This window comes from Catharus ustulatus, chromosome 3 (assembly GCF_009819885.2).
Source record: "Catharus ustulatus isolate bCatUst1 chromosome 3, bCatUst1.pri.v2, whole genome shotgun sequence".
Taxonomy (NCBI): domain Eukaryota; kingdom Metazoa; phylum Chordata; class Aves; order Passeriformes; family Turdidae; genus Catharus; species Catharus ustulatus.
In genome coordinates, this window is record NC_046223.1 from 38,480,725 (window position 1) to 38,760,789 (window position 280,065).

The 280,065-nt window shown below is 46.0% G+C and overlaps 14 protein-coding genes and 1 long non-coding RNA gene across 32 annotated transcripts; 6 read left to right on the plus strand and 9 right to left on the minus strand.

Moving 5' to 3' along the window:
* Positions 1–1,459: 1,459 nt before the first annotated feature.
* Positions 1,460–28,178, minus strand: ZNF318 (zinc finger protein 318). Of its 3 annotated transcripts, none has more exons than XR_004417322.1 (11): positions 27,746–28,178; positions 23,915–24,060; positions 18,472–19,099; positions 15,956–17,377; positions 13,451–13,550; positions 12,414–12,700; positions 9,024–9,227; positions 8,455–8,554; positions 7,350–7,468; positions 2,835–6,968; positions 1,460–1,535 (listed from the first exon to the last, which is right to left on the minus strand). XR_004417322.1 is itself a non-coding variant. In XM_033054286.2 (10 exons), exons 1-10 carry the CDS (start codon positions 28,121–28,123, stop codon positions 4,209–4,211), a joined length of 6,144 nt encoding a protein of 2,047 aa, XP_032910177.1. In that variant the 5' UTR covers positions 28,124–28,178; the 3' UTR covers positions 1,574–4,208. The 3 variants fall into 3 exon arrangements, 1 of the variants encoding a protein (XP_032910177.1); XR_004417323.2 differs by lacking the exon at positions 1,460–1,535 and having other exon boundaries at positions 1,574–3,422; positions 3,539–6,968; XM_033054286.2 differs by lacking the exon at positions 1,460–1,535 and having other exon boundaries at positions 1,574–6,968.
* A 5,716-nt stretch (positions 28,179–33,894) lies between these two features.
* On the plus strand, positions 33,895–50,225 carry ABCC10 (ATP binding cassette subfamily C member 10). Of its 7 annotated transcripts, none has more exons than XM_033055565.1 (22): positions 33,897–34,480; positions 34,566–34,762; positions 35,671–37,039; positions 38,075–38,302; positions 38,506–38,662; positions 39,364–39,503; positions 39,976–40,055; positions 40,198–40,369; positions 41,310–41,408; positions 41,630–41,819; positions 42,186–42,263; positions 42,605–42,796; positions 43,215–43,350; positions 43,710–43,905; positions 44,629–44,972; positions 45,111–45,280; positions 45,585–45,745; positions 46,166–46,419; positions 46,730–46,875; positions 47,330–47,427; positions 47,612–47,724; positions 49,698–50,225. In XM_033055565.1, exons 2-22 carry the CDS (start codon positions 34,602–34,604, stop codon positions 49,831–49,833), a joined length of 4,620 nt encoding a protein of 1,539 aa, XP_032911456.1. In that variant the 5' UTR covers positions 33,897–34,480; positions 34,566–34,601; the 3' UTR covers positions 49,834–50,225. The 7 variants fall into 7 exon arrangements, with proteins under 7 accessions (XP_032911460.1, XP_032911456.1, XP_032911454.1 ...); XM_033055563.1 differs by having other exon boundaries at positions 33,897–34,190; XM_033055562.1 differs by having other exon boundaries at positions 33,897–34,165.
* Positions 50,226–51,695: 1,470 nt separating this feature from the next.
* DLK2 (delta like non-canonical Notch ligand 2) lies at positions 51,696–61,149 on the minus strand. 2 transcript variants are annotated; one of them, XM_033056676.2, is made up of 6 exons: positions 61,060–61,149; positions 58,545–58,646; positions 56,973–57,036; positions 54,449–54,579; positions 53,698–53,842; positions 51,696–53,115 (listed from the first exon to the last, which is right to left on the minus strand). In XM_033056676.2, exons 2-6 carry the CDS (start codon positions 58,615–58,617, stop codon positions 52,338–52,340), a joined length of 1,191 nt encoding a protein of 396 aa, XP_032912567.1. In that variant the 5' UTR covers positions 58,618–58,646; positions 61,060–61,149; the 3' UTR covers positions 51,696–52,337. The 2 variants fall into 2 exon arrangements, with proteins under 2 accessions (XP_032912567.1, XP_032912566.1); XM_033056675.2 differs by lacking the exon at positions 61,060–61,149 and adding an exon at positions 60,781–60,823.
* A 10,140-nt stretch (positions 61,150–71,289) lies between these two features.
* Positions 71,290–111,253, plus strand: TJAP1 (tight junction associated protein 1). 3 transcript variants are annotated; one of them, XM_033055575.1, is made up of 12 exons: positions 71,290–71,387; positions 72,369–72,445; positions 94,039–94,133; positions 96,209–96,262; positions 98,315–98,473; positions 101,522–101,550; positions 102,215–102,376; positions 102,992–103,058; positions 103,527–103,556; positions 104,775–104,882; positions 105,565–105,648; positions 107,317–111,253. In XM_033055575.1, exons 5-12 carry the CDS (start codon positions 98,348–98,350, stop codon positions 108,631–108,633), a joined length of 1,923 nt encoding a protein of 640 aa, XP_032911466.1. In that variant the 5' UTR covers positions 71,290–71,387; positions 72,369–72,445; positions 94,039–94,133; positions 96,209–96,262; positions 98,315–98,347; the 3' UTR covers positions 108,634–111,253. The 3 variants fall into 3 exon arrangements, with proteins under 3 accessions (XP_032911466.1, XP_032911467.1, XP_032911468.1); XM_033055576.1 differs by lacking the exon at positions 103,527–103,556; XM_033055577.1 differs by lacking the exon at positions 98,315–98,473.
* A 1,353-nt stretch (positions 111,254–112,606) lies between these two features.
* On the minus strand, positions 112,607–118,854 carry LRRC73 (leucine rich repeat containing 73). Its single transcript, XM_033055579.2, has 6 exons — positions 118,454–118,854; positions 117,825–117,985; positions 116,689–116,811; positions 115,380–115,480; positions 114,644–114,827; positions 112,607–113,041 (listed from the first exon to the last, which is right to left on the minus strand). The coding sequence occupies exons 1-6, from the start codon at positions 118,723–118,725 to the stop codon at positions 112,971–112,973; spliced, it is 912 nt and encodes a 303-aa protein (XP_032911470.1). The 5' UTR covers positions 118,726–118,854; the 3' UTR covers positions 112,607–112,970.
* On the plus strand, positions 113,048–123,841 carry LOC116994124. Of its 2 annotated transcripts, XR_004417418.2 has the most exons (3): positions 113,048–113,177; positions 119,943–120,074; positions 120,202–123,841. It is a non-coding gene; the product is annotated as an uncharacterized LOC116994124 (long non-coding RNA). The 2 variants fall into 2 exon arrangements; XR_004417417.2 differs by having other exon boundaries at positions 119,943–123,841.
* On the minus strand, positions 123,590–128,772 carry YIPF3 (Yip1 domain family member 3). Its single transcript, XM_033055578.2, has 9 exons — positions 128,641–128,772; positions 128,356–128,562; positions 128,168–128,274; positions 127,549–127,594; positions 127,162–127,254; positions 126,699–126,830; positions 126,066–126,179; positions 125,483–125,606; positions 123,590–124,096 (listed from the first exon to the last, which is right to left on the minus strand). The coding sequence occupies exons 1-9, from the start codon at positions 128,719–128,721 to the stop codon at positions 123,975–123,977; spliced, it is 1,026 nt and encodes a 341-aa protein (XP_032911469.1). The 5' UTR covers positions 128,722–128,772; the 3' UTR covers positions 123,590–123,974.
* A 13-nt stretch (positions 128,773–128,785) lies between these two features.
* POLR1C (RNA polymerase I and III subunit C) lies at positions 128,786–132,050 on the plus strand. Its single transcript, XM_033055581.1, has 9 exons — positions 128,786–128,895; positions 128,978–129,049; positions 129,141–129,248; positions 129,761–129,893; positions 129,998–130,117; positions 130,318–130,470; positions 130,642–130,791; positions 131,322–131,438; positions 131,739–132,050. Exons 1-9 carry the CDS (start codon positions 128,827–128,829, stop codon positions 131,855–131,857), a joined length of 1,041 nt encoding a protein of 346 aa, XP_032911472.1. The 5' UTR covers positions 128,786–128,826; the 3' UTR covers positions 131,858–132,050.
* Positions 132,051–133,322: 1,272 nt separating this feature from the next.
* Positions 133,323–163,645, minus strand: XPO5 (exportin 5). Of its 4 annotated transcripts, none has more exons than XM_033054096.2 (33): positions 163,472–163,645; positions 163,083–163,204; positions 162,407–162,479; positions 161,721–161,858; positions 161,226–161,408; positions 160,171–160,212; positions 159,318–159,344; positions 158,834–159,019; positions 158,063–158,139; positions 157,513–157,612; positions 156,020–156,103; positions 155,487–155,612; positions 155,169–155,259; positions 153,393–153,521; positions 152,545–152,660; positions 151,611–151,766; positions 151,169–151,210; positions 150,463–150,552; positions 149,012–149,211; positions 148,284–148,383; positions 147,206–147,387; positions 142,335–142,435; positions 141,477–141,573; positions 140,000–140,136; positions 139,306–139,403; positions 138,800–138,846; positions 138,510–138,604; positions 137,589–137,651; positions 137,007–137,089; positions 136,192–136,299; positions 135,875–136,012; positions 135,563–135,727; positions 133,323–135,022 (listed from the first exon to the last, which is right to left on the minus strand). In XM_033054096.2, exons 1-33 carry the CDS (start codon positions 163,574–163,576, stop codon positions 134,882–134,884), a joined length of 3,642 nt encoding a protein of 1,213 aa, XP_032909987.1. In that variant the 5' UTR covers positions 163,577–163,645; the 3' UTR covers positions 133,323–134,881. The 4 variants fall into 4 exon arrangements, with proteins under 4 accessions (XP_032909987.1, XP_032909986.1, XP_032909989.1 ...); XM_033054095.2 differs by having other exon boundaries at positions 150,463–150,570; XM_033054098.2 differs by lacking the exon at positions 160,171–160,212.
* A 6-nt stretch (positions 163,646–163,651) lies between these two features.
* Positions 163,652–173,339, plus strand: POLH (DNA polymerase eta). Its single transcript, XM_033054099.2, has 10 exons — positions 163,652–164,019; positions 164,103–164,237; positions 164,327–164,568; positions 164,831–165,000; positions 168,184–168,287; positions 169,162–169,281; positions 169,885–170,008; positions 170,666–170,731; positions 171,391–171,554; positions 172,322–173,339. Exons 1-10 carry the CDS (start codon positions 163,652–163,654, stop codon positions 173,187–173,189), a joined length of 2,361 nt encoding a protein of 786 aa, XP_032909990.1. The 3' UTR covers positions 173,190–173,339.
* A 2,110-nt stretch (positions 173,340–175,449) lies between these two features.
* Positions 175,450–186,078, minus strand: GTPBP2 (GTP binding protein 2). The gene is made up of 12 exons (XM_033056225.2): positions 185,846–186,078; positions 183,622–183,648; positions 182,834–183,018; positions 182,420–182,528; positions 181,677–181,874; positions 181,223–181,397; positions 180,378–180,597; positions 179,817–179,952; positions 179,353–179,411; positions 178,454–178,625; positions 178,011–178,175; positions 175,450–177,660 (listed from the first exon to the last, which is right to left on the minus strand). Exons 1-12 carry the CDS (start codon positions 186,026–186,028, stop codon positions 177,463–177,465), a joined length of 1,827 nt encoding a protein of 608 aa, XP_032912116.1. The 5' UTR covers positions 186,029–186,078; the 3' UTR covers positions 175,450–177,462.
* A 1,174-nt stretch (positions 186,079–187,252) lies between these two features.
* LOC116994804 (MAD2L1 binding protein) lies at positions 187,253–188,709 on the plus strand. Its single transcript, XM_033056770.1, has 2 exons — positions 187,253–187,438; positions 188,074–188,709. The coding sequence occupies exons 1-2, from the start codon at positions 187,253–187,255 to the stop codon at positions 188,602–188,604; spliced, it is 717 nt and encodes a 238-aa protein (XP_032912661.1). The 3' UTR covers positions 188,605–188,709.
* A 1,780-nt stretch (positions 188,710–190,489) lies between these two features.
* On the minus strand, positions 190,490–200,041 carry LOC116994803 (epoxide hydrolase 1-like). 2 transcript variants are annotated; one of them, XM_033056768.1, is made up of 10 exons: positions 199,908–200,041; positions 198,557–198,580; positions 197,466–197,679; positions 196,494–196,674; positions 195,320–195,550; positions 194,827–194,956; positions 194,311–194,525; positions 192,300–192,408; positions 191,853–191,978; positions 190,490–190,878 (listed from the first exon to the last, which is right to left on the minus strand). In XM_033056768.1, the coding sequence occupies exons 1-10, from the start codon at positions 199,934–199,936 to the stop codon at positions 190,677–190,679; spliced, it is 1,461 nt and encodes a 486-aa protein (XP_032912659.1). In that variant the 5' UTR covers positions 199,937–200,041; the 3' UTR covers positions 190,490–190,676. The 2 variants fall into 2 exon arrangements, with proteins under 2 accessions (XP_032912659.1, XP_032912660.1); XM_033056769.1 differs by lacking the exon at positions 198,557–198,580 and having other exon boundaries at positions 199,908–200,007.
* Positions 200,042–206,564: 6,523 nt separating this feature from the next.
* LOC116993278 (epoxide hydrolase 1-like) lies at positions 206,565–215,452 on the minus strand. 2 transcript variants are annotated; one of them, XM_033053645.1, is made up of 10 exons: positions 215,353–215,452; positions 214,404–214,427; positions 213,314–213,527; positions 212,341–212,521; positions 211,164–211,394; positions 210,670–210,799; positions 210,188–210,402; positions 208,310–208,418; positions 207,867–207,992; positions 206,565–206,892 (listed from the first exon to the last, which is right to left on the minus strand). In XM_033053645.1, the coding sequence occupies exons 1-10, from the start codon at positions 215,379–215,381 to the stop codon at positions 206,691–206,693; spliced, it is 1,461 nt and encodes a 486-aa protein (XP_032909536.1). In that variant the 5' UTR covers positions 215,382–215,452; the 3' UTR covers positions 206,565–206,690. The 2 variants fall into 2 exon arrangements, with proteins under 2 accessions (XP_032909536.1, XP_032909538.1); XM_033053647.1 differs by lacking the exon at positions 214,404–214,427.
* Positions 215,453–218,237: 2,785 nt separating this feature from the next.
* Positions 218,238–233,419, minus strand: LOC116993604 (plasminogen-like). The gene is made up of 13 exons (XM_033054426.1): positions 233,371–233,419; positions 230,401–230,536; positions 229,655–229,761; positions 228,468–228,582; positions 227,225–227,388; positions 226,520–226,649; positions 226,279–226,397; positions 224,666–224,828; positions 223,672–223,802; positions 222,690–222,849; positions 221,010–221,200; positions 218,626–218,654; positions 218,238–218,396 (listed from the first exon to the last, which is right to left on the minus strand). Exons 1-13 carry the CDS (start codon positions 233,417–233,419, stop codon positions 218,238–218,240), a joined length of 1,653 nt encoding a protein of 550 aa, XP_032910317.1.
* Between the last annotated feature and the right edge of the window lie 46,646 nt (positions 233,420–280,065).

Below are 280,065 nucleotides of genomic sequence, written 5' to 3' on the forward strand. Positions count from 1 at the left end.
CTAGCAACCACACCTTGCATCTCCCTCTTCTTCATGCCAGACAGAAGCAGAGGAGCCAAGCAAAATAAATTTTATGGCTGCTTTATACTCCCACACTGCTGGCACATAGGGTGTTTGCACATAACTGTGCAGCAGGCACAAAAGGACTGCGCTCTGTCTCAGAGAATGATTTTGCTCCCTTTAACCTTTTGTAATGTTCTGAGAGAATAAAAAACCAACACAGTATTACATCAGGCAACACATGAAAACCTGTCTCAGGTGATCTCTCTTGCCCTCTGCACTAAAGAAATGCAGTTTTGTCATGCTTTGGGATGCACTGATTTGGTGGAAGGTTGTGGGTTTTTTTAAAAAAAAAACTTCGGCTGCTATTGTCACTTCCTTTCATAGGTATTTCTAATAACTGTTAGGGGTTTACCAGGATAAAAAAAAAAACCTGACCTTTGCCCACATTCCCTACAGCTTCCATGAGAAAATTTAAGTTCTTGTGGAGCTTCTCTTAGATAAGATTTAGGAATTTATTTCTACCCTTGGCAAAAATTAAATAATCAGAAAACTACAAAGATTAGAAAAGACTTCTAAGATCATTGAGTCCAACCATTAACCCAGTGCCGTTGTGTTCACCACTGACCCATGTCCTCAAACATCACATCTGTGTGTCTTTTCAATAATTCCAGGGATGATTATTCTGGAAAATCTCTGCCAAACACCAGAGACCTTATATCGTAATCTACTACTTATAATGCACAAACGCATTTGGAAAAAATACACTAACAGAAGGATAGTTGCTACATTTCTTCCCTCCTAACACGCTATTTAAAATTCTAAAACAAACAATCCTCCCAAAAGCCTATCTACTGCTTAGTTAAACCTTAGTCAAAGAAAAGATCCCAGCAAGCTAGAAGCAAGGTTTACCTACCCAACAGACTATTCCAGGAAAAATTACTGTGTTTTGCCTAAAACATTTGAAGGTTTCTTCTCCTTTCCAAACATTCAAAGAGACTGGAAGAAGTATTAAAAACCCAGCTGGCCTTCAAACACACTGATAGGACGACCGCAGCTTTTCTATGTCTCTTCTCCCACTGCTTCTTAATCAAACTTGGTTCTGCAACAAACTTCATCCAGGAGAAAGGATATGCCAGCCTCCATCACGACAAACTAAAGGTTACAGCATCAAATGAAGATTCAAGAGTTAATCCATTGTTCTTTGAATTTACTAGGTGCCTAGTTTGAAGTAGTGTAAAGATAGAAACATTCAAACTGCATTTGTTTCCTTCATATAAGAAGCTTTCTGAAAACCAGGAAAAAAATAACTTCTTATGCTTTATGCAGTTTTTAGAGAACTATGTCAGGAAGTAGAGGTAATGTATTGCACCATTCAAACAGACAAGTAAATCCCCATTAACTCACCCCTCCTCCTGAGGATCTGGAAGAGTCCAAGGCCAGCCTAGAAATTAGGCTTCCCAGTCAGTGCACTATGCTACAGCTCTGCCAGCACAGGGAACGAGTACAGTGGATAAATCATTTACTGCCAGCCTCTGGAAACCACAGGGGAAAAAAAAAAAGGGAAAAAAAAAGGGAAAAAAAAATGGAAAAAAAAAAAGAAAAAAATAAATAAATAAAAATAAAAACCATTTCATGAAATTACAGTGTTAATGCTTCTTGTCTGCCAATCTGCCTAGCTATCATCACCTACACCACCCATTATGTCCTTGTCCATTCCAGAGGTTCGAGGATTACCATTTACTCTTTCCCCAAAAGAGACCAAGTTAATCTTCCTTCCAGGAGTAAAGAGCCCTGCCTCCACTCAGGGACAGAATAAAGGGCATGAGGAGAAATAGTATTTAATTTAGACCACAGGAAAGTTCAGATTCTGGAAAGCTTTAGACATTTAAGGGGCAACAACTTCCAGTTTCTCCTTTGCAAAGTTCTTGCTTGTCCTTGGTGTTACCTCCTCTCCAATCATGGCCAGCCAGGTTCAGCACTGACCATGACCACTGCTTGTAGAAGCAGCTGTAGAGCACAGAACAAGGATAAGGGAATTACAGTGCCCTTTCCCCAAAAATAAAGTTAATTTTTAAAATTAAGTTCCTCAACAGATAACACAATGTTGAATAACATAATGTTGTCTGAAGAAGACTGCCCAGATTACTCTGTTTGCCACTGTATGCACTGAGACCTTCATGAAAACCAATCTGCAAAAGCAAACTATCCAAGAAAGCACGCGTGTATTCCAAACCAGCACCACATGAAGTGCAGAACTCTAGAAAAATACAGCTTTCCATTTAACATTTCCCTTCCCTGCACTTATATCTCTCAATGCAAGGTAGGTAACAAAATCAATTCCCCACTTCCTCTGTGGATATACAAGAGACCAGGCACTTTACTGAAAAAAATTGGAAAGAAAATGTGGGGAAGAATTTATCTGTCAAATGTAAACAAACTCAGGTATATAATAAAAAAATACAGAAGAAAACCAGAAACAACTACAAAGGACTTTTTTAAAAAAACAGGATTAAAGCAATCTCCACTCATTGCCCAACTCAATTTTAAATTATCAAAGCATGTCAGACCTTGCTTTCTTTGGTTTTGACAGTAAATCAGCTATCTGATGAAAGTAGGGCAACGATACTAACAAAGATTTCCTATATTCAACACAGTAACTGCTTAACATCATAAAGCCAGCTCAAAGAGACTTTTCTCAAAACTCTGTTCCCTTCTTAATTACCTTTTTACTGTTGACTTGACCATTTATACCAGATTTCCAAATTGAGCTTAGACAATTCTTACATTTCTTGTATGAAAACCATCATGAGACTCTGAGAAACATTTCATACCTTCCTCACACAGTCATGGAAAACGAAGACAAATGGTGACTTTGCCTTCTTCAGTGGTCCATGTGCAGGTAGTGATTACAGAAATTCAAGTTCTGCTGGGGTCCCTCCCTGATGCCCACCTCTGGTTTTACACAGGGTTCAAGACTTCAAACAAACTTCCACTGATGATGTTGACAGTAGTTCTTCCATTGACTTCAGCTGGGAATAAATTGGTTCTTACTGAGCAGGCTAACTGTTGAGTATCTTCATCCTTACAGTTTCTCAATTTTATCAACTACTACAGGATTCAGAAACTAATTGGAATAAAACACTTTTACTGAGTTAAGGAAAAAAAGAAAACCAAGAAGAAAGCCTTGTTGACCTCCATATGTTTATTTTTTAAACAATTTACAAATAAAAATGTTATATTTATCCAAGGAAACACATTTAATACTTTAGTCTTTAACAAGCTATACAAATGAGAACCATCACACTCAATAGTTCAAGGACTATTCAGGGTAGGCATGCATGTGTCTGTATCACATGAAGCGAGTCCAATTCCTGACACCAGGGTTCTGATCTTCTTACTTCTTCAGAGCTGGTCAGCTGCTAAATGATTTAACACAAATAGTTACTGGATCACAATAAAATGAAAGAAAGCCCATTTCAAATCACGTAAGTGACCTCAATATGTCTGGTCCAGGTGTCAGGCCACAGAGCCTTACCGATTAGTTTTCTTCTCCAAAAGCCAGTCGGGACAGATTTTCTCCCCTTGCTTACTGATGTGGCATCCATACATGTGCTTATACAATACAGTGAAACACCTTAAGTACAGATGTAATACAACAGTAATTACAAATCACAGAGACAGATAAACAGACAAACAAAAATCAACTCTAAACACATTCTTGCACTTCAAACAACAAAAGTAAACAAACCCATGCATTACAGTTCAAAGAAATTTTGTTTTAGTTCTTCTGCAAGTCTCCATTTCCTCAGTTCTACGTTCTGCTGTTCTTGAACTTGTCTCAGCAGCTGGGCTACTCATGGTGTTACTGACACAAACTGGGTGAGCTGGAAATCACCCAGGAATGGTCAAAGAATAAAAGCCCCCAAAATGAAGAAGACGCACGCATTATAAACGAGATTCCATTTTAATAGCAGAGTGTAGAAAAGAAATTGGCAAAAAAATCACATGAAAAAACATTTTACACAATTATTTATGTACAGAATAAAGTATGTGACTGCCTTCCAATGATTTACGTTCACTTTAGTCAAGTCTTACCACAGAATGCAAAATACACCCAACACGCTCAGCTGTAAGAAAAACAAACAAAAAACATATACATAATCCCAGCTCTGGCTCCTCAAATATTGGGACTGGCTGGGTTTACTTCAACCCACTGGGCTTTCTGCTATGCTTTCAGTAATTACTGAATTCATTGTAGCTTGCAAACTATTGTCAGGAGCTTCTGTTTGCTCAGTCTTCTTACTCTGGATGGTGCACATTCCCTTGCCTCCTGAGCCACCCACCCTCCCATGTGTTTCTTTGAGCCCAGGCATTAAAGTTTCCACACACCCAGAAGCCTGACCTTCTGTGCTGCCTCTGTCACAACTCAGTGACAGCATTTCACCAGCACCACCTTTGCTCTCCTTCACTTGCACAAGTATCTCAGAGGTGGGAGAAATGCCCTGCATTTCTAGAACTGGCATGACCACTTCCGTAGTGTCACTATTTGAGGTCTGTGATCCAGGCTGCAGCATAGGTTTCTGAGAAATCCGTGTGCAAATTTTATCTTCACAACTACCAGAATTCAAGGTAGCAAAATCAGTAATCTCAGTTTCATTCGCTGTTCTTTCAATGTCCAGTTTTTTAAGCTTACTGGACTCCAGCCTAATGGACGCAGTATTTTCTAGTTTTGTGACTTCTTCTGTATTTTCCTTTGAAAGTCCTGCTGAAAGGATGCTGAAACGTTCATGTTTTACCTTACTGTCTCCCAAACTGAAATCAGTGCTTTTCATATCAAGCTCTGCTTTCTGGGAGGGAGTCTTCATGTGTTTCACATCCTCCGACGGTCTCTTGAGAAGAAAATTATCTAATCTTGCATCAGATCCAGTGTATCCTAATGACTTTTCCTCATTTTCAGCTACTAATTCTAGACTGGATCTGAGTTCAACAATGTTTGAGCAGGTATTGACTAACCGTTCATCTCCCTGCTTCTGGGTTTGGTTATCCAACACTTTATGGCCTGAAGTTTTAGGTTGAACTTTTTCTTGAGCTTTTAATAGGGTACTTCTAGTTTCTGTCTGTCCCTCTGTCAATTCTGAAGCATTAACCTCATTAGAACCAGATTTTATTTCTGGATTTGGAGTATTTGATAGAACCCAACCACTTCCAGAATGAGTTGTGACTACCTGTTCCTTTCCATTACATTTCTGGGGCACTCTGGAAGTGCCCCAATTTAAGTCTGGACTATCAGTTTCTGAGTGAGTTCTACAATTATCATTTAACTTTTCCTCTACCAAATGGGAATTTCCCAAACTTTGAATTTCATTCTGTGTCTCAGGTAACAAAGTCTTTGGGTGTAGGCTATGCTTAGGCTTTACTGCTTTTATTTCCCAGTCTTTCGTCTTTGTGTCTTTCTCCAAGGTACCAGGAAAATTTGTGTTTGTAACTGGAGTTTTATTTCCATCTTCCTGTCCAACCTTCTCTTGGACCTCAGTTTTCTGTAGATGACAGAATTCCATACTGCCTGACTGCTCTCCACCTCCTGTATCAACGAGTCCAATTTCTGCAGGCATCTGGATACCAGAAACAGGGTTCTTTTCTGGTAATTCTGTGACCAACATTTCTGATAGGTGAGGCTGAAGTGATTTCTTGTTCATTTCAGCCTGATTTTCAACAGGAACCAAACTCCCTGTCACTTGATTATTACATTGTGAGGAATCCACATTCTCAGAATCCTCTTTCAACGAGGATGAGCTACTATTTGTTCTGTGATTCGCAGGTAAGTCTGCAGATTTTGTTATGTTAGGGTTTTCTCCATTTGGAAGCGCAGAACTTGCAAGCTTGCTGTCAGCTGAAGCCTTTCCACCACTACTGTAGAAAATATCATAGAGATCTTTAGCATTGGCTGTGGCCAAGCAAGAATTTCGTTTCTCTATCTTTTTTGCTTGTTCACTGAAAGCAGTTGAAGGTGGTGGTGGTCTCACAGGCGTTGCCAACATTGTCTGTTCACTTTCAGACACACCTGGAGCTACTTCATCTGCAGGGATGACAGCTGCCGGCTGGATTGCTGGTGGAGGACGGGGTGGAGGTAGTTTATCTACAGTCTGAGAAGATTCATTTTTCTCTGCTGCTTTCAAATCCTCCTCTGAGCCTTTTAAAATTACTTCTTCTCCTCCAAAAGCTTTTGATATGATATCTGGAGGCAATAAAAGATCTGCACTTGTTTCTTTTACCACTGGCAGTGGTTTGGTGGTAGTTCCAGAGGATTTTATGGATAAAAAGGTGTTCAAAGGTGGTGGTTTACTAACTGTTGCAGTATTAGACTTCCTGAAAATCATGGTGGGGACTGGTAGATTGGGGAGGATTTTTGTTGGTGTCGGTGTGGAAACAACTGGTATCCATGGGCTAGCGTGTGGAATAACAGTTTTCCCAGACAGTTTGATTTCAATGGGCTTGATATGGGATTTCACAGACTGACACTTGTTCTCCTCCTTGTTTCCTTCTGTATTCTCTTCCTTTGGAACAGCTCCTGGGGTTTTATCCTCTCTCTCAGTCTTTTTCCAGCTGAATTTCCCAAAGGAGGTCTGGTTTGGTGATTCTTTTTTAGATTCCTCTTTCTTTTCTTCCTTCTTCTCCTCTGTCTTCTCTTCCTTCTTTAGCTTTACTGTGATACCCATTTTTCGCCCAGAAGAATCTGTTTTGCCTTGAGTTTCATTATTCCCTTCTCCAGACTCTGGGATGCTCTTTACTTCCTCCTTCTTTATTATTTTTGGGGTTTTCTCATCCTTCTCTTCCTTTTGTTTCTCAACCAGTTTCCGTTTCAGCTCATTTTGCCGCCTGCGCTCTGTTTCCAGAACTACGGCCAATCCAGCTTGACGGTCTAGGTTTCTCCTCTCTTCATAGAGTGGGTTTTCATCTATGTATTTCTGTGGAAATAAATAGCAACATTTTAGCCACTGTTTCCATGGAAAATAAATAAATAAATGCAGCTCTGACTATTTTGACTCATTCAGTAAATGCCATCTAAGAAAACCGGGAACTTTTTCCTACCAAGAAACTGAGGTACTACAAACTGCTTGCAATAGTGCTGTCACTTTACAGTAGACACTGTTTCAGTTTCATGCAGATAAAATATCTCTATGTACTGATATAGTGCGAAGTTCTGCTTATCTAGTACAGTAGAATGTAGTGAAGATAAACAAATACATATAGTCCAAGGAGTTAAATGTCATTCTTCAGGAAAGGAAGACAGAACAAGCAGAAGCTAATGCAGGGAATGTCTCTTTCTTAGTGCACCAGTTACCAACCTTATATTTCTCATTGTGGGGATGACTTTTCACATGCTGCTCTGCTGAGATTTGATCTCCAAAAAATTCATGACAGAGCTGGCAATAATATCCAGTGATGGGAATCAAAAACTCAGAGCCTGAAAAGGCCAAAGAAAATTATCAGAGAAACAAACTTAACAAATGCCAAGCTCTTAACAAAGTTGGTCAAAGAACAACAGGAAAACCTCCAGTAATGTTCTTTTCAGAACAGCTAATGCTGCTCTCCTTACAGTTACATTATAGGAACCACCACTACCAGGAACAAACATGGAAAGTGAAGAAGTTTATTGCTATGGTTCAAGATTTAAGTGCTCTCCATTGTATTAAGGTAATCAAGTATTCAAGCAGGTTAACATTTCCTACAGTCTTGATCTATTTTCCATCTTTCTGGTATAGTCTGCTCAAATACTAAACACCTGGTTTATAAACAGAACAGTAATATTTTCCTTGAAGTTCAGCAAGATTGCATCCTTGTGCCTATAGAACCTGCTACAGTTACCTACAACACTGTAGATTCTTCTTTAGTGGGCTCTACTAGAAATATGTAACAGATTAATAAAATGAGTTTATCACTGGCAAGCTTTTTAGACACTCATATTTTAAACCCTATATTAATTTTCAACTCAGTTACAGCTCCTTCCATATGTCTGTCGCAGATTCTCTGTATCTGCACTACAAGTATACTCATCAGTCAATTTTCAGGGAGACCTCTGCTAAAAATGTTCTGAATGGAGAAGTCTACTACAAGACTGTGTGGAATACTGTGCAAGATCTATCCACAACTCTTGTGGTCATGCTCTAAATTCTAATACATTGGAAAAAAATTACTTCAGAAGTACAGTGAAAGACAACTGATATTCAAAATAAAAAACTAATCTCTAAAAAGAAGGGAAGGAACCACTACACTCTTGCTTCACGACCTCTTCTACAAGAACAGCCAAGAAACTAGCCTTTTTCCTAATAATATAGTATCTATATGTGCTCCTATACCAAGGGAAAGTTTTGAAAATTCCTTTCTCTGAGCAAGTGGAATCTGCTGGAGGGCAAAGAGGGATGATAGCAGAGTTAATAAAAATTAACATACCTTTGGCAGGAACCGTTATCTTATCAATGCGTTTTATGGAGTCTTGTTTGGTCTCACTCTGGGTCTTCGAAGCCCAAGGTCTGTTGTAAGGATCCAGGGTCTATTTGCACAGTGACAGAGGTATATAGGCTCATATATTACACTAGCAAGGCAAGTACACTTGTCTTTTTCCTTTTTAATATCCTTTTAGAACACTGAACATTAAAATCAAGGTGCAAATATTTACAAGAACTAATTCTCCTCTCTTTTCCCTCCCATTTTGCAATTTACAATGACAAAATCTGTGAAAAGTGTAGAATGTAAATGACTGTGAAGAACAGGTAAACACGTGAAACACAAGCAGCAAACCCGTGCAAACTGAGCACAGGCCCCATTTACACTATTTAGAATACACCAGTAGCTGTACAACTGCTCAAGTCCAATATTAGGGGAAAAGAATTTGATAGGGTACTTATTGGGTTTGTTATTACTTCAGGTTCTCTTGTAAAATGTAGCTCTGTGAAGTATGTTTTAGTGTTGATATTCATAGCAATATGAAATGCGCTTAGTGAAGGAAGCCTGCAACATACCTGTCTGTGTTTCTTATTGTGCATGTGTGTGAAAAAGTCAAACATGGTTCCGCAGATGGTATTGCAGTCTTTGCACCAGTGGTTCCCTGCATCATAATATTCATAAATATTGGCCAACTGGAAAGGATGTTTGGAGGACTGTGAAGAGGATTCTGCTGGCTTCGGACTTCTACCTCTCGATTTTTCATTAGTAGTTTTTGATTCCTAAATTGAACAGAAGGAAACACTTCTCTAAGACAAGGCAGGACAGACAAAATGCTCTAGAACTCAGAACCTGCCTCCAGCAGAAGCCATACACACCAAAAAAAAAAAATATATCACCTGCTTTTCAGCGCCCAGGTTAATTCCACTGTTTCAGAGAGCTGGTACTGCCGACTAAGATGCTGCGTGGCTGCAGTGAAGAGTTTCCAATAATGGTCCCAGATGTAATGGCTGGATGGTTGCAGGTAATCAGGGAACCAAATTAACAAATTCCCTGTGGCATGCACCCTTCCCACTTTATTGGTTTCACATAACAGTTCCAATTTACCATACTAGCCAAACAGCGCCCAGAAGACCTCAAATGGCTCCCCTAGAGGCATTCAGAAGTTACTGTAAAAGTAGTTTGGATGAAAGCAGAATGGAAAAGGAAGCAAAAATCAGTTGACTAAAAGTATTTAGCTCCATCGGTTTTAGCAGATTATTTGAGTGTTCCTGAATTCTCCAGAAAACTTGTTGCTTAATAATAAAAGAAGGACAGTGTTTTGTTAATTACCTAAGCATATAAGGTGAAGGATCTTGTGATCTAAATGTGAAGTTTGCACTTACATTGATCTGTACAGAAAGACACCATAAAGTGATATACAGACATTTCAGGACTCTATCCAAAATTAATACTAAACTAACACGGTAGCAAAACAAGTATTATCTGAAATATACCATGAATGAGCCCTGCTGGTAATGTAGATTACAATAGTACTAGATGTATTTTTGAGTTCTGTGTTACATTTTCAATGGCATAAAGTCCATCATGTCATCATTTTGCATGACAGTCTGGAAAGAACAGCATGTTAATTTAGCAGACTCAAGTTGGTTGCATGATTTCCAAGTCATTCACTACCAGCACAGAACAAATTTATTCAAGCAGATTCAAAATTGTCAAATAACATCTGCCTTACTTTAAATTCCTTAACACCACCCCCCACAACATGCATTGTAAATCAAAGAATGAAGAGACAGCCAGGCCACAATGCACCCCACAGATATCCATATCCCAATATAATCTAGTTCTTGATAGCAGAATAAGAAGTGACCCAATGAATATTTGCACGTATTCTGTCAGCAAGAACATAGTAGACATTCTCTAGGACAATGAGATCAACTTATGATCTGCAGAAGGTGCATGGAAGGATTTTCACAATGTCACACAAGCATCAATGTTTATGTTCTTTACAGACATACACTATAAAAATACTATCTCAATTAGAACTTTAAAAAGATTATGCTTCTCAGATATACAGGTGACAGCTCACTCTAACTCCAGTTTGTGCGTTACTCCAGCTCAAAGCTGCCTTTATAATGTGCTACCATTTAGAGCCCAGACAGGGTGATCTGTTTGTCTAGCACAGCAACGTTGGCTTCACCTCTGCACTGACTGTGTAACTCGACCACACAGACACAGGGTCAGCAGCAAGGGACCACAAGATACCTTGCAAATAAGCAGAAAGGCAAAGGTTTTTGCCCTTAAGTTGCCAGAGTCAACCAATCTCACTGTTTAAAGGCCTGCACCATCTCTCTTTTCATGAAAAAAAAGTTAACAATCAGAACTCAACGTGAATTTTAGAGGCCGAAGACCATGCCCTATGTGCCTCCATATGTATGAAAATATTAAATGTTCCTGTCCAGAACTCACAATTTTCCATGTTAAAATAAGGAACTATGAAAAGGCGATCAAGTCATTACAAGTGTGGACAACACAGACAATGTAAATTAAAATAAAATATATTCACACATGCCGTATCTCAGGGAAAAAAACCAATATAACTTAAAGCAATGTAGGACATAACAAACATTTTTGCCTATTTAGTCTTATGAAGAGGCGACTGAAGCAAATTATTTGTTAAAGTGGACAATAAACTTCAGAGATGTTTCAAGAAGTAACAAAAAAACAAAAGCAAGCCTTTAAATTAAAGGTACTTAGTGAGCTCTCAGACCACAATAAGCATAAGGAAAATTTTACAGGATAAGCAGATTTAAGTGACTTTGTAGGAAATACGGAATCACAACATGGGTAAGGTTGGAAGGGACCACAGTGAATCATCTGGTCCAACCTCTGTGCTCAAGCAGGGTCTTCCCAGAGCACATGGCACAGGATTGTGTACAGATAGTACTGGAATATCTTCAGCGAGGAAGACTCCACAACCTCTCTGGGCAATCTGTTACAGTGCTCAGTCACCCACACGGTAAAGAAGTTTTTCCTCACATTCAGCTGGAACTTCCTGTGCATTGGTTTCTGCCCACTGCCACTTGTCCTATTGCTCAGCACCACTGAGAAGAATCTGGCTCCATGCTTCTGACATTCTCCCTTCAGAAAAACTGATGAGGTGCCCTCTCAGTTTTCCTTATACCTCTTACCCTACTAACATTTCCTCCCTGCAAAAAAATATATATGCTAAGATCTACAGAAAATTTATCTACAATTTCTCATTAGCTATTTCTGCTACATATTTGAATAAATATCTGAAAAGCAGGATAACTGATTTCCTGAATACAAGCATAACCTTTCAGATGGTAGTAGCAGTAGTATCCATCCTACTTTCAAAGTAAAACTATCTTCTGGCATGCAGTAAGCCTGTTATGGTACATCCAGCACAGTAGTACATACCATGTCAGAGAGACCATACTGATGTATACTGACATTTCTTAAGAGAGAACACATGTACATAAAAAACACGTTATGCTGACCATCATCTTTAAGTCTTGTGATTTGTTACTATCATTACCCAGTGAGAAGACCAACATGTTCCCAACTTTCAGAGAGCTTTGCTGCTATAAACACTCCTCCCTGAAAGGCCATGACAGAAATTTTGTACAGAAAAAAAAAGTCTGTCCTCCTGGTATGGTATTGAGATCAAACAGCTACACACACTCATGATACTGTTCAATTCAACCAACACCTCAGCAAAATCAAGATAAAAAATAGTAAGTGGTGCTGAACTGCACAAAACCTGAGGGATGCTATATACACTGATACATTGACTCTCACCTGCATGCACCATCAAAGCCAGTGTACGAGATGTGGTAACAAATGATATCAAATGATCCTTTAGTAAATGTCTGGGACCAGTTGTCTCCCCCGTGCCCTTTTCTCTTAGTGGGAAAATCATTAGCACACAAACTGTAAGACTTTACCTTGTTGGAGGATGATGTTTTCTCTACACCTTTAGCATTTTCTGACTTGCTGCTCTTTTCCGAGGAATCTTTCGTTTCCACAGATGGTTTCCGGGGCTTTTCAAATATGTTAATCCCCAGGATTTGTGCTACTTTATCAAGCTCAGACTGCTTCTTGTCAGCCGCATCAGATTCTTTATGCAGCTCTGCAATCTCCTTCATAATATTCTCTTGTAGTCTGTTCACCTCAACCAACAATGGGTCTTTGTGTCCATCCTTCTCACGACGTTTTTTCCTCAACATCTCTCCTGAGCCAATCAAGGAAGCAGAAGAGTCAGAAATGCACCAGGAAAACTTTAGATCTGTACAATAATTTCAGCAACAAGTAAAATACTAATATAAAATTTTATGGTTAAATCTTCACTATAATGTTGAAAGGATGGAACTGATTCTCAGGTAGAGCATCATTAAATCTGCATGATGTGCCTGTACAAGGATTACCATAACACACATCCTAAGAGAGGCACTATAATCCTCCAGACTATCAATTTAATAATCATTATCTCTCTGTGTGACCAAACAAGCAAAAGTTAAATTGCATATTCTAACCTGAAAGTATCATTTTCCAAAGGTGAGGGAATTAAGTATTTACTCGGACCAAACAAGATTTAAAGACACAAAAAATTAGCTCTCTTGACAGAGGACTTTTCCATCTCCAGATAAGATGCATAGAAAATTGAAAGGCACAATAACATTTTCAGTTACTATTTCTCACTTCTTCTAAAGAAGCACTAAAATGCATAAAGTACAATTCCTTCAGCTTGTCAAGGCAAGAAGATGCAAGAGCAACTGCTTGCTCAAATTTTGATGCAATTGATCTTAATACAGTAACTAGGTCACTGTTTTCTCAAGAGTTGTGCATTGCCAGGAGTATGAAAATACATTACAGACTGTTATTATTTTGGTCCTCCTTATCCTGTTAGATACCAAGACTTGTGACACATTCCATGGGGGAGAAAAAAGAAGCAGGGGCTGGGGGAATGGGTAATGCACTTTACCTTGCTGTTTACGAAGCCTGTCCAATTCAGTCTTGAGATAGTAAAGCTTCTTCTGCCGTGCTTCTCGATCATTCTTCAGTTTTTCTCTCTCTTCTATCACCTAAATAAATTGGAAGGTGTCTGGAGTTTCTTCTCTTCCCAACATAAGTTAAACAGTCTTGCAAGAATGACAGGAAGACCTCCAGACACAGAACACTGTTCGTTATTCCCAAAATGCACTTGAGTATTTTAACACAATAAATACACCTCTCTCTCTGTATCTGAAAGTAACTACCATGTGGTCATGCTTCAACCCAGTTTGTGGGCAATTTTTTTTTTTTTGGGCAGCGTATTTCTCTAAACTGCTGTCTGTTGCACCACTTCCATAGGCCCTTAGGCTCAGCTGACTATCTTCTACAGGGCTAATCAAGATCAATGTCAAATGGTTGTTCAAAATTCATGCAGTATTTGTACAGCTAGCATGGTCCATCAGCCTTAACAGTCCTTCACCTTGCCTCCTCCTTTGACTCTGGCCCATTTTAGCTATTAGTTAGTTGCTTCAAATTGACATGAAACATCAGGATGAAATTTGTTTCTTGCTCACTAGGGTAAACCATGGCATCAGGAGTTCACAAATCCTTTTCTCACTGGTTTTCACTGATTCTCAGAGAAGGAAACAAAGCAATATGCTAAAATGAAACCTGAAAGGTTCTTTCAGTTTCTTTTTCAGCTTCATTTTTCCAGAGACAAATCCCAATTTTTTTACCTTCAAAAGGCTCTTAAAACTTACTACAGACTCCTCCCTTCACAAACAAGACAATCACTTTTACTACAGCACTATCACTGTTGGCACAATCCCTGAATCCTTCTTGAAGCAGTTCTACCAACACAGTTAAGCAACATCTTAAACACTGCAAGGCATTTTTTTATTATTATTATTTTGGTTTTGCATGCTGTTTTTTTTTATCATCAAAGCATCACTCTCTCCTTCTGAGTTTTCTGCAGCATAGGAGCATCAAGTGGAGCATGAGAATTTTCATACTCCAACCCATCCCAGCAAAAACCCAATGGACTAAACCCAAATGAAAAATTTCTGTAGTGCACACAAAGCCTTAGAAGTTCTACCAAGATGCACAGATGAGCTACCAGGATATGTCAGGGCAGGAGAAAACCATATACCTTTAGCCAATATAACTCTTCTAAAAGTATTAAATTTCATTAAGAACAAAATTTCAGCTGTGTCAGCTGAAGAAATTACTATTCCTGCAAGCAGTGGAAGCTCACTTATTTGCTGATGTAGCACTTCATACAAGTGAAGAAAAGGCTCTTATAATAAAAAAGCATACTGCAGCCTCAGTAGCTAAAGAGAGTTTGAAAGAAAAATGAATATTTCACCAAGGTCTTTAGTCACAGGAAAAGTGGCAACAGTTTCAAACTAAAAGAGGCTAGATTTAAACTAGATATATAAGAAGTATTTTTTTACAATGAGGATGGTGAGGTGTGGAAACAGGTTGCCCATAGAGGTTGTGGACTCTCCAGCCCTGAAGCGTTCAACACCAGGCTGGATAGCACTCTGAGTAACCTGGTGCAGTGGAACATGTCCCTGTCTATGGCAGTGGGGTTGGAACTAGATGATTTTTAATTGTGCCCACATACCCAAATAATTCTATGCCCTTATTTTAACAACAAAGACCAAGTGGACACCAGCCTTAAAATGTAAATAACTTTTGTGAATCTTCCAGTTCTTTGACAGTTGTGTAACTACAGCTTCCTATTTTAAAATACATTCTTCCCTACTACTCTCTAATTATTGTAAAAACCAAGATAATTAGAAGTGGAAAACATTAACATGCATGACCTGAGCTGGTGTCAGAGCCTCCAAGGAGAGTTTTCCCTAAATTCTTCTTGTGTCGTGATTTTTGTTAAGAGAATTAATATAAACGTAGAGGAAAGATTGTATGTGATGATGAAATAAGATATTCTTTAGTATGTATTTAAGAATGTCTAATACAGGTATAGCCTGGTGTCATAGTACCAAGGTATACACGGTATTTTGTACAATGTAGCATGTTCAGATGGAGCTTCCTGTGTTTCAGTTTGTGCCACCGGACATCAGTAAAATTTTCTTTTCTTTATTTTCTTTACACTGTTGCTTCAGATTTTTATGTATCTCCAGATATCTTCAGGTATTTCAGTATCTAAATCTCAGCAGAATAAAGCCAAGCTGTGGCAACCATGTGCTTTCTCTTTAAGATTTTGGCTGATCCAAAGAAATTCAACTTTGTTTTTGATTTCGTCTCTTCTGCCATAGTCAATGGCATACAACTTTGGGAGATTTAAAATGCATTTTTTGTAAATGTCACAGATTAATACAGACAAATGCTTAGAAATCTTTAACAGAAGTAAACTAGGTCAAACTATTTTTAAACTGGAGCAACTCAGAAAAAAAAAAAATGCACCAGAAAACTTCCACCCCACCAATCATACAACCCAACACATTTTGAAGTATCAGAATACCTAACATACCTTCTGCTTTTGAGCTGCCCGATTTTTTTCATCTGATATCCTTTCTGTGGTATTTTTGAGAGGGTGTGACGACAGTCGAAGGGGTGCTTTGGAATGAGAAGGAGTGGTAGGGACTTGAACAAGCACAGAACCATCTCTTTTTACATCAGGGACATCCTTTCCCAGAGAGACTGTCTCGATCACCCGGAGATTGGGACGCGTGGGGTTCGCTGACATGGCCATAGTAAGAAGACCATGAGCTTCTGGTAGCGTAGGATTAGGCTGCTGGGCAGGGGGGTACATGGGCCAGCCAGGGGCTGCATATGCCATATAGTGCCCATATGCATCGTATCCTGGAGGAGCCATTGTGGGAGGGGGATAGTTTTGGGGCATTTGAGCGGCAGTGTAGTGGGAATAGTTGGGAATTTGGTATTGGGCAACAGAAGTAGGTGTAGGTGGCAAACTAGGAGTTGGTGGAATTGCAGGAATGAGAGAGACAGAAGGAAGAGGCTGTTCTGGCATGTGTGGAGGTATCTCCTGTCCCACTGGCTTGTTCTTAGCATACTCTGATGTCTGAAGAGAGGACAAATCTTTAGACTGCTGGAAAGAGCCTGGAGGTGAGGCTGAACGCTGCTGGCCGGACTCAGGAGAACGGGTGTCACTGCGGCTGCGGCGCAGCTCCCAAGCATCCAGTCTGCGAGTTTCCGAAGAGCGACGATCCGGAGAACGAGACGCAAGCTTTTTGCCATGAAGGCGCTCCTGGGTACGAACAGCCAGTTTTCCAATTTCAGCAACACCAATGTCAAGTCCTATGGTTTTGAGTAAGTCGTGGATCTTTGCATACTCTGCATTTGGCTCTTCTAAAGGATCCGTCTTGACAGCTGGAGCAGGAGAAGGAGGCGGGCTCATTTTCTGTATTATCATCTCATTGCCACAACTCTCTGGAGGCTTCTCTATGGGGAGAGATTCCATTTTGGTCTCCTCATCCTCATCACCATAAAGAAACTTCTCTTCATCCTCAATGTCAGGAAAGCTACGCCTCCTCTTCTCCTGAGCACTGACAGAATCAGCCATCATGCCCAGAATTCGGGAGAAACCACTGCCATCCTGACTGGCTCTCTCGTGAGGCAGCAGGAAGTCACTATGGCGATCAGTGGGCTCTGACTTGGGTTCTACTTTTTCTTTGTGACTTAAGAAGTTTCCAAACTTCTCTTCAAACGTCAAAGTTTGGTCTTTGGGAGGCCCAGAGAGTGGGTTCCACTCATATAAATCTTCACACAACTCCTGGTTTGCAGACTCCACAAGACAGCCTTTGTTAAACCGTTTGAGAAAGCTTTCCACTTCAGAGGCAAAAGGAGCTATGTTGTTGCTCTGGGGCAAAGAAGACTGACTAGAAAGAGGAAGATCTTTGCTGGGGGCTGGACTGCTTGAAAAGCCCTCGGGCTGAAAGAGAGAAGATAGTATTTATTTCTAAGGCACTATGCACCTCACAGAACAAAGGAACATGTTCATTTCTCCTTGAACTCACAGCTGAATAAAAGTGTTAGAAGAGACAATATACAGTTGAAAGAGAACACAGCAGATTACAAACCAAGTCGCCTGATGATTCTGGAATGCCATTTCCAACAATGAATGCTTATCTCAGAGAACACACAAAATCACAAGTATATTTCACAAATTTTTTGCTAGCATAAGAACTGAAATTTTTAAATTGGAACCCTGTTACATAATTTGGGACACACTTTGAGTTTAGTCATGGTCACACAGGATTTCAATACCTTAATTCGGGTAAAAACTACTGCATTGGGGTTATTCTCAGCCACTTCTTCAGATATTCATAATTAATGCCATATTAAATACCATTTCCAGTAACAGGTATGGAACGGGATCCCCAATATTGGAGCACTCCTGAGATAAATATGTCACTGTAAAACCAACAGGCAAATCAAAGTGATGTGTTAAAACACAAAAAGTCAGTTTATCACAGTAGTCACTTATCTGTCCATTGCTCTAATTTTGAGACTCAATTGGTATAGGTTTGGCACAAATTAAGTAGGGCTGAACCCAGCCTATAGTCCAAAGTTAAAAAAATAAGGAAATTTAGAAGTTGTTTTCAGACAGATGTACTGAGGGTGCATTAAGGCAGCTCTCTAAGTCTATAAAGAAACAAGAAAGAGACACTGTGACAGGGGAAGAGCTTCAATCAATATCCTGACAACCTGGAACACTATGAGAGCCAGCTTTTCTATGAAAGCTGCCCCAGATCTCTGCATCCTGGGTTGAATTTCCACAAAGACATTTTATTCAGTCTCAGATTACAGATATATAGATATATATACAATTCCTGATTAAATGCCATAACCATTTAAAGTTTCTAATGCACTGTAGACTTACACAGCCCTGCAGAAAGATACCTGTCCTCTTAAAGACAGTGAAAGATCTGGCTTTTCTATTTTGGAAATCAAACTAAAATTCTGTATCATGAAGCAACTGTTTTGGAAAGTAGAAGCACATAGACAGACACAGAGAGACCAAACCTGAACAGCAGACTCTGCTTCCATCTCTACTCGTTTCTTCAAAATAGATTTTTTGGGCATGGGTGGGATTTCTTCAGGCCTATATGTATACCGAGGCTCAGAAGTCTGTAATGTGTTAGTCAAGCCAGGGATTGCGATGCCTGAAACATCATGATTCAAGTTTCTACTGCGCTCTTCTTCTTCTCTTTTCCTCCTTGCTCGGTCAAGCTCTCGGAATTCTTCATTCAGGTATGACGGGCTCAGGCTTCTACTACGGCTGCGGCTTCGTCTGCGATAATTTCGTGTTCCTGATGAGAAACCCTGATGCTCTCCACTCACACCATGCATCTTCTCATCCTTTTCATACCGTGGACGCTTTATTTCTCGTCCCCTCTCCTCTGCCCTCAGTGGGTAGGGGGATCTCCTCAGTTTGTCACCATCTCTGTCAGACCCACGAGGCAGCTCCTCCCGACGGCCATAGTGTGGACTGTAATCTGAACGGTGGAGGAAAACATCTCGGTTGCGGTAGTCTTCATCGTGCCTTGGAATGAAGGGACTTGAAGGCTGATCTTCATGTGCTGGGTATCTCTCAAGGCCTCGAGGACATGTGAGTCCCCTTGTGAATATTGGACCATCAGCCATATCATCCCTGTGTAAGAGAAACACAGAACAGAAGTACTTGAATCAGAATAAAGTCTTACTCCTACTCAAGGGTAAGAAATTTTCAAACCAGTTTCAAAATTACATCTCCCTCATTAAACAGAACCAACATTTTATGTACTTAAAAGGCAGGATAGAGAGGGAGACTAATTTTTAATGGTACTGTACATCCCTCCCAGGAAGCTACCTGCAAACACAGTGACACAAACAATTTAACTCGTACTGAGGAATAAGAGCCTTGAAAAATTGATAGGATGGATTCGTTTCTGTGAATGTGAGAGACTACACGTTTTAAAAAAAACCTTTACTATCATATTTCAGACCACAATCCCTTTCCTCGCCTCTCCCAGTAAGATGCCAAGGTCAGATTTCCTATGAATTATTCAAGGTATAATTCAGTTTCACACTAGCAAATGCAACCAGATCCTCTTTTTATCTTCAGCTGTGGACAAGGACCACAAATTCTATCAACATTTTTTTTTGCAACAGATATGCAGACAGCACTGCCACTAATAACATGAACCCCATAACTAAAAAAGGCACAGTTTCTGCTATCTATAAACCAGGGAGATTAAGTGTAATGGTACCATTCTTCTGTGTCAGCCCCTGTACTATTAGACACAGTGGATGTGCAACTATCACAACACCAGAATAACCAGCTGCTTCTTGTGGAGTATCTACTTTTGAATGTGTTCCTACAGATATCTGCAATTAGGGGTACTGTTTTAACTAAGGTCTTTTTCTCTATGGCTAAAAACTTCTGTTACCTTTGTTTAGATAAGGCAGAAACAAATCAAACCACTTTAAAAGTTACCATCTGCCAGTTTTACTCACTGATACTTCAAAATCTAGCAAGATCGTCCAAGAAAGAAAATGTGTTCCCCAAGTGACATCAATGAGACAGAAGACTCTTTCCTGAGTGAATCAATCTGAGATAAACTATGTATAATGGCCTGAATCCACAAAAATCACCTCCTTCTACTCAAAAAGGTCCCTCCATATATTTGAGAAGGGACAAATCAAGTCATGCCAGAAAACATCTTCAAAAAATCTGCAAATAAATTATAGCCCCAATTTTTCACAACGGACTAAAGAATAACAGAGATGCACAGACAAGGTCTTTTTCTTGGGTATTTTCACAGTTTACAGATGCACATTTAAGAACAAAATCATCACAAAACTCCACTTTACCTTGCATCATTGCAAAGCATTAATTAGATACTTTACCAGTCCAACACATCTTATAAAACAAATATGGTATGCACCTGTACCCATTGTATCACATGGTATCTTTCCAGTTTTCAGTAAACTACACATATCCACCTCCTCCAAAAACACGAAAATATCCAAAAACAGCTAAATTAAATTCCATAAATAAATGTTGTTTCCACAACCTACATAAAGGTATGTCTATTCCCAGTGGCATGTGTTCTGAGAGCCTGCTGAACCTGTACAAGCTGCATGAACACACCTGCTGGAGTAACAGATGTGTTTCCCCATATACCTTCAGCTGATTTTTGTGCAAATAAAATTATTTAGGTGCACATCTGGCTGCTGTCACCTACAATTCAAACACTCCGCAGTGACAAAGCAGAGGAATTTTTAATCATCCTTTGGAAAGAAAGGAACAGCAAACCTAATATATTTACAACTAGCAAGATATTCCAAATACACTCTGAACAGCTAAAATGCAGCTAAAACCTCAAAATTAAATACAGGTGTGTGAAAAAATTATTACTTGCCTTAAAGGATTGTTTGAAACCTGTTCTCTGTGTGTACAGTCTAATAAATTTACGTCCCTCTTAATTGATTTGGATGCTTTCAGTCAGTGATGTCCACTATTGGGTTACTGCATCCCTGACTGAGGATACCAGGTGGTACCACTGTGAACATCCCAATTCTTTCACCAACACAGAATCCATGAATCACTGGAATTTGCTGTTTCAGAGATGGGAAACAGACCACAGGCTACACACACATGATGCCTCAGAGACCTACCACTAGTGTAAGGCAATTTACTTTTTGGTGTGTTTATTCACACACACAGAAATAGAAATAAATAGTGGTATTCTGCTGTCAGCAATCAGCAGGACTCCACTTTAACACACAGTTTTTGAACAGGGAGTCAGATGAGTTGTTCATATTCAAGCCAACTGTTACTCTTGATATTATGCCAAAAAACGCTATTTCAGAACACAGCTTAATGCAGACCAAGTCTCTGAAGTGATTTGGTCTATCTTTTGTGTTAACCTCAGATGAAAGGATTGATGGGATGCTCTCTGTATCTTGTGCCAGCTCAGATAGTAGTAGAATGTCTTAAAAATACTGAGAGCTGGAGAGATGGAAGACAGGGAGAGAGAAAAATATTTATTTTTCACTTTGACAGACTGAGATTCTGGAAGACAAAAAACCACTCATTGGTCCAAGCAGGAGACTGAAGCTGCTTAGGTGACCTTGAAGACCCAGACCAGAAGCATTCAGTGTGCCTATTTAGACATGTGCAGAGGACCAGCCAGCCTAGAAACTTGGAGCAAATTCTTACAAAGGTTTTAGGACAGACCTGCACATGAACATGCACCCTGAGAAAGTCTCCTTGGCCCTCCTGAAAATCCAATGCTGCAGGAGACTCTAAAAGTCTCCCGGATTTCTCTCCGTTGGTATTTTATTTCCTTTACAGACTAATGAACCTCTCTACCATCCCAAGGCCCTAGAAATTACAGAGAATAATGTGTCAAAGTGATTGCTTGAAATAATCAAAGAGTATTTAGCAAAAAAAGTTGAGAATAACTAAATTCAGAATTATTTGCTCCAATTACTTCAAAATTTGAAGAGAGACATCTTCAGGAAACACTTTTTTATTTTTCCTTTTTTTTTATTAGAACGAGAATGCACTACATGCCAAATAAAAACATGATATGAGCTGTATCAATAAGGACCATTTTACAGCCCAGTGACAGATATAAAAATCAATGTCCTGCTACCAGGGCAGCCTCTCAGAGAGGAGAAAAATACTTGATGCAAAATACCTGATAAACAATGAATGTCCTTAACCAAATACTAAGTGTCTTTTGAAAACAAATAAAAAGGCTAGCAGTGGAGAAACTTAGAATTCAGAAGTAGTACCTAGATGATTTAAGAAAAGCTAACAGGTGACTTGGTTGTCACATACTTTAAGTTTCTGGACAATGGGTATCACTCAGAAAAGTGCAGCTAGCACAGATTAGACAAAAAAAAAAAAAAAAAAGGAAATATAACAACATGAAGTTCTTGCATACTTACACTACAAATACAAGGAAGTCACTTAAAGATTAAAGTCTACATGGTCTCACTTTATCTTCTTCTCATTCTAACTCATCTGTCACTTTTAAACCTTCTCTGGAGTCTATTCTTACCATTCTTTTTTGCATCTACGGGCTCTGTAATACAGAAGTCAACTTTTGTGATTTCTCACTCTTACATTAAGTAAACTCTGCTATACCTGATTTACTTCTAACCATGCATCAGCACCACAGAACAGGTTAAATGTAAAATCTCACCTGAGAACATGAAACAATGGGACAAACACCACCACCCCCTGCCCCCAAATGTTCCTAATTTGCCAGAGAAGTACCAGCTCCTGACACATCACTTCCTTTTCCTTCTGACCACTGTACTCCCCCTGAGCATACATACTCATTTTATTTAGAAGTTTCCAGATTGCACAGGGGATTTACAAATCAAACACTGATGCCAGGAGAACTGAGGTAAAGGGATAAAAGTGACAGTACTAAAAACCAAACTCTCATTTGGTTTTCTGTATCTGCTGAAACTTAACTTTACACCTGAGAAAGACAGGAAATTCATTTATTCAGCTAACTTCCCTCTCTGTCATTTTTTTTAACAGTTGCTGATATTTGCATCAAAAATGGAAGTGGTAATGGTTTTTTTTCTGTGTTAGATGCTTGTCCCTGATCTGAAAGTGCAGCTGTATGCTCCAGGGCACAAACTATGCCATCTTTAATGTTGCAATTTAAAACAAAGAGAATTATTTGCAGTTTTCTGATTTTCTTTCTTTTGCCAGATTATACCGGCTCTCCTACTGAAGGCAAAGAGTTCCAAATTGCATCTACTAAAATTTATACTTCACTGTTCACAGCAGTATTTTTAACACAAAATAATTCTCTCCATTAACTGCTTCTCTCCAATTTCAGTCAAGAATTCTAACACTTCCTTTATAATGTATGAGACTGACTATGTTCTCTTCCGTAAGGTTTTTAAAGTCAAAATAACAATCTCCTTCAAGCTGCTCTAGAGTTTTCTTCTAGACTAGTCTCAAAAATCAGGAAAGTAGACAATTCCTCCCAATAAATGAGGAAGTTGAAGGTTTACACTTACACTAAACAACCTTCCTTTCAGTAAAGACTAGGTAGGTTCATAAGAAACAGAAGTTGGCTGAAGTAGTGAAATGTCAAATGAAGTGCCTCCATATGACACCCCATCCTTAAGGGGAAGGAAGCACTGCAGGGATTGACATCACACTCCCTCCTACAATATATGATGTGCACACTTAGTTTATATGGAGTTTATATGGAGTTTAGAAGCAGCTGACAAAAACTAGAGAAGAAATATCTGTTCAGAGTTACACAGTCACTTTTATTCAGGAATTCCCTGCACCACAACTTGCCAGAGGCTGGGGGAATACTCCCAACATGCTGACCCTAATTCCCTAGGCATTCAGTGGGCTAATGAGATGGCTGGTCTCACCCAGTAGAGCCATTCCCACACTGTCTCACCCACGTGAATGCTCACCTGTGGAGGACCATACCTGTCACTCAGGTTATCAATTGGTGAGCCCAGTCTATCAGGCAGCCTCCTTCGCTCCGGTGTGCCAGTGCAATACCGGTCATTACCAACAGTAATCCGCAAACTGTGCTCCAGTGAAGACTCAGAGCGGAGACTCGGTGAACGCCTCTGTAAATTGAAGAAAGAGCGCAAACCCATCAATCAGAGGATTTTAATCTCAGCTACAGAAAGGAAAGTGATTCTGCTCTGCTTAATAAATTCAACTTGGGGAGATGGATCAATTAAAAAATCAAACTAGAAGAACAACTGTTCCAAATACTTCAATTCTATTTAGTTACTAACGAAAGGGGAGAGTATTGACTGCATTTAATTTCTCATCCCAGGTGCTAATAACATGCTCTATATTTAAATTATCTATAAATTTTCAACTCAGAAACACATTTCATAAAGCACCATTTTGGAATATGTAAAACCAAAGAGAAAGTCACAACATCCCAAATTTACTGTTGTTCTCCTTTCTTTGTAGAGAAAAAGCAGCTAAATAAATGTTGCATAAAAACCAGTGCCAGGAATTTCTTAATAAAATGTCTGGATTTCTGGCCCTTTACAACTTTAGTAACAACATGAACCAAAGTATAAACCAGTGTAAACAAAGATTTTCCTAGCAGTGATGTTTTTAACAGTTTTAACAGTTTCATGCTGCTTTCAGCAGATAAACACAACACAATATTAAAAACAGTAATGCCACTAGAAACACCTTCTATAGGTGTCTAAAATTCCCATTACATTATTTATCACTGATAGAGATAAACCAGAATAAACTAAAACAAATTGCCTCTGAAAAATCTACGGCAGAGAAGACCTCAGTTCATTATCTCTCACAGACCTTCCTTTTCACACATACACAGTATACAAAGCACCATCACTGGTAAGTTATGCTTAACTAGTTACGCCTCACATTATTCTAAAATATAGCACTGGAATACAGAAATGATCAGAGTTAGGGGGAGTTCCATAAAAACCAGATGAGACTGCCTAAAGACAGAGATACTTGATTTGCGTTTTTAAAGCAACACAATATAGATTCTGCTTAACACGAAGCAATGAACCAGCTTCAGTTCTGCCAAACCAGTCATGCACTGCACACCAATTTGACTGCTGAAAACTGCAGTAGCAAGCAGCAGGTGTACTGAATTGTCTGCATCCACCCTGAGAACAGACAGCAGGTTCAGCTCAATCCTCCAAGAGATCAAAAGAACAGTACATAATCTCCAACAAAACCAAAATAATTCCCTTACAAATTTACCTAACAAAGTTCACTTGCAGTACAAATCTATTGTGCATATAGCTTTACTCTAAGGTAACGTATTAGTGATTTCTGTTTTGTTCCATTAAGCTGAATCCCAGAATTTATCAAAAGACACTAATTACTTTTTAAGACAAATTGCCTTGTCCAGCACAGTATGATCCCGCAACAGCCTGGCTGAGATACAACATATTCAAGGTGGATGTATCTCATACAAACACACTCTGAAGGCTCACTTGGGCCCACTGTAACAGTGAATTTTGAGGGCTGCCTCAAGAAATTAACATCTTTAAAGCCATCTTCTTGTCATCAAAACTGTGGGCATAGAGATGACAATCGCCTCCACTGAAGACAGGGAAGTGATGATTACATCTCAGAACAAACTCTGGGCAAAGGAAAGAAATAGTTTACACTAAGAATGTTTGGGATGTTTGGATTGTTTATGATTAACTTATACAAATTGCCCAGAGACAGTAGTTAGGGTAGTAAATATTTGAACTTTATGATTTTTAATACCTTTTTTTTTAACTGGAGAAATTCCAGTTTTAAAAGGTTTTTGTATCTGGAGCACTGAACACCACCAGTAGTCATAGCTATATGTGCACTGCACTGTATTTTTGTCCCTTCCTGTTCTGTCACCTAAACCACAGTTACCACTGCCATATTACTGAACAGGTTGCATACCTGCTTGTCATTTCTCCATTCTTTGTTGACCCCACATGCTCCAGTCCTCTAATCTCAGCCAATTTTCTTACAAGAAAGCAAAGAAGCTAAAACAAAACCTTTAAAAAGAACAAGCACGCAGGTCAGCAGGGATAAATAAAAGCAGCACGTGTCAGCCTTGCAAGAACAATTAAAAAAAAAGTCTGCCAAAATCTCTCACTGTAAAGCCCTGACCTTCTTCTCCATTACATTTATCAGTACTCGCCCCAAACCTCTGCTGTCACTCCATGTTCTTCCAATCACCACAAAGCTTTCCTCAGCTATTAAGGAACTAATGCCATCCCTACTTTCAACATCCGATACATGGTTCCACGGCCAGCATCCCAGTTATGCACAACAAAATGTGCACTGACTGATGCTGTAACCTGGAAATGTATGTACTCCATCTCACAAATAATAATAATTTTTGAAAAAAAATCACAACAAAAAACCAAACCAAACAATGCTCTGTTTGCCTGTCTGTTAACATCTCTAAGGTTGCTGCTTTCATACTCCAATTAATATGGAGGATAGAGACAATAACCTGTACTCAAATATTTTCTCCATTTCAACCCAATACCCTTATCCCATCAGTGCCTTCATTCTACATCTGCATCTCCCACCCCTATGCACATATTCCCCTCTTTCAAGTCCTCTTTCCTTGCTGCAACTTAAATTTCTCTTCCTCAGGCTTCTGGATTCACATCCTTTCAGTGACAGCTCCAAAATCCCACCAATATACTGGTGCAACTCTCCACATCTGCACATTCCGTATTCTCAAGCTTCTGAAGAGACAGAGTCTTAAGTCATAAAACCCTAAAAATTTAATTCAAACTTTACCCTAACCAGTCATGATAACCCAACATATCTGCTATCTGCTACATTTCCATCATATTTAGTTCCACTCTTTGGAATGCCTAAGCACAGGGAGAGGGCAGAATATACTGCAAAGCATGAGGAAAAAGCAAGCACACTGCTCTTTCCAACTGTATGCATGCTGGATTGAATGAGCATGCCTGGAACACCCCAGTACGAAAATCTCTTCTTTCACGGTAATACAAACGCACCATGAACTTTTTACACACCACACAGCTCAGAGTCAACAGACAAAACAATCACTGCATCAAGGAGCAGCGAGACAAAACCTAAGTGAGCGAAACCCACTCAAGCAAAAACAACAACAACAACAAAAGTCTTCACGCTTTGATTTATTACGAAGGTGTCTGCATCCAAGATGCCATGCACTGCAGATGCCAAAACAGAGCTTCACATGCCCAAATCAGACTTTGCCAAGACAAAGTGGGAAGACTGAACACCCTGTGCACAGCTCCAGCTACAAAGCAGTGCCTACCAAAGAACACCTCTGACAGATATAAATCAGTAACAGCCCTCTTTGTACGCACGCCGTGACAGCAGGAAGAATTCAGACAAAGTGCTCATTCAACATGCTATCTGAAAAGTTATTCCCATAAGTTAAACGATATTTATGCACTAACACAACCCAATGTGTTAAATGGAGGAAAACGACTAGTTACATCCCTCTGCCTTAGCGAAAAGACAGCATCATCTTTGAACCTTCTCTAAAATGGCTCTAGTCAGTAAGACAAATAAAAATGCAATGGAAACTAGTGGGAAAACATGACTTAAAATGGAAATCAATATTGTCTTTTCCCATTTGGCTCTCTAGGGTATGGGGGGGAAACTGCCGCTCTCCCCCGCACAGGGAGAGCATGGGGCCGGTGTAATTTTGCAAGGACCTCGCCACGCCAAGTTTGGGGCTCTGACAACCCCCGGGCGAGGGGGCAGGACCCGCACCGAGCCCCCTCAGTGCACGGCAGTATTTACCCGGCTGCTGCCGCCGTCTCCGTGCTCGCTGCTCCGGCGGCCTCGGGGCCCGCCGAGCCCCGCTCCTCCCGGCGGCGATGACAACCTCCGGCTGCGGTGCGGCGACGGGGACCGGCGGCAGGGCCCGCGGTGGCCCGATGGGGAGCGGTGGCGGCGGAGCGGCGGCGGACGGGGCGAAGCGGAGCGCGGCGGCGAGGCGGCGGCGCAAGCGGCGGCGGGCATCGGCGGGGGAGGGCGGCCGTGGCCTGGCCCCGGCCCCGATGTGCTGAAGCGGGAGGCACGGGACGCCGACGAGCCGCCCTCCTTCAGCCGGTGGGAGGAGGAGGAGGACGAGGACGAGGACGAGGGGCCGGAGCGGCCGCTGCCGGAGCGGTACATGATGGCGCCAGTGGCCCGGGGGTCCCGCGGCTCCTCCGGAGCGGCCCCCCCGCCCCCGGCGTGCGCGCTCCCCGCCGCCCTGCGCGCTCCCGAGCCGGGCGGGGGAGGTGGGAGCCCGCGCGGGGGGGCGGTGCCTGGGGACGCCCGCACAAAATGGCGGCGGCCGGCGGCCCGTCACGTGTGGTAGGGAGGGAGCCGGGAGCTGCCGCTGGGTCCGGCCGTGCGGCGCCTCTTTGCCTCTCTCCGCGCTTCGGGCCCCGGCGGCCGTGACTGGGGCACGCTCGGCTTTCGTGTTTTGGCTTTTTTGTTATTGTTTGCTTGCTTGCTTTTGTTTCCCCCTCTACACGCACACACGCCCTGTGCTGTGGAGCTGGTCCGTACGGGTGTTGTCTTCAAGCACAAACGCGTTAGACAGCGATCTGTGCCTGCTCGACCAGGCGGTGCTGAGGCCGAGCCTCCAGCTCGGAGAAGTCCTGAAGCAATTTGCGTGCTCTCGGCTGCCGGGAGCAGGGATGGCAGGGTAGGAAATGGCTCCCGCCTCCTCCCTGTCCTACCTGCGGCGGGGCGGGGGCTGCCGCAGCTCCGACTCCTGCGATGGCCGAACACATTTCTCTTACGGGGCTGGCGGCCCTCCCGGAGAGGAAGAGCATTTTCAATTAACTACGGCGGGCTAGCGGTCAAAAGAAGTGAAAGCCGAGAAATGAAGGTTCTCATAAAACTCTTCAGCTTCATTTACAAAATTCACAAGCATTTTAAATATGATTTGTATTTTGTTGTTAGCTGGCTTGTATTTGTAGAGCCAGTCGATTTTTGGCTGAAATTTTGCTTGTGTATTTGGGAATGTATTTGCTCGAACATACACTCCATTTTGAAGTGTGCTATTTATAAGTATTATAGTAACACGCAGTAGTAACGAAGAGCAGCAGGACGGTGATCTGTCTGATATTTCTGCTGGGAATGGTTTAGTACAATTGTATTAAAACTGACCCCCTCTAAGATATTCAGAATGACAGCAACACTACCCAGGCTCAGGAAACACACTCAATCAACAAAATAAACATGAGCTATATAAAGACTTACTTTCTGTTACCATTGTCCTCTAATCACCTTTCTGTCCTAAGGCTTCCAGTGTTTATCAGCGACCTTAATTAAACTGTAAGAATTCCTGGGATAAGAGTTTTATCTTTGAGGATGTGCAGCACACTGTGGATCTGCTGCTTGTGGGACCAATGGATGCTCAACCTGTTCCAATTAACTACCCTAAGCAACAGGCTTGGTGACACCCAGAGAAGCAGAACACTTTGATATAACCACAAAACTGATGTGTCTGTTGGAATTTCCCCTTTAGCTTTTTGTGGTAGATCACATGCAAGTAGTTTATCGCTAAAAGGAGTATACTGTTACCCAAATGTGTTCTGTTCTTTTTATTCAAAAGAGGAACATGTTTTCGTGCCTTAGTGTCAGGTGTCTGCATCAAGCGCTCAATTTCACCAACTGAAGTAAATAAAAATAGCTGGGCATAATAAAAAGAGTGAGAAAATTACTTGTTTGGTTTTGGACATCTCTTCCGTGCTGTTGGTTTGATTACATCAGTTTTTAATTACATTACAAGTAAAAAGCCACAAACCCAAGAAACTCAGCAAAACATTTTTAAATTCCGTTTTCTATAATAGTTATGCGTCTAATATCTAAAAACTTTGCAAAATACTGAAATTTTTTTTCTGACTTTTTTGTCTTATATCCAAAGGAGGCCTGCAGGAGGTATTCTGCTGGTTTCTGGTCATAGATTTTATTGGCATTTGGAAGGTGAAAGAATCCAGATAATAAAAAACTGAAGAGAAAGTTCATTAAAGCGTCTTATCTGCACACCAGTAAGAAAACTGCTCATGAGAGAAATGGTAAAAAGCAAGCAAACAGCCTGTGTGTTGTGATGTTAAAAGACTTCCTAAGAGAAAAATTCCATTTGTTGGAGACTGACCAGTGCTCATTAGCATTTTCTAGCACCCTGTCATCTTACTGAGCATTGCCTTACAATTACAATTTATAATTGCAATTTATAAACTCATTTTCAACTAGATGTAATATCCTCTTTTAACCACATGCTTTACTAAAATAAATTTTTAAAGGGACTCAGCGTCCATAGTGGGATCCAGTTAAATTATTCCTAAAATCAGTACTGAAATCCAGGCCAAAGGGTGCAGGGCAAACTGAAAGTTTTCATGTCATTGGAAGAGGAAGCACTACATTTTATCTCAGGGATTAAAAAAGTCAGGCAAGGTCCTTACCTGCTTTGCAGAAGTTTTTGTAACATCCCTGCAACTGGTGCTCTAGACTCTCAGTGGATGACAGAGGTGCCAGTCAGTCTGTTCTGCTAGAAGTTCAGCTCCTAAACTTCTCTTTGGAATTCCAGGGCTCATAGTTGAACTTGCAATTAGCTGCTGCCTGGAGAGGTTTTAGCTAATTGGGTGCTGAGGGCAATGTTGAGATAATAAGGTGTCTCTGAATTCTCATTAGGCCCCAAATAAGAAAGGGGAGCAAATGACATTCAGAAAGAACAGAATAAGAGAAGTTAGGAGTAGCTTTGTATAAACAAGTAAACAGAAATCAAAATTGAAGTTAATTCAGGTTGGACCATTAGGTTAAGAAGCAGACCAGTAAAAGAGACAAATGTAATACCTTAATTATAATTTTTTAACTTCTTGTCTGAGTCAAGACTAGATCCAAGGACATGAGACAACCATCTAATGTGAATGGCTAGGCTGTGAGTAACAACAAAGACGGTTTCTGTGTTTCTGTAACAGAATTGGTGTTCTCATGAGGAGATGTGGGAGAAGATACTCCTCTGTCTCCAGAACTTGGCATTAATTTTTTCCCTGGAAAACAGGGCACAATATCTATCTTGTGCCTTCAGGTCCAGGCAAAGCAGCCTGTTCATGAAAAATTTTGGACTGAGCCAAGTAATCAAACCTTCCTTGTCTGTGTCGTCATGGAATTTGAGGATGGTTCAGCTGATAGCAGAGTCCTGGCTGGGAGCACAGAAAATGCATCCAAATAGGCAATTGCTTTCAGAGATTTTACATCTATAATTACAAGGTTGATAATTCTGAATTTAAGGCTTGTCTAGGCTGGCTTCTGTTTCAGCTCAATATTTACTTATAGCTGGGAAGTGGAATGGGCATGCAGCCTACATTGACTCTCTGAGTCCTGGGATTGGTATTAAGTAATCTGTTACAAAACAAACGCATCAGAGAAAGGGGGGGGGCAGTCTCCCTTTGCTTCCTCACTGGGGATTTATCAAACTAGAGCATTAACAAACTCTGGATAATAGTGAATAAAATCTGGCCTGCATGGCCTGTGGAGGTGGATTAAATTAAACCTAATGGTGATGGGTGTTTTTTTCAATTTTGAATGCTCTGGGTTTTTTTGTAATTGCCAGGTGTATTATTATTTATAGTGCACAAAGTACTTTGTAAGCAATATAGCCACCAGCCTGTACTCCATGTGCTGCACATCTTAAATCAGTCAAATACATAGCAGTAAAAATGACATTCAGGAGCAGGGGAAATAGCCAAAAGGAAGAAGTAAAAGGAAGAATGTCTACTTAAATTCTTGCTGTGATGCTCTTTAAATGCACTTATGCAGAACAGGCAAAGTGATTTCAGATCAGTTAGGGTGGATTGGTATTTTCCTGGCATTTCTTTTTTAATACGCTTTATGTTAGTTTTCCTGTATGTGTAGGCAATGCTATCTGGACCAAAAAGGAATCTGTGGCATGTGGAAGTTGCCCATCTTTCAGGTGAAGTGATAAAGTTTATGGTTTTGAACCTCAAGAGGTTAGGAGAGATGATCAAGCAGGATGCAGCACGTGAAAAAAGAGAATGCTAAATACAGTGTGACTGAATGGAAAAGCTCTGAGAGTGATTAGCTCAGGGGAGAAAGGTTGTCCTTTGCTGATATCCAAGAACTTCTCTGGCATCTTATTAAGATATGGAAAAGTACTTGTTTGGTTGGGGTTGTGGGTATTTTGGGGCTATTTGTTTGGTTTTGGACATTTTAAAGTTGTTTGGTTTTGTTTGTTTGTTTTCATTTGGAAATAAATAAGACATCAGAGCCATGAAATATGAAATCTGAAACTCGTGTGCAATTCAGTGCTTCAACCTCACACAACCCCTACTTGCTGGTTTGAGATTTTTTTGTTTTCACAGCATTTTATTTGAAGGGAAGCTTCCCTGAGCAGAGAGGGCATAAAACTTACTCTCAAGGCCTCTTCAGGAAGTTTAGTCTATAAACCTTTGGATGACCTGTGGGGGAAAAAAGTAGGCTGGTCAAACACAGTGTGCAGTATGAGTAGCTTGGTAAAGGCAACCTTGCAACTCTGACACACAAAGATTGCTTTCAGGCATGTGAGAAAAGGTGATTAAACAAGGAGGGAGGGGGGAAAAGAGAGAGACTTGCAGAGAAAATGCACTCTCCTGCTCCTTTCAAGGAAACTATGGTTAGAGAGTAGTGTGGCCACTGAGCTTTTGTCTCTGCTGCTCCAACCTCAGCTAGATTCCTCTGTTTTCTCAGGAATGTCACTGATACTTTCCTTCTTCAGCACTGCTCAAAATGCTTTTTGTATCTCTGGTGAGATGCATGTTGAAAGTAAAGTTTTCCACATGTGATGTGTTATTTACAGGGATATGTTTATTTTCCCTAGCAATAGAGTAATGAGAGAGGGTTTGAGACAGTTGTAACATTCGGATCATCAGCTATAAAAATCACAAGTAGCAGCTAAAATTGCTAGGTAGTGTGGTGACTTTTACAGCACTCTCCTGTTTCTGTATAATAGTCCAGAGCAGATGTAGCTGGATGTCCTCTCTGGTTTGCTTTCTCTCATCTGGAAAGTTGTCCATTTACTCCCCACACCTCAATGCAATATACCCTTATAGTAAAGAATGAGTGTCACATTTGGGGGTGCTGCTTGCATGTGTGCTCCAGACAGTCATTGAACACAACACAGGTGAAACAGAGGATTCGCTTACCCTGTGTTATTCAGATGGTTGTGTCAGGTTAACATCACGATCTCTCACTATGCCAGACCTTTGCCACTCTGTGTAGACTGATGTGTTACTGGCAAGGTGATCTTACAGTAATATCATTTTCATCTTGTAGTACTGTGTACAAACAAAGAATGCTGTACCTGTAAGAGTACATTTATACCTGTGCCTGTAAAAGCACCACCTGGGCTATACCTGCTGATGTTTGCACAACCGAGTGGTTCATACATATTCCTGTGCTGGTACACAGTAGCACTGCAAGTCTGTAAAGTGCATCCGGTGCTGTGAGCCAAATACCATAGAAGGAGGGGAGGGAAAAGATCACCAGAAGAATTTTGGGGAAAATCATCCTTGTTCACGGCTGGAGCCTGTGTTTTAGTCTGGGTAATTTGTACTTTTTAACGGGAAGGTATTAGTCTGAGCGGGCTGCACTGCCTGGCTCTTCCCTCTCAGCTCGGCCTGCAGCTCGGGCCTGGATCCCGCTCGGGCCCCGCCGCTGCCGGGGCTGCCCCGAGTCCTCCGGGCCGCCAGGGGCGCGCGGGGCGGCGCCGCCGGGGAGCCGAGGTACCGGCCGGGGGGCGGCGGGAGCACCGGGGGCGGCGGGGCAGCCGGGGGGCCCGCCCGGCTCCAGGAACGCGGCGGCCGCAGCGCCCGCCCCCGACCCGGAGGGGAGGGCCCGGGCTGGTGCCGGGGCCGCTGTGGCGGGGTGGCAGGCGCGGTGCTGCAGTGCCCCCGCCTGAGCGCCGAGCTCGGCGCGGGCACAGCGCTCAGCCGGCCCCGGGCTGGAGAGGGCACGGGCTGGTGCGAGCAGAAATCCTTATAAAGCCAAGGCCTTCCCAGCTGTGCTTCAGTCCGCGGGGCACGCAGAGAGGCTGGTTCGACAGTCCTATGTAGCTTAAGAGGTACCGCCTGCTTCCCAGGATGGACACCAGCATCCTCCCCTGCCGTCTGGGGGTGTTTCGTGTTACACGCTGCCTTAAGGAGTACCATGCTGGGAAGCCTTGTGAGCATGGAGATACAATGAATAGGTTATTGCTTAAGCAGCTCAAAATATTTTTCATACCGATCCATAGAAAGGAAAATATTTCTTTATACTACTTACAGTGGATAAACTCGTCGTGGGAAAAAAAAAAAAAAACCAAGCTGGAAATAAGAAGGTTTCAAATTCACGGGGCATTGCAGTCCCGGGGGTGACTTAAGGGAATAAGCAACATAATTTATTTTAAGCTGGAGTTTGATCGTTTTATGAAGTAGACTATGTGATAGTGAGTGAACAATAGCCGGGCTTGGACTATGACCCAGGAACTTGCTTCTAGGTGTATGTTAATTACTCATCACTCCGTCTTGGACTGGGGCTGTAGTTCATATGTTTTTTACCTCATGCTGCTTTTTCTTTACCCTAGGACATCGTGTCTCTCACACTGAATTACCAGCAAAGGATGGAGAACATCCTGGCTAGTTTGTGTGGGACCAGCCCAGAAGATCCACTCCCTGTGTGGGTTCATGGCAGCATTGGCCATTGCTTTAACCAGCTGACACTAAATGTGATTCCTCATGCGATCCTTGCAGTGGTCAGTGCCTGCTTCATTGGCACTCCGAGGTATGACAACTGACTTGTCTGGCTCTTGATTATTATGCAGGACTAGAGGTGGGTGGGAAGGCTGGAAATTGTATCTCACTATCATGTGCTGAATATGTAATTAGGGAAGGACATAATATTATAATGCTATTATATTTGTCAGCATCTGTCTTAATTCAGTGTACAGAAAGGAATCCAGAAAAAATAGAGGGGGTTATGGGCATAAAATCACAGAATGTAATTATAAACATTTTTAGTGAATAAGAACTGGGGAAACTGGGAGTATTCTGGGAGAGGATATAAATCCAAGGTGACACGGAAGATGTATATAAGGCAATAAGGAGTTCAGAGAAATGAAAAATTGTTTTTCTATTTACTCTCTTCTGAAATTTGTAAACATGACAACATTCACTGATACTGAAAGGCCATAAAGAATCCGGTGATAATGAAGTATTTTGATGGACAATGATAGACTTGACAAGCACAGCATCACTGAAACGACAGTGATAAAAATAATGTTTCTAGAAAAAAATATCCCACAGACAAGGAAATCAAGGATCAGAGATGTGACACAGAATTTTGTAATCCAAAATTCATGTTAAAGAGGTTAAATATACTTTTTTTTTGCTGTTAATCCTCAAGGATTGCAGTCTAATTTGACCACAAAGTATCATAGTTTGCAAATAAATGTCTGTAAAGAAATGCTTTTCTTTGGTAGCATCTAAATCTCTGAGTGGGCTATATTCACCTCCTGTAGTTTAGCAATGCCTACAGTCAGAAAAAGTTAGAGATCTAGGGAGGTTTATCTGGAAGGTTAAGTAGGAATTGATGTATAAATATGGGGAAGAGGAGAGGAAGAAAGGACAGTACTGACTGAGAGGCAGTGGAATTTCAACTGTAATTTATTTCACTGCTCTTTACTCCTCAAGGTCTGGCTCCCGTGTGCCTTGCAGGCCAAGCTGGGGGTGGAGAATCGCTACCTCCTTCATACTTGCTGGCCTATTCTTTGCTGATACCATCCCAGCCACCATTTCCCAGCAGGAGCTGGGCCCTATGTACCTGGAAGTGCTGGCCAATGGCACCGCTGCCCTGACATGGCTGGTGCATGGCTTCACTCTTATCATGCTCTGCAGGTCAATTCACGGCTTCACCAGGGGCCCTGCAGTCCTGGCTCTCCTCACTCTCTTACCCCTGCCCTCCTTCATCATCACACTGGTGTGGTACTGCCAGAGTGGGACAGCTTGGTCCCCTGCCCACCCCGGAGTCTCCTCCAGGTTTGCCATCCTCTGTCTGCAGCTGGCCTCTCTGCTTGCCTATGTGGTCAGCTACCTCTTCCCCACTGCTGGCAGGCAAGACTTCCTCTCCATCAATCGCTCCTGGCAACAAGACCAGGCCATCTCAGGGCCAGGGATCCCAGTGCCTGACCAGCAGAGGGTGGCAGAAGATGGTGAGAGTTGGCTCTCACGCTTCTTTTACACCTGGATGAACCCCCTTATGAAGCGTGGCTACCAGCAGAAGCTGAACCAGCCACAGGATGTCTATGTGCTTCCTCGCCAGCTCCAGGCTGCCAGGGTCTGTGGTCAGTTCTACTCCTGCTGGCAGAAGAAGGCATCTCTTCACCAAGCAGAGGAGGAGACAGGGTCTCTTACCAGTCCAATCATTGCTGGAGGTGATGGGAGTAGTGATGCTCCAGACAGCCCACAGCATGCCCAGGAAGCTGTGCGCCTCGTGTCAGTCCTGCATGCGGCCTTTGGACTTCGTTTCTACAGCCTTGGGCTTCTCAAGCTGGCTGGCAGCCTGCTGGATTTTTCAGGTCCTCTGCTGCTGAACTTGCTGGTGAACTTCATGGAGTCACGGCAGGAGCCCCTGAGCCACGGGGTTCTCTATGCCCTTGGGCTCTTTGCTGGCTCCTTCCTGGGTGCTCTCTTGAGGAACCAGTTCAGCTACGAGATGAACAAGGTGGCGCTGATGGTGCGGGCCGCCGTCATCTCCGCCATCTACCGCAAGGCTCTGCGTGTCAGCAGCACCAGCCTTGCCCGCTTCACTGTGGGGGAAATCGTCAACTTCATGAGCACGGACACCAGTAGGTTGGTCAACTTCTGCCACAGCTTCCACGAGCTGTGGAGCCTGCCTGTCCAGCTTGCCATTACCCTCTACCTCCTCCACCAACAAGTGGGGATAGCCTTTCTGGGAGGCATGGCCCTGGCACTGCTGCTCGTGCCCATCAACAAGATCATAGCTAACCGCATCATGGCGAACAACAAGAAGATGCTGGAACATAAGGACGCACGAGTCAAGGTGAGGGGCAGTGGTATCTCTCTGGGTTTGTATTTTTCCTTGTTTGTCCTAGAACGCTGGCTTCTTCGCCACTGGTCGTGATCCAAGGCAGATTAATTGAATTGCAGCTGTTGAGAAAAATGCCGAAAGTGGGACACAGACACACACACACGCACACACACACTTTGGTCAAAAGTGTTTCAGGGTGATGTAGTTTCACCACCACCCATAAGACTGTGAACCTTTAATGCTTGTCTCACCCTCTGGGCTAGTTTAGGTTCCCTTGCAAGTTTCTTTTCTGTGTGTAGTAGTTAAGGTAAGATTCCCAATGGCTTCCTCTGGATATGCATCTATCCTATTGCTCCAGTGATGGCATCAATGCTAAAGTCTGGATCATAAAAGACAATGATCATAGATGTAATTTTATATGGCTACAGGCTTGGCACTCTCAGTCACTTTTCCACTGCGTTTCCCATATTTGCCGTGCCATTTCTTCTCACCATGTCAGACATTTGATTCCCACCTTTTGGCATTGTATCTCTAATTTGAGAGGACAGCATTTTCACTCATGCTTTGGAAGCATGAAGCATAGGTCAACTTCCTGTCACAACTGTTGGCAGCTTTAAAAATACTAATTTTCCCAAGAGAAAGTGCATCTACCAGAGTTGTATCTGATTATGCTGAACTTTCTCCAACTGTTGTAAGACTGGTTTGCTGAATAAAGTCTCTCTTGTTAGTTTTCTTTAATGTTAGGCAGAGGCACAGTCAGCTGTCTCTACATATGTTGACCTGAGAGCAGAAATGAGGGAACTGCATCCTGCAGGGACACCAGAGTTCTGGAAATGAACCTGATAGGCTCTGGATACAGACTAGCTGTGGCAGGGCAGGGCCAGGCCTGAGAGGTGTTATCTCAAGGCACTGTCAGGTCAACACAAGTAAATAGTGTCCAGGCTGGAGCTAGCAATTCCACACATCCCCTCCCAGCAGGAGGCAGCTGCACACCCAGGCACAGCCCAGGCACTGTTTGCTTGATGTTCTTTCCCTCGTGTCCTGCAGCTAATGACAGAGTTCCTATGTGGCATCCGTGTGGTGAAGTTTTATGCCTGGGAGAAGCACTTCAGCGCCAGGATAAATGCCTGCCGGGCTAAAGAGCTGCAGAAGGTGCGGGCCATCAGTTACCTGGATGCTTTGTGCGTGTACACGTGGGCAGCAGTGCCTGTTATTGTCTCTATTGCCATCTTTGTCACCTATGTCCTGTTGGGCCACCAGCTCACTGCCACCAAGGTGAGTAGGCAGCAGGGAGAGCTCCAAACGTGCCCTGTGCAGAGCACAGTCTGCAGTGGAACTGCAGTCCTGAGGCATCCTCTCTGGGAAATAAACCCAGCCCATGTCTCTCCACAGCTCTTCAGGCTCTCACTGGTGAAGCTGTTTGGAGGATACAAGGGAGGTACTGGCTCCTACTCATGGCTGTTTGCTTACCCATGCAGGTGTTCACAGCATTGGCCCTTGTTGGGATGCTTATTCTACCCCTCAACAGCTTCCCATGGGTGTTGAATGCGATCTTGGAGGCCAAAGTTTCTCTGGATCGAATCCAGCAATTCTTTGAACTCATGGACCAGGACCTGGAAGCTTATTATGCCCTAGGTAAGGGTAAAGGAATCTGCCAGGCCTGAGAATCTGGTCAGCAGATGTTCAGAGCAGAGAGCTGAGGTGCAAGGCCTGGGGACAGTACTGGAGGGCAGCTGGGTGTCACCCTGTTATTCAAGATGTTCAGTTGGGTGGAGACAGAGTGGATACACTTCTCTTACTTTCTGTGGAAAGCAGGATACAAGGCTATAACATTCCACTTTACCAACCATAAGCCACTGCTTGTCTCCACAGAGCCATTAGTGTCCCAGTAGAACAAGCAGCTCTATCCTTTGACCAGAGCTCTTCTGACACTGAAGCCATCAAGAAACTTGGCTTCACCTGGCAGAAAGGCTTGAGTGGCTGTCCTTTTCCTGAGCCATATTAGCTCCCTTTCCTTCTTTCATTGCCTTTGGCCAGCTCCCTGCCTTTCTTTTACCTTCAGCAATAATAAAACCAGGTTATATCCTTACAGTGTCTCCCTGACAGCCATGTCTGGTGTGAGCTGGAGACAGGAGGGTTGGAAGAAGGGATATATAAGTTTAAGGGCAAGTCAGTACGCAAGAGACTCATTCTGTGGTTAGGTCAAGAGCATCATGAAGTGCCCATCCATGGTCTCTGCATCTGGAAACAAAGCTTATGGTATTTGTGATGCCTGGGGCCTTTAATTTTCTGGTCTTTCCATAGCAATGCTTTGCTGTTCTGCTTTTCGCTTGTAGATAGCCCTTCAGATACTGCTACTGCCATGGAGATGCAATGTGCAGCCTTTTCCTGGGTGCCAGTTGAGGAGGAAAGGACCAGGCAGCTCTCATCCAAAGGGTCTCTGCAATTGCACATTGAGAACCTGTCAGTGAGAAAGGTGAGCAAGGACATGGAAGGTAACACAAAAAATGGCACTAGAGAAAAAATACTGGAAACTAGAAATAATGGAGCAGAGCTGGCATGTTCTCCTCAGTTTAGCAGCTGTGCATCAAAATCTTCTCTTAGTCAAGAGGCACAGGACACATATTACATCTCAGAGCTGAAAAGTGCTAGACAGCATCCACGGCTTACTGACAGGAGATGAACTAGTTCTCTCTGATTTCTGCTATTGCTGCAGGAGACAATGGGACAGGGAATAGAGCAGGGCTCTGGAGTTAACACTCCTTGCAAATCTGTGTCCTGTCATATCAGGAGTCTGCTTTACCTGACAACTGTACCCAGCTGCACTGCTGGACGTGTGAGATGGTCCTAGCAGCCAGCTTCCTTACAGGCTACGTGTGGCTCAGGAAATCTGGACAAGCTACCCTGTATTAGCACATCAGATTTCTTCTTTTTATTTCTCTTTGCAGGGAATGCTCCTGGGGGTTGTTGGGAAGGTTGGCTCTGGCAAAAGCTCTCTGCTTGCAGCCATCACTGGAGAGCTCATTAAGTAAGTAATCTAAAGACTTTTCCTTGCCTGGTCCCTCCATGCCACAGCATAGGGGAACAGTCCAGTACAACTTGTAGGTGATTTTGATCTGCTAGAAGTTTTTCTTTGCTACTCTTTATACCCACTTCTGTTATGCTTGCAGACAAGGAGGACGAGTGTGTGTTTGTGATCTGGAGCAAGGATTTGGTCTGGCCACACAGGAGCCTTGGATACAGTTTACCACTGTCCGTGAAAACATCCTTTTTGGGCGAGAATATGATGCCAGGCTGTATGAGGAGGTGCTGGAGGCCTGTGCCCTCTCTGAGGACCTAAAAGTGAGTGCCTAGACTGTAAACCTGCCTGGGCCTTCTTGTTGGGCTTTTACATCCATCCTCAGCCTCATTGGGATCAGTCTTTATTCTGTCCCATCACACAGTATTGTTCTGATCACCAAGCCCACACCATTCCTTTAAGGTGTGAAGTCACTCTTGTAGCACTTTGGTGGTTTCTTCTGCTGCTGAACCAAAAGTTCTTTCCTGAGGAAAGGAGTTGTTCTTGTAGAGCTGATGGCTGTTGGGTTTTTCAGGCAGAATCTATCAGCAGCTGATGTTTTTTTGGAAGGGGGAGATCAGAAGCAACTTCTTTAGGATTTGTAAAGGCTAAGTCAGTGCTCCTGACATACATTTTAAATTTGACGTTTATGACTGTATTAGCCAGTAAACCTGGCTGTATATATGGTAGAAAGCTAGCCTTCTCCCAGTTTATAAGCTGATGCCTGATTTTCTGAAGTGACAAGCTTTAGCAGCTCCTGTTTGTTTTGGCTGGAGCTACGAATACTCTGTAAAGGCAAGATTTTTATTTGAGATTTAGTAGAATACACCTATGCTACCAAACTGAGAGGAGACTTATTTCCAGGTACTGAAATTTGGTAGTTTTTATTGCCACACTGTTTGGAAGGACCCTGACATAATTTTGATGTAGGCACAGCTCTTATTCTCACAGAAAATTACTGTGTGCAATTGCCTTGGACCAGAAGTTGCTGTCAATGGGTAGTTCAGATGTTACCACCCTATTCTGGAGTATAAAAGATTTTCATTGCATGAATAAAGCTTGCCAGTTGTCTGTAGAACCTATGTATAGACTGTTGCATTGTTTAATTGTTGGTAAGATGTCAGCATTATAAATTGCTGCCAGAGACTGGAGGGGAACCCCTGCGTCCTGGTTTTGAGTCTCCAGAAGTTTCCTGTCCCTTTCTAATTTTCTTGAATATTTCAGATTTTACCAGCAGGGGACCAGACAGAAGTGGGTGAAAATGGTGTGACACTCAGTGGGGGACAGAAGGCTAGAATAGCCCTTGCCAGAGCCATTTACCAGGTAAATAACAAAGGAGTTACTGTGTGGCAGATCATGCCAAGTCAAATATAAAGAGGCTGGAAGCACTCAGCTGTACAGTGAGCTCTGGCAGCATGTCTTTAAAGCACATTGTTCTAGCCTAAAGGTGATGCCACATGGAGACACTTGAACTTTTCTCTACAGCACTGCCTGCTCCAGCAAGGCCAGCAGCTGTATGCTTTTTTCTTTTGTCCCCCTCCCAGGAGAAAGAACTTTACCTCCTTGATGATCCCCTGGCTGCTGTTGATGCAGACGTAGCCAACCATATTATGCGGAAATGCATTTTTGGAGCTCTCAGACATAAGACCAGGGTCCTTTGCACTCACAGGACAGAGTTTTTGGAGAAGGCTGATGCCTTGTTGCTGATGGACAATGGCAGAATAGTTAAGACAGGTATACTGTCTGTTTTCTTAGGCATTCATTTGTGCCTTTGTCTTGGAATGGCTTGAGGGAATTAGATTAACTAGTGGGGAACCCAATGATAAAAGAGGACACTAAGAACACTGCATATGGGCAAAGATGGGGGGGAAGAGAATGTGCAGATATGCAGATAAAACAGGACAGCCCTAGATGTGGGGAGCTGATGAGGCAGAAGGATATAGCAGGTTGAATGGAGTGGAGCCTTCAAGGGTACAGTTGCTGCATAACGTAGGGAATGTTATGAGAGAACAAAACTGGGTCATTTCAGAGCAAGAGGCAGTGGGAAGGTGTCACTTGTTCCTCACAGGTGCTGAAGAATTTGCATGTCTCTCTTTGCAGGCACACCAGCTGATATCCTGCCGCTTGTTGAAGCCTTCCCCAAATTCAAGGATACAGACAAGGGGCATAAGGATCAAGGTCTGTTCCTGATGAACTTAAGGATAGCTGGGGCAGTGCACCTGATCTTCCAGACAGAACCTGTGCCTGATGGCTGCTGGTGTTAGAACAGAAGTCCCACCATCTTGTTTTGCCATGGCAATGCTGATATGTGGGTGGGGTATACACAGAATAACAGAAGGCCCACATATCATTGGGTATTGGTCTGGAGTAGTATTTGAACCTGTTTTTCCACTTGTAGTCCAGATTTGGATGAAGAAATGCAAGGGTTGGTGCACTTGTCTTGAAAGTGGGGAAAAAAAGTTAGGTATAGCTGCAGGAAGAATTTAACACTGCACTAACCTTTGCTTTTACTCCCACAGCCCCTAACGAACAGGGACAGGAAGAGGCCATAAAGACAGAGGCAGAAGAACCAACTCAAAACAATAATCTCATCCACAAGGAGGAAGAGAAAAAAGAAGGAGCAGTGGCTTTTGAGGTGTACAAGGCCTATTGGATGGCAATGGGCAGCTGCTTGGCAATGTCAATCCTCTTCTCACTATTCCTGATGCAAGGTGAGGCAGTGACCCAGCACATCTCCTCCAGAGACATTCCTCTCCTCTTGTCTCATTCCCGGGTTGCATGTAGTCCAGAAGAATAGACACCAGGGCTTTAAATGCTCTCCCTGTAGCAGGAAGACCACTTTTCTTTTCCCCAAATTAAAGTAGCTCAAAGAGCTACTTTAGTAGGGAGGAGGTACATGTGGGAACTGTACTCGCTGCTGCATTTGCATTACTGTACCTCTGTAGCAGTGCTCTGTTGCTGCTGCAGCTCAAGGCTGTTCCCTTGCTGCTGCTCTACTACTAACAGGGGGAAGACTATACTGCAAGACTATGCTAAAGTTGTCCAGCAGCTTCCCCTTCAGCTTGTCTGCTTCATATTTGCTGATTCAAAAGTAGAATTTCTCTTTATGTTATCTGTCTTTCTCTGTAGCATCCAGAAATATCTCAGATTGGTGGCTGTCATACTGGATCTCCAGCATATCCCAGACAGCAAATACCTCTGTGATGGCCTGCTCAGCTTCCCTGCCTTCCCCAGAGCTGCTTCTCTTCTCCACTGCTGGGCTTGTGTAAGTGAATATGGTCCGGAGGTGCCAAAGGAAGCTGGAAATGTCCGTAAGTGTATTTCCTGTGAAGATCTTGGAGAGCAGGGATAGATAAATCGACTATGTGACTGCTTTGACAAAGATAATCAAAACCTCTGACCTGATGGCATGCCCAAAAGATTTCTGTCTGGGGCTGATGGAAGACCCCCTAGCTGCATAGTAATCAGAGTATTTGTCCCAGCATGCCAAAGGGATGTAACAGGAGTATCAAGCTAAAGTATCCTGATTTCTCCTGAGGTATGCTCTTGGGTTCTCATGCCCTGTCTGTGAGTTTACTGTCAGTAGGATGTTGGGAGATTCATAATCTTCTTCCTTTTTTCCAGTTCCCCCATTCAAGATCTGGACAAGACCCCAGCCTCTCCCAATGGCTCAGAGGATGTGAATTTCTACCTGATAGTTTATGGAAGTATTGCAGGGGCCAACTCTCTCTTCACCATTATTCGGGCATTCCTTTTTGCTTTTGGCACTGTCCGTGCTGCTACTGTCATTCACGAGCGACTGCTCCAAAGGATTCTAAAGGTAATGGGCACAAAGTCCAGAGCAGGCTGAGGCTCCTGCAACCTGACATTCTTCCCATAGCTGGGAGTAAGGGTGTGGGAGATTGATTAAGGTTTCTGTTGGTATTGGCTGGTAGGACTGTATTCAAGAACGGCTGCACTGTAGCCAGCACAGGGGGCCAATGAGCTTGAGTTCAAACTTGGTTCTGTTCATTCCATTGAAGGATGATTTATGGCTCCCACCTGCATCTATTCACTCATTAGGCTTAGATATATAGCCAGGATGAGGCCAGTCAAGTCAAAGTTGCTTTTACAGGATGGTGAGTTCAGGTTTAGATGAGATTGGAAGGAGTCATTAAGTGAGATCTAGGGCTGATGTTGGCACATGTCAGTTAACTTTCTTCATGATTTTGGCTTCCTTGGGTCCTCAGGCAAGAGTTAGGATTAGGAGATTAGAAGTTTGGATTGGAGGCTAGGTTTGCCTCGCTACTATTGGGCCATCATGGTGACTACTTTCTCAGTCATTCAATACAGAAGGAGTGCTTCTTTTTACCATGCAAACAACGTGAGTTGTTTGGCTGATGGTGGATGCTGGCTTTGGAGGCTGAGGTAAGGAAGTGGGTTGTGGTGGCCACTGCCTTGTGGCTTTATCTGCTCCCCTTGGTGCTGCTCTCCTGCACACTGTTCTGTGGTTGGATCTCACCACAGCTGACTGGCTCTTACTGTCTGGTTCCCTTATTGCCAGGCTACAGTCAGCTTCTTTGACACCACGCCAACAGGCCGGATCCTGAACCGCTTCTCCTCAGACCTGTACTGTGTGGATGACAACCTGCCGTTTTTCCTCAACATCTTCCTAGCCAATATCTACGGGCTCTTGGGCATGCTGGTGATAATGACCTATGGCCTCCCTTGGATTGGTCTGGTCTTGCTCCCTCTGGCTGTAGTCTACTTCCTCATTCAGCACTATTACCGGTTCACATCCCGGGAGCTGAAGCGCCTCTACAGTGTCACCCTGTCTCCCATTTACACCCACTTCTCAGAGACCCTCTCAGGACTGAGCACTATCAGAGCCATGCGGGCATCAAAGAGGTGAGCAGACAGAGCTTTGGCATTATAGGCCAAGGCCTTCCTCTTGTGGGGCTAGTTATAAAGTGGTTGCAATGCCCTTGGTCTGGGGCAGCAGGGGTGGAATTTGAGTAGTGCAAACCTCTGTTGTGTGCCTGACAGGTTTGAGTTGGAGAATCAGCTGCGTCTGGAGCAGAACCAGCGCTGCCTCTTTGCCAGCAACACAGTGATGGAGTGGCTGGACATCCGCTTGCAGATGATTGGGGTTGCTGTGGTTACTGCTATTGCAGGGATTGCCATCATCCAGCACCAGAAGCAGCTGGCAAATCCAGGTAAACTGCCAGGGATTGATCTGTGTCCACTTGTAGCCTGTGCCCAAGGGCTTTCTCCTCTGCCAGCCAAGAGCTACACATTTTCCTACACTAGGGTAAGATCCAGAGCTCCTGCTTCCTGTCCCTAGCAAGTCACCCACAGTGTAGTGCTTCAGCTGCTGTCTCTGCTCCTATGTATCCCCAACCTCAAGTGTGACCCCAGACTCCAGAGTCCTGACTTTTCCTTTGTTTTTTTTGTCTGCCCACTAAGATGCCAGCTTCTTCCCTGCCAGTGACATTCTTACTTATGCTTTTGTCCTCACAGGACTTGTGGGCCTGTCACTCTCATATGCCCTGTCTGTCACAAACCTGCTCTCAGGCCTCATTGCCAGTTTCACTCAGACAGAGATCATGATGGTGAGTGTGGAGCGGACACAGGAGTACACCACAGACATCCCCATGGAGCCCCAGGATAAACTGGTCCAGGTAAAAGCTCAAATGTATTCTCAGGTACTGGTCTGTCTTCTGGCTCTTTGCCCTGCCCTTGCCCCCTGGGGAGATCACAAGGTTCGAGTGAATGGGTGGAGGACCCTTGATCAAAAAACGGATCAAAAAACCAGAAACCACCTTGATCACTCATCTTTTACCAGTATATCTCCAGGGGAGGATGAATCTCTGGCAAGAACTGGTGAAGGCTGGAGTGATAGGAGGGAGTAGGGAAGCAGAATGAGTGCTGGATACAAGCTGTGATGGAAGAACAAGCCTAGGGGTCGGCTGGAGGTGGGACTGGGCTGTATGTTTTTTCTGCTCAGAAGCCAAGCTGCCATCTAAAGGGAGGGATGGGGCCTGGACTGTGGGGAGGAGATGCTGAAGATAACAATCAGTCATTATGTGTATCCCTCTTAGGTTTCTGCTGACTGGCCAAGTAAGGGGCTTGTGGAGTTCCAGCAAGTGGTCCTGGCATACAGAGCAGGCTTGCAAAATGCACTTGATGGTGTGAGCTTCACTGTTTACCCTGGAGAGAAGCTGGGGATTGTGGGTCGCACAGGATCTGGGAAATCCACCCTTTTCTTGGCCCTTTTCCGTATGGTGGAGATGAAATCAGGCCGAATTCTCCTGGATGGTGTTGACAGCCAGCTGGTGGGCTTGGAGGAGCTGAGGTATGGCTGAGCAGAGTGAAGGGTAGCTGATGGTGGCTGAGAGCTGTCAGTGGCTGGATGCTGGAGTAAAGAGTGGGGAGCAAAGGACTCACTGTTGTGGCACCTTCTTTTCTGATTGTGACAGGTTTCTATGAGTCTCTCCGTTGTTTCTCGACAGTTGCGCTAAGGAAACCAGGCTGAATATGTGACCCATGTCACTGTGCCTCTAAGATTTGTAGCAAACTAAGACACCCTATGAAAAAAGAAATAGCAGATCTTCACTTTTCTGCAGAACCCATCCCACGAGCCCTCAGCTTTCGTTTGCTTGCAGATCAAGGTTGGCCATTATCCCGCAGGATCCGTTTTTGTTCAGTGGCTCAATCAGAGAAAACCTGGACCCCCAGGGAAAACGGACAGATGCTGAGCTGCGTGAGGTGCTGGAGCAGTGCCACCTGTGGGATGCTGTTACTCAGATGGGTGAGCTGGAAACCAGTGAGAAGCAGCTGATGAGTGCAGGTTCTGTGAGAGGAGAGAAGACCTTAGCTCAGGCAGGGAGCTGAGGTAGATGCAGTAGGGTTTGGCAAGAGCACGCTAGAATCAGTGTGGGAACAGGTCAGTAGGACTCAGTGGCATTCCCTGACATTTAGAGGCAAATGAACTGACAGGAAATGCATTGGATGGCAGAATTTTGCTGGTGAGACCAGGCCTCAGTGGGTGTTAGAGGAGTAGCTGAGAGATAAGCCAGGCCTTAGTTCCAAGGGAACTGTGCCAGATGTTGCTTGTGCCTAAAAGTGTAAAGGCTCCAGTTCCTAAGGCCTGGGCCTGAGCAGAATTGGGATTTTGTGTGCTGCTGGGGAAAACCTTGGGCTAGTGGAGCTATTTGGGGCCCAGTGCAGATGATGCAGGTGACTGCTGATCTTGATTCCTGCAGGTGGACTGGACAGTGAGCTGGGAGAGAGAGGAAAGAGTCTCTCTGTGGGACAGAGGCAGCTGGTGTGTCTGGCCAGAGCCCTCCTGACGCAGGCCAAGGTGAGTGCACTGCCTCCATCGGAGCTGCTGGTGGCTGTCTGGGGCAGCAAAGGAGAGTGTTACAGATTGGAGGAGTAATGGGAACAGATATCCTGTGCTAACTTCTCAGGCTGTCTCTAGGCAGGGAGTGGGGTCTCTGCTGTGGTGCTTGGGAGCTCCCTTCCTTCATCTCTGTCCCTGGCAGGTGCTGTGCATCGATGAGGCCACTGCCAGTGTGGATCAGAAGACAGACCAGCTGCTGCAGCAGACCATCCGCCAGCGCTTCGCTGACAAAACTGTTTTGACAATTGCTCACAGGTATGGAAGAACTTCTGTACCTAAAGTCATCCTGCCACTCACAGGGAGAGGTGGCTGCACATGCCATGCCTTGGCCTCAAGCTGAGCACAGAGGTCTCTGTGATAAGGTTTTTCAAGTGCCAAAGCTGGACCTTGCCTTTTGCCTTTTCTGCTGGGTGCTGGGAACAACTGGATGTGAAAAGGGAAAATGTACCCAGAAGTTGTGTCAGCAAAGGGCAAAATGCCACATGATATCATAGATTTCTCTCCCTGGGCACTGCCCGCTGGGATCGGTAGGGCAGGTCGTTCCTTGTGGTTCTCCCAAATTAGGGCAAGGAGTAATGGAGAACTATGCTATGGAAAGGGTAAATGTGTAGGAGCAGGTGTCCCTGGCTCAGTAGAGGGCAGTGCAGGACAGCCAGCAGCAAAGGGCTGCGGCCAGCTCCTGGATAGTTCTGTTTTCCAAAATCCTGAGTTTTAGTTCCAGCCTGCACATTATGCCAGCAAGATAGACACTGCCCAGGCAGGACAGGACAACAGTGATTGCCCCACATCTGAGAGATTAAAAGTGGAATCTGTGGATGGTTGCAGCCAGAGGGAGGAGGGCAAAACATGAATACTGCAGAGAAGGGATGGATGAGCTTTAGGTGGTGTTCTCTGCTCTTATTTTTGCCAAGTGGTGAAACATTTGGAGGAGGGTTATGCAATTGTATGGAGGGTGTTTTCAAAGCACAGAGGTTACCACCAAAATAAAAATCAAATGAGCAGGTGGCAGGGGCTGGTGTCCTGCTGCACAGGAGTGGGAGTGATGGATGACAGGCAGGGTGGGCTGGGCCTGGCAAGTGAATCAAGTGGGTCTTGTTAAATACATTGTGTGGGAGGGAGGCAGGAGGGGTGTGAAGGGAATGTGGTTCCTACATTAGGGATGTTAGGCATAAATAGAGTAAAAGTAGAAGGGCACTGTGGGCTGAGATGTGTGTTTGGGTTGGGTGTGGGAGGCCACCTTTGATGGGGGAGTAATTAAAGAGGAGAAGCGGCAGAGGAAGGTGTGGTAAAAGGCAAAGCAGCAAGACTGAGTTGAAGATGGCCCCAGCCACTTTTCCACTGGGATGAAGAGCAATGGGGGAGAGCAGTAAGGAGAGAAAGGTGTCAATGTGGTTGTTTTGTATCCATGTTTTTTTCCATGCCATTCAGCTTTGGGTGAAATCCAGGATGAGAAGTGATTTGTCTCTTGCCCCTCCAAGTCATTTCCAGTGCTGCAGCCTGCACTCTCTTGGAGATGAATGTGTAACCAGAGTCTTGAACTCCATGATGCGTTTTACCTGCTCAAATCCTGTGCAGTGTCTTCCTTGTGGCTTGCAGCTTCATAGGACTATAGTTTCACACTGAACAGTGCACGACTGCAAAAACATTCCTGCTGTCCTGTCGTCCCTATCCAGAGCCAGACGCTGCTGCTCTGCTAGCAGTCTGAGCAGACCCTGGGCACATGTATGTGCAGTGGGTCCTGTGGTTGGCTGTCTGGCAACTACAGATCCTGTGGTGGTGGTAGCATAAGAAAAGATGCCAGACTGCAGGGGAATAATAGCTGATGCACAATTTCTGCTGCCCTTGGGAGGTGGCAGATGAGGAAATGTTGGGGCAAATAAAACAACTCAGTAACTCCTGTGGGGATGGAGACATGTTGTGCAACCCCAGAATCAGGCATGCCCTGAGCTTCCCCACCACAGAACTTCCCTCTGCACTCCTGGTGCCCTGCCATGCCCAGCAACTGGAAGGCATCACCATCACAATGCTCTCCTAAGAGGTGTTGCATTTCAGCAGTGAGCAGAGGCTCTCTGGGCAGCTGCACTGCACTGTGACCTGGAGTGCAGAGGGGGATCCTCCACAGCTCGTAATGCTGGGCATGTCTTGGGCACCCCTAACGGCAGGGGAAGCGGCATCCAGAGCTTCTCCTCACATCCACCAATGTGTGTCCTGGCATTTGTTGTCCACAGGCTGAACACCATCCTGGACTCAGACCGTGTGCTGGTGATGCAAGCTGGGAGAGTGGCAGAGCTGGATTCACCCGCTTCCCTAAGCCAGAAAGATGGCTCCTTGTTCCAGCACCTCCTGCACAGCAGGCAGCAGTGACCTCCCTCCTGGGCTCAGCCCAGGCAGCCTTTCCAGCTGGGTGCCTGGCTTTCCTCTCACCTCAGACACCAGCCCTGTCCCTGCAGGGCCAGGAGCTGCTGAGGTGAGGGAGGGGCTTATTCCCGCCTGCAAGCAGCCATTGTGTGTCCTCAGGGATGGGAGTGTGGCACTGTGGCCTCTCCTTTAATGGGGAAGATTCGACCTGCTGTTTGGAGTTATGCAAACTCTAAACAAGCTCTATGCAAGCCTGGTTGGTGGGATCCTGCTCCCCGCCAAAGTTTCCCTTTGAGATTACAGAGGGATTTTCTACTCACTGAAGAATCAGTAACTCCTCATTTGAGACTTGAGTCTCACAGATGTAATGTAAAATAAAGTGGAAATATCCTCTTGAAGCTGTTAATTCAGGTTATTTCCCCTTTTCCTCACCAGACACCTATTTCCTTATGAGATACAAGAATGGTGCCCTCTCTGCACAAAGACAACCCTACCTACTCCCTACTGTACTCAGAAGGCTTTTTCAAGCTCAGAAGGTTGCACCCAGGGACCTTGCTGCTTTTCCTCTGGTTTTCAGTGGAGAAGGCCTTCCCTTGAAGGAGCTACAATGCAATTACATTAAAGGCCTCTAAGGCTAGTTTATTTTAATACCACTCCTTCAAGAAAAATTCTCTATCCCTCCTGCCCTGCTCCCAGCTGCAAAAACCCACAGCTGCTTTCAGTTTTAGGATCTTGCTCTTGCCCTAGGCACCTGGGACTCCTTCTTTCCAACACTCTTGAGGCAATGTCAGCTATGCTGCCCAGGGGTAGGAGCCATCCCCATCCCTGCAGACAGAGAATAATGCAGGACAACTCCTATGCCACAATCTGGGTTTGCATTCTTGAGGGAAGTGATGGAGATACCAGCAAGTTGCTGAGCAACCTGATCTACTTGGATCTGCTGAGAGCAGCAGGTTGGTGTTCAGAGGTCCCTTGCAACCTAAATTGTTTTTTGATTCTCTGATACACTGTTTCTGGGCTTGTAGTTGTTTTATTTGACAAAGGTACATCATCCATCCATGTATTAAAAAAATAATCTTTTAGAGGAAGCTCCAGTCCCCTCTCCAAGGTCTCACTCCTGCCTGAGCAGTCTCTGCTTGGCTCACCTCACACCACCTTGAACCCAGCTCTGCAACCCCCCCAAGCCAGTAGTAAGGTTTGGGTTGTGGGGAGTTTTACCCCACTGCTTAGCTGCCTATGCCCACGAGGAGGCACAGAAATCCCTGGTCCTGGCAGAGGGCCACTGATTGCTGCACATCAGACCAGCACAGGCAGGAGCAGACCTCATACACAGCCTAAGTGACCTGACCATCTACTGCCTCTTAGCCATGCTTTCTTTAGCAATGGTGGAGAAGGCAGCTCTGTGTCTGCTTCCTATGTTCATCCCAGGCTCAGTAGCCTGTCCTCGCATCCACTGTGGGAAATTTAGCCTTTGTTCTATTGAGAAAAGCTGCAATGACTGACTTGAGGTTAGAGCCAGCTGCCTGCCTCAGAGTGAATGGGAGAGGAAAGGAGGACCTGGATCCTGTATTGCTCCTGAAACAGCCGCAACACAGCCTTGTCCATCTCCAGCTTCACCTATGAGGACATATGAGAAGGACCAGCTCAGGCCCAGAGGACCCCAGAAGAGAGCAAATAGTGAGGCAGAAATGCACACTGCAGAGGCAAAGGATCTTGGTCATCTGTGAGACCAGAAAGGACGGCTTGGTAAGTGGGTCAGAGACCCCTGGATTATCAGGAGGAAAGTACAGAACATGTTTGTAACCCCAGGTCTGACAGCAAGAGAAGGGTGCATCAGCCAGGGCAGAAGAAAGGCATGAGACCTGCAATGATTTTTGAAGTCTCTTTGAACTGGCTCACAGAACCACAAGGCCAGGAAGCAAGGGTGTTTTCTCACTCCCTAGAGACATGGCATCTGAAATGACAGCCTCCAGAAACAGTCAGGAGCTACCCCATACAGTACTGTGGCAGGGAGACAGACCCATGCAGCCACAACTGTCCCAAAGGCCCCAGAAGAAGCATCCCAACACCAGCAGAAATGAGGATAAAGCCCCTTCCCATAGTCACAGAGAGGAGCTAAAAAGGGTCTGGCAGTATTTGGGCTTGCAAGAGGGCTGTGCCCTCTTCAGCACTACCTGTCCTGTTTCTGAGTGCTGGTGTCAGATGTGCCAGTGCTGGCATGGCAGGGGCTGCTGCAAGCAGCACACCATCGCTCCCCTGCAGGGCTGGCCCAGCACAGCCCTGCCTTCAAATGCCCGTGAGTGCCAGCTGAGGCAGCCAGACAGGAGACAGCTCAGACCCAGGCAGGGGCATCACACCAGTGCTCAACACCCAGGGTTTTGTTGATGTGTTTGCCGCCCTGGGAGCCCTTCCCCGCTGCCCAGTCGGTGCCGGTGTGGCTCCGCAGGGTGCAGTTCGAGGGGTTTGCCAGCACGATGACCTGCCAGGGCCTGGTTCAGAGTCCTCGCAGCTCACAGCTCTGTGGTCTTCCTTGGCTCAATCAAGATGGTGTTGAGCATTCCCACCTGACACTCCTGGTCTTGGAGCTTTCTTGCAGCCTGAGAAGGGCTTTGGCACCAGTTCGACCTTTGACGGCCTCTCTGCCAGTTCCTCAGCATTAGCAGGACAGTGATGAGGACCAGTACTGCTGTCAGCACCCCGAACACCAGCACTGTCACCAGCTGGGCTTCACTCAGCCCTGAGTCCCTTTGGGTCACCACCTCCTTCACAGAGATTTTCAACAACCCTCCCCCTGGCTCTTTCTCACTGTGGTTGGCCACACGCCGCCCTGTGACCACAGTCCTGATGGGCTCCGGCTGCGTCACCCCCGGCATCTCACTAGTGGTGCTTTTCACACCTCCAGCATTCTCATGGTTTGCAGGGTGGTAGGGAGGAGACCAGGTGGGCTCAGGGACGGAGATCTCACAGGTTTTGCCAGTGAAACGGTCAGGACACAAGCAGTCATAGTCATTGATGCGGTCATAGCACTTTGCCCCATTTTTGCACGGCTGGCTGGCACAGTCATTGATGTTGATGGTACAGAAACGCCCTTCAAAGCCCACCTGGCACTGGCAGGAGAAGCGGTTGACGCCGTCGTGGCAGGTGGCCCCGTTGGCACAGGGGCGCATCAGGCAGTCATCCACATCGTGCTCACAGAGAGCCCCCACAAAGCCAGCGAGACACCGGCAGGTGAAGTTACTGGCAAAGCCATTTTCGTCTTGGCATTGCCCACCATTCTTGCATGGAGACCTGTGTGGAGAGAGCAAGGGTAGGTCACAGCCCTGGAGACCAAGCAGCTTCCCTTGCCCCAGACAAACATGCAGAGCTGCTTGCATGGTCAGTGTGTCCCGCTCCCTCTGCGAGGACAGCTATCTCTAGGAGAAGACTGAGTGGGAGTTTCTGTCTCGTGGAGTGAGAGGCCATGGGACCTCCTCAAAGGCTGTGGCTGTGCACAGGCCCACCACCCACCAGAGAAGGTTTTCAGCCAAATGATCTGAAGAGGAAACATGCCCTCCTGATGCTCCCCAAAGGCATCATGGATGTCAGCTCATCACGCCTACAGCAGTTTGGCTGCCTAGGAGATAGGATGTCCCAGGCATTATGAACAAATTCCTGTCCTCCTACAGCAGGGACAGGAATCTGTTCAGATTGCAACAAAGCCCTTGCCCTGGTGGGACTGTCACTGCACGCTGCTAAACCAAAGCCAAAGGTGATTTTGGCTTAACTCCATTAGTGTATGGAAATTCACAGAAAATGAGCCAAGCTGAGCCTCCACTTGGCAGTGTGTGACCCAAAGTTAATGCTGTGTGTAACATCACTGCAGTGTCTCACCCTGCCTTCTCACAGGGCCCCGTCTTCATCTCACAGTCCTTCCCGTGGAAACCTTCTGGACACAAGCAGGAATACTCCCCATCACGATCGTAGATGCACTGTGCCCCGTTCTGGCAGGGGGACTGGTGTTCACAGATGTGTATGTCTGAGGGGAAAAAACAGTGTGAATTAGGGAGAAAAGAGGGTTGATGTGGCCAACTCAGTGCAAACACAAGCCACCAAACCCCTTGGGGATGGAGAAACAGCAGGAGCTTCTCCCGTCTCCCCTCCAATAGGCACCTGCAGCAACAGAAGTGCAGTGCCTGTGTGGTTGTGAAGATACAGTGCATGTCAGCTGTCTGACCACTGGAGACTCCCTGGTACAGACGAGTCTCTGAGGCTGGAGAAGGGGAGTCCCCCAGCCACCTGCTGAAGGCAGGAACCCTTGGGGAAAGCAGGGGATGCTGTTTGGAGTCCTGGCACAGCATGGGAAATGCAATGAGTTCACCTGCTCCGTTTCCTGAGGCTGGCCAGCACCATGCCAGCTCTTGCCATGCTGCCAGGGAGCAAGTGTCAGCAGTCTGACCTCTTCTGCAGGAAAGGAATGGTGTCAGCTGTGGCAGCCAGGCAATATCCCATCTCCCAGGCAGCCAAAACGGCATCACCGAGGTGGCTTATGGCTACACTGGCTATGCTGGCTGACATATCCATGAGGGGGTGCTGGGCTTCTGGCCTCAGCACCAAAGGCAGGGATGTCAAGCCCACGACTCACCTTTGTCACAGAACTTGCCAGCCCAGCCGGTGTGACAGATGCACTGCCAAGGTTGGTGGCATGTCCCATGAAGACAGCCCGGCATACGCACACACTCCTCGCAGTACTCCCCCTCCCAGCCTGGATCGCACCTGCAGGAGCACAGGGCATAGCAGCATCATCAAACCCCAGCAGGAACTGCAGAAAAGCTGGCTGTGTGCTGTGCAGGGCTCCCACAGTGCTCAGAAACCCTCCCAAAGGCTCCATGGACCTCCTAGCTCCCTCCTCCAGAGGTAAGTACTGGCATCTCATCTGTCCAAGGAAGCAAGCAGACAGAGCAGGAGAAGACACCCTCTGCAGCGAGGGAGAGTGAGTGGCCAGCAGCAGAGCTCAGCAGCTTCACTTTCACTGCCCAAATCCCTCTGCTCTCCTCCAACCAGCTGCTCTGTATACACCACTGCATTAGCTCAGCAATTCCTGTGCTTCCCACAGCAGGCAGCCACTCTGAAAGGCAGAGAAAAGCCTACCCCTAGCCCTGAGCTTCCTGAGGGAAAGGGACAAGAAGCTGCTGAGGTCCGCATGTTCCACTGCTCCTCTCTGCATTATAAGATGTGTCACTTTTTGCCTGGAGTGCATGGTATTCCAGCTGTGAAACCTTGCTTGCTATGGCTGGTGCACAGAATAGACTTGTCAGCCAGCTCACAAGGACAGCACAACAGGAAAACCTGCAGCACACAATGAGCCTTCTGGACCCAAAAGAGCAGGGCAGTGGCAATGACTGAGTAAAGCCAAGCTGCACTGCTCCAGTGGCAGGCATTCCTCAGACCTGCCAGCTCCAAGGCAGAATGCAAGTGATAACAAGATGAGAGCTGAGAGCAGGTGGCACCAAGCCACAACAAAAGCTATACTCAAACCAGCACAAAATTAAACCTAACAAAAACAATACAGTTTCCAGAGAAAGAAAGGGGGTTCGTTTTCATGGCTGGGGCTCATTTCAGCACAATGTGTGGTGACTGCAGTTTTTTGGGGCTGGTCCACAGCTGCACTTTCAAACCTGGGCTGTCTGTTGTCACTGTATGTTGTTCCAAAGAGACGAAGAATGAGGAAAATGGTTAAATATATGTGTGTGTGTGTGTGTATGTAGGTATTAATTAGAGGCTTTTCAATGGGATTGGAGGTGATACTATGTGCCTGGTGTAGTCTGGAGAAATACATTCATACCTGTGCAGCCCTGAGCAGAGGGATGTGGACACCCCTACCCCTGAGTACCTGCAAGGAGCAGGCACCATCAACTCTTCCACTTCTCCAAAAGGGAGCTGGCCAACCTAAAAATTGCCAGGGAGAGGGCCAGGTAAGCAGCCAAGTCTCCCTGGGTTTGAGGTGATTTTGAGGTACTGCCAAGCCACAAGGTTCAGCAAATGCTCTGGAGACCTGAAATCAGCAGCATCAACTCACATGCACAAAGATCTGCAGCTGGCACACCTGCCACGTGGTAACATGTGGCCTTTCTGCCCAGGGCTTTGCAGCACCCTGCTCTCCCAACCAGCCACAGCTGCTGAAAGGGCTCAGGGACGAGTCTGTGCAGCTGCAAACAGGAGCCCTACCAAACCAGAACTGCCACATCACTCCCTGATGTGGCAGTTAGCAAGAACAAGTGGCCCAGGCGTAGTGTGACACTGGAGGCTGTCCTGTGAAAGGGGACTGACCGTGCCCTGGTGAGAAGAACAGGGTGGCAGTCTGTCCCCTTGCAGCCACGGGTGTCTCAGCCAGCCCAAAGCCAGCCCTTGTCTCCTGGTGGTGCCTTATAGAATGGAGGTTCCAGATGGTCCTACAATGGGACAACAGGCAGTGGGTCTGTGGCAGCCCAGAGCAGTTATATGGGTGCTTCCCAGGCTGAAGTGTAGGGTCAGGCTCTGAGCTTTGAGCCTGTGGTATCTGGGCACCAGCTGGAGCTGGCATGCCAAGTACTACATATGCCTTCTGCTGCTGTGGCTCACAGCTTGCTGGTAAACCCTTTGTGAAAACATTCAGAGATCCCCACCACAGCTCAGGCTTCTGAGAGGAGACCCCTGAAGCCCTCAGTTATATGCACGGCTGGAAACTCTTCCATGCCCCACGGAGAGCACCTCCACTTTAATCAGCACGGAGGGCAAGCAAGCTGGCCAACCCTCATGCCTGCCCTGCTGCCTAATGACTTTCCCTCATCATTTCTGAGCCTAAAGGCTGCTTCCCATCACCCAGGTATGGCCACACTGTCCTAGGCTTCCCTCTAGACAAAAAGGGCTCAGCAGAATAACACTGGTAAGTATGTGAAGGTGGGCACCCTGGAAGCACAGGAGCAAAGGCTAGAGGGGACCAGCAAGAGGCCGAGGCATCAAAATCTCTCACTCCAGAAGGTGTCAGGTAAGAAGAGAGCAGAGTCATTGATTCAAGGTGTGGGTAAGTGGAGGAGGAGGTTCTTCAGCTCTGGGCAGGGGTGTAGGCACCAGGAACAGTGTCAAGGGATGGAAAGCAGTTACAGCAGAGAGCCAAAGACAAGCCATACCTGCACTTCCCATCCTGGTCACAGCAGCCATGGGCGAGATTGCAGCGCTCACTGCAGTCATCCCCTACAAGAAAAGAGACATGTGGACTTGGATTAAACAGAGACTATAGAGGACTCCATAGCTGTCCATGGCCCTGGGTGTTTGCCTAAGTGCTCAGTCTACCCATTCCCCGAATCATAAGGTGGGGGACCTTCCTTTCACGCTGGATGTCACACAAGAAATGAGAATTTCACAATAACCCAACTAGCAGTAACACTGTCTTTATTGAGAAATGGGGCTCTGCTTCAAAACTACCCACTCTCTGGTCACCTTCCCCACCTTTTTTCTGCTGCCTCCCTTAGATTTTGGGCCCTTCTGGGCAAGAGCTGGGGTTAAGACAACCTGTGTAATAGGGACTGACCCTCCTGTGACCTCGGTCCCACAGTCTTGCAGCAAGTATAGTGGGAAAGCTCAGGGCCAAGTACTGCAAGGGGCACAAAGGATGTGCCCCAAGATGTCGCCATCCCCAAGGACAGCTATTGGCACAGAGTAGTCTGACAGGGGCTCCTGCCCTCTCCCAGTTGCCAGCACTCCCCTTCCAGCACAAGGAAGCAGGATTTGGCATCACATGGGGCCAGGTATCCAGTTCTGTTTATTTATTTAAAAGCCACAGAAGCTGTAACTGAGCCATGGCCTTGCTGTGCCACTTCTCATTCTCTCCTTGGTGCCAGGTGTTCCCTTTCATCTCTACCTTCCCCTCTTCCCCATCACTTGCTTGCATCTTAGCTCCACAGGGCAGCTGGCTCTCTCTGGCTCCAGGAGCAGCACAACTAGAGCAAATGTCAAGAAGCAGGGGCTTTCTCCAGAAGTCTTGTGCAATCCCAGGCCAGGCCCAGGAGGTAAATGTCCTTACCTGAGCCCCTCATCTTGGACTGAGGCAGATTAAAGCTCCCATGCCTAGAGATGCACTCAGCCTTTCCCAAGCAGCATTTTGTGCTGCCTGGGAAAATGAGCAGGGGGAGGAATCCCCTGTGCATACAATTTTACTGCAGTGAGGCAACAAGTCCCACTGCACAGGGTAAGAGCCTCCTAAAATAAGCCACTATGGAGCTGGAGCAGCATCCTGGGACTGCTCAGCCCCAAGCCTGAGTATCACCACCTTTCCTATTTGCAACCATCTCTCCTGGCACGTAACTTTGGGAAATCACTGCTTATCTGGAGTAGGAATAGAGCAAACTAATCTTTGGGAAAGGGTTTTGTCTCACTGGATCCAGGGTTAGCTGTTCACTTTTCGGACCTTCTTCCCCCCGAACAAGCTCATTGGTTTGGGAACCCATTCACCCTAACTGAGACAGACAGAGCAGCAAGGATGTCTCTGCCAGGCTGCTCAGGCACTGCCACCCTTGTGGCTAAGAGTTTCTAAGGTACTTCCAGTGTCACACCTCAGGTGATTAATCACTGGGCAGCATTTTCTGCTTTCCCAAGTCAGACCATCTCTATTTTGCATGGAAAAATGAGGAGACTTCTGCAATGCCAAGGACAGGTTTGGAAAAATGGATATGAAAGAGAAGGACTCACGTCTACAGACTCACCTTGCACAAGCTGGTGATGGGCCAAGAGGATCCAAATCAAGGACATGAGCTGGAGACAGAAGCTCCTGAGCATGGTCAGCGTGGCCCCACCGAGATGAACACCTACAGAGGGAAAAAGAGCAAGCTCAGCAAAATCTCTTGGCTGACACCACAGCTTCATTTCACACATCCCTTCCTCTCTACTGCCTGGGAGTTCTGAGTTGAAACATCCAGTTTTACACAGACTCGTCACCACACTCCCCTCTGTCCATCCAGACTCCTTCCTCTAAGACAGAGTTAGGGCACTAAGAATTAAAAAGCTTTTGAAAATGTGTGTACAGGAGAACCAAATGTGCACACATTAAATCCTGACTGTGTAATAGCTCAGGCTGTTAAATCACATCTTCGAGCACCCGCCTCTGGTAGCTGCTGTCAAGAGATCAGAAACCTCCAGAAACACCAACCCAGCTGTGGGGACCTTCATCATCCCTCCCTCAATCTGGGAGGCTTCAGCTTTGTGTTAAATAAGGTCCTCCTGTGCATATTTGAATGAATAGATGGGCTGAGTGTTCTGCACAGTGCCCAGGCTGCTTTTCAAACCCTGCAGGAGAGCAGGAAGTCCACCAGATCGAGCAGAGGAGCAGGCAGTAAACAGCAGCCCTCTTTCATTGTCCAAGCAAGAGAGTGTAGCAACAGGCACTAGAGCTGGGCTGCAGCCCCAGGCCGGAAATGTGAACACACACCTCTCACTAGGTGCGGTCCTTTTCCTCAGCTGTCCTGCAGAGAGCCCCATCAGCCCAAAGGTTCCTGCACCCATCTATTTTCTGACCGCCTCCTGCCCTCTTCAAGTAGCATTAAATACTTTCCAAAAACGCTTCATTCCCTCCCAGCCTTCTGGGGTTGTTAAGGGCAGGAAATTCGAGGGTGATATCATAAATATATTACTGTAATGAGATGGGAGGGGTTAAACAGTTCTGTTAGGAGAATGGTGAAGGTGTGGAGCAGACTCTATCCAGCTGCGTGGGTGTGATGAACAGGGGCCATTCCACTTTCAGCTTGACTCTTTAGCACTAGAAGGTTATGTTTGGTCCATAGTTGCGTGAAAGACTTCTAAGATGGAGACCTAAGTCCTCCCACCCACCTACACATACACATGCATTGCAGGAAGAAGTTTCGGGGTCCCTGCTAAGAGCTTCACCTGTATGAACCGGACAAAATAGCCCATAAAAACAATGATGTTGCTTGCAGCATCTCTCCAGCAAACAAACCAAAACCAATGAAGGCAGCAGCACTTTCAGAGGGGCTACAGGATGTTACTGTCACTGCCCCACCATGGATTGCTGAATCCTCCCTCCCCACAGTCCTTTTGACACTCTGTTTGCAGGACCCTCCTTTGCCTCCTGCCCCTAAACACTGGGCAGTGGCAAACAGCTGCTGCATTTCAGGGGAGGGTGAAGCTATGAAACTTATAAAAAAATTTAGGGTTGAAGAGTGAGTATCATGTTCCTCCAGGGCCTTGAAAAGCATAAGCTCCGATCACATGCCCAAGGCTGTTTTCCCCCCCACAGGTCCCCACTCGAGGCACAGCCTCTCAGACCTCCGGACGTAGCCATCCCATGGGTGCTGCTCCCAGCGGAACCCCCGGGGTGGCCTCGGGCCCCGGCATCCCGGGCAGCAGCTGGTGCCCAGGAAAGGTGTGGGCAGCTCCCACTTGGGCAGGCCTGGCTTTGGGTCACAAGGACACGGGCGAGGGATCTCCCTCCATCCCACCTGTCCACCTGTGCCTGGCCGGGCTGGGGGCTACCAGACCTCCAGGTGCTGCGAGGTCGCCCCCGAGTCTATTAGCCTCCCTCTCGAGGGTATGAGGGACCGCTGTGGCTTGGGGAGTACCAGGGACATCCCCAGGATGTGGCTATGAGGCACTGCCCCTAGTCTGAAGGCTCTCAAGGCTATCGGGACCCCTCCGGGCTGCGGTCCGGGGGCAGGGCTGGGAACCCGGGGGATGCCGCGCCGCTGCGGCTCGCCGCGCCTGCCCCCCGCCCCCTCCCCCCAGGGCTTTGGGACCACCCCAAGCCCCAGTGCCCTTCGGAGGCGCACGGCCACGGGGGTGCTCGCCTTCCCCACCCCACCCCACGGCCATCCCCGGAGGCACCCTCCGCAGAGCCCCGCCGGTTCCCCTGCGGCCGGGGCGGCGGCGGGGAAAGCGGGACCGGCGGGGCTGGGAGTCCCCGCGCCGCTGTCCCCGGGCCCTGCTCACCTCGGCGTCGCGGCGGCTGGCGGGGCTATCGCGGGGCGCGGCGGCGGGGGCCGGCCATGCCCGGAGCGGCGCGGCGGGGCTGGCGAGGCGCGGGCTGCGTTGGGAGCTGCCGCCGCCGCGTGTGCCGCGCCGCTCCGCCCGCCGCCGCCGCCGTGCAGCCCCGGCCGCCTGCCAGCGGCTGCGTGTGCCTGCACATCCCCGCTCCCTCCCCGGGACATCCCGCCTCCCGCCGCCCCAAACCGCAGGCAGCCCCCGACCCGGCCCGCCCTGCCCGCTCACCCCTGCCCTGCTCCCGCCGCCGGGGGTGGGGAGGGACCCCGGCACGGCCCGGGGGAGCTGCGGCTGCGAGGGCTCACCGGCCCCCAGCACCGAGCTGAGCACGGAGAGGTGTCCCGGGCTGGCGATGCCCCGCAGGGGCGCGGCCTGGCTGGGGGTACCCCCGCCCGCGGCTCGGGGGATGCAGCGCTCGCCCCCTCGCTGGGGCAGGGGTGCGGTCCTGCGGGGCACTGAGCCTCTCAGCCTGGAGCCCCTCTCAGAAATAGGTACGCCAAGATGCGAGGCTTCGTTTTGCTCAGATTATCTGAAACAATACTAATAGGCAACAACACCTCCTGCAGCCCCTCCTTGATGTCCCCGGGGTCCACTAAAACACCTCCACTAGCAAACCGTAGGGTTGAGAAACCCTATCCTTAAAATAAAGGTTCAACTGGTAGTAGTCACCCCACAAAAAAAGAAGCCATCCAGAGAAGCTGTGGTCCCCAGCATTTCTCTCGCTGCTACTCACGAGATGTGGACATCAGCACTTCAATGGACAATAAGGAACAACAAGGCAACTGTGGGAGAGGGTCTGGGCTGTCACATCAGAAGAAACAGCTGCCCACTCTGCTCCTCACCTTGCATGGCCTTTCTGCTACTTGACAAGATCGTATCTGTCACCTTCAAAGGTCCTAGTAATCCTGAATTAGATTACAAGTTTGCATCAGTCAGCTCTTTTCTACCCCTGTATCCCACGAGGTTTGCTGTTTTTCACCAGGAAGGAAGAAGAACCATGTCCTACAGGCACTTAATCGATGCTTTCACTCCATCTCCCCGCATTAGACAAAGATCACCCCATCCCTGCTACCGTCTCCAGTCCCCCCAGCCCTCTGCAGCTCCTGCCAGCCCAGTCAGCACCCTGTGGCAGCCATGGGCAGCTCTGCAGGGCCCAGCATCCAGTAACAGCCCAGGAGCAACCCCATCCAAGCCAAGGTCTCTGCCAGCTCTGAGCAGGGACCGCTGCTTGCTCATCCTTGGCATGGCTGGACAACACAATGTGACTGAGCAATAAAATGGGGGTGTACCATCTTGCCTATCTCTGCAGGAGCTGCCTCCTTCCCGCCTGCTTTCTGGTCTCCTGTCAGCCAGGAGCCCTGTTCCTTTCCTTGCCCTCCTCCTCTTCCTCCTGTCTCTATCACCCCACAGACAGAGGGACAGAGAAGTCCAAACCTCCTGCTTAGGTTGCTCCATCAGCCCTTTGGATATTTATAAGACAAGTGTGCACCAGCTCTATCCTGAGATGCTTCCTGTGATTCTACATCCGTTCTCATCCCCTGATCCCTCACAGCCAGCTCAGCCTTCTTTTGAGCCCTGACTCCTACCATGTCTGGAGCTTGCAGCAAAAAGGAGAGGGGAAGGCTGAGGGCAAAGCACAGCTCTTGGTACTTGGTTTAAAACCAGACAGCCTCTCCTTCCATCACTACAGCTCTAGGACCTGGAATGATCCATACTTCTGCTCTGACCCACAACACCTTGCCTTGCACTCTTTGCCAGCCACGGTTGGAGGCCAAGGGTTACTGGCAACACCTCCAACACTGAGTGTAGGCTGCTCAGCCTCACCCTCACCTTCTTGAAATCCTACCACCTTCAGTAACGGTGTCAGATAGAATACCACCTCCTGCAGCATCCTCATCTGCTCCCACATTCCTCTGCTGAAATCTGCCCTGGTCCTGACTGCACTGCACTGCAACGTCATTGCACAGCCATGCCCAGGTGCTCTTAAACCCCACATTCCTAAGAAAACCCTCTGGGTGCCATGTGTGCATTTGAGTGGGCAGATAGGAGGGGGCCTGCAGAGGGACCCTGACATATGCTGATACCCATAAGTATGTGCATCCACAGCATGAGCACTGTGAGAGAGGGAGATGGGGTTAGGTTGCAGACACCAGAATGGGACACTTGGCTCTCCCCGTGCTGCCCCTCTTGGAGGTGAGAGCTGTGCCACCAAGTGAGGGCTGTCCGGGCTAAGGAGGTAAAGTTGGTTGCTGAAGATCTGAGCTCCAAGGAAGGGGAATGAAAAACAAAATCCAGGGTGGGATTTCAGAAGGTGGGATTTCTGAGGAAATGTGTTTTGTGGTTTGAGGTTTGGCTTTGCATGTATCACAGAGAGAAGCAAGCAGGGATGGATGGGAGTAAAAGGGGGAATACAGACGAGGGAGAAGGGACCCATGCAATGTGGTCTTGGGTGCACTCCTTCCTCCACACCAAAGGGCTCCTGACCCACTCCCAGGCACAATCCTATGTCTCAGGCTTGCTGTGTCAGTCTGTGGACTGCCCACTACTATTTAATCAGAGCAGCTCTATTTGCGGACCCAAGAAATGGGTGTTGAAGGGATTCCTGTGTTTGGCTTAGACCCTGCTCTACTAGGCTCTGATCCCTGCCATGCCATCCCTAGAGGCGTCTCAGATGGAACAGCTGCTGGGTCAGAATTAGGAAGGATTTTTTCCTAGCCATAAGAGTCCCTCTGTGGCTTTTCCCTCCAGTGAAGGAAATCCCACAAAGCAGGGACCTGGAGTCAGATCTGGAGCAACCTCTTGTCATGGTTTTCCCTCCAATGCACGCCAGATGAAGACTCCTGCCCCCACCATCATCCCAACACACCGTCACCACTCACAGACAGAAGGAGGAATTACCTGTCAAAATCAGCTGAAGCTGCTTCCCTTTCTTCCGGAGTCTGGAACCTGCACCTTGGAGGCAGCCAGACATCAGGGACAAGAAGCAGATGCTGGGCTGATAAAACAGATAATGTTGCCTCTTCTTCTTCACGAAGAAGCTTTTTCCAGAGCAGAAACTCTTCCCTGTGCAGAAGCCCAGAGAAATTCACCCCTTCCTGCTCACTCCAATTCCTCAAGAAAGGCAGAAAAGCAGCACAAAGAAGTTGGAGAAAGACTGCAAACACCTCTGAGCTGCCAACTCAAATGATCATCCCCTTCAGCTCTTGCTCTGGGTCACCCTCTCCGCCTTACGCACAGCACCAGCCCGGGGTCTCTAGGTTAAAACAAATGTTCTCCCCCATCCCACCCCCCTTGCTTTTCCAATTCCACCCCAGCCCACAACAAACAGCAGCTCGCTGGCCCTACAGCCATGTAACCCAACCCCAGCCATTGTTCCCCTTCCACAAGGTCTATATTTGACTTTGCAGCAGCACCGTGGCTGTGCATGTGTGTGTGTGTGCATGTGTGTGCACTCTCTGCACACACACGCTCCGATATTTGTTCAGAGCCTCATTCCCCAGATACCCGGGATTGCTTAGAAATAGCTTCCATGGGCAGTAGGTGTTTGTGCCTTCAGCGGGGAAGTGGAGGGGACAGGCAAAAGAGAAACAGGGAGAGGGTGGAAGTTGAAGGTAGAAAACCTCCTGGCTCTTTTCTCGCAATTTGCACCATCTCAGTGCTCTGCAACACTGTGGAGCATGGCCAGGCTGGCAGACAGCAATGCATGCATGCAACAGCGGAACAGATGGCATATCTGGGGAATGATGGAGAAAAGGACAAGCTGTGGTCTTGTTGACTCTATCTGCTGTTACCCTGCCCCAAGTTTTGCTTGCTGGTGGCAAAAGTGGAGCTAAGCCTCCAAAAACCTCTTCAAATCTTCCTAGGTGTTTGGCTGAGACTGCCAGAAATGCCACTGGGAAGTACCCAATTCCCCTAGCCTGGTGGCCTTGCAGGGGGATTTGCGTTTCCCTTTGCCTCAGGGAATGGGAGCTGCCCTTGGATTCACCTTCCTACTTTCCAGTACTGCACTAAGAGTAGCCATCCTGGGCTACTCTGAGATGTATTTTGTATTTACCCAAAACCTTCAGGAATGCTGCCCAAGTCCACTGTCACAGTCCCTGTGACCCCAGAGTATCTGGGAACACTGCATAGACTTGGCTTGAGTTTCTTTTATTTGCTTCTTTTGTGACCTGCCAGAATATAAGGCAAAATGAGAAAAAAGTGCAATCCAAATGAATGATAGGGAAGATTACTTTCATCCTTAACACTCATGATCCAGTGAACTCATTGCCACTGGCTAACAAGAAAAGGCATTCATTTAAAAAAACCCAACTAGACATTTATATAGACAATGAGAATAAATAGGAATGAACTCCAACTAGCTATAAACTCTCCTGCTCCAGGGCACTGAAGACAAGTTCTAGGCGATGGTATAAGGAGCAGCTTTCCACAAGGCAGATTCTGCAGTAATTTTGTGCAGGGCAATGTTTGTACCTTTCCCTGAGCCACACAGACCCAGCCCTGGGAGACAAAGGATGCTGGGCATGGGTAGGCACCATCCATGCACACCTGCTGCACACATTTACTATTAGCAAGGCCAAAGTGGGATGAACTGTGTGGATGCCCTGGTGGTGTCTGTGAGATGTCCTGGAGAGATGATTCCTGGCTGCTCAAAGCCAAGTGTCAGCGTCCATCCAAGCTTCTGCTCATGAGCTTGCTTCTCCTGCTCTCAGAGCCAGATGCAGGGAGTTCCTCATCACCAGGGCTGCTGCTTTCTGAGAGGTGGTTTGCACTCTCCACTGCTCTCCAGGCAGCTGCTCTGTTGGGACTAGCTGAAATCTGACTGCCTGTTGGACTGCTCCACTAAAACAGATCCTCTGAGTGTGGGAGAATGCATGTGTCATTGTGATGGACCTGAATTCAGTACCTGACAGCCTTCCAACCTACTGTGAGGAGCAGCAAAAGTAAGTACGTTATTTCGAGATACAGATTCCTCAAATCCACCTTCAGAACTTCAATCCAAGACAAGACAAAGGTACCAGGCAAAAAAAAAATTAAAAGAAAGATTAAATTCTGGAGGAAAAAGGCCTAGACTTGAAGAGGGGGGAAAAGAGATTGAGGTATATATATGGAGGGCAGTTAGAGAAAAAAGGTTTTCCCTGTGTCCCCACAGCTCAAAAGGCTGAGTAAACCCCCTTCAAAAAACCCTCATGAGTTCATGAGAAGGTGTAGGATCTTATTTTGCCCTGTGATGTCTGGCTTCCCTCTGTGTGCATATACAACAACTAATGTCAGGGCTCTCCCAAGGGCACTGATTCAGGGGGTGTATCCATTCCCCCCACCTGCCTCCTGCTGCCAGGAGGAGGTCTGGAAGGACTGGAGCGGGAAGGAGATGTCTGCCAGGCTTTCCCTTTGCTGGCACACACCCATGGGTTCCTCAAAGCCCATCTCCAGCTATTTGGTCTCCCTTTGCCTTTCCAGCTGGCAGCTCTAGCAATGAAACCTCTTAATCTCACCAGGAGCACACAAGCATTTAATGGGAGACTCTTAAAGCAAATCTTTTGTGCTTTCTCGGTGCTTGCCTCTGAGCTTGCTCCTGGGTGTTTACAGAGGATGGCATATCTTGGTGTATGCAGTGAAACCTGGCAGGAGAGCCTGTTGCAGAGAATGTCAAGGTCATTTCATGAAACTATGGCCTGTGCTTAGAAAGACTTGAACCCTGGCTGCAGAGGAGTCCATAATTAGCAGCCCCAGGGGATGTGGACGAGAGTTAGGAGGGAGGCTAATTGTAGACTGACTGTCTCCTTGGCCTTCAGCAGCTCCCGTGAAGCAGAGAAGTGGTGTGCTCAGCCAAGCACCAAGCGTGTCCTAGGGAAAGGTAATTCCTCCCTGGCCTGTCTGGACCCGTCCCTATAAACAACAGGAGCTCCACAGGGAGAACAGTGCTGCAGATTTCACGAAAAAAAGTCTCTGTGCATTGGAGGCACACGCTAGGCACGCAGAAGGGCTCCTTGAGAGACAACACACAGCCATGTGTGTCTACATGATAGAGTCCACGAGTCCCTGCTCTGCCTCAGAGGGCTTGGGGAATCAGCTACTCCTCCTCACTTGTGTACCATGGTGAAGTGCCAACCCCTGCCCCCCAGAGTGTGGTGTCCTTCCCCTGCACACAGCGAGCACTGTGCCCAAACCCCGATGAAGCCCTGTCTGCTTGCACACACCAAGGAGAGCTGGTGTTACACCTAGCCCTCTGCCACCTCCCCATATGCTCCAGTGAGACGTCCAACCCCTTCTTCTCCACATACTTTTAACTCAGTTCATTTCCAACACTATTAGCATGACGAGCTAAACAAGTTTTGATGAAGGGAAAGGGAGACAGAGCCCCTTTAGTCTTGGTCTGAGGCTGACACCGTGACTCCAGCCTTTGCTTCCCATGGGATTTTGCCTTGCATTGGAGCAGCTATCCTTCTTCCTGTCAGGCACATCCTTTCCATTCCTTCACCAAGGTAAATCACTGGCCCAGGAGGGCCCTTCAGTCTCTGCTGCACAGCAGCACTCATGATGGATTTAGCTCCCAGCAGGGTGAAGAATTTACAGTGAGTTTTGGTGGGGTTAAGGTGAGGCTGCCAGGAGGAGAAAGCGTGCAGTGCTGGGGCAGCTCCTTCTGTAGGGAGCTGACCTCAAGCAGTGGTATCTGTGGTGTGGGTCCCAGCTGAGAACTGAATTTTTCTGGAAAAAACACCCTGTATAAGGTCACAGCCCAATATCTGGTCCCTTGCAGAGACCAGCAACTGTGCAGGTAAGAGTTGGAGGCACCTGTACCGGGCTCAGTGCAAGAGCTGGGATCGTGGCATGGAGCTGGTGGTGAGCAGAGAAATGAGTGGGATGCCACAAACAAATACTTGAGGTCAGAAAATCCCAATTTCAGCTGCCTGCCCCCAGGAGTGATGCAGCCAGCAGTGAGTGCAAAGAGCACAAACACACCACTGCCAGGCTCTGTGCCTCACTTCGAAATACAGCACCTCAGCAACAAGCAAGAGCTTGCTGCTGCCGCACAATTTTGTGGCTAGTTAGAAATGGCCAGTAGGGGTCACTGATATATATTTATTTTATTCCATTTTTATGTACACACATTTATAAATATATAGAAGACTTGCATAGGCAAAAATTGTAATGGGCAAGCACTGATATGCAGTGTATTCTTCAAGCATACAGGTTGGGGGAAAGTGCCCCTGTGTATGTCTGAAATACCAGTGTGAGCTGTACAACCCCCTTCTTGTGCTCTGCTCAACCCCTGTGATGGCATGAAACCACTGAGCTGTGCCCAGCACCGAGGTGCTGAAATGGATTTTTGTCATTGTTCCCCAGTTCTGCCTTCATCTTCTGTTTCATATTGCCAGGGGTGCTTTGAGAGAGGTTCGAGAGATTCAGAGATTCAAGCCTCGAGAGCAGGATATTGTGTCTGCCTGTCTTTCTTTGCAGTGCCCAGCACAAGTACACACCAACCATGATGGGTGCTTTTGGGCAGTCCCATAAGACAAACAGCATTTTGGGTTGAATTGGGTCAGCACTGTCCTGTTCTTCAGCCACCAATGCTGGGGAATGTGTTTGCTTGAGAAAAGACTCCAGTGTTTTTTGGAGTGCTGGATCTCTATTAATCTCAAAATTGAGTCCCAGTTCTTATGTGGTGGGATGGCCTGAACTATACATGTGGGTATGTTTTTAGCAACTCTTTTATTGGCGGGTTGGCTGTATTTGTCTGGTAGGTGTATGCTCCAGGCATACTGGCAGAGTGTGTTTGGCTGTCCAATTCGGCATCCACAGACTTGTTTGACTGTCACAGGCTGGCAGTATTTCACTGATCTTATTGTTCCTGAAATGCTGTTAGTTTTGGGTGCTGAGCTCCTCTTGTATTGGCATATCCCAGAGTGAAAACTCTGCTCAAATTAAATCTCAGGTCTTTTGGTTTTGTTAGGCTCAGCCCAGCCATGAAACAAACATCCTTTGCCTCTGAGGGTTTCCTAGCTGATGTCTGCTAGGGAATCCTCTGTGCAGCTGGAATTAGAGAAGTAGTCAAGGAGGCAACTTTTTCATAGGAGTCCCTTCACCAATGCAACTCTCAGGCAGGTGACAGCCTCCAAGTCAGCCACCAAGTGGTTGTCCAGCACCCGCCCTCTTCCTCACTTGACCAGGTTTGATGGAAAACTTGAGAGGGCCAAGCCTGCACTGCCTTCTTCTGGTGGGGAGACATTATTTCTGTCATCTCCTTTTTCACTAGCCAAGACCATAGGCACTTCAGAGGGATTTGTCCCTCCACAGGGTGGCACCTGCCCCTCCAGGGGTTCCTTTTATTCAGTTACAAGGGTCTATATAAAGTGCTGCCAACTGGAAAGTATTTTGAAGAGATTCCTCCCTGCTCTTCACTAAGGGTCATAAATTCAGCTGGTATTTGAGAGAATCTCAAATGTACTTCCAGGACTGTTTGCTGAGGGCTTTACATCCGCCAGAGGCCCCTTAAAATAAAAGGATTATTGGGAGTCAAGTGTTAGATTACCTGGTGCTTGTTAATTGAACTTCAGAGGCTTTAGTGAGCAACTGGCTGTAGCAGGGAGCTGCTCGTTGGTATTAATGGTGTTATATAAATGAATATAATGTAACCTAACGTCATGCTTCTGCATCATGTCACATCTCTGGGCTCAGGGCAATAGTGAGTCCAGCTCACAAGCATACCGGATACGGGGAAAGGCAGGGCGGATGTATGTGGAGAGGAAGAAGGATTGGGAATCAAGGCCTTTGGGATCTGAGGGAAGAGTGTTTTTTGGTGCTCGGAGCAGGTGACTGGTCCTCAGCCAGTGCAAGTTGAGTTCCTGTCTCCCTTTGGCAGTCTGACCTTGAGATCTGATTTTGAGAAGAGTTGAGTTTAATGGAAGCAGTAAATTACAAGACCATCTGAAAATCAGACTCTCTTCTTCCTACAGGACTTATTTCACCTAGACTTGGAAAAAGCTTGAAGATCCCACTCTGACAAAGTCACTAAAAGAAAGCAAAGTACTCTAATCATTGCTGCCATCAGTGCTCACCCACGGAAACCTGAACAGACCACAGCTGTGAAGGCTCCAAGGCAGCAAGGCCCAGTGGAAATGAGAAACCTCATCAGCTATGAAAATTTCATCAGCTGGTGCTGTGGAAGCAAGAATCTGGAAGTACAGAGCAGATGGGCAGCCTGGATTCTTGGAGCCATTGTCCTTCTGCTTGTTATCTGACTCCGGCACAGGGAGGATTTGGAGAATTTATGGGGGCACAAGTACCGAAGGCTTTCTTGAAATATCCCTGGCTGACGTGTGGTGTGGTGCAGGCGGCACTTGCCGGGCGCTCAGCAGACGTTTTTGTACAATATTCCCAAGGTCATGGAAGCAGGGTCCTGCTGAGCACCTGTCTTTTATTGTGTAAGAGAGGGGACCATTTGGGCAGAGTTTGCAGTACTGTGAGCCTGGTACTACCTGAATGTAAATCTGAAGGCTTTGTAAATGTAGTAGTACACTGAAGAACATTGTGTAAATTCTATTAGGAATTTTCTGAACCGGGGAAATTTTCTCAGAGCTAGGCTCCATTATTTACTGTGTGAATCACTGATTCATGAGATGTTTGTGACAGAATGGATAACAGGAAATGGAAGCAGTGGGTACATAATTCTACGCACTGGGCAAGAGAAGCAATAGAAAAAGCACCTGTCTGAGCTCAGAGTTGAATAAATGGGGTGATTTGGTTATAAATTAAAAAGCACTGTTTTTTCAAAGACCCAACACTAGAACAACACAGTGGAAGATTTTGCAAATGAATACAAAAGCACACTCACAAATTGTGTCAGGGTTTGCCTAGCTTTTGCCTGGCACATGCTGTTCTCAGCACCTCTCCTTTAAGAGGCAGACAGTTGTCCTTGGGGGGTTTCAGGTGGGTTTCTCCATTTACTCCTCTACCTTCCTCCCTCTCCACCTGCTCCCACGGTTGGATTTGTATTTCCCTAGTGACAGGCTGTGATACACACCAGTCTGATGGGTCTTCTCTCAGAACACGGCACGCGTAGAAAGCGGCAGGAGCGGGCCCGGCCCCGGGCACTGCCAGCGCCCGCTCCCGTCCCGCCGCCCCTCAGGCTGCTCCCAGGTCCCGGGGCAGGCGGGAAGGGGCAGGGGCAGGGGCAGGGGCAGGGGAAGGGGAAGGGGCAGGGGCAGGGGCAGGGGCAGGGGCAGGGGCAGGGGCAGGGGCAGGGGCAGGGGCGGGCCCGGCCCCGGGCGCTGCCAGCGCCCGCCCCGCCGCCCCTCAGGCTGCCGGGACCGCCCTGCCCCGCTCCTCCTCGCCCCGCCCCCCCGCGCGTGCCGCCAGATGACGCAGCCACGCCGCGACGTGGGGATTCCGCCGGATTACCCGGCGTGCCCCGCGGCAAAATGGCGGCCTAAGGCGAGAGCGCGGGGCCGGGGCCGGGCGGGGGCAAAGTTTGGGGCGGGTTCGAGTCGGGGCTGAACCGGAGCCGAACCGGCCGCAAAGTCACTGGGACCCCTGGTGGAGCCGAGCCCGACCGGGTCAGAGCCGGGCTGGGGCTCTGGGGGCGGGGAGCGGGGAACGCGACCGGCTGGGGACGAAGCCCCGAGCGGGGGCCCCTGGGCCCCCGGGCCTCTGCGGGCTTCGGGCGACGCCCAGCGAGCGGAGTGGACCTTTCTGTCCGCGTGTGTGGCGAGGAATTGTAGAGTTCCCCGAGGATAGCGGCTTCGAGCGGGTCGCACCGTGGGCGGGGGGAGGGGGTCCGTGTGCAGGAGGGCGGCGAGGCCACAGCCCCGGCCCCAGGGAAGGGGCGGTCTCCGTGGGGAAGGTGGCTATGCCACTACCTCGGCCGTCAGGGCGTTACAGAGCTTTCCCTCCCGGGGAGAGACCTGTGTCAGGGAGCAGCGCAGGCACGGGATCGGCACGCAGAACCTCGTCCACGCAGGATGTAGCCATTTCTGAGTGATGGAGAGTTAGGTAGCGTGGGGGATGAGGAGCCAGTGTCTCTGCAGGGAGCGTTGCTGGAGTAGGAGCTGCAAAGAGGAACAGGTCTGGAAAGCGCGTGTGTTAAAGAACTGGAGAGTAACTGGCAGAGGCAGGGTTGAAAGGGAAGAATCAGCATTCTTCTGGTGTCGGCAGGGGTTAATGGGAAATTCTCTGCCAGCCTGGACATAGGGATGCTTCCTGCTATAGAACTAGTGTGCAGCCTCTGGGAACATGGGGAGACTTTAAAGGAAAACAGGTGAACGATAAATGCTGTACTGCCTCTGGCTTGGAGCTTGAGCACTCTGCATAGAGTGGAGTAAAAGATTGAGTGCCGATATGCAGATTTTTAGGTGTGCGTGAGGTTCGATTGGTAAGCATCACGGTGTGCAAATGATACATAAATCTGGCAAGGCTGAGAATGACCTAGATCTGAGAGATGCCAGGTGGATCTTGTCCACTGAAAAGAATTATCCATAACATGTAGATAGTTTTGTGCCAGTGAAAGCTTTTCAGAGCTATGCATTTCTGTTTTACAGATTCAGAGAAGGAGCCAGGATAAAGGGCCTATATAAGATGAAGCAATGAATCCTTACTGAAGCATCAGACTTAGCAGGTAAGAGAGCCAGGAGTGAGATCATGCTGAGTCAGACTGTGTTTTTTCTGTACCACTACTCAAATTTTTTTGAGAACATGCAAACCACATACTTGAAACACTGGCCCTCTCTATGGTGTTCTCTGCATCATAGTAGCCCTGTGTTTCCTGAATTGAGAGGCCAGGAGTGTCAGTGAAATGGGAGTGACCCTGAGAAATTCAGCAAGAGCTTCTGGAAAGAAAAGTTCAATTAAAGATGTAAGCCAGTGCCCTTGACATTCTATTTCTGAAAGCAGTCTTGAATGTGCTCTATCAGTGTCAAAGTAGCCATGCTGTCTGTATAATTCACAAGGGATCTGCCCAGCCAGAATCCAAATGAAATCCTTTCTGACGATCCTGCTCTTGCAATAATGGCAGTGTCAAAGTTAGGTGGCTCTAGTGACCCTCTGTTCTGTCAGGTCATTAGTTCGACCACATTTTTTTCCCACAAAAATTGTAACTGTTCCCTTGATGGGTGGTGCAGGTGTACCTGAACTCACTGTTGAGATCCAGTTTAAAGGAGCAGTTGTTTGGTACCCAGCAGCTGGTTTTTTGATTGTACGCTGTCAGATCACCTTTATAACATTTCCTTTCTCCTTCACTCCGTAGTGGATCACTGCAGAAAGCATCTGTATCCCAGCAGTGTTTTGCATACAGTGTGATTTAGCTTCTGGGTGTTAAATCAGTATTTAAGCTACCAGGTCTTAGCTGTGGTATTGAGAGGAGTTTTTCATTTCTTCCCAGGCACTCAGTGCTCTTGAAATCCTGTGAATGCATTTCAGCAGGGCCAGTGGAGTTTCAAAGTGCAGCCCATGGTTATCTTCATCTTTAATATTAACAAGGCATTGGGTCAGGAGGAGATGAGTTACTTGCCAAGGCCTGTTGCCTCTTCACTCTCCAAACCAGCTTTCTGAACTGAAGATGACCTTGCATGCTTTTCCACTCTGTTTCAAGTTGTTTGTTGGCTGCTGCTAAGTCACTTGCTTTGCAGCCAACAAACCCTCAGTTCTTATCTCTGCCATCCACTCTAAATACAATCATGGCGTAGCTTGTCAGGGAGATAGGCTAAAGCTTTGAAAAAGATGTAGTCTTTTGCAAGTCTGCCTGCTTCTTGTCCCAGAGCAGAGCAAATGATTTTTGGTCAGCATGCTGGTCTGAATGGTACCAGAGCTGGCTTGGAGAAAGGCAGCTGGTGTGACATATTAAGTGTTTTTAAAAAGGTGAAGAAAGGCAAGCTATTTGAGCCGTAGCAAAGTAAACAAATTTTGGTAAAATGTAACTGTATGTTTTGGTATCTGATTTCATGCTTGTGAATCTTAGAGGCTGATGGTTTTTCTGAAGGTGACCTCCCTAACCTGTTAAAATGTCTGCCATGTTTTATGGAGAAGCCACTGAAAACTGAATTCTGAGTGTTCCATGTATCACCACATCTACAGTGTAGACCTAAGAAGCAGTTGTGTAGGTTAGGTCCTGACAAATTTACTGTGTTGTGTATTTGTTGTCATGGGCCTCGCTTCTCCAGCACAGAGTGACAACAGAACTCTCTGCCTTACGTGTTGCTGGGAGAAATGCAACTTGTGGAAGTCCCAATAGGATTCCTCTGCTAATAAATGAGGCTCTGGCTTGACACTTTTTGGATTCATCTTGCTCTTTTTACTGGGCATGTCAGGATCTGGAATTACCATAATAGAACAGATTTTCTTGACCATTTGACTTGATTAATGCTTTGAGAGTAAATTTAAGGTTCTGAAACTGGTTGTATTAATCTCCTTGCTTGAGAGGTTTTTGGTTGGGAAGATATCTCATTTCTGTATGACACCCTGAGCTTTGGAGAGAGAGTGCTTGTTGACATTCATGCCAGCTGTGTGTATTTCAGATCACTAGTAACTGGGTAAATGTGATCCTCTCTGAGATTCATTTAACGGAGGACTGCAAAGGAACTAGGTGTGTAACCTATGCAAACAGGATGAATGCCTTAGGCCATGAAATCATCCGTGCTGTTTCCCTGCCAGTTCCCCTACCTGAGGGCTTTTCCTTAGATCTAGATTGACTGAGTCTGTAACTGTTGTAGGAAGAATGTTACTTTTTAAAGCTGAAATACCTTTACAGCTTGTTGGAGGGGAAGGGCGATGCCATGGTCAGAAAGATATCTATTTTCTGCCTCGAATTTATTGTGTTCAGATCATTGCTGTTTCTTACTCTTCATTCTTTGCTGGCAAAATATGATTAACACTGGTCTTACCAGGGATTTGAGGATGAACCCGTAAGTGTGTAGATGCTTAGATATTGTGGTGTTGCATGCTTTAGTAAAGCTCGATGGAGGAGATTTGAAGTAGTGACTTCAAAATGAAGCAGACCTCTGTCTGATCCATTGTCCTGTGTATTCTGTAGCATGGTGAAATTGGAGTGAACTATGGAATGCAAGTCAGGCTCTGCCTTGTTCAAGGCAAATGGGCCCTCTGACATCTCACTATTTTTGCCTTCCCTGGAAATATTTGCTCATTTTGCTCACATCTAACTTTGCCTGAATGTTTTTGACTTCAAGGACAATTTTCTCTTTTTTGCTTTGTTGTTTGTTCTGTTCTCCGAAACCATTCTCTTCATTGTTAGAATGTTCATGTGTGTTTTTATTCCAAATATGCTCAGAGAGGGCTAAAGCAGAAGCTTGCAGGATGTTTTGTAGTTGGAATGACATGAGCCAGTCTCTCCGGAGTGACCTCCTGGGAGCTGCTCTTAGGAAGGAAATGGCGTGGAAAACCATGTAGGAGTATGAGAATAGCTTTGCAGTGGTTGGAATGCAGTATAAGCATCGCTTGGGTGGGCTCAGTTTTCCTCTGCTTTTCAACAATGCTGGGTGCCAAGCCTGAGGAAGACTGCTGTGCAGCGGTGAAGGAGGTGGAATGTATTCTTCAGTTGAGGTGAATGCAATTCAGTGAAACTGATAGGCATCAAACTGAATAATGATTTTAAAGTATTTTCACATGATGTCTAATCTGTGGAAATTCACTACCACATAATAGCGCTGAGGCTAAGAACTGAGCGGGATTCAGAAAAGATCAAGCACTTAGGAGTGGAAATGTTCAGACTTGCTTTAGTTAAAGAAGTTGTTTTAGAAGGTGTATTTTTCAGACCTAATTCAATCTCTTAACAGGTAAAGGTCTGAAGAAGGGGCAGTGTGTTCCATAATTGTCCACTGAGGCTTTTTGCTCCAGCTACTAAACCACCTTAATGTATTGGTCTGTGTCAGGGGCAAGGTATTGAATCACTTATGTGCTATGTTAGGTTGCTTGCTGACCTTGCTTTTTGTGGTAACTGCTTTAGGGTAAAAAAAACCAAACACAACAAATCACCAACCGAAGAACAAATCCACAAAGCACTGCAGCTGCTCTGATTAGTCCTGGTAGTTGAGGATTTTAAGCTGATGAAGAGCAGCGTCTGTGGAAAGATAGTGTGGTTTGTAGAGGAGGAACGTCTTACTGATGAACATGGAGACATGCAGCTATTGTCTTTTATGCTGAGTAGTCGTGCAAAGCACTTACTGCTTCTTCCCTTTGCTTGTAAGAGGGAAAGGAATGTGTGGAGTTTGGCCTCTCCACGTTGCAGGCTTGTTGTGGACTTTAGTCTGTAAGGTGTCTGAAAGGCAGGGCTTTAAGGCTGCTCAAGTGAGTTCTGGTATATTGTAGCATGAGCCTCGATGTACTAATGTCTGTGAAGACAGTTTGTGTCCTGTGCTCAAGTTGAGGATCAGGAGAATCATCTGTGCTGCAAGTAGGTATAGATTGCATTTGATGCATAGGCTAATAAAGGTAAGTGGCAGTGGCATAAAGATTTGTATAAAAAGCTATTTTTTGGTAATGTTTGCCTAAATGCAATGGGAACCGAAGGAAAGAAGTCTGTATGTGTATTTTCAGAGACAGAAGCAGGATATGTAAGCCTCAAGATCCCTGTATGGGCCCTATCGGCTTCTCTGGGAACAACATGTGCTTTAGGGCACAACTTAACCCTTTTGTGGGAGGGCTAACAGCTGAGAATAAACAGTTACCGACTTTCATAGAAGTTTTGTGTTGCTGTTAAAGTGAAATGGGTCATAAATTTTCCTGCAAGGCTTAGACTGATTACTAGGCAGGCAGTATCTGACCAGCTTCTAGTGGCAAGAGAGAACTTGTTTAAATTTTTGGTGTCTTGAGGGACAGCAAATTCAGACCTGGAAGTCCCACAGTGACTTCTGTGTCTTTGGTTGAATTCTGTATTTGTATTTTAGCTTGTGATAAAGCTGTCTTGGGTAATGCTGTAGGAGTCATAACTGGATTTTCTTAGTCTTATGTTTAAAGTCTCAGTTGTCCAGCTGTGTTAATGCAACACCCATGCACAAACGGTTCTGATATCAAAAGGCACAGATGAGGTAGTCTCTCCAACTATTAAGGAATTACACATAGGAATTTCATAAAAAGCCTTAGGCAAGTTTTACTTTATAGCATTTGTTTCAAAAGAATATAAGTTATTTTCCTGAGATAATAATTAGATAATTGTTGTGGCTGTAAGGTTTTTGACCATTATTTTGGCATATGCTACTCAGAGTAACTGGTTTTAGACCTGCATATGTCTTGCTTCACAAGCTCACTGCAATTCTCAAAGATGATGTCTTGCCACTCTGTCTCCTAAATCAGATTTCTTCCTGCAGCTTTAATGTTCATTAGTGATGACTCTGCTGCTGCCCAACGGGAAGGTTAAAAATATTCTAGGGAGATGAGTTGAAATCTGGTGTCTCTCACATAACTATATAGTGATTGCAGTTAATGCTACTGTTCTGGGATTTTTCCCCTGGAGTATTTTATTTATAATTTTTTCATCATTGAGAACTTTTCTTCCTTCTCTTGTATCTCTGGGAGATTTGTACCCAGTGTATTATATGAAAAGTATTTTCAAATGTGGGAAAAAAACAAAAGTGGAAAATGACAGGATTTTTGAATTAAAATTAAGTCATTTTAAGTAACCTTTCTTGAGAATGGACTTCAAGTTTACATCCTGCCTTTAAATGCATTTATTTTTCTGAGTACTAAAGTATGTATTTTTCTGTGTGCTAAAGTATGCAAAATATATTTCCCTTTTAGAATTTAAGCATTGCTTACATTACAGTAAATGAATACTGGGAAATGCAAACTTTGCTCAGAAGGCTTTCCTCAGCTAACTGCATTTTGCTAGAGATGCACTCTGTTATTAGATGTCTGTGTAGGCGCTCAGTCCAATTTCTTTTAGGACTAATATGAAGAGTAATTTTTGGCAGACCTCTCATACCAGTTTGGTTTGATTCCTGAAAGCAAATCTTCCTTGCTGGGCTGCAGAATTTTGGTAGATTCTACTTATAAGTGTGTTTATTTTTCCATGGTTAGATGATGCCTTTGCAAATAGGTTCCCAGGTGTATCTGAAATGGCTGTGTCGTCAAGGCCCCGGTTGGATGGGGCTGTATTAGTGTGCAGCTCCAGAGATGATTTACTGCCTGACTGACAGCTTGCAATACAAACATTAGTCCAAGCATGATCTTGTCCCAAAACCCCGCCTACACAGGGAGCCAAGAGTCTTCCTGCCACGCGCCATAAATCGTTTATGGTTTGCTCATGCCTGTGCATTTGAAAAGCAGCTGTGGAGTGGGGATTAGCAGTTTGCAGAAGGCCCGTGTGGGGCTAAATTAGGGTCTCTTGTTCTGATGGTGAATACCAGTATTGGAATAGCAGGAGTGCTTCTCAGCAGTGGAAGACAATTTACTCTGGGAATGGGGGTGGGTGCAGGGTATCTGTGAGGGTACAGTAGCCAGGAGAGAGCATTGGATTGCAGTGCTCCAGTTTGAGCTCTGATGCCTGATTTGATAGCTGCCCGGCACTGTGTGGGATGAACAAGTCATTGTTAGTTCTGTGGGTTTAACATTTTATTTATATATTTATTTATGTATTTTACACATATATAGAGAGACATGAAATGTAAGCCTACTTCTTCTGTCTCCTAGGAGCTGAAGGATGATAGAGTTTTTCAGTAGTTTTTTACAGTGTGAGGAGTAATTTCCCTTTTGCTAGCCCACGGTAGCAGAATCAAATTATATACAAGGCCATTTGGGGCTTCACAACTAATTTTAAGCTTTTATAAGAAGTTTTACTGTGCCAGTTGGATTTATTACAGCTCTGCGACTTCAACTCCAAAAGTAAAACTATTTTTGTGCTGGCTGCGATAATTCAAATTACCTCCTGGAGCTTCTAATGACTAACTCGTGTTTATGGTGGAAGCTCCCGTTTATCCAAACCCTGAAAGCACAATCTATTTGGTAATGTAACTCTAAATGTATTGATGCTTTATACCAATGGCAAGTACACCCCAGTCTAAAGTCAGCTGGTACCTTCAAGTCTTCCTGTAATAAAGAGGACATGCAGGTTTTGCTGTATGGATGGGACTAGACACTAGAGTTCAGAGATGTCCTGTGTGCTGGCTGAAGGACCAGCTGCTGAGTAAAGCAGATACAAGTAGATCATTTTCAGCTGGGTTGGTTACTCATTAACGAATCCTTTCTTGGGTGGGTAGGGTAAGAATTCGGGTGGAATGTGTCAGCAGGGTGTCCTCTCTAGATTCATCTGCTGAACGTGAGTGTTTCTGGATGGTACCGTGGCATCCACAGGGCCATGGGCAAAACCAGTGGACTCTGGGTAAAGCAGGTGGTTGTTTCCAAAAGGACACAACTGGGAGAGTTCTTACTATTTTGTTGAAGCTTTTGCATGGACTTCTCTCTTAAATAAGACCATTTTCTTCGAGCTTTCCATTGTGCTCTCCTCTTCTGTTGGAGGTTTGGGGAGGGTAGCTGCAAGGGCTGATCCTAGGCTTATTTTTGTCTCAGAGTTGTCACCGTTTTTTCTTGCTGCTTTTGGCAAAAGACTGCATAGTCTGATTCTTTCTGCTCTGCTGAGATGGAGGCCAGATAGCACCAAATATATTTGTGGCTGTTTGTGTGGGCATTTTGAGATTTGGAAGGCACTTTGCTAATGAGCTGTAGGTCATTTCATGTCAGATTGGCTGAGTTTCCATTGAGCTGGTTCTTTGTTGCGGCAATGCATATGGACTGTCTATGTTTGGGGATCCCTATTAGCTATCTCAGATGGAGAGGGCTTTCCTCCTCTTTGCTGCTCCCCACAAGAAAAAAATCATCACCTGGAGAGCTGTTAACCTCCAGATTGAATTAGATGTTTTGCTGTTACTTATGTAGACCTTTCAGATGTATACAGAGGTTAGAAAGGGGCGTGGATTTATGATTTTGAGCTTTCCCTCCTTCTCCTTGTTTTTGGTACTGAAGTTGGAATTCACCCTTCCCTTTTACTGGGAACTGATGTGAAGGAATTGCTGTCACCCAGAGTAAAGCTCAGTCTGCTTGCCTCGAGGCCCTGCCTCTCCAGGTTAGGATTTTGTCTGATTTCCACAGGCAAGAGTTTGTTTATGAGCTTTTGTTACCTGAACCTTATGGGGTAGGTCTGAGGTATACTACTGCTCAGAGCAGTGGAAATCTCAACTCAGCCAGGACAGGAAAGGAATAGAGTTAGTGCAGTTAACTCTTCCCCACCCCCCCTTTCTTCCCTGTTTCCTCACCTGCCCAGCTGTGTAGTAGGTTAGCAGTACGTGTCTGTTCTTATTCTTATGAAAGTAGACTTTGTTCTCTGAAGACTGCTAATCATGCCCCATGGGGGTGTAATCAGTTATAAGGTATTTAATGCAGTGCAGGCGGGAACAGGCTGCCTGGCCGGGCTGGCAGATTGCAACACTACAATTATAAAGGGCCCCTTTCCCCCACTCACCCACCCACTGGTGGCAGGATGAGGGTACCTTGAAACAGTATTGAATCTATGAAAAGTAAAGATGTAGTGGGGGAAGGGAGAGGAGAGGCTGTAGAGGCAGCTCCTATTCTGGGAAACAGGCAGACCTACATTCTGTGAGAGCTGCAGCCATTGCAGGTTGCACTGTTGAGACTTGTGGAGTTCGGGTGGTGTCACCATCGAAGTGATTGCACAGGGATGGCCCTTGGCAATGTGTAGAACAGCAGGGGCTTCCATCCTGTCTGAAATGGGCTTTCTTGTGGTGGCTGGGGTTGGAGAGGTATGGAGTGGTTAGAAGGGGAGAAGCCCATTCTCCTGCATGTAGTGATTTAGACACTAATCTGTAAATCCTGCCAGGCTTCTATTTATATCTTTGGATATAAATCTATTGGTAAATTTGGGCTTTCATGCCTCATTCTTCCAAGTACTGGAGCTACTGCTGCTTATTGAAGGGAACAGGTAGCCTGAGGCCTTGAATTTCAACAGGCATGAGAAAGTCTACTGGACCTTGGTCTGGTCTGTTCTTGTTACTTAATATCAGATCCTTTCCCTCTGTGTGGGCCTTGAAATGCACATGTGGGGTGTGGAGCAGCTGGGCCACAAGCCTTATAAATCATCCCTGTTCCAGCAGCCTGCTAGATGCATCGGTATGTCTCTGGAGCTTATGGCTACGTTGACCTTTCCCCTTTCAGGCTCCCCAGAGGTTATAGTGTTTCAGCCCTTAATTGGTTCTCTCTGAATTTCCTGACACTGTTTTGTGTCTGTTACATTCAAGTCAGTTATATTCTTGCTGCAGTGCTCTTGAGAGTGTTGGTTTTACTATCTGGTGCTGAGGGAGCGCTGGCCGTTGAATCTTAAGAATTAGCTCTTAGCACTGGGTGATGGATTTTTAAGGTTTTCAGGAGTGGGTTGTTGTTAAGTTATTGAACACAGAGTAAGTGCAGATTCACAATGTGGGGAGCTCACAATATAGACTTGAGAATTCTGCTGACAGTTTCACATCTGAGGCATCCTTCAGAGTAACTTCATATTTGAGAATGTGAATTCTTTGGAAAGCTTTAGGATTGTAGGAGTGTCGCATGAAGAAGGAATAATGTTTTTTCTGACTAGAGTACAGAGTCTCTTTACAACTCGAAAATTATGAGGCTCTGAGATAAGAGGTTGCCTGATGTCCTGGGTATTTGTGCATTAAGTTTTTCTTCTTTTGATCACTGAAATGACCTGGTGCCAGTGGAAGAAGGTTGTGCAGTGAAGGTCAAATCTCTGTGTGTGGGCAGTGGAGACAAGCATTTACAGAAGGATTTTGGGGTAATGAGGAAATGCCTCCATCCCAGAGAAGCTACTTGACTTAAGGTATGATGTTTTCCTACAGATAGAAAAAGACCTTGGGCTTTTCCAGACATCCCTGTTTCCCAAAGTCAACTTCTTATTCAGCCCTGCCCCCTCAGCTCAAGAGGTCTCAGTGTTATATTTTCCCCTTGTCTTATAGGAAAAGTCAGGGAAATTCGCTTCCCAGGCTGGTGCACAAGGCTGTTCTTGCTCTGGACTGTGGCTACTTCCCAGCTCAGGCAGCAGCTCTCCTCCCTGTGGCTTGCATGTCCAATTGAGAACCCTCCTGCTTTGCTCTGTTTCTCTCATCCCATGGATTCAAGAAATTGCCTGGAGAACTTGACCCTCACCTAAATGAATTTGGGGCTGAAGCTGCCATCGGGGTCCTGACAGTGACCATGCAGGCAGGTGTGGGGAGAGAGCATGGCGGGTGTTAGCAGGGTGGGTGTGTGGGCTTGCTACTTGTTTTCCTTCTCCGCCTGGTGAGGAATGCAATGTGTTTGCCTTCCTTGGCCTGCGGTTGCAGCTGCATTCCTGCAGTGGGAGTCAGCACGGCGGCGGGCGGCGTGCTGTTCATGCCCCGTGGCTACATGCTTTCAGCTCCACATCAAAGGTGTGTTTAGTGTGTAGCTTGTGCCATTCCTGGCCACACCTGGTGGCCTGCAGGCATGCAGGAGGTGGAGTCTGGCTGTATTTGCAGATGGCATTCAGGGTTCAGACTTCTTGCTTGTGGAAAGGTTGGAGCTGAATCCTTGCTAAACAACCCCAGGAATGCACCGGGAAAGCTGAGCGGCACAGTCACTCCAGGGGCATGTCCTAGCAGCGATGTTTCCTTTATAGCTGCAGCAAAATAACTCATGCCTGCTTCTCCAAAGGAACTGACTGTTTGCTTGGGTGTGTTGTACGGTTTAATTTACACCGATAAGGCCAATTAAGGTTGGCTCTTCCCCCCTGCAGCCTGTGTGCTCCTGGCAATCAGTAGATGATTGAGTGGTTTGTGCCATCCAGCTCTGCCCAGTACACGATATGTCTGCCTGGAGATGGAATGGCTCTGGGATTTAATCTGGGCAGGAGTACTTCTCCCAGTCGGTGGGTAAATGTTCTGTTCCAATTTCTGGAAAATCTTTTTCTAGCTTGTACCCCAAGAGCTGAGGACAGGAAGTTTGCTGAAGGATGGCAGATCAGGGTGTAGCTGTTATTTTGGGATCCTTGACATGATATCTGTTTTGAGAAATAGTCACTAGTTTGCTATGCACCCGTCATGCAAACCATCTTTGTCCTCTCTACAAGTCTTTCATTTGCCTGGCACAGGGAACTGTGATCCCATTTGGTAGCGTCATTATGGGCAGCCCATAGGCAAGGCTTGTGGAAGTAACGGCAGACCATCTCCTGTGTTCTGGGTAACAGAACACATGCTGCTTCATTATCCAGTTTGCTTGGATCTTTTGCAGTTTCCCTTTTGGCAATTTCTAGTAGCCAGAAATTCTGTGACCTGCCAGTCATTTCCTTACTAAAGTTAGTCTTCTGCGGAAGACCCCCCTACTGCCATCCTTAGGCAGTAGTAGCAGGAATGAAAGTATTTGCTCTCAGAAGTGCTCTGGCTTTATAACTTAGGTTTTGCTTTTTAGGTGTGACCATGCTCTCCACGTGAGTCACTGCAGAGCTCATCGTAAACAGGTCCATGCCACCCTCTCTCCAGAAGGTTGTATCACTTTTCAAAGCAGGATCTCAGTGACAGGTGATAAAGGGACATGTTGCAAGGCTCTTAGCATTGTAAAACAGTTGGAAATTATTCACTTTGGGCTCTCTTCTCTTTTGATTTCATGTAAACTGTGCATTTTATTTCAAACTAGTTGCTACCAACTCCATACGTGACTGTTAGGGCTTGGATGCTGAGAAGGTGTGTTGCCTGAATCTGCATTTTCCTTCCTCTGTTCTGTAGTGGCAGACTGGACAATATGCCCTGCAGCAACAGGAGGTGGTAGCAAAACATAAGTAAGGCTAAAATTGGATTGTATGGCAGGTTACTGATAGAACATTTAAGTGTGTATAATCATTGTCATGCTGGCTGTTTTAGCTTTGCCATGCGATATGGGCTATGGCTGCAAAAATTGAGGTCTTGTTTTGGGTTACGTACTGCTGATGCTGATGCTTTCCAATTGCCAGGAAAGGAGTGAGGGAATAAGAATGAAATGGATCTGACATTGGCCAAGGAGGAGGTATGGTTGATTATTACCCTTCTATTATCCATCCCGTCAGTGAGTTCTAATACATTGTGGAGTAACTCATTGTTTTGGCTTCCTTGTTGCCCTTCAAGACAGTAGAAATCCAGGTCTCTGTGCTCCTGTATCCAGTCCCGGGCAGTGTGTTCCTCTGGCTCGAGCTGTAACACTCCCAAGTAGCTAGATCTCCCCCTGGTGGAATGGAGAGCAGAAGGCATGGCTACAGTTGGACGGAAAAACGGGGAATTGGTCTGATCCTGGGGCACCTTGAGCCAGCAGCAGATGTGGTGTTTGTCCAGTTGAGACATTCCTTAGTCCAGAGTCACAGACTCAACACAGCCACGCTCTCGCAGCTGCATGAAGCTGAAGGCGTGAGTAAACAGCTCACTGTTGATACTGAGCAAACACCTTGTCTGTGCAACATCTGCCTGGCTATGTGCTGGCATTCCTCCATGGCCTTTGCCCTTAGATGAGCAGTGAGCTACTAGCTCTTTGGGCTCTTGTCTGCCACTTGACAGAAAAAAAGATACCTGGAATGTGGTGGCTTGCTTTCTTTGAGATATCTGAGGTTTATTAGTCCTCAGTTAGAGCCCCTTTGAGGCTAGGTCACTTCACTTGTAGCTCAACTATTTCGCATTCCGTGCTTGCTCTCTGAGGAGCTGCCATAGGGTTTACTTACAGGGGATCTACAGGAGGGAGCCCTGTGTGGAGGAAGAGCTTCTCTGTTTAGCATTACTAAAGAGGAGTGGTTTTCCTTAACCTTAGAATAATTAATGGACTTACGCTATCCCAAAGGACAACAGTGGTAATGGCATTCAGTTTTACAAGAGCAATGCCAGGCAGGGGATGTAAAGTAGTCTGGACAAGGTGACCTTGTGGTAAACTGAAATGATGAGCCTTTGCTGCAATTGCCTCTTGAGACAATTGATGCTCATAATTAGCTCCAGCTGAAGAACAGCACTGGTGGTAGCAATGATGACAGATGTGGAAGGAGTTAGTTGCTGAGAGTTGTGTCTGAGGGAAGAGCTGAAACAACCCAGCTTGGTCACATGTGGGGAATCTGTGGTTATCCCTCTTCAAGGGAGGAAGGTGTATCTAGGAGATACGAGCAGTGCAGCCCATGACTGCTGGTGCAACTCATGACAGGGCGGGGGATGAAGCTGTGAATCCCCTCTGGTGTGGCTGGGATCCTGCTGTTAAAAGGACTGACTGGAGCCCAGGGGAACAGGGAGAGAGAAGCTGTAGTCAGTTGCGTGCTTTACACAGGTCATCAGTGAAAGAGAGATGGGTGGATCTGTTTGTTTTTCCTAAGCTGGATTAAGCCATGTTATATTTCTGTAGCTGAGCTCAGAATGAAATCTCTCAGGAGTTCAGGGGTACTGAAGACTAAGAGAATCATTTAAAAATACCCAACCAAAACCAAATCAAACAAATGAGGCAAACTGGGGCAGATTAACTACAGGACCACACCACAAAAAAGAGAAGATGCTTCAGGGTTACATACTGCTTCAGGAGCCATGCTGCTGTATTGCTTATAGAGTTGAGACAAGTTTTGTGCCTGTTCCTGCCCCTGGCTCAGGCTCTGAATCTGCTAGGCCAAAAGCATGTATTTGAAAGGCATCTCCTTGTTCTACCTTTGTGCCCTGTTGAGATGACTACTGCCAGTGTGTACAGGATGCTCTTACGCTCAGCATTGTTCCTGGATGCAGAGACTGAGTGGAAGTCAATGAGGAGTATTTGTTTTAGTCTCCAAAGCAGGCAGTGGCATGGGTTAGGTGGGAGATCTCTGTGCCTGGTAGGAATCCTGCTTTGCAAAGGAGTCAGTAGCAACACCATTTGTAACCTCTGGGAAGAAAAAGGGCCAGGATATAATCAGCTTTGGGAAACGGCTGAAGGGCTGTGGTGACCCCTTTTCTCTTTCATCCCTTTGGCTGGATAGTTTTATTTCTCAAACACCACTTTGCTTCTCTCAGGGCTGCTCTGCTTTTCCCTGCCATCTTACAGCAAATTACTGCTCATTGTAGGTGATGCGAAGTTCAGGCAGCTTGGTTGAAGAACACCCCACTGCTATCCTCACACAGCACTGGTATCACTAGTTTTACTTCATTATGCTGACTGCTGTATATATTCAGTTCCATAGAGATCATAAAATATTTCTGTGCTAGTTCTTCTCTGATGAATAGCACAGAGGATGTCTGGAGTTTCCATGGCAATGCTTCTGAATGTGCTTCTGTCACCAAAGAAAGAGGGACTTCCAGTTGATTAAGGTTTGAGGATTTTGTCTGAGAAAGGGGATGGTGGTGAAACTGCGTATCAGTTGTCTGCCTGCCTTTGGACGTGCCTCTGATCCATAATCTGGAGAAAGAGGAAGCTGACATTTGGCTAATGGCAGAAATGGCCTGTGTCGTGCGAACTACAGCTGGACCCCTGGACATGCTTAACTGTTCAGCTACAGATGCAGCTGCACAATCACTCAACAGTTAAGCCTGTACCATTCTCTGCCTCTCATATCTGACCATCTGCTAGGGAAAAGCTAATTAAACCAAAACGATTCTTGCTGGGATTAAACCTCAGCAGCAGAAAAAATTGAATATAGTACAAATATTGTTCTATTACTGGATCAGGGTTGCTGCTTTATTTGTTCTTATAAAGAACTACAGGCTATTCAACTCAATTGCTGTCAGGTAGCTGTTTAGCTCATGCGCACTTTCCTTTTCTTTTATATCCCAGATCATTCTTCTTTTAAGTGCCAGAAATAAGGCTGTCTTGCTGAATTTTTCTCCAGTCCCTTTCTTACGACAGCTGAGCCTGTTTTTCTTTAACTTGCAACTTAAGGCAAAACCATTGCACAAAACTGGGACTTTTGTCCTAGTGCCTCAGTTTTTCTACTTATGGAATGGAAATTGTTCCTACCTTCTTTGCCTGTATTTATGGTGAGACTGAATCCTAGAGTTGGTGCAAGGCGCACAGTTGCACCAGCGTTAATCTGAAACTTAAGACCAAATAGTTTATTGCAAAAATATATCTGCAACCCTTTGAGAGCTGAATTTTAAATCTTCTAAAACAGAAAACGTGTAAGTGTGGTTCCCTTAGTAGCCAAACTCTTGTGTACCTACAGTCTTTGATGCCATGTGATCTGGGCTTCAGAAGGGCTCTTTCAAAAAAATAAAAAAAGAACTTACAAGTCAGGTTGATTTCGGGGCTGCTGTGTGTACTCAAGTGACAGTTCACCACTTTATTCAGTGGCACAGTTTTGTTTCTGAAGGCTGATGAGGGATTTAGTTCTCTTCGAGGGGCTCTCAGAGGATTCTTGGTAATGTCTTTCTGTGCTAAACATGGAAAACTTGCACTGAAGAGGAAGTTAGTTCTGCACAATGTAGCTCGGAGGCAGCAGTAGAAGGTGGCCCTGAGGAGAGAGAAATGGTTGTGTTGCTGGTATGGATGTGAGGAAGACTGGTAAACTCGAAGAGACATGATTGAAAAAGCAGGTAGAGATGAAAGAGTGCCAAGAGAATGAAGATAAATTTAATCTTGATATTCAGGAGGAAGAGTTCTAATAGTTTTTAATGAAGAATGGAAAGACCACTACTAATTTTAGAATTGTTGAAATTTAATTTTGACAGATATGTTTCCTGGGGAAACGCTGTAAGAACTGAGGACACGAGAGATGATGGTGGAGTGTGGGTTTGTAGCATGTTAGGTCTGTGACTTAGGACTTAGTTTGTGTATGTGCTTACCCCACAGTTAACAGGGGAACATACTTTGGTAAAAGAGGGTCAGTGGTAAGACTGTGCCTGGGGGTAGGCAGATAACGTGCTCTAACTCCACACTCCAGTTCACTCAGATAAACTGTTGGTGAGCCATACCCTTAGGAATGAGCAAGTGGGGAACGTTGTCTTCCAGGAACTGCTCCAGGTATATTGGACATCAGGAAGCAAAAGCTGTGTGGGAGTATGGAAAACAGTGTAGAATGTGAGTATTTGTGATCACCCTTTCTGTCTTGTTTGGGGAAAGTAGACAAAATATTAAGCTGCACTGGTCTGAGCATTGTTATGATGTTTATTTGGTATAGGATTCATAAAACTTTCAAGACATATAAATGTCAATACCTTTAGTATCATAATATACTTTGTGTAGTGTAGTTAGCTTATTTTGATTCTGAGAGAGACCATGCTGTTGTGGGTTTGGGGTTTTTTCTTTCAAAAAAATCCAAACCAAACAAAACCTTTGGAAGCAGAAAAGTGCAAAAAAGGGTTAACATCAATATCAGTAAGGGTTTTGCCATTGCAGGGAAGTTGTACTGATTTAACTTAATCAGATTAGAGACAGCTGTGATTATATTAGTGCAGCATTCCTGTATAGGCATCCTTAATTTAGTTTGTCTTGTATCTATCTATTTAACTTAAGTTGTTTCAATGTAAAGTGCTCTTAAACGGAATTAAGAACATTTGCCCAGGAGCGTTATACTGCTTTATATTATTTTCTAAGTCAATTTATTTTAGTACATTGTGTATGTAGACAAGACCTTGGGGAAAAAGCTGATCCTTTTTATTACTTGCTGAACAGTCTGTCATGTTTGGCTGCAGCCATGTGATCATGGAATGAAAGAGCCTGTTGTGGTGCATGTTGGTGGAGGATGGGTGAGTTGATCATTGTGAGCCTTTGTACAACTTGGTCATTCTTAGCCATAGTGTTGAATTAAAGTAGGTTGATCCTCCTTGTAAATGAGGCTTTTTTCAGTCTAGAACAGATGTGAGACCCCTGTAATGTTATTTTGTTTCACCCTCAGCCTACCAATAAAAGTGCCTGCAACATGGTTAGTGTCCTGTTTAGGCTGCAAAAGCAACATCTTAAAACTTGTCACAAATGTTTAATGTTTGAAAAAATCAGATGCCTGAGCAGGTTTGAGCTGGATTTTGCTACTTTTCTTCATCCATAGCTTGAAATAAATGTCACCCAATTTTGATGTTGTTTCCTTCCTGGTCTGTGTCTCCCGAAGTATGTGCCACCTGTTATATGTGGTGACTTACACACATACAGAATTTAGGGCCAAGGAATAAGTAAGTGCTGCAGATGTCAGTTCTCTTTCTGCTTTGAATAAATCTAGTCAATACATCTTGTGTTCTGCTTGCTGGTAAAGGCTCTATGGGAACAAAATGGCATGTGAATTACTCTGTGAGCATGGTTGTAGTGATAGCATTTCAGAATAAAGCTGACTAGTGTAAACAGCCGTTTTATTTTTTGAAATTTGTTTTTGTCAGCACCTGCAAGCATTAGGGCTGGACTTAGCGCCTCCTCAGCATTGCAGATACTCTGTAGGCTAGGTCATTGTAGCAACTTATCCATCTGTCCTCTGTAAATAATGCAAATAATGTGCTCTGCTCCATTGTCCCCTGTGTAGATACTGCATGGTGTGTCAGCCATCTGTGCATCACTGAGACTCTCGGACAGAGGGCATGTTTTGGAGAGTGGATTGTGGCAAGTGTATAGTTGATTGCTCCAGCAATGGAGCATTCTCTAGCATTACTATATCTCTGCTAGAGAGACAGCTCAGTGACATTCAGTTCCTGGCACTGAAGAGATGGAGATTGCAGTTTGCCCAGAACTTCTGAACCAAAGCATGAAACAAGAGGACTGCTGATATTAATTGCTGGGGGTTGTGTGAGACTTAGGAACTACTTACAGGGGCTGAGAGTCTGCCTGTCAATAGTTGAAAAATTTGAGCTGCTTCTACCTTGTCATAATTAAATGCTTTTTGGTTTTATGCTCTGGGAAGGTAATGTATGATTTTCACCCTCTTTTTCCCCTCCTACACAGCACAGGATATGACAGAGGTCTGGGAAAGGAATTCCTACATGGTGAATTTCCTACAGAAATCTCCCTCTTTCATTTCTCTTCAAATGTTTGCTTGTTGTAGCCATTCCCTTTTTTGTCTCTGAAAGTTTAAGGCCATGACTCCCGAATTTTCCTTGCATGATCTATCAGCTTTATCCAGTTACATGTTGTTGAGAGTATCAAGATTTACTTTTTCTAGCTGGGTCCAGACACTTCCAGAAACTTCTGAGAATTCTTCTAATCTCCATGAGTTTTTATCTAATGTTCTATTACTTCTTTAAATTTCTGAGTAATATACTTTAGAAATCTTCTCATGGGAGATCTTAACAGGTAAGAAGAATGAGGAAGGACAAGGAAGGACATGAAACCCAGGGTGCTAAGATGAAGAGACTCTAAAAGTTTGTAGCCTAAACTACCTTGTGAAAGTTGGAAGGATCACTGAACAAGCTAAACACGCTTCTGGTGTGTCAGCAGTTCTGAATGAGAAGCTGTCATTAGCCCTTGATGTAGCTGTCTGTGCTAAAGGTAACTTGGAAAATGACCTTTTGCTGAGCTGGTGCTTGTGCAATTTCAGGTGTAGCCATTAAAGGTGGTTCTATGTTTTATATGCATTAAAAAGCTGGTGCTCATTTCCTGGTCAGAATCTCCCCTGGGTATTTTTATTCTCCATTAACATTCCTTCTGGGGATTGAATTCTGGTCCTTTGCTTCCTGTCCTGTTCCTGTTCAGATGTTAATCAGCTGTTGCATTGTATTCCAGTTACATGTTAGTGATGCTAGCATTTTTTGGTCAATGTTGATCAGTCCTGGCTGAGCTTCGATAAAAGAATTAGGGAAGCTAAGCTGCTCTTAACACAGCAGAGAGAGTAGACAATAAAATGCACACTTAAGGGTATGAGGTGCAACTCAATTATGGGGACTGAGATCTTTGTGTTGTGGAAGAACAGGACTGTAGGAAAAGTGTGATTCTGATAATTTTTAAGAGAATTCTGCATGATGCAGTGGATATGACTGATATATGATATGTCCTGTGGTATTTCCATTCAACAAAACTATGTATGACTGGAGTCCAGGGATTTAATTTTCTTTGGAGATGTGTTAGGTGTTAAGTAGGGCTTGTTACATGGACTGTTGTTCAACACTAGCCTGATGCCTTTTTCTTGGTAGCTCTTGGAATTGTTCCCACACAGAGAACAGAGGTTTCTGCCTAACAGTCAAGGTTAATTGGTATGGAAAAGCAGGAATGAGCAATAATCCTCCTGAAACTCAATTTTAATCCAAGAGTCACTATAATGCTATTACTCAGATCTGAATCGTGCACATTAACATACAAGCAGAGCTGAGATGTGAGTCTGTACTTGGAGCTGTCATCCTTTTATTTTAAAATGAACTTCAACACAGCCAGCAGTAGAATGGATCTGAACATTCTTTTTAGATGCCTTCTCTGAATGAAAAGATCACTCTCATTAAATGTTAAAGGGGTCTTTAGTAACCTTGCAGTCCTTTTCAATTGTGCTTGGCACCAGCAGTCTACAGGTTCTGCTTGTTTTTCTGTCATGGACAGACATGCTTTGGTGCAGTTATTGCATTGTCCATCTCCCTAGTAGTTGTCTTGATCAGGCTTTCTGCAGCAGCTTCTCAGGTAGTCTGACTGAGACTTTTGAAGGCTAATGTTTCCCCTATCCATAAGCACAGGAAGGCAACTAGACAAAACTCCCTTACGTTTGCTTTTCATGAAGCTAGTCAGGAGATACTGATACCTCCTAATGCAGGGTGTGCCAATATCCTGTACTGGTTATGCTTGCAGACTATAGGTTGGCCCAGAGAGAGCAAATATTCCAGATTAACTGTGGTGGTCAGATATGTGTCACAGGACATTTGGTTTTCTTACTTGCGGGTTTTGTATCTGCAAGTTTTTGGAGTGAGCTGACTGATAGCCGCAAAAAATCTTTCTGTAGTGTTGCATTAGAAACAAATGTGACAGTGATTGTGTTGTGATTGTATTTTTTTCAGTAATACAACTTTATCTTTCTGAATAAAAAGCAGTGCTAAAGAAATACTGCTGTTAAGAGGAAAAAGCTGGAAAGGTGATACAGTAACTGAAATAAGAAATTTTATCTGCTTCATAATTACTGTATTTTTCTTGAGGAAGGAACACTGCTGACCCTTAGCACTGGTAAGAAGGCAATTTTATAAGGCTGGAAAAGGCAACACAAGAGAAGGTGATGACGAGAAAAAGCCTGCAAGTCCTCTGCCTCTTTGCGGGGAATGTTTAGCTGCTACAACTACAAGCAGGCAGAAGTTGTGCGCATCCTGGAACCAAAGTGTTGGCTACCTTGGGCCTCAAGGGACTTGCCAAGTATCAGGAAGAGACACTAGGTGCCTACAGATGTTGCCCTTTTTATTTCTCTTGTTCTTTCCCATTTTGTCCAAAGCATTCCTGTTTGAACCTTCCTTTCTCTGCTAAGGACTTCTTTCTTGTTACTGAAGAGAAAGCCATACTCATAGGTAGTGGTGTGGTTTTGTATGCATGCCAAGTGGCTGTTTATTCTCTACAGGGCCCACAGAACTGTCTTAAGCAATTCCGTGTGAGATGACATCTCTTTGTGGTGTGTGGTAAAGGTTTTGCCTTTCTCTAATCACACAGAGAACAGAGCTACCCTGCAAGTGGATTTTTACACTGAGGGATGCTCTCTGGTAAAACCAACTAGAGTTAAGCTTGTGTGCTGCCTGCGCAGCTGCACTCTGTCACTGTGTTGTGGTTAATCCCAGCTGGCAACTAAGTACCACACAGGCACTTGGTCACTCTCACTGCTCCCACAGGGATAGGGAGGAGAATTGGAAAAAAGTAAAACTTGTGGTTTGGGATTAAGAGTAGTTTAATAATTGAAATAAAATAAAATATGATAACAATTGTAATGGAGAGAGGGAGAGAGGAATAAAACCCAAGAAAAACAAGTGATGCACAGTGCAATTGGTTACCACCTGCTGACTAATGCCCAGCCTGTCCCTGAGCAGCAGTTGGCCCTTCCCAGTAACTCCCCTCAGTTTATGTTCTGTGCATGATGCCATTAAGTATGGAATATTCCTTTGCTTTTGAGTCAGCTGTCCTGACTCTGCTCCCTCTGAGCTTGGTCAGCTGTCCTGACTATGCTTCCTCCCAGCTTCTCATCCCCCTTGTCACTGGCACGAGAAACTCAAAATTCTTTGAGTTAGAGTAAGCACTGCATAGTAACAGCTAAACCCATCAGTGTGTTACCAACATCATTCTCATCCAAAACCCAAACCACATCACTGTACCAGCTACCAGAAGAAAAATTAACTGTGTCCCTGCTGTAACCAGGACATGGTGTCCCTGTGAAGAAAGTTTGTGTGTGAGCCTTGTGGCCCTCAATAAGCTATTCCAGTGAAGCTGTAATTGTCAGTGAGCTTAGAAGTCAGACTGGAACAACAGTGGGTAATAGCTAGAAGACAACAGAATTGGGCCTACCGCAGGTGATAGACTGGTATAAAGAGGAACTATAAATGTTAAGGAACGTTACTGATGAGAGGTGGAAAGGATGGATAAAAGGAACTAGGAGTTTAAGTTTCCTCTTGTATTACAGTGCTCATTGGAATAGCTGAAGAGCTGCCTCCTGCTGCAGCTCCAGGCTAAAATTGAGCTTCTGCAGGGTAGTCTTAATGTGGACTTGACAGCAAGCTCCTTCAGAGAGAGGCTTGTGAATAGTGTGATGAGCAGAATTAGTGCCTTCTTCTATTTCTGGATATTACCTCTAGCCTTTTCTGCTTTGGAGCACAATGTCCATCTGTTCTGCTGAGAGTATCTGCTCCTTTCTGAACAGAGGTGTAGTGAATTGAACCACCTTGGGAATTCTCACTCTGTGGTAGCAAGAGATGCTCAGGTATTGTAGATGAGGAGGCCTTTGCTGTGCTGTTCACTGCAGGGATGTCTGCAAAACAAAACTAGGTTGGTGTGGCAGAGTGGTTGGAGCAGAATGATGGTGTCTGGATTCTTGATGGTGGACAGGAATGCAGGTGGGGAAGCAGGGACCCCTGGAGCTATGTAGGAAATACAGCTGCCCTTCCGAGGTCAGTTACTAGTCTGCACAGGCATCCTGCTCGGTGGGGAGATGGTGTTAAAAGACCTGTGCTTTCTGGGATACAGTGGTGACATGGAGCTCTTACAGTGGAGAGACCTGGCATTAGATAGTAGTCTGATGATGCAGAAGTTTGCTGTTGACTTCTGCCCTGGTACCTGGCTGTGGGTTGCTCTGAGCATGCCTGGTTGTTTCCATGTTTTATGCTGATAGGTGACTGACACCAAGTTTCCTTTCTCATGTTTCAGGAGCTGTTGGCCAGATGCTGCTGAATGCTGACAGGAGAAAGCTGATTCAGAGACAAACGACCAGAAATGTTTGGACACGTCGTCACTTTGGATCTGTAAGTCCTTGTTTGAGAGAAAGTTGCTTGGCAGCCCTGTGAGTTTTTGAGTATCTATGGAAAATCTCGGATCATGAGGGTAGATTTCAAATCCTGGTATCTTTTCCAGGTAAGTGGGGATAACATGGCAGGTAACATAGTTTCTGCCTCTAGGGTAGGAAGCAGTAGAGTTCTGTTTGAGCCTGAGGAACTGTGTGCTGAGAGACAGGGAGGCCTTTGGCATGTTCCTTCTGAGCACAGCTGCAGTGGAAACATGCATGGACCCATGGGTGCAGCTGTTCCTGGAAGCCTCTGTCTGTCTGCCATGTGGATGGTGGTTATGCCTCGGTGCTGAACTGGCTTCTTCTGGGAGTTGATGGAAAAGCAGATTCAAACTATGTGGGTCTGATCCTTCCTGGAGGTGCATGTTCTCCCTCTCTTTCTCCCCTCATACTTTACAGTCTGCCCCACAGAGCAGTTGTACTGTTGTGAAGCTGTTTTTCCGTGTGCTAGTTGAGACCCGACTCCAGCACTGTAGCAAGGAAAGGGGCCAGACAGCTTGTTGGGGCAGGGCCAACACTGGGGCACCTCTTCAATTTGTTTTGGCAAAACTTGATTTTGCATGGTCCTGGTTGCCTGCTTGTTCCATTCACCTTCAATCTGACTCTCCCTGCTCCACACATAACTGCTCCACACTCTGCCTCCTGTCCCACCTCCCAGGGCTTCATGACACTGAGGTGGAAAAAGTAGCAAGCAGCAATAGTGCCTCGGGGAAAGGACGGCTTTAGGGAAGTCTCTCATGCCAGTGGCAGAGTAATGTCCACAGAGACACTCTCTACACTCTCTTACAGCTGACTAACCCAGATTAACCCAATTCTCTTCTTATAATGATGGGTACCTCGGTGATGATGGGTAATGTGGTTTGATTTACACTGGTAGCTAGGCATCACACAGCTGTTGGCTCACTTCTCACCCCTCAGTGGAATGGGGAGAGATTTGGGAAAAAAGTAAAATTTTGTTGGTTGAGATACAGACAGTTAAATGGGACAGAGAAAGGGGGAATCATACTAAAATAAGTAGAATGTACAAAACAAGGGCTGTACGGTGCAATTGCTCATCACCTGCTGACCAATGCCCAGCCAATTCCTGAGTAGTGGCCCCAGCCAGCTTTCCCCCAAGTTTGTATACTGACCATGATGCCATATGCTATGGTACATCTCTTTGGACAGTGGGGATCAGCTGCCCTGGCCCCTCTCAGCTTCTTGTGCCCCTCAGCCTGCTCACTGATAGGGTGAGAAGCTGAAAAATCTTTGCCTTAATGTAACCACTGCTTAGCAACATCTAAAACGTCTGTGTGTCATCAACAGTATTCTCATCCCAGATCCAAAGGAGAGCACTTACTAGCTACTAGGAAGAAAATAAACTCTATCCCAGACAAAACCAGTTAAATACCTCAGGCTTTGACCAGAGAGGAAGGTTGTTTCTGAACCTGTTTTGTATCCCTGGTTGGCTGTATATTTTACAGAAGCCTGTTAACAGCAAGTTAGAGTATCATATGCCGCTTGATGGAAGTCAGGGAGTAGCTTGCCTTCCTCCCTTGTGGAGGTGTGGGTTATCACCCCTCTAGGCACAAGTGTTTTGGCTCAAACAAGAGCTCGATAATTGCCAGCTCATTTGTGGGTGAAAAGCACTGACTTAAAAGGATGAGTGAGATCTGTACTGAAGGCTCCACAGTTGGCATCCCTCTGCAGTGGCAGGAAGATTAGCTGGGAGGGTCCCATTCTAAAGGAGATTTGTTTAGTCCTTTCTGGAACCAACGTTGCTTTGAAGCCATTGCTTCAGGAGTTTTGGGTTTATGTGGTTCCAGTTGCTTGAGTGCCTTGACCATTTCCTTGCCATGTGCCTTTCCAGTTCTTGCTTTACTATGTGGCCAAGTATTTCTCAGTTAATTTTCTTTATTTTCAGAAGATCTGGTGTGGGTTGAAGTGGGTACCTGGAATGAGGTGGCCATCCCAGTCGTCCTTTACGTATTTATAGGATGAGATTTCAAGCTGGCTGTTTTGGTAGATGCTAAGCAATTTGTTTCTCTTCTTCAGGTCATCTGAGTGAGTGTCCTGGCTTCATGAGGCTTTGAATCTGAGCCCAGGCTGGTAAGTGCTCATATCCTTATGAACTAGAGAAAATGATTGTGATTTCAGCTAGGCATATCTTCATGCACATCTCCTGTCCTTAGCCTGGCAGGAATTGAGAGAAAAGTCCCCTAGACCACCTGTTTGATAGTGGGCCATTTACAAACCATCTTCTGGTCAGGTTTTCAGCCTTTTTCTTTGAAAAAAAGAGAAATGTCTTCCCAGCAAATCAGACCTATCTGTTTTGTTTAGGGATGCAGTGAAATGTGCATTCAGTATTACAGATGTAATTTTTCTAAACTATTAGAGATCTTTGCATCTTTTTAGGAGAAGGGACTTTGAGGGAATGACTGCAGCAAGGAGAAGATCCCAGCATTCTGACAGGGGAGATTTACAGGTTAGTCCTAGGAAGTTGTTTATATTGTGGAAAGGTATGAGAAACTTTTGTGAGCTTGTGTTTATAGCAGAGTGAAGGATGGTTTGCAAATGTACCTGTGAAGTGTAAAACCTGTTATGGCTTGGGACTGCTCTGTGCTTGGTGCAGACACCTCCCACTTGCCTTCCTCTCAGGGGAACTCAGTCTGAGTGTCAAAAGAGGCAGCTAGATTAGAGTGGATAAGAATTTGAGAGAATTCTCAAGGCTCCATTTAAACCCTTTACTGTGTAAAATCCCACTGTCCAATACACAAAGCAAGTGAAGTTTGCTGGGTCACAGGCCCTGTGGTAGCCATTGACTGCAGGTGTGTAAAGGGGAGTTGTGTGGCCCTGCTTGTAGAAGTGAGGAGAGAGCGTGATCTGAGTGGACACAGGTCCTGCACTTTGAAGGACTGCAGGTCAGGTGCTGAGGATCGCAGAGATGCTAGGCTTGCTGAGTGTAAGGGTCCTGCAAGGGGAATGAGAATTGGGCATTTGCTCCAAATATAGGACAACTAGGAATGATGCATATGTTGTCTCTGAGGAAAGTCTGGTATTGGGCTCTGCAACGCCTGCTTGATAGCTCTGAGACTTCTTGTCTTGGGTACAGCAGGGTGGTTGACATTTTGACTGCTGTGGGGAAGTCTTCCTGCCCTCAGCAGATAGAAAGGAAGGTGTTTCTTCCACATGTACAAGACAGCTGCTTTTCTTCTACCCTATTTTTTGCTCTTGTATTGTTCCTGCAGTAGGAAGAATCCCAGCATAGCTAGGGTGAAGAAACTAATCTTTCCACTAGTGGTACAGCTGCATGTCTAGATGTTGTGCACTTATTCACTCTAAGGGTGGCGAGGCACTGGAACAGGTTGCCCAGAGAGGTTGTGAACTCCTCCTGGAGGTTCAAGGCCAGGCTGGATGGGGCTCTGAGCAACCTGGTCTAATGGAATGTCTCCCTGCCCAGGGCAGGGGAGTTGGAATAAGATGATCTTTAAGATCCCTTCCAACCCAAACCATTCTGTGATTCTGTGTTGCAAAATCTGACCTTAAGTACAAAAGGGTCAAAAACATTGCTCCCTAATTTGATGCCACTTGTGATTTGGGGATTATCTTTTCTGTCAGACTAACCAGTTCTTCTTCTGACAAATCTGTGGTCTGCTGCACTGGGATCCCAGTGTAAGCCAAAAAGTTCTGGGCTCTTTAATGGCTGAAGTCTCCTCCCACATAGTCCTGCTGACAGTGACAGGACATGATCAATAACTCCTGCTCCAGCTGTCACTGCTGCCTGTAAGGCTTGCAATTTCCATATTGAAAAAGGCCTTTCCTAAAGAGCCTAATCAATACGCTGCTGTGAGGTCTATTCTCATTTGCTATATATAAACCGGACACACACAATTACGTGAGTGAGTGTGTGTAGAGGGGGGAGAGGATGTGCCAGCACTCTGCTCTCACTGACTGGGAGAAGGACACAGCTACCTCTTACTTTGCTCCCTCTCCTGCAGCTGCTGCTCAAGGCTTGTGGCTACATTCTTTACCTGCTCTATTAGCACTCTGCATGGGGACCTGCTCTGGGACTCCAGGGGAGCCGAATTCCTGCTGGTTCACTTCTAGGGTTCGATGGAGCAGCCGTGACTCTCTCTTCTGTGCACTCTCTGCTGTTGGTAGGTAACCTGCTTTCGGAGCCTCGCAGGTGGGAGGATGTCGAGCACTGCCCCGTCAAAGAAGCCTTACCGCAAGGCGCCCCCGCAGCATCGCGAAATCCGACATGAGGTACCCATCATTCGTGACGACCAGGATGGAGTGATCTTGGCTGAGCAGAGTCAGGTAACAACTTGCCGGGTGACAAAGGGCTTAACACCATTGCACCAGCAAATAGGGTTTAGTTACACCGAGGCAGGCCAGCTCGAACAGGCAGAGGGGTTTGAGGTTTGCAACCTGAACTTCTCCTCATCGTGGTCCCTGGAGTCCAGCAGTGAGAAGGAAGTGGCAGGGTGCAGAGCAGAGTGGAACATCAAGAGCCAGACTGTCTCTCCAGCACTTCAGCGTGGTGGGAAGATGGGGCAGCGAAGTGGGAAGCGGTGCCCAAACCACAGTCATGGGCACCGCAACAAATTTGTGAGCCGTAGCATGGAGACAGTTCTGGTGTCGGGAGATGAAAGACACCATCCCACTTCCTCTTTCAAGAGCAGAAGCCTGGAACGCTCACTTATATTTAAAGAACCTCCTGAAGTCCTGACACCGAGGAAGTTTCATGTCTCCTCTACACACCTGCCTCTCAAAGGGATCCTGAAGCAGACCAACATGACTGGCTCATGCCCTGAGAGCTTATGCAAGTCCCGCTCAGTAGAGACACTTTGCCACAGTGGTGGCTCACGCAAATGCAGTGATCCTCAGCTCTGCCTCAGCCCCAGGGAGAAGCGCTCCCTGGAGCAAAGCAGCAGCAGGGCCGCTGACTCTGTCAAGCGCAGGGAGAAGATCACAGAGGAAAAACTGCAGTTCTCCAAATTCCTGGATGAGATTACCCAGCGGGTGCTGAGTCCCAACCGTTTGCGCTCACTGGGAGAGACCAGGGGAGCAGAACAAGACCAGAACTCTCCCCTTTCTCCCAGAAGCTCGGTGCCAGAAGGCCAAGGGGAAGGTCGCCCAAAAGGGGTCAAAACCAAGCATGCAACTGAAAGATCCCCCTGCCCAAGCAGAAGAAAAGCAGAAAAGAAAAGTGAGGGGCTGGGAATGGCTTCGGGCCAGAGAAAGTATGCTGAGGAAGCTGAGAGAGTTTCCAGACTAAGAAAGAAACCTGTCCTTAGGAGGAAGGACAGTAAGGGAAAACTCCATTCCTTGGAGAGAAGGGTAGTAGATCTGTGTCAGTATGAGCTGCAGCAGCTGGCAGACCTGGGGCTGGCAGGGACATCCTCTGGGCAACAGCATTCACTGTCTTCATGGAAAAGCAGTGCAGAGGGCAGAAGGGATGAAAGCAGTCCCTGTTCACAGCTATTGCAGCCACACCATCAGTGTGCTAAGCTTGGGCAGAAGCGTGCAGTGGAGCCGAACTACTCAGAGAAAGGATCCTGCTCCACTCCAACATGCTGGAGTCGGGAGGAGGGGCCTACCCCATCTAGATCCTCCCCTTCCTTCAACCTGGCACTAAACAAGGTAGGTGCCAGGGTCACCAACTTGCAGGCAGGGCTCTCACAAAGGCCAAACCCCTACCTGGATCTCATCTAGTCTGTAATGCCAGGGCAGAGAGTGAGAGCAGGCCCCCAGACCTCATGTTGTGGGTGCTTAATCACCAGAAGCTGCTCTCTTGTGAGTGCCACTCATGGCTGTCCTACAGGTTGGATGTATCTTCCTGGGAGTAACCAGCTTCCCTTTGGCCCCAGGAGTTAAGGGAGGTATAAACTGGTGCTGTTCTCCCCACCGCGGACTTCCCAGGTGTTTGCTGGTTGGAGGCCCTTCAGGCTGCTGGGCAGTAGGTGTGTGCCGGAGGCAGGAAGCTCCGTTGTCAGGAGGTGCTGGGGTGTTCCTGGTGTTTTGTGTGTGCCCTGTACCTGGCTGTCTCAGGGTAATGGATCTTTGTATTATGGCTGTTTCAAGTATTTTAAGCTTTCTCCTCTATTCCCTAGCCTGCTTTAAGGCAATGTCATTGTCTTGTATTAATAAGAATCACATTATCCCCTTTGCCTGGTCACTGTCATCTGCTGTTTGTGGGGACAGGGGAGGCAGTTACTAGATAATTCTGTGTGAATTAAGTGATTGCCTTGTGGAGTCAGGAGGTAAGAAAAGAATGGATTGATGCTTTGCCCTTAGGAGCAGGAGGTTGTATACAGGTGTTAAAGACCATTCTCTTAAAGTGTGAATTAATGAAGGAAGCAGCCCCATGATGTCTTAAGGCCAGAACTGGGATGGTGTACCTTATGGAATTGTTAGCAGATCAACAGCCTCGTCCTTGGCTGTCTGACATGGTTTCTCAGCCCAGACCTGACCATGACACTAATAGACTATCTAAAGTGTGGCAGCACTTGGGTTTGTGAAGTGTTCTTCGTATCAAGCATCAAAAATAATCCATGGGCAGTTTGGACTTTGCGAGAATGGTCAGTCTTGGGCTTTCACGAAAAATACAGTGCTTCTAGTGCTAATTAAATATCTTCCAGTCATCGACAGGCAGCAGCCGTCTCTTGGGTTAGCACAGAGAGTTCAAAATAGCTGAGCTGTGTGCTCTTGTCACTGCTCTCTGTCTCCTTGTTCTGCAGGGCCCTGCTCCAGCTATCTCTTGCCTATAACATTTTCTTTTATAGGCTTTTCTGACCTTTAGTGTTTCTTCTGCTATCCTAGAATAGTTACAGTGGCTGGTTTCAGGTCTGCAGAAAGAAGTCTTTTTTGCAGCACAATCTGGGTGGTATAATTGGTAGCCACATTTTTCAGCTCCTAAATGATTTTCTCTCAGTATTTTTGTGGGGCCCCATGGGCTCCACAAGTGATTGCTGTGGTGACAAGTGAATCCTGTGTATGCTGGCCTGTGAGATTCCTGCTGCCCACCAGCTGTGGATGTGGAGGAAGATGAAACACCTGCTAAGATGGTGATGTTACAGGAGATGCTGAGATTGCACCATAGGAGGGTAAAGTTACCTAACTTGTGTGGTGGTTTCTAGTCCAGCTTTTCTACCCTGTGTCTTCTACACCCAGTGTGTTTTGGTATCAGACAGCTGATCAGTGTGTACAAATCCTTGTAGCTCTAAGCTTGCCTAGTATGAACTGTCAGAGCATGGGAGGAAGAGTCACAGCTAGGGTCTAGCAACCAAGACTGCCTTTTAGGACAGTGTGAGAGACCAACTCCTCTTCTAAAAGAATCTCACAGCTGTTTTCTTCCCTGTGCAGGAACCCTTGACGGATGCAGAAAGGATGAAGTAAGTGTCCTGCTCCCCCTTTATGCCTGTCATACTGCAACTGTGTGGGTGCTGATTCCTCACATCCTGCCTGTGCCACCTGCACAGTGAAGCTGACTGGCCCTGCAGGCTCCTCTCAGCTCTTCAGTCTTCTTGGGGCCGTGTGGGTAGAGCTTTGGTCTGTGCCTTGCCAACCTGTGCCTTGCATGTCCCTCCTACTGGAGGAGGAAGGAACGTGGACCCCCAGTGCAGATGCAGGCAGAGGAATTGGTGGGTGTGAAATAAAGTAGAAGTCTTTAACAGAGGTGGAGAGAGGATTTTTCCCTTCTATTCTTCTGACCTGGACTGGGATAAATTATTGATTGGTTTTCATTCATCAGTGAGGGACACTGGAGCTGTGCAGCAAATCTGTCTTTATGCAAGCACTGTAATCCGAGAGGGAGCTGGGAACAGTGGCTGGCCAGCTGGCATGTGCTTCTTTGCCCTTGCTCCAAGAGTGTTTGTCTTTCCTGACAGAGATGTACCTCTTGCTTCATGTGTTGTAGTCTCCCGAGCATTCAGTTTCTGACTTCCTGGGCCCCCTGTGAGGGCTCTTGGGCCCTAGTGCAGGGCAGCGGGGTGGGGGTGCTGGTGTGGAACACTCCTTGAGCACTCAGTGGTACCTTGCTCCTGGTTCCTGCCCCAGGCTACTGCAGCACGAGAATGAGGAGCTTCGTCGACGGCTGACATATGTGACTAACAAAATGGAGGCAATGGAGAGGGAACTGGAGTCAGGTCAAGATTACCTGGAGATGGAACTGGGCCAGAACCGTGAGGAGCTGGAGAAGTTCAAGGACAAATTCCGTAGGTATGACAAAGAAAATGAGGGGATAGAGTTAGAAAGATCCCTCTCACCAAAGACTCCCTCAGCTAGTGTGAGCAGGCTGTGCCCTGTTGTGCAAATCAGAGGTATGCTGCATCCTTGAAAAGATGCACCTCCAGACTCTAGGGGAGATAAAGGCTCTGCAGCCATTATTTCTTCCCAGGTACAGTGTAGGAATGCTGCCAACATGAAAGGCTGATGACAGGGAGTTCTTCATCTGTTGGATGTAAACCTGTGTGCAAAAAACGCCACTGGTGGCTGCAAGAAAATGCATCGTTGCTTTGCCTGGAAAGTACCTCGGTTAAAAATCAGTGCCAGTCACTGGTCATGTGCTTAGATGTGACATAGCTCAGAGGAGTCCTCCAAAGTCATCTACATCCCCTCCTGCAGAATCCTTTCACCCCACCAGCCTCATCTTGTCTCCAGTAACTTGGGGTCTGAAAGCCATCATGTATCAGAGGTGAGGCATAGTTAATATGCCTGGTTGTCTTAGTAGCAGTCTTTCTGAGTTCTAGAGTTGGTGGTTTTCTTGGTACCTATAAAGGCAACTTGAGTAGGTGCCTGGGATCCATTTCCAAGCATACAATCTTGTTTCTGTAGGTTGCAGAATAGCTATACTGCTTCCCAGAGAACCAACCAAGACCTGGAGGAGAAGCTGCATGCCCTGGTGAGTGCCCTATTAAGTCACTAGAGAGATGAGATGGAAGAGACCAGTGTGTGTTAGGAGCAGATGGGGGAAGGGGCCCTGTCTTTACCCAGCAGATGTTGCAGTGGGTGAGGGGTGAGATTCTGGCCATGACCATCTACTCCCCATTCTGGCTGGTGTCATGAGTGGTTTTCTTGATTTACAGAGCCTGTACTTGGTCATGCATGAGAGCTTTGGTTCCTCACAACATAATTGCATGGTATTCCGTCATGTTGCTTCAGTCCCTCTCAAAATGCCAGGGATCTCTCAGCTAGTCTTGGGGGGTCATCCTGGGAGGACGGGGCCAGTCAGAGCAGAGCCAATGTGCGTGTATGTCTGTTGTGTGCATTCATAACACTCATGGCTGTTTCTTTTCTCTCCCTCCCCCTCTCTTTCTCTTTCTCCTCCCCATGCTGCCGCTGGCACACTCTGGGCGCACTCACCTCTCAGGCCTCTCTCAGCCAAAGCTGGATTTTTGCAGTTGCGTCTTTTCGTTTGTGTGTTTTTCCTTTTTCCTCTTTACATGTCTCAGCCTGTTGGTTTCATTGTCAGTCCCACATACACCATCTCAGATGGAGGGGCCCCAGCCCTCGTCCAGCCAAGGGCTCACCTGGTATCCAGCAGCTGCCCGCAGATGCAGCAGGTCCTAGCTTGCAGGGCTCCATCTTAAGAGTGTTTGACTCTGAGCCAGCCGGAGCATGGCATGTTGGGAAGTGGTGCCCATAAGCAGTGGCACTGCACAAGGTGTGGATGGCTGTGAGCCTCGTTTACTCCTTTTCCTTCCCCTTCTGGGCTGTGAGCAGGCAAGTCAAACAGCTGAGGTGCTGATTGCCTCCATGTAGCTCAGGATAAGATTTTTTGATTCTAGAACTTGAACTTCTTGGGTTAATATTCACTCCCAATTATTCATTGTGCTGGTGCCTGAAGAGACTGCATACTGGGGAAGTACTGGCTCCCCTACCCCCTTGTGTGTTGCTGTGCTGTACCTGTGATGCACAGCTGGCCCTGCTGGTCACAGCCTCACAACACCCTTGGGCAGTTTGGAAGAACTTCTTGAGACAGTGACAGCTTGGTTGTTCTGAGCTTTTATCCCTCTTTGCTGTTACATCCGAGTCTCTGTTAGCCCTGTGCCTGAACTGTTAGGGAGTCTGGCAAGGTTGCCTGCTTTAGGGAGGACATTGGCTGAACTTCAGATGAAGCGACAGGTCCTTTTACTTACTAGAGCAAGGCTTAAACTCTTTCAAGATGGTGTCATCCCCCTTTTGTCCATTCAGTATTGAATGCTGGATCTTTTCAGGCAGTATTGTTTTGGTTTCCCCAGGAAGCGGGGCTGGGTATCACAATCTCAGAGGTCTTTGCTACCAGTGGCAGGTTGGGATTGGTCGCTCTAAACCACTAGCTTTTTGTGAGGCACAATGGGAACCAGGGGCAGAGAGGAAACATGCTGATGCTGCAAGAAGAGATACTGCATTAAAGAGGTTCACACTCAACCTCTTATCTCTGTAGCTAGCAGAGCGGCTGGTCCCATTTGGCTTTTGGAATCACCTTCCTTTGAAGAGGGTTGTCTCCCTTGTCTGTCTGTCTGGAAGTTTTTTGTATCCCAGCTGAACATGTCATTGTGCTATGCTTGGGCTGAGGTGGGTGGTTAAGCCACGTTCTGTGCTGGAGAGTTTTAAACCTGGTGTTTTTGCATCCCAGATTAAAAAGGCAGAAATGGACCGCAAGACGCTGGACTGGGAGATTGTAGAGCTCACTAATAAATTGCTTGATGCCAAAACCACTATCAATAAGCTGGAGGAACTCAATGTAAGTGTTAGTCTGCAAATGGCTGTGAAAGCGTGTGAGCTGTGGGGTTTTAATTTTGTTCAGTGATTAGTGTAAAGGAGCACATGAATGACTCCAGTGTGTATGACAGTGCAGGAACTGTACATGATAGCAGGGACAGACAAACAGAAGAGGGTCTGAAGAGTTGAACAGGGAAGAACAGATCTTCAAGTTTGATGCATTTGCTTAGGATCTGACCTGAGTCTGGGCTGTACCTATGGAGTGGTCATTCACTCCAGAGCTGGGAGGGAGCTGATGCCTTTTCTACACTGTTAATGTAGAAGTTCCTGGATCCAGCGCTTGACTCTGTTAACTGCTCTCAACTCCCTCCAGTCTGTCTGCATCATCAGATATGGCTGAGCTGTGGGATGGGTGAGAAAATATGGTGGGATTTTTGGGGATGATTAAAATCCCCAGAGGTAGAGGGCTTGATACACTGGCAGGATATCCCAGCAACAAGAACTGGAGTTGAAAGGGACACCTTGGCTGAGTTGTAAGAAAATACACAAAAGTGTGGGGAGGAGGGAATGGCAGTGCCCTAATGAGCAATTCATCAGATGCGTCTTCTGGTTTCTGTTCAAGTAGTATCTGGTCAGGTGGTGCCTTTTTGGCTAAGAGTTTGGGTGAGTCTGACAGTGTTGCACACCTGTGCCCTCTCTTGCAGGAACGCTATCGACAGGACTGTAACCTTGCAGTACAGCTGCTCAAGTGTAACAAGTCTCACTTCAGGAACCACAAGTTTGCTGATGTGAGTAGTAATCCTGCTGAGGTGGGGAAGAAAGGCTTATGGGCTTTGACTGCATTTTGCTTTCTTCAGCTTTCTCTGCAGGGCTGCTGGCCTCTCATCCTTCAGTCTCAGAGGTGGGGGGAGGTTCCTGTTCCCACTCCCACTGAGAAGGCAGCACAGAGCTTCTGCCAGCTCCTCTTTCATGACAGCTCCATTTCACAGTTCAGCCAGGAGCTGTTATAAAAAGCACAATAACCTTGAATTTGATAGCCTGCTGGGTGCATGCTGGTAGCTGGCAAGAGGACAGACCTCTGTCTTACTCTGCTCCATCCTTTTTCCTTCCTCACCTGGCCGTACTGCCTCATAAGAAGCAGCAGTAGTCTGAGCTCATGTCACTTACTATTCTGAGGAGAAGTGTGTGAGGCAGCATTCAGGGTTTTCTGGGCCTTCTGAGCAGGAGAAGCTGCTCACTCCCCCTTGTGGGGAGGGATGAAGGTGGGGGCAGTTCAGCTCATCCTGCTCTCATCTCCTTTCACATTAGTAGCATCAGTTATTTGGCTGAAAGTATTGTCCAGGCCCTTAGCCCAGCTCTCTCTTTGCCATACCTCTAGTCTCTGTCCCTTCTTGTGTTTCTCTCTGCAAAACTACATGCTTGTCTTTTTTAACTTAGCAGGTGACCACTATGTCACCCACCCCCATTGTGTCTCAAATTAGCACTCTTGAGGTCAGTGTATCAGTTACTGCTGGGGTAACCTTGACCTCTTTCCCAGCTGTCCCCTCTGGAGCTTTGAATTCTGCCCCCCAGAATGCTGTGTTCCACATAGCTGCCACTGGAGGGGGTTTGGTGCTGAGCAGCTGTGCAGACAGCCTGCCTCACAGCCAGCTGTTGTTACGCAGTGTGTGCCCTGCATGCCCAGATGTGGATGCAGTTTCCTTCTGGCTGTGATGGGACAGACCTCACTGTGCCACTGAGTGGCTGGGGGGCCTCTGCTCTCCCCTTCATGCTTCACTTGCCTGTGGTGACCCAGGTGAGGGCAGCTTGACAGAGTAATGGGGAAGGCAGTAGTGCCCATTTGCAGGACAAGGGGTAATGCTTACCCCCTGGTGAGACCCCAGTCCAACAACTTTGGTAAAAAGCCCTATGTTTGTCTCTCTGAAATGGAGAGAGTGAGGAAGCAGGGTGACGTGGTGGAGTTGGTAGGAACACAGGAAGGCATCGATCCTGGTCTGCGGGCAGGCTGCCAAGGCAGCGTGGCTGCAATTATGCATTCAGGGAGCACTGTGGATCTCAGCAGTGGGTGCTGTAGTCACTTCAGTGCAACCACCAGCTGATTTTCCACAGATCAATAGACCCTTTCCTAGCATGTGCTGGCTGGGCCTTATCTCTGTGCTCACAGGCGTGTGGGACTGAGCCCACGTGTTGTCTTTACCTGTTGGACTCTGCCAAACAGAGCCTGTGAACCATGACCTAGAAGCATGACTGCTGTGACAGCTAGAGACCCTTGTTAGTCACTTATGGGGCAAGTTTGCTTTGAGAAAAGATAGCCTTCTGAAAGCAAGGTAGGTGAATGTTAGGATTGAGACAATGACTACAAAATACTCATGTAGGTTGGTTGGCAAAGACAGATTATATGACACTAAATGGCTTGCATGGCAGCCCCCTTCTAATGTCCTTTTCTTTCTCCCTAGCTTCCCTATGAGCTGCAGGACATGGTGAATAAGCATTTGCACAGCACACAGGAGTCTGCAGGCCCTGGCCAAGAGATAGCCCACACTTTGGCTCCATCTGATGTTGTGCCCACCTCAGTCATCGCCAGAGTCTTGGAGAAACCAGAATCTATGGTTCTGAATTCAGCCAAGTCTAGCAGTGGCAGTTGTCCCATGGCTGAGGATGTCTTTGTGCATGTGGACATGAGCGGAGCCCTTCCTGATGCCTGCAACAGTGCAGGGCAGATGGGGAAGGAGGGAGGAGATGCAGGGAAACAGCAGAACGGTGGCTGCAAGCCGCAGAGTAGTGTGGAAAGTGTGCCTGAGGAGGTACCTGCCTTTGAGAAGCTAAGCCCATACCCTACTCCCTCACCTCCCCATCCTATGTACCCAGGGCGCAAAGTGATTGAGTTCTCTGAGGACAAGGTAAGGATCCCAAAGAACAGCCCCCTGCCCAACTGTACGTATGCTACGCGCCAGGCCATCTCCCTCAGCCTGGTACAGAGTGAAGATGAGAGCTGTGACAGGCACCGGACACTCCCCAACAGCCCTGCTTCAGAAGGGCGCCGGTCAGCCTCCAGCTGTTCCTGTCAGCAGTCCCCCAAAGCAGCCAGGGCTCATGGCTCTTCCCAGAGCAGCCCGTTCAGCAGCCCTCCCCAAATCCCGAGCGCCTTTGCCAGCTCTGCCAGCTCTGAGGAGGACCTGCTGGCTAACTGGCAGCGTATGTTTGTGGATAAGGCACCCCCCACCTCAGAGCGAGTGCTGATGAACCGCACGGCTTTCAGCCGTGACACAGCCCCCGAGCTCCAAAAGAGGTTCAGCCGCTCCATGCAGGAGCTGGGTAGGGCAGCATCGGCTTACTCGGATGGTGAGGAGTCTGCACAGAGCTGCAGCTGGACCGTGAGCCGGGACTCAAGCGTGGACACAGACAGCACCGAGTCCAGAGCCCGCAGGAGCCATTTCTCCTCAGACTATGGTACAGATTTCTCCCAGGATGAAGCCCAGAAGCTGTTGCTTGAAAGCAGTGGAGGCACTGCTGAGCCTGAAAGCCCCTCAGCAGAGAAGCACAAGGACTATGTAGACCTTGGCTTGCCTGAGAGCCCAGCCGAGGAGAGAGAAATGCTGCTCCAGGGAAACAAGGAGAGCAGCCAAGGAGGTGTCCAAGAAGAAAGCGGAGAAGGCAGGATCAAGCCTCCTTTCAGTCGGCCGCACCGCAGCCCCAAGAGGATGGGGGTGCACCACTTACATCGCAAAGACAGTCTGACACAAGCCCAGGAACAGGGCAACCTTCTCAGCTGAGGCGGAGCAAGAAGCAGCCACGCTTAGCAGAGCTGTGGGATGCCCCCATCAGTCTACCTGAGGGAGAAGCCTCCCTTAGTACCCTCCTTCCGGGGGAAATCTGCTCTGAGATTTTATATTTATTCTCTTCTTTTGCTACCTGGAAGAGCTGGGATCTCCCTTCCCCAGCACCTCAGACCCCCAGTACAAGCACACATGGTGTGCAGAAGCACACCCACTGCCCTGACACACTCGCAGCTCTCTTCACAGCCTCACACTGGTGCCTGTACCAGAGCTAGTTCTTGGTACCCCTTGTCCTGGTGCCTGTGCCTCTTTTTGCTCTCATCCCCCTTCCCACTCAGGTACCTGAGGCCCTGGGTGCTCTCAAGTTGTTTCCCCACAGCTGCTCTGCTCTCTTTTAACTTGTGCCAACAGGGCAGAGTGCCTATGTGGTGGTGTCTGATTCCCTGGGAGCCCCAGGGGCTGTGAGTGGGGCACAAGGACTCTCCCAGCAGATGGCTGTGTGCCGTGGGGATGTGCTGGGATTGCTGGTGTCTCATTTTCCTCCTGGGTTTTGTTTTCCCCAGCCGCTCACTAGGTGGGTCTCCAGAATCTGCCTCTGCAAGGTTGCTGTCGTGTGTCTCCAGGGCTGGGCTCAGCACTGGTCCTCACTGGGGCAGTGCACAGGGGCTGGTGCTGTGGTGTGGGGCACGGGTGCTGCCTGCTGAGGTGGTTCGGGGAGGCAGTGTCTGCTGGGCGCTGGGATTTGTGTTTGTGTCTCCTCCCTCACACCTCTTACCCTGCTCCCTGTGCTGTTGTTTTGTTTGAAAGGTGCTGATGCTTTGCTCTTGGGTGGGCTTCTTTCTTCTTTCCAAGCCTTTGGTTTTGGGGTGTATTGTTTTTTCTTTCCCCCACCCCACATAAACAGACACAGCTGTTGGCAGCCAGTCTGATGCTTGCACTGAGGGTGTGTTGAGGAGTCGCAGCTATCAGAGCTGCACTTCCCTCTGATCCTGGCCTCCAGCCTGCAGAAACCCCTCCAGATTTAAGAACAAGGTCTTGCCCCAGGCAAGCAAGGTGTGAAGGATGCTACCAGGCTTTTCTGGGAAGGGCTTGGTGCAGGGCCAGCAGGGATGCGAGGGCAGCATGCTGAGGAGCTGCTCCCTGCAGATGCACTACCTCATGGCTCAGCAGCAGCCCTTCACCAGGGTCTCCTTGCATGCCCCCTTCTCTGGGGGGCTCCAGGCTCTGGTGCCTCTCTGGGGCCTGCCTTTCTGGGTAGGGCTCTGTGTGTTTTTCCTAGCCTAGTGTGGTATTGTGTGACTTTTCTGCTCAGTCTTGTGTGCTCAGTGTCTTGTTGGGGCGGGGGAGGGAAGAGGTCTGTAGATGTAGGTATTTTTTTGAGGGCTTACAAAGCCCGGGCCTCCTGTTTTAATTTTGTCCTGTGCCCTTGTCTGTCTGGTGTTTCTTGGCTTCCATGGGGGTGCGGGGCAGAGAACAGCCCAGTTCCCTTCACCATACCCCCTTCAAACCCCGCCCTCAGCCTGCTGTCTGGTTTTTGAGTTGCATTTGTGTTGTCCTCCCACCCTACACCATGTGGGCTCTCCATTGGGCTGGAGGAGACCATCCTTCTCTCCAGGAGGGAGCATCTGTTATATGCTTACATCAAAATTTGCAGCCAAGAGCTGTCTGGGGACCCTGCTCCCCTCCCCAAATCCCTGTCTCTGTAAAGGGCTTGCAGCTTGAGCCTGGAGGCTCCAGAGCCAGTGAAAGGGAGCTGCAGGCCTCTCTGGCAAGCTGTGTAGGTTGTTTATGTACCCTGGGCAGAGCTGCTGCCTACACACTCACCTTGTTTCCCACCTGGAACAGTTGTGGAGCTGGATGCGACCCTCTAGTGAGGAGGTGGGACTCAGTATTTCACTGCAGTGTTTCACTGTGCAGACAGGCTGGTGCTGAGAGTGGGAGCCTCCTCTGAGCCTGCAGAGTGTTTATCTCCCCTGGCCTGGTTGCACAGAGGCAGGGGGAGTGTTTGCTGCCATCAGCCACTCCACTGCTGCATTTCTTTTGTTCTTCTGCAGCACTACTGAAGGTTTGCATCTGCAGGAGCTGCCAGATCCTGCCTCACTGATGTCACCCGGAGTTGGCTGCTCACTGAGTGAGCTGCTGTGGCTCTGAGGCTGCTGGTGGCCTGTAGTGGGGGGGGGGGGGGGGGGGCATTGCCTCCGAGGGCTCAGCCCCATATCCCCTGAATCCTGGCATGCTGGTCAGAGGACAAAACTCTTTTGCTGAGGCAGCTGAACACAGCTGGCCTTGCTCTGCTTTTGGTCAAAGTAGACTGAAAAGCAAAACAGTGAAGTGGAGGGTTGGCAAAGGTGTGCCAACCAGACACTTGTGCTTTGCAGCATTAGGCTGCTGGCAGAGGTTGAGAGTGGTGGCCTCAAGCAGCAGAGCCCTCTCTTTCCTTGTGGGTATTGTGTCCTCTGCACTCCTGCCCAGCTCCAGCAGTATTGGCTCGGGCCTTGAGCCCATCCCACTTCCAGTGTCCCAACTCCAGACTGTTAATCTGTAACTAATGTGTTTTTTTCTGAGATTTTCAAACTGATGTATATTTTAAGACCAGAAATAAACTATTTTAAAAGTAGATGGCAGTGCCTGTATTGTACTTGATACTACACAAGACCTGGACTGGAATGTATAGTATAGAGCTACTCATGGTACAGTGCCCCAGTGTGTGCTACCCATTGTCTCTTCCAGGGAGAGCGATCCTGGGACCTGGAAGCTGGTGCTGTAAACGCCCCTCAGTGTTACTTGCAAGATTCTGCCTACCGCATTTCACATGTTTTGCTGGCTGTACTGGCTGATCTGTCCTGGTAGAACTCCACATTCCCATCTTGGATAAGGTGTAACTAATCCTTTTAATGGTTATTGGTTTTCTTGGGAGTCCCAGATTTTGGAGACATATGTGAATATCACTTCACTTCAGAAACTGAGTGACATGGGACCACTTAACATACCCCCTTGCTGGAGTTCCTAAGGGGTTTATAATTCTAGGTTCAGTATTTTTTGTGAGGAGGGAGGATTGGGAGTGACTGGACATACCCTAGACATCAAGTCCTCCAAACCTGCGGCAGAGAGTTCCTGCAGGATGCTGAGGCAGATAGTTGGAAGTGTTTCCTTTTCACGTTGAAGGGTGCTGTAGAAGTCACAGAGGGCTGTTGTGAGTTTTCCTCCATCTCCCAAGTTCGTCTGCCTGTGCCTTTCTGGCCTGGCTGCATGCAAGCCACTGGAAAGAGTGTCTTGTTTCTTTGTCCTCGTAATTAATGATTTTATTCCTTGTTCCCTTGAGTAGCAGCTGCTGCCACAATTTAATCTTCTAGCCTAATCTGAGCCTTGAAACATGATCTTCCTTGTCAGTAATAGACGCTTGGCCGAGCAGCGCAACCCACGGTGCTGGTGCGGGCTGTGTACGGCTGGTGTCAAGCTCCCTGCAGAGCTAGATTAGCCTTCGCTTCCTCCTGGCCCGAGGGAGGGCCTGGCGGACAGAAAATTGGGCTGTCACCGACCTGTCCCCAGGGCCGGGCCCGCCTCGTGGAGCTTCGGGAGGCGCGGGACAGTGAGCCCGGGAGAGCGAGCCCGTGAGGCGGCGGGCGAGGAGCTGGCGCCCCCTGCCGGCGCTCCGGGCCCTGCTCCTGCCTGTGCCGGGCCTGGACGGGCCCACGGCGCCAGCCCGCGCCTGGCACCTGCCTGTCCCTGCCCGCGCCTGGCACCTGCCTGTCCCTGCCGGCGCCTGGCACCTGCCTGTCCCTGCCGGCGCCTTCCAGACCCTGCCCGGCACCTGCCTGTCCCTGCCCGCGCCTTCCAGACCCTGCCCCTCCTTGGCACCTGCCTGTCCCTGCCGGCGCCTTCCAGACCCTGCCCGCGCCTGGCACCTGCCTGTCCCTGCCGGCGCCCGCCCTCCTGGGGTCGCACAGTGGCGGAGGCGGACGCTGCCAAGTGGTGCCACGACCTCTGTGACCTTTATAAAAGTCTCATCGCGACAGCAGTACAAGCGATAGAAAGGACATCTCTTATACACATCTGAATAAATACAGCCTGCGCTCTGCGGGCGCAGCCGGGCGTGGGGGTGGCAGGGCGGTGTGAGCTATACATGCGGCGACGGGGACAATCACAAGCGGCCGACGAGGCGTGTGACGACACGGAGACGTGTGTAGAGGTTGGCTCGGACCGGGCTCCTGCGCTCGGAGCCGAGGGAGGCAGCGACGGGAGGTGAGGTGTGGGAGAACGGGGGGGAGCCCCGCGGAGGCCGGGGCGGGCGGTGCGCGGGGCTCTCCTCGGCAGAAGCAGGCAGGGTAGCCCAGCTACATTTCTGTTTCTGCTAAGAGGCTGTCACCGAGGCCTGACGTCATCAGGACCATCTGGGAGCTGGAATCTGTGTCGGGAGAGGGAGAGAACCGTGAGCCGATCCGGCTGCCAGAGAGCACAGGGCTCTACTCCGGATCCAGAAGTGAGGATGAAGAATTCAAACACGACAGGGTGGGAAGAGAACTCCTGAGAGAAGTGTGAGAGTAAGTAGGAACCAGGCCTGCTCTGGTCACACTGCAGAACAGAATCGATTTTTGGGGAGGGGGAGAAAGCAGAGACAGCAGCAAGAGGCCAGAGGAACATCAGGTCTGAGTACCCCCGACATTCAGGGGAGTGTGGTTGTACTGGCCCAGCTGTGCCCTTACCCAATCCTGCACAGGCCTTCAGATCTGCACTCATTGAGTGTTCTTCAGTAGAGAGACAGTGTCCAGTTGGGGCAGGCTTCAAGCTGCAATCCAGCCAGCACTACACAGGGTGGTGGTGTTGCCTTCCCAAGAGCAGGGAAGCAGGGATGGGCAATCAGCCATGTTACAGCAGCAGAAGCCTGGAAATACTGACTTTCTGCACTGCATGAATGGAGGGTTTGTACAGCCTTCCCCTGCCTGCCTTGGGGAGGTGAGGGCAGCTTGCTGGCTCTGCCATGGCTCAGAGCAACAGCCAGGAATCCTGTGACTCTCCCCACAGCAAGTGAATCAACTGCAAGGAGAATGTAAGTAAGAAGCTTAGCAGGGTACCGGTTTCCCATACGGAGGCCTTTTGAAACTGAAAAAAAATCTGTTTTTTCCAGGATGGGAGAGAGGAGAGCTCTAGTGGCAGTCCTGCACATTTAAAACTACTGCAGGGAAATCTCTACTTCAGGAAACGATTTCTGGAAACTAGATCCAAAACTTGGCCAAACTGTCACTAAATTACTTTTATGGGTTTAGTAGATGAGGATCCAGATGTTTTGAGGCTCAAGGATTGGTTGTTCCTGTCTGCTGGTGGTCTGATATGAGAATTATGAGGGGTGAAAGACAAATGAAGTTAAAAAAGGCAAACCCTCAAACCAGCTGGATCACAAGGTAGTCACGATAAAATACAATATCATATATGCAAACTACACAGACCAGGCTACTGCTATCTCCGTAATACACCTTTTTTCCATTCCAAGCAACAGACAGACAGTGGCACCTGGCTAACCCTTCACATCTTTGGGACACAGAGATAGGAATGCTGATGCTGCGTGGATTGTAGGGAGGTTCTGGAAACAGTGAGGAATGACACAAGTTTTGGCTAGGATATCTGGCAAAGGCTCCCAAGATCTTTAATATTCCTGCCCTTGAGTTTTAAGACTTTCAGATTTCGTTCCTGCAGCATCAGGAAAAATGCCTCAGAGGTACTGTTTCCACTCTTTGCAGCAGCCGCATTGTCCTTGGAGGCTGCCTTTCCCAGAATGGTGCAGCCCAATGCTATTTAACATGAAGGTCATGCCTGGAGGTGTATATATTCCACGGGGGTTGTATGTATTCCATGCAGGTTGTATGTATTCCAGTTCATGGGGAGAAGGGACAGACCCATTCACCAACCCCACTACAAGATGCCACTGGCACTGGAAACATCCCAGACACCCCAGTTCTTGAGTTCTTGCCCCTCAGTTCCTGCCCCCCAGCCCAGCTCCCAGAGCTCTTACTGTTCTGGCAGATCCAGGGGTTCTTCTCCCTGGCAGTGACTTCATGGGCCTCCGTCTCCTCCTCTTCCTCACCCTCTGAGAGAAGATCAGAGATCTGCTGCTGCAGCTCAGGACTAATGTTGTTCTCTGCCAGGATGAGTGTCCGTAGGGCTGTGGGGTAATTCTCTACCATGTCCAGCAAGGTCTGGGGGGAGAGTGAGATAAACAGGCTGACAAGCATCACAAAGGCTGAGCAGAAAGAATGTCAGTGCTTTGTCTCCCTGCAAACTCCAGCCCTCCTCTCCTTACTTCTATCTTCCCTTGGCCTTGACCTCCCTTCATCAGGCTTTATGGGAGACCGAGGACTTCCCATCTTCCTGTGGGAAGAGCCAAGCTTGGATTTTCTGGCTCTAAAGAAGGAGGGACTGCTCTACACTGCTGCTGTCACATATCCAGGCCCTATTCCCTCTTACCACTAGAAGCTGGAGATCTGAGAGGAGAGTCTGTAACTGAGCCTTGGCCTGTGTTTATCCACAGAGATTGAGTTCTGATTCTCAGCCAAAACTCCAACCTCATTTCTTCCAAGAAAACAGCCAGGGGAAAGCAAGAACCCCCTGGGTGCAGGGAGGGAATGGGGTGTGTGTGGACTTCAGCCTGTGGTTGGAGGCAGGTGTGGGTCCTGGGGCCTCTGCAGACACCCCTGACCTGTGCCCTTGAGGTGTCAGTGATGCTGTAGAATAACTGTGGGCTCCCATACCTGAGCTGACTGGTTGGTGAGTCCTGTTCCCTCCAAGTCCAGCACTTCAAGGGTTCGACTGGAGGCCACAGCAACAGCGAGCATCCCAGCTACCTGGTCACCTGTGGGAGGAGCAAACCAGGGCTGTCAGCAGTGCCTGCCTTCCCTCATGTAATGCCACATGCCCTCATGTACCTGGGACTGTCATGGAAACATCCCCTGAGCAGTTCTACCATCAGACAACCTCCCAAATCTGTTACCACATGATGGAAAAAAAGCTGTTAACTGAGAAAACAGACAAGGAAAAGTGCACCATTCTGTGGTTATGGGAGCAGTGACTGATCATCAGGGGGAACACAAAGGAACAGTGAGATTGGTTTTATTCCCCAAAGAACCATATCTTCCCAAATCTCCTTCCTACTCAAGGAGGCAAGGGCCTTTAACAGTCCCGGTAGGGCATTCCAGACACAGAATAGGAACTGAATACTTCAGTCTAAGGAAAGGCTGGAGTCAGAGGACTGCACCAGCTGGCAGACTGCCTTCCTCGAAAGGGGGTAGACTTTGAGGAGGGGATGTGGCAGGATGAGGAGCATTGAAGATTAATGTTGGTGAAGAGACATGACTCCAGAATGCATTCTGACATTCTCTGTTGAATGCCAAGATGCCATACAACCATGACACCTTCTCTTGGAGCAAAACCCCGACTGCTGTCAAGTAACACCCTGGGGCTTTTCCTGTCCGAGAGGAGGTACCTGGTCAGAGAAGAGGGCCTGGGGGAGGCTCTGCTTGCAGACAGGTTGAGGAAGGGAGTATCATCCTGATCCACAGAGCGGCATGGCCCAATCTCCTCCTCACCACCTTGCAGCAGAGCAGGAGAGAGTTTGTTTCTATGGCAACGAGTGCCAGGCTTTCCTCCTCCTCCTCCCTGCTTCTCTAGGAAGATGAAGGGGGGGGGGGGCGTGGGGACATACTGCATCTGCCAAGCCAGCTTCAATGCCCAGGGCTTCAGGAAGAAGGGAGACATAGAGGGTCAAATGTGATGACAAAGGCAGCGGAGTGGGCAAGGCACAGCCTCCTTTCTGCACCTCCCCACAGGGCAGGGGGCCACCTCACACAAGCAGAGCAGTGAGGGTGGCTTCCCCTGCAGCTGTAGGTGCCTGGCAGGGAGAACTTACTGCTGGGGAACAGAGGGCACCTATGCAAGGAACAGCCCAATCCCACTGTTGATGCTCTGCCACCTTTCCAGAGCTTAACCCCTAACCACCCACTGGTGCAAATCACACGAATGCTGGGAGGCAGGAGTGCTCCTCCTCCCCGGCCCCCAGCTTACCTAGTGGGTTGTAGTCCAGGTTCAGCACACGGAGCTGGGAGCTGTGAGCCACTGCAATGGCTAAGCGTCCCCAGCCTTTACTTGTGATGCCTGGGTTGGCACTCAGTGTTAGCTCTTTGAGGCCTGGAGAAGAGAGAGAAGCCAAACCACAGCCTTAGGGTCCCAAAGCAGTCACAGGAGAACAACTTTGGGTTCTGTCCCTCTGCTCTGTAGAGCTTAAGGGCTTGGTTTGCTCTGACAACTGTCATGCATTTCAGTGATCAGTGAAATATTTAATTGCCTTCAGCTGTGGCCTTTCAGTTAACCATGCTGCAACTGCCCCATTTATCTGCTCTCCCAACCTGCATCCTGCTTACCCTAAATAGCAAACACAGTGGAAACTAAGGGGTGTGTGAGACAACTGACTGGGTGAAGACGGTGGAATGAGGTGACAGGCTGGAGAGAGGATAACAGGGACAGTAGGTTCTGAAGCCTGCACCTGAGAAGGGTGGCCAGCAGAGATAACAGCATCAGTGGCATTGTGCACACACAGAGGAGGAGGTGCTGGGAAAAGATGGAAAGCACTTTGAGAGTCGGAAGAAAGGATTTACCTCAGCATATGCCAGCTCTCAGCTTGAGTGGGTCACTGGCCTCACACCACCAAAGAGCATTCTCTGCAAAGACCTGAGTCTTGGCACGAAGGCTGTGACCATGCAACTACATGCTCACGGAGTGCTCCCTCAAGCAGGGACAACTCCCAGGCACTGATAATAAAGCTAAGTGCTGAGGTAGAGGTGCACAATATATTCATCTATGTTGATTATCAACACACAAAGGCAAAATAATTAATTCAAAGTTGAAGCTGTCCTCTCCTCCACTTTCAAATGCTGCTGACATGAACCAGAAGCAACCTGTTAGTCCTTGAGCTCCAAACTGCCAGCAGGACAGATCAGTAGCAAAAAGCCCAAACCTGCCCAAGGGAACCACTTGTCTATTGCTCAGCTTATCTGCTTTTCTTAAGTTAAGGGAAAGAAATCCTTAGCCCTGGCAAACCACAGAACCTGACTCCTCCAGGGCTGAGGATTTAGTGCTGCATACATCTGATCTATGTGAAAGCTCCACCAGTCATTGAGCAGCCCACAGCCCTTGGTGCTTACCAGACTTGGCCCCATCAGGTGGCAGGAGCCCACAGATAAGGTTGATGCCTTCATCACCCAGCATGCAGTCTCCTAGATCCAGAGCCACCAGCGAGGGGTGGATGGAGAGAGCAGGGTTGAGGAGGGCCAAGCCTGCATCTGTCAGAGGACTCCCATGGAGGCTGTGCAGGTAAAAGGGAAAATTACTACGGAACCTTCTTCCTGGGGCTAACTAACCTGACAGGGAGGAAGAAGCAGACAAAATGAGGTGGATGACAAATACTAACCCCAAGTGGGCAAAAATCTTTGGGAAGCCTCTGTCTCCAGGGTCGGCTGGCCGCTATGGTGGCCCTCCTCTCCCGGCCGGGACGAGGGGTGCAGGAGATGCCAGCGCTGGAGGGGCAGCCCCACCACCGGGGCTGGAGGAGCGGGACTGAGAGGCAGGGCCGTGCCCAGCCGCCGGGGACAGAGGTGGCTCCCTCCAAGCCAGGTGACGGGCAGGGGCTTATCCTCCGCAGCGTCAAGGGCATTTTCCCTCCGACAAGACACAAATTCAGGGGCTGGCCCCGAGCTGATAGTCCCCCGAAAGAGCCGTCCCAGCCCGGGAGGGGCCGGGGCCCCCTCGGCAGCCCACGCCTCCCTGTACTTACAAGAGGGACTGAACGGAGCGATTGGTCTTCAGGGCCTCGGCCAGCTGCTTGACGCGGTTGATGTTGGAGACGATGCCCAGGTTGAGGTTGAGCTGCGCGAGGGAGCGGGACTCGGCCACCCCGCGGCAGACGTGCCCAAAGTCCCGCTCGGAGAGCTGGCAGCCCCGCAGCGACAGCAGCCGCACCGAGTTCTCCCGCAGGCTCTCGCAGATGTCCCGGATCTCCGCCCCCGACAGCGTCTCCCCGGAGATTTGGATAGACCCCGGCAGCATCTTCCCCCGGCTCGGAGCGCCGCCGATGCTGGGGCCGCGCCGCCCGGACGCCGGGGGAGAGCCGCGCTGCGCGCTGCCGGCCGGGGCGGGCGCCGCCGCTGCCGCCGCCGCTGCCGGGCAGTCCCGGCCCGGCCCACCGCGGCCCCGGGGGCGGCACCGCGCTGCCTCACCGGCGGCCGCCGGGCCGCCCCGCTCCGCCCGGCGGGGCGGCGAGACCCAGGGCAGCCATCGACAGGGGCTGATCCGCACCGGGACGCGGGGTCGCACCGCCCCACAGCGCCGGGCGGGGGCCGGGCAGCCCCGCGCGTCCCCGCCCCGCTCCGCCCGCACCTGCCGGGCCGCCCCGCCTTCCCCCGGCCGCTGCTCCGAGCCCTCCTCCCCGCACGGCCAGCGCCTCCTCGCGGCATGGAGCAGGCCTGGAGGGGGGTCCGGCATCCCTCATCCCACCCCGCCGTCATTCAAAGCCAGCGAGGGGCGACGGCAGCGCCCGCTGGCACCTGCCCCTGCCCTGAGGAGATGGCGGGGCCAGGGCCGCCAGGGCTGGGTCCCCGACACTGGGGGTCCAGGAGGGGAAGAAGGGAGGGTGGAAGAAGCATCTGGGAAAGGCTCTCCATGCCAGCCCCACTCCCAACTGGGGAAAAGGGCCCAAGCCTTTGGGCCATGGCATACTCTGGGTGCTTGGTCCGAGGACCTGTGGTTTTCTATGGCTTCAGTGGTGTTTAATACTTAGACCTACTGAACATGAATCCTCGACCCATGACTTAGTGGCAAAGTCAGTCTAATCTGCTCCTCATAGCCCAGAGCTTGCAAGAGCCAGTGTTGGGAAGCAGCTGCTTGGAGGTGAAAGTTGGAGGGTTGGGGAAGGGCCACAGACTTCCTTATCCCTGAGCACACAGCCCTTGCCCTCAGCCTGACCTGAGGTATGCGGGGCAAACCTCAGTTCCTACTAATTCACAGGTATGGAACACAGGGATTTGTCCCCTCTCTCCCCATTGAGTAATCCTGTACTTGGAGAGAAATAGGAAGCAGGGCCCCTGCGTTTTCAACTCCACTGAGCCGAAAAAGGAAGGCAGTGATGTGGAAATTAGGTTAAACCGCCTAAGTAGGCAGCTTTCTGCACATAACTAATCTGGCTGCTGCATATAGCAGTGCTCAAGTGAATTCCAGCCCAGTGGGTAACACTGGGACTAAACCAGGCTCCTCTGCTTGGTTTGCAGGCCACGGCCCAGGAGAGAGGGGATGGAAAATGGAGAGAAAAATAGGATGTGGAGGGGGATATGGAGCACTTCTCCATTGAAATGGAGGAGCAGACCACCTGAGCTGAGGATGCATGTTAAGTCCTGAATGAGGTAAGGGGAGCTGCAGCTTTAAGACTTTGGCTTGAACTCCCAATGTGGGTATCACCAGGCCCTTCACGTAATCTATCTCTGTTCTCTAGAGTACCTACATCCCTCTCTTTCTTTCCCTGTTGCACAGAGATGCATGACCTTGATACTATTCCTGCAAGATACAGTAGCTGCAAGATAAAGAACCGACTGCCGTGCAACTCATCTGTGCTACAATATGTGTGCAATATGAGTAGCAGCTACAAGCATCCAGCTGTGGTACAGCTGTGGTACTGCGGCTTTCAGAAAAGGAGTAGCTAATCTCTAAGGTCACATTAAAAGACTCAGGTGAGAATGGGATCCTATGTGTTGCAGGATGGTGAAGGACAAAAGACTGGATTTCAGAGTTATAGGCAGGGGGTGGCCAAGAAAATCCCAGCTGCTGCTACTGCATGCAGGTCAACTAGAAGGCAACACTCAGACTCACCTCTCAATTACCTCCAGGCACTACTCAACCCATGCTTTTGTAACACAGACTATTATTAGAGAGGTGCTTGGAGGAGAGCCCTTGGGACATGTCCCACTTCCATTGACAGTAGCAGTCCCAGAACACTGATGAAGATGCCCTAGTGCATTTTCACTGCCTGCTGCCAGGAGCCAGAGCATACTGAGGAGACAAGTATCCTGCCTACTTTATGCTCAGTTCATGGAAAAAAGTGACACAGGAGCTAATGGTCAAAAACTTTGGCTCACCAAACTTAATGCAGGGCTATGCAGAGGGGACTTTGGCAATGCTATTTTGTGTAGAACTAGATATTTCTTCCTTGTCATGTGCAGTTACCCAACAGGTATGAGGAAGGTCATTTATTGTTTACCTACCAGGGGCAGAAAGAGTGATGCCATTGAGTCAACACATAAACAGAGAAAAACAGTGGATGAGCAGCAACTACAGTGAGAGTAGACATAGGAAAGGAAACAAATGGGAGAAGAAAGAGCCGACCTGTTACCCAAAATCACAACTAAGGTGACCATTAGTGCAACAAGGATAGACTGTAAGAGTTGGACTCTCAGGTACTGCATAGAAGAGGAGGAGGTTATAGACGCTTTAATATTAATTTTCAGCTTTAATATACAGCTTTCTTTCTAACTAACAGCTTTTTATGTTTGTTCCATATTTAATAAAGAGGGGCTTACACAGAGCTATCTTTACTCAAAAGGGGGAAATGATGAGTGGGCTATTTCAGATTTGCCGCAAGGGAGAAGGGAGAAAATTATTTGAGATTTGCTGCAAGAGCTGTGGCAGGAAAAACAAAGGCAGAGATAGTGTTGCATGATAGGGTTGTAAGGCTTGTTCTGATAACCAGAGGACTTGAGTAAGCATAGAGGCCCTCCCACAAGGACTTTATTAAGCCTGCATGCTCAGCATGCTCCCTAGAACTGCAGCATGCATGCATTTTCCTGAAAAAAGCGTCCTTCTCTGTCAGTGAAAGGCAATGCTGAAGCTCTCAGCCGGGTACTGAATTTCTGGCAGTAAAGAACAGTTCAGCTTCCAGCTGCTGCTGCACAGAGAATTAATCAGGGCTGAAGAACTGGAGCAGAGCAAGCCCCACAGGTTCCAAGAGGGTGGTTGGTTGTCACCCTGATCATGTCCCCAGCTGACACAACACAGAAGCTGCTCGGGGGAAGTATGAGGAGTTTGCTCACTGCTCTTCTCTGTGCTTTGAGTGAAAACACAGGGCACCCCTCTGGTTCACTGAGTGGCTCAGCACAGGAGGGAGCACAGCTGCTCTCCAATTCTGTAGTAGATCAGCAGTGGTACAAATTTGGTGCAGAATGATTTTTTTCCTCTCAGATGAACTTACTCTAGTGACAATTGCCTCTTTCCCTTTTACTTCCCCCCTGCCAGAATTTGCCCCCCTTCCAGAATTTGCACCAAGAGAAACAGATCCATTCTAGGTTGCCAGGGCAAGAACTTGGAATTAGAAACAAACCTCCCATGGAGATATAAAGAGGGAAATGCCAGAAGCAGCATTAAAAACTAACAGTTCCATTTTGTCAAGTTTTGAAATTATAGAAATTCTAGGAGCTTAAAGTAGTTCAATTGGTCCAAAAACCCCCCATGGAGACTGCTAGCCAAAATAATTAACAATTCCCCCAAGCAGCTTGCTCTGAGTGCTGTTCTTCAGCCAAAATGTTTCCCAAGAAAGGGGGTCAGGAGGGGAGAATAGAGTGGAGTGAGGGAACCTGTCTGTTACGCATGTGATTGTTAGCAGAGAAGCTTCTTGCTCTTAAAAGGGGAACGAATTATGAATGTGGGAATAAGCAAACAGGGGAAAGTGGGACACTGTGACTGAAAATAATCAGGTCCTGTCCAGTGACTTTTCAGCTGAAGCAGATGACCAACCTGATTACAGTAGCTGGCACTATCTTCTTCTCTTTCATTGCACCTTGGCACTAGTCTGAATGCACTACAGCTGCATCCTCTCCCATTAATATAAACAAGGGACCGAAGTCCAGTTCTGACATACTGCCTTGTGCACTTGTGGGCACATCAAGGAAGGGCAATATCCTGGTTTTTTTCTGCCTGAGTTTAAAGATGAGATTCTCTGAGGGGTGGCTTCTCTCCCCCAGACATCCAGAACTACAGAGAGAGAAAAGATGAAAGCCAGTTACCAGCTAACAGCTTCTACTTGCAGACCAATAGAAATCTGAGCAGTGAAGGAAGGCTGAACTACTCAGCTGTGATTTACTGCAGTGCAGGTAAGCCTAGACTGGGCTGCTCTGCTTATCCATCTTTACTGGAGTTTTCCTGCATCAATACACTGGAGATTAATATGCCAACTCTATTTCCATTACACACTCTGCTATTTCTCCCTTTGTTAAATGGAAAGACCAGAGACAAGCTTGCCAGAGGCCCTCAAGGCCCCAGGTGTCCTTTCAAAAAACGCCTAGACTCAGCTTGAAAAGCCAGGCAGTACACGGAAGAATGGGTGTCTGGGGAACAGAATGCTACTGCCCAGAGGTGACAGTCCCACGGCTGGGAGACACGAGGGCCAGCAGCACAAGGGTGGGCTGACCTGGCCTCCTAATAGAAATATCCACTGAACACCATGCACAAACATGCTGCCCTGCATGTCCCAAAGAGCAACACGGGCAGAAGGGTGGCAGGAAAGGTACGGTGAAAGCATGGGGACAGATACTTCTCTGACATAGAGAGCAGAAGGGATGGTGAGGTGAGATAGCAGCGTGCACCAAGTGAAGACAGAGGAATCAATGTGGAACATGACAAGAAAGAGCATGTGGTTAAACACTGTGCTGTTCCTAAAAATTGACAGAGAAAGTGAAGTTCCTGTGCCTTTTGAACTACTATGCCTTTGAAAAAAGTGCCCAAAACAGGACATGTGTCATAGAAGATCTGAAGAAGGACAGCAGAAAATTGCAAAGAATCCTGCTTTGAGTCTAGGACAGGACAGATGAAGGTGCAGAGACCCAAATACCACGCTCCCATTAGACAAGCAGGCTCAAGCATAAGACATCGCTCAGCACCAACATCAAATTTAATTCTTCCCTCTTCAGGACAGGAACAGGGCAGATACTCCTGGAGTTACATCAGCAAGCGGAAAGAGGGCTAAGGAACAAACTGTGCTGGGAAATCCCAGCTAAACATGCAGGCAACAGAACCACTCTACTCAAGACAGCCCAGACCTGGATGGGGGAAGAATGTAGCTCTTCTGAGTCACTGAGGTGCAACTCACCTCTGCTGAGTCCACTCAGCTGCCCAAAACCATAACACAGAAGACAGGTCCGGGAAAATAAAACCAAGTTGTCTTCTTGCTCTTCTGTCCTGTTCCTAAGAGGCAGCAGGTAACTGTGGCCCTATGCAGCCCCAAAAGTAGTGAAGGAAGCAAGTCCAAGTCTGTAAAACTACAGGGTCAATGCAATGGTTTTGGCTGTTGTGTTCAATACAGCATTGGAAACAACTGGAATGTCTCGGGCAACTCTCTGAAAGGGTGGCATGTTGGGTCCTTCCAAAGTGTCCAGGATACCTGGAGAACAGAAAAAAGAGGAGAGAGGCAAGAGTTAGTTCAGATGACAGCAGATGGCACATTTCTTCTTGCTTTTCTCTCTGTCCAGGTAGTGGTTGAGGGTGGCAGGGCCCAGAACAGGTGAAGCACTTGCAGGCAGTGGAAGGAGACATCTAGCCCCAAAGACTGAACAGGAGTAAACAGTTCCATCCGGAGATCACAGGGTACACATTATAGCTTGTGCTTGGGGCAGGAAAACTCCATATTCCCAAGAGAAACAGAGATCCTTTTGCTCTGAGGGCATCAGATCCAGTCCCCTGCTATTTGCAGGTACTGCCAGAAATGTTGCTCTGCTGAGGGAAATTGATAAAATCCTGTTTCTGCTTCATCCCAGCTCTTAGAGCAAGACTCTCTTTCATCCTGAGATGCACTTGCAGACTCACATTAGGAGCTGCAGCTGTGCTGCAATGTGGAATTTCTGTCACTGCAATGCAAACAGACCATGCTTGGCAGGAAGTACACAGACCAATGCAAATGTCCTCAAGTCTCTGTCAATTACCCTCTTAAGACTGATAATCAGTTTTGGAGTGCCTTGAGGAAAATTGCTTGAAGTATATTTTATTATATTTCATTTGCCAAAAAGCTGGAGATCAGAACCTGTGCCGTAAGAGCAGATTCAGGAAAAACAAGATTTATATCTAAAAGGACTTGCAATGCTATGTATAACCCCTAATGACGCAGATTTATCAGAAATATCACAAATGGGTCTGGCTGTGTAAATCATAGAAGAGACTTGCTGAATTGCATATTGAGGGATCTGGAAACTCTCTAGAGATAGGGTGGGAGATGAGTTTTGGTTTTGTTTTTTTTTTTTTTTCATGGAGGTTGGGACTTTGTTAGGAGAAAACAAGAAGAGACATGGAAGGAGGACCTGAACATGCATGGCCTGGTTAACAGTACCAGCTGGGGAAGATACAGCTTCTGCTGTCTGTGCTATACAAGACAAGATAAGAAACAGATGTTAAACAAAGAAGGAAAAACACTTATGACACATTCCCTCATCAGAGAAAAAGCAACCTGACTTCAACAATATTCAGGAAGAGGCTGGACATCTGCAAGCAAGAACAGTTAATGCTTTTACACTTGTGGGGAAACAATAAGGCTCCTGCCTCACAAATTGGGTCTTAAGTGCTAAAACTCAGTACACAGTAACTACCTCAATATTTACATGCTGCTCTACTTGAACAGCTTCTTCTAAAAAATCTAGTGGGGGTCATTTCAGAGTTGGAAACTGGCACAGATGCCCAAAAGACAGCTTCAAACTTTTCATCCTTTCTCCCAGAGAGAGAAAAAACAACTTTTCTTCTCCCAGATCTAACAGGATGTCTTTATATCTGCCTTGCTTACCTTCTACCACCTTGTGATAAGCAAAGTGCAGATAGAGGAGGAAAAGCATATGCAGAGCAGCAAGAGTCCCACACAGGATGAGCCGCTGGGTATGTCCCACGGTGCGTGACACCAACACAGCAACCTAGGAGAGAGGAGGTGATCAGAGACAAGGCAGCTGCTACCTGACCCTCTGGCACTGCAGTCCAGAACACATGGAAGAACAGGTCAAGCAGTGAGAATCTGCAGAAATGCTGCACTGAGTCTTTTTCACAGTTTTCACCGACAAATTTAGAGTAACTGGACACTGTTTTGTGTAGGTGAACCTTGCCCAGTCTTGCCAAGAGTGCGGGATGCTCAGGCATGGCTCTCCACAGCAGCAAGGGCTGCAAGGAGTAAATTAACCTGCAGCTGTTAGAATGGGTGAGGATATTAATCCAAGCAGCACCTCCACACACCAGTGGCCAAATTATGCAGGAGCATAATTTTCTCCACAGCAGTTTGACTGGCTGTGAAATGAACCACCAGGTCAAGGGACAGGAAGCAAACACTTCCCTCCCTTTTTTTGTGTCAGGAAGAGGACCCCAGGCTGCCTGCCCCTTACCATTCGTAGTGTAGAGAGTCCACCAACAACCAACCAGAAGATATAGAAGAGGGAGTGGAAGTGGATGTTATAGGTGACAAAGAGAGTGATGCAGTGTCCAAAAAGACCGTAGCCCTGACAAAACAAAAATGTCCATGTTACAAGCACCAGTCCCACACAAAGGACCACTGATCAAGAACATGAACAGCCTATTCCTGCAACACTTCACCACGGCAAAGCCTCACAAACCACTCATTCACTGCCAGTCAACCACAACAACAACAACAACTTTAACAGCAGCTCACACACAGATCATCTGTCTGAAGGATTCACAGGCATGTCAGAGATTGTGACAACGTGGGAAACAGAGAAAAAATCCTCTAATCCCAGAGAAATTGGAGACTCCTGGCTTTTTACCACCAGGTTCTCAAATCAGAAAGTGCAAAGCAGGAGACCTGCACGAAGGGAGTGCCTCTTTGTATTACTGCTGTGCCTGGGAAGGGGCAGGTCAGAAGAACATCCTGGAATTCCAGGTCCCAGTGTAGTTTCCTGGAAGCAGCAATTTATAAAGATTTTTCCTGTTCTCTGGGAAAAGCTTGTTCTGGAACACCATACAGCCAATGTGCACCATAGGGCAACTCCATGAGTACATACCAACAGTGAGAGCATCTGCACCATCGTGATTTGGGCATTGCACAGATATGCCAGGAAATACATGAAGGATGAGACGCCCAGCCAGTAACCGAAGCAGGTGCCAATGGCTGTGCCCATCAGTGTGCCTTCCCTCTGTGGAGACAGTGCCAGGATGAGAACTTGAAGGAAGTGACCTGCCAGCACCCAAATTAACCCCTGAGAGTCCCAGACCCTTTGTAGGCATTATCAAACAGCTGGCCAGCAACATTCAGGGGGCCACAGGACCTATACCCCAAGCTCTCCCAGCAGCAGTGTCAAGACGTTCTGGTATATCCTTCCTCCCACCCCCAAACCAACATCCTCAAATCAATTTGCTATTCTGCAAGATGCTTATTCAGTTATAGAAGAGGTTTCCTCTCCTTTTCTAGTGTCACTACAGCAACCCAGAGCCCAGCCCATCACCTATCACTGAAACTTGACGTACAATGATGGTGTCTGAGGTCTTCATTCCATGCAAAAGAATGGCCACCAGTGTGAAAACCAGCATGAGGGGTCCATACAGCTCGCCTGCAATCTTCTACAGGAGGAGACAGGTGAGGGAAAGTTTGATTAGAGCCCCTAAATATCAGGGTACCCACCACAGACGATGTAAGAAGTGCACTGGATGGAGTTTATCACCTAGGTTATCACTTGAGGTTAGGTGACAGCACACTGAGGTTTGGAATAACCACAGAAAGGAGCCACCAACATTTTCAGGGAGAAGAACACCTAACAAACTCAGTCCCTAATAACATGGTTTATTACAGTTATACAATGTGTCTGTGTGACAGTCACTTGGCCACGGAGTCTGATTCAGCAAAAGGGAACTCACCTGTGGGAAATTAATCATCTTCACAGGAATCATGGACTCCAGCAGTCTGCATCACAGGAAATAAGGGAATGACAACAGGAGCAGGAAAAACAACAGGATAGTTAACAAAATGCTTCAGAAGTAAAAGATCCCATATACCCATTACCAGTGTTTGCTGTTGTGTTGACAGGCCTTGAGGGACGGAGGATTCTTTCTACAGGGCCAGTCAAGATCACTAAAGAAGGAAAACCTTACTGTCAGGGGGTTAACTTTGCTGGGTGGGCACAGATTAATTGAAAATGTTTAGGGGTCCACTCCGGAATGAAAGATCATTGACAGAACAGCAGGAAGGAAAAGTAACTTTGCCTTATTGGACACAACTGTGTTGCAAACCCAACACAAGCCACATAAGGCAGTTAAGTATGAAAACAGCCCCTTCTCCTTCCTGAACAGCAATACCAGGGCAGCCAGCCCAACCACACTAAGACCTCACTAAGACGAGCGGGACAACGCAGAGTGTGTTTGTCCATACGTGAGTGCTCCTGCAGGGCTGACAGCCCACTCCTGCTGCTGGCTCGGAGCTGACCGGCAGACTCCTGCAGGCACGGAGCCGCTGCCTCCCCGCGCCGGGGCTGCCCACCTGGCTCGCACTTGGACGGGCTCCACATCGAAGTAGGGCCGGAGGATGTCGATGTTGGCGTAGAGGCTGAAGGCCCTGGAGGCTTGTCTCTTCCCCACCTGCCACATCTGCGGAGAGAAGGGATCGGGCAGCGGCCGGGCGGGCAGGCAGGGCCCGCGGGCCGGGGGCGGCCGGGGCACAGCGCTCACCTGGTCAGCGACCTGCCGGCCCAGCTGCCCCCGCAGCCCCTTCATGCCCAGGAACTCCCCGTCCTCTTCCTCGCCGGCGCCCGCCTCGCCCTCCGCCTCCTCCTCCTCCTCCTCCTTCATGCGCTGGTGCATCTCCCCCATGTCCTCGAAGCTGGAGCCCGACGTGTCGTCCATGTTCTCCATGTCGATGACGGCGGAGCCGCCACCCTGCGCCGGGGCAGACACGGTGTCAGCGCCCGCTCGGCCCGGCCCGACCCGTCCCCGCCGCCCCCGGCCCGGCCCCACCTGCATGTTGTCCTCGAAGCCGCCCCATTCGGCGGCGGGGGCACCGCTCCTGCCGCCGCCCGCCGCCCCCGGCGCGGCCATGGTTCCCGTCCCGGCCCCGCCGCGCTGGCCCGGATGGGCGGGAGCCGGATGTGACGGCGGCCGTGGAGCGGTCCCCGGGACCCGGGAGCACCGCCCATCGCGCCCATGGCGGCCCGGCGGGGCACGGATGAGATGCGGGACCGCGTGGTGCTGGGCGAGTTCGGCGTCCGCAACGTGAGCCGGCCCGGCGGGGCGGGGCGGGGGGCGGCCGGCGCCCGCAGCCCCTCACGGCCCTGCCTGTGCCCTTTCCTCGCAGGTCCACACCACCGACTTCCCCGGCAACTACCCCGGCTACGAGGACGCCTGGGACCAGCGGCGCTTCGAGGAGGTGGGTGAGCGGCGCCGGCGGCCGGCGCTGTCTGTGGGTGTGCGGGGTCTGCCCTGCGGCCCGTGTGACCCGCGGTGCGCGGCTCCCGCAGGCGTTCCGCGTGGACGTGATCCGTGAGGAAGGGGACACCCTGGAGTTCGACATGGTGGGCATCGACGCCGCCATCGCCAACGCCTTCCGCCGCATCCTGCTCGCCGAGGTACCGCCACTCCCGGGGGGGCTCGCCTGGGCTGCCGGCCTGAGACTTGCTTGACAGGGAGCGTGGAACACCCAGCCCTGTGTCAAGGCTTGCGGACAGCTGCGAAAAGCACACGTTCATTCCGCACGTGTGCCAGGAGCCCAAAGAGAATTGGGGCTTTAGCAGCATGGGCGATACCGCCTGCTGGTCCTAGGAGTGCTGTGGTAGTGTCTGCGGGTCAGCCTTTCCGACAGTGCTGTGCTGCCAACCCGTAATGCTGCCAAGTGCTATGAGGTTGAGGATGCCCCAAAACTCTTCTGCCCTTCACTTCTTGTGATTGATTGTTAAAAAAATGGGCATGGGAGTAGATGGGGTGCTAGGGTATACTGCATAGCCTGATTTGGCAGAAATACTACTCAAAATAGTCTGCATGGCAGTTATTTGTGGGAGAGGAGGGACACACGAGCTGGGTAATCTCGTGGCATGTAGTTCAACTATTGTCTTAGGCTGACTTGATCTGTTGTCTCCCTGAGGTGCCAACGATGGCTGTAGAGAAGGTCTTTGTGTACAACAACACATCCATTGTGCAGGATGAAATTCTGGCTCATCGGTTGGGCCTCATCCCCATCCGAGCTGACCCTCGGCTCTTTGAGTACAGAAATCAAGGTAAGAGTCTTGGATAGAATAGAAATATTGAAGGTTTCTCTCAAAGTAGGAAATCGGGGTTGTGTAAACTGAGCAGAAGTGTGGTTTCGTATGCTTCTTCCCAGGAGATCAGGAAGGGACTGAAATTGATACTCTGCAGTTTCAGCTGAAAATCAAATGCAAACGAAACCCTCAGGCTGCCAAGGAATCATCTGATCCCGATGAACTGTATTTCAATCATAAAGGTGAGATCTCTCCTAAAAAGAGGTGCTGTTTGTTCTCTTTGGTCTTGGAAGACAGGACTTGGGCTGTTTTCTCAGCCCTATGTGCTTGCAGGGAGAGATGATTGCATTCTGCTGAACTTAGTTTTTGCTATCTCTAGTCCTGTACAGGACTACCTGCTTTGAGGCAGCAGCTGGCTGATGCTTGTGGCTTCTCTTTGCAGTGTACAGTAAACACATGACGTGGGTGCCCTTGGGGAATCAGACAGACCTTTTTCCAGATGCTGATTTCCGGCCTGTTCACGATGACATCCTCATTGCACTGTTGCGACCCGGGCAGGAAATAGATGTGCTTATGCACTGTGTCAAGGGTATAGGTGAGTTGTGCCTCCTGGGGCAGCGGGACAAGGAATGTTGAGTGCTTGGACTAGGGCACTGTGGTGTGATGGGGAAGGTTGGAGAACTGGCTTTCCCCCTGGAACTTTGGGCCCCAGCATCCTTGTTTCTTGAGCCCTGCTCTCACCCTTGACTCTTAACTCTTCATACAGGTAAGGATCATGCCAAGTTTTCTCCTGTGGCCACAGCCAGTTATCGACTGCTTCCTGACATTACTCTCCTGCAGCCTATTGAGGATGAGGCAGCTGAGACGTTGCAGAAGTGCTTTTCCCCTGGGGTCATTGAGATCCAGAATATCAATGGTACTTTTTTCCTGCACTAAGTTTCCCTGCACTAAGTGCCTTGTTCCTTGCAAGCTTTAGTAGAGACTGATTGGAGGTTAGAGCCAAACTTTGCAGAGACAAAACCACATTGTGATGTCTTGCTGAATGGTTCATGCTCTTCTGAGCCTGGTTTTATGGATGAGTGGCTGCCACGTGCAGATATGTTGGGTGATGATCCAGGATGTCTCTGAAATGCAACCCGTCCACAGAGCTCTGCAGCTGCTGACTGCAGCTTCCAGTGCTGTTCAGTTGTGACACTGGGTAGTGAGCTTGCACTTTCCAGCAGCTGAATGTGGAGACTTCTTGTGTCCTTCCAGGGGTACATGTAGGCTTCATGTTTGGGTTTTTCTGCCAGGTTGGAGTTTCATGTTGGGTATATACTCATTCTTTATATTGGTGTCTTCCCTGCCATTGGTGAGGGGGGAGTGCCTGCTTGAGGTAAGCATGTGCTGTGACCATAAGGCACCTACCTGCTGCAATTTGCCCATCTCGTTTAATCTTCCCTTTAGGAAAAAAGGTGGCAAGAGTAGCCAATGCACGACTGGACACATTCAGCAGAGAAATTTTCCGACATGAGGGTCTTAAAAACCTTGTGCGCCTGGCGAGAGTACGGAACCATTACATCTGTAAGTGCCTAGTTTTCCAGAGTCTTGACATGGTTTCTGTGAACAAGAAGTGACTAGCCAGTGTGTGCAGCTGGCTCTGTGCCTCTCTCCACCCTCAGCATCCATACATTCAGGATGCAGTGGGTAACTGCTTGCTTTGGGATTGAATCTGTTGGTGCTTCCTGCTGGCAAAGGTAGCTGCTTCTCTGGGTGTGAAGATCTGGTTTGTTACAGTGAGGTGTAAGGGAAGGTGAGAGCCAGATGCATGGAGGCTGAGGCTGCCTTGTGCCTGTGCTGACTTGTGTCTGTGTCTTTGTGCAGTTTCAGTGGAGTCGACAGGTATCTTGCCTCCAGATGTGCTGGTGAGTGAAGCCATCAAGATTCTGATGGGAAAGTGTCAGCGCTTCCTCAATGAGCTGGACTCTGTGTCTATGGAGTGACCTGGCTGTAGCTGGGAAAGCAGAAACCTGCACTGCTGTTCTGGGCTTCCTGCACCTGCCTCTGGGGGAGATTCCTCTTCCATAGGCAGGAGGCTTGATAGGGGCTTGCTAAGAATCCAAGGACTAGCTCTTTGGGTTTTTCTGTTGGTAATGAGCTGCAGTAAGGAGATGCTCTAAAATAAAGTCTTTTTTAAAAAAAGCTGTCTCCTGTGCCATTCACAATTGTGAAACCATAATAGATGGAGAAGAAAGTGGCAGCAGGTCTAAAGATGAGTAACAGCATTTATTTAATATGGTGTGCAGTGTGTGAATAGACTGATGGGGCAGTGTAGTAAAGCACTTCACAGCAGGTCAGTGAGGTTTAACAAGTTGGTATCAGAGCACGGCTGTTTAGCAGGTGTTTCAGACCAGCTCCGGGATAGTTAATATGGTACAGAAAAGGCTGTACTGTCAGAGGACTGGAACACCTCTCCTTATGAAGAAATTGAGAGAGCTGGGATTGTTCAGCCTGGAGAACAAGAAAGCTCCAGGGAGACACTATTCTGGCTTTTCAGCATCTAAAGGGGGCACGGAGAAAGACTTTACTAGGGTCTGTAGTGACAGGCTAAGGGCCAACAGTTTTGAACTGGAAGAAGGTAGATTTACATTGAACATTAAGATATTTTTTACAATGAGGGTTGGAGGTAAGTTGTCACAGGCTGCCTAGAGCTGTGAATGCCCCATTCCTGGAAGTGTTCAAGGCCAGGTTAGATGGGGCATTGAACAATGGATTTTGAGTGTTAAGCGTTGAAAATGTCTATGACTACTAGTGTGTCCCAGTTGCTGAAGTCAATCCACACTGTAGTGCTAGACTTAAGTACGTAGAATGAAAGTTCTGTTTCCTTGGGGTAGAATTACTTAGAGTTTAAACATCCTGTTAAGGTGAATATGCTGTAGAGAGGAGGTACACTCAGCATCCTGGCTCCAACCCCAACCTGTCCCATGCCATGCTGCAGACCTAGGCATAGGCTCCACTTGCATATCACACGTTCTATCTATCTATCTATCTATCTATCTATCTATCTATCTATCTATCTATCTATCTATCTATCTATCTATCTATCTACCTACCTATCTATCTATTCCTGTGCTATTGCTTCACATACTTATGGGACAGACCCTTAAATAGCCTAAGGGTTTTGCTTTGACAACACATACCCCTCTAGCTGTAAGCTAGGACCTAGAATTAAACTAGCAGTGAGTGGCAAATAAATACTTTAAAAATGCAATTTCACCCTCACCTATATAGTCTGGAATGGTTTATCACCTCCCTGACAGTGTATTGACCACTAGCAAAGGTGCCTTCTTTTTGGTAGCTGGAATAAGGAATGCTGAGAAATCTCCAGGCAGGTAGTCTGGCCACATCAGAGGCCTCAGATCTTACTGAAACAGATAAAAGAATAAAAATGAAACATGACACCACATGTATGAAACTGGAATAGCTTTACTGACATTCAGGTGTAACACAACCAGTTCAGAGACAGCTTTGGATTTAAACATTCCTACAAAAAAGGTTTAAAATCCATTTTACAAAAACCCCTTGTGTCTAGCATGAAGTCACAGAATGTTAAAAATATCACAACACAATAAATACACCCAGCCTTTGCTAGAGCCAGGAGCCATGTTAGCTCAGAGGTTAAAAAAGTTTGAGGCTAGGGAGAAAAGTGGAGGGTGCTGGTGGAACAGCAGGGGCAGGAGGGTGAGTGGGTGCCCAAGGCCTGCTCTTCCTATCTGCACTCCCACACCTCCCAACCCCAGCCTTTTTGTCCAGTCTGTCCATGTGGAGACACCACTTTTCCACCTACCACAATTTATTACTTGTTCTGTCTCCTGGATAGCAAAACTGCCAGCTAGCTCTGGACAGACCCTCCCAGCTCTTGCGCTAACTCTAGGGTAGATTGTGTAGTAATTGTCATGTAAGAAGAACCAGCTTTGCAGACTGGAGTGGCTTCATTAGAGTCCCACCACATCTAAAACCCAGCTTCTGACCTGGCTCCCCCCTGTACACTGCAGTATAAAGCCCACCCCTCCTGCCTCACCGTGCAATTTTCTGAGAAGTACCAGACTGGGTAAAAACAGGAGCTACTGTCACCTCCACTGCATCAGGGTGAGGAGATCCCTTCTGGATTGCAGGTGCTTCAGATATTGGTCCAGATTTTATTTACCCTGCGCTGGCCAAGTTCTAGTCTACAGGGCATGGTAAAATGAAAAAAAACAAAAATTAAGAAAAAAATATGTCCTGCTCCCCCTGAGAGATGTCCAAGAAAGGCTGGCACAAAGTAAAAGCCTTCCATTTGGCTCTGGGTAGAACAAGCTGTATGATCATATCTATACATACATATGTATATATATGACAGTGTCTGCCTCTTTCTAGAGAGCAGTTGCACCTTAGAAAGGCTGATCTCACAGGAGATCCTGGAGCACTGCTAGGCTTCCTGGCATGCAGCCCTCAGCCCAAGGCTCAGTATCCTGGAGGGAAACAGATTCAGCAGAATTCCAGTCCGCTAGGGACAAGTGCTGATAAGTATGACAGGAGTGTCCAATGTGTTCCCTACAAAGCCTGGCTACTAGCACCCAGAGGAAGATTAGGGTAGCCCCTTTTCACATGGCACACTACTCTGCCTTTTGCATTAATCCTAAACCCCAAGGGATGAAGAGGTGGAGCAAGAGTGACCCGAGGCTACAAGATGATCAGGCTTTACCCTAATGAAGTCTATGGACTCAGCTGCCACCTTGCAGAGAAGCAGAGGTCTAAAGATGCTCATCCAGTGGAGGGGAAGGAGTCAGGGGAAGAGCTTAATATTGACTGGTTCAAATGCCACCACAGGCCCCATCCCAGTGTATGGAAGAGAAGGGGACAGGACCCATAAGGGGCTTTATTCAGATGAATGCTTGTGGAGGCGGTGACAAGGAGAATCTAATGTGCTTACTATGAGGAGAGACAAATTATAAGGTAGGGGAGGAGATGGCTGCAGCATCCCAGACTTAGGGTTCAAAGAGTACATTGAAGCCCTCTCCATCCTCGTGTTCTAGCACATCTGTCTCCAGTGATGGCTTCACCTTTTTGAAGAGAGATGGAAGGTTCCGGATATGAACCTCCTTGCGGAACTGCTCCCCGATGGGCTTCTGCAGAGGACAGACAGGAAGGCATCAGTCATTACTGTCTTCATACCCCCACTCAGCTCAGGGGCAGCTTGCTTGCATATCACAGGCAGACCCCAGCTTCTGAGCAATCCTTAGGCCTGGACCCTGTGCTTGCATTTTGAGGAATTTCAGTACTGGCCTTTCCCAAGTGCCAGGGCACTGAGGTAACCTTTAGAATACCAGCTCCCCAGCTTCTAATTCAGTGTCAAAGACTCCACCCCCACCATCCTCACAGAAGTCCAATGTCCACCCAGCAGCTTCAACCAAACATTTTAACACCCTCTTTCCCTGGGCACCCTTATGTAAGGCACCCACTGCCTCTCAGTGAGAAGCATTTGCCAGAGGGGCTGCTCAGTCTGCTGGATCTTCAGGGTGAAGAGAGGCAGAACAAACACCAAGAACATGCTGTAACAGCCTCCTGGCTGGGAAGGGGAGTGGTTGGTGAGAGGAGGCAGGCTGGCTTGCCACCCCATCACTTCTGCAGCATACAGCTGTGAAATTTTCCTCCAGGATATCACTTACCCCAATACAACCTGAGATGAGGCGCTTGAAGTGATCCTTCCGACGCTTGTCTGCCACTTTCTGTAGTGTTGGGTTGAGAAGCTTTGAATCAAACTGCTCCAAAGAGTCCAGCTGGATGTCTGGGATCTGCTCCATCACTGCCTTCAGCTCACCATAGCGAGGCCGCTGCATGGAGAAGTACCATTAACACAGCTCTGCTGTAACAGCCTTGCCCTCCTTGGGGGCCATTAACTCCACTGGGCATGTGATTGGGTTTCACCATTCCCCTCACATTGCTCAACCTCACGTTTGGATAAGAACAGAATTTCTCACCAAGGCCTCGTAGATCTGGAAAGCCAGGTGGACAAGAGCTGCCATACAGCCATCGTGCTGCCCATGTACCTGTAAGCCCTTCAGCACACTTGTGAAAAACCAGGACACAGCATCGGGAAGGAGGTTTCCTGGAAGCACCTGGGGAAGAAGCACTGTCAGAACTGAAGCAATATAATGCTACATAACCACCCTTCTGCAACAGCTTGCTCTTCTGAGGGAGAAGGTGCCCAGGGATGAAGCAGCCAAGCTTCTCACAACATTCAGAGCTTCCTCTTCCAACCCTGCCAGAACTAATCCCTTCTTCCTCCCAGAGGTACCTGTTTGAGCAGTGGCCAGCAAAGCTGTGTTGTGGTTCTCTGGCAGGACAAGGTGTCCTTCCAGGATAGGGATGTATAGGCAGTGATCAGCACTGCAGTGCAAACATCCTGGAAAGGAGTCAGAGAGGAAAACCAGTCAGAGAAACTATTTCCTACTTCCAGCATTCAAACCTGATGGAAGCCAAGAAGAAATCCAGAGAATCTGCAGGAGCTTCTGAGAATCCTGCATCTTACTGTTGCTCCAGTGGAAGGTGTTCAGTTAACGGGCTCCCTTCATTTCCCTGGGAAAGACCCTGAAGCACTCCCAGACTCCCCTCAGCTGATACTCTCAAGTCACTGCAAAAACTTCTACAAGAGCTTCTGAGGCATCCACAGCAGAGAGTACAGAAATATTGGGATAAAAGTACTCTGCACAATGGCATTAGCACTGTGGCTCCTGTACTACCTCAGGCAGATTTTACAGAAAAAAAAAGCTGGATGAAGTTCTTCCTCATGAAGACTTGGGCCCAGGATTGGGCCCAGGATGAAGGCAGAGCCAGGGAGCACCCTGAGTGCCCAGAAAGGGCACTTTTCCCCAGAAAGGCTGAAGCTCTGTAGCTATGTGTTATAACTGGATCCCAACCCCCATTTGCTTACCCCCATTTGCTTTGTGGCTTCTGCAAGGCCCTTAAAAGCCATGCAAGTTCCCAACAGGTGATTCTCACATGGGGAATGCTCCTGCAACCTAGATCTCTGCAGCAGTGTCTAGCTGCAGAGCAGACAAGTGTGACAGAGTACAGAGAAAGGATGGTGGCAGTCAGAGATCATGCTCTTACCTCTTGCTTCATCAGACACTTGCCAAGCTCAGTGAGCTCTGCGTTGGCAGGGGGAGTCACCTCCGTGGCCATTGCCTCATCATCTGCAGAGCAAAGGCTGCACTGTGAACACGCCCTCTCAAGGACTGAGGGGGACACAGGGAGGCTGCAAGAACTAAGCTGGGAGCCAGGAGATAGCACACAGAATCAGTGTCCTGGTACAGCTTACTCAGAACATCTCTTTTCAAGCAAAAAGCACCCACCCTATGTGGGGTAGGAGGGGCATGCAACTGGCTACCCTTCAGCTCTTGGGAAACTGTTCCCATTCCCCTCTGCTCCTCAGCCCACTTCTCAGAACTCTAAGAACCAGCTGCTCCAATATATGCCTCCTGTGAACCCTACAGCACATTAATTTGCAGGCTAGACTGGGTTTTTCTGTGGCCCCCAGACATGCTGGGTAGAACAGAGCTGAAGGCTTTTACCAAATCTATACCCCGACACAGAACTTCCAACATCAGCCCAGCCTCCCCCTCAAGAAACAGGAAAGGAACAGCATTTGTGTACACCAGGGGCAGGGAAAGGCAAAGGTAGGCATTTACTTACCATCTCCATCTACAGCAGTAGTAGTGTTCTGTTCAACACCTTTCTTAGAAACACAGCAAACAGCTGCAAAAACAGTTGCAGGTCAGAGGAGCAGAAAAGGGAAGATGCTACTGCAGAACATGCAGACATTATCCTACAGACTCTGATGGGCTCACAGCTGCTTCAAGCTCCCCCAGCTCTTACAGGGAATCTGAAGAATCAGAAAGCCCAGTATAAAAGCTCAATACTGCACTACCTGGAAAGCTGTAACACCCCACCCCCAGCACTTTCCCACAGTGGGACCTGCTGCACAGTGGTTGCTTACTACTACCGAGAACTAGGAATATATAACAAAACCATCTGAAGCCCATAACCCAAGAAGAAAACTGATTTAAAGCAAAAAAGGCCACTCAAGAAAGGAGATAGAAGATTAAGATCTGTAATCTCCGTGGAATCAATTTCCCCAGCCTCCCTCCACAAAGCCATGCTGACACAGAAATGATGTTGGAAAAGGGGAACACAAGAGAAACTGCCGCGAGGGGAGGGACTCTTCCCTTACTTCTGGTTAGATATGGCAATTGCCAGCAACAAAACTGTTCTGCATTTGGCTTGTCCACAAATCCATCTCCTATACTGGGCTCCAAAACACAGAATGGGAGAACCCAATTCCCTGCAGGATTAGATTCCTACAGGAATGGTGCCAAAACCATGGAGCCCTAAAAGCTAACAAAAGGAAGAATCTCTCTTCTGAAGGTTTGAAATTATCTCTTACTAGGTTTTAGCTAAGATTTTGGCAGGGCTGCCTCACATCTGCCTTCTCATGGTTATATTATATACTACTGACAGTTATAATTATGTTTTACTGCACTTTGGGAATTCCTGTTGTCCTCTCCAGGGAAAACTTCCCAAATATCTCAGGAGATGTAGCCTGATTTCACTTACTGGCGAGATCCATTACTTCTCGAGTCAGCAGCCTGACCAGCTGTTCCTCAAGCATCTCCTGAGACTCGGGGTTGTCATCTGCAGCATCATCCTCACTGAGGAGAACAGGTTTTAGTTTGACAGGAGCCAATGTCTTCAAGTACCCCCTCTGCCCAAACACAGGGAATGAGTCACCAGTGTGTCTACCAGCCCTTGATGGCAGGGCTGTTCCTGAGCAAAGGGCTACATAAAAGACCAAATCTCCGTCCCATTCCTCATTTCCCTCTTTGTACCAAGGGGTGCAAGCTTACCAGAGCATGCTTCGCTGGTTGATCACCTGCCATTTCTGGGACAACCTCTGTTCAAGACAAAAGGAAAGATTAGAACTGGACACATGCAAGGAGACCCAAGCAATAGCTGCTGGCAGAAGCGCAAGAGCTTTAAACACAGCTCCCATGCAAAGAGCCGTTTCGAATGGCAGGAGAACTGGTACCAAGTGTGTTGGAATGTCAGTGACCTGTCATGAAAATGACAGGACACGGAAAAAAAAACAAACCCATAAACCCAAAAAGTCTCAGGACTGCAGGTTGAGGAGTTCACGTCCACAGGTTTGAACTCACAGCAAGGGGTGCTATGAAATTGCCAAGGTTCAAGGTACTTTAATGCCCCCCAAAATATAATCAAAATCATTAAGCATCAAGGCTCTGCCCTTGTCTCTGCTGACTCTGTAGAGACAGACATTCCCACATACTGCTGCCAGCTGCTACAGGGAGTCAGGACTGTCACAGAACAGACACTGAACAAACTGTATTCTTACCATGTGCAGATAGGTAAAGAGTGGTCCCAGCATGGGGCAGACAAGGGTTTCGTAGTATTCTGAGGGGCAGGAAAGTACCAAGGGCTTCACAAACACACCTGCACAGACCAGTTAAGGAAGAGATCCAACACAGAGGGCCAGCTGCTAGGGAGACAGTAGCACAGTGCTCAAGTCAGCCCATTCCACTGGGAGGCCAAGGGACAGACACCTGGAAGCCCACTTTCTCACAGCCCTGAACTAACAAGTGGCATCTCTATACAGCAAGAACATCAATTATTCAGCTCTTTCCCCTGACAGTCCAGCTGGGATAGTTAAAGGTGCTTAGCACTCATTTCCTAGCTGTGAGACTGAATGTCCAGTCCTGGAAAGCAGGTTGGGAAACCTACATGATCTCCCAGAGAAGCACATCCTAATGTCAAGCTCCTCACTATCCAAGCTCCCTTGGTGCTAGAAGGCACTACTCACCTCTGACAGTGCCTCCAGAAACACACAAATCCTTTGCATTTATCCTGACCCCATGCACTGCTCATTCTGCTTGTGCCCTCCTAGGCTCAAACCTCATCCATACCAGGTGTATCCCTGTTTAACTCTTCAATCACCCTTCTTTGTCTTGGCCATACTGAAAACAATGTAGGGTTTAAATTTATGTCTTCAGAGCCTCCCAAGCTGGCCTGAGACAGTGATGGAAGGATACGGAGCATGGGCCGCAGTCTGTAATCAGGAATGTTGTTGAGGTTGTTGAAAGCAGAGCTGAGGAGTTGGGAGGCAAGACCCTCAACAGTGTAGAAATCCTGCTGCATGGAGGGGCCTGCATTCCCCAGGATGTGAAAACTTCAACAAAAAACAAGTTAATTACAAGTCTGCTACATAAGTACCACGCCTCTGATCTGCAAAGGTTACAAGTACTATCATCTTGAGACTACACAGCTGTCACATTCCTAAACAAGTATTATAAAGGAATTTTAGCACAGTATGTCTTTTTTTTCGGGGATGCCTGCAGAGGGAAATGAATTAAGCATTTAAGCACTACAAGGTACTTTCAAGCACTGATGTACCCTGACACATAATCAGAAGTGGCAAGAGACAAACCAGATCAGGATATCAGGTAAGCACTCCAATCTGCCTACCTAACTGCAGAAGAGCTAAAAGCAGATCTCCATTTTGAGGTACAGTAATTTCACGATTATAAGCCGCACTGACTATAAGCCGCATCGCCGGGTGTTGGCAAACATTTCGTTCTTTGTCCATACACAAGCCGCACCTGATTATAAGCCGCTCTGTCGTTCGCAGCGAGGACCCGCTTGCAACAAAGTGGCCAAATAGTAACAGAATCGTGGCATGGCAGAGTTTACTGGCTCAGCTCAGGCTGTGAGGGCTCGGGGCTGGGCCAGGTGGCCCAGCTCGGTGCTGCCGCTCGGCGGGGCTGCTTGGGGCCGGCCGCTGCTGCCGCTGGGCTCGCTTGCCCCGGCCCGGTGCTGCCCCGTGGCGGCAGGGGGGCACGGAGCCCGCCGGCACCCATGGCGGCAGTGGGAGGCGGGGATGGAGCCGCCCCGCTCCCGCGGCGGCAGGAGGGGAAGGAGCCGGTTGGCACCCACGGCGGCAGCGGCAGGAGGGGACGGGAGCCCCCTGCCTCCCCCCAAGCCGTGGGGCCCACAGGAGGAAGCCCCCTGCCTGCCCCGGGCTGCGCTGCCTGAAGGAGGGAGCTCCCCCGCCTTCCCCACCACCCCCTGCTGCCAACACTGAGCCGGCTCCACCTGCAGCGCAACACAGTAACCAATTTGTAACAATCACGAAATCCCGGATTTTACTAGCAGGTTGCTCGACTCGGCACCTCGGTTTGCACTTCCGGGGTTGGAAATGTCAGAAAATTATTCACATATTAGCTGCTCCTGAGTGTAAGCTGCATTTCCGGTATGGGAGCAAAATTTTAGTCAAAACAGTGTTGCTTGTAATCGTGAAATTACTGTACTTTTTTCTTGCATTTTAGACCATTGCATGTCTGTGTGGCAGGTTACAAGCACAGAATACAGGCCACCACTGCAGCTTGTACTTGGATATTACAGGATACAGCTCACATTAGAAGTCTAACTCTAAAGGAAGTCAGGACCCCAAATAACCTACTGCTCTGGCTGTGCAGTGCTGGATTGTGGTGAGAGATGTGGTGCTCTTACCAGTTGTCGTAGAGGGTACAAAAGAAGCCCTGCATCCTTTCTAAGACTGTTTTGTAAACAGGAGAGTCATAAAGTTCCAACAAAGGCTGAGGGAGACCTGTAGAAAGGAATAAGCTTCAGTTACATTAATATTGCATTAATGAGACAGCACAGTGCACCTTCAGAGCATGCTGGGCATGCAGGCCCCAGCCAGCTTGATGGCAGCAAGTCAGAGGTCAGCCAGCTTCAGGCTGGTTGCACCCAGAGCAGAGGTGTCTCCACTGAGATTGTTGTAGCTGCCTTATTTCTCCAAGGTAGAACTTACTTGAGCTATCAGAACCCAGTCAGCAGTAAAGCTGACAGTTGTTGCAGCTCCTCTAATAGCTCATCTCTTCAGGTTTGTATTCTCTGCCAGGATACAAGCTACTGTCGAACTACAATATAGAAAAGTTCAGAGCAGAGATCAAGGCCCTGCTGCTTTATGTGCAGGAGCTCACAGACAGAGTTTTTAAAGTCACAGAAAACAGGTAAAGGAAGCATATCCTCATTTTATAAATAGGAAATGTAGAAAGAAAGACAAAGCAACTTCAGCCTCTGCAGTTTGAAAAGCCACATTGCAGAGACCACCACCATCCCATAGATGGGATAAGAGGTTTGGTAGTGTACCCTTTAATGCATGCAGAAGAAACCAATGTGTCTGAGACCAATAACTTGTTTAATGTCCTAGTTTCAGCTGGTTCAAACCACAGCTGAGCTGCAAAAACTCAGAAGAAGCTGGTCGTCCAGCCCTATTTTACTTCCACTGTTATGGACAGATCACTAACTCAAATATCTCTTAAGAATCTACCCATACATTCCTCCTGAAGAGAGGCCTCTTACCTAGAATAGCATTCTTCTCCACCTCCAACATGTCCAAGGCCTTTGCAAATGTATCCCCCAGTCTAGCCACCATCTCTGGCATGTAGAGGTTGTTGTGAGTCCTGAAACAGAAAAGCACTTGGTTTATACTCATGTAATTCAACCCCTTTTCACCCTTGACAGTGGAATCCTCTCCTTCAGCTTGTGGACAACTCTTCTGAGGCAGATGATGAGGAAGGTGAGACCACGCACATGTGCATGGGATCCCCCTTCCTCACCTGCAAAAATATTGGGGAAGCTGACCCAAAAAAGACATGGAGTGACTCCACCTCATGTCCTGAATCTCCTGGCTGCCCCTTCCACTTATTTCAGTTCATCCCACCCCTTGCAAGCACTGGCAGTAAAAACTCCCAGCAATTCTCCAGATGATGCTGGGAACAACTTACTAGCTTGGCCAAAGGGATCAGAGAATGTATTTTTAAAACTGAGAAGACATGGATTCTGTAGTCTCAAAAGATCTTCTGCACCTAAGGCCCCTGCAGAGGAAGGGGCTGTTTCAGCTCCAAAATACACACACTGCCCCTTGCGGATGGGTCACAGTCCCCAGAATGGCAGGTGGCATTGGAGGGACTCCAGTGAGAACATCAGTACGATCAGATGTTACTCATGGCAGGCACACCTGCCCCCTGGACAACATATCCAGCTGGAAAGAATTCAGCATCATAGGAAGCGGCCACAGTCAGCTGTCTGCAAAGGACATCAATTCAGCCATGGGTGGCTGGCTCTTGCCATCCAGGCCAAAATGGGTCCCCTCTCTTAGCCAGGGAACTGACACTCAGAGCTGGACACGGCAGGGGTGTCTCTCTCACCTACCTCTCTCCTTTGAGACCTCAGACCTCCACTCTGGGTGTCGTCAGCTGCACACAGCACAAATCCTGCAGCCTCCTCCAAAACTGCAATGCCATTGTACCTGCTGCTAGAGGTGATCAAGGGCAACTCAGTATCTCCCCCTCGAGCAGCGTTTCCCAAAGCAGGGGGTACATGGGAATGGCTGGGGGAAGGGAGGGTGGACAGACCTCAGGATGTTCTCCAGAGTCTCAGCTTTCACCCATGTATTAATTATTGTTTTTTGGGTTTTTTTTAAGGTCTGTGTTCATAATTCTGGCAACCATGATGCAGTGATGTCTGTCTGCATTTGCGGAAAGCTCCAAAACCGCAACTATCCTGTTTCTCTCTGCAAGTGTTAAATACTTCCCTGCTCACTGCACATGAAGAAGGCAAGTACGTGAACTTCTTAAGAAAGAACTACACAAATGACTACTTAATGACTCATACTCTCATTTTGGGCTGGATCTTACATCATGCAATAGGCCTCAAAGGGGCACAAGCTGATTCTGCTTTGCCAAGAAGGGCCAGGGAAGATACCAGCTTCCACACCAGTTAATGTTACCCCACTGACTCAAAAGGCTGTACATTTCTGCTTGAGGCTATCCTGAAATCTAGCCACTAAAATAATCTCTTGTATGTCTCCTGCCCACTCCATTCCAGTGTTGGCTTTGCCTCACACTGGGCAGAAGGCCAGTGGGGAAAATGCAGGGACTGTGGAATTGCAAAGGTGAACCCTGAAATCCCACTGCACTAACTCCAGCAGGATAGGCAGTATATCCTGAAGTGTGGACATGGTACTTAACTGTTCCAGAGTCCTATAAGCATCTTCTTAAGTTTGAGAGTTGAGAGGCAGATGTTCACTAACAGGGCAAGCTCTCTTAACAGTTTAGCAAGTTCACAGTGGGAATGGAGAGAAAATGGCCAACCATCCACTCCCCATGGAGTTAAAAAGGCATCCAACAGCCCTCATATATGATGCCCCTAGGCATGTTCCAGCTGAGACTTATCAGCACTTCTGGGCACCCCACACCCAGGAAAACAGTAAAACTAATTTCAAGAGACATTTATGCTTTAGAGAAGACAAGCAAAGGATATGGCAGGACTCGGGTGGTGACACCTACGTGATGGTCACAGCTATGCTAGAAAGAGTATCTCATGCCTAGAGAGCACGGCTTGTAAACCAGAAGATGAATCCTTTAGAACACTCCATGATTGAAGAATTTTTCCAAAGCTGGAGCTGTCTACAATGAAAATGCCTACGGCATCCATGTCTATCCAAGAATTCTTTAACCAGCATTAATGCTTTGGCAATGTCAGCATTTTGTCATCGGGAGTTCCAAAAAAGCCTTTGTCTAAGCAAAGCATTTGCTGAGCCTGAGCACTTAATTTGTAACAAAACATGAGCAAATTCCAGCACAATAAAGGCTCTGCACCAATCAGTTCATGCAGCTACTGACTGCAGAAATGCACCAAGGTGGCTGAAAATCATGATTTGGGTTTAAATTCAGGAGTGAACAGCTTAAGCCAGAAGCTAGAAAACACCAAAATGAAATGAGGTACCACAGAGCACAGGAGAATCATTACTCTGAAAACTGAAAGCAGTGATTAATAAAAGAACCTCAAATTAATTAATTAAATATAGCTACCAACACAGAGACAAGTACAGGTAGGCACAGTAAGATGCTACTCAAAACTACCTTATTTTTCCATTACCTGGACTACTTCATTCTTCTCAGTTGTTTGATCTCACCTATGACCTACCTTCAAGCTACTTACCACCCTGGCAAAGGCCCAATGGTTTAAAAGCTTCCCTGCTTCTGTCCGCTAACACAGCAGCAGAATGCCACACACTACCTAGAGAGCAGCAGACCCACCTGCTCAGCCTGAAAACCCCCTTTTGTTAGCACACTGGTGCTCAGTTCAGCTGCTCAGCAGGATCCATGTCACTGCTACTTGCAGATCTGCTCATACAGAAACCAACACAGCCTGCAGGGATTTCCCACAGAAGCATGTGGGCAACACTAGATGCTGATTATCCCTACAGAGAGCTGCCTAATGGCACAGATCTAAGAGAAGCATCCATCCCCAGGTAGTAATGCAACTATGTCCCTGAAGGCATCCTAAACATACGCAGCTTTCCTGACAGGCAGTCTTCCTCATATCCCTGTACCTCCTGCCTGCTGACAGGCATCTACAGATTCTATATTCTCCTGTGTGACCCATACTAAAGAGGGCTTGAGGAAGACATACACGGAAAAGGCACCTGAAGTCAGCAAAGAATACAACAGAGGCTCTATAGCACAAATCTAGCTTTGTCAAAAAGACATAAGCATCTTCATCAACACTTGCACTGAACAACTATGAGCTGGCAGTTGTCAAACAGAGGTCTATATATCCAGTAGCAGCAATGGAAAAATATGAAGCATAAAGATTTATTGTTCTTAATACATCATTCGTTATTGTTAGAGCATCCAGCTTTAAGAAAAGCCCAGATACCTCTGAATGAAGTATAGTTTTCTCCATGTATGTTACTACCATGTACACAGAAAATATTTTGGTCTGCAGGTGAGATGCTTGAGCAACACAGATGCATTATCTCACAAAAAGCCCAAACCAGCCACGGAACCTCTTCCTTTATATACAGGATTGAGAACATAGCTCATGTGTTCTTTTGGAGGTGGTAAACAGCCAGGAACAAAGTTTCTGCTTCTTCACAGAAGTGGTGACAGAAGCTGGATGACAGTTTCCTAAGATTGTTGTAACAGAGATCTCAAGTGATTTTACTAAGGCACAAGTTCTGGTAAGAACAGTGATTGCACGAGGAATAAGTGTCTGTTGTAGCCTGTTCAGACCTTGGGCACAGCTTTAGTTGGTCTCACACAATGTGACATGTGGCAGGCACTGGAAGAAATAGCATGAGGGCAAGTCTACCTAACCTCTTCTGAAAGCCCATCAATAGGATCTCCAGCATTCCAGGATAAAAAGCAAAAACACTTCAAACACAGTTCTGTAGGTCTACCTGGCCAAAGTATCACACACTGTGCTGCACAGAGTTTAGTGATGAGAAACACTGCCAGCGTGGGCCAAGACAGCATGTGCTGGTCCCAAGAGTCCATCATGTTGTTTCTCTCTGGAAGCAGCACACTCCTGAGCGCAGTGACTACTAAACATACTTGTCAGACCTCTGGTAACATAGCCCCTTCCCTTACAAACCCAGGAGCTGAAAAATCTAAGTGGATCTGAAAGTGCTCTTTCTCAAAAGGCCCCTGCCAAGGACAGAGCATAAGTTTTCAAGCATGTAACATTATCTTACAAAACTGTCCCCTAAGTCTGGCAAAATCCCAGTGTCAGGAGTTACCCTGAGAGAGACTTCCCCTTTACAATTCTGGGCACTGTATTATTCAGGATTTTCCTTTCCTGCCTTCTCTTGCTCCCTCCCCTGGTTGCCCCAGACCTACACAACACTGGTGACATGCAGAGAGGCACTGCATGGCAGCAAAAGCCTGAGAGTATGCATCCACTGATTTCAAGAGCAGACAGTGCTTTAGGAGGCTGCTGCTCATGTTCAGCAAAGCCAGCTTAATTTAACACTGAAGAGAGAACAAGGTGAACAGGATGCGATGAGAGCTGGGACTGCCCTGGTAGTGATGGGAGAGGTGGCCTTGTAGGGGCTGAGGGCAGAGCAGACATGTTAGTTGAGAAATCATTAAGTGGGTGGCAGAACTACAACACTGGAGGTGGGGGAGGCAACCCCAGCACAAGCTCCCATTAGCTTCGATGGCCTATTGCAGGCCAGGCCAATGAATATTCAGAAGGTTCCCAGTTTCCCCAGTGCCATTCCCCACTGTGAACAGTCAGGAACAGTACTTGGGCACTGGCACCAGCCCATACTCCCACTGGCTTCACTTGGGCAAACATGCTCTGATCATTCCAGGTATTTATCACAGTTTGGCTGTCAAATATTTGTAAGTCAACATAAATTATTTCAAATCAACTTGACCCACCTTATGAGAGCAAGTAAATTGTCAAAAAGCTTCAGGACCTGCTCAGTGCAGGGATTACGGTACATTGGAGTTCCACTGGGCAGGTACCCCAAAAAGAATCCTCCAGCTTTTGCCTCTTCAGTAGCAGCAGGCCAACGAGCTCGTTTCACAACTCCCAGAATGGTGTACACACAAAAGCTTATCTGCAGCAAGAGATGTGGAGAAAGCATTTCTTAGCGAAATCACAGTCTGAATCAACAGGTTCTTAGAGAAACACATCATTATCCCATCTCAAAGGGAATATTCTACAGTGAGCCTAACCTGGTGATGAGTGGGAAGAAACTCCAGTGAGTTTGCTGCCAGGAAAATGCAGCAAACAATCATGCTATATTCCATCAACTTCAGAGAGCCCTGAACATGGCAGGATGGCCTAGGAATTCACCATCAGATACAGCATCAATGCATACCATCTCAAGAGCATGCAAGCAGCCTGGTAGGCTGCTAAAAAAAAGGGTCTAGACCATCAGTTCCTCACATCCTTCATGTGCTTTGAGAGATGCAGGATCCAAGATGACACAACTGCATTAGCCCCAAATCACAAGCACATCTCTGTGGACTGCAATTCAGTTTCTTATACAGATCTAAGGACAGCAACTCTGTTTGGCAGTCCAGGTGAAGACTTTACACTAACAACTCAACACAAATCTCCTCAGATGAATTTTAATTATATTCTGTGTTCTAGTCTGAGCACAATGTTTTCCATCCAGCCTGGTTTAAAAAGCACAACTCACTGTGCCGTATTTCCAAAAATCATGTAAATCAATTGCTTCTCCAAAACCAAACCCTTATTAAACAAAGAGTAGGAAACAGTGAGTTTCACTCTAATAATGTGGTTTTGCATGGCCTGCATGCTCTTTACTGTAGATTAAAGAGCAAAGGCCAGCCTGTTATTCTGCAACATGAAAAACCTATTGATCCATGTACTTCTAAAGAAGTACATGATCAGGAGACCTTGTGGGTAATCACAAGAGAAATGGGGGATGGCAGGAGGAGATATCCTTTCACTAACGATTACACCTCTCCTGGTAACGATACTCACTCTAGACCGGTTCAAGCCACTAGGATCTTCCAAGACTGGATCAGCAATTTTGTTGTCTGCACCCACATAGGATATAAAGGCTTCAGGATCTGAGAGGACTCTGGCAGTAGCAAAAGACAGCAATGGGATTATTGTTTTTACCAGTAAATTTAAGCAGAGCTTTGAACTGGCAATAAACATCCAACAAATACAGAGCAGGCTAGAGAGTCTAGGTAGCACTCCATCCTGTATATGGGTACATGATTAAAAAGCATCAGAGATGTATACACTCTCCAAACATTATCAGTTCTCTTGGGCTATGGGGATCTAAAAGATTCAAATCTCTTATGAAGATAGCCCTGCTGGGAAAACTCTTGTGCATGCCCAGCTACCCAGAGCGGCAAGACATCTCAGTTTTAGTAACAACTCAGCTTCCTACCTTCTCCTGGGGATGAGCAAGGATATCTTTAATTTCTCAATTTCTGCAAATGCTTTGAGCATAATGGGGAATGTTCCTTTATTACCTTAAGCAACTGTTACCCAGAATTTTTCAGCATTTAGTCTGTTGGCAGTTTCTGAACTGTAGAACTATTATCACAACAACTGCCCACAGCACAGGAGGTCAAAGAGGCAGCCCACCACCCTCCTATGGCTTGTGTGCTTCCTTACTGGGCACAACATTACCTCCTCAACACCTCCAGCTCAAAGTTGGAGAAGAAATGAGCAACAGAAAGAAGAATAACCCATACCTCTGCATCTCTGGGGAGAGCCATAAGCCAGCCACAGGAGCCATGAGCTCCTCCAGGAAAGCTTTCTGTCGCTCATAGTCCTTAAACTGGTTGCTGATGAGGACAAGGGCCTCCATAAGAGCACACTTTTCCATCTGTGTCAGAAGTAGCTCATTTGACAGCAGCTGTTTCACGTGGTTGTACAACATCTCAAAGTTTGGCTAGAAAATACATCCAAGTGGAAAAGCATCATGCATTTGGTATGGGGGAGGGCTGCTGGTGGAGGTAGAGAAGGGGTGAACTGTACTGCTGGAGGAGTGTATCTGTTACCTTTTCTCAGCATAGTCATCTCCTCCCCACACTGAAGTTTCTTTGCATGTTCAGTCTAAGAGAACCTCTATTCTTCCCTACCCCTCTATCATTATCCTGCACTCATTTTACTTTAAATCTCCAGAATGACTGAAATAAGAAGAGGAAATCTCTCCCATGGCAGTTGTACCCCCTAAAACAGTATCACACCTCAAAGCAGTTCTGGTGCTTTTATTTGCCCACAGAAAACACCTTGCTTCTTTGGCCAGACTTAAGATTTTATTTGTGGTAAGTAACAATTTATATGATAATGATGAGTGCCACAAGAATTCTTGCATTTCTTCCTTTCCTTCTCCACTTGCCACCACATCTATCCATAATTTTGTACAAGCATTAGCAATCATCCCCTTCAGAAAAGATCTCTGAACATCTTTTGGGGCAACTCTGGGTTCTTGGTACTTCTACTGAGGATGTCTGGCTGGCCATGGGAAAGAGACAGCTATAGCTCAAGGACCAATAGAGTGGAACAAAACCCAACCCATTAGTTCTTAGCATCATTTCAGAATGCAGACTGGAACCTTTAAATTAACATCCTTCAAAAATGTCTTTGTTTAAATTAGTGGTATCCTATGGTCTTCCCATAACCCTAGCTCCCCCTCCACAGATACACATCTAAAGAATGTTGTATGCAGAGACTGTTTACTTCAGCAAAACAAACAAAACACAGCTCATGGAATATAAATGTATTTGTCTTCTAAGCTCACCCAGAAAACAAATACTCTCCTTTTCCTCCTATATTCCATTAAGTATCAGAAGAACATCTAGTGATTAGCTATGCTAGTGTCTTCGGCTAAAGAATGAACTGAGACCAGCATAGGTGGTAACACGGACATTCAGCAAACATTCCCATAAAACCAATGCAGTGCTGCTTGCATCCTCCTCCTCATCCCTCTTACATTTAACCCACCAATCTACAATTCAACTCCTCAGGCAGAAAATTTTTCAGAGGGGAAGAAAGAGGTACAGGGAATGAACAACTTTGCCATTTGTGCAGCAGGAATGCTTCTTGCAAGGAAAGCAGAGACTGTATCCAAGGAAGCTGAAGATCCCACAAAATCCAACTGAAACTGAGGCAAGACTTCATGGTAGTTGCATTTACATACCAGGACAAGCTGAGGGTAATCCCGGCACATCTTTATGATTGAAGAGCATGCGTGCCTTCTCACATTCTTCACTGCTCGAGTTCTAGGAGCCTGGACAGACACAACAAACTTCAATGCAACAAAACAAAAGTTCAGCCAAATGCAGGGTATCTTCAAGAGACAAATTCATTATATATAGATTTCTGCACTGTTGAGCACAAATTAAAAAAAATATTTCCATGCCTCCCCTCTTCCCTCTAAACAATCATGCAGCAACCAAATTTCCTCTGATGCAGTAGTCAACTCAAGAAGTCCATGTTGAAACAAGCTGTATTTCAGGAGTGAGGATGCCATGGCTCTAACTCACTATTTCAAGACTCCAAGCACTCCTTAAGTAACTGGGTGGGTTTACAGTCATCCTTTAGAGCCATGCATACCAAGTACTGAAAGAATACCGAGCTAATGAAGGGATTTCACTCTCAGGAAGGCCAGCACTAAGTGGAGGAACTAAGTGTACTGGCCTTAAAGCACACCTGTGGCCTTCTAAGCTTATGAGTTATGTCAACCACAGAGATCAGCAATATCTAGACTCCCCAACTTTTCAGGAGTAGAACTATACTTGAGAAGCCTACTTCAGCAGAGTCCTTAGACTCAGGATGCTCTCTCCACTAGAATATGATTTGATCCAACTGTTATAGCTCATTAGTAGATAATAATTCAGACGTACCTTACTTTCTTCTACAACTTCAAAGGTAACTGAAGCAAACAGCTGCGAGAAAAGGGAGGAAAAACAAAAAAACTTAGATCATTTGTTAATATTTAGCACTCATGTCTGTTTGAGCTCAAGGAACAGGTTTTGGTGCAATTTCACTGAAGTCAGGGAAAAACCCCTGAGTGAGCTGAAAGATGAATCATCAATACAGTGAGGCCTTGAAATAGAAAATCGCCAGACTAAGATTTAAGGCTAAGAACTATAAAATTTGGCTTAATTAACATTACTCTTCTTGTGACAAGCCTCAGTCTTGGTTTCTCCCATCTTTAACATGAAGCATAGTCCTTTCCTGACAGCAATACCAAGAGGATTAAGAGGATTGATTCCTGCAGTTTAGTCCAAGAGTCCTGCACCACAAAAAAGTGATGTGATTTTAGCAGGGTCTGCACGTACCTACCTTGGAAAGTACTTGTGGGAGGTATTCTGGTCGGTAAGTGACAAATGGAAAGAGAGCAGAGACATTGGTGAGCACACAGGACAGGATGAGAGGATCTTTTGTTTCAAAATTAAGGACAAGCTGCAGGAGATCTATGCCATCATTCACTGGGATTTCCTACAAAGGTAGGAAAAAAAAAAGAAGGAAAGAAAAAGGGAGGCAACACTCAATACTTCAACCTGTAGTATACTTCCTACAAAACTAGGAAAAAAGCTGAGGCAAAAAGGACACTATCATCACCACTGTCGATAGGGCAGTATTGAGACATAAGTCTCTAGTCCCCATACTGGGAAAGTCAAATTTCCTCTCTCAGTCTGTCTCCCAATTCTCTTGACACTGTCCAAGAGATTCCATGCTTAACCAACTGTATTGACCCATATAATTATTCTACTGTGATTAGATTGATTAGTGCATGAGCAGCTTAATCTACTAAAAAAATCAAGTCAGTCTACATCAAACTGATCCTTCTGATTTGCCTGCCATTGAACAAAAGACAGAGAAAAAGCTTCTGATCTCCTACTCTCTGGACATAGTTCCTCTCATTTAGTTTGAAGTTTAAATATTTTTTTAACAATCTAATAAGAGGATAATTAAACAGAAATAAATTCTTCTTTAAGCAATCTCTTCTCTAGAAAGGCACTATGCAAAAGCATGTCACCTGAGCACTCTCCTGTGACTTCTCATCCCACAGTGCCCAAAACTAAGACATGTCAGTATGAGTTTGGTGTCATCAAAAGAAGAGTCGTTATTCCTCATGAGAATGGCTCATCAAACAATCTGGGTTTTGCATGGAGGTAACCAGTTACTAAAAACTGCTCAAGGGTAACTGCAAAAACCCACTGGTGTGGACCCAGAAGAAACCAGGAGAAAAGGCAGGAGCATAAGATACACATACATCTTTATCCATGGTTCGAAACATCTGGCTGATGACGCTCTCTGAGAAGAAGGTCATGGCATCCCACTGCACAAAGGATGGAGAGAAGATGGAGCAGAGACCTTCGCCTGTCTTAGCTGAAAGGAAGAGAACACTGGAGCTTTCACCAGGCTCCTCAACAGAAGCCTGTCAAGTTCCTGTGCTGCAACACCTTAGCACTCAAGTATTTTAAGCACACAGCTCTCCCTGCAGATGCCTGGCAGCGATGCACTGGGAGCAAATAATGTAATCTCATGTGATTTGCTTCACTGAAGTGAAGGCTCCAGAGACGTAAGTCTTTGAGGTACTATGCAGAGCAATATGAACAAATCAGAGAAGGGAACAGAGATCACCTGCCCAGACTCAGCACTGAAGGCAAGACTGCCCTCAGTGTGCCTTTGCAGAGCACCAAGCAGTCTTCCTTCACAGCAGGGAAAGCAAAGTGAATGACAAGGGATTTGCCAGATATGCATAACTTCCCTAACAAAAGTAATTAACATGTTACAAAGATAAAATTGCCAAATAATTGTAAAATTGTATCAGAGGGACAGCTGTAGCTGTTCTGCAGAGAGATTTGGGGGAAAGAAAGGAGGAGCCAGGGGCTTTACATTACTTATTCCATAAGCAGACTCCAAAGGGATAAATTAAGGAAGGGGTGGGTTTGACTCGGTTCTGCTTTTAACCTGCAAAAACCTTAAAAGCCTGAAAATCTAGCATGGAGTCATAGCTACCACTTCAACAACATCAACCAAAAAAAGGCCAAGAAGTTTCTTCTTGGCTTTAATTAAAAAATAAATCCCATATCCCTATTTTTTTTTCAGGTAACCTACAGTTCATGGGTCCAGTATCAAGAGGAGCTGTGAGTTGGTACTTCAGCCATTCACCAGCCATTTGGAAACCAGTTAGAGGGTCCAGACGACAAGCCATTCTCATCACCTCTCCTTGCTGGGCTCGGAAAGCTGGAGGGAAAAATCACACATCAAGAAACCAGCTGATGCTGCAAATTTTGCAGACCCACAAATATTATGGACTTCTGCTTTGGCAATAGCTGTGTAGCAGGCACTATTTACAAATAGTAAAGCAGGTACAACAGGATGGGCAATTTTGGAAGTGATTTAAGCAGACTAAAAAATAATGGACTAACATAAAAAGAAGTACAATTAAAATGCAGTATGAATTATGAAAATCTATGCTGATGTCTTTTCCTGGTCTTAAAAAATTGAGAGCCAGACATGGTTAAAGGATAAGGGGTTTTTACTTCAGTATTTTAATAAGGACCTTTATTGGTGCAACACTTCAGTAAGGTGCATTGCAGGACCTTTTACCTCACTGAGGTAAAACCCCCTTATCCCTTAACCGTGTCTGGCTCTCACTTTTTTAAGACCAGGAAAAGGCAACAATGCTAAAGCAGATTTAATACAATTAAGCCACTATTCTTCATGTAAAATACTCTTCAAACTATGTTTACTGCTTATAAAGCATCTTGGGATACTGAGATAAAATACCAGCATTAGATAACTGCCACTTCCTTTAGCTAAACACACTTTTCCTAGATTATTCAACTAATGACAAATTTGAAGTCAAAACCCAGTTGCCTTGTTTTCAATTTCAAAGATACAAGAAACAAAGTACTGAACAGGAATTTAATTTGTTCCAAAATATTCCAGTGTATGACCACACAAAAGAATCAGGACTGCTGACTACACAAATGCAACTTGCACTGTTTAATAAAGCTGTGAAAGTTGTGTTGCCAAGTAATTTTATTTTGTGTTTCAAATTAGTTATATTTTTCTTATATATGTAATGTCTTCAATATAACTTAATCCTCTAAAACTATTTCAGATTCTGGCTTTGTGCATTTAGCTACTTTACAGTTTCTACCCAAATGGATTTATTACAGTAAAACTATCCAGTAAGCAATAAAAAAATGCAACACTTAAAATCTTCAGACATAAATGTAAAAAGTAAAAATTTATGTAATTTATTCAATGTATCCTCCCATCCACCAAACTACATCAGTAGTACCAAGTACCAGTTAGTACCAAGTTAGTACCAAACTACATCCGCCAGTGTGAACCCACTTCAGTTTTGGGAAGAAAAACACAAAACTAAAATCATTATTATCCAGTGCTGGTTTAAGATCCCAATTAAATTTGTCTATTTGAATTGCTCAACTCTAGCTATTGATACTAAACCAGAAGCTTCCTACCAGGGCCAAGACATTTTCTTCCTCGAATGACATCTAAAGTCTTTTGTAAAGCTGCCTTCCTCTCCTAACCCGAGTATGACTTGAGGCTGTTTGATTTCCTCCTCTAGGTGACCAAAAGACACATTTGCTTTGACACCAGAATGCTGTTAGGCTATCTATCTGACAGCCAGCAAAACAGCAAATAGCAAAATTAAACACATGAGCTGCCCCAGGATAATCCTAACTTAATTTACTCCGAGATCCAGACTTGAAAAGTTGAGAAACAAATGGAACATGAAATGAAACAAATGAAACAAAAGCTGCCAAGCCAATTTGGTAGGCTCCAAGCTCGGCCAGTGATTAAAAGCAGGAAGGCAGAGACAGACAACAGAATGCACAAAGGGTCATGGCAACTTACAGTTGAAGAAGGCATTGAAGTCCTCATCACTGTCAAAATCAAAACGGGAGTATTCACAGCTAGGGCTGTCTGCTTTGGAAGGAAAGCCCACCTGGAGACAAAGTGGAAAAGGTCAGGAAGAAAGAGAAGTCACCCATCACAGCTAACACCAGCTTCAAGGAGATGAAGGCTGGAGACACAAGCAAGACACAACTGTGTGCTCAGCAGCCTGGAGATCATGTCTGGCCACGACACAACAAAAATTTAGTTTCTTCCCCCATGACCCACAGGGCACATTCACCAGACACCTTCTCACAACCAACTGTAATTTCCATGTACCTTCACCAGGTTGGTCATAGATGCACGGAGATACTTGGGAACGACAGCCAGCAACAAAGGGTCATGAGACAGAACTTCATGCCGAAAGAGGGCTCCCCATGTGATCTGGGTGGAAGAGCGCAGAAACTGGGGGAAGAAGAGAGAAAAGAGAGGAACAGAGGAGGATTTCAGTGTTGGAATTTCCACTGCTCACATTAAGTGCTGCTATCAGAAAGCAACAGTAAATTATACTGACTACTAAGTTGAGGCCAAGGCATCTTGAAGGCACACCCCAAATTCTCAGAAAGCAAAAAATCTCTAATACTAGGACTGGTTGCAAAATTCTGCATTTTCTACTCAGTTCTCTATGTTCAGGAACTGTTCTTGATGGGTTGGCAATGGAGTAGAAAACACTCTGCCTTCCAGGCCTTCAACTGAAATGGAGAGCCTAGAGAGCAATACTTAGCAGCTGAATTTCTGCAGTTTTCTACAGGCTAGCTCAATTATGCATTCACACACACAGACACAAGCGAGACTTTCAGCCCTTAACATACCTGGCTGGGATGGGTTGTGAAGGCTAAAAATGACTCAAGGTATTTTCCAAAGTTGGCTGGTGTTTCCACATCACAATCTGAGCCCTATGAGGAACATGAAGTATTTCAGACAAAATACTAACTTTATGGCAGGCTGGGCTCACAAATGGTATGTTTCAGGGTAAAGCAGGAGCACTACATCCAAGGCCATAGACTGTAAAGGAGCAGAGACAGAAACACTGAACAAGTGATTTTTTTCTGAAACCAGTATAGCCCAAGGAGAATCAAGTTCTGCTGACCAGCCTGGAGGTGCTGGAGACACCACCACCCTCATTCAATAGCAAAGGGTGACTTCTCACATAATGGAGTTCCATCAAAACCAAATTCACAACCACTGCTGCTACCACAAGTCACGATTTTACTTCTACTGGGACAAACCCATGCAGCAGTACCAAAGTAGTGCAATTCAAACTGAAGAATTTCACAAGAATATACACCCAGATAATTTCACTCCACTTCTCCAAACGTTTAGTGCATTTAACATATGCATATCCATGACCAGTAACTTTCTTGGAAGTTTGTCAGGAAATTAAGTTTTGCTGGGAGCCAAGCTCAAGGTTTCAATTCAAGGTTTTGCTGCTTCTCAGAAATTGTAACATGACCTGGTGCCTCAAGATCCCTGAACTGTACAGCTCAGTGCTGCCTCTTCCAAGTGACTCTGAATTAGCAAGCTCATTACTTCATTATGGATTAACAGCTACTGCCTAACAGCAAGTAGAGTCACTACAAGTAGCAAAGTACCCTGTATGCCGTTCATTCTTTTCAGGGATGAATTCTCAAAGGTTGTTTTTGTTTTTTTCTTTCCCTCCCTAGGAGACTTAACTTTGCTCTATCACTTTTACAGGCTGGTTGCTTCAATCCCCCCACAAACAATATCTCTCACAAGCCTGCCCTCTTTATTGCTGAATGGAGGGAGTGGGAAGTCAGCACCAGCGTGGCATGAACAGTATGAATTTGCATCTTCATTTCAACATTGACACAAAACATTACAAAGATGAACAGCAGGAACAAAATCTGCTTCTTCCTTCAGCTTGAGAGAGTCTTGGTAGAAGAACAGACAGGTATACTCTCTGAGTCATTTTTATTGGAAAATTTAAAAGGCTTCCAATAAAAGAGTAATTTCCTGGACTAGATTTTCTGTAGCAGTAGCCAACTAAAAATCTGATCGATTCTCAGTGAAGCTCAGTATTTTACAGAGGTTATAGGAAATGGTCCTTGATGACAGCAAAGCCCTGGCATCATTTGGGGTCCCTCCAGTCTACCTTCCTACGACTTGGCAGGATACAGTTAGCCCACTTAAAAGCAGAACCCTTTCTGCCTTCTGGAAATGCATAGAGAGAACCCTACAGCTGTGCATAGAGAAGTCTGGCCCTACCTTAGATCAGGGCTGTCTCAAGCCCCAGCCCTAAACACTAGCCCTGCCAGGGTTGCTGTTGGTGTTAATAACGACTTACTAGCAACGCACATAGCTGGCTGCCCAATGCGCACAAAACTTGGCAAAGTCTCTTCAAGAAAACATAGTGCTTCTCCACCAGGCCTTCTCCATCTGCTGTCCTGGGAACGAGGGAAGGGGGGAAAAACAGGATCACAGTTACTCAGGCTGTAGCTGACAGGCACACTGCTTTCTATCTTGAAGACAAAAAGAGGACTAGAGCAATTTCATTTTATCACAGTGGTATTTTCTTTGCTATTATCAAGAAGTACTGCTTTATTGGCATCTAAAACCTTTGAAATTGCCTTTTTGAAAGAGTCCCTCCTCCTGATCAGTTTCAGGCTAAAATAGAAAACCAGGGAAGCTGTGATATTTACACCTCTTTGTCTTTCAATTATGGCTTAAAAAAAAAAACAAACCTGGTTTTCCAGGTTTTGCAAAGCAAATGGTGGTTTTGCTCTCTCCTATCCAGTTCCCACTTCCTTTACTTAAGCAGCAGTATTATCTTTTACACCTACAAAACCATTTGCATGCATTTTTGTGTGAAATCACAGCAGCACCACGGTACTCACTGGGCAGCAGAGAGGATGCAGTGCATGGCAACATCTCCAAACAAGACCATCAGAGGCTTCCGATCCTCCAGCTTACCCTATGCACAAAACACATCACATGCCTCAATTTTAATGTAACTATTTATTCCCATCTACATAAATAGTTATTTCCATCTGCAAGCAAAACTATGTGAGTCGCAGTTTTCCTTACATCTGGGGAGGGGCTTAGGGTCCGCATAAGTAAAAATTTGTCAAAATTCCAAGGTACCTGATCTAAAAAAATTTCTCCAAGCAATCCCACCACAGGAACTTTAAATGGCAAAAGTGAGATGTTATCTTTTATTCACAGAAGACTGGCTAGTTACAGGCAGCTGATAACCGCTCAGCCTTGACACTCAGCTACTTGTGAATGAATGGATCAAATCATTCTGGGTCAAATCTAAACAAATCATTGTTTAGATTCTGCTGTCATTTCTATGACTTGCCAGGTGACACAGCTGATGACATTATTTTCCACTTCACAGCTGTAGGAAGTGGGGGTAAAAGGTCAGGACCTCCAAGTTCAAACTGCAAGGAGAAGCGAGCACAGAATTTGGAGAGGACTCCAATGGTTGCTCTATGTATTGTGCTGACCTGACATTCACACCAAATATCATTAACAAAATCAGCTAAATTTGAATTTTGATTCTCAGATAAAAGGGCAAAGATAGCATTGCACAGTCTGAAGAATCATATAGGAAAAGAGGAAAAATAATAAAAGGGAGTCAGAAGAGCCAGGAAAGAAGAACTCACTTTTCTGCTGACAGCAATCAGGAGACACTCTGCTGCTCCAACCTGGAGTTCAGGCTCATTTAGGAGCAGACACAACATCTCCAAGAGCTTGCAGTTGTCTGCTGTAATATGGCTTAGGGCTACCCAGTCAATGTAGCCAGCCAAAGTGTTGAGTGCTGCTATCCCCACACGACAGTTTGCCTGGGCCTGTGAACAGAGAGGAGGCACGAAGTCAGAGCCACAGAAAAACACCAATTCCCATCTAAAGCCTCTCACTCCTTGAAATAACAGTACCAAGAACCCCCCAGAAAAAGTGAGAGATTTGGATCCTTCTGCTGCCACTCCTCACTCATCTCTTCTCAAGGGCATTGTATTAAGAGTGAAAAAACCATCTGCATGAAACTGCAGGCAACAGACTCAAAAGCCTGGGAAAAGACTAGTTTTAAGTAACCTTAATCTTAAGAATTACTAATGAGCTAACGCCCATCTATATAGGTCCACTCACCTTTGGTTCCTGAGCCAAATCAGTCTTCTGAAAAAGAAAATGAGAGTAAGTAAACAGCTACAGCACACACTTCTACCCAGCACCACTGGACAGGCTTATCCTCAAGGACACCAGAAAAGAGGCTGCACCACAGTCTCCCACTCAGGACATTGTTGCAGCCAATAAAGTCATCTCTGCAGCCCCCAGCCAGGTAAGACAACAGGACTCTGAATTGCCGAGTTAAGTCACAACTGCCTTCTTATCCAAAAGGTAACACTCAAGTCAGTAGGAATGAGGGAGACGCAGGAGACAAGAAGGAAAGACATTTTGGAACATCCTGGAGGATTCCAGGAAACAAACTTTTGACCTTTTAAGAGCATCTTATACCCAAAAGCCAGACTCTGAAAAGATTCTGGTGGCTCTTAAGATTCAGGTCTGAAAGGGTGATTTATCAACAGTCAGAAAGTCAGATGGAGAGACCTGGAGACTTTTACATCCTGACTCCCAGGCCTAGGACACTTAACAGCAACAATGCACTGCCTGTACCATCTTTCTGCTTAATGCAAAAGAGTCGTACAGATACTCAGATTTGATTTTTTTTTTAGATGCAGAGACACCAAAAGCATTTCTTTCTACTGCAAGGTTTTGGTTTGGACTATTCACTGCAGTGATTTTTTAAGTTAATCAGCTTGAGTCTCAAATATTTCATATATGACCCATCTTATAAACATGTTTATCTATTAATCCATCATACTTATAAGCACTGTCCACTATTATGGTCCTGTCCATCATCTCCCCCAGTCTGTGGGCAGGCAGGCGAACACCCAACCCTCAGTAATGACCCTGTGCACAAATAGCCCAAAGATCTGCTAACCTGTGGAGTGGAGAGGACTTCTTGTTCCTGGGGTGCTCCAACCTTGCCAATCAGAAAGATTCCACTGTTAGCGGAAGCAGCCACACTTCAGAGCCTCAAGCATTGCAATGCAAACCTTACCTGGAAATGCATTTCAACCAGACTACAAAACACACAAGGGTCACCCTCCCACCACCATGAACTGCACAGAAAACCAGCTGCTCTACAGGGGGAGTTGCTCAGCCTGACAGTGCATCAGGAAGGTGAACAGAAGTCAGGTAGAAAAAGGTTTCATTGGTTCCCAGTTTCACATTTAGTATTAACTCTGCATTTTAATTAACGGGAAAAAGAATATGAGATATGACTAAGCAACTAGTTTCTAGTTTGGTTTTCCAACTGTGCTTCACTCTCAATTCCACTTCCTTTTCAGGAATAGACTGGGGTAGAAAATCCTCATCATCAGCCACTGTGACTGACAATGTGACTGCACATCTCTGATTCTAGGTAAGAATTCAGAAAAGAAGTCTGTTTACACAAAAATAGAAGAACATTCTTTACTACAGCTTTGCAAAAAAAGGGCTTCCTGACTTGAGCTCTTGGAGAAAAGGACCAGAGGCCCAGAAGCATGTTGAGACATCAGAAATTCATGCATTTTGGTGCATCACCTCAAATGTAGCACTGCAGCGTGAGAGAGTAGACACGATTCCTGAATGGCATCTCTTAATCACTCTTATGTGTTGCATAAACCACCCCAAATTACCTGTTTCCGCCACAACCACACCTTCATTTTCTAAGCTGTACACCCATAGTGCCAGCATGCATCCCAACAGTATGAAGCATGCATCCACTCAAGCCATTTACACTAGCAAAATGAAAGTATCAACACTACCACTATCAGCTTTGTGTGTTCAGTCTCTCGGATCAGCATCAGCTTCCCAGGCCACAGCAGATCCCTACCTCAGAGTAGCAGCAACAGATTTCAGTTTTTGCACTTACTTCCCCAACAATTTGTGAGTTGCATCCCAATTCCTAAATGCCTCCAGCACAGACTAAACCCAAGGGAAGGAGACTCTTACCATGCATCTGTACTTGCTGACATTTTGCTGCAGAGCAGTTAGAAGGAAGCTGAAGATCTTTTCCATGTTCTGGGTGAGGGTTTGCTGGATATCTCGTCGCCGCTGGGTAGGTAGAGTTTGAAAAGTCACCACATCCTCTGCCAAACGTAGGAGGATGAACATCACCAGTTCTGTCTGAGTTTCCTGATGTCCCAAAGTGAAATACACTCCATCAGCACAGTCCAAACATTAAAATCTCTAGCAACTAGCGCAAAGATGTGGAGAGAAAGCAAGCATGCATGAAGACATAGGTCAACGTTGAGAAAATAAAACAGCAGGAGGATGGCCTTCTTTCTGCTAAAGTCATCTCAGGATAGCTTAATCTTACGGGGTTTTTGAGTCCATCACCAACCTGTCTCACTTGACCATGAGTGAGTTAGATTTTTGTCAGGATGATGGAAGACTGAACCCCATACTAAGAGCAAGCAAAAGAGACCAGACAGCTGTGTTTCATACCCCTTGCTTGGAGAGGGTATCCAGCTCCTTTAGCATGTCAGGCCAGTGCTGAGGCCATTCCCTCTTGATCATCTCCACCACAATGCGAGACAGTACATCCTTAATATGACTTTCCTCCTCCAGGATACTTTGAGTTCCCTGTGACAGAAGGGGGACAGTTCCAAAAAACAGCAAGTATCAGGCATTTATAACTCTGACCTGGGAAACACAGTGTTTGCAAAGATTCTAAATCACAAAAACTAAACCAAAACAAAACACTCTTCATTGCAGCTACCTTAGATGACACTCCTATGCTCCCAAGCATCCATAGCTAATCAACTCTGGGAACCCGAAGGATTCTCCTCAAAAGAACATCACTTGGTCACGAGAGCAATCACAACAACAGAGAAAACACGACCAAAATAATGGCTTTAGTATTTTTGCAAAATATAACAATATCCATAGTTAGTGATTTTCCTCCTAAGAAAAGAAAAAGTACCTTATATATGTTATACAAGCCTCACAACTTCCTACCATGTGAGGTAACATGGTTATTCATCTGAGTATAGCACTAAAACAACCAGAGACGCAAAGCAAAAAGCAATGAAATGCAAAACTGCATTCAGATCCTCTGTGCTAATTAACTGGAGTATTTTTTAGTTTTGCTCTCCCATTTCAGAGAACAGCCTGGGGCAGCAGGTACTTACACTGGATATGAGGCCCATAACATTGTTCTTTAGATAAACTTTTTCTAGGCGAGGCATATTGTTCCAGCGGTATCTGTCAAAAATAAACAAAGGAAACCAAGTCAAAACATTTGTTACAGTCTCTGACTCGATTCTTAAGGAACCATTGCTTCTTTACCTAGAGACACTACAGCTCCTGCCTCTACCAGCACCCAATCCCTTAATAAAAAAGCTACGTTAAACTGCTGCTGGCAAATGGGCGTGCCCCACTGAGGTCAACAGACACCAGAAGCAGCAGCAAAAGCACAAAGCATCAGGTCTGTAGAGGCAGCAGAGAAAGGAATCTCAGAACTGAACTAATACAAAGCCTCTTTGTTAGCAGGAGGCCAATGACACAACACTGCAAAGACCTACTGGTAACCCAGGGTGCTTATTTTCATCCTGTGATGTCAACGTGTCTTACAGCTCAGTGAATTCACCTTCGCAACCTGCCTAAAAGCATTCTCTCCCCTCCTTCTTTTACGGAAAAAGAAAAAAATCCAGAGCAAGACTGCAACTGTCCTCTGCTGCACAACAAACTCCCTGCGTCCTAAATGTGCCTCCCTGAGGCACGAGGTGCTGGAACAGGCACAGATCCCTGGGTGGCGGCAGGCCGGGACCCTTCCCCGGCTCGGCGGCACGGGACGAGCTGACTTACTTGACCACATGCTCCAGGATCTGCAGGCCGAAGTGCCGGACGATGGCCGTCTGCGTCTTCTCCGCCAGCTTCAGCCCGCAGGGCACGCAGATGGGGCACTTCTCCTTGAACTCCTCGCAGAACTAGGGGAGGGAAGGCCGGGACGCGTACACGCAGTTACACACCGGGGCAGGAGGCGGCAGCCCCATCCCTGGCGGAGCACGCCGTGGGACACGCGGCCGCCCGACGCCCGCGCCTGCTGACGGCTCCCAGCGCCTCAGGGGACGCCGGGACCGGCCCGCCAGGCTCTCGCTCGCCCGGGGCCGTGCGGACGGGGCACCCGCGTGGCCGGAGCCCGGCTCCCTCCCTCCCTCTGTCCCTCTCTCCCTCCCTCCCCGGCCGGGCGGTACCTTGAGGGCCTCCAGGCGGTACCGCTGCGTGGACGCCGGGTCCATGATGACGGTCACCGCCTTCACCAGCTGCTCGCAGAGGCCGCTCACCTGCTCGGCGGACATGGCGGCAGCGGCGGGCGCGCGCCACCGGCCACCCACGGGAGGGACGAGCGGGGCAGCCGGGACGCAGCTCCGCGCATGCGCTTCAGGGGGCACGGGGACACGGGGAGAACGCGGGCGCCGCGCACCGTCGCGGCGGGGACACGCGCACGCCCCACCGCACCGTGCAGAACTACGACTCCCGGCGTGCCCCACGCGGAAAGTACGGATGCCGCAAAGCGCCAGGCTAAGGCGGGGCTCTCCGCCCCACAGAGCGAGCGGTTATTCAATCATTCACTCAGTCAGGCGGGAGCCGGTGGCGGCGGCGGGATGTCGCGGGGCCGGGAGCGCGTGGTGGCCCTGGTAGACATGGACTGCTTCTTCATGCAGGTGGAGCAGCGCCTCGACCCGCAGCTGCGCGGCCGTCCTTGCGCTGTGGTGCAGTACACCGAGTGGCAGGGCGGCGGGTAGGTTGGCGACCGGCTCCTCGTCCCACCCCGCTCCCCGCGGGGCCGGGCCCGCCCCGCACTTCACCTCCGTGTCTTGGCAGGATCATCGCGGTGAGCTACGAGGCGCGAGCCTTCGGCGTGTCCCGCGGGATGTGGGCGTCGGAAGCGCGGGCGCTGTGCCCCGAGCTGGCGCTGGCCCGGGTGCCGCAGGCGCGGGGCAAGGCCGACCTCACACGGTGAGAGCGGGGGCCGGGGGTGGCGGCGGCGGCGCGGGCCTCCCTGGTGGCGCGGGGCGGCGGCTGAGCCCGTGCCCGCCGCCCGGCAGGTACCGGGAGGCCAGTGCCGAGGTGATGCAGGTGCTGTCGCGCTTCGCCGCCATCGAGCGCGCGAGCATCGACGAGGCGTACCTGGACCTGACGGGCAGCGCGCGCCACCGGCTGCGCGACCTGCGCGGGCGCCCCCTGCCGGCCGCGCTGCTGCCCAGCACCTTCGTGCAGGGACTGCCCGGAGAGCCCGGCCCCGATCCCGGCGGGAAGGGCGCGCACCGAGCTGATCCCGGCGGGAAGGGTACGCACCGACCCCCAACCCCGGGAAGGGCCCACTCCGCCTGCTTTGTCTTCCCCGAATCGCCGGCGCGGTAAATGGGGTCTGTGTTTTCCGCAGTGCATGGCTTTTAGGGTACCCGCTTCTCCTCCCTGTGGTTGGAATGCGCTTAGAGAAGCCTGCGGCTGCTGGCTGGGACTGGCTGATGCTGCGGGTCCCTTCGCTGGGCTCAGCAAGAAGTGCCATATCGTGACCCCTTGTGATCCCTTTTGTGTCCCTTTTCTAGAGGAGCTGCGGCAACGTGGTTTGGACGAGTGGCTGGCGTCGCTGTCTTTCGATAACCCCGATTGTCCTGACCTGCAGCTGACTATGGGCGCAGTAATTGTGGAAGAAATTAGGGCGGCAGTGGAAGAAGCTACTGGATTCAGGTGTTCAGCTGGCATCTCGCACAACAAGGTACGTGCATAGCACATCAGCCTGATTTCTTCTGGGTAGCAGAGTCAGAACATGCTGTAGATGCTCTCCTGTACTTACAAGTCTCCTGTGGAAGACAAACTGAGTTGGGAATGCAGTCATGTGTGATCACACCTTCAGAGAACTTATAAGACATCTGGAAATAGGAGGAGTTGTTTCCCCAGAGCTGTGGTCTGGACAGTCAGCAATCCACTCATCTACTGCCTGGATTCTTGGTCTACCCTAATGAGCAAGCTCACTGGGAATAAAAAGGGCTTAAGTCCTCCAGAAGTGTTTTCTGTAGGAAAAAAACAAGCATAAAGCAGGTAAACTTCACCTTGAGTTTCAGGTAACAGTCGCTGTAGCCAGTTTTACTGACACAAATTCCCAGTGACTCGGCAGCAGAAAAACACCACATTGGGGCACCAAGGTGAGCTGGGTTGCTTTTTGTCTTTCTGGTGAGTCAGTGTTTACCCTGCTGGCCATGGGGATATGGGTGATGTTCAGCCAGCTGCTGAGAGCAGCCACAGGAGCTCTTGGTGCATGACAGCAGCTGCAGGAGCAAACGGACTTTGATGCTGCAGCTACAGAGGGTTTCCTGCTGAATGAAATGCAGGGTGGTTTACTGAGAGCACCCTTTTGTTCTGCAGATGAGGGACTTATTTATTATGACTTTATAAAGACAGGCCCTGACTTAAAAAAAAAAAAAAGAAAATGAAGACTAAATGGATGCTTTGGAGTTCAAGGAAGATAAATTTAAATTTAGACTGCTGCAGAAACAGTTGGTACTACTGCTAGCTGTACACAGGGAGTGGAACTGGTTTTGCACTGGCTCGGTTTGAAGCTAGAGCAGACTGTGAGGCAGAAATGAGCTAGTTGAGGAAGGTCACTGGTGTAGAAATTTCCAGTGGAAGGTATGTTCAATTTGCCTTTCTGCTTTCTTTAATCAAGAATAACAGAGAAGTTCCCTGATATTCCTAGCAGCTTCTCCCAGCATCCATTTTCTATGCCATTTTTTTTGGGAGAGAGTAAGGACATTGAGAGGTACTGTGCTATCCCTGAAGAACTGGGCATCTGTAGCAGCAAGCTCAGTGCAGAGATCACCACAGCATACTTGTGGCTGTGCAGAACACTATGCTGTGCTTCCACAGGCAGCTCACCTCGGTGGGTACAAACCTTTTCTGCAGAACAAAAGGGTGCTCTCAGTAAACCACCCTGCATTTCACTCAGCAGGAAACCCTCTGTAGCTGCAGCATCAAAGTCCGTTTGTTCCTGCAGCTGCTGTCATGCACCAAGAGCTCCTGTAGCTGCTCTCAGCAGCTGACTGAGCATCACCCAATCCCCATGGCCAGCAGGGTAAACACTGACTCACCAGAAAGACAGAAAGCAACCCAGCTCACCTTGGTGCCCCAATGTGGTGTTTTTCTGCTGCCGAGTCACTGGGAATTTGTGTCAGTAAAAACCATTCTCAGGCTCCAGCGACTGTTACCTGAAACTCAAGGTGAAGTTTACCTGCTTTATGCTTGTGGTTTTTCCTACAGAAAACACTCATAAGGAACTGCTTTTCCCAATGAAGTACCTTGTTAGAGTACACCAGGAACCCAAATGATAAATGAGACCAAATAACCTGGAGGATAATACTATGGTTTTCTCAAGAACTACTCATGTCAATTTATGTGCCCTCTCTAACAGCATAAGTGGCCAAATGTGCAGGAAAGACAACAGATCTGAGGTGTCAACATTATGGTTTCTAACACACCTCACCCTGAGCTGAATAACCTAATGATGACATTGTAGCAGACAACATGACTGAAGTTGTCTGAAGGGCATGCATCTAGCTAGAGAAAATACTACTCTTTCCCATAATGATTTTGTTTGGTGAGTTGCACTCAAATTGGGATGTTAAGAGTGGGATCCTGGGGGAATCTATTCAAGGTCTGCTAAGAACGAGTATGTTCATTGAAGCCTACAGAGAGGGAACAGCTCTTTGAATTCGGGTATTGCACAGATGGGGCTCAGGACCTGGGCTGTGAAAGTTCTGAGATGTAATTACAGTTGAAAATTCTGAGCTTGAAAAAGCTTAGAATCAGTCTGAAATCACCAAACAGTGCTTCTTGTACTCCTCTTATGTACACTGACTGTTTTGTGGTTTATAGAAAAAAAGCAACCAGCAGGATTGTGGCTAAGTCACAGTAAGTCAGGAAGTAGCGTGGAGTTGTTGTGGACAAGCAGCAGGATGACTCAGTAATATAAGTGCTCTTGTAGAAGAGCTAAATCCTGTTTCAGCATGTGCAGTTTACAGAAGGTGTCAGAAAAAGTAAATTATTTCTCCCCATGAAGTCTCAGTGATTGGTTTGGCTTGCAGCACATCATTTTATGAGGTGGATAAACTTGGAAGTCTCCAGCCAGACAAGAAAAACAGTGATTGGACATCTGAAAAAGGATCTTTGTCTAGAAACGAGTTCAAATGTATGTAAGCCTGTAAAATGGGCTGTTAATAACGGTCATAGCTCAATAGGCAGGCAAGAAATTTTGCTTAGTTACAAAATGTATGGCAAAGCAGTGAAAGAGGAAGTTATTAGAATTGTTCAATAAAACCTCAAACACCCTGCTAAACGTACTTCAAACTGGTCTGTGTATTTTTGACCCTGTGGTAGCTTAGAGTGGGAAGGGAAGTTGTATAGGAGAACATGCCTTCCAGGCTAGCAATTCTGCATTTTAAAGGTTTCCTTTTGCAGCACTATGCTGCTGCAGACCTCACAGAAAAAAAGATTAAAATAGTGACATTAAGAAAAAGCAAGACAAACACAGAAAATTAAGGAAAAAGACATAGGGAGAGACATAGCCTGGGGAGGATTATGAACATGCTGTGGAAGCTCTAGGATGTTTGCCTGATGGAATACTACAGCAACCACAACAGATGATAGATCTTTATCTGCCTGGAGTAGGAGTCCAGCAATTCACAGAACTAAAGCCTGGAAGCAGCTTTGCTTTCAGAGTACCCAGCATGTCGAATCCTGAGGTGGATGCTGCCTAAGAGCAAGCAGTGGTGCAGCCTGCACATATCCTAGCAGATATTCTGAAGGTGGCTCTTAGAGGTGATGCAGCACAAGCTGTTGGGTGGAGTCACACGAGGCCAGTGCACAGTGTATAATAACTGAGTTTCCACCCTCTTGTGTGTTACAGACACTGGCCAAACTGGCCTGTGGGTTGAACAAGCCCAACCGCCAGACACTGGTGTCTGCACGATTTGTGCCGCAGCTCTTCAGCAAACTGCCCGTCAGCAGCGTGTAAGTACCAGGGAGCTGCTGCTTTAATGCAGCCCGGGGCTGCTCCTGGCCACCTCAGCACAGCAATTTGATGCTCACTGATAGCAGCTAGCAGAAGCCAGCAGAGGCTCTCAGCTCCACAGTAACTGCTCGTCAATGAAGGGAACAAATAGAGACAATCCTGCCAGTCATCCCTCATGGCTGTGAGTGACAGTTCAGGGCGAGTGTGCTTGGAAAGTTGCTGTCGTGCTGCTGAAGGGACCACAATCCAAAAGCCGGCTAGCAGCCTATGGGCATCCTTTCCCAGAGTAAGGCTGTGCTCAGAATGACTGCTGGGGTGCACAGGTGTAAGCCAGAAACAACTGTGGGCAAGGAGGCCGTTGCTATTCCCCAGTGTGAATGACAGCTGTGCTCACAGAGAGCAGATGTGGTTTGCTTTTGAGCATCCACGCTGTGCACAAGTACCTTTTCTGGTGTAGGGGAGTGTTACAAACACTGCTGCTCCAAAGGAATCCTAATTCTGCTCTCCAGACCTGTACTGCTGTTCTCTGCTTTCTGTGTCTTGCATGGGATGGAGAGGGATGTGTGTAGGAAAGGGTCCTGTCTGTGTAGGAAGAAGGAAGCTGTATGTGAGGCATTCTTCAGAGCATGGTTTGTGATCAGGTGGAGCTGAGGGAGAAAATTGGGGGACCCAAGGAGCAGATCCTACATCAACTCCTATGTGTTGTTTTACTAGGAGCAGAAGAGCTGTTACATGCTGTTTTCCTTTTGTCCTTTTAGTTCCTGGCAGCTTCTAGCTGTCCTCATCTAGAAACAGCTGCTGCAATGAGACTTGTCATAGTCGTCACGTGATCTTCATTTGTGTTTTCACTTTCTCTTTGTTTCTCTGCCATAGCCGTAACCTGGGAGGCAAGCTTGGCACTGCTATCACAGACATCCTGGGAGTAGAATACATCGGGGAACTGACACAGTTCAGTGAGACTGAGCTCCAGACACATTTTGGAGACAAAACTGGGTAATGATGAACCACTCACCTTGGCTCTTGGCAGGAATTGAGACTTCCTTTCAGTCACAGAACCTTTTAGGTTGTTCTTCTGTGAATAGGAAGGTTGGAAGGGAAAACTTCAGTGACATCTTTGGGAAGCATTGATCTATCGGGCCCACAGTAGGTTTCTAGTCTTGCCTGCTGCCAGGCACCCTCCCCAGGATAGTATTTTGCTTGTCAGCCAGTGCCTTGGCCTTCCTCTACAGCATCCAAGGATGGGGTCAAAGGGCTGGTTCTCTGCAGGCTGGGAAGAGGGCAGTTGTGACAGTCTCATCACAGAGGAAATTACAAGGCTGGACTGGAGCCTGAAATATAACTTCTGGGCCCAGAACAGCAGTTGGACTGCCCTGTAGACTTGTGAACTGTTGCCACTTCAGGAGAAGAGGTGGAGGAGTTGAGGCCTGAAGGAATCCTGCCTGTTCAGCTGTGGCTGCAACTGTAGAGCTGGGGATGAGAGACAATCACAGCTTGTACTGAGTTGAAAGCAGGGCTCAGCAGGAGACTGACATGCTGTCCAGTGGTACCTCTCTGTCTGTAGCTGCCTTAACCTCATGATTTCCCTGTGGCTTTCAGGTCTTGGCTCTATGACTTGTGCAGAGGAATTGAAGAGGAACCTGTCAAAAACCGGTACCTGCCCCAGTCTATTGGCTGCAGCAAGAACTTCCCTGGGAAGTTAGCCCTGGCCACACAGAAGGCGGTAGGAGAAGCCTACATCTAGCTTGGCTTTCACACTGGACTAGATAAGAATACTAAAAACTGAGATCAGATTGCAAAACTGCTGGTTTTTGGCACAATTATGCCTTGAAACTCAGACTAGAGGCTCAGTGGGAGAAGGTAGTTTGACCTCTGGAAGTCCCTGTTGACAGAAATGTATTAGCAAACCAAACTCCTGCACAAAGAGGTCCATCCTGGTTGTAATTTCCATGAGCAAAACTGGGCTTGTGCTGTTAGAAAGTTACTCACAGTGACAAGCTTCAAGAGCAGGGTTGCTAGAAGGAAAGTAACTAGCCCAAAGAAAGAGGCAGGCTGTGCTTTAACTATTATTTGGGATGAGGTTCCCACTGAGCTGTAGGAAGATGGAAAGAGAAATCCAGGACAGGGAACCTAGATCACTTGGCAAAGTCTAGTAGTAATGCTGCAGGGCTTGTATGATATCTACAATGTCCTTGCCTGCAATGTTGAATCTCAGCTGGACTGAATTTCTCAAGGTCTGTCACAGATTTGGGGCCTTACAATAGTTGTCTTTCCAGTCTGATCCCCCACCAGCATTCCCCAGTGTGCAGAGCATTGCTCTTGTATTGTGGTGCTGCTGTAAGCAGAGGTCCAACCTGTCTCTTACCCCTGCTTTGTCCAGGTGCAGCATTGGCTCCTGCAGCTGGCCTTGGAGCTGGAGTCCAGACTGAACAAGGACAGGAGCCAGGTAAGGAGGGGAGGCACAGGGACACAAGGAGGCACTTAGTGCATTTGCACCATGAGTGGTTTGCAGGAGGCTGAGAGTGGTATGTGAGAGGGGAGGAAATCTGCTCACCCATAGATGTGTGCCTGTGTGCTGAGGTGTCCCAAGTAGAGAGGTGTGCACAAGCATGGCCAGGCAGGATGGTTTTGCCCCAGAACACTGCAGGGTTAAGAATCCTTGTCCTGTGCTTTAGGATGCAGGGATCTGAAAGCTATTGCACCTTCCTTCTGCTGCACTGCTGCTTGCAAGCCTTTTGCTGGCATAGGTGTGCCCGTGGGCTGTGAGAGGAAGTGCTGCACTCCTATCTGGATGGTACGCTGCAGGCCAGGGTGGGAGCAATCCACCGGCTTTGGCACTTGGGCCAGTGGGGCCAAAAAAAGTGCGGAGCTTCCTTTGAGGGAAAGTAAGGACTAGCTGCTTCCCATTCTGTGTGGCACAGCTGTGCAAGCACTTGTGTATCCCATCCCTTGGCAATCAGTCCGGGCAGGACATGTTGCCCCACCATCGGGAGAAGGCAGAGGGGTGGGGGGCTGGGGAGGGCTCCAGGCAGGGAACAGTCCCCTCGGCTGTTCCTGCCCTTTCCTGCAGGAGTCGCTGGAAGCACAGCTCTACTCTCCCGGCAGAACCACCGTGTGGCCCGACAGCTGATGGTGGTGATCCGCCAGCAAGGGGACACCCGCGTGTCGCGTCTGTGCGCCCTGTCCCGCTACGACGCGCAGAAAATGTGCAATGACGCCTTCACTCTCATCCAAAACTGCAACATGGCTGGGGCTCACCAGGCAGCATGGTGAGTGTGGGACAAAATGGGTCACCTCTATCAGGAGTGGTTCTAATGTGGGAGGTACTGGATGAGCCAGAGACCTTTTGGAAAGGAACTCAAGTGAAATTGAGTGTCAGAAAAGCGATTCCCAGCACCCTCATGATAGGTTGCAGCAACCTAGCAGTAGGACAGTGTGGCCTCTTTTGAGCCCCACATCTGGTGAGACACTTTTGTACTTGGACCTGAGGATTGTTGCTGGCTGGGGTTTGTCTGGCTGGAGCAAGGCTGTCCTGGCCCTGCTGGGCTGAAGAAGCTAGCTAAGCTTTGTTGTCCTACCCTAAGGACAAAGCTTTTTGTAAGGAAGCCTTTGGGGCAGGAAGAAAAATGAAAGTGTATAACTCCTGTCTTCAGCATTTCCTTCCTTCCTTCTGCTCTGCAGTGAAAGCAAGAAGGTCCTGTCTGTTAAATTTTGGCAAGGCTGCTGCTTCTCACAGCAGCTTCAGCTTGTAGTGGACTGAAAGTCCAGGCTGGCAGTTGGCTGCTCCTGCTCCCATGCCCTTCTTTTGGGAATTGCTGCTTTGGAAAGAGATGTTCTGCTTTGCCCAGCACAGCCTGCTATGTCTGTTCTGGAGGTAACAATAGCCAACTTTGTCAGAACAAACATCTCTCCCACCCCTTGCTAGATACTACAGTTCCCCTGTCTGTGAATGTTTTGTGTTGTTTAAAGTCTTGCCTCAAAAGATTTCTTGCTTTCCAGGCTGGTGTCTGAGCTGATGTTGGTCTGTCCTTTGCAGGTCTCCACCATTGATTTCAGTGCAACTCTCAGCAAGCAAGTTCTCGGAGCCTGTCACCCTCTCTACAGGCATTACCACCTTCCTGACAGGTGATACCCAGCCTGATGGCACTGCTACCACCAGCCAAAACACCATGTCTTGTGGGAGGGCCAGGGTCAAGTTCTTTAGGAGCCCAAGCAAAGAGCTTCGGCAGAAGCCAGCGAGCGCTATTGAGTCATTCTTCCAAAAGGCAGCAGAACGGCAGCTGTCACAGGCAGCAGCAACAACCAGCTTGTCCACTGCTGCCACTGCAGAGTCAGTTGTGCCCACGTCCCCAGAGCATCAAGAGAGAACTGCTGTTGGCTTGCCTGTAGGCCCTGCCTCTGTGCAGTGTGACCTGGAGTCCCCTGTAAAGCGGAGTCCCAGTGATGCCAGCCCTACTTCTCCGTACAAGATGCTTCCCCAGGAGAAGTTGCCATCAGAAGCTACACAAACACCCTCAACTCCACCCAACTCCAGGACCCTTCTGAAATTACAACCAGCTATGGAGGGAAATGAGCAGAATTTGCCACCCTCTCCTGAGCTCACTCTGCTCCCTCCTGCCTCTCCAGGGGACCAGCAGCGCTGTGAGAAGTGTGGCCAGCTTGTGCTGGTGTGGGAGTTCCCAGAGCACATGGACTACCACTTTGCTCTGGAGCTGCAAAGCTCTTTCCTGGAGCCCAGCCCTCCCATGGCTTCAGAAGCAGCTCCCAATGCAAAGGCTGTGACTTCCAGGTCTCCTGCCAAGGCAAAGAACAAGCCCAAGACTCCAGCAGGGTCAAGTGCAAAACGACCCAAAGAAAGTGTGACAAAAACTTTAGATTTTTTCTTTAAGCCCTTACCTCCTTAACTCCCAGCCACACTGGGTGTTTTTAAAGAATCAGTATTTTTAAAGAATCAGTGTTTTTAAAGAATCAGTGTTTTTAAACACAGTTAAAAGTTTTTATACTGCCTGTCAGGTTTTAATGTGGAAAAGTCTAATAAATTATCTCCACCCCAAGTCTAGGAGGAACTGGAACTCATTAATTGTGCAGATGTAGCCAGTTTAGCTGGTGGCAGCTAAGCCTGCCTCTGCCTGCCTGGTGCTACTAGAAGCTGCATGGTACTCTCACCTACACCTCTTGCCATAACTATTTCCATGGCATCATTGCTCAGTAATTCTGTTTGTCCTATAAAAGCAGCCACTGTAAGTGCAGCAGCTTATCCCAGGCAATCTCCAGCTAAGCTTTGGCTTGAACCCCTGTCTAATCGTATGAAACTTTCAACTCATAGTTCTACTCCGGCTGCAGTTGAAGACCTCAACCTTACTATGTAATTTATATGTAGTAGCTTAGCCCTGTAGTAGCTTAGCCCTGTTGTTCTTTCTCACCTCCACCTGGAAGACACTGACTTTTATTCTGTCCTTCCCACACCCCAGGATTTATGTTATAGATGGTTTGACAATACCCTCTCTGTAGCAGTCCATTGCATAGTGCTTATCAGCAGCTCAGGAGCACACAAGACTGCTCCTGTCATGTAAGATTTGAGGAAGCAGTAGCTGCATGGGCATACTTTTTGGTGGGGTTTTTGAAAACTTTGCATTAGTTCTTAATAATTGCTATTGACTCATAAACAGTCTACTGCTAGAGCCCTCACTGGAAGGGATAGAAAACATAGCTAGAAAACAGATAGAAAAATGGATAGAAAAGAGTCACAAAGCCCACTGTGAAAGCTTTTGTCTGGTGCAAAATGTATAACCACATTTTTCCTCCTTCCCAGACTCTGAGTAATACTAAATACAACTTGCTGACAGGTATCTGTTCTGACTGTGCTCTGCCAAATGACTTGTTCAGCTCTTTGGGCCACAGGTCCCAGTAAAAAGGTCACTCTAGAGCTCCACAGATTACAACAGCCAACAGAGCAAGTATCATGGAGGGGACAAGCAGGCACTGAAGAGAGTGAGACTGGCTCCAGGGCAAGAGAAGTGCTTGCCCTCAGCTGCCTGACAGGGCAGCTCTGCTATACTTCGAGCTGCCTGGAGCCCGCCAGGAGCTCTACTGCCAATAATTTGAACGTGGCTCTTAGGGCGGGGGAAAGAATGTGCCACGTCAAGGCAGCACTGGGTGGGGTTAGGAAATGCATTGCAGGGAGTTTCATCAGCTGCAGGCTTCCCTTCCGTGGGCAGGGGGGAGAGAGCCTTTCAGGCAGCAGATAACGATGCAAACTGCAGCTCTGTATCTATGTGCTGTTTTCTGAACTGCATCATCCTAAACGCAGCTGTTGAGCTGTTGTCTCCTTCCAGCAGACAGCCTGTGCTGGGATGCTGCTACATTATTGTCAGTGGAGTCTAATACTTGACAACACAGTCGTGAGATTTCAAGAAGAACAAAAAGCTCATTCTGGTGCGTGCAGCTCTGGTCATCAGTAGAGGAAAGAATTATGGAGTCACTCCCACTAATGACAGTCCTAACATTGCAAAGTGACAAGTTTCCCAAAGTCCTCACGTGAAGAGAAACAGCAACCAGTCTGGCAGGATTGCCTCATCTCCTGTGACAGTGGCACATCTCATTTCCTAAGTGTCTGGCAGGACTGGACTCTGCAGATGCCACTATCTGACACAAAAACAAGTTTAGAAGAGGCAAATCCTTTCGGTCACAAGTCACTTCCACAGGGAAACCTACTTGTCCTAAGGGAACAACCTGTTCTCATGGAGACATGGGAGTCATGAACCTCATGATAAGGTCAAAGCTATTTTAAAAACAAATTGCTGGTTAGATGTGTGCCCTAGAAAGCGTCTCTTTAATTAGGCTCTGGGGGAATTTATGACTGTGAGGAGGCTCTCGCCGCAGCCTGTTCCGCCCACAACAGCCCAAAGTGCTGTGCTCAGGGTGACGTGGCTGCCTGTCACCTCAGGCTGCACACCCAGGCTTACTCAGATAAGCCGGGAGCGCAAGATTGTAAACAGGAGCGTGTGCATACTTTCCACAACACAGCGCGGTATTTATAGGGATGAACACAGGAAGCTTAGGAATGGGTGAAGGGTAGCCAGCTCCAACTGTGACCCAGCTTCAAGGGCAGCAGGGTAAGAGCCCAGCTCCACCCTCACTCATTGTTCAACTCAGCCAGCAAGCTCAATAAAACATCTTTATTCTGTACATTTATATAGATGCTTGGAGAACAGGGACAATCCCCAGCATTAGAAAAATTCAAGACAACAAAACAGCAATTATGAAGAGCATGGCACCAAGAACAGTCATGCCACAGATGGCAGGGATGAGGTGAGACCAGCCATCAGCTGTTTCAGAAAAGGTCAGAGCACCCCCCTTTGGGGCAGAAAACACCAGTGCTGCTGCAAAGAGCTGGAGTCCCCCACACCCAGGCAGCTTTCTTTGTGACCCACTAGCACCAAAAGGAGGAGCCTGCTGGCAGCTGGGGCCTGTCCTTCTTGCAGGCATTGGTGCAGACTCGGTCATTGGAATACCCAGCCCACTGCCAGAATAGGAAAAAAAAGGGATCCTGCTTGAGCAGTGACCCTGAGCCAGCATCTCCTTTCTCTCTTCTGGGGACAGAGCAGTTTTCAGCTGGATCCGGTGCTTCCCTCCAAGGGACAGGTCACTCCTGCAAGTCTTAAGCTGCCTTTGCTTCATTTATTCCACCACTTGACAGGCTTCCCCCCACTCCACCATGCTCTTGGCAGGGTGCAGCTCCCACCTTCCCACCCCATGATGGCATCGCCCAGCGCAGAGACCAGGGCCCTGCACAGCCCTGCAGCAGTGCCTGTGCCAGCAGCCCAGCAGCAGAACCTGCTCTCAGGATGGCAGAAGGACTGCATGGGTGTCCAAGTGCTATCACAGGCCCTTGCCTTCTCTTCGGTCAGGGCTAGCAGGCCACCAACCAGCAGGGCTTGCTGAAGGCCTTTTGCTCACAGCAGACACATTTGGTCTAACAGTCAACAATAAAACCAAAAGCCTATGTACAGCTTTACAGACCCTGCTGCACCCTCCAGGCTACACAGCAGAGCTGCATGACAGAGTGGGAGATTTGTGCTCCACTCTATATACAGAGTCCTTGCTGGCAACATCAGTTTTCCTCTGACAACAAATCCAGCGGCAATGGAAAGAAAGGAATTCTTGCTCCAAGAGAAATAAAAATCATGCCACTGTCACAACAGAAGTTACCTGGTTTTGTGTAGGTAACGCAGCCTGTCCTCACACATTAAGGCAAGTGTGTGAGGAACAAGGTGGGCTAGGAACAGCCACACCAGGGAGCCCGCTGCAAATCACTGCTACCAATATGGAGATGGCACCTTCAGGTGAACATCCATGGAAACCTGCTCACTCCAGCACAGGCCTGGGCCCTGCTCTGCTCCACAGAATGGCCTCCTGTCCAGCTGTTGCAAGGAACAGATGCAAGCACAAACTCTGTCTTCATGATGTTATGTCAGGAGGCTGTGCCACTCAGAGCAGCCACAGCTTCCTGGGAGTCAGAAAGAGGATGCTGAAGAAATGTGTACATTTGAGTGGGGAACAGAACATCTGTCCAACAGTAAGACACTCAGATTGGAGTAACGCAAAACCAATGCACAAATGGACACACAGCAGATTAAAGCCAACCAAGATTCAAACGGTTAAAAAGTGTCCTGAAAGCATTCTGAGAGGTTCAGCCAAGCTTGCTGTGGGTAGCATGGCCTCTTCCATCCCCTGCCCAGATGGATGTGCTGAAGGATGACTTGAGAGAACACTGTTATCAACCCAGTGCTGAGAGCATAAATGGGACCAGACCTTGTGTCAGAGATGGAGAAACATCACTGCTTGTCTTCAAGTGCGCTGCACCTCCCAACCAGCAATTTTCAAACAGTAAACAAAGCCAAAACTTGCTTGCCCAGGTCTGCAGGTACCTCTGATCTATTCTGAAGGAGGGCAGGGTAATGAAAGCTGCAGGTGATGTGGAGAACATGCTTAACTTGTCCCACGTACGGCACTGAATGCAAGAAACTCTCCCATGCTCCATCTCACAGTGCAGAAGAGGGACATCCACACTAGAACGGGACAGCAGCAGCTCCAGGCATTGCTCAGCAAGCCACAGGAGCTTCCAGCCTTCTCCCCAGGTGCTGGTGAGTGGAGATTTCTCTGACCTACTGGTAGTCAGAAGCTTAGCTGTCCAGGCCCCAGGGACTCCTCCAGGCTGTTGTCTTTGGTGGTGATGGCTTGGAGGTCAGTGACATGCCCAATGCCTTTGGTGACTCCTTCACGGAAAAGTAGTTTGGCTCCAATCTTCAAGTATTCAGGATGCTTGATGAACCTGAAACAGACAACTGCCTTCTCTCCTGTCCGCAGCTTGTCCTGAAAAGGAAAATGAGAGAGCTTAGACTCATCTCCCAAGCTGATGAATGCAGCAAGAGGTGCATGTGGATAATAAAAAGATGAGGCAAACGAACAGCCTTCTTCAGACTTCATGGCTTAAGCCCTTCCCATTACTGTATACATAAGAGACAGGAAGACACAAGCTCTGAAGATTGGAGAGTTCACCTCTCTTCTTTGACATGTTTGGAGGAAAAGCAACCAAATGGACAGGATAAGGGACACAGCTACTCAAAATACCAGCAGCCCCCAGCTTTACTAGAGGGCATGACGGAATCCCAACAAACCCCACAGGGAGGTCCATCTTCCTCCCCTTTCTTCTCCTGGCCTACCTTTCCATGGATCTTCTCTACGATAGCTGTCTGTCGCACATTCCCCACGTGCACCGTCACCTGAAACCCCTTCCGGAAAGTTGTGGCATGGAATAACAGCACAATCTCGGCTTCAAACACTGAGCAGATGGTGGGGTTCATTTCTGGGCTCACCATGACCATGCCCTGCAGAACAACCCAAGGTTCAGATCAGTTAGGGTCAGTCCACTTGCTTCTGAACAGCCCCCAAAATCACAACTAAACCTCCACTCTGTGACTTGGGCTTGCATCCCACTCTCAGCCTTGTACTCATTGTACTTTGTGACCTGGCCATTTCCTCCCCTTCCAGCGAGTTTCCTGCAATCATTTCTACTTCATTCCCACCCTACCAATGGGAGATGTCCAGGGAAGCCTCCAGCCCTGCTCACTGGACCAGTGAACAGCCTGGCAACAGCAGGACTAACCTTGCGCAGCAGGGAGCGGTCGAAGGGTCCGAGGGCCAGGGTGGCTGCCTGCCCAGCCCGCAGCACGCGGCAGGCAGAGCGGTTCCGTTGGATACTGCACACTTTCAGCCGCAGGAACTTCCCATCGTCAGTGGGACCAACCACCAAGTTCTCCCCTTCTCGGCAGATCCCACTGCCCAGGGAAGAAGAGCAGGACACAGTTAATCCCTTTTCACAGTTAATCCACATTTCACCTCCCAAGATTAACCTGAACAAATTTCCCAGGGCCAAGTCTTTGGACTCTTACCCTGGATCAACTAACAGGCACACAAAGCTACTGAGAACCAGGATTTCTTACAGCAGGAGTGAGAGCCACACTATCACTCCTAAGAATCCTGGTACAGACAGCAGCTACTGCACCCCCAGTGCTCTGCCACACTGCTTAGTTTCTGTGGAGAGACCTCAGATAACACTCCTTCAGTGTGGATGCGCTGGTGGCCAAACTGCTCTGATAGCTCCTGAACACAGAGGGACAGCTGCCTTTTCACGGGGTAGAGTGCAGTTAACCCCTGCTGGAATCAGAGGATCTACCTTTTACATTTCCTCCCCCTACCTGAGGAAGAAAGAAAGCAACTCCTTGGGATCATGCCTAACCTCTGCCAACTCTAGATTCCAGTATGCCTTCTTTCAGCATGTTTCAGGACACATTCCTAATCCAGCAACTTTAGAGCAGACTGTCTGCTTGCCACCACATTACCAATGGTTTGCTCATGTCACTTCCCAACACCCTGTAGGACTCAACTCGCACTTGGCTCAGACAAGACTCAGCCTCACGCAGCTTCCACTTCTGCAGCAGGTGACTCCAACCTTGTGGAAACTCCAGCAATCATTCACATCCACACATATCTGCCTAGACTCACCTTGATAGAGTTCCTCCCACAACAGTCCCCACCTCTGGCACCGTATAAATTTCATCAACCTGCAACAAGGCAACAAGAATAAGCTGCTCAGACAAACAACTATGAAATAGCACTCCAGAATGAGGACAAAGAGCCTGTCCCTTGTGTGGAAGGAAGTGATCTCTCTGCTGGTCATCAGACACCGTCACAGAGCTTCACCAACTCCCACTACCTTCCCATTAGAGGGATAAACCTCTGCCTTTTAAATAGCAGAGAAATTATCTTATCCTTGAGACAGACATCTCATGGTAAGGACAGATCCAGCCTATCAAGCTTTCTTTCAAGGACCAAATTCTTTTTTAAATGTCTCTCATAGACCAGGAATTCACCACATCTCTACCCATGGTGTCCAAATTCCCCAAACGTCTCCCATTGCTCTGCAATGGGTCCAGTATCAGAACTGGAAACAAACTACCCTTACCCACCTGAAATTCTGTAAGTTGCTGCATTAATTCTTCCTGCTCTTTACTGTTGGTTAGTGGAGGGAGGATGTTGAGGAAGACTTTCAAGAGATCTAGGTTCTCCCCAGAAACACTGGACAGTGTGAAGATAGGGGTGATGCTGTCAGACACAAATAGACAGAAATAAGCAGAAGGCCACAACACAGCTTCACAGGGTTTCTGGGATTCTGAATGTACTGAGACCCACAGGAAGATGGATACTGCACCAGTAAGTAGCTAAAGGAGGAAGGCTAGGTACAACTTCATGGTAACCCCTGCCCCAATGTTTGGTCGAGGCACCAATCCCTGGTCAACACATATTTTTCTCATGAAGAAGTAACTCTAATGCAGCCTTTGCTCCCAAAGCCCAGAAAAATGTCTGGAAGGGGAAAATGCCTTCTTGGAGAATGCAAAGGTAGGAAACTTGACAAGGAGCAGAGGTGCTCAAGATGAAGTCACCTCCCCTGTGTTCACCCTTCCCCAGCTCTGCATGGCAGCCCAGTCTGAATTGCCTGTTCCTAACAGAAGAAAGAAATGGTCCCTTACTTGGGAGATTGTGCAAACTGTTGTGCTGCTGTAACAGCATCATCGTCTGAATTCACAAGCAGGGGGAGCTTGTTACAGCCTGGCTGCTTCAGGATTCGCTCCAGTTGCTTCACTGTCCGTTCCACGGTGGCTTTTGAACATAAGTCGACTTTACTGATGACAATGAAGAAGGGGACCTTGAGGGCCATGGCCAAGCCCAAGTGCTCTCGTGTTGTGCCCGCTGCAGGAGACAAGAGAGAGTGTAGGTGCAGCAGCGGTCACTGCTGTAGCTTGTTTATGCCAATAGCTGGGTCTCCTGGCTATCCTACAGGCCCACTCTAGAGATTTCACTGTAACTGCATAGGTCATCAATCATTGAAAAAGCACAATTATTCTTTTATACAAAAACAAACATCAGTCCAGAAAAATAAAAATCACCAAGAAATTTTGACTGATTTGTCTGCTTCAGAAAGATGTAGCAGTTTTCATTTTTTGGCCAAAGTTTGCCAGAGAACAGTCACAAAATTGTCAGAGATAGATGTAGGAGAAATCCAGATGCCTTTTTACAAGACTTTGGGATTCAGCACCCCTAAGACTATGTCAAAGTTGTTTTCTTTTCTGAGAAACACAGCCCCAAAGCTTCTCTGTCCAGAGTATAGTTTAATGTGGTCTACAGCTGGTAAGAGGATCCCAGATATACTCCCCTCCCAGGCACTCATAGACATTTGCTTACCAGGTATCAGAAGAAGCTTACAAATTAATAAACTTTTCTGACAACCATTCACAGCTGACAAGGACCCATTCCCCCCACTCCCCATTTCTTTTCACATGTCGCAGTCAATCCATGCAGGCAGGGCAACACTCACCAATGCCAGTGTTGGCACTAACCACCAGCATGGCAAAGTCTGGGCAGTAGCTAGTGAGACCAAAGATGGTTGTTTTCAGATACTTGTGGTGGCCAGCCAGGTCAATGAAAGTGATCATTTTGGAAGAACTCTCACAGATCTCTTCTGCTGTCCGGGAATCACTGTAATTTACCACCTAAAGGGATAGGGAGCTTGTGAGAGAGGCAGACCCAGCAGGCAAGTAAAGAAAACTCAGCTCTTATCTATCCACTTTGATGTCAGAATTACTAAGTAGAGATCATCCACCATGGGTGCAAGAATCAGTGTTATAAACGGAAAACTAACACTCAGGTTCAGCTTAAGGGACATAGAACTGTGCCACCTCTCTTCCCTCCTGTCCCACTCACAGTTCTAACAGAAGGGTAATCCTCCTATTCTCCTCCAGCTTTCTGAGTTCAGCAACCGACTCTCTTACCTCTCCTTTGCTGTTGAAGCCAAGGATCTCAAAGCTGATACTTGATGTTCTTCCTGACTGGATTTCATGGAGATGTCGGAAGAGGTTGAGACGTGCTCTGCCCCGCCCGTTGTCCAGCTCTCCTTGTGTTAGGACACCCAACAGTGTTGACTTCCCTGAGTCCACATTCCCTAGGACAGCTACTCGAAGGTCTAAGAACTACAGGAAAAAGAACAAAGAAATCATTAAACTTAACCATTGTTGCGCTGAGTGCACGAGCCCTATTGGGCAGTGGAGATGCAGCTCAGAGAGCTTCCTTACATCAGGGACACTAAGCAGTTTAATCTTGCTCAGATGCTGCTCCTGCTCCCAGCAAACGACTGCCCAGCAGTCGTGATACACTCTCTAGAGATATGAGATATGACCAGGCTTTGATATCACAAAAAAGGCCATTTGCTGCAGCAGACCTCTAAATCCTTCCTTGTTTGCACACAGGTCTGCATCAGAATCGCTGCCATAGAAGCAAAATAATTTTTCACTTCTGATCCAGGCAATCTCCCGCACTGACATCTGCCTCAATCACAATCTTGGAGATCAGAAGCGTTATCATCAAGCCTCCCTCTGGCAGCCCTTTAAAACATCTGCTATGGACAAACCTATGACAAAGTGCCTCTAGGGTTTGGGCTCCCATCCCAAAAGGAAGCTGCTCGTACAAAGCTTCTAGGTCTCCAGGAGCAGCGAACAGCCAAACCACAGGTCCCTACCTGCTGGTTGTCAGGCACCTTTCGGACAAGCACCTCTGTTATTTTCCTTGGAACATCGCTGTCGTAATCGACCTCTCTCTCCCGCAGCACTGTAATGTCAGCCCCAACCCTGCCACAAAGACAGAAGGAAGGAGTGAGACACATTTGTACTTGACAGCTCTTGCACCTCTACGATAACAGCTGACAAAGTGAATGGAGTGAAGGTTGGGGATAGCAGGGAAGGAGCCTCAAGCTTCCAGACAAAAGCCCTATAACTTTCCTCATGTTTCCAGAGCCTCAGGACTGAAGGAATGCCAGTCATACAGGGGCTTTGTAGGATGGAGCTGTCAACTGCTCAGGGGACTCCAGGGAGGGAGCCTCTCTACCAGAGGCCGTTCACACTCGTGGGCACTGCAGACGAAAGGGAGCACATACTTCTCTGCCATCCGGCGCAGTGTCTTGAGAGAGGCTCGCATCTCCTCCTCCGAGAGGCCCACCAGCAGCCCATTGTCCTCCACGCCGATCTGATAGACGGCCTCACCTCGGCCCTCCTGTAGCCGCCACTTCATCTGTGTCACCAGGTGCTCAAAGCGGTACTGCGAGGGGTTCACCAGCTTTAGCTGTTTAACAGAGGGATAGTTCTAGTCACAGCCTGGATGCAGAGGCAATCTCATTGCCCAGTTCTGAGAAGCAATGCTCCCAACTCTCACCCACCCCTGGAAAGTACTGCCTGTATTAGTGTCTGAACAGAAGCCATGGGACAGGTGAAAAGGGGTTTCACAAAGGTACAAACACATGGTAGAAGAACTTCCCAACTCATGACAAAGGGATCTATACCCTGCCTACTGCAGGGTTAAAGACAGCACTCTGGGACTAATCTGTGATCCAGGAGCCAGTAAATGCAAATGGCAGAGCGGCCACAAGAAAAGTGGCAAACCATTTTCTGGGATATCTGCATCTCTCTCTCTCAAGAAAAATACAGCAGCCAGCATATACTAGAAGAAATTCCTAAAAATTAGTACTGAGATTAAACTTTTCCAGCTCTGCATACTGGGTAAAGCTTGGCACAGAGACACAGAGATGAATGGTAGTTCCCTAGTGCAGTGTCCACTTTTCTGTCCTTTCCTTGCCCATGTTACCCATAGGCTGTCTTTAGTGAAGTTACTCACTGTAAAATAACCCTCTGGGAGGAAGACCTCCTTCTGCCACCTCAAAAGACTCACCTTGTATTCGATGTTCCCATCTTCTGCCTGGTCAGAGAATGAAACAAGACAGAAGAGTTAGATGCTGTGCCCACAGGGACTTCTACAGGAACCAGCTGGCCATATATTCTGAAGCTGGCACTAAGGATTTCAAGGAGAGGGAAAGTGGCAGAAAGAGACTGTGTTATGTCCCAGCCTTTTGCCATTCTTTCCTACACTCAACTAGAACATTCCTTATGGTTTGTTTGTGCTGTTTGCATCCTACATCATGAACACCAGAGGACAAAACTAGAGTGAGGCACAAGGGTGATACTGTCTGGGGGGGAACTTTTTCTGGACAGTAAAGAATAGGGCCAGCCTAACAGTCACAGAGAGAGTTCCAGTTTCAAAAAGGCAAAGGCCAGCATATGATTTAAAGTCTCTCCTCTCATCTATCCATGACCCACAAAATGCCACCCACAGCATCCCACTCCCACCCTATCCAGCAGCTTCCAATGTGCACAGAAACAGGGGTTTGAGAACAAAAGCTTCTGCTTCCTCTCCTACTCAGTGATACTCTCCCTCACTCAGTTTTTCACTGACTCTTTTCTACATCCTTATGTATCTTCTCTCTACAAGGAAGGACTACAGACATAAAAAAGAAAGGTAATGACTACTTTGCCAGCTAGTCACTGGCCAGAGAGTTCTGCAGAACCAGCCCTGATTGGGACTGTCTGTACACAATATGCTCAGAAGTACTTTCTCAGGAAAGGCTGAAGCCAGACGGGGCTGTAACAGAAAGGCCCGGGTACTCATCAAGCTCCGTTCAACCAAAGCAGGCTCCAGCTTTTCAAAGATAATATCTCATTTTACAATTAGACATTCGATATTTAAGTTTTTTTTCCCCATTGATTCAGTATAAGGACCACTAAGAAAGGGCTGGAGCCTGCAGGAAGCCACATACTCTGACAGTCTAAATGGGGCTGGCAACAGTAAGCACTTCCTTTTCCTCTGGACACCTATTTCCATGTCAGGAGAGGCAACAGCCCTCTCCTTGCCTTCCAGCTCAGCTCTTAACCACAGCAGTGCTTACAGTGGCAAAAGGCCAAAAATAAGTTCTCAACTGTCAGTTCAGTTCTCTGGCAGGAGAGCTGTGCCGTGAGAAAAATGTACTTGTAGCAGGTTTTCCTCTCTTGCCATCTACCAGCTTTCCAGTTCTAAGAAAAAACCCATTCACCTACTGCACTGTCATCTAAATAAAGGAGTGGGTCTCCTCCAAGGCACTTGAGACTAGAAAAGCAACAAGCCTAGACTTGCTGGGGCACACACTGCACCGGGTAGCCAGAAGCAGGAAGCTGTGTGGAAACCACAGGGGACTGTCCAGCCTCCAGCTGAAAGGATCTAGAACTGAACTGCAGCTGCAGGGCACTACCCGTGGAAAGATCTAACAGTAGCAAAGTGCTGCTTCCCCATCTTCCCAAGAGTCCTATGCCTGCCTTGTGGAGGAATTGCTCCCTCCCAGCACAGGCTACTATATATTTTACAGAAAGCTCACTGACTGGCGCCCAGCAATTGAGTCCGAGCCAACGTAATTCTCCCCACAGTGACAGTTCTATGAGAGCGGTGACAACTGCCCCAGCTGAGCTCACACCCACGTACTCCCAGTGCCACTTCTTCCTGGTGCAAGAGACAAGTGCCTCACCCTGTGTCCATATCATCTGCAGCCCTAAGTCAGGAAACAGCTGTCAAATTAGCTGGGAAGGGAGTCACCACAATCCGTCTGGCAGCTGGAAAGGGGCTCAGACCCACCAGATCGTCTCTCGTGGAGAGAGAGATGCAAACGGGATGTTTGGAACTACGAGGCGAGCAAAGCTTTGTTTTCGAAGCTATTTGGATCGCAGGCGAGCCCACAGACGGACGCCAGTGCGATACCACGCACGGACAGGGTCCAGTGGACCCTGCAGGGAATTCGCTGGCACCGGGGGCGCGAGCACGGCCGGGGGGAGAGCGCGGGGCAGGCGGGCACACGGCTCCCGGGGCCGGAGCTGCAGGACCGCTCCTACGGCGGCTGTCAGCCCGACCCCGGCACGGCTCCGGCACCAGGCAGAGCCGCCACCCACCCTGCGGAGTCCGGCCGTGGGACCGACCCGCTCTGGGGGGCACCGACCCTCCGGCCCCTCCCGCCCTCAGCGGCGGCGCCCCCCGCCCCCGGGCCTGGTCCCGCTCCCTCCGCGGCTGACGGGAGGCGACGACCGCCGGAGCTCACCTCGGGCGGCAGGTACGGGGGGTTGTTGGCCTTCCCTCCGCGGCTCCGCCCGTTCTTCTTCTTCGTCTTCGAGCCGCCGCCGCCGCCAGGCGCAGCACCCCCGCGTCCGCGCAGCGCTGCCCCTGCCCCGCCGCCCGCCGGCCGACAGCAGCCCCCAAACAGCTCCGACACCCGCGAGTCCATGGCGGACACCGCGGCCCCGCCGCCCCGCTGCAGCGTCCGCTCCGCTCCCCGCCCGGCCCCGCCGGCCCGGCTCCGGCGTCACCGACCGCCGCGCGGCGCCCCGGGAAAGCGAGTCCCGCCCGCCTACAACGCCGAGAACGCCCCGCGCGCCGCCCGCTCGAAACTACACCTCCCGGCGTGCTCGGCGGCGCGACCAGCTCGCTCCTGTACGGGTTCCATCCGTGGGGGCTGAAGGGAGTTGGAGTCCAAGGGAGTGGGCGCCGCCTATCGGCCGCGGCCGACAACGCGCGGGATGCCGCCGCTCCCCGAGCCCCCCTCGAGGGATCTGCGGACACCCGTGGGTTCCCCCTCTGCAGTTCGCAGCCCCGGGTTCCCTGGTTATTGATACTGAGCGATCAGTCAGACTGGCTTTGGGAAACTGGGGCGTTTTCGAAGCTGTTTGGCATTGGAGGTATCTCATGACTACCCAGAGGCAGCAGCCCGATACAGAAAGATCCCAAAGGACACATTAAGATCACACGGGGCAGGGGTGCGGCCGGAACAGCAAAAGAACCCCTAACTGTGTGCCGCATCCCTTCACTAGGTGTATTCCCAGCCTCCAGTTCCACGGCCACTGCGCCTTCTCTTTCCCCCCGCATGCCCTGGGGTGGGCGACGCTGGATCATTGTTTGCGTACAACTGACACCCTCCGTGGCGCTGTGCACGCGTCGCCGTGCCTCCTCTCGCCGTCCCGCCCTCCACTCGCCGTGTGTTGGTGGCAGCACCCAATGGGGCGGCGGGCGCAATGTTTCCAAACACGGCACTCCCTGCGCGCTCCCCGCCTCCGCCTCCCCGCGGCAGCGCGAATGCAGCTCCTCCGCAGGACACCGGAGCCGCCAGGGCTGCCGGCAGCGAGGCGGAGGACAGCGAAGCCGCTTCCTGCGGCACTCCCCGGATAGCCCTGCAAGAAACAGCCGTAGCTTCCAGCACGGCATGAGCCGGGAGGCTCCGGGACGGGGTCGGGATCGGGAGCGGAGGGGCGGGGCTACGCAGAGACCCCGCCTTCTACCCCGCCCACCAATCGCAACCTCTCCGCCGCCGCCGGAGGGCGCGCGGCGCGGCCTGTGTGCCCTTCCCGTGAGGCTCCGCGGCGGCGGCGGCATTTAAACCCGGGACGGCCGTTGGCGGGGCCTGTTGCTGCTTCCTCGTTCCCCGGCGCTGGCGGGCCTGGATCACGGCGGCGCGATGAGGTCCCAGGGGGACAGATCGGTGCTGGGCAGCCCCGCGGTGGCCGTGGCGTTCCCGGGAGCTGTGTGCCGGGGCAGCGGCTACCGCTTCGCCTGCGAGCTCCTGAAGCACGTCCTGCACCAGCGAAACCAGCTCCCGCTGCCCTACGAGCAGCTCGCGTACTTCTGCCGGCAGGCGGCCCAGGTGAGGCCGCGGGGTCATCCCCGTGCTCGGAGGCGTCCCCCGGGCCGGGGGACTAGCGGGGCCGTGGCGTTTGGGTTTTGCTTGTAACCTCCTGTTCTCGCTCGGTGACTCGCACAGTCACGTGTCGCCGCTTTTAAAGTAAAGTGCTTCTTGTGGCCGTACCTCTAAACATTGCCTCTTCTTTTGAAAGCGAGGCGAAGGCAAAGTTAAGTTCAGGCTGCTGAAGGTGTCGACAAATTGCTCTTAATTGATTGTTTCCTACTTTCCACTCAAAGCATGTTACTGCCTTGTTTGTTACACGCAAACCTCTAAGCAAAAAAAAAAAAATGCTACTAAGTGATTTCAGAGTGATGGCTAATCCTTGAAAGAGGGTCTTCTAATTCCTGTTGGAATTCATCAGTGATGTGAGTCAGACTTGAACTAAGTAGTTATGGATTGCACTTTTGTGTTTTTTTCACGTCTCGTGATGCAGAGGAAAGGCATGCATTTTCCTGATATGGGGATCTATAGCTCTCAAAATGAACACAAACCTCTTCTTCCTTGAGTCTTTGGGATGGGCTATGCTTTCTGCAGAGTGCATTAGAACAAATGCATGTTCATAACTAAATGTACTAATCTGAATTTTTGTTTTCCAGGATGGAGATGGAATTGGGAAACCACACTCCCTGGGTTTGGCAAGCAGAAAGTGCCAGCAGCTGCTGAGGGAACTGGAGGGATTGTTCCAGCACCTGGAAGTCATGTTTAGTCTGACGCTGGTTCCTCGCATTCTTTTCCTACTTGGCGGCAACATCATGAACCCCAAGGAGCTCTATGAGCTGAACTTGGAAGGGTTCTGTGAGGGTGCTGCTGAAGAGAGCCTCCAGACTGCTCCCTGCGTTCGCCAGCTCTTTCACCGCCTCTTTGTTGCTGATGTCTTCAGCGAACTTAAGGCTCTCCCTGTCACAGGCACTCTTGTCCTGGTCCAGGGACACCGTGACTGTGGTGTTGAGTGGTTCCGGCCCAAGCTCAACTACCAAGTGCCGACCCGAGGGAGGAAGCTGACTGTTAAGTTGTCCTGTCATGGAGACCTCCATGTTAGTGCCTCACCTCCACAGCACACCACATCTGATTGGGAGGACTATGTTTGGTTCCAAGCACCAGTGACCCTCAAAGGCATTAGTGAATGAATGGCTTCCCTGGAAATTTAGTTGGAATATTGATTACCTACTTTATTTAGGTCTTAATTTTAGCAAATGCAACCATGTATTTTTGAACCATGTCTGTATAATTATTTTTTTCTTCATGGTGTCTACTGACTTCCTGTAGCTTGCTGTGCTCATCTATTGTGCTTATTTCCTGAGATGTTGAAGGCAAATCCACTTTAAGACACAGATGCACACAGGTCCAGTGATTTTTTGTTTTTTTTTTAGGGACCTGATCTGTGACATGAATGAATTAATTTTTTGTGAGTAAAACTCTCCGCTTTGTGCTTGCTGAACTGGAAAATACTGGTCACGTGCAATCTCCACCTCAGTTTCAATATGGTCGTTTTCTGACCCTGCCTTTGCCAGGCTACACATAGGCTACATTTGGTGAGTTACTTCCTGTGAAATAACTCTGGGAGGAAAACCATCTGCACTCCTTAAGAGGCTCCCCCTAAAAAGAAACCCAGAGGGCAAAACTGGAGCAGGACACAGCGGTAATATTGTTGCAGAAGAGAGATTTATTTCCAGCTAGTAAAGAATGGGGCAGGATGAAGGCAGTTCCTCTGCAAAGGGCTGGAGCCGCCAGGGCTGCCGTGGAGCTGGGTGGAGCAGTGCCCAGGGGCCCCCTGGCAACCCTGCATGCAACAGGCACAGCTGCCATGGTGTGTGCCCCACTTGAGTACTCAAGTGTTTGCCCATGTATTTGAAAAAATTACCCTTCCCCATGACTCACTTTCTGTTCTGTAACCTTCCAAAGTATGACTTTTCAGCAAGTGAAAAATCTTGTAGCTAGTGCTATCTGGGAGATTGAGAGAGACAGGCGCAGGGGAGGCCTGACAGCCCTGACAATTGGTTAGATACAAGATTAAAAGTAACTCCCTTCAGAGAAAGTCAGAAGGGCTGCCCTAATAATGGAAGATTGCTCTCACTTGAGGAAGAAAGTTAGACTTGCATGTTTCTGAAATGCATAGAAGTCGGGAATGTGATCAAGTTGAGCACTAGCCTTACCTGCCAAATTCCTTTTCTTAATCAGATGATGTCACTTAGAATCAGAACTTGAGCCTGTTCTTCTGGGCTGGTGTCTACTGCAGAGCAGGACAGGGAGAGAAGGCCTGGGAGCAGTGTGTTAGAGCTAGGTACGTGCTGCTGGAGTTGTCTTTAGCCAGCTGGGCAATTATCTGTGCTGTAATGAGCTTTCAGTAGCTTCAAATAACTCCATCCCATTTGAAGAGAAACGTGAACCTGCTAGTAGTGAGGCTACTTGCTGTTATGAGTCAAAAAATGCTCGGTGAGTTGGTAAAACTCCTTTTTTGAAAATTGAAGTAACTGTCTATACTTGGTGCGTATTTTAACTTTGACCTTTTGGGATGGAACGAGATGATAGACATAGTAGGAACTTAATTTGATATTTTTGAGCAGGGAGAACACTAGAGTGCTCTCTCTGCTCTATTATCCATTACTATCTGTTTACAATTGCAGTAGCTGCATCTTAAACTAGTTCTAGGAGAAAAACCTAGACTGAAGAAAGGTGCCTTATGTGCAGCTGCACACTGAAATCCCACTGAAATCCCAGGTCTCCTGAAGGAAATATAATTTGAATGTAGGAGTATTTGTGCTCAGGAGATCAAAACCCTTTACGCTTCCACCATAGCTGCTTGTATGTATTTAACACATATTTAAGATGCCTACGTGTTTAAATGGATTTTTAAATAGAAGTCTTGACCATTTCCTTTCACCTCTCTTCCTCACATGAGTGCGGTGTTACTGCTGTGAGCTGTTTACATATTCTATTATACTTGAACTATGAATGCAGAAATTATATGGTGCTGGAAAAGAAAGAACACAAGATGCCTTTTGGATATTATTTGTTTGGTTGTTTTTTGCTTATGTAAGTAGATAGAGCATGACATTAAAAATCAGTGGCATAATTATTATAAAAATAAAATGCTGGTTTCTATATGTGATTATTTTGAGGGATTAAACAAATCCAATCAAAGGTCTGCTCCTGGTAGAACAACTTGCTTCCGTTCTATGCCTGTATTTCAGTTGTAGGCTCACAGCTGTTCCACTTTTTGCACAAACTGCATGATGTCTTGTGCCAGAAGCTTTGGTTCCTCAAAGGCAGCAAAATGCCCTCCACGTGGCATGTAAGAGTAAGTGATGATGTTCTTGTAGACATCCTTTGCCCAGACACGTGGTACGTGTGCAATCTCCTGAGGAAAAGCTGCAATCCCTGTGGGAACATATACGCCAACCCTAGAAGACATAAGTTAATTGCAATGATGAGACAAGTCCTGGGGAGGGCTATTTATAAAAACTTCTGTCTCTGGTGACACATTCAGCTGGAGACATTTCCCCACTTTGTGCAGTGCACTTCATGGTGTGCACTCTGCTGAGGAGCTTCATTTCTGCTTAGGTATGATTGAGTTTAAGAAGATGCAACCTGTAGAGGTGTAAAGTAGAGCCGACTTTGCAAGAGGTTAATCTATAAATGTTTCTCATCTTTGAGTTTAACTGTGGTAAGCTGCAGTGTTGTGCTACATGACAAGATAGCACACGTCTTTGAGAAATGAGCCAGCTCCCATTTCCTTTAGAATTTGGTCCCAAATGCATAACAAATGACTCTGGGGAGGAAAGGTGGGCTGGTCCAGTCCACAAAGAATAAGACTTCCCTGTTTGCGTAGATGATCAGTTACTTGGGGGAGTCTGCTCAGGAAGATTTTGTGGTCAGCCTCTCTTAGAATCATGTTAATGTACCAGTTGATGACAGTGTCATGATGTGCTGGGTTTCAAGTACTGCTCTCCAAATGGCTACTCTAAGTTTGTGCTTAACTGTTGCAGTCCTTAGTTTATCTTCCAGCAAGCAATAGCTTTCCTAATTCAGTTTTGACTTTTCTCTTAGATGTGCCCATGATCTTCTGTTTTGTTTTTACTGAACTGAGCTACAAGTGACATTTGTTTGGTGAATAAGTATATAGACTTGTATTTTGAACACCAGACTGTGCTTGGTGCTTTGATAAGTCTTTTGCATTGTCTCAGCTGCAAGCTGCTTTGTGTGCATTATAGGTGCAAAAGAAAAGTGACCCTTAACTATATTTATCCAAAGCAAGTAAGAATTTGGCGTTTTATTTTTCTTAGGTCTAAATCAATTTGCTGTTGTAAGTGGTCTAACTGTTGATACAGGCAAATGTTTCAGCCTCATTTGCAAAACTGCCTTGCCACATAATTACCTGTTATGAGCACTTAGATCAGGGTCCTTGGAGAAGTTTTCCTTGTAGTATCGCATTGAGGGCACGATGGAGGATGTTACCCAATAAATCATCACATTGGTCAAAAGCTCATCAAGAGAGTATTTGCTGTTGAGAGAGAGGAAGAAATATAACTGGAAGCTGTTCCTCAGTGTTCTATACTGAGCTCATGCCTGGAGAACTGTTGTCCCTCTTAATCTCCACTTATTTTCAAGCAGGTGCCAACTGAATTGGCAGCTGTGTGTCCAGAGCAAAACTGCCTGGTGTGGAAGCAGTAGTGCTGTACGTGCAAACTACTGCTTGTCATGTCAGCCTTTCATCCTTGAATTTCAACTTTGATGGGCCAGTATTTTACCTGTATCCTCATATCAGTTCCCAGCAGTCATTCTTTCCATGAGACTTCTCACAGAACAGCATCTGTTTTCTTACCTTTCCAAGCCTCCATCATCTTGACGCAGAAATGATTTGTCTGTCCAGGTTGAGAATTTCTCCAAGATATATGCAGCAAGCCCCACTGGGGAGTCATTCAGTCCACAACCTAATTGAGGAGAAGAGAAAAGCTGTTGCAGTTGCCTGGCATTGCAATACTTCAGTGCAAGTTAAACTGTACTTTCATGAAGTGTTCAGAGTTTTCTAGAGAGTTCAGTAGAGAGTCTGTATTTGTTTATCCCTTACAGAAGTGTATTTGTTACAAATTCCCTGCAGAGGAATTCTGACTGTAACTGAGGGCACGACAAATTCAGATAATTCCTGTACAAAATAAGCTGGGAGCTAAGGAAGTCCCATTGTGTTCTTGGCAATGTGGCATAAGGGGCAAATTGCGATGTAAAGAGATGGCACTCTGAAAAGAAATTTCAGATGAAATATTTGGGAGCACTGTCCTGCTTAGGATAGGGTGTATACTTCTGATTCTGAAATATATCATTGAAACAGGACTAACAGGATTGCAACAGATACAAACTATCATGAATTTCATGGTTTCTGTCATTTTGCTTTTCTTTTTTTTCTTTTTCTTTTTTTTCTTTTTCTTTTTTTTCTTTTATTTGCAAAATTGCCTTAATCTTTGATCCCGATCTTTTTTGAAAGCGCTATCATTGACTCATAGATTCTGTCATATGGCAGCAACCAGACTTTGAACCATTGTGATTTTCTTCCTGCACTTAAACTGCTTTGAACTTGGCTGATATCAGTTTTCAGTGGCTTGTTTTATCACCCAGTCACTTATAAACCAAAGCTTGGATAGCCGTCAATTTTATATCTAATTATTAACTTTGATTCATGGAGAAGTTTCGATTTTGTTGAAGGGTAAAGGTACCAGCAGAGATTTTTTTGATTCTCTCCTTCTCCTGGAATTTGCTGATTTAATCCTGTGCTTGGATTCTTGCGTTAATTAATTTTAATTCTTTTCTTAATGCAGTTCAGATTCTTAAGAATGCCGGTGGAGGAGTCTCAACAAAATTTTTTTGGAAATTCTAGAAGTTCTGTTGGTGGATCTACCATTGTTTACTTTTGCTGGAGCTCTCATTCTGGGAGCATTATTTTCCTGTGAGATTATCCCCTGTAAATTGATTCTCCATGTTTGAACCATTCTGTGAGATTCCTGATCAGAGACTTGACATACTAGTCCTAATTTTTCTGTGGCTACCTTCACTTATTGGCCCTTAAAGGCACTCAAGCTATCAGAAACATCACCACCATCACTCCATCCCACCTGGAATATTGTATAGCTCCTTTTATTTCTCTGGGTTTGTGATCGCTTCGAGCAATAGTCTAGGCATTTGTTTGCGTTCTAGTTTGAGCTTGTTCTCCTTTGGTGACTTGCCAGACTGTGGAGCTGTTTGTTCTCTGGTCTCCAAATCTGACACCAGCCTAAGACAACAGCTCTGCTGTCTTTCCTGATGAGGAATTATTTCAATAAAGCAATATCCCAGAATGCTGTCTAGTGGGGACTGATGCAAAGACTTCCTTTAAGCATTATGAAATGGCCATATCTTGCTTCACAGTCCTTATTCAATGGCCCCAGGCTGTCAGTATTCTGCCTTTTCAGGTGTTTGAGCTTTGCCTACCTTTCTGCAACTTTCACAATGCACCTCCTTCCTTTTGGTTTTTTTCTTCTTTTCAGCCCCATTTACTTCTTGAAGGTTCAGATTCAAGACCCTGAATTTTGCTTCTGATACACCCTTTGGAAAGAGGGTCTTTCCCAAGACAAGTAGCATGCTATTTAACAGACCTTGAAAAGTTATACTTGAAAACTCCATCTTTGAGTGGTTTCTTTGAACTTCATTTGACACAGTTCTTGTCCCCATGAACTCACTGTCCACATGGATCTTGTACCCAGTCACCAGAACTCATTGTTTCCCAAATTTGGCTAACCTTTGTTTTCATGTGCCACAAGTGATTAGCATACCATGGTCACAGGGATGCAGCAGAGTTACATTACCTGCAGTGTCTGGTTTGGTGGCTTGGATGTGCATGTATCCAGACTCTCTCAGGAGGTCGTACACGTTTTTCTGCATGTAAGGGTAGAAACGTCGAACATCTTCCCTAGTGAAGCCCACAAGCCATGGAACATAAGCCCCAAGCATTATACAGATCAACCTTCCCAAACTTTGTCTGGCGATGAAAACGAGATTCAGATGCAGCCCTTTCACAGATCTAAAAGTAAGTTAAAGAATAGCGGTTAAATCAAGCAATTTTCTGTCTCCAAATTTTCTAGAAACCAAATTTGACTGCAGCTGTGAGATAAACACTAGACTGAATCAAATACTCAAAGCCCTTCAGGTACACTGTGATTAAAAAAACAAAAATCGAAAGAAAACATCTGAATGCAATTGAATATGCAGGATGGGGTTGTCCCTCAAGGAAGCAAAGGAGAAGGGGATGAGAAGCAGGGCAAACAGAAGGTAGGATAGGAACTGGAGGAAGCTTTTCTGCACTGATTTACTTTGCCACTTACTGTGGTAGCATCTGGGCCATGTTTGTGGTAATTCGAGAGCCCCAGTCTCCTCCCTGTATGTAGTATTCCCTGAAGCCCAATCTGTTCATCAGCTTATGAAATATGCGAGCAGTTGCTATGGAGTCAAACTCTGTAGGTAAAGAGAAACACGGGACACCTGTTTGTTCCTTCCCTGGCCAAAGACTGTGACCTGAGATAGGCCCTTGTGTGTGTGGAGCTGTGGGGAGGGACAGCGTGCAGTGGTGCTGTGCCTCACTCCTTTGAAAGAAAGTGAGCACAAGATGAAAGAAATTCAGTGGAAAGCAAAATCAGACCTGACTTCAGTTATCATGGTGTTGCAAATCTCCACAGGCAGCCCCAGAGCCTCAGTCACAGAGGCCTTAGTGAAGAGCCAGGCATCTGCACTCACAAACTGCAGTGCCCGGGGCTGCCAAGGATGGTGGAGGTTTTACTGCAAAAACTGCAATTCCAACAGAGCCTTTTCATTGCTTACCTTTCTGGTGAGGGGCCTCTGAGAAGCCATATCCTGGGATGGAGGGGCAGATGACCTCAAACACCACATCACCCTCATTCAGGCCGTGCTTGGCTGGCTCCGTGAGCAGAGGGATGATCTTGTAGAACTCATAGAAGGAGCCGGGCCAGCCATGGACCAGCAGCAGAGGTCGAACAGCTCGACCATGAGGAACATAGGATGGCTTCACATGGATAAAATGGATATCAATCCCTGCCACACATCCAAGAAAGAAAAATTAAAGCTCTGGGATCATCACAGTTTCTGCTCTGGATTCTGTAGGAGGGTGGCAAAACTGTAATTAGCATCTGGAGAAGAATTTCCACAATCAGCCCACACTGCTGGAAGATGCCAGGCTGAATGGGAATGCCTGGCATAGTATCTGTTGTCTCATCTTTTACATACAGACAGAGATATTGACCCCAGGCACAGATATTGGGGTCACTGGAGATTAGCATCCATCTTCTGAGAAATTGATCTCAGAGTATACAAGTAGAGGTGCATTTGCATGAATAGCAAAACGTGGGTAAGACACGTGCAAAAACATGACAGTGCAGTAATTTCACAACCATAAGGTGCACCAGACTATAAGGCACACCTCCGAGAGTCAGCAAATTTTACAACGTTGTACATTATATAAGGCACACCGGACTATAAGGCGCACTTCCGGCTTCGAGCCAAAATTTTAGTCAAAAGGGTGCGCCTTATAGTCGAGAAATTACTGTAGTTGAAATAGATACATGAAAAAAGAAGGGTGTGATGGAAGTCTAATCTAGACATCATTTCTGTAAAGTCTGGCTAAGCTCATATGGCTAAACTACTTGTGGTGGGGTAGGATATTCCAGCCCCACTCTGGCTAAATTTTGCAGTTTTCAAAGGCAGCTTCAAGGCAATGGCTGAAGAACATCCCCTCTTTAGTTAGCAAGGGTTCAGAGTCAGATGAAGCCCATCTTGAAGCAGAGCTCATCTTATTGCCACTGTGCAATGGTCTTAATGCCTATAAGGTTATTACAATAGAGCCTGCACTAGTTATATTTCACTTGTATCACTAAGCTGCTGTGCATAGGTTATCTCAAATATTGTCACTTGTTACATCTCCCCCTTCTGGCTGTGCATTTCTGAGTGAGACCTGTGCAAGCCACAGAGGTCCCCTCACCTTCAATGGTGGTGTGGAAGTGGGGGTATTTGTTCAGCACTTCCACTTGCTTGCGCCAGTCAAACTGATTCCTCCAGTAGGCCACCACCTTCCGCAGGTAGGTGGAGTTGAAGCCGTAGTGGAAGGCGGCTCCTTCCACGTGCGGTGTGAAGCGGAACCGATCCAGGCGCTGGTGCAGATCCTGTGGAAGGGAGCCCTTCTTGCCAGGCTGGCCAGCTGCTGGCCTGTGGCCTATGTCCTGTGCCAGGGCAGGCACAGACAGGCTCTGCTGGCTTTTGTATTGCTCTCTGGGACACCACAAGCCCTCCTGAAGAAGTGCCGTACTCTACATGACCTCCTGAATGGTTTATATGGGGAATACAATTTTCTACAGTTACAAGTTCCCCATGGGCACCCAGGAGTACTCTTGGCTTGCTGCAACCCCACTTCAGGATTTTTGGCACTAGGAGCTTGGCAGCACTGCCGGTTGGGAGAATAAGAATCTCACCTTGATCTGATGACTGATACTTGCTTGGTCAGATAATTGGAGACAGGCATGCAGGGAATAGAGGATCTATGAGTCAGTCAAGACACCATCTGTCTTCATCCTTACAGCCCTTTCCTCTGGGGAAGCCCCTCAATCCTGCTCTACTGCTGTCCCAATGTCGTTCTGCCCTGTTCCTGCATCCACAGACCCACTGTCAAAGTCTGCTGCTCAAAGCATGGCCTTTCTGCAGGAGAAGGCCCAGCTTGCACAGAGGGGCTGTTGTCTCAGAAAGGCTTCAGGGGACACTTCCGTGGACAAGAGCTCCAATCCCCTTCACAAAGAATGGTGAGCCAGAGCATCATCTATGTGGAGCTGGGTAGCTGTCCTGGCACATGGAAGTGCCCTGCTGTCACCCCCAAGGCATCACCTCGAAGCAGTGAGGTGGGTGATGGAACTGCCTCCCCCTTGCAGCTTTCTGCACCTCCTTACCCCCCAGCCAGCGGTACCTCGATTTCTTTGTCAGATGTTTCAATCTTGAAGGGCCGGATGCTTGCATCTTCTTTCCCTTTGAGAGGCCTTTCACCTGGGCCCCACCACCCATCACCCATGTCAATAGTCTTGATCTTGTGTCCAGATCTGAGCCAGTAAAGCAGCATCCCTCCAACCCCCAGGGCGGCTGCAGGGACCAGGACTGCATTCTTCTGAGAATATTCAAAAGACCTGCAGAGGCACAAAATTGCTAGTGTTCAACAACAGCAGTGTCAAAGGGATTTAGGCTGAGGCTTGTTTGCGCATCCATTGGGACTGAGCAGGGACCAGTGCCTACAAATCCCAGGCAGTTAGCAGGGACTGGGCATTTCTATTATTCTTGGAGATCACAGGTAAGATTTGGGGCAGGGTTCTGTCTACCAAGGCTTCTTAGCGGTGTCAAGACCTTGCTGATAGGGACTTGGGGATCACAAGTCTTCCTTGTCCCTTCCCTTGTGAACTAAGATGCCCTGGAGGGCAAAGTTCAATAGGATACAGGTCAATCTACTTTGGGGCAGGTACTGCAGTGAATGAGACAGTAGCAGCTGGACTTGTCCAGGACTGAAAACTGCATGGGCAGAGTGGGCTGAGGAGCAGGAGGAGAGACAAAAGTCTTCAGCTGCTGAAGTGAGCTGAATGTGCTGGACATGCTCCACTTGCCAGTTCTTCATGCACAGCACCACTACAGATTCCATTATCTCTTGGGGCAATGCTGGCTCTCTCCCATAGCTGTCAAGTAAGGAGTGTCTGCTGGTGCCCCTGTTTGTGTTCTAAACAGCAAGGTCCCAGATTTGAGGTGTGGGATCTAAGTTGCCAGAGCTGGAGTTGACAGACATGCAGTCCTAAATGTAGTGCACCTTCCCATCCCTCTGACTTGTGTTTCAAGTTCTCCAGCTTCCCCTTGGGCATTAGCAGAGGTGTCTGGGGCTCCTGCAGGAGTCTGCAAAGGGGCTGTGAGTAACAATTTTGTTGCAGTTGTCATCCAAAGTACAGAAGGGATGATGTTGTGGCCCAGTCATGGCACTAACCAAAAGAGGAGACCGCAGCACAGAACAGCTCTTCCACTCACCTGATTCGGGACAAGATGCTCTCCCTACACAAGGGGAAAAAAGAGAAAGATCCTTATAGTCTTATATTGTTGTGCCATGTCCCATTCCATTGTGGATGGTGCAAAGAATGTGCCCTGCCAGCCCCAGTCATTGCCCAGGGATGTGAACACAAGCTGTTTAGCCACCTGGCAACATCTGCCATTATTTTTCCTCCTCTTTGGAAAGGATGGGCAGAGAGGGGCTCCCAAGGCAGTGCCTCTGTACAAAGAGGCGCTGTTTCTGGTCTGTGCTTGAGCTAGATAATTTGTTGCCATAATATTCCCTCCTTCAGCACAATTTAGACAAAAGGGAGTAAACAACTGCATGGGTGTCCTTGCAGTCTTTCATCCTGTGAGCAGCTGTGTAACCTCAGCCGAGAAAATAGTTTACTTTGAGTGCTGTGTTGCAATAGGTGCACAGCCCCAGCAGGGTAATTCCGAGCTCCGGGTTTATTCTGCTGCCAGCCATGTGGTGCTGATCGTGCTGCCGGGCTGCCACCAGCAGAGGCTTGTAGGACCTTTCCCTGTTCAGAGTTTAATGAGTCGCTGTGCCTTTGCCACTTCTAGCGACTCCTGAGTGCATATCAAGCCTTTATGTCTCCACTGCCTGTTAGAGAAAAAAAGTATCCCCCTCGGTTCCCTCTAAGAGGAGTAGATTCTGGTACAAAAGCACAATCTAAAATCTGGCAATAGTTTAAGGAAGTCTTGTTGCTCTGCCTCGTGGAACGCGACCACATTAGGGAGTCCATTAGTAATTCTAGTACATTGAGAAAACAAACTAAAACAAATGCTAAAAAGGGTTAAGACTTGATAATGCATGAAAAACCAAGTCCACTGGGAGTTTGTTATCACCTAGAATTGTTTCCCTCTGCTGTCTGAAGTGCAGAACCTGGAGCCTCTACTGGATATCCCAGTAGCTTTCAGGGCAATTTTTTTAACACTTGCTGAAACAACCTATGTGTGATTTTTTTCCCCTTAAATCACTTCCAGACATGGAACAGCCGGTCTCCTAAGAACACCCAGCTTATGCAACAGGTAGGAATATCCCCCTGCACGTACATCGTGGATGTCGGGAGCAGAGGTGTGACCCCAGATGCCAAGGCAGCAGCACAAGCCGTGCACTGCTGGCACAGCGAGCCTGTGCCAGGAGCAGCTCTCTGAGCCACACAAACGCAGGCTCAGGGGACCGACCCCTCCTCCGCACTCACGCCCAGGAGAGCTCAGCTGCCTGCTCCCGCTCTCCCATGAGCTGGTGACGCTGCCGGGGCTTTGTCCCCCCAGCCCCAGGGAGCCCAGCCTGGAGTCCCTCCTCCCCGTGCCGAGGAGATCTCACCATGCGTTTGGAAGGACGTCCCGCCACATGTCTGCTCGTGCTTGCCTGGCCGCTGCTCCGAGTGAGGACACAGTCCCGGTGTCTCCTCTCCGGCTCTCTCTTCCGCGGTGACGTTTCTCGGGGACAGCCCCAGCTACATCGTCCATCAGTGCCGCCTATTGCCTGAGTGTGCAGCTGCAAGTTGCCGGAGGCAAAGTCCGGCACGCAGCAGGAGCAGCCCTGTGCTGTACCCGCACGGACTGGATGCCCCATGTACCGAAAGCGAGCCTGCAGAGGCTGGCCCGGGGTCCCGGCTCGGGCTGTGCCAGCACCGCTTCCTTCCAGCAAAGGCAGCTGGGTTACAGAGCCCGTACGGAGCCCCAGAGCGGGGCCTTCGGCCGGCAGCCTCAGGGCAGGGATCCTTCGCTCTCTTCAGCGCTCCTGAGGGCACACCGGCATTGGCACGGCCGCTTCTGGCCTTGGTGCTGGAGGACAGACCCGAGTGGGCCCAGCCGTGGAGGTGCGGGGCCACCAAGCTGCTGGGCGGCTGCACCGTGGGTGTATGAGGAAGGAGAAGAAGCATCTTCATCCTGGAGAGCAAAGAGTGAAGGGTGGGGTCTCATGGCTGCCTACAGTTAACCGGTTTTGAAAAGCTGAGGGAAAAAGGACCCAGAGTCATCCTGGAGGAGCAGGAGCAGGTGAAGGACAAAATGCAAGGACACAAATTGTAACAAGGGAAGTTAAGGTTAGATATGAGGAGAAATGCCTCCTCCACTGAGGTATTCAGATGCTGGCCCAGGGCTCCGGGGAGGATGTGGGATTTTTACGGGGGCATTCCAAATGAGACAGGGACAAGGCACTGAGCAATCTGCCATACCTGAACCTGTTCTGAGCAGGTGTTGGGATGAGCTCACCTCCAGGTGTCCTGTGCAACCTGTACAGCACTTGGCTTATTCCTGGTTCATCCATGATTTGCAGCAACCAAAAGATAAAGGACAAGTTCTGGTTTTAATTTTCTACAGAAATCAATGCTATGTTTTAGTTCAGTACCTGGATTTCATTTTCCTTGTGGTTGGTAAAAGAGTCCTGGACAGAGGCTTCTCCTTTACAGGAATTTCACACCTTGAGTAAATGAGAGTTCAAAGCCTAAGGAGTTTTGGGTGGGGGGCAAAGTGAGGAGAAGAGCCATATGGAAAAAAGAACGCATACATGAGAGAGGAATCACTGACGTATTATGCACTCTGCTCGGTGTTTTGCCTTTTACATTTTGAATAAAAACATGTACTTTGCTAAGGACTATTCTTGTTTCCACAAGTGGTAGAGAAGGGGCAGAGAAATTGTCACCAAGGTTTTATTTGCTTCCAGTCAAGAAAGACTGATGTCCTTCTGTTACTTTGTTCTACCTCTCAGAAACCTCTAGTTAAAGATTCTTTTCCACTGTGCTGTCTCTCTTATTAAACTTCCAAAGAAAAGACATTTCTGGAAGGCTATATAAACAAAAGAGAGAATTATAAGAGTTGGAGGAACAAAAATGAAACTGAGCTTTCTAGCTTTTTTATGCTGACAATTTATGTTTCCAGGCAAGTGCATAGCAAATGCAGCATTTACACTGCATAAAATCCACAATAGTCCTGTGGATTTCCTAAATCTGAATGTTGTTATATCAAAAATCTGTAATGTGCCTTCAATTATTGACCAATGTTTATGACTCCAGTCCCCATGCAAAAAGCAGGTGAAGCACTCCCAAGACCTCCACATTCAGGGTGTGAACAATGGTAAAAAATGAAATATTTACCAAGTTTTTCCACATAAACACTAAACTTTGATTATCCAGCCAGCTACTAGAGCTGATGCTTACTACCCTTTGTGCTAACTTGCTTCCATTTTGTTGTTTGTTCTGCAAGCCCTGAGTACTGTGCAGCCTGCCTGCCTCTCCTTCAGCACAGTGCTGCAACTCTGAGACAGCATGTACCCTTTCTGCAGATGTCCTTTCTGCTGCAACTTCTGTGACTTCCCTGGATTCAGGACATGAGTTTGGCTTTGAACAACCATGTTGCTGTCAGGATGTGTCCTGGATGGCATTGGATGCAGGTGTTTCAGAATGTGAAGGGGCACCATTAGTGCCTTCTGGCATGAACTGTTGTCACTTTGCCATCATTCTTCAGACAGTGTCTCTCACTCTGAGGTGCCATGTGAAGCTTGACTGGTGACTGACCAATCTGGGGTGGTCAAAGCTTCTATGCAGAGTAGCATTTTAGGTGTGTATAGCCACTCCCCAAACCCTTTTTCTTCCAACAGCACATAGGAATTGTTTAGCATGTGGTTGATTTATCATTATTGATTTCATAATCATTATGTGACCTTGGACACTCACATTCAGCCCTGCCCTTTGTTAAGGGATTGGCGTGTCAAACCACAGAGCTGAAGCTGATAATACCACAGCCTGCAACAAAATTAATTAAGTTACAAGGTCAGAGGCTGTCTGAAAATTTTACTGGGGAAATGAAATAAATCTTTCTGAAGAGAAAGCACATGGTAAAGGACTCTAGTCTTAACCATACTGTTTCATGCTAATGCATAAAAAGTTTCAAGTTGTTAGAGAGGAGAGAACTGAACCCTCTCCCTGCTCCAACATGTGATAAAACTAGTGGGGGTGTGTGGGAAGTGGTGGGCTTCTTAACAGTGCCCAAGAAGGAGTGGATACCCTGTCAGCCTTCTCCCAAATTCTTGTTATTCATTCCAAAATGTAAAGATCATGCTGGAGACAAAAAATTCTGAGAACTAACCCCAGCTGACAAGTTTAAGTATCAAACATAGTTGTGTAAATCGTCTAATATTAGATAATGTTAAACTTCCCAGAAGGAAAGCGTTGCCTCTGAGAAGACTCTGGAAATCATGGATGATCTGCTTGACTTCTTGGGTGCTGAAAGATTGCTGCATCCCTCAGAACCTGATTGTCCTGCAGTTTCTGGACTCAAGAGGTGCTGGGGGGAATGAACTTCATAAAGGGATATTAACTAGATTTCTGAATAGCAGCTGCTCCTTCCAGGAGTTTCAGCAAGCTTTCCCCTTCTTTCCTTTCTTCTCTATCCGCTAGATTGGAGCAGGAGAGGAAAGGTCCCAGTGCAGTGGTTCTGGTCTATTGTCCTGAGACATGGGGAGGTTGTCAGAGGCTGGAAGAGCTGAGTGTCTCAAACCAGTGCTGGTGCATGGGTGGTTGAGGATGGGTCAGGCCTTGCTTTTGGTGAGACAGTGCCCTACCCCAGGCCCCCAGCCTGGCTGAGCTGTCAATCAATCAATCAATCAATCAATCACTGGAGGCTGTGCTGACCCAGCCCCTGTGTCTTTCCAGCTGTAGACAAGAAAGGATTAAAGGAAAGATTTAGTCTGGAGAAACAGTGAAGGGTTTGGTTGAGCTGCAAAGGCTTATGGTCTGCAATCCTGACCCTGAAAATGATATGCTGAGGAGATTGGAATGAATGTTATTTTAGCTTTGACTCCCACTCCTGAGGCAATCCAGACCATTTTACTTAGTAGAATTGTACTGTGTGTCGGTTCCCATGATGTCCACTGACCTTTTCTTTCTCCATGAATACAGTTTCTGGGAATCTCCCTGAAGCCTGCTTTGTGGGAGGAATAAGGGTGGTGATCTGGGACATGTGTATTTGTTTGGGTCGTAGGGATACCTGGACATGTAAGATAGCGGAGTCCAAAAGGCAAGGTGGCCTAACTTGAATTTGCCAAGGTTTTTTTTGGAGCTTAGCTTACAAGTCCAACAAGTATCACAAAGAGTTGTGTAACATAAGGTCTCACAGGTTTAAAGGTTTCCAGGTGAAATGGGCTAAGGGAATGCTAAGTACTAAATTAATGCTAAGTAGTGCTGTGATAAGTGGTTTTAAGTTGAATGTGGTGTCATAGTTAATCCTTTCGCCCAAGTCCCATTATTTTCTACCTTTTTGACAGTAAGCTTTTGAGTGATTTTTCACCTCTTGAGAGTATCTGGTTGGATTTCTGCTGGTGGCAACTAGTGTAAAAGAACCTTGAATTTAATTCCTGGATTTGAGTATTTGGGGTAACTGGGGGAAGTAGGAGCCTTATAGGTGCTGACACATGCAGCCATGGCTCACACAGGTACAACCCAGTTACTCTGACAGACAGTAGCGATTGGTCCTCTTTGCTCTTGCGTTACAATAGCCTCTTACACTCAGCCAGCAGAGGTATTTATTCAGGATTCCGATGGATTATTACATAATTTTAAAAACCAGTCATAAAATCATACTTGGAATGTTGTTTCTGACACAGGACTGCTTTCCAGGAAAATTAGCCTGCATCCAAATTCAGTGGGAAGCCACTGCATTCTTACTCCAAGAAAGAAATCCAGGAATTTGGTCAAATCCAGGCTTTGATAATTGGGTATAGTCCAGTTTCCAAGAGGTGACTCCATATTGAACAAATCTTTCCTTTTCCTGGCAGCCCAGAGGTCCTCCAGCTTCAGCCTGAGGAGGAAAAGAGAATACAATGTAACTCCTCTAGTAGTGGGGACACTAGGCATGCAAATAGCAAAATAAATACCAGCAGGAATAATATTGTAGGTCCAAAGGCTTTAAAATGTGACTGACACAAGGACTGTAGAGAGAGAAAGTGTTTCATTAGACTTGCTGGGAGAAAAAAAAAAGGGGGGAGGGGGGAGCAGGGGGGCACCCCCTGTCTCTAAGCATCCAGACCTTGCTCGTGGTCTGAAGATCCACCAGCCCTGGATGTGAGTACATCCCCAGATCACTGTGAGGTCAATTACACACACAGAAATGGAACTTTCCTAATTTTCCACATCCCTGATCTAGTTGATCTGGACAAAAATAATTGAACTGTTTTAATTCTGCTAAAACATTCACCTTAAAATGCAAGCAGCACAGCAGGATATGAATATCTAGGTCTGATGATTCTGGACTCTATCAATGAACACAATGCCCACAGTCTCTGAGTCCAGGCAGTATATTACAGGCTTTGTTTCAGAGGAGTGGGGTAGTCACAACATTGGGCTAATATGAGTAAGGTATTACCTTACACAATTTTCCTGCTATTCTGGTTGACTCTGAGTTAAGAAAAAAAATACCATGTATGGTCATTTTCTGACCCTGTCTTTGCCAGGCTACCCATAGGCTACATTTGGTGAGTTACTTCCTGTGAAATAACTCTGGGAGGAAAACCATTTGCTGTCCGTAAGAGGCTCTCCCTAAAAAGAAACCCAGAGGGCAAAACTGGAGCAGAACAATGCTGCAGGTAATATTGTTGCAGAAGAGAGATTTATTTCCAGCTAGTAAAGAAAGGGGCAGGATGAAGGCAGTTCCTCTGCAAAGGGCTGGAGCCGCCAGGGCTGCCGTGGCGCTGGGTGGAGCAGTGCCCAGGGGCCCCCTGGCAACCCTGCGAGCAACAGGCACAGCTGCCATGGTGTGTGCCCCACTTGAGTACTCAAGTGTTTGCCCATGTATTTGATAAAATTACCCTTCCCCATGACTCACTTTCTGTTCTGTAACCTTCCAAAGTATGACTTTTCAGCAAGTGAAAAATCTTGTAGCTAGTGCTATCTGGGAAATTGAGAGAGACAGGTGCAGGGGAGACCTGACAGCCCTGACAATTGGTTAGATACAAGATTAAAAGTAACTCCCTTCAGAGAAAGTCAGAAGGGCTGCCCTAATAATGGAAGATTGCTCTCACTTGAGGAAGAAAGTTAGACTTGCGTGCTTCTGAAATGCATAGAAGTCGGGAATGTGATCAAGTTGAGCACTATCCTTACCTGCCAAATTGCTTTTCTTAATCAGATGATGTCACTTAGAATCAGAACTTGAGCCTGTTCTTCTGGGCTGGTGTCTACTGCAGAGCAGGACAGGGAGAGAAGGCCTGGGAGCAGTGTGTTAGAGCTAGGTATGTGCTGCTGGAGTTGTCTTTAGCCAGCTGGGCAATTATCTGTGCTGTAATGAGCTTTCAGTAGCTTCAAATAACTCCATCCCATTTGAAGAGAAACGTGAACCTGCTAGTAGTGAGGCTACTTGCTGCTATGAGTCAAAAAATACTCAGTGAGTTGGTAAAACTCCTTTTTTGAAAATTGAAGTAACTGTCTATACTTGGTGCGTATTTTAACTTTGACCTTTTGGGATGGAACGAGATGATAGACATAGTAGGAACTTAATTTGATATTTTTGAGCAGGGAAAACACTAGAGTGCTCTCTCTGCTCTATTATCCATTACTATCTGTTTACAATTGCAGTAGCTGCATCTTAAACTAGTTCTAGGAGAAAAACCTAGACTGAAGAAAGGTGCCTTATGTGCAGCTGCCCACTGAAATCCCACTGAATCCCACTGAAATACCAGGTCTCTTGTAGGAGTGTTTGTGCTCAGGAGATCAAAACCCTGTACGCTTCCACCATAACTGCTTCTAACACATATTTAAAATTATGCCCAAATATTTAAAGACACTTTTAAATAGAAGCCTTAACCAGTCCCTTTTACCTCTCTTTCTCAAGGAATGCAATTTTACTGCAATAAATTCTTTACATCTTCTATTATACTTGAACTATGATTGCAGCAATGGTGTGGGTCTGGGAATGAAAGAACACAAGATGCTTTTTGGTTTTTTTTTTTCTTATGAAAACACATAGAAATTTAATTAAAACTCAGTGACGTAATTATTACAAAATTGCTGGTTTCTATATGTGATTATTTTGAGGGATTAAACAAATCCAATCAGAGGTCTGCTCCTGGTAGAACAACTTGCTTCCGTTCTATGCCTGTATTTCAGTTGTAGGCTCACAGCTGTTCCACTTTTTGCACAAACTGCATGATGTCTTGTGCCAGAAGCTTTGGTTCCTCAAAGGCAGCAAAATGCCCTCCACGTGGCATGTAAGAGTAAGTGATGATGTTCTTGTAGACATCCTTTGCCCAGACACGTGGTACGTGTACAATCTCCTGAGGAAAAGCTGCAATCCCTGTGGGAACATATACGCCAACCCTAGAAGACATAAGTTAATTGCAATGATGAGACAAGTCCTGCGGAGGGCCATTTGTAAAAACTTCTGTCTCTGGTGACACATTCAGCTGGAGACATTTCCCCACTTTGTGCAGCGCACTTCATGGTGTGCACTCTGCTGAGGAGCTTCATTTCTGCTTAGGTATGATTGAGTTTAAGAAGATGCAACCTGTAGAGGTGTAAAGTAGAGCCGACTTTGCAAGAGGTTAATCTAGAAATGTTTCTCATCTTTGAGTTTAACTGTGGTAAGCTGCAGTGTTGTGCTACATGACAAGATAGCACACGTCTTTGAGAAATGAGCCAGCTCCCATTTCCTTTAGAATTTGGTCCCAAATGCATAACAAATGACTCTGGGGAGGAAAGGTGGGCTGGTCCAGTCCACAAAGAATAAGACTTCCCTGTTTGCGTAGATGATCAGTTACTTGGGGGAGTCTGCTCAGGAAGATTTTGTGGTCAGCCTCTCTTAGAATCATGTTAATGTACCAGTTGATGACAGTGTCATGATGTGCTGGGTTTCAAGTACTGCTCTCCAAATGGCTACTCTAAGTTTGTGCTTAACTGTTGCAGTCCTTAGTTTATCTTCCAGGAAGCAATAGCTTTCCTAATGCAGTTTTGACTTTTCTCTTAGATGTGCCCATGATCTTCTGTTTTGTTTTTACTGAACTGAGCTACAAGTGACATTTGTTTGGTGAATAAGTATATAGACTTGTATTTTGAACACCAGACTGTGCTTGGTGCTTTGATAAGTCTTTTGCATTGTCTCAGCTGCAAGCTGCTTTGTGTGCATTATAGGTGCAAAAGAAAAGTGACCCTTAACTATATTTATCCAAAGCAAGTAAGAATTTGGCGTTTTATTTTTCTTAGGTCTAAATCAATTTGCTGTTGTAAGTGGTCTAACTGTTGATACAGGCAAATGTTTCAGCCTCATTTGCAAAACTGCCTTGCCACATAATTACCTGTTATGAGCACTTAGATCAGGGTCCTTGGAGAAGTTTTCCTTGTAGTATCGCATTGAGGGCACAATGGAGGATGTTACCCAATAAATCATCACATTGGTCAAAAGCTCATCAAGAGAGTATTTGCTGTTGAGAGAGAGGAAGAAATATAACTGGAAGCTGTTCCTCAGTGCTCTATACTGAGCTCATGCCTGGAGAACTGCTGTCCCTCTTAATCTCCACTTATTTTCAAGCAGCAACTGAATTGGCAGCTGTGTGTCCAGAGCAAAACTGCCTGGTGTGGAAGCAGTAGTGCTGTACGTGCAAACTACTGCTTGTCATGTCAGCCTTTCATCCTTGAATTTCAACTTTGATGGGCCAGTATTTTACCTGTATTCTCATATTAGTTCCCAGCAGTCATTCTTTCCATGAGACTTCTCACAGAACAGCATCTGTTTTCTTACCTTTCCAAGCCTCCATCATCTTGATGCAGAAATGATTTGTCTGTCCAGGTTGAGAATTTCTCCAAGATATATGCAGCAAGCCCCACTGGGGAGTCATTCAGTCCACAACCTAATTGAGGAGAAGAGAAAAGCTGTTGCAGTTGCCTGGCATTGCAATACTTCAGTGCAAGTTAAACTGTACTTTCATGAAGTGTTCAGAGTTTTCTAGAGAGTTCAGTAGAGAGTCTGTATTTGTTTATCCCTTACAGAACTGTATTTGTGACAAATTCCCTGCAGAGGATTTCTGACTGTAACTGGGGGCACGACAAATTCAGATAATTCCTGTACAAAATAAGCTGAGAGCTAAGGAAGTCCCATTGTGTTCTTGGCAATGTGGCATTAGGAATGAATTGCGATGTAAAGAGATGGCACTCTGAAAAGAAATTTCAGATGAAATATTTGGGAGCACTTAAGATGCTTAGGATGGGATGTATACTTCTGATTCTGAAATATATCAATGAAACAGGACTAACAGGAATGCAACAGATACAAACTATCATGAATATCATAGTTTCTGTGGTTTTGCATTATTATTGTTGTTTTTACAGTTCGCAAAATTGCCTTAATCTTTGATCCCGCTCATTTTTGAAAGCACTACCCTTGACTCATGGATTCTCTCATATGGCAGCAGCCAAACTTTGACCCACTGTGATTTTCTTCCTGCACTTAAACTACTTTGAACTTGGTTGATATCAGTATTAATCGGCTTGTTTTATCACCCAGTCACTTATAAACCAAAGCTTGGATAGCCGTCAATTTTATATCTAATTATTAACTTCGATTCATGGAGAAGTTAGGATTTTTTTGGAGGGTAAAGGTATCAGCAGAGTCTTTTTGGTTCTCTCCCTCTCCTGAAACTTGCTGATATAATCCTGTGCTTGGATTCTTATGTTAGCTAGTTTTAATCCTTTTCATAAGGATTCTGCTGGAGCTCTGATTTCTAGAAGCATTATTGTCCTGTGAGATTATCCCCTGTAAATTGATTCTCCTTGTCAGATTCCTGATCAGAGATTGATGTACTAGTCTTCATGTTTCTGTGGCTACCTTCACTTATTGGCCCTTAAAGACACTCAAGCTATCAGAAACATCACCACCATCACTCCATCCCACCTTGAATATTGTATAGCTCCTTTTATTTCTCTGGGTTTGTGATCACTTCGAGCAATAGTCTAGGCATTTGTTTGCGTTCCAGTTTGAGCTTGTTCTCCTTTGGTGACTTGCCAGACTGTGGGGCTGTTTGTTCTCTGGTCTCCAAATTTGACACCAGCCTAAGACAACAGCTCTGCTGTCTTTCCTGATGAGGAATTATTTCAATAAAGCAATATCCCAGAATGCTGTCTAGTGGGGACTGATGCAAAGACTTCCTTTAAGCATTATGAAATGGCCATATCTTTCTTCACAGTCCTTATTCAACGGCCCCAGGCTGTCAGTATTCTGCCTTTTCAAGTGTTTGAGCTTTGCCTACCTTTCTGCAACTTTCACATTGCACCTTCTTCCTTTTGGTTTTTTTCTTCTTTTCAGCCCCATTTACTTCTTGAAGGTTCAGATTCAAGACCCTGAATTTTGCTTTTGATACACCCTTTGGAAAGAGGTTCTTTCCCAAGACAAGTGGCATGCTATTTAACAGACCTTGAAAAGTTATACTTGAAAACTCCATCTTTGAGTGGTTTCTTTGAACTTCATTTGACACAGTTCTTGTTCCCATGAACTCACTGTCCACATGGATCTTGTACCCAGTCACCAGAACTCATTGCTTCCCAAATTTGGCTAACCTTTGTTTTCATGTGCCACAAGTGATTAGCATACCATGGTCACAGGGATGCAGCAGAGTTACATTACCTGCAGTGTCTGGTTTGGTGGCTTGGATGTGCATGTATCCAGACTCTCTCAGGAGGTCGTACACGTTTTTCTGCATGTAAGGGTAGAAACGTCGAACATCTTCCCTAGTGAAGCCTACAAGCCATGGAACATAAGCCCCAAGCATTATACAGATCAATCTTCCCAAACTTTGTGGGGTGATGAAAACGAGATTCAGATGCAGCCCTTTCACAGATCTAAAAGTAAGTTAAAGAATAGCAGTTAAATCAAGCAATTTTCTGTCTCCAAATTTTCTAGAAACCAAATTTGACAGCAGCTGTGAGATAAACACAAGACTGAATCAAATAAACAGAGCCCTTCAGCTTCATAATGATTTCAAAATTAACAAAATTTATAGAAAGCATCTGAATGTAACTGAATATGCAGGATGGGGTTGTGCCTTAAGGAAACAAAGGAGAAGGGGATGAGAAGCAGGGCAAACAGAAGGTAGGATAGGAACTTACTGTGGCAGCATCTGAGCCATATTTGTGATAACACGAGATCCTGCATCTCCTCCCTGCAGGTAGTATTCCCTGAAGCCCAATCTGTTCATCAGCTTATGAAATATGCGAGCAGTTGCTATGGAGTCAAACTCTGTAGGTAAAGAGAAACACAGGACATCTGTTTGTTCCTTCCCTGGCCAAAGACTGTGACCTGAGATAGGCCCTTGTGTGTGTGGAGCTATGGGGAGGGACAGCGTGCAGTGGTGCTGTGCCTCACTCCTTCGAAAGAAAGTGAGCACAAGATGAAAGAAATTCAGTGGAAAGCAAAATCAGACCTGACTTCCAGTTATCATGGTGTTGCAAATCTCCACAGGCAGCCCCAGAGCCTCAGTCACAGAGGCCTTAGTGAAGAGCCAGGCATCTGCACTCACAAACTGCAGTGCCCAGGGCTGCCAGGGCTGGTGGAGGTTTTACTGCAAAAACTGCAATTCCAACAGAGCCTTTTCATTGCTTACCTTTCTGGTGAGGGGCCTCTGAGAAGCCATATCCTGGGATGGAGGGGCAGATGACCTCAAACACCACATCACCCTCATTCAGGCCGTGCTTGGCTGGCTCCGTGAGCAGAGGGATGATCTTGTAGAACTCATAGAAGGAGCCGGGCCAGCCATGGACCAGCAGCAGAGGTCGAACAGCTCGACCATGAGGAACATAGGATGGCTTCACATGGATAAAATGGATATCAATCCCTGCCACACATCCAAGAAAGAAAAATTAAAGCTCTGGGATCATCACAGTTTCTGCTTTGGATTCTGTAGAAGGAGGGTGGCAAAGCTGTGATTAGCATTCGGAGAAGAATTTCCACAATCAACCCACACTGCTGGAAGATGCCAGGCTGAATGGGAATGCCTGGCATAGTATCTGTTGTCTCATCTTTTACATACTGACAGAGATATTGACCCCAGGCACAGATATTGGGGTCACTGGAGATTAGCATCCATCTTCTGAGAAATTGATCTCAGAGTATACAAGTAGAGGTGCATTTGCATGAATAGCAAAACGTGGGTAAGACACGTGCAAAAACATGACAGTGCAGTAATTTCACAACCATAAGGTGCACCGGACTATAAGGCACACCTCCGAGAGTCGGCAAATTTTACAACGTTGTACATTATATAAGGCACACCGGACTATAAGGCGCACTTCCAGCTTCGAGCCAAAATTTTAGTCAAAAGGGTGCGCCTTATAGTAGAGAAATTACTGTAGTTGAAATAGAAACATGAAAAAAGAAGGGTGTGATGGAAGTCTAATCTAGACATCATTTCTGTAAAGTCTGGCTAAGCTCATATGGCTAAACTACTTGTGGTCGGGTAGGATATTCCAGCCCCACTCTGGCTAAATTTTGCAGTTTTCAAAGGAGGCTTCAAGGCAATGGCTGAAGAACATCCCCTCTTTAGTTAGCACGGGTTCAGAGCCAGATGAAGCCCATATTGAAGCAGAGCTCATCTTATTGCCACTGTGCAATGGTCTTAATGCCTATAAGGTTATTACAATAGAGCCTGCACTAGTTATATTTCACTTGTATCACTAAGCTGTTGTGCATAGGTTATCTCAAACATTGTCACTTGTTACATCTCCCCCTTCTGGCTGTGCATTTCTGAGTGAGACCTGTGCAAGCCACAGAGGTCCCCTCACCTTCAATGGTGGTGTGGAAGTGGGGGTATTTGTTCAGCACTTCCACTTGCTTGCGCCAGTCAAACTGATTCCTCCAGTAGGCCACCACCTTCCGCAGGTAGGTGGAGTTGAAGCCGTAGTGGAAGGCGGCTCCTTCCACGTGCGGTGTGAAGCGGAACCGATCCAGGCGCTGGTGCAGATCCTGTGGAAGGGAGCCCTTCTTGCCAGGCTGGCCAGCTGCTGGCCTGTGGCCTGTGTCCTGTGCCAGGGCAGGCACAGACAGGCTCTGCTGGCTTTTGTATTGCTCTCTGGGACACCACAAGCCCTCCTGAAGAAGTGCCGTACTCTACATGACCTCCTGAATGGTTTATATGGGGAATACAATTTTCTACAGGTTACAAGTTCCCCATGGGCACCCAGGAGTACTCTTGACTTGCTGCAACCCCACTTCAGGATTTTTGGCACTAGGAGCTTGGCAGCACTGCCGGTTGGGAGAATAAGAATCTCACCTTGATCTGATGACTGATACTTGCTTGGTCAGATAATTGGAGACAGGCATGCAGGGAATAGAGGATCTATGAGTCAGTCAAGACGCCATCTGTCTTCATCCTTACAGCCCTTTCCTCTGTGGAAGCCCCTCAATCCTGCTCTACTGCTGTCCCAATGTCGTTCTGCCCTGTTCCTGCATCCACAGACCCACTGTCAAAGTCTGCTGCTCAAAGCGTGGCCTTTCTGCAGGAGAAGGCCCAGCTTGCACAGAGGGGCTGTTGTCTCAGAAAGGCTTCAGGGGACACTTCCGTGGACAAGAGCTCCAATCCCCTTCACAAAGAATGGTGAGCCAGAGCATCATCTATGTGGAGCTGGGTAGCTGTCCTGGCACATGGAAGTGCCCTGCTGTCACCCCCAAGGCATCACCTCGAAGCAATGAGGTGGGTGATGGAACTGCCTCCCCCTCGCAGCTTTCTGCACCTCCTTACCCCCCAGCCAGCGGTACCTCGATTTCTTTGTCAGATGTTTCAATCTTGAAGGGCCGGATGCTTGCATCTTCTTTCCCTTTGAGAGGCCTTTCACCTGGGCCCCACCACCCATCACCCATGTCAATAGTCTTGATCTTGTGTCCAGATCTGAGCCAGTAAAGCAGCATCCCTCCAACCCCCAGGGCGGCTGCAGGGACCAGGACTGCATTCTTCTGAGAATATTCAAAAGACCTGCAGAGGCACAAAATTGCTAGTGCTCAACAACAGCAGTGTCAAAGGGATTTAGGCTGAGGCTTGTTTGCACATCCATTGGGACTGAGCAGGGACAAGTGCCTACAAATCCCAGGCAGTTAGCAGGGACTGGGCATTTCTATTATTTTTGGAGATCACAGGTAAGATTTGGGGCAGGGTTATGTCTACCAAGGCTTCTTAGGGGCGTCAAGACCTTGGTGATAGGGACTTGGGGATCACAAGTCTTCCATGTCCCTTTCCTTGTGCACTAAGATGCCCTGGAGGGCAAAGTTCAATAGGATACAGGTCAATCTACTTTGGGGCAGGTACTGCAGTGAATGAGACAGTAGCAGCTGGACTTGTCCAGGACTAAAAACTGCATGGGCAGAGTGGGCTGAGGAGCAGGAGGAGAGACAAAAGTCTTCAGCTGCTGAAGCGAGCTGAATGTGCTGGACATGCTCCACTTGCCAGTTCTTCATGCACAGCACCACTACAGATTCCATTATCTCTTGGGGCAATGCTGGCTCTCTCCCATCGCTGTCAAGTAAGGAGTGTCTGCTGGTGCCCCTGTTTGTGTTCTAAACAGCAAGGTCCCAGATTTGAGGTGTGGGATCTAAGTTGCCAGAGCTGGAGTTGACAGACATGCAGTCCTAAATGTAGTGCACCTTCCCATCCCTCTGACTTGTGTTTCAAGTTCTCCAGCTCCCCTTGGGCATTAGCAGAGGTGTCTGGGGCTCCTGCAGGAGTCTGCAAAGGGGCTGTGAGTAACAATTTTGTTGCAGTTGTCATCCAAAGTACAGAAGGGATGATGCTGTGCTCCAGTCATGGCACTAACCAAAAGAGGAGACCGCAGCAGAGGACAGCTCTTCCACTCACCTGATTCGGGACAAGATGCTCTCCCTACACAAGGGGAAAAAAGAGAAAGATCCTTATAGTCTTATATTGTTGTGCCATGTCCCATTCCATTGTGGATGGTGCAAAGAATGTGCCCTGCCAGCCCCAGTCATTGCCCAGGGATGTGAACACAAGCTGTTTAGCCACCTGGCAACATCTGCCATTATTTTTCCTCCTCTTTGGAAAGGATGGGCAGAGAGGGGTTCCCAAAGCACAATTTTGACGAAAGACAGTAAACAACAGCATGGGTGTGCTTGCAGTCTTTCATCCTGTGAGCAGCTGTGTAACCTGTGTGAGGAAGTCCTGTTGCTCTGCTTCGTGGAACACGACCACATTAGGGAGTCCATTAACAATTGTAGTACATTGAGAAAACAAACTAAAACAAATGATAAAAAGGATAAAGACTTGATAAGGCATGAAAAACCAAGTCCATTGGGAGTTTGTTATCACCTGGAATTGTTTCCCTCTGCTGTCTGAAGTGCAGAACCTGGAGCCTCTACTGGATATCCCAGTAGCTTTCAGGGCAATTTTTTTAACACTTGCTGAAACAACCTATGTGTGATTTTTTTCCCCTTAAATCACTTCCAGACATGGAACAGCCGGTCTCCTAAGAACACCCAGCTTATACAACAGGTAGGAATATCCCCCTGCACGTACATCCTGGAGGTCGGGAGCAGAGGTGTGACCCCAGATGCCAAGGCAGCAGCACAAGCCCTGCACTGCTGGCACAGCGAGCCTGTGCCAGGAGCAGCTCTCTGAGCCACACAAACGCAGGCTCAGGGGACCGACCCCTCCTCCGCACTCACGCCCAGGAGAGCTCAGCTGCCTGCTCCCGCTCGCCCCTGAGCTGGTGACGCTGCCGGGGCTTTGTCCCCCCAGCCCCAGGGAGCCCAGCCTGGAGTCCCTCCTCCCCGTGCCGAGGAGATCTCACCATGCGTTTGGAAGGACGTCCCGCCACATGTCTGCTCGTGCTTGCCTGGCCGCTGCTCCGAGTGAGGACACAGTCCCGGTGTCTCCTCTCCGGCTCTCTCTTCCGCGGTGACGTTTCTCGGGGACAGCCCCAGCTACATCGTCCATCAGTGCCGCCTATTGCCTGAGTGTGCAGCTGCAAGTTGCCGGAGGCAAAGTCCGGCACGCAGCAGGAGCAGCCCTGTGCTGTACCCGCACGGACTGGATGCCCCATGTACCGAAAGCGAGCCTGCAGAGGCTGGCGTTTTGGGTGGGGGGCAAAGTGAGCACAAGAGCCATATGGAAAAAAGAATACAACACGAGAGAGGAATCAATGACATATTATGCACTCTGTTCAGTATTTTGCCTTTTACATTTTGAATAAAAACATGTACTTTTCTAAGGAGTATTCTCCTTGTTTCCACGAGTGTCAGAGAAGGGGCAGAGAAGTGGCTGAGAGATTTTCACCAAGGTTTTATTTGCTTCCATTCAAGAAAGATTGAAATTCATCCTTCTGTTACTTTGTTCTGCCTCTCAGAAACCTCTAGTTAAAGTTTCTTTTCCCCTGTCCTGTCTCTGTTATTAAACTTTCAAAGAAAAGACATTACAGTAATTTCGCGATTATAGACTGCACAGATTATAAGTAGCACTTCCGGGTGTCAGCAACTTTTCATTCTTTATCCATATATAAACCGCACCTGATTATAAGCCGCACGTTACAATACAGAGTGTGATAAAAGGTATCTATTCTATCACCATCTGTTGAGGGTGAGGACAGTGATCCTTATCTCAACGACAGATATTCTGCTAATGGACCATCCATTGAAACCAGGCGGGGCATTGTTCTTTATCTTTTCACAACCCATCCTTCCTCCAGCGAGTCATTTTCTGCTAATGGCCATTGAGTCCCACTGGGTGACTGATATAATTACTGCATCCCATTGGAAGTTGCTCCAGCCAGGGGAAAGAGGCCAACATTTCTTACCAAGATAAAAACAGAAGTTTTGGGACACTAAGGGAACCCCTTTCTCCACTGGACTCCAGAGGAAAACCGGATTTCTCCTCATCACCACTGGACTCCAGAGGGAAACTGCACCTTCTACAGGAGCACTGCTCCAGCTGAATCACATCTGTCACTGCAGGAGGATGCAGCCACCATTTAATGGGACTGCTACCAACACCCTGCCTGACGGGGTGTCAGGTTGTACTCTGACTTTGTCAGCGTTTGGAGTTTGTTTCTTTGTAGTACTGTATTTCTATTTTAATGTAAAGATCAGACTGGAGACAAAAAATTCTGAGAACTAACCCCAGCTGACAAGTTTAAGTATCAAACATAGTTGTGTAAATCGTCTAATATTAGATAATGTTAAACTTCCCAGAAGGAAAGCGTTGCCTCTGAGAAGACTCTGGAAATCATGGATGATCTGCTTGACTCCTTGGGTGCTGAAAGATTGCTGCATCCCTCAGAGCCTGATTGTCCTGCAGTTTCTGGACTCAAGAGGTGCTGGGGGGAATGAACTTCATAAAGGGATATTAACTAGATTTCTGAATAGCAGCTGCTCCTTCCAGGAGTTTCAGCAAGCTTTCCCCTTCTTTCCTTTCTTCTCTATCCGCTAGATTGGAGCAGGAGAGGAAAGGTCCCAGTGCAGTGGTTCTGGTCTATTGTCCTGAGACATGGGGAGGTTGTCAGAGGCTGGAAGAGCTGAGTGTCTCAAACCAGTGCTGGTGCATGGGTGGTTGAGGATGGGTCAGGCCTTGCTTTTGGTGAGACAGTGCCCTACCCCAGGCCCCCAGCCTGGCTGAGCTGTCAATCAATCAATCAATCAATCAATCAATCAATCACTAGAGGCTGTGCTAACCCAGCCCCTGTGTCTTTCCAGCTGTAGAAAAGAAAGGATTAAAGGAAAGATTTAGTCTGGAGAAACAGTGAAGGGTTTGGTTGAGTTGCAAAGGCTTATGGTCTGCAATCCTGACCTTGAAAATGATATGCTGAGGAGATTGGAATGAATGTTATTTTAGCTTTGACTCCCACTCCTGAGGCAATCCAGACCATTTTACTTAGTAGAATTGTACTGTGTGTCGGTTCCCATGATGTCCACTGACCTTTTCTTTCTCCATGAATACAGTTTCTAGGAATCTCCCTGAAGCCTGCTTGGTGGGAGGAATAAGGGTGGTGATCTGGGACATGTGTATTTGTTTGGGTCGTAGGGATACCTGGACATGTAAGATAGCGGAGTCCAAAAGGCAAGGTGGCCTAACTTGAATTTGCCAAGGTTTTTTTTGGAGCTTAGCTTACAAGTCCAACAAGTATCACAAAGAGTTGTGTAACATAAGGTCTCACAGGTTTAAAGGTTTCCAGGTGAAATGGGCTAAGGGAATGCTAAGTACTAAATTAATGCTAAGTAGTGCTGTGATAAGTGGTTTTAAGTTGAATGTGGTGTCATAGTTAATCCTTTCGCCCAAGTCCCATTATTTTCTACCTTTTTGACAGTAAGCTTTTGAGTGATTTTTCACCTCTTGAGAGTATCTGGTTGGATTTCTGCTGGTGGCAACTAGTGTAAAAGAACCTTGAATTTAATTCCTGGATTTGAGTATTTGGGGTGTAACTGGGGTGAAGTAGGAGCCTTATAGGTGCTGTCACATGCAGCCATGGCTCACACAGGTACAACCCAGTTACTCTGACAGACAGTAGCAATTGGTCCTCTTTGCTCTTGCGTTACAATAGCCTCTTACACTCAGCCAGCAGTGGTATTTATTCAGGATTCCGATGGATTATTACATAATTTTAAAAACCAGTCATAAAATCATACTTGGAATGTTGTTTCTGACACAGGACTGCTTTCCAGGAAAATTAGCCTGCATCCAGATTCAGTGGGAAGCCACTGCATTCTTACTCCAAGAAAGAAATCCAGGAATTTGGCCAAATCCAGGCTTTGATGATTGGGTATAGTCCAGTTTCCAAGAGGTGACTCCATATTGAACAAATCTTTCCTTTTCCTGGCAGCCCAGAGGTCCTCCAGCTTCAGCCTGAGGAGGAAAAGAGAATACAATGTAACTCCTCTAGTAGTGGGGACACTAGGCATGCAAATAGCAAAATAAATACCAGCAGGAATAATATTGTAGGTCCAAAGGCTTTAAAATGTGACTGACACAAGGACTGTAGAGAGAGAAAGTGTTTCATTAGACTTGCTGGGAGAAAATAAAAAGGGGGGTAGGGGGGAGCAGTGGGGAACCCCCTGTCTCTGAGTATCCAGACCTTGCTCTTGGTCTGAAGATCCACCAGCCCTGGATGTGAGTACATCCCCAGATCACTGTGAGGTCAATTACACACACAGAAATGGAACTTTCCTAATTTTCCACATCCCTGATCTAGTTGATCTGGACAAAAATAATTGAACTGTTTTAATTCTGCTAAAACATTCACCTTAAAATGCAAGCAGCTTAGCAGGATATGAATATCTAGGTCTGATGATTCTGGACTCTATCAATGAACACAATGCCCACAGTCTCTGAGTCCAGGCAGTATATTACAGGCTTTGTTTCAGAGGAGTGGGATAGTCACAACATTGGGCTAATATGAGTAAGGTATTACCTTACACAATTTTCCTGCTATTCTGGTTGACTCTTTGAGTTAAGAAAAAATATTATGTACACCTCAATTCTTAGGCTTCATGCATAAACATTGAGCATATGAATATTTCTGAGCCCTGAAAATCCAAATTACAGTAATTTCACAACTATAAGGCGCATCCATTTGACTAAAATTTTCCCCTGAAACCGGAAGTGCGCCTTATAGTCCGGTGCGCCTTATCTGATGGACAAAGTGGCAAAATTTGCCAACCCGGAAGTGCGAGCCGCGAGGGGGAGTGGCCCCGCAGCAGGGCTGGGCTGTGAGGGGAGTGGCCCTGTTGGGCTCTGCCGGGCTGTGAGGAGGGAGTGGCCCTGTGGGGCTGTGCCGGGCTGTGAGGAGGGAGTGGCCCCGCAGCAGCGGCAGGATGTGAGGGGAGAGGGGCTCCGCGGGGGGGGCCCACAGGCATCGGGGCGGCCGCCGCGTGGGGTGGGAAAGACACTGGAATCAGGGCAGTGGTGGCACGGGGAGACCCCGCTGGCATCGGGGCACCCGGGGCACCAGGGAATTCCCGGAGCAGCAGGGCCCCGGGGACACCGCACGGAGCCGTGGCGGGCTTTCTCCAGCCCCGGGGACGCCGCACGGAGCGGTGGATACAGGCAGGTCTAGGGGCCCATGGCTGCTGGGTTGGGGCGGGGCCTCGGCCAGCAACCGCGTGGGGGGAGCTGGGGGAGGAGCCTCGCTGGAAAAAAAAAAAAAAAGTGCGCCTTATAGTCTGGTGCGCCTTATCTGATCTGCAAATTTGCAAAATTTGCCAACTCCCGGGGGGTGCGCCTTATAGTCCGGTGTGCCTTATGGTCGTGAAATTACTGTATATGCATTTACCTGCTCAGGGTCAAAGTTAGATTCTTCTTACCCCACAGTTACCTGTGCTTCTCAAAGTAAATACACCACAAAATTAATGATTTTTAACACTTCCATTTGTAAATTCAGGGTGATTTATATTTATATAATGGAATTTCAGGCTAAACATTTTCTGTAACATTTTGCAAAAACCCGGAAAGGCTTCAGGATTTTTGCTAAGTTGGTATCAGCAAGCACTTTCATGGAAGAAACATATTTCAGCACCCCATTAGACTGAAAGAGCAACTTTTGTTTCCAAGGACATTGCTACAGGTACTTTTTTTCTGCTGCTTGTAAGAAGAGCACAAAACTCAATTTAGGAATGTGCCTTTTGTTCAACACTGCCACCTTCCTTTGCAAAATAAGTGATTCATGCAAAGCTCCACTATACTTTGATTGATGTCATACCACTTCAACCAATGTGGATATTAATTAAGGAAGTAGCAAATCAAGACAGAATGAAACCTCATTTATCTAATTTTGCAAAACAAAGCTGCCTGTGTGCAACACAAGCTAAGGTCACCCTCCTGAAAACATAAAGCACAACAAAAGTAAAATTCTTATAATAATAACAGTCACATATTTCAATAGCACACAGCTAGAGAAATACTATAAATGTCTGTTTTTCTCTTGTTTGACTAAAAGAAAAAGACATCCTTCCGAATGCACTGTAAAATGACTTAGGCTACAGGACATATACTATCTAAAGAACACTTGCTGCAAAAGGCAGCTGTACAGATCTGAAAGCTGCAGGAGGGATGTAACTGTTACATTGCAGGCTTAGTCAGTGTCCTGGTATTGGCTTAGATCGAGTTAATTTTCTATTACTACGTGGTACAGTGCTGTGTTTTAGGTTTAATATCTGAATAAGGATTATAACACACTGATATTTTGATTGTTGCTAGGTAGTGCATACTCTAACCCAAGGACTTTTCAGTTTGCCTTTCTCTGCAGTGAGGAGGTGCACAAGAAGCTGGGCAGAAGCACGGCCAGGACTTTTTTAATATTCTCCTCCACAGCAAAGAAGGGATGGGGGAATGAGTGAGCAGCTGCGTGGTACTTAGTTTTTGGCTGTGGTTAAACCATGACACTCTAGAATAATTTTGATAGGTTGCTATTTCCTTTACCCACAGACTCTACAGGAGGTGATGCTTATAGCCAACTGTTACCAGATGTGGTGGGTGTACTCTGGCCAATGTTGTGTTCCATCATTCCAGGGAAGGCATTTGGTGCAGGCTCTTGAGTATGATCATCACACCTCTTGAGATTGCAGTACTCCCATATCGTGTTGGGATCAGTGGTGAAACACCATGGGCCGCTGTCACCGTCTGGGTTCCTACAATAGTTTTCTCTCAAATCCCTGCACAAATAAAGTCAACAGTTGTGCTGCATAAGACTGAAAGTAAGCATAGGAATATCTTGACAAAAAGATGTACTATGTACATCAGCTGTGTACAAACAAATAGATTTATTGTTGGTTTTACTTATGGCCATATATCCTATTACCAGCAAACACATCTGTGGTTGTGATGCTGGTGAAGAGTTGTATTTCACATATGCATTGGAGTCTTGAATATATTTATGCCTAAGGAAACAATTCACCTAGTGGCTTATACTCTGGCTGTAATATTACAATGTACATTTCAATTGCCCCATATGGCAATTATTTTAATTTACAAGTAGGTGTGTGTAAGCATACACAATTATGAGAATGTGTGAATTAGTAATAAATACGCAGGAAGATTCATACCATTGGGGGGAACTTAGGCTTTTAGAAAATTTTTTTAATTGTCAAAAGGTTCCTTCTTGTATTCAGAAGAATCGCAAACAAATGCTTATTGATTGCAAACAATTGCAATTGATCCCATCTTACACCCTCAAAACCCCATTTCTAATGACTTCAGTGAGACCACTCCCATGTCTGTGCTTGCTGGGGGCATAGTGGAATAGAATTTCTTTTTTCAGTAATTTGCAGAGTTGCAGTTTCCCCATCCAAATCACAGCATAGTCTCAGAATAAAAAAGAACTGAAATACTTTTTCTCTGAATATGACAGAACACATGAATTCCACCTTTTTTCTAACTTGGTTTTAATTTTCAGAAAAACTTTTGAAAGTTATCATCCTTTCTGAGGATGTTCCAGATTTTTGATGCCAAAATATAACTGAAAATTTCAAATTATTTAGGGTGACAGCATAAAAAGAGCAAAACATTTGAAAAGTATCACCCTTCCTGCTTATAATCCACTAAGCATGATGGATTTCCTCACAATTGCTCCTGTAATTGTAATCCCGTTGTTCTTCTGCCTTTACTAAAAACTGGCACATTAGTGGTTTTGATTAGCTTGTCACTGGTCCAGTCATTCCTGGTCCAGTTTTGTTAACCTGAAGAAGATAAATCAAGGAGAAATTTCAGTGTATGCAATTTTGGGTGCCCAATTCCGGCTCCAAAGAACACTTAGTTGGTATTTCTAAGCATGATACACCAGACTGCATGATTTGTACCATAAATGCTGTGTCCTCCCCAGATGAAATCATTAGAAAGGTCTCAAATTCATAAACAAAACACATATTTCAATAGATGCCTTGTCTTTGAATGCAAGTCTCCTGGTGTTGACTGCAGAAGACCAGATTTAAGACTAAGGGACACAGCTGTATTTTACTCAGAATTTAGATAACCAGAAAACACAATTCTTACAAATGAGACCAACAGAAAACATTTCTATATCTTAGAAAAGTTCTCTTTTATCAATATATTCCCTAGCAGTGTTTTAAAGCATAGCTGTGCAAAGATAATACAACCAGCAATAGTTATTGCCAGAGAAAGCAAGAAGAGGTGAGGTAAACATACGCGTCTGGGAATTTGTCCGGGGTTTTTATATGCGTGTGTGGGAACATGGAGCTCCAGGCCTGGCACTTCTTTCCCGATACAGTGACAGAAGTTGTGCCACGATAACTCTGGCCTTTCCCTCGGTAGCACTCCTCTGTTAGGGGAGCTTGTACAGGCGCATCTGCAGCAAACAACAGAAACTGGTCTTTGGCATCGTAATTTCAATGTTCTTACTGAGCAGGCACAAGAAAGCCTCAAACACACAGGGTGACAAAAGTTAATGACTCATTTATGTAGACAGTATCCAGTGAAGTCATCACACCTGCAGCAGAAGGGCATTTCCAAGATACTGACAAAACTTTCACAATTTTAACATCTCATGTTTGATGCTTTTCAGTGCAGGGTTCACCAGTTTTGACATAAGTGAATGTCAGAATTAAAGATAAAAGAGTTCTCCCACAAAATCTTAAAAGATTAGATACTGGTAATTTTCCCATTATATTTCTCAAACTGACATTATGTTAAGTTTCAGTCTCTCTTTTATCCTTTTGATTGTGCTAAGACTTTCTTGTTAATTTTGTGCTTAAATGAATGAATGTTTCAATGTGATATTTAATTATGTTGAAAACTCTTGTCCTCTCATTTATGACTAACTTTAAAAAATAGGAGTTAATTTTATTTAGTAATTTTTCATCTCTTTAAATCTTTTTATTTTTCAATGAACTTGCTATAATTGGCCTACCTTTGGGAAAAAAGGAATATAAAAACATAAATATATTTGATCCTGTAATTCTTCTGTTGAGTCAGCTCGTGATTTGCATCCTTCACTGTATTTCCCTAACCACTGAAAGTTTAATATTTGGCAGATTTTGCAACATGCCAATATGAAAAACGTTAAGAGTGACAAAGTGACTGAAAAAAAAATTTAATACATTTAAGATATGAAACAATGAATATTTCACGGTTAAAAGTCCTTATCCCAAGTACAGTCCACTATTCATACCAGCAATCCCTTGTTCTGTCCTGTCACAGGGAGGAATTGAGCAATATTCCCATCTAATGCTGCTGTTCGTGGTGTAGCACCAAGGCTTCTTCTCTCCATCTGGGTTTCTACAGTAGTTTTCCTCTAAACCCCTTAAAAGAGGAAACAGGAACACTGACTTTAAACCACTCATAGAGATTCAGAACAGTTGTGTGCATGACTATTAACAACTACTGCACACAGAATTCAACTCAGTAGTGTATTATTTCAATCTCTTTTTGGAGACCGATTAACTCACGTACCCCTCCTTTGGGACTGATCAATGGTCTTTGACTTCACGGTCTAAATGCTGAAGATATAGGAAGAGCTTTTCTAATGCTTACACTTTCTGCTCTTGTTGTTGAGGTCAAGACTCAGCACTAAGAACTGACTTCTAAGACAGAAGGCACTGATATCCCTGAGATTATAGTAAGAACCAGACAAGGCTGGATGTGACAGACTGGAAGTGTGTACATAGGAGCACTCTGCTCTGTGAGAGTGAACAGGGTTTCACCTCCCTAGGAAAACTTGCAGAAATCAAACTAGAGCTATAAGCCGGGTCAGTCCCAGCTATTTCCTGCACATCAGTAATGCTCTGCAAACCCAGTTCCTCTGACCTCGGAGCACAAGGATGTATTTGGAGTGTGTTATCCTTGGAGCATCACTCTTCAGAAGAGTAATGCATTGAATATGTGGCAAAACACAGCCAAAGGATTTTTAACATTAAAGTTGTGAACTACATATAGCTCTACTGTGGGATGTGGAGGAGATAAGTGAGAAAAATATATGAGAATAAGCAGGGAGGGAGAAAAAAAATGAAGACCAAGACCTGAACAGAAGTAATGAGCACTGACAAACATTGAGAATTACAACGTAACAACATAAATGAGGAAAACCTGTCCTCCTCTTGCCTCTGCATCTGGATCGATAGGGAATAACTGCTTGGTATTTGTTAGAATGATGAGGCTCAGCGTACTTGCAAGGGTATCTGTCAGGAATCCAGCCATGTTTGTGAGGAAACTGTGTGTTCCAGTGTTGACAGGCATTTCCTGATTCGGTGATGGCTATCCTTCCTCGATAGTCTTCACCTTTCTCTGAAAGACACTGGGAGCCTAGGCCAGAGACTGGTGGGGGTGTAGCTGTAACAAGAAAAGAAAAAAAAGAAAAGGAGAGGGCAGAGGAGGGCAGGGGAGGGGAGAAAAATACTCGTTAGTAGTGTATTCAAAAATACATAAACGCCTTTGTTTCTGTAATGTTGAAGATGCTTTTTTTTTTTCTTTCTTTCAGCAGAGGTTACACTGGTTAAAAGCCATGTCAAAAATCAAAGAGGACATTTTTATGGGCCTCCAGACTGCCAGATGGATGTCCTGTGTCGGCCCTTTTACAGCAGCCAGTAAATAACTTCGCTGGGTCGAGCCAGCATGTGCCTACTGTCCCCTGAGAGCAGAAACAGGAAAGGCAGTAAGTAGCCTTGTACAGTCTTGTAAACCCAAGTGAGATGGAGTACAGTAATATAATACACACAGGTAGCATGAGAGGGCAGAAAGAACCAAGAAGAAATTGTGAGAGAAAGCAGAGCAGCCTTTGGAGCTGAGCCTCTGGAGTCAGTGAATTGGGAAATAGGGACGGAAGGAATAGTGAAAAAAGAAAGAAAGTGAAATGGTCGGCCATGTGGGGAACAGCAAAGAAAATAAGAGTAATGATCAGAGGCATAGAGCCTGCAGAGGGCAAATGGAAAATGAATTTACATCACATACCTATAATACACAGAATTTCTCAAGGACATGAGTATGACCCTAAAGGCTGGTATGTTCCTTAAACTTTTAGTTTCAAGCACAGGATGGAAATGCTATGGTAACTGTCACTATTTATCATATGAAAGTCTATAAATAATTATTCTGACATCTGTAATTAAGCATGCTGAAGAGAACTACATCTAGCAAACACACTCTACTGCTTAGAGCACTGGCAGATACATAAGAAAGCAATCTCTAGAGAGAAAACACATGCTTGTAATTTTTTTTTTCTCGAAGTGCAATCCACTTCTACAATTGGGAATGTTACCTCTTAATTCAGTGCCTTGGAAAAATATCTAGATTTAATGTGCTCAGCTTAATGGGTTAAGCTAGCTCGCTGATAAGTCAGGTTTTTCTCCTGAGGCCTGAACTTGTTTCTCAGGATTCATCCCTTGCTAAGAAGAGGGCAGTGCTGGCTGTGCAGATCAGACCCAGGTAAAATATCACAGTATGGCCACATGGTACTTTAGATGATTTCTGTGAGTTGGCAGATCAGCAGTAAACTACCACCTGATTTAACCTTAATGCCTTGCTTCCCAGGTAAGTTGAAAAGTAAAGTGCTTAAAGGCAAAGTATGTTTTCTCATAACGTCTTTGGCCATATCACACTTTGTGACACCTTCATCCTCACTGACCAACAGAAGTTTACTGAGTGATTTTGCTTATTAATGTGCACTTTCCCTGCTTCACAGAGATACCTCTAGGTTACTCAGAACTGTGGTTTCTTGTCTTTCTCCTCCCTGCATAATTTCAATGAGCTACCCTCTAGAGTGATCTCAGGAAATCAGACTCACTGCAACGAGGAATATTGCAGTATTCCCAACGTTTATTTGGGTTGGTAGTGAAACACCAGGGACGAAGTTCACCATCAGGATTGCGACAATAATTCATCTTCAGATCCTTGTCTGGATAGCTGTACATTGAAAATGAAAGAGAAACTTGTGAGTCAGCAACAGCCATGTGTAGCAGTGAGGCTGTCTGCAGGCAGTATCCCCAGGCTCTGTGGGAATGAGTTCAGTGCTGAGTGCCACTCACTGTTTCAGGATAAATCCATGCATATGAGGCTCTTGGACATCCCAGCGTTGGCACTCAAGTCCAGACTCTGTTCTTGAAACTTCTCCATGGTAATCCTCACCATTACACTGCATGCACTCCCCTGTGGGTCCTAGGCAGAAAGAAAACAAAGCAAGGAATGCATCTATTCATGGAAGATTATGCTGAAAGGACAAGTGAGGTTCACTCCAGCTAGCAATGAAAGGAATTCAGAAAACCATGCATTACAGCCTGGTCAAATTAATAATGCTTCAGGAATAGGTTTCATATACAGGGAGGAATTTGTCATGTATCTGTATGTACTGTTAGCAATGGGAGTTCAGTGTGTTACACAGCACCTGGGTCAGTCTTTACTCTTGTTACAATTAAATAATAAATTACTGGTGTGTAGGAGCAATATAGTTCTTATATAGTTCATTGCAGTTCTCTGCCACAAGAGTCGAAAGTAACATGACAGGTGAAGATAAAGCAAACAATATTAGTAAATGATTAAAAAATTTTAGTTCTTCCATATTTAGAAAATAACTTTGATAACTCAAACCTGTTAGGAAAACAACCTCTCTGTTGAGAATTTCTAATTCTAATTTGAAAATTCTCATTTGAAAAAATCTGTAGAAACAAAGCACAAAAAGAAAATAGCAGGAATATTACCTACTTGAACATCTCTTCTCTGAAAAGTAAATATACCTTCTCCAGTGTGAGTAGCCTGGTCCTCACAGTCTGGGATGGCGCAGTAATCAAATCTTATATCAGGATGTGTGGTGTAACACCAGGGTCCACTTTCATCTGCATCAGGGTTTCTGCAGTAATTTTCTTCCAACCCTGCACTGGGGTATTTTTCAGGTGTATAACTGTATAAAAGTAGTAAAACTCTTTAAATGCCAGTACTTTAGTGGCACAGAAGGGAAATGTCCAGCTTGCTCAGCTAGCTGTGAATTTTATTCATTCATAGTAAAAATGAGACAAATGGGTTTTGCATTTTAAACCATAAATGAAAAGTGAAAAATCCTTCCTAACTGCAATTATTAGCTTTCTCCCTAGCCCCAGCTGTCAGTAAGACATGAGCTTACAGCCTGTAAGGATGTAAGGATGATGACACTCTCAAAGGACAATTGTTGCCTTTAATGCATGCATCCAGTTGATCTAACCAGCTCACTAAAACGTGGCTCTGTCACGTGTTTGTCTTAATGGAGCTACTTTAAAAGTTGTGTATTTCTACATGCTGTTCACCAGACACAACTAGGTCTCACAGAGATCTGAAGCAAGTGATGCTAGGCTTCTTCCTACAGTAATCTTCCCAGAGAAGACTAAATTACTTTTAAATTCTCTGAACAAGCGTATCTGAGTGTATTTAATTAGAATAACAACAAAATAATTTTTAAAATAAAACTTCAACATAGATCAGAGGAAACAGGACCTCTGCTTCCTCACTTGCTTCAGTGAGCCCAATGGCAGCCAGCCCTGAGAAGACTCTACTTAGCCAAATCCATTTGGCCCTTGGATACTTTTCTCAAATTTTTTTTTTTTTTTACTATCTGTATGGCAGGTAGGGGAGCCTAGAGTTGGACAGGTATCAGTTGGACAGATATCACTTTATACAGAGGAGAGTAATTATGACCACACTGTTACCATTAGCAAAAAATCTTCACTGTGTTGAGAGAAGGAACATTGGGGCATTTAATCTGCCTTAGACACCTCACATTTAGACACAACTTCTCTAGCTGACCATGTGTCCTTCCCTTATCAAGATCATTGCAGTTCTCTGCCAGTAAAGTAAAAAGTAACAAGATAGATGAAGATAAAGCTGTTTTTAAAAGTCACCTGACAACAGGATTTGATAACTTGCACTATAAATCTGTGTATATATATGAAAATGAGGAAACTTGGAGAAGGTTCAAAACAACAAAAAGAAATGTAAACAGAGACATACTTTGGTTTGTGAGGTATTTTTTCTGCCCACTTCTGGCATGGAATACCCCTCCGAGTCTTGGCTTCTGTTCCTCTGTAGTCTGTCCCAATCCCTCTTTTACACTGCATAAGGTAAACTGAAATGGAATCAAATTTCTTAATTCAGCGGTATTACAACACTCATTTCCTGTTACTGAGAACCTGCAAAGCTCATCTGAACATGACGAACCATGTCTTACTTATTCTTTGAACCTCTTGTGCCTACAAACATTCTATAATGTATTTTAAAAGAAATTAGTTACAGCTACTAAGGCATCTAGAGACAAAAAAAAAAAAATCTGAAGCATTGTTATAAAGCTATAAAATCAAGTCAAGAGAACAGCTATATCCAGTTTTTTATATGCAAAAAATTGCATGCTTATACTATCATAGTACCAGGATAAACCAGAATGTTTTTCACCAGCAGCTGGAGATTCTTGGAAAGGTATTGTTCATAAACAAATTTGCAGTGTGGGTATCATCCTTAAAGCTATTCCTTTAAGCTAGAAAATACTTAGTTATCAAAATACCCTTGCCACATAAGTCACCCCCAAACATTTGATTCATCTTAGCCTCAGGCTCTCCCAGGTATTTTTCTAGTGGGATTCCAAGACAGAGAATGCAAATCATGTTGATGGTGCACTTATTTGCAATACACACAGAAAAATCTCCAGTTATTGAGGGCAGTGATTTTAATGTCCCCTTCCTTTTCTCCTGGAATCTTCCCAAAACTCAAAATATAAAAAGGAAATGTTAATGCAAGGACAGGAGACCAATCTAATAGGAAAAAAATGTGTCCATCCTAAATTACTTTAACCTGTCTAAATAATAAAGCTGGGCGCATCTGACACCTGGGGAGAGGAGTTGAAGACTATAACTGAGTCTGGCAGGAAGACAACAAGTAACTTCCCAGTTCAAATGGCACATGGAGACCACCATGGAAAGTGATCTTGGCTTTTTTGATCCTTCTTGTACAGCATTTTTAGTAATGTGACTTCTCTTTGTTTAGCCCACAAATTCTCTATTAGTTTTCTGACCTATACAGAAATTTGCTCCAGCACTGCAGCAGAGAACAGAAGGGTGGCATTAGAAAGAGTAAATATGATAAATGGCTTAAAAATGAGTAAATGGCTTAATGAGTAAATACGTAACATCTTACTGTACACATACTTATCTTCTCATAAAGAACTGTGTCTGTGCTGCTGAATGCCACTGCCATTTTAGCATTTTCAGCCAGTGTTATACACTGTAGATTTTTCCTGGTGAATAGGAAAGCCCTGTTGAAATTGAGAAGGAAGCAATATTGACATAGGGAGCAATATTTTAAATTCAATTAAAACTATTCAACTCAAAATTATTTTTCTATAAGTTATTAATTTGCTTGCACTGTCTTATATCAATTCTTATCTTTCTGATACTGCACTCTTATATTTTAGACACTAAGAGGTTAGCGTTATCTACTACTCTCAAGTGGCTCACTTATTCAGGATATATGACTACATGAATAAATTATTGTGTGGGGAACTGGAAACTGCATTGACAAAACATTATCAGCAGCATCCTAGCTGCTCAGGTCAATGTCTGTCCCTACAATGAATTAGAAACCTTGCACTCTTGTGAAACAAAGCACCACTCAGCTACAGAGGCTCAAGCAGTTCTTCATGTAATGTTGGATAAGAACGGGAACTTGAACATTTACTATAAAATGAGTAGTACGTTGTAAATCCACTCTTTACTTGATCTTGTGGTAATTTATGGGTGGAGATAAGTCACAAGCTAAAGGCACAGGCATGGGAGACACTGCTGTAGGCAGAGCTGCAGGAGAATGGGGATGTTGGTTCTGAGTAGAGGTAGGAACATGTCATTGATATGCAGACACCCACAATGGCACAGTTGTAAGATTCATCAGAAATTACCTGCAGGTAAAATTTCTTTCAGCTTCACATTTGCTTGCACATTCTTTTTCATTATTTGTCTTGTAAAACTGTTTGTTTCGAGTAAATATCCAAATACCATCTGTTCTTAAATAGGAATCGAGTACATCCCCTTTCACTAGAATGGAAGGAAAGGAATCATTACAAATGAGAATTCTGCAGTTAAGATCTCTGGGTTTCAGTCTCATTTTCCATGTAGCTCAGACAGGTGAAGACACAATTTATTTTGCATAAAAGATGATAAACTCTGAGGTAATTTCTGTCTCCTGACAGAATCACAGCTGAATGACTGCAACATTTCATGGGGAAAAAAAGAACGAAGAAGAAAGATGTAGAGGCAGTTCTGATTAGAGTTATACATGAGTTTGACGCTAAAAGCAAAAAAAGTGAAATGTGAGTGAGGGAGATCAGAGAGAAACGATAAGCAGTGTCAACACCAGCCAGAGAAAGATGAAGGGAAGTGATACCCATATCAAGGTTTTGAAGAAGCATGAATTAGTTGGATGAGAGATTGTGACCTATCACGCAGATTGTGCAATCCCTGCATCTTCATTGGTCGCTGTCTAGTTGTTTGTCCCAAGATGTCCTGCCCTAGAGCAAGAAACCTCAATCACAAAGTTACTGTATAGCCTTTTACAATTCCCACCATTGTTTTACTGTAATGGGTTGAGTAGACTTATTAATGAAATTGTCAGGCTACATCTCTATTGCGACAAATTAACCCAAGATTTTAAATTAGTAAATCAGCTAGTATTATTAGAAGTGAAAACTACATATGCGTAAGATTATGTACCTGCTAAAACATCTAACACACCTCTAAAATACTGTTGCTCACAATGGAGTTTACCATCTAATTGATTTTTTCTTTGTATGTCTATAAAGATTCTATGTTTCCGTTCCTAATTTCCACTAGAGTTTATTTCCATCTCCAGCATCAACATTACAATGTTGCACAACTGATATGGTTTAATTATTTCACTTTTTCTATCTAGATTATTATTGACAGATGCAGGAAGTTCATAATTTTGTACAGCGTGCTCACAGGTAATGTTGTGAATCTTTCATTTATGCACCCATGTTAGGGCTGAATTCACTGCAACATCACTCCTGTGTTACTAATTCCCATGGCCTATGGGCCATTCATCACCTACCTCCATATGACACAGATTCACACAGAATAAAATATATTTGGGCCACTCAAGAAAGTAAGGTTATTAATTGCTTGAGGCATTTTCTGTGTCTCTTTGCAGAGTTGGCTCAATGCTACAAAACCTTCGTGTCTTAAGAAATCCCTGACACTGAGGCTTCCCATATCTAGTCCTACTGTTACAGCGGGACTATGCAGAGCACCAAGAGCCTAGCCTACCAATTTCTCCTGATGGATTCAGTAAACAAGTGCTCCCTTTCCTGAATTTTTTCTTAAGTTAACTGAGACCACTGTTCCAGGGGACAAGAAAAAGAAAATACTCCTGTCCAAATTTTATTTACTCATCTTAAAACTCTGTTTCTTCAAAGAGCTCTACTTTAGGTGCAATTCCTTTTCAGTGACTATAAGAAAAAAAAATTATTACAGTTAGATTAAGAATGAATACACAAGAATTGGGATGGCATGCATAAGCTAAAAGGCAACATAGATTGTCAAAAACTTAGATAACAGAAAAGAAAAGCTGATGGTGGTTGCCTGAAAAACTGCAAAGTGTAAACTTAAGAAAAGACTATAAGAGATGTGAAATGCATCAGGGAATATATTAGTTTGACTAAAATCTATATAAACTCAGATATTGCACAGGAAAATTGAACAGAACATTCAAATATATGTGAACAAACAAATTTCTTCATTTCCATAAGCATCTTTCCAGATTTGACCAGTACTAACCCAGAAGACATAAAAATTGGCTTTAAGGCAGTGGTGAACCATCACTTTTGAGCAAGTCAGCTAGAGCTTATAATAATGATCAAATACCCGCCCCCCCCCCCCCCCCCCCCCACCTTCTCAGTTGTCTTTTATAACCTGGTATAATCATACAATGGTGTCCCTGGTATTCTGACCTTAAGTGTCTGAGCTATTAAAAACTCAAGAAAACTGTACTGATATGCATTTATCAGTACTTTAAAAAAGTCATTTAAGTGCCATGCAATTATATATCATTTCATAGTACAAGAGAGTATGGTATCTGATTGAAATGTGATTGAAATATGCACTACACGCTGAATATTTATTTACGGAATTTGTGGATAAGCTGGAAATCCATATATCACCGCCAGTGGAACACCTATCTTCTTTCAGAGTTGTAAGAAAGAATTCTAGAAATATTCCTTGAAAAGGTCATCTAGGTTACTGGGGAGTAAATTTCTACTTACTGCCCTCAGGAAAACAAGGGAGAACATTTTATTGGAAGTGTTTGACAATAGAAAATGTGAAATTGCTGGAATATAAAGGAGCCTGTTAATTTTTCATTTTGTTTGAAATAATCCATTTCAAAGCTTTAAAACTTCTGTCATAAAGGGTGAAAATCAGTATCACTGTGTTTAACAGTGCTTGGCAGTGAACACAGCTTTACCTTTAGCATTTGCTCCAAAGCCTGCTCAAGTTAAAGAAAACTCACTCTCACTGGCTGCTGTGGGTTTTGTACAAGCCTTTGACAGGCTGCTTCCCAAGGGTGCCCCTGTCTCTGGACATGGGAAATATTTGCCTGGGGCCATTAGTTGCCCATGCAGACACCAAGGCTTCTGCTCTTCTGGTGTTGCTAACAAACACAACTCTGGGGCAACCATAGCTCTCGATTGACTCAAGAACAGCTCTTTCTGACCAGCAAGGCCCAAATCCATCATTGTCCAGGAAACAAGCGACTTAGAGACGACATTGACTTAGGGACCTCCCTTCTCCACATGGACCTTGCTAATGTTTAGCCCCAGTCTCACCTAGGCAAGCAGAAGGCAAAGGACTCTTACCTGAGCTGAGCAAGAAAAGAAAAAGAAAGGCAGTTTTGCTAATCCCCATTTTGGCCCAGCTGGTGGGTGCTGGAAGTTGAGGGTGCACAAAGTATTATTGACTCGCACTGGAGTGAGGCAGCATCAAACAAACGAGGCAGGACGATTCAGTTAATCATTCTCCCGTGCTGTGCCCCCCTTGCCATGGGGTAACTATCAAAACAACCTTGAATTGGATGGATTACCAAATCACGCTCAATAATTTCTACTGGATACTAGGAAATGTGAAGGCATTTATTTTGTGGGATTTTTTTGTTTTGTTTTGTTGTTGTTGTTGTTGTTGTTAAGGTAAAGATGAGGATCGCAGTGGTGGAAAGTATGGGAACAAGACACAATCCACACACCTAATTCTGTATAGTCCTGTGTATTCAGCTTTAGGTCCCAATAGTATTTCCAGTTAGAGACTTGGACTGATCTAGATTGGAACTGCTGCTGATTTATAGTTCTGTGTAAGTCAGTTCCCCAAAACAGACTCTGATAATGCTAACTCTGTATCAGAATTGTTTTTAACAGCCTCCAGTGTCCTTTCTGGATGAAAGAAAATTACTTCCCTCAGCTTTTTTCCATTTCTTGTCTAGTTTTTGTTGTTCATGACTTGGGAGGCATCATTCACTTTGGTTCAGTGTATGATGTGCTTTGACCTCCAGGCAAATCTGCTGATATCTCAAGTCTGCCCATACCCTCAGGGTGTATGCAGGGTGCTCCATGCATTTCAGCAACATCTGTTGCATCTGTCCATGGAGTTCAGCTAAGGCAGGCCAGGCATTCCCAGGCATAGTGCCTTCAGGAGTTTCTACTGATTTGCTTGGTCAGTCAGGGTAGCCTTTAGCTGGGATTGGGAGGGCAGAGGAGAGCGACAGTTGGGAAGAAGGTGGGAGCCCTGCATATTCCCCTCTGTGCTGGCAGTCACTTGGAGTAAAGGCAGTGGTCAAAAGGTACATGCCTCCAGGGCGCAGCTGAAATGCACCCTGGGCTGCTGAGTGGAGAAGTGACCCTTTTGTGGGCTTTTTGCGTCAGCTTTGTCACACTGCAGAGAGCTCTTAGTGGGTAGCCAATGTGTAACTTGTAGTGAGAATAGGCAGGAGTGACACTAATAGGAAAATAAGTCTTTGGTTGTAACTGTTTTTTGGTGAGTTGTGTCTATATGCCAACACATCCACAGTTCATCTGCATCCCAACCTACACAGCCAGCATTTGAGCATATCATTCAACCTGTATCATATCTGGTAGAAGGATAATCTTGTAGGGATATTCTTACATAAGGCTTCAGAAAATCAGTTGGACAGAGAAAAGAAGCCAAAATTTCCATGAAGACACTCATGGGGGGAGCAATCACCAATCATTTCTGCTTGGCCAGCCATCAGGTCTGTACACTCTAGGCAGCATGTCAGCACATGTATAGATGAGTTCTGGGGACACATAGCTGTGGAAGAGCCAGGCTGTCCTCATGGAAGACAGGAGCAACTCACAGAGACGTTATGGGGACGTGAATGGAAGGCAGCAGGACTAGAGGATTATTTGGGAGAGGTGGGTAGAAGGGCATGCAGGACCTGAAGGTTTCCCAGTTTAATACAGCGGAGAAGTAGGGTCACCAAGAGATCCAGTGGGACATGATGAGCAGGGATATGAACTATGGGGAGCCAAGCCTTGCTTTGTCTGTCATTGACAGCACTGCCTTCTCTGTCCTCAAATAGCAAATGCCATAGACTACAGACGCGTAAGTCTGAATACACTCTAGATCTGCTAGCAAAAAGCATGGAAACGTCTTTTCTCTTGGATTTAATTTAAATCCTAGAGCAATCCAAAGCGCAGAGATTTTTATGCTCGTGTTCTAATAGCAACAAATAAAATCACATCTTTGCTGATGAAAACTATGCTGTAATCCCACTTTATGTTGTGTGAGATTTTCTGGAGAACGTGTTGTGCTGACAATGTCCAGAAGGGTGCAGCAGATGATAGCTTTTGGAAAAAGTGAGTGACATTAAATCCCCAGCATGGAAAAAAGTGTCAGACCATACTCAGGATATGTTGTCAGGCGATGTTTGTCAACAAGCTAGCTCATATTGCATCTCCAGTTTATGCGGAAATTTTTTGTATGCAAATATGCTTTTCTTTCTCAGTTTCCTCGTGTCTTTCCTACCTTAATACAACAGGTTTCAAGTTGGTTTAAACTTATATAAATAAGTTCAAAAGCTTTATTTTCTCAATGCAATACGCCATAGAGAAAAGACAGTATGCAAGTGTGAAATACAGATTAAAATCAGAATGAAAAAGAGTGAGGGGAAAAAAGCCAAATGTAGTATTATCACTGTAAGGTACTGAAAAATGTAATAAAGGTTATGATGCAGTGAAAAATAGGGTCACCTCTTTGGAGCAGAGAAAATAGCATGGATTTAATCAAAATTAGGAAAATTATAAGGAGAAGAAATTACTTAATTGGAAAGAAAAAGAAATATTGAGAAAACAAATAGATGACAGTAAGTTCACAAAAATGTTTTTCAAATTAATGTGGAAAAACACAGATAAACCTGAACATAATGACAACATGAAAAAAAAAACCTGCTCAGCTGGCAGGCTGCACTTCTGTGCTGTGGGTCACCTCTTTGAAAACTTTGGTTTCCTTTGGGAAAAGTATAGCACACAGAATCCTTGCCCCAGAAAGACTGACTGATCAGAATAAGTGCCTTCAAAGAAAGAAAAGTCTTTTCCAGATCACTCTGGGAACACACAGAAATGTTCTTTCTTAAGACATCTCCAGGATGAGCCTAGAAGTAACATGATTTTATTCAAGTGACGGCTTCCTCTGCCCCAGGGGCACACCAGGCACAGTTGGTTTGCCCCTGCTTTTCACAACATAATTGCATCTTCTGGAGTTGCCTCACCTTGACAACTCTGCTGTTTTCAGCTAGTGTGCCCCCCAGCTATGATGAGAAATGTAAGTCAGGCTTGTTTAGGCCTGATCCCTGGCCTCTGCAAGTTCTGCAGCTGATGAGGGAGACTTTGTGTCCTGCTGGCATCCACCAAACTGGGCTCTGGCTCCCACTCAACAGCTGCTTTCCTGCCTCAGGCTCTCATATACCTGGCTTCTCAGCACCAGCACCACAGGCATTACCAGCATACTCCCAGCTCTGTTGAAAGCTCTTGGAATAGCTGGATAATGATTTATCAGATAATAAAATGCTTTAGGAAAACATGTTGACCAAAATGACCTCGCTAAATAAAAGACTAATATTCACTTTAGTTTATATGACACTAACATATTGGTATATGAATGAGACCCACTCAAAGGACTGAGTATTTCCATGGAGTGTACTCAGAGGAATGATGTCTTTGTCCATAAACAGCTAGTTGTCCAGGCCTAACTCCTTCCAAAACTGAACATTGCTATAGCTTTTTATGTCTGAGGAAAGTTTGAAGTGCAGACCTAGAGTTCATTTCCTCCTGCAATTACAGTAATTTCAAGATTATAAGCCGCACCATTTTGATTACAATTTTGGTCCGAACCTGGAAGTGCGGCTTATAATCAGGTGCGGCTTATATACGGACAAAGAACAAAAAGTTGCTGTTTTAGTTTGGAGGACAGGTGTCTGCTGAGAAAGGCAGGAGCTTCTCTTTGAAATGCAGAATGTAAACCCCCTCCCTCCAAATTATTATAATTTGGAAATCAAGGGGCTTTCAGGCAAAGATATGAGGATTAGGAATAACAGTTCTTTTCCAGGGAAATTAAAATAGGAATACAGTACTACAAAGAAACAAACTCCAAACCCTGACAAAGTCAGAGTACAACCTGACACCCTGTCAGGCAGGGTGTTGGTAGCAGTCCCATTAAATGGTGGCTGCATCCTCCTGCAGTGACAGATGTGATTCAGTTGGAGCAGTGCTCCTGTAGAAGGTGCAGTTTCCCTCCGGAGGTCCAGTGGTGATGTGAAGAAATCCGGTTTTCCTCTGGAGTCCAGTGGAGAAAGGGGCTCCCTTAGTGTCCCAAAACCTCTGTTTTTATCTTGGTAAGAAATGTTGGGCTCTTCCCCCTGGCTGGAGCAACTTCCAATGGGATGCAGTAATTTTATCAGTCCCACAGTGGGACTCAATGGCCATTATCAGAAAATGACTCGCTGGAGGGAGGATGGGGTGTGAAAAGATAAAGAACAATGCCCTGCCTGGTTTCAATGGATGGCTCATTAGCAGAATATCTGCCGTGGAGATAAGGATCACTGCCCCCACCCTCAACAGATGGTGATAGAATAGATACCTTTTATCACACCCTGTATTGTAACCCAAGACAGTTGCCGACACCCAGACGTGCGATTTATAATCGTGAAATTACTGTATTTGTTCCTGTGTATTCTTCCCCTGCATGTGGATACCAGCAACTGAATCTTTAATTTGAAATGTAGTACATAGACCCGAGTTTGTGCCCTTTCCTATACCAACTGAAGTAGAAATAAGCCACCAGAAGCCACCTAATCAGTCTCCCTCCCCTCAAAAAGAATCAACTCTTGATGTCCTTCCTGACTGCCCCTTGAAGAACCCCAGGTTAAAAACTTCCCAGGACACCTTTCTCAGGAAAGCAGCTAAGAGCTATCCTTACCGTTAAGGCTTTCCTATGTTTAACCTAAAGGGCTTTTCCTTAGTATAGTTCTTTCATATTTTACAGTATGTGGGAAATTAGGAAGGCATCAAAGAACAGAATTGCAGAAAATTAACCCAGAATACTAGAAGCTTCATAGTTTCTGCTAGTTCCTCTGCATGGATGGGTTAGGTTTATATAATATAGCAAATATAATGGCTGGTTTTCTTGAAATGCGTTCAGACAATTGGATGCAATACTAAGTTTGAAGTCTATTCAGAACGCTTCAAGTAAAACACACATAAATTATACACATATTTAGTATTCATATAAATTATTAATAATCATTCCATATTAATGATAAATATCAACCTTGCTAAAGCAAGCAGGCATATGATGGTAGTGCCTCAAAAAGCTGTTTGATAACAAGTATCTGAGCTGACATTATTATGACAGCTGATCAGAGTGTCTCTCAGCCCTCTACAGAGCCACAGTCTTAAGGTCACTCCTGTGAATGTGGCCTGAGACCCTTCACTTGTGCTCCAGTTGTACCAACCATTCTGCTCCTTATCCTAGCAAAGTTTTCACACAAGCAACACAAGAAGGGCTGCCACGCTGCATCCCTGGTGTTTACTGTGTTTTTCTTGTCTATCCTTGTCCCACAAGAGGTCCTCAAGCATCTTCATTGTAGTGGCAAAGCCAGAGACCTGCTGGGGCTCTAACACTTTAGATGATAAGTCCCCTCCTGGCAGATGGTAAACCTTGGGCTAAGGGGTCACTTCTAGAAATTTAGGTGATAAAAAAGCCTGTCCCGGGATGACTTTACACAAACAGGTCTCCTACCCCTGCTGTGAAGCGCTGTCAGACAGGGACTGTGGCAGCTCCTGAAGAGTGCCAAGGTCTCTGTGCAGCCAGCTGGGAGAAGGCTGTGCAGGTGGGCTTGGCTTCGTGGAGCCCATGGCTGGTCAGGGCTGTGGGGAACTGGAGACCAGCCCTGCTGCAGCACTGTCTGTCAGGCAGCAGCTGACAAGGTGTCCTGGACCATGGGGGAGCCCTGTATGCCTGGGCAGGGACAGCCAGAGCTCGTGGTGCCTGACAGGGCAGCTACAGGACAAGGAACTGAGGAAACAGGAGCTTATTTCTCTCCATCTTGCACCCATGCCATTACTCTATCATCCCTCTCCTCTGCACTTTTCCCTAGACTGATCTGCCATTCAGCTCTGTGGGAAAGAGTCCAAGGACAGAGGCATTTCTGTAGAGAAAAACCTGCAAATACAGCTTCATTCAGTGGAGAAACTGAAATTTCAGAACACCTGACTGCCTCTTTTCTTTACTTGCACAAATACATCACCAACAAGGACCTTTTTTCCTGTTTTGTTTTCTGTGCTTACATCTACTGTGAATTTCCCTGAATGGTGCTGGGCAGGGAGCTGGACTGGCACAGGAAAAACTGGCACAGTCACCTCTAACAGCCCTCAGGAAGAAGTTACTCATTTTGTGGAGACATTTCACTGAGCAGAGAGACAAAAATCTGCTATGACATCTATTAGTACATGTTTTATTTGGTTTCAAGTAAATGTCAAAACTGGCCATAAGAGCAAAACAAGCTACAATGATGGACAATATTTTACATGCACATTGTATAGGCTGCATAGCTCTACCTTCGCCTTACTTCTTTCGTATTTCTCAGATATTACATTACAGTTTATTTTTCTGTCCTAAACTAAACTTCCCTGTGAGGGAAATCTTGTTCTTTCTCATCTGTCAAGAGTATTTCCCACCCAAACCTCTCCTTTCTCCCTGACAGATGTGGTAGTGATCAGCTGCATATGCGGTCACAGGTCACTTGTCAGTGATTGAGATTCACCAGCACAAAATAAGTACCAAACAAGTGCAATGGCAACATACATTTAACTTAAATGTACTGCCAGCAGTCAACTGAATGCAGAGGTAGGAGCTAATGTTGTCTGGCAAAATGAAGACAATATACTGTTTGTCCAGTTGTAAATAAGAGTGAAGGGATGCCCTACGTCTTCAGCTTCTGCTCTCCAACAAACCTGAAACTTAGCTTGTGTTGTTGGCAACTAGACCTTCTAGAAAAAAAATATAGTACCCTCTTTCCTGTAAAGGATAAGTTTTTAGCAAATCACAAGAGCTGAAACTATTTCACCTTTAAAGCCACTCTAGAATACATGTTTTTGGGTAAATTTCCTTTTAACAATAGTTTTATTTTCCTTGGAAACAACTTTATGTGACATTAAATTCCTACAGCAGAAGCTACTGCCCTTTATATTAGGACATGCTGGCCAATCCATGCTGTAATGAACTATTTTTATACTCATCCCTTTTCTGACGTAAGGCCATGCCACGTTCTTCCCTGATGAGTTAGCCAACAGCTTCTTAGCACCACGATCCTCTGTCCTCTGTGCAGCTGTTGCCCAGGTTCTCCTATTGCTTCTCCTCTGCTTCTGGAGTTTCAGACTGTCAGATTGTGCAGATTTGTTTCTTGAGACACTGTGCTTTTTTCACAGCAGAGTATTTAGCTGTGGCTAGAGACACTAGGAGGAGGTATTTGCGTGAAAAGGGGTCTAAATTTGCTGCCTGTTGTGAGAGTGCAGAGAGATCTACCTTCCTAAAGGCACAGAAAGTGTCCCTTAGGACAGTTACAGAAAATGTTTTCCTTTCCTCTTCCCATGCAATCAAACCTTCTTGTGTGAGAACACATCCAGGGACAGAGTGCTCAGTAAATGATAAAGAAAGTAGTGCAACCCCTCAACTATCTTCAAAACTTGCAGATTTAGGGATTTGCAAATGCCTTTTTAAGATTTAGCCCGACATTGGCAAATTCAATGCATACGTAGGTATGCTGGGAAAGAGGTCTTGATGTTCAGAGACATTGTGCAAATGTGGTTTCTATTCTGCAGCTGGGCTTCACATTAACAATGCAAAACAAACTGCTTGATCTGGCAAACTAGCAATTAATTTAACTGTCTATCTTGGGAATCCTTCTAGAAAGCATATTCACTTTAATCACCCTTTTCTCAGGGAGATAAACTGTTGCTTGTGCTTGAAAAATGTATTTTCTTTCAACAGCCTTACCTACTGCTAGAAGAAGGGAGAAAGAGGGTTGCTACTAAAGCAGCATCTATAATTTTGTTCCCAGTCAAATGTATTAGGTACTGCTATGATAGCATGTCTGGCAAATAGAGTGTGCAGCTGGATCAGAACACTATTTAAAATTCAATAGCTCAGCTGTGTGGCTTGTTCAACAGATTATTCCTTACACTAAGCAAAACCCGTGCTTTTTCATCCACTTTTATGGTACACACGTTTAGTGGTTGGATTAGCAATTTATCTATGTACATCTTAAACAAAAAGTCCTAGATAAGCTATGACCAGATCTTTAGAAAGCTTAGATACCCAGCATCAGTAAAAAACATCCCTAAAAGCAGGGCTTTAGGAGTAAAGAATGTACATAGAAGTGCAGCTTATGCTGGGCAGGGCACAGCCAGCACCTGCATTATTGCGAACTGTTCCATAACTACATCTACTTTTGGATATTTTTGCCACCTTAACTGCATGAGAACAATTAAGGTGGAAAAATTCCATCCATTCAGTTATCTTCTGAAGATGTGGGGATCATTTTGAGGAATGCAAATCCTTTGATTCTCAGGGTTCCACCCCTTGCAGATAAAGGTGGAAAAGACTTTTTATTTGCTTCTTCATGCTGTAATAGTAGTCTAAAAACACGAGTAAGACAAGGTTTATAGGTGGACTAAGTATTTTTCTCTTAGATCAACTATTACAGTTGAAAAAATGAGACAAGTTTGGTGCACACAAGTCCTTCTTTGAGCCTTAAAGCTCATTTAATTTTTACAGCCATGCCAGCTGTAAAAATAGGTTGTGCCAATTAATGAAGTATCAAGAGAATCAAGAGATACACAGGGGTGAGACGGAGCAGGTTGGTTCATACACTGCAAGAGCTTATTATTTATTTTGAAGAAAGTATTTTTTGTACAGGCATATTCAGAATTCTAAAATACGATATAGCTAACCAATTCAATTTTATAATAAATATGTAGAGATCAATATGTGTTACATGATCCTGGAATTACACATAAACCAAAAGTACTGAAATTTGTTTTAATTTTTTTCCATTAATCCTCTAAGAAAAGCAGGACATGGAACAGATTCTTATTTTCTCCCTAATGCAAGGGACCTCACACACAGAACACTGAACTTTTGACTGGATTTAATACAAAATTTTTGACTCTTGTACAATAGCTGGTATAAAGAAATCTGGTTTTAAAAAAATGTTTTGATTATGTTAAAAGCCACCACCAACTTTTGAAAATTATTATTGAAAATATTTGTATGTTTTGCATTTAAAACCATGATAAACTAGAAAACACAGGCAAGGGTGAGATTGACAATGCAGCAAATGAGTTTAATAATTACTAATTAAACTAGTTACTGATGGTATAGTATCTGTATCCTTACCATGGAGAAAGGTTTTACAAGGAAGGTATAAAATCCTTAACATACCTGACATGCCAGATATTTCTGACTACAGATCAAAAACTATAAAGTTATGCAACCTATTCCTTCTAAACCAATATATAACAGAGATGTAGCTATTATAGCAGAGTGCACCCTCCCTGAAGACAAAACAGAGAGAAAAAATTGCAGAAACCCAAATCAGATTAGTAGTCTTAAACTAATCTAATTGTCTACTAAATTGTAAATACTGATACTAAAAACTGCCTGGGTAAGTAAATAATCCTTTATCAAATTCTTCTGGTTTTCAAAGTATTTTTTGTTTATTTGAGTTGTTTGGGTTTTTATCCCTCTCTCTCTTTAGCTCCCCATTTTATAGGACTTTCATATGAGAGGTAAAAAGGAGTATCTATGCACTGTTAGTCTTTGTTACTTAGAGAAAGTCTTTTAGTAAAAATGGCAGGGAAAATCAACATTGAAACAAGGCAAGTTTTTGAAGAATCTAGTTAAATGTTTTATCAGTTTCTGTTATGTACAGGTAAGGTTATTAAGCACAGCATGAGTGAAACCATAGACACTAAGTGCAAAGTGATTGAGATGAAAGAACAGTGATATTTTAGAGGACTGATATAGATATTTAATTTTGTAATGACTTAATGCTTTGATTTTGAAAACTTTGTAAGTCAAGTAATAAGAGAACTTTTAATCTTGCATCTTTTTGAGATAATGAAGTCAAGGCCCTTGCAAAATTCATGTTGAACTACTGTTTCTCTTCTAATAATAGGAGTGCTGAAAGTACAATATCATCCAATCAAATAAGATAATGAAAGTCTCCTGAGTATATCCTCTAATGCATATTACATGTGTAAAGTGGAATCTGTAAGGATAAAATCTGCCAGTTTGATGTTCAGTTAGAAAGTGAACTGTTGCACTAGTGTTCTCTCTGATACGTGACATCTGCTCAGCTCTTGCCAAGATGTTAACACTTGTTAGGGCTTCATCTTCTTTGAAAACTTAACTAGATATTAATAACTGTCCTATGCCTTTCTTGTCAACAAATGTGCATTCATTATAATAAATAACCCTTATACAAATTTTTAGGGAGTAGGTATTTGATTGCTGTTCCTCTGCACAGAATACGCAATGTGGGAAGTAACCAAAGTGTTTGCTCAAAAGCTTTTTCAGCTCTACTGAACTGAGCAGAAGTAACAAATGAGGACTGGATAAAAGACAGCAACCTCTTAACTGATAATATTGTGCACCTAACCTGGCTTTAGAACTGCAATGAAACAGTGAACTTCTGTCCATACATGTAATTGTAAGCAATAAAAATTTGGCCATCAGAATTTACAAAACATATGCTGAAGAATGAAACAAGGAGTCAGGCTGGCTTTTGTTGACTCTACAGAGAAATTATAAAAAAAAAAGCATTCTTAAAAAAAGTAAATTAATGTTACAAACGGCAAAATTCACCACTTGGTGAAAAGTTAAAAAAAAGTTACTGCTAATTATTCTGTGTTGTGCAAGGAGAAGATCAAGAGGATGAAAGTTTTGTGCAGTGGATATTTGAATCTAGTCCAGAGCAGTAGTCACTTAAACACAGGCTGAAAATTATTCCTGGGGCTATGAGTACAGATGGTTTTTTTGGGCATATTGACATTTCTAGAGGATGTATTGACATTTCTAGACAGCTTGTCAGTCTTCTTCTTAAAGATGACACTTCATTATGTACTCAAAAAGAAAAACAATGCTCCTTGTGGTGCATTCTGAGAGTGGTATTGTTCGTATACAGGGACAACTGTCATTGGAATGAGGCACTGAAGAATAAATGTGCCGGTGCAAAACAAAATATTAAAATAGCTATACTGAGATTTGATGGTTCTTTAGAATTACACTGCATGGCAAAGACCTAAATGCATTATAGCTTCTCTGTTTTCTTTTCCTCTGTTGCATGTCTTAAATTATGGAGAAGTAAAACCTATTTATGTATCTTAACAGATAATGGGACAACCTTTCACAGCCTCACTGTAATATAAATTATTTCCACATTGGGCAGAAGATTTACAGCTGCACTATGACTTGTTTAAGCAAAGTATCTATTACGGTTTTTGACTCCCTAGGGAATTATGAGGGGGCTCCAGCTGCTACTTGAGAAAGAACTGGGTCTCCTTCATATCCTGTAACTTTTCTCTGGCAAGAACCTGAAGGTTTCTAAATGATCCTAATTGTCTATTTTGGGGCAGTTAAATCATACCTCTGATCTGTATACACTGGGACTAGGTGGGTACTAAGGATCTGATACCATTTGGTTGTAAGCAACAGTGCTGAAGACTTGCCTCAACCTGCTCAATGGAGAAGTCTTGGAGCTGGACACCTTATATGTTCCTGGATCTTGTGCCCTTCAGTGCTGAAACTCAGGAATAGTTCTGAATTTGCCATACACAAAACTGAAAAAGCTCTTTCCATTTCCACCAAACCAGACCCTGAAAAAATCACACCTAATTCCAATTGCTCAGTATAAGAAACTTCTAAAACAGAAGGCTTCTTTGCTGACTATTTTCTTTTGCCTGCATTGCATCTGGAGGGGAAAATAATCCTCGTGGCAATTGCTGTGATGGCTGTTGGGTAAGTTCTAGAGGATAGAGACTACCAAAGCCACACATTGCTGCCTAAACGGCATTCACAACCAAAGTCTACCCATGGAGAACCTCTTTCCCTCATAATTTAGCTTGATGTCTTCACAGCCTATGGGGAAAAACTGGATGTATGGCCATTAACAATACAGCAAATCAGTGAAAAGGTTGCGAGCACAGAGGACCCAGAACAAATACAACCTTTATGAGGGTTAGAAATAGATGTGAGATTCAGCTGCACAGAGAAGGGGAGGTTTTAAATTGATGTTTCATCTGCTTTTATTGTAGAATACACTGAAATACAGAGCATACTGAAAGGGGAAAACAAGCCATCCCTTTGGCTAATTATTAGAATATTAGTTTATTTTAATTTATAATGGATTATTTTTTTCCTTAGATTTTAATGTGATTTTTTTGTAGCTGTTGAAGTCTTATATTTCAAATATGCATACTGCTTTCCAGGAGAGGGCAGTCCATTCCCAGGATCAGCTGGCTCCCACCACGCTCTTAATCCAAGAAGTGTCCAAAGATAGAGAGGTTTTTTGGCAGGGCACAACCAAGACCCCAAGATGTGGGTGCATTTTACACAAAGCAGACTTGGATAAGAAAAACAAAAGGTTCTCCACTCTCTCCCTGAAGAAGAAAGGGTGCATCAGTAACCAGTAATGTGCAAAAAGGAGGCGTTCCACAGAGGTGGAATGAATGTATAACCATACCTGTACAAGGGCTAATGAATACCATATCCAAAACTTTGGCCAGGAAAGAGTTCTCTCTGTCACACAGTTACTGTAAGTCTAACAGGGGCAAGTGCCAGATTCTGCACGTGGGACAGAGCAATGCAGTTTGTGTGTATAGACTGGGGAATGAGAAACTGGAAAGCAGTGCTGTGGAAAGGGACCTGGGGGTCCTGGTCAATGGGAATTTGAACATGACCTGAGTCAGCAGTGCCATGGCAGCTAGGAGGGAAAACCCTGGCAAGGGAGGGGATTGTCCCACTCTGCTCTGCACTGGGGCCTCACCTGAGTGAGGGGCACCAGCCTCACCCTGAGTGCTGGGGGCAGTTCTGGGTGCCATAATATAAAAATGATATTAAGCTACTAGAAAGTGTCTGAAGAAGGGCCATGAGGATGGTGAAGGGCCTTGAGAGGAAGCTGTATGGGAAGAGCTGAGGTCACTTGGTTCATTAAGTTTGGAGGAGACTGAGGGGAGGCCTTGCTCTGTTCTTTTTGGAGGATCAGGTACAGATCCCTTTTCTATGGTGACCAGTGACAGGACTCGAGGGAATGGCTTGGAACTGATTTGAAGAGCTGTAGTTTGGATAACAGAAAAAGATTTTTCACCCAGAGTGTGGTTGGGCACTGGAGTAGGCTCTCCAGGGATATGGTCACAGCACTGAGCTTGACAGAGTTCAAGAAGTGTTTGGACAACACTCTCAGGGCCTGTGGTGTGATTCTTGGGGTGTCTTGAGCTGGGCCAGGAGTTTGACTCAGTGATCCTGCTGGGTCCCTTCCAGCTCAGCAAATTCTATAATTCTGTGATTCTATAAGGGTGTAAAAGTTCTAGACACAGACAGGAGCTAAGACTGGACTTTCATTTAACATAATTTCATTACTTTTCATATTTTTATAGAAGAATATCGGGGTTTTTTCTGAAAACACAATATATTGAGTCTGACTGTGTTTCTTCCCTTACAATCATGCCTGTGCTACTTCTACTTGTCTCTGCCAGGTATGTGACTCATCCAAGAGAGCTTTGAAGTCTGCTCTGGAGTAAAAAAGCAGGGTAGCCACATCAACGAGATCCAGCAGCTAAAGTAATTAGCCTTAAGAGCGTCTGGAAGAGCCCATCCCGAGCTTGTCTGAGATAGTATGTTCATGTATTGTATTTCATGGCTACTGACGCCCACAGGAGATGCTGAGTCCTGAGCTGGTGCCACAGCACTAGTGAGGTGCTCAGCAGGAGTTAGCGAGTGCTCTTGTGGCGCTGCATGGTAACCTGTTCTGCAGGATGCAATAAATGTAATTTATAAGTGTAATAAAACTCAAGGATGGAGAAAGCAATTTCTTCTACAAAATGTCAAAAGAATTGATTTTACCACTTAAAACTCATTCTCTCATGAACTCCATTTGCTCATGCTCCTACACACACAGGCATTTGAAGCACGTCTTGGACTGGACCTCTGCATCCAAGTGGCCGGCCCCAGATCACTGGTGGGTCACAAGGGATTCTGGCTCCTGAGTCCTCATCCTGTCTCTAGGGTTTTTTTTTTGATTTGCAATGGCTAAGAAGTTTTTGTACAGATCTTTTACATCATTTAGGAGTCAGGGATGTAGTGGGGCAGTCCTTTGCTGGAGTCTGTCTTCCTGACTAGTTACAGAAAAAGGAATGGGGTGTGCAGTCCCGTAGTTCAAGTGCTATGAAAGGAAGGTCAAGGCACAATACATACCTTTCAGTGCTTACATTTTAGTTGGAGGCTAAAGCATGTATCACCTGAGTAATAATCTAACAATGGAACTGTAAAAACTAACAGAATATTTTGATTTGCTTGGAGAATCAAACAGAAACTTGAAATACAGTCATGAACAGTAGTATAGCAAATCAGTGAATATATTGACAGGATCAAATAATTAGAAAAATAAACTTCTCAGAGCAATGTACTTTCTACAGGCTTGCAATAAGGATCAAAAAAGATAATCATAGTCAGAGGGTTATGGTGAAAATCTTCATACTACAGACATGAAGAACATAGGAATTCAACCAGGGAAGGATACTGGTTGTTTTTATTAGGAATGCACTATTAGGTTAGGAATATGTATGAAACTTTGAATTTAATCTCAGTTCACTATATTATCTGGAAATTGGACCTAAATATTTCCTAAATTATTTTTAGTGCATTTGCTCTCTCACCATCTACCCACATTACTGTCAAATCGACTTTCTACAAGTTCTTTCAGAGTCTGAGACAGGTGCTGGAGGTAAGTGTGCTCAGTAGGCAGGAGGATGTATCCTCCAAAGGGCAACAATGACTGTAGCACAACCTCTATTCCTTCCTACTCTTCAGTGGTAGTGTATTGTCTAGGTGAGCAATTATAATAATCATGCATATAAATAAGCATGCATAAAAAAGACTAAGTTTGCGAACTTTTTTCTTCTGCAGTACTCAAAGGGAAATTTTTGTTAGCTGAATTTTCCTTTTCCAGAGAATTTTACCTTTCTCTTCCCCTTCATGGAGAGTTTTAAACCTGTGAACTTGAGGCAGTACTAGGGTTTCTGTTTGCTTTCATTAATCTGTGGTTGTGCCTTGTGAAATCTCCCTTGCCCTAGCCCACTCCCCAGTCCTAAACCATCTACCACTCTTGCCAGACTCCAGGTATAACCTGCCACAGTGCCAGGATCCTACTTTCTCTTGCTGATTCAGATGATTACACAAATGACCATCTTCTCCTCAGCAGCAACATCTACAGCACATCACAGAGGGTGACCTGTGTCCATGCCCAGAACTGGGTGTACTACTAACTCCCTAGATAAATATATATAGTTCTTCTCCTTGTACTTCCCCCATCCCAATGCTGGAATGTTCATGCAATGCTCCTAGCCCTCCCAGCCCAACTGGCAATGATTTCAGTATCAGGATGTCCTTTGTTGAAGAGGGGACAAAGACTACGTCTGTCCCGGTAAACTGAATGTGACCAGAGCCTGGACCTGCATGCTCTCCCATGATGGTGCAAGCTGTTCAAACATTAGCACATTCCTTGGCACAGTTCTGGCCCATGCTGGCCAGAATGGTCTCACAGAGTGCCAATACATAGTTTGGGAGCTGACAGAGTCTGGGGACTTTTGCAGTGAGCAACTGTGCATTTCTCTCTTGATAAAACCCAGCAGTGTTTGTAGAGACTTAACTGCAGGCTGTTCTAATGTTCTGTCTGGAGAAGTAATGCCCCATGACATAGCATTTCTTTCATGAGTAGGATTTTACCACAAAAGTGAAAAGGTTTTTTTTTAATTTATCAGAAATTGAGAAAAGGTGAGTTCTGTATAATTTTTAGGTTTAAGGATGCATGAGCACATATGCATGTGAATTTGAGGGAGGACTCCCAGCCAGCAATAGTTATAATGAAGTGAGCACTTCCCCACATAAGAGCTTGCACTGTGATGACTGGATAGGACACAGATCACTGGATGGGACAATGAGGCGAATGGTCTTTGTCTCCCCAAGAACTTAAAAGAGCTTGATTAATTTTTGTATCCTGAGTCAGAACAGGGACAAGGTCTCCAGCAATTTCACAAACAGAATCATTTCACACACACAAAAAATTGTTGTTCTGAAAAGTGTGATTTGGGATGGAACATAAAATAAGAGATGAGTTGTTGGCAGGTTTGAACAGAGATTTATGTGGGAAGAAGCCACAGTACATTGGGGGGATTTGGGCAAAAAAGATTGATGAGAAAGCTGAAAAAGAGTCAATTAAATTAACAGTATTTGTCTTATTGTTGCCATTACAGTTTACAGCTAATGGTAGCCTTGCTACAAATTGTGATTACTTTGCCATATAAAACACAGTCCAGGTCACTGATGAATGACAAGCTGTTAAATTTTTCCATCTATTGCTCTCTAAAGCACTTTAAAGGCTATTGCAGTTCTCACAAATATTTATAAGGAGATGGTTTTGGAAAGCAGACAGCTATTTTGCCATATGTCTGAATTGCTGTTCTTCAATATGTTCTTGAAGAGTAATGACAACTCTTAAAATTTCAAGGGCAATTTAAAAGGATCCTCTTCATTTACATTTAGTCCACAATTTCAGTTTTGTCAAAAAACGACTAAAGGGTCATATTTAATATTTGGAAATATGTGGGGGTTTTTTGGGGTTTTTTTGTTTTTTTGTTTTTTTTTAATCCAGCATATTCTCTTCTACTTTTAAGTACTGTAAGGCAATTGTGTGGAAATAAGAGCAGCTGGCTAACATAACACAAAAAATGCAAATCAACCATATGCATTTGGGAAACCCCTTGCTGTTCTGTTGTGACAATGTGACATCCCCAAGCTCCAGGCTTGCCATTCCATTCCTGTGAAAGAAACTGATCCATGGTAATTCAAACTTCTGCACTGACATATCAGTGTGTGTAATGAACAGCAGAAATCAGTCCCTTAATTTCATTTATTGTTTCAATTTAACCTCCCCTCCTTGCCCCCAGTCCCCCCCACATCTAGTAAATACATAAAAGTGATTTAGAAACAGCAGACAGATTAGTACGCAGTCACAGGAATGATTGAGAACAGAGACCAGAAGGCATTTTTAAGGGTGTCTGGAACAACTTCATGCAACAGATGGTACTTGGTAGGAGCACTTGCATTTCAATATCACTTTGGCATGCTGCATTTATTTGTATGCAAAGCCTTCATTTACAGCTCAAAAATTTCCTGGAATATAATTTTTCATGAGTAAGATTTAAGAGATCAGTGTTCAGGACTTACAAAAAATATACAGTAATTTCACGATTATAAGCCGCACCATTTTGATTACAATTTTGGTCCGAACCCAAAGTGCGGATTATAATCAGGTGCAGCTTATATACGGACAAAGAACAAAAAGTTGCTGTTTTAGTTTGGAGGGCAGGTGTCTGCTGAGAAAGGCAGGAGCTTCTCTTTGAAATGGAGAATGTAAACCCCCTCCCTCCAAATTATTAGAATTTTGAAATCAAGGGGCTTTCAGGCAAAGATATGAGGATTAGGAATAACAGTTCTTTTCTACGGAAATTAAAATAGAAATACAGTACTACAAAGAAACAAACTCTAAACCCTGACAGAGTCAGAGTACGACCTGACACCCCGTCAGGCAGGGTGTTGGTAGCAGTCCCATTAAATGGTGGCTGCATCCTCCTGCAGTGACAGATGTGATTCAGTTGGAGCAGTGCTCCTGTAGAAGGTGCAGTTTCCCTCCGGAGGTCCAGTGGAGAAAGGGGCTCCCTTAGTGTCCCAAAACCTCTGTTTTTATCTTGGTAAGAAATGTTGGCCTCTTTCCCCTGGCTGGAGCAACTTCCAATGGGATGCAGTAATTTTATCAGTCCCACAGTGGGACTCAATGGGCCATTAGCAGAAAATGACTGGCTGGAGGAAGGATGGGTTGTGAAAAGATAAAGAACAATGCCCCGCCTGGTTTCAATGGATGGCTCATTAGCAGAATATCTGCCGTGGAGATAAGGATCACTGCCCCCACCCTCAACAGATGGTGATAGAATAGATACCTTTTATCACACTCTGTATTGTAATGTTCGGCTTATAATCAGGTGCGGCTCATGTATGGACAAAGAACGAAAAGTTGCTGACACCCAGAAGTGTGGCTTATAATCAGATGCGACTTATAATCATGAAATTATTTTGTTATCCTTTAATTTTTTTTTCTCTCCTCATTTTCACTTTCCCTCCACCCACATGAAATCAAAAATGTGGAGTCCAGCAGTTTAATTTTACAACCTTTCTTTAGTTGTGTTCTTTCTGATACATTCTTATATTTTCTTGCAGATAAAAGAAAAAGTAGAAGTCTCTAACTTGTCAATCAGCAAACTTAAAATCTTCAGTGTCAGATCCCTTAGTCATCAAAAGTCTCTATTTTCTACCCCTGGCTGAGAAAGATTTGCAGCATGCACACAAGCTCAATAAACAATCAATAGTGTTGAGGAGAGTTTTAGTAGAGACTTTTACATGATCCCCCTCCACTAGGCTCAGAAGTGTAGATCAGAAGGGAGGTTGAATGGGAGGCTGAAAAGAAAAATGTGAAAAGTCATCTAGAAATGGGCAACTGAAGATAGCAGGGAAAAGTGAGAATAAGAGACAAGAAAAAGATATGATGAGAAGAACTATAGGCTAGTACTCTACCCTTAGGAGAAGCCATACCTGAGTCCTTTATTCTATGCATAATAACTGGACTTAGTCAAACTACATTTTAGTGATTCATATGAATAAATCCAGTCTTAATAATAGAAATGCTCTAAATTCACACATAAAGCAAACAGCCGATTCAAAATAAAACAAACACAGAAGGATCTAAATGTTGTGTCATGCTTAAATATATCTTACTCTCATGGTTTACACTCTGGGATGCCACAGTAATTCAGTGTGGTGTCAGAACCAGCTGTGAAACACCATGGTCTATTTTCATTCCCATCAGGTTTCCTGCGGTAGAATTTTTCAAACCCCACATGAGTGCAAATTTAATCTCTAAAGCTGTAATAGAAAGGAAAATATCATTACAGAATAAATGAAGCTTTTTGTTTTTATATTTTCCAAACGTTTGTGGCTCAGTTCATGCAACCTGAAAACCAAGAAAATGGATACTCCCCTTGTGGATCCCACGTGTTTGCCTAATATTTTTCCTAAAGATAAGCTATCATGAAAAGTCTCTCCATTACCCTGGAAGACCCACCAGAAACATATCCACAGTTAACAGGGAATTCAACAATTTCAGAGAGCAACAGTACTCCTCTGTATTTTTGGGCAGCATCAGCTATTTGACTTTTATTGCCACTCCTACTGTTCTAACCTACAAGGTTTAAAAAAGGTTCACATAAAGAACTGTTGACTTTTATTTTTTAAGCTACAGAGAAGACACTGATTAAACAACAGAAGTTTTCCAGTAACACACATCATACCTATTTGAATCCACCTGAAGAGCAAACAGGCCTTCTTGCTTGCTTATCATATAGTAACACCAGCATATCAGCAGAAAAAGGTGCGTCAATATAGTGATACAATTTCAGTTTCATTTCTCACATACTATCTGTTACCTAACCTAAAAAATTCTGTCTCCATTTAAGGACTGTTAGGTGAGTGGTATTTTTTCCAAGAGCGTGTTTTGCCTGAATAAGAACCACAAAACTGAAAAAAGCGTATGGTCCCATTTTAATCAAAATGGGATGAATTACACAGTGTCTTAAAAGCATATTTGTCTTGTTTACTTTTGTGGTAGGAGATAAAAGTCAGAGTGAGAGATATGTGGAGGAAATTATTCACTATAAATTAACCACAGCAAAAGGTAACTGTCTTTGCTAATCTGTGGTATAGTATTGCAAAAGTATGCTATTAATGGATATTTCAGAAATGATCACTCATAATATTTAGAAAAATATGACAAAATCAAACATTGATGTGTGGATTGTGCTACCCACCTTGTTCTGGCATAGCACCCTCTTCAGAATTCTGTCTTTTATTCCTCTATAGTATCCTGCCCCCTCCTTTTTAATTTTTTTTTTTTTTTCAGAAGATAAACCGAAACAAAACACACCACGGATGTATGAGTAACCCTTTATATTTGCATTACCTAGCTGATGTTCTGTACTTGTAATGTATTTAGCAAATTTCAAACCCTGGTCCTATAAAAACCTGCGTGTTATTCCACCACCATCAATAAGTAAAATTAGAGATATTAACAGAGTACTTAAGAAAGGAAAGTCTTTAAAGTTATCTTGTTTTCAACAGGAAAGCCCTCTTGAAACCAAGAGGGGAAACACATGAAGGTCAATAGGCTGTTTCGTTACAGCTGTTCTCCTGCAACACTTTCTGACAGTATGTGTCTTTATCTCCAGCTTCCCATGTAGCATTTGCATTAAAATGTTATTTCTTTCATTTGCATGAATGGTGACAAACTGAATAAAGCTCATTTTCCTGGGAGTGGTACAGGATAATGTTGCTGGAACACAGTGAGGAATGCAGGACAAGGCAGGGCAAAGACAGAGCCTTTAGCAGTCCAGGGTATTGCTTCTGAACATGAATATTAGCTTAGAGCATAGCAGAGGGTTCTTCCCAGTCAATGCCTTGACACTTTGCACTATTCCATTTTAGATCTTACTCCCAGCTACCTGGCAAGCCTTGTTCACAGCAGTCTTGAGGAAAAATAAATGCAGAATTAGGAATTAATAAAATGTGATATGAAGTAGGGCCTTGGAAGTATGTAGACACTGAGGCAGAACACTTCTCTGACAACCCCTTCCAGGATTATAAAACAGTGAATTTGTGAGCCATCTGTGACTCTATGAATCTCTAATCTCAAATTCTGTGTTTGCTTCACAATAGTTCCAGTTCAGCTACTCATTCATTTTGTCTCATAAAGGAATGTGCATTCTACCTGGCTCAAGCTGAGCAGAAGACTATTCTGGTAGGATGCATACTCAAGTGGAAGTGAGAATTCACCAAATCTCTAAGCAGAAGCAAAAAAAAAGGAAAATGTGGCTTAAACACCTGACAGGTCTGACAGGGACTTCAAAATAAAAAATACAAAAACTGATTTCAAAACACAAGTAATACTTATCATCATGGTTTGAAGCCCATTCTATTATAAGCACAGGAATAGCACAGGAAAATTAATTAGGACAACAACAAAAATAAATGGATCTATTTGCTTTGCAGACACTTGCCTTAGAGATGAAACTGGATAATCAAAAATATTTAAGTGGCATAATATTGCAATAACTGTAAGTAATAAAGATGATCAGATTTAATAATAGTTTTTAATAACCCAAAGTACGCAGAGCACATCCTTGCTATATTTTATAATTTTTTCTATGTATTTGTCACATGGTACTTCTGAATTATTACAGAATTGTACAAAATGTGGGTTGCTTGTTGCTATATCTTAAAAATGCAGTTAGAACAGCAAAATAGGCTTTTTAATGTTTAAATGCAAAGATACATTTTTGATGCTACATGAGATCTGATTTTGTACTATGTTCATTGTACTATTTACCCTAAATGTCCAAAACTTTAACAGATGAACTAAAAAGCAATATAAATCCTTTTTAAAGTTTATCAGATTACTTAGCATTTTGTAAAGGTAATTACATTTCCCTAAAAAACAAATCCTGCAAGATCTTGGCAACTGATTATTATATTTATGTAACTATTTAAAAATCTCCTAAAGTCTATTTTGGTCCTATTTTTATGCAATAGGAAATTATCAACATGTAGCTGTAGAAAAGAGTAAATGTTTTGTGCCTTTACTCATAGTGCTTTTTAAAAGTTTTGGAATTCGGAAAAGGAGGATTAAAATGAGGATTGCTAGATGGTGAAATATTTCTTAGTAACAGACAAGCAGATACAGGAGCAGTTCCACGTTTCAGTGGTGTTTAATAGATGTCATTTTAACTGAGATGAAATAGAGCATTGCTTTAGACTTTTAAAAAATCTCATTCTAAGAATGTCAGGGAAGCACTGTCATCTAGTCTCTATCCTTTCCCCAAAAACAACTATAAAGGGATAACCAGGGAAGTGACCCTGGGTAACAGGGTATCCAAATAGGGCAGTTTATCTAGCACTACCCCAGCCAGCCATTTTCATACCAGTGTGATTACATCCTAATTTCTCAAGCCTGAGCTCTATATCTTAATCCCCTCCTTAAATCATAGAGAATTTTGCAGCAGCTTGTTAGGAGCATGGCACTCATTTTCATGCCTGTGCCAGCACCTCCAAAAGTTACTTCTCAAAGAAAAAGGTTGTATCTGCAAATTCTGTTGATAGGTCTTTAATGTGGAATAAAATTACTAATATTTGTGCATTAAATCTATATATGACTATTTTCAGAAAATAGATGAATAATTTAGTAAAGACCCTTGGTTTTTGTAATTCTCAGCTACCATAGATCTGATGCTCTGGTGGGGACTGGGACTGGTCAGGAAATCTGAAAATCACAATGTGATTTCACAAACTTGTCACTGAAAATATCTGGGTCTGACTTTACTAATTCAAATGTAAGGGCAAATAAATACTTCCCAAGCATCAAAATACAAAAGAAAGACAACTTTCCTAATCCCTGTTTTGGTCTGGCTGGCTGGGCTTGAAGCTGTGTGTGTGAGTACATAAACTTTTATTGATTCCCACCAGAGTTACGCATCAGCAAACAAATGTGGTAAATGAAGTTAATAACTTTCTCTGTTCCAACCTCCATTTTTCAATCTCCAAACATGACCTAGAACGTAAGATGTTACAGAATAACATTTAAATGTTTGTATTAGGTGTTGGGAAAGGTAAAAGATGCTTTCGTCTAACTAAATGCACATTTCTCTTAACTAAAATGTAGATAATATTGCTGAAAATCATGGACAATGTCTCTGAGCAGAATCCTGGTCTCTGCATGTTCAATCTCAATTGTCTGTGCTATAAAAGCGTTACCTACATGATAAGGAATACGGGACTGAAAAAGACTTTCAATCCATTTCCCTGCAATTTGTGAGTTGTATCATGCCATCATAAAAAAAATAATTTTCAAAGTTCATTGTAAAATTGTGGATGTAGAAATCTTATCTCCTGCATACTACTCCAAGCAGGAAGGCTACTTTTAACTCTTACAGACCTGGAAAAAGCATAAAAGCACGGACTGAGGTAAACTGGGAAGCAATCTCAAACTTCTCTAACAGGATCTCCTAACAGAAGTCTGTGTGCTGAGAACTGTTTTCAAGTGCCTGTAAAGCCTAGTATTCCACAGCCTCCATAGAGGCTGGCTCTCCCTGCAGTCCAAGTGGCTTATTTCGAATGACTTTCACTTATGGAAGTTTCTAGCTCCATGGACAGAGGAAAGATGCTTTAGTCTAGGGAGGTAGGTGCCAGCTGGAAACCAAGCTCATGGCAGACAGGGAAAACCAGTTCAACAGAGGCAGAAAAAGCAGCACATAAGGTTTCATTCTCCTTTGGCTTGTCAACTGCTATGCAACTGCATTTTCTAGAAAGAAGGACTGAAAACACTGCAAAATGCACAACAGTCTTGTCATTTGACTTCAGTGGTCAAATTTCTTTACCATCCAGGGTCTCAAGCACTTAGGGTCTCCATGGATCAGTTCTATGATGGAATAATTAACATTGATCGCAAGCTTGATCATGTTCAGCTACACAGGACAGGAGTAACATTCCACATTATCAAGGCAAACTGGGGGAGCAGTTAGGGAAAAAAGGGGAGTGTAAGGCCTTAAATTTATCCAGATAAAATAATTATGGAAAATTTAGTGGAAAATATGTAGATGTATAGGAAATGTGTGAAAAGGAAACTGATCACTCCGTTCACAAGCTGAAGAAGGGTTAGTACCAAGATCATCCAGTTTTGACATAGCATTTCCAAAGGCTGTGTGAGAGAGCACACTAAGAATGGTCAATAAAATATTATTTGTGAAAAAAGCCTGCAAGATAGGTTTATTGCCATAAAGAGAAAACTAGAAGTTCTGTGGCAGTGGGTAGGTAGATACTCAGATGTTCAAAAAACTCTGTTTTCATGATGGATAGGCTTAAATTTAAATTTGGAAGACTCAAGGCAGGCACAAAGCAACACCAGCTGGTCAAGGGAGGTGATTGTCCCATTCTGCTCTGCACTGGTCACAAGGTGACCTCACCTTGAATATTGTGTGCAGTTTTGGGTGCCAATATACAAGAAGGATATGAAGCTATCAGAGTGTTCCAAGGAGTGCAACAAAGATGGTGAAGGGCCTTGAGGAGAAAACATATGAGGAATGACAGAGGTGACTTGGTCTGTTCACCCTGGAGGAGACTGAGGACAGACCTCACTGCAGTTACAGCTTCCTTGTGAGGGGAAAAGGAGGGGCAGGCACTGATCTCTGCTCTGTGGTGACAGTGACAGGACCTGAGGGAATGGCCTGAAGATGTGTCAGGGGAGGTTTAGGCTGAATATTAGGAAAAGGGTGTTTGGGCACTGGAACAGCTCCCCAGGGAAGTGGTCAAAGCATCAAACCTGACAGAGTTCAAGGAACATGCTGTCAGGCACATGGTGTGACTCTTTAGGGATGGTACTGTGCAGGGCCAGAAGATTGACTGGATGACCCTTGCAGGTCCCTTCCAACTCTGCATGTTCTGTAATTCTGTGATCTGTCATGGCACAGAAAGAAAGTTCTGAATTAAATCAGCCTGAAAAGATGTCTTTAAGACAGGTTACAAACCTCTCATAGGACTGATGTAGAAAAAGTTGCACTGTTGTGGGAGAGGAGGATAGAGCTAAGTGGATTAGAGTTTTGGAATGGACAACCAAAATAAGGTATTTTTTAAAATTTTATTTACCAAGTCCAAATAGTGAAACCTGAGAATGCTAAAGGGGAAAAATTGCCCAAATGAAGAGGAGGATGAAGGGACTGCCCAAAAGGTAGATTAACAGAGGGATTTTCTGAAACTCAGTACCTCTGCCCTGAGCCCCAGCATTCAGTCAGGTGAAATGACAGCACCTGGGGAATATACAGTAAATTTTTTTTTCGCGTCTTACTTGTACTGAAAAAGAAATGTAGAGTTCAACCCACTTAACTTAAGATGAAGTTATTAGGTAAATACTGATTTCTAACTAGTCTGTAATTAATTAGTCACCATTCAGATTCCCTTTCCGACCAGCTGAGGAATAGGCATTTGGAAACAGTTTGTCTGACTAAACATATATGTCTGCTTTGGGATGAGCCACATCCTGGGAACTCTCATTTCTCTCATTGACTACAAATGGAATTTAGTGTGATGAACTTGTCAGGAGACATCTACACTGTAGATCTCTGCATTAGATCAGATAAATCCACCTACAGTGTACATACTTGCATTGAAGGAAAGCTTGCTTCATTTCCATTTGTTCCCAAGAATATACTGAGTAAGTCCTCCTTCTACTTCAACATGCTCGCCATTAATGGGCTGGAAAGAGCTGAGAACCTCTGGGCATTTTAATTTACTTTCTTTTTATTATTGTTATTATTATTTTTATTTTTTTCCTGCTGAGATAGTAGGTGAAAGAACTGATTTCTCATCAAATTGGTTGGGGCTAACCACACACCCTCTCTTTGAACTAGGCAGTCAAGAAGAGTCTCTTCTACCATTTTCTATTTTTTGTCAACATTTCTTCTTTCTTATAACTGGGTAGCCTGATGTTTCAGCCACTTCATTAAGTTTGCGGGGCAAATACTGACAATTGTGTGGCAAAAGATAGCTGAGAAAGTGCAAAGGTGAAGTAGTTTCTCTTGCCTGGAAAAGGAAGAGACTCTGAGGAAGAGATATTTACAGGAGAGAGATTTTACATTATAGGCAGGAGACACTTAGCTGGCTTTAAAGATCCTCAGAAGCTGCTAAAGTTTCAGCATTTTGACATGTTCTTGAAATAGGACAGTACATGCCTGTGATGTTATTTGTGATGACCTGTGAGGTACTGTGGTGCAGATTATTACTTAGGATGACTGCAATATCTAAGCAGCTTTGCCATTCAAAGCCCTAAGCCGGGATGTAAAATTGATAGAGCACTCATTTGTGCAGTTTGCCATAGTAGTAGCCCTCATACACCTTTGACAAAGTTTCCTTATTTTGCATATTACAGACATGTTCATACTATCAAAACAGTTTTGGGCATTTTCATGTGTTAAACTTATCACTAACTGCTTTTTTTCTTTTTATTATTTAGCTTTTATTGTCACATCATTAACTGGTAAGATCTTCTTTCCTCTGCACAAACCGAAATAAAAAAGCTAAACAGGCAAATGAATGAACTACTGCTATATTTCAATCAATGTGTACATGAAAATGAGACCATCAAAGTGCTGCTGCAATCAAAATGAGTTGTCACAGACTTCAATAGAGTCAAAATATCATCACTGGCAATATGTACAGACAACTGACCACTCTTTAAAATGTAAATGTGTAAGGAATAGAAACTGAATAATAGTTGATCTATTTGCAGTCCTTTATCAATATTTTCAGTTCAAACCAAAATAACTTTTTTAGGTGTGCTTCTTCTAAAGAGTTGTTATGAGTTTAACAGAAAGATTTTCTCCAGAACATATCTGCCTAAGGTATGGCTTCCAAGACTAAACTCATGCACACTTGTAAAACTCAGGTTAGTTCACTGACATATCTTGGATATTATCATCCATCGTTTATTTCCTTAAAATAACAATGTACAGTGCTACTGTTGAGAATATATGTTGTTATTTAAAAAAACTAGAATAGTATTAATATTTATGTTTGTGGATCAATTCAGTTTGTGTTTCAAGATCTCTAGTCTAACTTCACAAATAAATGTTTTACTCTACACACAGGATACTGTACTGAGAAATTACATACATTTTTCTGAAATTCTCACAATTCCTCATTCAGTACTGATGTCTGAGGACAAAGAATAATGTAAGAAAGTAATTTTTTTTCCATTGGAAACACACATACATGTCACATGTTCAGCTCTTTTCTGTAGCAGGCAGCATGTGAAACTTTGAGGAAGAAGAGTCTCTTCTTTCAAGGAATCAGGAGAGCTCTCAGTTGAAGGCTGCACAAGTATTATAGTAACACTGACATGCTAACTTCCACTGATACTCTTTCCTTTCAGTAGTTGTGTCCATTTTTAAACTATATCACTTTGTCATGCTCACTATATTTGTTTATTGCTGAGGACAGCGAGGGTTGAAAATCACCACTCAAGAATGTGGAACACCAATGAAAATATCTCCCTTCTCCACAAATTGTTTTCATTTCCTGAGGGAAAAAGCAAAAATAGGAGTAAAATGCATACCTTCTATATACCTTCTAATTGTTCTACCTCCAATTTACTAAATATTTTACTGTGGTTGCAATTAATGAGCATTCTGTAAGAAAAGTGGGAGGCAGCCTTTGTCCTAAGGCGGCAAAAAGACAGAGTGTAAGTACAGACATGTGATCTGAAATCATACTTCAGTTTGGGCAGAAGATAATACTGAAACATTTTTTGCTACCGAATCTGCCTTGGTGCTTGTATCAACCAAAGGGATGGAAGTTAAAGCAGGCTTTGTTTTTAAAAGCACTGAAACTGAATTTTTGCTGATCCAACCCACCCTTTGATCTTACTACATATCTGCATACATTTTCCTTAAGAAAGGGCTGTTCTGTGGATGCAAGGAATAGTGCTGCTTATGAATTTTTATTTGGAAAAAAGGCATTAATAGGACAAGTTCAAAAATTATAAAGATCCTAGTAACCACAACATCGCATGTAGGCGGGAGGTATTTGGTTTCCAACTGAGTTAGTTTCCAGCTCCTTTGCTATTTCCTAGTCCATTCCACTGAGCTAAATTTATACGGAAACTTGACTCTAGTCCCTTCTCTTTTTCCTTCACTTCTTTCTCCCTTGTTGAAATGATGAAAACGACCAGAAAGGAAAAAGAGGAGTGATTCAAGATCAAAATGTCAGTGATGATGGAGAGGAGAGCTGTGCAATGGAGAATTTAAACATGATAATCAGAGAGTGATTTTCACCTATTTTTGTTTGCAAAGTCACAGAAACATTGCAGAGCACTGTAGCTGTTATTTCCAGAGCTGGATGGCTCCCATGATACGAGTGGTGTCTTGCTAATTTGAACAGGCCTGCAATGATAAACGGAGCAACAACAAGGAAGGTATGAGTAAAGGTAAGAAAATTCAAGGTCTTTTTCTTATCTTGCAGCTTGTGAGATGGATAACTAAATTGCTGGTACTTTCCTTCTCTTCCCAGTAAAGTAAATGGTTATTGAAGTAAGAAAAGCTCACAATAGCTTTGCCTTGAATATATCCTACTCTTGAGGGTGCAGAGGTTTGACCCTGACAAGTGTATTGAAGGATTCCTGCGTCATTAAAAACCAGGTGAAAAAAGAGATGCAGACATGAAATAAAAAGCAGAAGACTAAGCACTTAAGAAAGCAGTAACAGAAACATTGGCAATTAAAGGACAATAAGAGATAAAGCTATGAAAATGCTGTGAAATGCATAAAATAGCAAGACAAAAATCAAGGTTTCACATCCACTTGATCTAGAAGATCTCAGTATCCAGTAATTATATTTAATTACTATACTTATTTAATTATTTATTATAATTATGGTATTTAATTACTCATATAATAACGATTTATTTAATGTGCAAACACATTTCGGAGAAAAAAACCTGTACACACAGCATATACACCATGCATTGACATGCATACTCATGCACCATGTGCAGTCACTGCTCTCTCTGCCCGTATGACCTGCGGTCCCACTCCAGATGCTGCACTCAAACCTCTATACACAATAGAATGCACACACAATAGAATGCCACCCAGAAAAGCAGAAATGGAGTTTTGTAAGGTGGTGGATAGAGTCACAAGGGTAAAAGTGAGAAAAATTGTGGGCTGAGATAAAGACAGTTTTGCAAGTAAAGTTACACATGCAAGCAAAGCAAAAAAAGGAATTTATTCACCACACCACATGGGCAGGCAGGTGTGCAGCCAGCCCAGGACAGCAGGGCTCTGTCACATGGAACAGTCCCTTGGGAAGACAAAAACATCACTCTGAATGTTGCCTTTTGCTCCTTCCTCCCCCAGCTTTAGATGCTGAGCATGACACCATATGATATGGGATATCCCTGTGGTGACTTGGGGTCAGCTCTCCTGACAGTGTCCATTCCCAACTCCTTGTGCACATCCAGCCCACTCACTGGTGGGGTGGGGTGAGAGGCAAGAAAGACTTCAGCTCTGCTTAAGCTGTGCTCAGCAATAACCAAAACATCCCTGTGTTATCAGCACTGTTTCCACCACAAATCCAAACCACAGCCCCTTACCCTTACTGTGAAGAAAATCAACTCCATCCCAGTCAAAACCAGCACTGGAAGAAAACAAGTGTAGGGAACATGAAAGAAAACAATAGTTTTTACTAGACAAGTAAATGGAAAATTAGACACAGAGCTCCCATTTTAAATGTATTTTATTAAGGTAGGAAACGGAGCCAGCAGCAAGTCATGGTCTCCATGAAACACAAGTATCTGCACAGCTTCCTTTCACCATGCACACGTAGGCAGAGCTATTTCCTTCGCTGCTGTGCATTTTTTTCCTCTGATATCTGATGTTTCACAGCTCTCCACTGATAAATAAATATATTGCAACGACAGTGAAAAAAGGAGTAGGATAGCAGTCATGGGGAGTGGTGTAACAGACAGTAGGCACGGTGTTGTTCACAGTATTGCAGTGTTCACTTGTTTTCCAAAGTGAATGAGCTTGGTGACCTTTAAATCTGTTTGTGCTGCTTCTGCAGTTTGTTTTTTACCCGCTGCCACTCCACCCAAGCCACTGGACCCTGTTACATGTTCGGCACATCACAATTCTGGAACAGGCCATTATATATGCAGTAAGTAGAAAAGTTATTTTAAACTTCTGTGGTTTGCTTTCTTTAGGTTCCAGTCTTGCCCGGGGTTTTTGATTGCTTTGGTAACTCCTTTTTTCTTTTGTTGTACAAGATCCGAAAGAACTGTTTGTTATTAAATGTGACTATCATCCTGATTGGTATTGCTATGAGTTCTTCTGACAGTGATTGAGACCCAGGGCTTGGTGCCATACAAGTCACCATGGCAGGAGAAAGGGCCTTAGAGGTAAAATGGAGTGGAAAGGATAAAAAAAATCTTAAACAAATTTAGGGAACAAGTGTTGCATAGCACCTGTGACAATGCCATACCACCTACCTTTCTGTCTCTGGTGGCAGCCTGCAGAGGAGCAGGGGGTCTGCTGTATTCTGCAGGTGCCCCTGCTCCAGACACCCCTGATGAGAGGGATGGCACCCCAAGTCCTGCATGCTGAACCCCAGCACCAGATGAGCCACTTTGCATAAAGCAGTGTTCGTTGCACTCCCTGTGAGTGAAGCAAGGATGTCAACACGTGCTTATCTGTTTCCTTGATTAGTGATTAGTGAGGTTTTGCTTGTTCGCAGCTCTAGAAATGAAAAATATTGTCTGTCTGCTGAGAGTTCTGGTTACATGAGTTACTGGTGAGCCTCAAGGCATGTTCCTACTGAGGATGTTGAGCAGCTGGTATTTTAAGTATCTAGCCTCTATGATTGTGTCCAGAGCACTGTAGAACTAAATTTAACTTAAAAAAAAAGAACCTCAGCATTTTCAGGAGAAAGTAAGTTCTCCTTTTCTAGTCATAAAACTTTATTTTGTGCTTGTTCATGCTTTCCTGATCTGTGAAGCCCAAAGGTCTAGTATATTATCAGAGGTGCTTTAGGCTAAGCTGGGAGCTAGATCTCAGGGGAAGTAAAAAAATTACTTTCTCTCTCTCTTATTTTCTTTCCCTGGTGTTTGGGATGTGTATTTGCTATCCTATGGATGAGAACAAGCAATTAGACTGGATTATTTGAAGACGTCAGTGTTCTCTGAATCCCAGAAAAATGTACTTAAGTGCCTACATATTACTAACGTATAATATTACAGCTACTTACATCAAGCTTATCTCAGTGTAGTAAGAACTTAAATAATTTCTGTATTTAGAGAGGATTTTGCTGGCAAATAAAACCAAGATTATGGTCTGCTGCAGCTTTTCTTACATATCCAATGTAGGCAAATTTGAAATTTTCAGGTACATATGAAAGCAAATGTAAAAAACCCATTCTATATACCAAAAACCAATCAAAATATATTTTGAATTTTTAAAATTACTTTAATTAGTAAAATATTCCTTTTCCAAGTATATGGAAAATTCAGATAATCTGGAATTTAAAGTGCCAAACAGGATGGCTTAACCTTCACAATATAAACAGCTTTGGTGCTTTAAGATACTATTGCCAGGGTGTTATGGGATTCATGGGTCAGAGACAGAGGGGACACACCCCCTAGAGCTCCCATGCAACAACAACCTGTTCTATTGTTCACATCCTTCTTGTATAGATTCAAAAGTCCCTGGTCCAGACAGTTGATTGGTCTGGCCCTAACACCACCCAGCTCCCTAGCCAGTGAGATGTCTGCAGCCCAGGCTGGAGTGACATTGGGTGAAGTCCCGGTTTGGGTTTGAGGATAACCTATCATTGTCCACTCCATGGAAACAGGCTGGGTCTCTTGTTTAAAGTGAAATTAATTACCCAGTACAAGCCAGCTTGTACTACAACAACTGCTCCTTCCCTTTGTTATTAAAAACTGCAACTGCTCCCTGCAAGGGCAGACAGGGTGACAGAAGACAGCATGGGTTTAACTTGAAAGGTTTTTGACAAACTCTGCTCCCCTAGTTAGTGATGTGTTCCATGTATCACTGGAGCTGCAGCATTCATATCTAGGAGCTGTTAGGTGAGAAGTATTACTATTACACTCTTCCAGGCTAGCATGTCATACACTATTTGCTTAGAAGTTACAACTTAACACTACAAAAAACCAAACAATTTAACTCAAAACCATTTCAATTAAAAACACACATATTTCTACTACTTGTTTCTCCTCCTTTGTTTTATTAATATTTATTGAAAGAATTCCTTAACACAACTCTATAAACAAGAAAACATTTAACCTTTTAAACTGAAATTATAACTTAATTCTATAAATAGAAACATTCAAGTTTAGAACTATGAGAAAAAAACAATTTGTCATAAGAAACAATTTGTAAACAGGAAAAAACAGTTTGTAAACAGAAAAAACAATTTGTAAACTAATAAAGTCCTTATATGAGCTGCCATTTCAAGAGTTCCAGACTTCCATGAGGTAGATAAACAAGTTGTTTCAATCATTGTTCTACACACGGCTCCACCACATCCACTGAAGAGCTAGCAAGGAGATGCTGCCTGTGGTCCCAGGCAGGATGAACACATCTGGCAGGTACCCAGTGTGTTCTGATGTCTGTGGAAACAAGCCTATCTCCATCCCCAGGTAATTAGATTCCATGGACCTCCCCACTTACTGGTGACAAGATCTTGAACCATTGGGTTTGGGCAACTGATCATTGCTGGATGATTGTAGTGATAGAAAGTGATTTTAAATGACTGGGTTCTGGGACTTTTCTAATATTCTCAAATGATTTAGTGTATAGATAGCTTTAGCTACCCTGCTCTGTGGGGTCTCACCACACATTCCTCCCTTTTGTTTTAAAGTGCCATGTACTCTTTCCATGATGCCTTGTCCTGTTGCTAATTTGGGAATTCCAGTGTGGTGTAACACACCCCAGAGCTGTAGGAATGTCTTGTTTCCTGTGATGTGTAAGCAGGACCATTGTTTGTTTTGATAGTACGGGGATACCTAAAGCAGCAAAGGCAGAGACAATGTGTGATGGCACCCTGACCTTTTTCTCCTGTGTGTACTATAGCCCATATTGCTGACGAGAGACACGTACAATTTTTGAGACATGGACATATTTTTGACGTCCGAATTCAGAGATGCGAATGGTGTCAGTTTGCCAGACTTGTAAAGCATGCAGCCCATGAGGGTTTACCCACACCTGCAGTGGAGCAGTGTGGCCTTGGCAGTCAGCACAGGTGTTAACAGTGTTACCAGCCTCTGTGTACGACAGCTGAAATTGCCATTGTGAGGCCCCAACACCTCGGTGGAAGAAATCGTGATGCCTTTGCTTGCGCTAGCATATCTAGCTGTGGTGCTGTCCAGGCAGGGGCAGCTAGTTTATCGGCTTGATCATTGCCCTCTGTGTTGAAACCTGGTAGGTTTGTGTGACTTCTGATGTGTAATATGTAACAGGGTGGTACGGCACAGAGTTTTTAGTAAATTAAACAGTGGTGCATTGTCAATTTCCTTTAGTAGTGCTTGATCTAATCTCTGTGTGATATCAGCAACACAGGCAGAATCAGTCACAACATTTAGAGGAGTGTGAGGAAAACGATGGAATACCATAGCTACAGACCATAGCTCTACTAATTGAGGTGATCCACTCACACTCCTCCGTTTGCCAATCACATTTCTCTTTCCACGTTACAATGGCCTTTCCTGTATTCCCAGAGCCATCAGTAAACACTGTAACACCTTTTAAGGGTGTTCAGCTATTTGGAGGTTTCAAAGATAGTGCAGTTTCTTCACTTAACTTCAGCAATCTGTGGCTTGGTATATGAGAAATTATTTCTCCAGAAAAATTTTGCAAGGCACTTTGCAAGGCTGTGCAACTAGCAAAACACCATTCAAACTGTTTATGTGTTACAGGAATAATGATTTTTGAAGGATCTCTAGCATTCAATGGAAACACTTCTGGTGACATTTGACAATTAATTGTGCAATTAACTCACTGTGTGTGACGTTCTTTTTTGGTTGGTGAAGTAAAAACATTCACTCTAGAATGTGCAAAGGGTCCAGACAGTGAATATTCCACTGTCCAATAATACCAGAAGGATGAAAATTGACAATGAGAATGAACACAGTGATAGACACCTCTGGGCATATCTAGTGGACTTGTCTGTTTGTGGGTTAATTTTCTGGGGGAACTAAATTCAGGAGCACCGTTTAAGAGGTCAAATAAAGGTGCTAATTGTGAACTGGTTAATCCTAGATACAGTCTGACCCAGTTGATAGCACCCAAAAGTTTTTTGTGCATTATTTAGAGTCTGAATTTTAGTTGAAAATTGAATTGCTTGTGGCTGTACAGTTTAGTTCACTACTTCGAGTCCCAGATATTTCCAGGGCGCTTGTTGCGGCAAACTACCTGCAACCCAAATGTTTTTAATGCTTGCAACAGGCTTGGATGAATCTGTGAGAACTGTTCTCTTGTTTGGGTTGCTATCAAAGTATCATCCATGTAATGGTACCATACGTCCCTGTTGGGAATTCCTGAATGGGAATTGTTCTCTCATGGATGAGAGTATCTGTGCAACATACCACTGACAGATTATAGGACTGTTTTTCATGCCCTGCAAGAAAACATGCCATTAACAACGTTGCATTGGTGCAGCGTTATTAATGGAGGGCACTGTGAAAGCAAACTTTGGAGAATCATCTGGGTGTAAAGGAACAGTGAAAAAAAAATCTTTCAAGTCCAAATCAGAATGTCCTAGGAGGCCAGGTATCATTGTAGGGGATGGTATATCAGGCTGCAAAGCACCCATGCTCTCCGTTATGGAATTAATTTTTCTCAGGTCACGGAGTAATCTTCACTTGCCAGACTTCTTTTTTATGAAGTCTGGCAAGTGGAGTGTTCCAAGGGAGCTCCTTGGAGTGTTCCAAGGGCTCATAGATGGCTCTATGTGTCCTGAAACAGTTGTTCCTGTACCAGGGTTCCTGTACCACACTGCCTGAGTTGTAAGCCATTTCCATTTTAGAGCTAATGTGGGATGCTTTACGCCATCTAATACAGTGGCCCCTGTTAAAAATCTATTCCCACCCGGACTCCTTATGCAGACAAAACATCCCTCCCCCACAGGTTCAGCGGTGCAGCAGTGTGGCTGGATTGTAACTGTTTGGCCCTCAGGATTTTTGATCAACACAGAATTCCTGCTCAAGCAGCTCTGTGTGGTCCCTCCGATGCCAGCATGGGCAGATCCCAGAGGTGTGGTAGGCCATGATGGAGGCCATGTGTTGGTAGAGATAATGGTGATGTCTGTCTATCAATCATCCCACTGACCTTTATCTGCGAAGGCATTGTAACAGTACAATCCATATTAGGTCTTTGATCATCCACTCCTGAGTCCAGTACACCTGGGGCTGTCCTGTCCAAAGCCTTGGTCTCCTCACTCACTAGAATCTGCTTTGGGGACAGAAGACTTAAAAGGAATGAGTTGTGCAATTCTGGTTTTAGCAGGAATAGAGTACAGGTGGAGTAGGGGGTTGATACCATGGCTTGTATTTGTCCTGTAAAATCGGCATCTGTGACACTGGGATGCACAATCATACTTGGCAGTATGGCACTGGACCTTCCTAGAAGCAGTGCAGGAGTCCTTTCTCTATGGGCCCCTAGGAAAGGGACTTCATGTACCTGCATCGAGTTTATGGTTATTGGGATTGAGGTGGATACATCCATGCTAGCTGATCCTCTTGTGCTGGCTGTGAGCCGCTCATAAAGGATCAGGATTGTACTGGAGGGTGGGAGAACACTTGTGTCGTCGTGCATTTCCTATCCGTGATTGGTGTCTTCAGAGGTAGTCCATTAACATGAAATTTGGTCTTGGCATACCTTGGCTGTATATCTGAATCTCCCCCATCACTTGCAGTTTTTATTCATACCCCTCTGTCCTTGAAACATCCTCCGTGGTATGGACTGGTATGGACAGTTTACCTTCATGTGGCCTTGCTGTCCACATTTGTAGCAACGGAGCGTTTGTTTATGGAGTGGTTTCATAGCAGCTGCCACAGCATTAGCTAACATATCCATGCTGTGAGATATAGTCCCAACCTTAGTACATGCATTTATCATATTCTCTAGGGATGGATTCTCTTTAGGTAATGCATCTATAATCTGTTTACAGTCCTCATTTGCATTATCTCGTGCCAACCGTACTATTAATAGGCTCCTTGTGTCGCTGTTTGCTATCTGTTTTTCCACAGCATCTTGCAAACGTTCTCTGAACTGCATATATAGTTCCTTGGGGTTTTGTCTTACACTTGAAAAACTTTGCGTAGGCACAGGCATAGCTGCAATTTTGTTAGAGCTTGCATTGCTAAGTCTTTGCTTTGGCTAGAATTAAGGGGTTCAGGCGTGCTTGGGTTTGTGGGTCATGCATGGGGTGCAGTCCCATAAGTTGAGAAACCCCTACCCCAAAACACAGGTCCTGCTGCGCAGCTCTTGAATTTTGCAGTTCCTGGTCTTCTGCATATGACCTCCAGGCCGATTCAAACAGCATATATTGCAGTGGAGTACAGAGTAATTTTGCAATTTTCTTCATATCATAGGCGGTTAATTCACTGGAAGTTATAAATCGAAGCATATTTGCAACAGCGAGGGATCCCAGCCCGTGTTTAGCAGCCATTTGGCGTAGCTCTGAAAGGATTTGCCAGTTAAAGGGTACGTATTTGTTGGGTGTTGTCCCATTACCAACTGGGAATGCTCCAATTGCTCCCTCCTCCTGCCGCCAGTCTCCTGATGATGGTGAACACGTTGGCACAGAAATTAACGCAGCTGCCTCTATATCCCCACATTCCATCGCTTTTTGCTTTACCTCCATCCAGAAGATTACCGGGTCTTGAGTGGGGATGGTTTCTGCTCGGAACATTGATGAGGCTGGAGCTGGTGTCGGCAGGGTTGCAGGGGCTTCCTCGGGTTGTTGGAACCTTGGCTGGAGGTGCGGCGGTGCCGCGGCGGCAGCAGGAGCGGGGCCGGGAGCGGGATTCGGCGCGTGGGGCTCGTGGTTCCTGCTTCCGGTGTACTTCCGGATGTGACGTTCGACAACATCCGGACACCTGTAGTGACACCAGCCCGGGCCCCCCTCCCGTGTGGCGGCTGCGGGCAGGCGGCCTGGCCGCTTCCGCGGTGGTGAGGGGCCGGTGCCGGGAGCCGCACGGAGTCTCATCGTGGTCACGATGTGCCCAGCCAAAATGCCGGCGTGGTCTGGCCCGGGACAGCAGCTCCGCGCAGGCACGGGGCGTTCCGGCGCCTCACAGCATCCCAGCGCGGGCACATCTTCGCCGCTCGCCGGGGCCCCGCCACGCGGGGCAATGGCGTAATGCGGCTCGTTGTCGCCCGCCGGGGCACTGCCGCGCCGGGGGTTGTGGAAAGCGGCTCGGCAGGGAGCGGGGCCGGCGCGGGGGCACGGGCGGCCGCCTCTGCGGGCTCGGAAGGGTGCCCAGCTCCCCCGCTATCTCCTCCCATGGCGCCCAGCCCTCGCCATGTGCCCCGGTATTTAACAGTCTCGTCACATCTAAAATAAGTTTCCAAGGCTTTATAACTTTTATTGCGCTTTCGTCGCCTCTGGAATCTGCTTGCATTATAAATTGGCCAGTTCGTGCCCAAGTGTTCCAGTCAAGGGCAGCTTCTTTAGCTGTGTCTAACCCATTGTTCTCAGCCCACGTTAGTAAAGCTAACAATGCCTCTTTATCATAGTCTACCGCCCATTCTTCTAAAAGAAGTGACCATACCTTCAAAACTGGAGGTTCCTGCACGGAGATCCATCCCCCCTTGGCTCCAGTGGTTGTTTCCTATTTTCAGGGGTGAGTGCAGAAGAACTCCGAATTTGAGCGGCTTTCCACCGCAAATAGCTCTGCTGCTGTATTTTTGCAGCTTTTCGCTGGAGGGCCAGGCTCTCCTGGCTTTGGTTTTTTTCTTTTCCAGCTTATCGCTGTAGAGACACATGGGGTGACCACCCATTACGGGATTCGCAGGTCGGAGACAAAGAGAACACACACCCCCGAGCTTCCATAAGGCAACAACCTGTTCTATTGTTCAGATCCTTCTTGTACAGGAGATTCAAAAGTCCCTGGTGCAGACAGCTGATTGGCCTGGCCTTAACACCGCCCAGCTCCCTGGCGAGTAAAATGTCTGCAGCCCAGGCTGGAACGACATTGGGTGAAGTCCCTGTCTGGTTTTGAATATAACCTAATATTGTCCACCCAGGGGCCGGCCCATGGAATCGGGCTGGCTGTCTTGTTTAAAGCCGAATTAATTACCTGTACAGTGCTACGTCAGTGTTGGACCATTTGCTTTCAGCTGTCTGCTCTGTGGGGTCACCCTCCTAAAAGAGCACGTCATCTGAGCCCTGCATGCCAGCCTCTGGGCAAAATTGCTTGGCTGATTATAAAAGCCCCCATGTGCTGGCGCTGAGCCCAAGCTGCCTGCCGTGCACTCAGGCAAGCAACCCGCGAGTGACGCTCGGATAGATTGGCAGCAGTCACCTGCAATCACTACAGTGCAAGGCACAGCTAGGAAATGGTAACTTTCCAAGCTATTACAGCTGTTTCCAAATAAAACCTGATTTAGATCGCAGCCAGATTAAATGTTTCAGTCCAGATCACACCTCAGATTAATCACACAATTAGCCTATCCCTTCACATTCTGCCACTAATGAGCTGGTTTTTTTCTTGTTCATACAACATAATGGAACAGGAGAGCTGGGCAGGAAAAGCACTGGATGGTGAGGATCCATACAGCCTGTCCCATACAGGCTGTGGGAATACCAGGCCGGTAGGGATGAGGCCATCCTCTGATGGCCAGAGATGTGACTGCTTCACACACAGAATCACTAGGTGGGAAGAGACCTTCAAGAGTATAGAGTCCAATCCACACATCTTCTTGCTTTCTCGCAGGCTGATGTGAGCTCCCACACCTCTCTGTTTATCAGCAGTGGATCAGTGAGTGCTCTGTCCCCACAAAACTTGTGGGCTCAGGGCACACGGACAGTTTAACCCGGCAGAGTTGGTTTCACTGCTGCTCTGTAACAGACAGCAGTGTGGTGTGAGCCAAGGGGAAAGGGAGGTGAAGTCTCCCTGTCACCAAAGACAACCCCACAGGTCCCATCACTACCGAGAAATTCACCACAGCAGTTGTTGCTCTCAGCCGGTGATCCATAATAACTCTGGTCAGAAGGGCAGATACTGTCAGAGGCAAGTTCCATCACAGGTCACCTCTGAGTCACCTCTGAGTCACCTCAGTGAGTCACCTCTGTCTGGCCTTGTTGCTGGCTATTGAGCTCCTTCCAGCTGCAGCCCAGCGTGGGAAGGCACGGTTTTCTTTTGCGAATTGTCTTTTCTTCCAGTGTCCTGCTGCTGCTGGCCCCTTGGCTCCTGCCCCAGCATGGCTCACCCCGGCTTGTGTCTCTCTCTCTGGGGTACCCCAGCTGGCTCCCTCTGCCCATAAAAAATCAGGCAGCAAATCATTTCTTGGAGAGTGACAAGCAAACACACAGCAAGCTTGGTTTTTACTTGGTTTATGGTAAGGTTGGAGGTGACTTGGGCTCACCATGTGATGCATTTAGATGGACACAGAAAAAGGTACAACTTCTGGCTTGAGTGCAGAACTGCAGCTCCTGGAGCCTGACAGGCTGCTCTGATCAGGAAGTCTGGTGAATGAGCTGAACCAATGAGCCCATCCATCCGTTTCACTGATGAGCAAGAAAGGGCCTTACACTCAGCCTGAGCTGCTGGACCCAGCTCTGCCTCAGGCTGTTTCTCTGCCAGGGATAAGCAGTAAAGAAGAAAGGAACAGAGAACTGAGGGGTCCAACACAGACAGTAAAATGAAAAAATTTACAAACAAGTTTGCAAACACTTCACAAATATCAATAATGGCAGAGAAGGCTTCTACACTTTCAGCCAGTTTCTCTGGGTCATATGTTAGTGCAGAATAAAAAAAAAAAAAAAGATGAGTCATACAATTTTGATGAGAACCTCCTCCTGCCATTCTAATAGCTATTTAGTTTTACATGGAAAGGAGTCTTTAGAACACAAGAAGGGCATTGCAAACAAATTAAATTATTTAAAAGAAATAAAATTATCTCATGCACATGCTGAAACGGAATAAGAAGTTCTGCCTCTATATATAATGCAAACTTCCTTCTGTTCTAATTGCCTGTCTATCCGGAAGAAGTCCTTCTAGTTTTATGGCTTTTTAAATCCCCTCCTTTTCAAGGAACAAGCTGGCATTCAGTGTCAAAGGAAAGAATCCAAGTTCAGAGGCGTCTTTGTAGAGAAAAAACTGTGAATGCAGTTTCTCTCAAAGGAGAAATTGAGTGTTAGGGTTCTTGGCTAGATGTCATGCTTGTCCCTACAGATGCACAAATGTAACACTAGCAAGGACCTTTTAATATTTTTTTCCATGCTTCACTGTGTTCTTTTCACTGTGTTCACTGTGGCTTTTTCTACTGGGTACAGGGTTGGAAGATGGACTGACAAACAGACTGTGTGCTAGTATAATCACACTTTTTAAATCCTCTGGATGAACATGTGAGTTTTGCATTTCACTGTAAAGCATTTCATTGGGCAACTGAGTAGTGTAGTAGCCAGTACCATTAATAAAATGGTTTATGTCTTTATTTAACATGACAGAACTACTGAATATGCAATTATTGAAACAAAGTACAACCAAGTATTTTGCAATTCTTTATGTCTAGTTTGCTATTTCTACACAGATAAACACATATATGTGTTTGTAGTATGTATATATATATATTCATATATATATGTAAAATCTCACAGCATCAGGCTGAAGGAACTCAACTGAAAAAATATTGCATTTTTTAGATAGTCTTGAAAGGGTGGGACATCATATGTGGTTACCCAGGTAGCTGGTGTGAATGTTGACTGAAGGGCAGGATTTCAATTCTACAGAGACAGAACCCATAGAAGGATAGAAAATCCCTTTTATTTCTTGCAGGACTCAGGCCTGTTTGCTTTTCAGTGTCTTGTTGATGGCACAGCTTGCTGAGTGTGAGAGAAGGGTGAAAATGGGAAGGAAGTACAGCTTCTCAGTTCACAGAAGATCTTCGGAGGAACCAATGCAGAAGGACTGCTCTGGCAGGTCATATTGTGTAGTCATTGCATAGTTCACGCTGCATAATTTTTCATTTTATACATAATTGTAGTTTCTAACACTAACAGGATGAATCCATGTGTCTTAACCTCTCACTAATACACTAATGGTATAATTTGGAGTGATTTTAAGATCATTTTTCCCACATAAACCAGAATAATGGTAGCTGATTCCTGGAGGACACTAGAGAGATAAAAATCAGGGATGTTTCCATGTCCTGTGTATCCTTACTAAAAAGTTAAGGTCCATTGAATAATGTGCAAGAATCTGCCATGCAGGAGCTATTAAAGCATCACAACATGGCCAGCTACTTTTGGCAAATATAGTAATGCAAATGACCTTGGGCATAGGCATAGTTTTAAATCTGTTCATCTTTAGATTCATTACCAGAGTTGCACATGCCAGTGTATTTTGCAAACACATCCTATCAAAGTACAGGTAACATATTCATACGGGTATGTAGAGATAAAAAATGTACAGATAGCAATAAATAGCAAATAACACAACATGTGAGTTTTGCACCATAGAAACAGGATGATGCAAGTTTTAGAAAGGAAGCACACACAGGAATTCTAGGCAGAATAAGTTACTTAAAATGAAAATGAGACATGGAGAAATTTCTATCATAGTATCTTGGAGGCAACAGCATGGGCACAGGCTTGGTTACAGGCCACAGTATTGCAATATTGTTCAGTTTTATCTTGGAGAAATAGAGTTTCCCAGAAGGAATCTCGGTTCTGAATAAAGCACCATAAATCCTCTTTTTCTAGAATTTTTTTTTTTTTTTTGTGGTTTAGAGGAGTTTTTTGCACTGATCAATACAATGAGGGACCTACCTGTGGTCTGTCCTGCTCTCCTGGGCTAGTGCTCAGCAAAGAGCTGGTGCCCTGTGGAGGTGCAGCTGGGAGTGGCTGGCATTTGCACAAGCCATACTCAGGTGAGACAGGCTGGTTGCTACTCTGAGGAAGTGTTGGACAGATTCTGATTCTGGACATTAAAGTACACATATTTGGGACTTGTACTGGAGAAGTTGTAAGGAGTTTCTATAGTGTAGAGGCTGACAAAACAGAAAATGAGGGGCACATTTTTAACATAATTGTCTTAATTTACATCTAAAGTATGTAAATGTGTCAGGAGGCACATATGGACGATAAGAAAACTTACCTGTATCACTCCAGATGTCAGATTTAAACCTCTGTATTTTGGAATGAGGATTTCTTCTAGATAGAAGCCTGACCAAATTGCTTCATTTGCTTATTATAGCTTTGGGCTACAATAGCTCAAAAGAAGCTAGGTGAGACTAAGAATTGACCAAAATTGTAATTTATTTAACACTTACAGTATAACAAGTGAAAAACTTCAGTCTGATTATCCAGCAGTGTTATAAAAAAAAGTAAATGGTGGTTTCTCTCCCAAAGGATAAACTGTCTAAAAGATAAGACGTATGTGACTGGATAAAATCAACAAATAAATCAGACCTGGGTAGTAAAGAGCAGAAAAGGCAGGTACAGTAATTTCACGAATACAAGCCGCAGCAATTTGACAAAAATTTTGGTGGAAACCCGGAAGTGCGGCTAATAGTCGGGTGCGGCTAATATATTAATAATTTTCTGACATTTACAACCCCAGACGTGCCAGCCAGAGTGCCGAGCCAAGCACCGGCCAGTAAAAGCCGGCATTTCGCAATTGTTACAGTGTTACCGTGTTGCCCTGGCTCCCTGCAGGCAGCACGGGGGGCGGGGAGAGAGGCGGGAGAACTCTCTTTCCTCCTCTGCTGCAGCCCAGGGGAGGAGGGGGGGGGCGCCACCATTGCCGCGGCCCCGGGAGCCGACGGGGGGGGGGGCGCCGCCATTGCCGCGGCCCGGGGAGCCGACGGGGGGGGGTGCCGCCATTGCCGCGGCCTGGGGAGCCGACGGGGGGGGGCGCCGCCATTGCCGTGGCTCCGGGAGCCGACGGGAGCCCTGCGCAGCCATTGCCGCGGCCCGGGGAGGGGGGGGGAAGTGCGCGCCGCCATTGCCGTGGCTCGGGGAGGAGGCGGGGTGCTTTGTCCGCGCCCGCCGCCGGCGCCACGGGCGCGGGAAAGCTCCGTCCCCGCCCGCCGCCGCTGCCGTAGGAGCGGGGGAAGCTCCGTCCCTGCCTGCCACCGCGGGGCAGTGCCGACCTGGGGTGACCAAGCCCAGTGGCAGCGGCGGCCAGCCCTGAGCGGCAGCACCGGGCTGGGCCACCTGGCCCCATCAGCGGCCCCTAGCGGGCCGAGCCTGCACAGCCTTAGCTCAGCCAGTAAACCCCGCCCTCCCGCGGTTCTGTTACTAATTGCACGCGGGTCCTCGCTGCGAACGACAGAGCGGCTTATATTCGTGTGTGGCTTATTTATGGACAAAAACCGAAATATTTGCCAACACCCAGAGATGCGGCTTATACTCAGTGCGGCTTGTATTCGTGAATTTACTGTAATTGCTTAAGGCTTGTCTGGTCTGTTCTCAATCAGGAGCACCTTCTACAGTTTCCCAAATACATGGCTTCTGAGATCATAGGTTTTTTCTACTTAAAAAAGAAATAAAGTTTTTGCCTGGTGATCCTGCCCTTTTGGAAGTACAATCAGTTTGAAGACAGTTGCTTTATGCATCATAGTTAAAGGATAAATGATAGAAGAAGAGGAGGAATGTCTCAGAGTAGCTCCTGTCAGTCTCTGCTGCTGCTGAGAGGCAACAGAAGAGAACTTCAGATCCAAGTTGCATATTGATTTTTGTGGACATGCCCTGCTAACTGCCAAGGTCCGTGTTTCTTTTTTTAGTAGCTTAGATGGCTTTTGCCAAGTATAAATATAGACTGCACAAATAGTGAGAAGCTATTTTTGAATATTTTGGTCACTGCTAAATGGAGAATTGCTAATCCAGGCATTCAGAAGTCATGATTCAGGTCCCCAAAATGAAAAGACTGGCCTAAGTATATGTAAATCCTTTTTATTTTCTCTCTGTTTTACTTACTGAAACTTCAGAATATTTCTGGATCATGTCTTCAGGAACTATTCTACAAAACTGAAGACATTAATTTAATCTGAATTTGTATTTAGCTCTAATTCACATGGTTCTCAGAGTTATGACTTAAAAAAATTATTCCCAATGCTCTGCACAAGAGAATTTCTTCATTCATCTGCCTAATGTCTGTTATAACAGTAGCTGAAATCTCTTTAATCAAAAATGGAAATGTCAACAGTGAGCAGACAGATCAGCAGAGGACTGAGGCACCATTCATCTCCCACCTGCCTTTGTCTTCACAAACTCGATGTGAGGGGAGCACAGTGCCTCCCCTGTGCAGGGCTGACAGCTCATAGCAGAACAGCAGCAATCTTCTGAGTGAGGCACTTGCTCATAGAGCCAGAAGCACATCGTGAATGTCACACGGCACACAAATATCGTGGCACAAATGTCAAACTTTGAGCAATTCTTACAACAGGCATTAGCATGAACTCGTTTGATGAATGTTTTGTACAAGTAATTCCAATTTGTGACGCATTTGGGAGAGGTTTTTTTTTGTTTTGCAATTTTAAAAGCAGCTCATAAGCAGAACACAGGTCTAACTTTGTCCAGCGAAATGAAAATAATATATTGCTTGTTCAGTTGTAACCTTAGGCCCAATGTGTTTTAGCACATCCTCAGCTTCTACTCCCCAGCAAATTTTAAACTTGGCCAACGTTGCTACTGCCTGAAACTTCCTGCAATAAAGGTTTATTGTCTAGTCATTTCTTGTCATTCCCTTGAAATGACCCATTTCTAAGCAATCAGTGTCACAAGAGCTGGTGACTCTCTCATGTCTAAGAGCTCTTGCAAATATATTTTTGTGGACAAAGTACCCTTCATTCACTATTGTATTTTTCCTGGAAACACCTCAAAACCAAATTCATACAGGGGGAAAATACTTTGTAACAGTGCAGATTAGCAAATTTTTCTTCTTTAAAATACTTCCAGCACCCCTTTCTACTGCAAACTGGTCTTTGGTGAAAACTAATGAATTTGTCCTAGCACCATAATATATAATATCTATTATTGGTTCAGTAGTCTTTCATTGAATACCTGTTCTAATTTCTGCTTGCTCTTGTGAGCTACAGGGGTATCCTTCTGCCTTAATAAATTGACCAAATGCATTTCTGTAAAAATAATGCCAGGTTATTTTTGCCTGCAGCTCTCAATGATGGTTGCATGTTTCTTTAACCCTCTCTCCTGCTTAAAAGCTTCAGAGTTTGCTTGATACCTTTGAGGAAACAAATAGTCTGACAGGGAAGGGCAAGGGCAGGGCTTGCATCACCCTGACCCGTTCCTGCTTGTTGAGCCAGCTCGACAGCCCAAGTCAGAGGTTACACCTTCCCTAAACAGGTGTAACTTGAATACTCCTCCAAGTGTACTAGACAGCCAGGACATAAGAATCAGAGTCCCTGAACAATTTCTTCTGGGCTTTCTTCTTGTGGCTGAATGCTGATGTCCAGCTAGAGGCAGAGCCCTTCCCGGTGACACTGTGTGTGCCCTACCCTTGCAGATACCACCCAGCCTGTGGTGTGGGTGTGACTCACCCCACAGCACCCTGAAAGTCAGGTCAGTACAGGCCACATACTGTGCTAGGACCCACGGAGGTAGGGATGGAGCACTTGTGCAAAGGAGACACAAGCAAAAGCTCTGCAGAGCAATTTCCCTTGGGCTTCTGGCAGGTCAGCACTCCACAGACCAGGAGCAAGGCAGCCTGAAGCAAACATGAGCTGACCCAGAACAAGCCTGGCCTTCTGCTGCACCTTCACCCTCCTGCAAAACCATGGGGATTTCTTGCCCAGTCACTGCTGAATTTGCAGCTCTTAGATTTTGCCAGTGTTCCATTTAAGCTTTAGCCCTACCAAATGCAGATTAAATGCATGCCTATCTACCCTTGCAAAGGTGTTCATGGATACTAAGCAGTGCACTTACCTCTGTGCATTTCCATTTTACACAGAAAATGAAAACCAGACCAGCTTGGTTTAAAGACCTTGAATTAGACTGAAATTGTTGGTATAATCATCTTATATGGGTGGAGGTTAGGGGTTTGGAAAAATTTCTAATCTAGCACTTTAGGGAAATATGAACCTTGAACATCAAGGGTTGCTAGTGGCATGAAAAAGTACATGCATGCTTTTGTTTATAGCCAAAGAATCTGGGTACTGCTCTGATAATATATTTGACCAATGGTAAGTGTGCAGCTGGACAAGCATTCAACAGCTCAGTCATGCAGCTTGTTCCTGAGAGAGTCCCTTGCTCTTGGCAAAACAAAAAAAGATGCATCTTTCTGGCACTGAAACTGGGACTTTGTTTATTGTCAGGAATAAACTGTTTTCCTTCTTGTAAACACAATAAATGACACTTTCACAGTAAGCTAATGATGGGTGTCTATAATGTATGGCAGTAGCCGCCCTATTATTGATGTAGTTATACAGGTAAAAAATGCACACATTATTATAATTTTATGTTGCAATGGGAAGAGATTCAGTTATGCTCATAAGCAGTGCCAGAGTTGTATTCATAGTTCTGTCAGTTTGTCCCACTATAAATACACCAAGAAAACCTTTTTCAGCTTGTCAGATTGCACAGAAATAAAGATCACTCTCAAGGAGAATGCTTTGGAACGAAGTGCCTATGTAATCCAAGTGTGTGGAAGCTGAAATAAAACACCCAGCAGTATGCAGAAGTGAGAAGCATGATTCATAAAGGCATCATAATAAATTACATAATCTAAACATCAATCAGTTATTTTTAAGGCAGAATTCTTACTTTGAAAAAAAATCAGTTAAATTCAGTGCAAGCAACCATTGTTAAATG

Coding starts and splice junctions, on each gene's coding strand:
- ZNF318 (XM_033054286.2), bottom strand. CDS start 28,123: ATGTACCGCTCCGGCAGCGGCCGCTCCGGCCCCTCGTCCTCGTCCTCG. Junction 13,551..15,955: donor GGGCAGCTCAAAAGCAGAAG/GTATGTTAGGTA, acceptor CAATTTATTTAG/GTGATAGAAGAGAGAGAAAA. Junction 9,228..12,413: donor AAACATCATCCTCCAACAAG/GTAAAGTCTTAC, acceptor TGTTCAATTTAG/GAATCAAAAACTACTAATGA.
- ABCC10 (XM_033055562.1), top strand. Junction 40,370..41,309: donor CCCTCTCTGAGGACCTAAAA/GTGAGTGCCTAG, acceptor TGAATATTTCAG/ATTTTACCAGCAGGGGACCA. Junction 41,409..41,629: donor TTGCCAGAGCCATTTACCAG/GTAAATAACAAA, acceptor TCCCCCTCCCAG/GAGAAAGAACTTTACCTCCT.
- DLK2 (XM_033056676.2), bottom strand. CDS start 58,617: ATGCTCAGGAGCTTCTGTCTCCAGCTCATGTCCTTGATTTGGATCCTC. Junction 57,037..58,544: donor CCATCACCAGCTTGTGCAAG/GTGAGTCTGTAG, acceptor CTTTTCTTGTAG/GGGATGACTGCAGTGAGCGC. Junction 53,843..54,448: donor TGGCAAGTTCTGTGACAAAG/GTGAGTCGTGGG, acceptor TTTTCCCCTCAG/ACATACACATCTGTGAACAC.
- TJAP1 (XM_033055575.1), top strand. CDS start 98,348: ATGTCGAGCACTGCCCCGTCAAAGAAGCCTTACCGCAAGGCGCCCCCG. Junction 98,474..101,521: donor TCTTGGCTGAGCAGAGTCAG/GTAACAACTTGC, acceptor TTCCCTGTGCAG/GAACCCTTGACGGATGCAGA. Junction 105,649..107,316: donor GGAACCACAAGTTTGCTGAT/GTGAGTAGTAAT, acceptor CTTTCTCCCTAG/CTTCCCTATGAGCTGCAGGA.
- LRRC73 (XM_033055579.2), bottom strand. CDS start 118,725: ATGCTGCCGGGGTCTATCCAAATCTCCGGGGAGACGCTGTCGGGGGCG. Junction 116,812..117,824: donor ACCTGATGGGGCCAAGTCTG/GTAAGCACCAAG, acceptor TCTCTTCTCCAG/GCCTCAAAGAGCTAACACTG. Junction 115,481..116,688: donor CCTGGACTACAACCCACTAG/GTAAGCTGGGGG, acceptor CTCCTCCCACAG/GTGACCAGGTAGCTGGGATG.
- YIPF3 (XM_033055578.2), bottom strand. CDS start 128,721: ATGGCCGCGCCGGGGGCGGCGGGCGGCGGCAGGAGCGGTGCCCCCGCC. Junction 126,831..127,161: donor AGACCTCAGACACCATCATT/GTACGTCAAGTT, acceptor CTGTCTCCACAG/AGGGAAGGCACACTGATGGG. Junction 125,607..126,065: donor GACTCTCTACACTACGAATG/GTAAGGGGCAGG, acceptor CCTCTCTCCTAG/GTTGCTGTGTTGGTGTCACG.
- POLR1C (XM_033055581.1), top strand. CDS start 128,827: ATGGCGGCCCGGCGGGGCACGGATGAGATGCGGGACCGCGTGGTGCTG. Junction 129,249..129,760: donor GCCGCATCCTGCTCGCCGAG/GTACCGCCACTC, acceptor TGTCTCCCTGAG/GTGCCAACGATGGCTGTAGA. Junction 130,118..130,317: donor ACTGTATTTCAATCATAAAG/GTGAGATCTCTC, acceptor TTCTCTTTGCAG/TGTACAGTAAACACATGACG.
- XPO5 (XM_033054095.2), bottom strand. CDS start 163,576: ATGTCCGCCGAGCAGGTGAGCGGCCTCTGCGAGCAGCTGGTGAAGGCG. Junction 148,384..149,011: donor CTCTCCCCAGAGATGCAGAG/GTATGGGTTATT, acceptor TGCTACTGCCAG/AGTCCTCTCAGATCCTGAAG. Junction 137,090..137,588: donor TACTGCTGTAGATGGAGATG/GTAAGTAAATGC, acceptor TTTGCTCTGCAG/ATGATGAGGCAATGGCCACG.
- POLH (XM_033054099.2), top strand. CDS start 163,652: ATGCGCTTCAGGGGGCACGGGGACACGGGGAGAACGCGGGCGCCGCGC. Junction 170,009..170,665: donor CCCTGGCCACACAGAAGGCG/GTAGGAGAAGCC, acceptor TGCTTTGTCCAG/GTGCAGCATTGGCTCCTGCA. Junction 171,555..172,321: donor GGGGCTCACCAGGCAGCATG/GTGAGTGTGGGA, acceptor TGTCCTTTGCAG/GTCTCCACCATTGATTTCAG.
- GTPBP2 (XM_033056225.2), bottom strand. CDS start 186,028: ATGGACTCGCGGGTGTCGGAGCTGTTTGGGGGCTGCTGTCGGCCGGCG. Junction 179,412..179,816: donor AGCAACTTACAGAATTTCAG/GTGGGTAAGGGT, acceptor GCCTTGTTGCAG/GTTGATGAAATTTATACGGT. Junction 178,176..178,453: donor ACCGCTCCCTGCTGCGCAAG/GTTAGTCCTGCT, acceptor GTTGTTCTGCAG/GGCATGGTCATGGTGAGCCC.
- LOC116994804 (XM_033056770.1), top strand. CDS start 187,253: ATGAGGTCCCAGGGGGACAGATCGGTGCTGGGCAGCCCCGCGGTGGCC. Junction 187,439..188,073: donor TCTGCCGGCAGGCGGCCCAG/GTGAGGCCGCGG, acceptor TTTGTTTTCCAG/GATGGAGATGGAATTGGGAA.
- LOC116994803 (XM_033056768.1), bottom strand. CDS start 199,936: ATGTGGCGGGACGTCCTTCCAAACGCATG. Junction 198,581..199,907: donor GACGTCCTTCCAAACGCATG/GTGAGATCTCCT, acceptor CCCCTTGTGTAG/GGAGAGCATCTTGTCCCGAA. Junction 190,879..191,852: donor GATCTAAGTGCTCATAACAG/GTAATTATGTGG, acceptor TATGTCTTCTAG/GGTTGGCGTATATGTTCCCA.
- LOC116993278 (XM_033053645.1), bottom strand. CDS start 215,381: ATGTGGCGGGACGTCCTTCCAAACGCATG. Junction 214,428..215,352: donor GACGTCCTTCCAAACGCATG/GTGAGATCTCCT, acceptor CCCCTTGTGTAG/GGAGAGCATCTTGTCCCGAA. Junction 210,800..211,163: donor AGAGGCCCCTCACCAGAAAG/GTAAGCAATGAA, acceptor CTTTACCTACAG/AGTTTGACTCCATAGCAACT.
- LOC116993604 (XM_033054426.1), bottom strand. CDS start 233,419: ATGGGGATTAGCAAAACTGCCTTTCTTTTTCTTTTCTTGCTCAGCTCA. Junction 222,850..223,671: donor GACAGAACAAGGGATTGCTG/GTATGAATAGTG, acceptor TGTTTGCTGCAG/ATGCGCCTGTACAAGCTCCC. Junction 221,201..222,689: donor CCGGACAAATTCCCAGACGC/GTATGTTTACCT, acceptor TTATTTGTGCAG/GGATTTGAGAGAAAACTATT.